We start from the raw sequence: 288358 nt of genomic DNA, 5'->3' as shown, positions 1-288358 counted from the left end.
GCACACGGGTAGTCTAAAATCCATCAAGCATTTCTGTGTAGTTCAGGACACAACAGAGAATTAAGAAGGGATTTCTAAGAGAACATGGTGTGGCTTGGTACAAAGAGAGCACCCCATGTCTGGAGAGTGCTGTAGATAAAAGGAAAAAATATTGTTTGAAAACATAATAAATGAATTACAGAAGTTCAGGTATGGAAATCAGCTTCTTGATTCTCAGTGAGGGATGATACAGAAGTGAGGAAAGTCAGAAGGGACCTTGAACTTTGTAGACAAAAATATTTTTCTGTCTGAATAAGGCATGGCCCCCTGCGCAGGAGCTGCAACTTGTTTCTGGCCCTTGCCCAGGTCCTGTCTAAGCTTAGCAGACCCAACCCCAAGATTAACCTCATGTCCTGACCCCAGCCCAATGCCCAGGCCCCACCTCAGTTGTCTGCACCCTGACAAACATGAATGTTGGACAACAAATCCAAAACATGACACAAATTTACTATTGCAACAGTCTATCTGTGTGCATACAGGCAGAGCAAGGCTGGAGGTGCAAGAGTGAGCAGAGAATGTTGCAGATGCTTAGAAAAGAGAGCAGCAAGAGCCATGTGGATGGGTGGTAGAAGCCAGATTCAGGTATGTTCTGCAACAAGAGCCCATGATGCTGAAATAAAGCTGGGAGTGAGATCCTCGGGTGAGATTTGGCTTGGAGATGTTAGCAGGTAACAGGAGCATCTGCTGTTCATATAAGAACTGAGAAAAGGAATTGTGGAGGAGGACCTAGGAGAAAGGGGCTAAAGGCTAGTGTCCTGGTTTGAGCAGTAGCAGTCATTTTTTCTCTTTCTTGGTAGCTGGTGCAGTGCTGTGTTTTGACTCTCAGTCTGAGAACGGTTGCTGATAGCAAGTATGTTTTGAGTTACTGCTCAAATGTTTGGTTTGTCCAAGGCCTTTTCTGAGCTCATGCTCTGCAGGGGAAGGAGGGAGGCCAGGAGGAAGGAGAGACAGGACACCTGACCCAGGCTAGCCAAAGAGGTATTCCATACCATAGCACGTCATACCCAGGATGTAACCGGGAGAAACCCGGAAGGGCTGGAGTGCTGGGGGGATGGAGGAGGTATCGGTTGGTGCTTGGTCGGGCAGGGTGGGGTGAGTTATGGGTCGGTGGCTGGTGAGGTGTTGCATTCTCTTCACTTGTTATTGGCTTTATCATTATTATTTGTAGTAGTAATGACAGTAGTGATTTGTGTTATACCTTAGCTATTAAACTGTGCTTATCTCAACCCGTGGGGGCTACATTCTTTGGATTCTCCTTCCTAACTCTCCGGAAGTCGGGGGAGCAAAAGGGGGGAGTGAGTGAACCAGCTGTGCGAACTTGGGTTTTAAACCACGACAGCTAGTTTTAGCCATATTGAGTAAGAACTAAAAATTGAACCTCCAAAGTATCAGAGGAACCATTCCAAAGGATCTGAGAGACAAACACCGGAAATATTATCTGGTCATGTGGAGGCAAGTTAAGGGCTAGTAATCAGACTACCAGTGAGCTAAAAATTATGATTTATATCTAGGAAAAGTTCTTGAAAAGTTAATTATGTGTCTTCACTAGAAATTCAATACTTTTATTATTCCCTGGAAGTAAATTATCTTGCTGGAATTAATTATCTGTATTGACTGTTCTTTCTTTCTGAGAATAGAAATACATACATTTAAGCAATTTTTATTCCAATGAAAATGTATCACCTACATCAAAATGAGGTTCTCTACTCAAGTGTCCTGCTGTTACCAATTTCCATCTCAACAGTCGCTCATCTGGTCCTCTTCTCTTTATTTTCCTAAATTCATCAAGCAGAGAAGATCAAACACCTTGTATTTGATCAATGGAATATTGCTTACTAGGAGAAAATCGGATTATGCCTTGTTTATTAGACTTTGCTTCAAATGAAGAGTGTATTTTATTATCCTTAGCCTCTGTAGGTGCACGCTGCTGCTGACTTCCTTTCCTCTGAGTTAGTAGAACTGTAAATTAATATAACAGGTTAGGCTGGAAGATACCTTGAAAAACTGTCTGATCCAATCTCTCATGGGAAAGGAAGCCTAGATGATATTACCTAGCACCTTGTCCAATTGCTTCTTGAAAACCTGCAGCAATGTGGACTCTGTCACATCCCTGGGGAGGTTTTGCCAGTGAATGGTTGTTCTCACTGTAAAAATTTTCTTTCTTATATTGAGGTAAAATCTCCCTCTATGCATCTTGTACCTATTGCCCCTTCTCTTCTCATGTGGCTCCTTGTGTAGAGAAAGTATCTATCCTCTTTGAAGCTGCCTTTAAGTACTGAGGTACTGTAGCCATACTTAGTAAGAAAGGAAAGTATACAAAACTCTGCTTCTTGTATTAATACATTTTGCACAGAAGCAAGCTGTGTCTTCCGACTTCCCTCTTTGTGTTTAGGAGTTTTAATGTATTTCACCTTGGCATTTATTATTAACAGATTTAATGAGCAAAAAATCCTCTGGAAAATAACTGTATAATTCCAGAGTATTTTCTTTCACATCCTCAAGTGGGTGAACAAACATTAGAGCTGCATATTGTTCCTATTTAGCAAATGTTTTACCTGGATCTATGCAGTTGCCTCAGTAGCAGCCATAGGCATTTTCTTTGACTCACTTCTTTCATATTTCTTGATAATATCTTACTCCAGATTTTTAAGTGTTAGTAATTGCCAGCAGACAAATCTTCAAATTTCATTATTAGTATACAAAGGATGTGTGAAATTGACATCCCATATTGCTCTCTCTACCTCTTAAAAGACAGAATAAATAGATGTTTTACAAGTAACTAACTATTCACAGAGAGGAAGATGCCAAAATCTATCATCTCAGCTGACAAGCAAGGTCCAAGGTCTTCTCTTAAGTATTTCACTACCACTGAGGTCAGCAAAAGGCATTGCTGAAGGTGAATGTCAGGTCTCGTGATGCACGTTCCCATCCAGTCACCCACAGAACAAATGATCGAGCCCATTTCATCTGCATGTTTATGCTTTAAGTCTGTGTATGCTGATCACAAAGTAGATATGTGATGAGTAACAGGGAGGCTGTCTGCTGCCCCTGCTCAACTAGACTGATTATTACAGAGCAGAGCTGGATACTGCTGGTTGAGACAGGCTAACACAAACAAGAAGCCTATCATTCAGCTGAATCAAGTCTGCTTTACAGATGACCATATATACTTTTGCAACTTATCAGAAAGATCAGAGATCATTTGCAAACTGACATAGCTGTGGGAATAGCAAACATGTGATGAGGCTATGGGCAGTAATACAGGTAAGCTGGTATTTAAGTCATCACTATGCATTAAATCATCAAACACTGAATGAAATATTTTGAAATATATGTAACCATTTCATTGAGTGTATGTGTGGGTGTGCATGAATTAATCATAAAGTTTCAGAAAGATTTATTTTGGAAGGAACCTCCTGAAGTAAACAAGTCCAACTGCCTGCTTAAAGCAGGGCAGACTTCAAAGTTATGTCAGGCTGCTCAGGGCCTTGTCCAAACAAAGTATGCAAATCTTCAGGAATGGAGATGACACAATTCCTCTGTGTAAGATGTTCCAGTGTTAATCCATTGTAAACACTTTTCATTTTATACCCAAGAGGGGTTTTCTCTTTCTGAAACCTGTGACTGTCAGTTCCATGTTGACCATGCACCACCATCTTTCCCCTTCAAGAGGCAGCAGACTGTAACCAGTCCTCCCCCTCAGCATGCTCTTTTCCAGGCTACACAAACCTATTTCCCTAAGTCTCCTTTTCTCCCCCACATTATGTGCTCCACTTCCCAACCAGCCTGTTGTGGGACACTATCCAATTTGATGATGTACAGATATTGCACAGGTAGGCACTGTGGTGAGGACATCTGGAATTCCTGCTGGTGGAGAATGAAGCTCCTTCATGTCATTTGTGGCCAACAGCATGGCTGTGTTAAAACCTTTTCTTTGCTGAACTGCCTGGATAAAAGTAACTTGTGTGGCAGGTGCGTGCTGTGCTGGGTTTGTGGCTAGAATGGTCAGAGGTCTGTGGCTATGAGCTGGCACATGGCACCCACAGTGTTCATGTTCACTCTACAAGCATCACAGCACCCCTGTGAAAACTGTGCCCCTTGTTCCCAAAGGGTACCCTAATCAGAGTGTGCACTATGCACAGCATCCAGTCTACTGCAGACTTCACAGAGTCTGTCATTTATTTAACACAACAGGTGGCTGATTTGAGACAGCCTAAAGTTTATCTGATAAGACATAACATCCTATTTCAGCTAAGATAAATCTGGTGCTGTTAATATCAAACAGATTAATTCAGTGTAATTATATTCTGAATTTCTTACTTCCTTAAGGGCGTGTAGAGTGAATCCAATTATGTTTCATAGATGGACCAGCTGTTGTGACACAGGGTGACTCCTGGTCCAGGCATATATTTAGGATTTGTAATTTTCTGAGGAGAAGAGAGGGAAAACTATTAACTGCTGATAGAAGAATATACAGAAAACCATAACATTATGACCATATTTCAGGTCTTTGTACAAACCAGAGAGGGCTTTGTTTTCCTTTGCTAATCTGAATTTAAGCATTAACCAGACTGATGACAATATGCATCCATCTGGCAGACCTATTCTCAAGATAAACTCCCTCAACACAAAGTTAATGCAGGAATTAACCCACAGAAAGATACAGCTCTGACCTTTGGTGTATCATGGATATAGAAAAGGTAAAAATTTCCTAACATGTCATCTTTGGCTGTTTTACAAGGCTTGTTGTGCTCTGCAGTTCCTGGCAAATGTGTCCCCTTTCTGTACTCAGAGAGAGAACTGAGTGATAACTGCTATTCAGCTGGAGAAGGTGAACCTTCATGAGTCAGTCCAGTGTCTGTACATGGCACCCACTTCATAGATGCCACCATCCTATCCTGTCTTTGTATTGGATAAAGCATGTCCTAGAAGTTGCTGCAGAGCACAAAGAAAGTTTCCCAGGTTAGCTAAGACAGATAGAGGGGAATGGATTAGATGCCTGCACTTAGGGCATCCTAGGCATCTTTGCTAGGCCAGCAGATATGGCACAGGATCTACAAGGGTGCCTGTGATCTCCTGGAGCAGCAGACAGAGGCCAGTCAGGACTTGCTACATCTCAGGTGGCATTGGACTGAATCTCATCCTGGGTGGCACAGGACTCTTAGACCACAATATTTACACAGGTGTCATTTTGTTTTTCTGCTTGAGTGTCTGCTTGAGGGAAGGGAGGGTCTACAGGGGGATCTGGACAGTCTGGATTGATGGGCTGAGGACAACTATAGGAGGTTCAACAAGGCTCAGTGCTGGGTGCTGCACTTGAGCCACAACAACCTCATGCAATGCTACAGGCTTAGGGAAGAGTGGCTGGAAAGCTGCCTAGCGGAAAACGACCTAGGGGTGTTGGTCAACAGTCAGATGAACATGAACAGCTTGTGTCCAGGGGGCCAAGAAGGCCAAGAGCATCCTGGCCTGTATCAGCAATAGCATACCCAGCAGGGTCAGGGCAATGATCATCCCACAGTACTGGGCACTGGTGAGGCTGCGGCCCCTCACTACAAGAAAGATGTGTACATGTGACACTTAGAGACATGAATTAGTGGTGTACTTGGCAGTGCTGGGTTGAGTTGATGGCAGGGTTGGAGCTGATGATCTTAAAGGTCTTTTCCAACCTAAACAATTCTATGGTTCTACGATTTTATGTAAATAGGTGCCAACAAAGGTACAAAGAAGCACCCAACACCTGCTTGGGTGTGCCCAAATAGATCCCTGGCTGTCTGACGTTCAGGCAGCTGAAGGCAGGCAAGAGGAACCTCATGCTCTGTTAGCACTGGCTGTTCCAGGGAGACATCAGGCCTCACTAACCACCTGCAGCCCCTTCCAGGAGGCAAGCAGCCACTGCCTCCCACACCAGGGCTTGGAAGGGTGTTACCCAGAAGTCATTCTTGTGTCTCAAAGTCAGTGGACATTTGTTAGAGATGCCAGGAAAGTCCAGACTTATGCAAAATGAGTATCAGTTGAAAGCCAGAGAGAAGAAAAACAGTCATTGCTGCTGCTGTGGGTTTTCTGTGACTCCTGATTCTCACAGATAGCTTAAAAAGCTGATGCTGCCTGAAAGCATCTGCAGTGTGGCCAGTATTAAATTGACAGTTCTTGACCTTCTTTAATCCTTTAGGTTTAACTTTATTTATACTTCATTTAAATCTAATGGTTTCAGGCAACCATGGGTAGTCATGCCTTACTCTTTGTACAGTTTTTGCTATGTGCAAGGACTCTCTGTCTCCCACTGTCACCAGCTTTCCAGTCCCAAAGGCTTCTCAGAAGGACCACGAGTTCTGACTTCAGTCAGAATCACTCATTGTAGAAACAGTCTGGAAAAACACAAAGTAGCTCCAACAAATTTAGCTTGCACGGATCCGCATTTATTTTTTTAATGGACTCTCAAGCTTGACTACTCATCCTTGTGATTGACTACACATGAATAATACATCTCGCTTGAACTAGGTGAGATAAATTCCCAGCTGCATTCAGTCATCATCTACCTGCTTCATGCCTGTGGAATACAAAACATGCTCGTATGTTTTTAACTATTGAAGACTAGGATGATATGCATTATTTAAGGTAGAGACTCATGATTCATTTCCCATGACTGCCTATATTAATGGGAGGGAGGACTGCCACTACTAAATAAAGTATTGTTGAGTGAGAGGGAAGTCAATGCCAAAGCCATTTTCTATTGATAGCACACTGAATACTGCTGCTAGGATTTTAATCCTACAGCATGTTAAGAGCCTATGTGCAGAGTCTCTGGTCTGAGCCTTCCTGAGATGGCAAAGCCTTCAGCAGCATCAGGACCCAGGTCCTGAGAGGGAATCCCTTGTACATATCTACCCAGGCATATCTGATTTGGGGCATTCTGAGTACACCATATTGTATTCTATGTGGTATACATGTGTGTATATATATATAGGCTATATTGGACTATATTGGTATATTCAAACAGGGTGTGTATCCACATATTTCATGGCAGAGACAGGGTATTGAAGGGAGTGCAAGAAAATAACACAAATCACTGCCCTCTGGCAGACAGGAAAGGGTGATGAAGTGCACTCCTTTCAGGGATATAATGGGAGGCGTGATGGAAATCCAGAAATCACCTGTCAGTTCCTCTGCAGCTTTCTGTTTGTCTTTCTCTGTTACAAATCAACAAGAGTGTTTTCAGTATAAGAAGGCTCTTGCCTTTAGAAGACTTCTGCACTTTTCCACTTCTTTTCTGGATCGCTAGCATTAGGTTCATACTATATTTCATTTGCCAGTAGAAGGACTGGAGACAGTAGAAATGTTGCAAAATCTTCTGATTTATCCCAGAGGGACACTCTTCCAGTGCAGCAACTACAAAAGATACCAGCAAAGCTATCTCCACAGGGCCTCCTCTGATACCATGCCGTAAAATGGGGTTAGGATCTCTGGCATGCTAGAGAAAAGGTACAGCAGCTCACAGGGGAATGGAGAAATTACATCAAAATAAAGTCTATAGTCCTTAAAAGGTAGGTCACAAATCTGACTCCAAGCACTCTCTTTTTGTCCATATTCATGAACTTCAACTTCCATACTAGGCATCTCAGAGGACAATATAAATACCATAAATAGAGGATCACACTGATGGAAGAGAAATAAATAAGAGGAATGGATGAATCCTTCAGTAAAATGCTTCCTGTCAGGGTGTGAGGGAGACCTGCAATGCACACAGACACCTGCATGGCATCCATCTCTTCCAGGTCTGGAGAGTACCTTCTACTCAAATAACAGCAAAGGAAAGGAAAACCATGATTTTTTCATTAAAATCAGGAAGAGGTCTTAATTGTAAACAGTTCCAGTTCACAGAAATGCTTCAAACAGCAGGGACAGTGATGTGAGAGCCCACACATTGGTCTACACTGCCCTGGGAGTGCAGCAGATATGGGTACAGTGGTAGAGGTAAGGTGAGCTAGGCTGGAGGCAAATGAGGCTGAAAATGGTCCCTTGGCTGTCATGGACCAGAGTGGCTTTGCTTCTTCTGGAGCAGTGTGGACATCTGTGGGGTCAATCCTGCCTGTGGCCCATGAACAGGGCAGCTCCTCTGGATAAGTCCAAGATAAAAAATACCCTACTTCTTAGCCAGAGTCCCTGCCTCACTAACAGGATCCCTTCCCCATGGTGTAGCAATGGTGAAGAAGCAGTTGCATGCAAGGACGGGAAGGCTGGCCAAGCAGAATAGCAGACATTCTCCAGGTAGTTGTACTACTAGCAGATCCACAAGTTGAGGGCCTAACTGCCTTAGTATTATTGCAAAGCAAACATTTCCAAGTTAAGTGAAAAGGTGGAACCTGTAAGCATATGACCTAATTCCCCTGTAGGCAACCACTTTGTTTTTCGCTCCCCTCCTCACACATGCCACTGTTAATTCTGAAGCACCCACCAAGTCAAACATACAGTGGGCAGTTTGGGGGGGGGGCTTTTTACCCACTCTTTGTGACAACCTGTCTCCATTTTCTCAAAAGATACTTCATGTGTGAAATCATTAGAGGCATTTGTGTGAACTTCATGGATGATCCCATTATTAATTCACTCCAAGCTTGAAGCACCTTTTCTGTAGCTAAATGCAAGTGATCATTATTTTCATAGGCTGTGCAGTTATCTAACAGCAGAGAGCTCTTTCATCTTCAAGGATCTCATTTTGTTGCATGATCAAAGGTATTTCAACTTCAAATTATAAGCATTCATTACTAACATTCTCTAAGTTAAGTAACACAGGTTCAGGAGAGCTTTTCCTAGGAAAATAGATTAACTGGTTTATGTACTGTGCTGCCACACATGATGATTCTCCTACTGAAACACACCTCTAAAAACTCTGAATCAATCTATCTGACCTATCTGAAAATAGTTTTACAAATAGAATCATAGAATCATAGAACAGTATAATCGTATAATAGTAATCACAGAATAATGTTGTTGTTCACTGTTATACTTCCAAGCAATTTTCTTAGTATTGCTGGTGGTACTATATGCTTAGTGCTGAGAAGTTCTGGCTCTACAAGCATGCACATTTCAGTGTCAATTAATATGGTTTCTGTAATAACAACTAATGAGATCTGAAAAAGCAAAACCAAAATGCACTGGGAAAGACACATGACAGAAGGAAGCATATCTGAAATAAACTTCAGTGCAACAGTCATACTCAGATCTTCAGCAGTGCAGCATTGTTTGTTCCAGTGGCTTAGCTTACTGTACTGGTCATAGCCGACACAAAACTAGTCTAGGTGTCTGTGCTGCAGTGTGCAAGATGGATGGATCCAAAGGAAAAAAAAATCACTTAGAGAAAATTTAATTGAATTTATGCAGACCCCAGGTAAGAAAACATTTATAGAAGAAAAGATTTAAAAATACATTAGAGTTTGTGAAAAAGAAATGAGTGGTACAACGCCTATTTTTTCTGACTCCATGAAAGATCATGTATGCAATCTGCAGAAATTAGGTGTTTGGGCTAACAGGATGCTGTGGTATAACCCCAGTCAGCCACTAAGTACAAGCCAACAGTTCACTCTCCCCCAGATGGATGGTAGAGAGGATTGGAAGGGTAAAAGTGAGAAAACTTGTGGGTTGAGATAACAACAGTTTAATAACCAAAACAAAAGCTGCATACACAAGCAAAGTAAAACAAGGAATTCATGCAATGCTCCCCATGGGAAGGCAGGTGTTCAGCCATCTCCAGGAAAGCAGGGCTCCATCACATGTAATGGTAACTTGGGAAGACAAACACCATCATTCCAAACATTTCCCCTTTCCTTCTTCTTTTGCAGCTCTATATGCTGAGCATGACTCCATAAGGTATGGAGTATCCCTCTGGTCAGCCAGGGTCAGCAGTCCTGGCTGTCTCCCCTCCCAGCTCCTCATGCACTCCCAGCCTGCTCACAGGTGGGGTGAGGAGCAGAAAAGGCCTTGGCACTGTGCAAGCACTGCTCAGCAATACCTAAAACATCCCTGAAGTATCAAGACAGTTTCCAGCACAAAACCAGCACAGAAGGGAAGAATTTGTCACTGTTTTGGAATTCCCCAAGGTGCAACACATAGGCTGTAGGGAGGTACTCACAGATCCCTCACCTGGCCACCATTAGGTCACAAATCACCCCAGAGTATCATCTTTGTCCTTAGATTGCCCAAAGATTGCTAATTATTCCTGCTTTGTCATTCACACAAAATACTCCACTTTTGACATGATGTTAGCAGGTTGGCTAACTACACCATTGGAAGCTCAGTGAGTCTATCCATCCTTCTTGGAGTCATGATTTTGCTTTAGAGATTAAATGATGGGCCACTGGGTTTAAAAACAATTAAATAATCCTTAATTTCATTTTCTAGAGGCAAGAGTTAGAGGAGAAAAAGAAAAATTAGAGAGAGGAGAAATAATTTCCCAGTTCCCCCCAGTAGCTTTCTGGGAACTCAGCAATGAAACACGTCTTTCCATTGTAGAATGGAGACCAGCCAGTCTCTGTACACTCCTGTGTACATATACATAATAGTAAATAAAAAAGTGGCAAAAGAACATATATGATTTCCATCCTCTTTTGAGAGAATGTATCACAAGTGATAAAATGCACTTTTGATTATGGCAAGCTAAAAAAGGCAAGAAGTCTTTGAGACGCTTCTTTGAAACTGCAATTGTTCTAATTTCCTCAGTTCTTGCAAAGTAGTAGTGTGCCAGCTCCTAGCCCTGGCTGTCACGAGAACAGAATAATAAAGGGTCTTTTTGCTTTTAAAACAAATAATTAGTCAGTGGGCTACCTGTTACAGTGCAAACAAAGAATATTTCTAAACCCATCCAGTGTTTCAGAGGAAGAAGAGGCAAACGATTGGTGTCTATTTGGTGTTCCAACTTCCCCTGTCTGGAAGAGTCACATGAAGTTAACCAAGTATTTGCCCTAGTGAATGGGGACAGGAGTTTATGTCACCTGAGCCCTAGTCGAGACTGTGCCGCAGGGTCACTCCTTACTCTCTTCCTGCCTTTTGCCTCCCAGTCTCTCTTCTGTTCACATCCAGTGGGAATTTCCTCTGGGTGGGAACCAACTCTAATGTGTCAGCTCAATGTTCAAACCAAACCTGTCAGTCCCAGGGGCCCAGAGCTGTTTGTCATCTCACAAAAGCACAACATCACATCTCAGTGCTGAGGCACATCTCCATGCCTGCAGTCATGCATCCTGACAACCCTCAGGACCAGAAACCTGCAGAAAGATGCTTGGCTCATTGCAGCCTGGTGGATCTGTTTCCTTTCCTTCTTCTGTACAGGAACCAGTAAGTCGCTATGACCAGGAAGCTGTTGTCTTCAGCAGCAGCAGATTTTAGTATCTGCTCCTTAGTGCTGGAGGATTCAGGAACTCCTAGTCTCATACAGCCTAGCGCTCTCTGACTTGGACATAGCAGAAGTGCAGACACAGCTTTCACCAATTCAGAAAACCCCATGCAGATAAATCTTTGTACTGAATGGCATCTTTCCTTTCAGGCATACTACCAGTGCAGAACTAGAGTCAGTTTTTAAAAACTAGCAGTTTTCAAAATCACCTGTCAGTGACAGGAATTTGGAGCAGCTGGATATACTGTTTAATTGAAGTTATTCACGGAAGCAGCACACCTTTCTGGGTGCACATTTCTTCTTAAAAAGTTGAGGAATCAAATATTTTTTTTTATGGATACCTCAGCATTCTTAGTAAACATAATTTGAGAATAGTCACCCTAAGTTACAACATTTCCACAGCTGCATTACTTGGAGGCTGTGGATCCATATCTGCATTCATCTTGAAGTAAAAATGCCTTTTTCTCTGTCCCTCTTAGCCTCGTAAGTAATGCCACTGAAGTCAATTGAATTGCAACTGGGTAAATCCAGCATAAGCAAGACCAAGTGCAGAATTGAAAACAGCATGTCTTCCTAGCTGAGAGAGCAGACAGATTTGACACATGTAACAATTAAGGGTTGAAGCACAAAGCAGAGATACCCAAACCAATTTGGGTGAAGAGAGCAGCTTGACTGAGCAGAAGCAAACTGGCCAGAAGGATCTAAACTAAACCAGACTAAAATTAACTAAGCTAAACTAAATTAAATAACTCTATTTAGAAATAAAATACTCTTTCTAGCTCTAACCGTTCTGATTTCTGTCTTTGAAAGTGTTTTTGGTTCTGAAATTCCCTTGGCACTTCAGGTAAATAAGGATCTCCTCATTGTACAACTTGTGACTGCAGGGAATGGAACCCAATCAAATGGAACAGAATAGAACAGAAGAGAGTGGAATGGAACTGAACCGAATACAACAGAAAGCTCTGCTCCGTTGTGCATATAGAATCACAGGATAGTCAGGGTTGGAAAGGACCTTAAGCTCATCTAGTTCCAACCCCCCTGCCATGAGTAGAGACACCTCACACTAAACCTTGCCACCCAAGGCTTTGTCCAACATGGCCTTGAACACTGCCAGGGATGGAGCATTCACAACCTCCCTGGGCAACCCATTCCAGTGCCTCACCACCCTTACAGGAAAGAATTTCTTCCTTATATCTAAACTTCCCCTACTAAAGTTTGAACCCGTTACCCCTTGTCCTGTCACTACAGTCCTTAATGAATAGTCCCTGACCAGCATCCCCATAGGTCTCCTTCAGGTACTGGAAGGCTGCTATGAGGTCTCCACGCACACAGCCTTCTCTTCCCCAGGCTGAACAGCCTCAGCTTTCTCAGCCTGTCTTCACACGGGAGGTGCTGTGCTTGGAAATACGGAATGGTGAGGAATTCCTGTATGCCCTCTACCTTTCTGCGAAGTTCATGCAGATGGAGCCCAAAGCCCTTTCCTTTCACCTTTGGGATTGCCACACACAAATGACTGTACGTGGTAGAAAAGCTTTTATTGATCGGGTCTGAACATGCAGATTGATTTACAGGGACACCCCGCAGCGATGCCCAGTGTATGGCCACCATGAGCAGGGACATTGCTTGGGGGTCGTGGCACAGACACTGCCTCAGGGCCAGCAGCCCAAAGGCCTTTCTCCAAGGGGTGCTGGGTGAAGGGGCAGCAGCAGCAGCAGGGCTGCGATGGGCGGGGCTGCAGGGGCCCCGTCACCCCCGTGTCCTAGTGCCGGCACCCGGCAACGCAGCATCACAATGCTCTGGGGCACTAGAAGGCAGCGTCCTCCCGTGTCCCACTGCCAGGGTGGCCGGCGCTGCCAGCAGGACAGAGCTGGCAGCCTGAGGGCACCCGAGGGGGATTCCTTGAGGCAGCGGGGCAATTACCGGGAGGGGGGAGGGAGTTCATGGGGGAACACTTGAAGCTGCACGAAGCTGCAGGAGGTTCTGTGCTGCAGCTGCAGATCCTGGAGGGGCCACACTCAAAGCTCATCGAATGGATGGAAATCCTGCTTCAGTTGTTGGGGAGCTGGCCGTCCTCATCTGCTGGGTAGTGGGGAATTAGGTGAGGGGGGAACTGAGGGAGGGAACACTTGAAGCTGCAAAGCTGCAGGAGCTTCTCTGCTGCAGTTCCAGCTCCTGGAGGGGCCACGCTCAGAGCATCATCGAAGGATGCTGCTTTACTTGTCAGGGAGCTCGCTGCCCTCACCTCCTGGGCAGAGAGTGGCAGTAGCCAGAAGGAAAAGGATGCAGGGGTGGCTCTGTGCTCTGGAGCTGCCACTGCCGAGCACAGGAAGGATTCTTGCTGCCAGGATTCATCAGGCCAATGGCATTTTGCTGTTGTTGGAAGCCCCTGAGATGGCTCCAGGTAGAGGCAGAAAAGGCAGTGCCAGTGTCCCCTTGTCCCCTTAGAGCCATAAGCAGCCCGTGGAGCAGGAGCAGGTCTTGCTGACGTGCTCAGGGAGTAGCCGATCGCCAGCCCTGGGGTCAGGAAGGAATTTTCCCCCTGGGCAGATTGGCACCAGTCCCCGGGGGTTTTTTGCCTTCCTCTGAGCACTGAGCATGAGCACTTGTCAGGGCTCCTGGCTCCATTCTGGCCGCGTTATGGCCTGGTGCTCGTGCTCCACGAATGTGGCTCCTGGTGTCCTGCAGCTGGGGGGGGAAGGGCTTTTTCCCCCCCAGGCTGGACTTGCAAGCGTCCCTGGGGTTTTTTGCCTTCCTCCGCAGCCGAGCACAGCCCCTTCATGGGGCTCCTTTGGGTTACTGTGGCCCAAAGGCAGCTGCTCGTGCTCCACGCAGGTGGCCCTCGTGCCCCGCATCCGGGGGGAGGCAGCCTTCTGCCTCTGGTGGCTCTAGAGTGGCCCCAGGACTTGCTGCTGTCCTCTGGCGCATTGAGCACCACCCCTTGTTAGGGCTTCCCTGGCCCTTTCTGGCTGGGCTCTTCTTGAGCTGCTCTCACACCATCAGGGCACTGCTCTGAAAGATTTGGAAAAAAGTAAATATAATCTAAGCCAAACTAGATGGAAATTAAGTGAACTAATCGAAATTAAACTAAACTAAACTTTATAAAGAAATAAAATTCTTTTTCCACCTGTAACCATTCTGATTTGTGTCTTTGAAAGTGTTTTTGGTGCTGAAAACCTCTTGGCATTTGGCCAAATGATTGGCCAAATCATGGTCTCATCATTATATAACTCATGAGTGCAGGGAATGGAATGGAACTGAACAGAATGGAATGGAACCAAATGGAATGGAATGGAACGAAACGGAATGGAATGGAATCCAGCAGAACAGAAGGGGATAGAATGGAATGGAACAGAACAGAAGAGCTATGATATGCATCTAGTTTCGCATGACAAGCTCTGACATAAGTCTGAGGGGTTATCTACAGTGCAGGTCCCAAGGGAGGCTCGTCCCAGGTGCTGAGGCTTATGAACACCCTCTGGAGCCTGACAGTAGACCTGCACTCTTCATATACTCTGCTTTAGGCAGGTATGAGGTGCCACTGGTGAGAGAGTATTGGGCCAGATGGACTCCTGACAGAGTGACATCATTCTCAGGCTCTGATGTTTTGTTATGTTTCTCCAAGAGAAAGAACTCAGGCATTTTCACAAACCAGTATTTGGGGGAGGGGTGGGGTTGGGGGTGGGTGGAAATCACAAGGACATGAGCAGGTATTGCCCACATAAAAAGGATTTGCAACTATTTAGTTCAGGAGCACATCCTGCTTCAGGCTGAGGGCTTGATCTTTGAGCCTCACTCATGTCACAGATGCGGTCTTTTGGTACCCTGCAGAAACCCAAACAAACTGGATGAACACAGAGGTTTCAAAAACCAGCTCACACGTGTGTTTCACAAATCTGTTCAGATGCACAAATCATCCAGAGACAAGCTACATCTCACACCCATCTGAAGGCACAGGCCTCTTTCCCACACAGTGACAGAGCCAATGCCTGTGATGGGACATGGTCCATTCTGCTATGGATATAGTGCAGGGTTGGAAAGAAATGTCATCCAGTATTTCCTCAGCATGGACTCTTAGGCAAAGAAGGAACTAGGGAGAAAAAAAATGGAAGAGACCTACAATGATCATCAAGTCCAACTGCTCAACCACTTCAGGACTGGCCAAAAGTTAAAGCATGTTATTAAGGGTGTTGTCCAAATGCCTCTGAAACTGATGGGCACAGTGCACTGATCATCTCTCTAGGAAGCCTGCTCCAGTTTTTGGCCACCCTCTAAGTAAAGAAATGCTTCTCAATGTCACCAGACACAGCTCTGAACTGTTCCCACAGGTTCTATCAAATGGATCCCAGCAAGAAGAGATCAGCACCTCCCTCTCCATTTCCTCTCCTTGAGAAGAGCTGTAGAGATTAATAAGGTCACCCCTCAGCCTCCTTTTCTCCACACTAGACAGACCCAATGTCCTCCGCAGCTCCTCACAGGAAGCTGTCATCTATGCCTTCCAGCCATGTCGCCAGCTTTGTTGCCCTCCTCTGGATGCATTCAAGGACCTTCATGTTCTTAAACAGTGGGGCCTAGAACTGCACCCAGTACTCAAGCTGAGCCTGCACTGCTGCTGATCACAGCAGCACAATCACCTCTTCCTCCTCTTTTTTTGTTTGTTTGTTACTAGCTCCCAGCTCCCTGGATTACTGCCCTCCTTTTCTGTATGTGCTATGATGGACGCTTGAGGCCCTTGCACAGCCTGAGCCTGGAGCAAGCAGCCCAGCTCCCTCTCAGCTTCCCTGACACCTTTCAGCTACTAAAGGCTGCCCATAGCTCAGCCCCTGCTGCAGGAAGTCCTCCACCAGGGCGCACCGAGTGCAGCCCTGCCCACCGCACACCCTCGCCTCACGATACCAGTGCAGGCACTCTCTACACCACAAGCTCTGACTGCAGCCTCCCCTTCATTTGCTCTCTCTGGTGCCAAAGCTTCTACCACCAGGGCAGCCAGAGCAGAGCTCCCAGATCGGTCCCTGGCCCTAAGGCGAGGGCTCCCCATCCTCACTGTAGAAGACTTTTGTCAAGTTGAAAGTATTTATGTTCTCAAGCATTCATGAGAGGATAATAATATATGAAGTAAGAGAAATAAGGAGGGAACACATGGACATGGACCTTCTGGAGTGACTCCAGAGGAAGGCTATGAAGATGATCAGAGGGTTGAAACATCTCTCCAGACAGGTTGAGATAGCTGGGGTTCAGTCTGGAGAAGAGAAGGCTCAGAGAAGGCCTTAGAGAAGCCTTACAGTATCTAAAGAGGCCTACAAGAAATCTAAAGAGGGACATTTTATAAGGGTTATAAGGTATAGGACAGGCAGGTAATGTTTTCAAACTGAAACAGGGGGGATATTAGATAAAAGGAAGAAATTCTTCTCTATGAGGATGCTGAGACACTGCCACAGGTTGGCCAGAGAAGTTGTGGATGCCCCTGCAAGTGTTCAAGGCCAGATTGGATGGAGCCTTGAGCAACCTCATCCAGTGGAAGGTGTTTCTGACCATGGCAGGGGGATTAGAACTAGATAATCTTTGAGGTCCCTTCCAACCCAAACCAGTCTGTGATTCTATGAACACATCTTCTCATATTTTTCACTATACAAAGCTCTGATATTTTCCACTACATTTTTAATTATCTTGTTTTTAATTATTCAAGTTTACCTTTAATGCTTGGATTTAATGGTCTTTTCTTTAATGCTCTAATTGTCTGGATTTTGCAACAGCTCACTTTCAAATGAGCCTGAAATTACCTCATAATATAAATACTGACTTAAGATGAATTCTGTATCTCCCTGAATTCCAGACAGACACAGCATTTCAGGTAAAAAACATAATTTCTTGAAAACTGTTTTTTTGTTTTTTTTTTTTTTTTTTTTTGCTTTTGAAAGCAGAAATCTTCTCTGCTTATTACGGGACCTTGTAGAAACACTTTAATAGTGTACTTGTTCCAGTGATGGATTATACTGCAGCACCAGGGCATTATCAATTTCATTGCATTCAGATAATGAATTAGTACTGTAAGCCACTGGTGCTTAAGTCCAGATTTTTCTTTATAAAAATGGAGGTGTGATATATTGCTCAAAAATATGGTAACAGGAAGGATGTGTTAATTGCAATTGAAACTATGGAAGGAAGAAAAGCCCTCGTGCAGTGCTCATATTTTCTGATGTATGTTTAAAGCAAGTTCCTATTTTTAGCAAGCCTCTACAAGGTGCCAGTTTCCCTGAAGATATAATAATCATATAACAGAGCCAAGTCAGGCAGGAAAATATGTTATAGCTCTTAGCTGGCATTGTCCATGTATTTTACAACAAATTAAGGAGTTAGAATGAAGGACCACTACATGCCCATATATGAAAAGAAATTGTGAGATTTACACACAGGAAGTCCACATTCAGTACACCCAGACTGCGTGTTTAACAGAAAACAGTGGGCAAGGAGTGAAAACAGCTACCATAACGATCTTTAAGGTTTCCCATGCTGAATGGCTGCCTTTCACCAGTGAGGTAGATGCCTTTTACTTGTCTGATGTGCTGGGATGTCATGACCCCAGAGGCATCAACTTGTCCTGACACAGGCTTTTTGCCTGTGCCAGCAAACTGGAGACTTTTCATTTCAGAGTCCTTCATTTCCAGGCAGGCTTCATAAGCTAAGTTTTCTGCTGAGTTCATTTTCACTAAACACTAAAATCCATCAGCCATTATATAGCAAGAGTCAGTGGGACAATAGAACTAACTTCCTGAGGACTTAGCACATCCAGAACATCAAGGAGACAGATAGCTGTCTAGAGGGTTGATTTAATGGCTAAGAAACATGATGAGTAGGCAGGAAACTGTTATCTCATCTTGCAATGACCTGTATTGGACTACATACTGATATCACACTGCTGAGGAATAACTTGAGGAATAGCATAGGAACTAGACTTAAATCTATTTTCTCAAAAAGATAAAAATACACTTCTGTAAGATTCAACTGTGGCCTTCTTTTGCCAAGCTGGAGGTGATTTTGAAGTCACACCTTCCCCAAGATTGAGGAAACAGCAGATGTCTTTTGTTAGGAAGACCTATCACAGAAGATGCTGGGACCTTGCCCACTTGTGTCAGCCTGGTCAGTGGCTCCTGCATCGCTGTTTTACCAGTAGGAAGAGAATAAAATAATTCCATCACTAGTCCTCATAACTGGTCACTGGTATGTCAGGAGAATATAAAGCAGCTGTGGATTCAGATTCTAGTTTAACCGGTGCTTATGGTTGGAGGCAAATTCCGAATCTTCAGCCAGCTGAGGTCTCTGTTATTGGATAAAAGATGCAGCACAGTGCATCTATACAGTCAGCCGAAGTGTAAGCAAAGAAACGTACTCTACCATGGTCAGCACACAGGCACTCAAGTAATCCAGTACTGTAATTCTCCTTTAGCAGTAGGCAGCTAGTGTGTCTTGATTCCTGGGCATTAGACATAAGCTGACAGCAGCAGTAGCTTTTTTTTCTGTCTGAATTAAGAAGAAATTAAGTACTTTTTCCCTTGTGGAGTCTAAACTGAAGAATGGTACTGCAGCCACAAAGTGCCTCAGGAAGAAGGACAAGAACTTCTTCAAGCACCAACTGCAAAGGCAAGGCTTAGGAAATGGGTGGATGAAGCTATTGGCAAGGAAGCAAAGGGATCAGCAAGTAACAATGGGCAAAGCACTGAAAGAGGACCAAAAGCGGATGGCACGAGAGAGATCTTCCAGGTGCTGGCTGCAGAGTCTGACTCAGACATGAGTATTGAGGAAGCCGTCTTTATTTAGTTGTGCCATACCTAGGGAAAAGGGTATTTTTTACTAATATACTTTCTCAAGAAATACTTGTCTGCTGTTACCTTCTCAAGAGACTCAGGTGGGAGATGCATACTGAATAAACAGCAAGTTAATAAGCTACAGTATCATAAAACTTGGTAAAGTTTGTGCCTTTTAGTAACCCTTACAATACTAGCTTTTGTGTTTCCTAGACACAGCTAGGGATGCTTGATGCCACAGCTTCTGAAACTACCTAAGCACTTGCTGCCATGATAACAGACAGACTGTTATGCAGCTTGACAAAGAGTCATGGTGTCAGATTTTACTTTGTATGAAATTGACATCTTTCTATTAAAATTAAAGGAGCTGCACAGCTTTGCACCAGTTGAAGACTTAGCCCATTAGTCTTAGTTTCTGAAGAGAAAGAATAGTTCTCTGGTACAATAAATGTCAGCCATAGGCCTTTCATTTATTTCTTTCTAGTATTTTAGAATAATATGGTAAGGGAACAGTGTTTCATAGAATAACCAATATTGTTTCTGTACTCTAGCATTAAACATTAAGATGGTATTGGACAATGTAATTTTTTCTAAAGTAATCAAAACAAATGTCTGAGTTTTAAAAAAGAAAAATGCATTAAAGAAGACATGTAAATCCAATTGTACAATAGTTTCTCCCTTTGCCATAATAGATATATCTGTAAACTTATATATGTGCAGAGATCCTTTTTAACAGTGCAAATAGCTACTAAGTGAAACAACAGGGACTCTTTGTCAATGAGTTTCTTACTGAAGATTTCTATTTGCAAAACCATTTTTTTTCAGACTGTTGTTATCTCCATAAGGATACTGAGATATCACAAAGAGAATTTGCTTTGGTGTTGCACCAAAGAGAAATATGGTCCAGAAAGAGGAACACTATTTTTAAGTGTGTTTCTCAGCAATACAATACTTGCCTACTGACTGTATCCAAATCCTTTTTTTAAAAAGCTTGCTACGTGTCTCATACATGTTTTCCTCCTATATCAAGAAACAAATTCCAAAACAGAAAAAAGATATACAAACCATGAGCATTACTCATGGGCCTTATGAATAGTATTGTAAAATGCTGAAAAACATGTGCATACTTCATGGATTTGTGTGTGGAAAGTTTAGCTAGTAAAGAATTAAGCTATAATTTTAGATACAAGGCAATTTTGTTCACCAATATTCAAAAATATATTGGATATGGGAGTATATATGTCATAGGTATTTCTACCCTACTAGTTCATTATTATTTTCCTGTATACATTTTATGTTGGTTTATTAAAGAGTTGATATCTGCCTAACAACTTTCTACTTTATTTCAGAGTCATCTGATATGATGCACTAAAAGAACATCCCATCATACCTATATTTCAACCTGGCAGGATCTTATAATTTAAAACCAAGACCCCTTTGAAATGCCAGTACACTGTTCTTTTTATCCAGATCAGTGGAAGAGTCTAATTAACTTGGCAGAATACTTGAGTCCTCGATTACAACATCTGCTCTACTGTGGAATGATCCAGCACAGCCATCTGTCTTTCACCATGCAAACCAAGTGGCTGAGGGTAGATTTAATATTTTTCAACAGCAAAGAATAGAAATGAGCATGATACAAAATTTAAAGCTGTGTTTCTGAGACCATCAAGGCTAGGTACTGGAGTTATGCATAGATCAGCATATTGGACTGGGGAGAGATGGTTTGTGCCAGAACATTATTAGAGAAGGACAAGTAGCAAATGCACTCAGTTGGAACTCACAAGGTTCATTATCATTTTTGTCTCAACTAACTAATCAGCATCAATCCCAATATTATGTCTGAGGCATTCGGTTTTGAGGGTCTCTCAAGCAAAATATAATCTCAGTATCCTAAATGCCATCTTCACAGTGAAATTTGCTAATAGCTCAATATCAATGAAAACAGTGGGAAAAAAAAGTTCTTTCTCCCATCATGACAGCAATGCCAACAAACCCTTCTGTGTATATCTAATTATGCTGACAGAAGAGTACTTCTGTCAGCTTAAATAAACTTGTTCTGAGAGACAGCTTTTCCTTGACCAGTTGAGGGTGTTTCTCCTGTGCCTGCCAGTGTTGCATTACCCAGCAGAGCTGAATGTCCAACGGGAAGGACATGCCTGAGACATGAGCCTGGGCCATCCATAGCTGTGTCCTTCTAAGAGCAAGCTTCCATTCTGCTCCCTTGTCTCCAGGATGAGTGGTCAGGCATTGTGGAGTCAGTGCCTGCAGCTTAATAGTCCATGTCGGAATGAACATGTGTGCTTAGTTCTTCTTTTAGAGGCCCAAACTCTTGTTTTTGGAGGCTATCAAGGTCTAATGTTTCCAGTGAGAAAGTGATGTTTGCAGTCTGGCTCGAAAATTTCCATTGTAAAATTACTGGTGCAAATACCTCTCTGACTGAAGTAAAAACTTTCACAATCTGTAAGGTTAACTTTCAAGTGGATTCCATAAATTTCACTGATAAAAAATGTTGACTATTCAAAGAGCAGCAGTATCACAGATAGGTGTTCTGCAATCATTTCATGACTAGCAGGTCCAGTCTGACACTGGATAGCATATAAAAAACACATGAGCCATATGGAAACTGCATTTCATTCTTCTGTCCACTAGAGGTGATCAGTGGATTTAGCAATAGTGCCTAATATTGATAATGGTGTCTTCTTACCACATAAGATTGGTGACAGACAAGTGTTGACACTGTGCTACGATACCAAACAAGAGGTAAAGTAGGGTTTAAGGTGAGGGAAAGCAATTCAGCATTACTCACTGTTGTATCAGTGCATACCACAAGGTACTGATACGGAAGGACAGCCTCCAGGTTGTTTAGTTCGTAGATTCAATATTGCAGCAAGTTCCACAGGAATATAGGTACTGTATCCTCTTTGATCTTTCTACTTTCATGTTGTGGTAGTGGAAAATTTTGTCTAAGTAGTCATCTTTTCCATGCATCACATTTTCTTTCCTCTTCTCCTTTCTCGTATCTGTATTTTACTCTTTTATGTTGTGAGATTTCTTTGGTTTTGTTGTGATTGTTGGAGATTTTCTTTGGCTTTTTAAGAGTGCTAGTAGCTTTCCTCAGTGGCTGCAGGGGAAGTAACAGGAGAAGATGAAGGCAGTAGCCTGCCATGGTGCATTCAACAAAAGCCACTGGGTTTCACCCACATTCAAAACAGCAGTTTTAGCAGCCAGGTGTTGCTGCCCAGGCTGAAGATAGACGTTAACTGGCATACAGTGCATCTTCCTAACCACATTATAGACATCATCCAAAGCCGATTGAAGTCAGGTCCTACTAACTTCACTGGTCTTTAGGGCACATAGCAAGGTGCCCTAAACAGCACCCGACAGCACAATATGGCATACATATGCCCCCTTTGTATGGCATACATATCCCCTCCCTTTCCCAAAAATAAAGGAGACCCTGCAGGCTTTGCTGCTTGTTGAAGTGCTGGGTTAACATTCTGCAGTAATTTGTTTGGCCTGAAAGGCAGCTACAGTAAATGTGTTAGTGAGAACATGCTTCTTTTATTCCTTCCCTCCCTAATGCCTCTATAAAGCTCTGGTTTGCACAGACTTTAATTAGAAAAGAGGAATTTTGCATGCTTTCCAGCTGGGCTTTCTTGGATTTAATTGTCATTTTAGCTTTTATTTTTATTGAATCTGTAGCAAAACAAATTGGTATAATCCTCTGAGCCAAAATATATACAATCCTCCAAGCCAGCAGGGAATGTACTAATAGAAAGAAAGTTAGGATAAAAATAAGCTACTTCACCCTGCAAATATCTCCATCATTTAACAGAAGCTGCCTACTGTCATGTAGACCAAAATCCCTTATTTCCATGGCACTATTTTGATTTCATGAGTTTCAGAACTTTCTTAAATGGATTGAATGATATGTTTTACTTACTTTTTCTGTTTATATTTTAAAAAGGTAATAAAACTGGTTTCATTCCAGACTACAGGGTCACTGCTGACAGCCACACTCTTCAGGAAGAATTAGGCTTTGTTGTTTTCTTCATTCTCAGATATTAAAAGTCCAGTTTCTTCCAGATTATCACTGGTCTTGAACACAAAGCTACATCTGTGGAAGAGGCTGATGTCTCATCAGTGGCCCATCTGGCAGGAATGAATGGGCTTCATTAAGGAACATCATCTGACAGGTGACATGCCAAAGCCATGACACATAGATTATTTGTGTCTGATGTCAGTCCTCCACACTGCCAGTTCAAATACATACCCTCTTCAGGACGGGTGTGATGCACATAGGCACTTGGCATATGGCAACAAAGATTCTGCATTCCCAAGGAAGGAAAGGGGGAAATGTGCATGTCAGCTATGGTGGAACTTAATCAAAACTATTGGGAGAAGACGTTGTAGCACTGAAAAAAGGGAAGTAAATCTGTTTTTCTAGTGAGCACAAGAGACATGGCTTTAGGCACAGTAGCTAAGATCTTCCTTACCAAAATTTCCACCTTCAGTGAGGCTTAGGCAGAACTTAGACATCTAAGCCCCAGGCAGCTTTCCAAACCGCCAAAAATGCACTCTTTTAATCACTATGTTTGTCATGGGTGTATATGAAGACAGGCTGAGAAAGTTGGGGCTGTTCAGCCTGGAGAAGAGAAGGCTGCGTGTGTGGAGACCTCATAGCAGCCTTCCAGTATCTGAAGGGGGCCTACAGGGATGCTGGGGAGGGACTATTCATTAGGGACTGTAGTGATGGGACAAGGGGTAATGGGTTAAAACTTAAACAGCAGAGGTTTAGACTGGATCTAAGGAAGAAATTCTTTCCTGTAAGGGTGGTGAGGCACTGGAATGGGTTGCCCAGGGAGGTTGTGAATGCTCCATCCCTGGGAGTGTTCAAGGCCAGGTTGGATGAAGCCTTGCGTGGCATGGTTTAGTGTGAGGTGTCCCTGCCCATGGCAAGGGGGTTGGAACTAGATGATCTTAAGGTCCTTTCCAACCCTAACTATTCTATGATTCTATGATTCTATCTATCTTGCAGCTTAGAGTTCCTGATGACCCAATTTCATGTGAAGAATGTCCACTGTCTCAACAGCCCAAAGACTGTAGTCTGATCTTAGTGTAGGAACTGAGTCTGTTTTGGTTTAAAACAACATTGGTCATAGTATTATATGCCTAGACAAATCCTGCATTCACTAGGGTATTATGCAAGAGATCACCGCTAACACAAACTTATTCTCAGGTAGTCACTTACTCCCCTTTCACGTGTTCTGAATCCAGAGGACCTGGTGGTCACAGATGGTGACCTGCGCATATGTACATATTTACATATAGATATAAAGGGCTTCAGTGTAACTAGCATTGGTTAGAGCTTGGATATCACAAGCCAAGGAGTTCAGCTCATTGTTAAAGCTTGAAAGACATAATGCTGGAAATGGTGAATGATGAATAGCTTCTGGACTGTGGCCAGGGCTAGAGCAGTTCAGGAGTTCTGCACTGTTGGGGATAGGACAATGATGATGGCTAGAAAAAAGGCGAAAATGTAATACTGATGGTGGACACGGAATAGTCTGCAGGCCTACTAAAAGAGCTGCTGCCAGCAGTGTAAATGATGCATTCAGCCTTAGGAAGAGGTTGAGGTTAAGACAGTAATGTCAGGAGTCAAAATTAGGTTTTAAGATTCCATGAACTGATAAGTTTGTTAAACAATCAACAAAAGCTTAGTATGGTTGGAATTTAGGCCAGTATACAGTATAAAAGGATTTGAAGAGTAATTTCCCTTGTGACTCCTCAAATTTTGTCAAATTAGCGTATGGACTATTGCTGGGCTTGAGTTTGCTAGGTAAAACCAAGCAGTAATGTTGGAAGATCAGAAAATGGGGAAACAAGGTTAAAAAACATGGCACTTAGCCAGATCAGCTTCTATAGCTGAAGGCTGTGGTTAAGGACAGTTGTCTTGGAAACAATACTTTCTTTCTGCCCTACAAAATAAACTGGATGTTGGGCAGACACAGAGTCTCCTGTCTCTGTGAGGAGTAACTCTGTAGTCACATGGATGAAAATGTGACATACAGTGCAGAAACCCCAGCATTCCATATGAGCTCTAGGTAATATAGTGAAGAGCAGAATGGGGAGAAGACAGGTGAAGTACAAGAAGCAGAAACTTTCTGTATCTCATCGGTTCATTGACACTTGGATGTTTAAGAGCAGTTCTGTGTTGTGCTCATATCCAAAAATGTGAGGTGAAGCCGGTGGGCATGTTCCCAGTACAACTGCTTGGTCACATTATTTTTGAAAAATTATTCTTTCTCCTATGAAGGAAAGGGGACAGAAGCTTTGAAAGAGAAGCTACATAAACCTCACTGCACGTCTTGCTCAGATGTATTATTCTAGCCAGTGAAAATGGCTACAGTTGACAGCATGGTCCTTGCTGTACATGAGCTAATTAATATTTGGGAAGTGCAGAGGATGAAAAGAGAAAAATTTATGTTAAATCATGTTAAAGATGAGAGGATTTTTAGATGATGCTTAGGTTAGGTCCCCTAAAACAGGCAGCCCTTCCAAAGAGAATACATGAAAATTTCCTATACATCCCCTTTGGTAACAGCTGAGTCTTGAAACCCACCAAAGTTCTGTTGGCTTCTTTGCATTACACCACTTCAAAAATCCTTCCTTTCTTGTTCTACATGTATAACCAACACCAAACCCTTCATTTCCATACTTCTTTCCCAACATATAATTTTCACTGTAAAGATCTATCTGTAATCAATCCCTTAAGACTAAATCAGGAATGGATCTGGGGATCCTGCTGTAAGTATGCAGTTAGATAATGCCTAAGAGAGCTGTTTGGCTTTCATCTGAAGGAGAACCGGTTCAATAATGTAAATGAAGTTGTGGTAGGTTTGTGCTGCTCTTGTTATCTAGCCTAGATACTTGTTTGCCAGGTGATTAAGAAGTTGAATCATTGTTCACATGGCCTAATGACAGCTGAGAGACAGTCCTAGAGTCTGTATGGATTAGTAAAACAAGATTTCAATTTTCATCTTTCTTACCTAATTTCTGGAACAAATGATTGCTGCTTAGCTAATGTGGAGAATATTCAAGAAAAAGTTGCTTAAGTGTTCTCATTCTGGACTAATGTGCAACTTTTAAAAGCCCAAAAGCTGTCCTTGTGGACTGAAGACTACGTGGATAGCACTGGCTGAAGTGCATGGTACCACTGGGGTGCTAAAAGAATATGGATGGTACCAAAAAGGACTACTTTTTTACATATTTTATCTTTCAAATGAAAATTATCACTGCACACAGCAGAAGTAATACACAATAGAAACCTCTTCTATGTAGAAGGGTTTCAGGTGGATATATTCTTTCCCTTGAGATACTTTACGTTTTCTCTTTGCTTGCTAACTTTATGATTTTGAAGCAAAAGCTGTATTTTGTTCTGTACATATAAAATAGGACACAATATTGCTTATGAAATATTGTCAGAGTATCATGAAGAGTCAGAGTAACTCTCTCTGGAGGATAAGGGATCCTCCTTCCCATTGTGGTACAGGGTGTATGTTCTTTCCATAGCAGACTGCATGCTAATGCATATGGATGGTAAGAGGTGCTGCTGAACTGGCTGTTACAGTGATAAACTGTACACGCACATGGTTCACCTATGTGATTTGTGGAAGTGCTTGTGTTCCTTGGAGAAGCCAAGAGGCACAAGCTGTATACCCTACACACACCAACATCTCTCTGCTACCTAAGAGAAAAAATGCTTTATAGACAGGCTGTAGGGCTTTATTGTAGTGGTGATTTTAAATTGTGGCATACCACCTCAGCTGCTGCATGGTGGGAAGCCAAATAAATCATTATACAATTAATGTAGGTCTGACACACATGGGAGAAACTGTGTAATTAATTGTGACTAATGCAACTGTTACACTACAGAGGAGAAATTAGGATTGTTTTGCCACTTATTGTAAAGAATTACCAGAAGGCAGCTTATTACCATACTAACTACTGCCATTTAGTCATCAAATCACAAAATATCTGCAGTCTGGTTTAGACATTTTTCACTTTAATGTACCAATCTCACTACACAGGTGCCAAATACTGTTTTGAAACTATTTAGCTTAAATTCTTCAAAACTCCACAAATGACATGGTCATTGAGAACTCAGTCCAACATCATTCTCCCAAGATGACAGAATAATTTAATGATATTTTCTGTGATTAGGAAAACTGATCAGAGTTATTAACCATTTTATAACAGGGACACATTCAGATATGGGAACATTTCCTGTGCATAAGCAGGCATTACCTACACCCCAGCTTTCCCGGACTTCCTGTTACATGGATACTTAGGTGAAGACATATTTAAGCACATACCTACAGCTGTTTACTTAGATGTATTACTTTAGCCAGCCTTCAAATTAAGCTTGTTTGTACATACACTAATGCTAACATGGCTGAAGATGGTAGTAATTTATGAGAAATAGTACATGTCTAATAAGTGATAAGTAAAATGTGAGGTCAACCCACCAGCTTTCCAAAACACCTGAGGGGAAAATAAAAGAGGGAGGAAAATTAGAAGGCCAGTGCATGCCAATTCGCATAGGTGGAGGTGAGAACTATGAAGCATTGTTGTGTTATAGTCTGTCTGATCTCTCAGGGTCAAAGGGCTTACAAGACTTTTTGAATTTGTGTAACATCCTATCTACCTCTCAGGAATATTAAGGAGCCAGGAATGGGTGATACATTTGTCTCTCCATTCTCAAGTTTATGTAATGACTGTCTGGATTTTTTTTTTTTCCAAGAAATAAATATATCATCATAGTGTCATAGAATGGTTTGAGCTGGAAGGGACCTTCAAGATCATCTAGTTCCAATCCTCCTGTCATGGGCAGGGATGCCTTCCACTAGGTTAGGGTGCCCAAAGCCCCATCCAACCTGGTATTTAACACTTCCAGGGATGAGACAGCCACAGCTTCTTTGTGCACCCTTTTCCAATGGCACAAACCCAATTTAAAATATTGAAAAGAGTTTTTTAAAAATTAAATTTTTCTATTGAATTAGTAAAATAACATGGTGTTGCACAGAGCTGTTGAGTTACACTAATACTCAGTAAGTTAATTTAACAAGAAAAAGTAACACTTTTAATGGTGAATCATATAGTTTCACCTACTAGCTCTTCTTTGTTTTGTCATGCATTGAAAACATTGATATTAACCCATTCTTATTTCAGTTTGTTACAAATCTTTGGTTTTCAAGGATAAATTCTGCCATATAATGTTAAACAATAGAGGCTCTGTTATGTACTTTTAAGGTTATGGTTTATTCACTTGTAAATGGTACTGTCACTAGGATCCTGCATGGGTATATTTTATAATTCTAGGTGTTTAAGTAATTGTTTAAATAAACAATTAATTATGCTTAGCACTTAAATACACAGTGATGTGATGGGCAGTGCATGAAATTTCTAATTGCATTACAAATGAAATCAATTTCTTTTTTATTGCATATAGGCGAGTCATTGACAAGTTTATTCATCTAACCCAAAGTTTCACAAAGTTCGTTCTTCTCCTTCTCTCTGTCTCTTTTTCTTTATTTTCAACAAAGGACAAAGTTACTTGAAAGTGTTTTCACTGAAGTCATTAAGGATTTTCACAGGCCTAGTTTTGTGATGACAAAGACCTGTACTCAAGGAACACTGACATTGTAGTGTGCGGTCATTATTATTTACCATCTTTGCTGTAGGCCTGTTGAAAGCAGCCCCTAAAGTGACAGTAGATGTTGTTATAAAAGTCAGTGACATATCCCACTGGGAACTGCTTAGGAAAACTCTCCCTCTCATCCCGTTAATATGAATCAACCTGGCAATCAATGTCAAGGATGACTGTCAGATACAAACTAGAATATGGGGGAAAGTTTACTTAGGAAAAAAAACATTGAGGTGGAAAATTAAACTAATCTTGATACTATTCCTCAGGACAGTTATGAGCAAGTCTGAGGTCAGGCAACTTGAGTAGAAAATATTGGGAAATGAACCCTTTATTGCTGGTGTCAGATCCTGTGTTTTCTTTAGGGGACAGATTTTCACAGAGTTAAAATGGCATGTGGGAAGCAGCAAAGTTTTTGTTTATATTACCATGGGTTATCTGATACTCTTGTTACTAGTTACATAATAAAATAATAAAGGGATATTGCTTTATTTATGTTCAGTTGTCAAGGAATAATACTCTCTAAGCTTACCAGCGTGCCTCCCAGCCTTTGTGACTAACAAAGCCAGTTGCCTTGCTCAAGATTTATGCAAGCATCTTATCACCTGTGTTACAAAATCTCACCCTGCAAAAAATTCCATTATGAAACAGTTTCCATTAAGAAATGCATTCTTTCTCTTTTCCATGGAGTTTGCATGGCTGTAAGGAGCACAAATTGGAATCTTTGTTCAGCACTTTATGCACAGTTCGTGCTCCAGAGTGTTTTCACTTCCAGTTGTGAGCTGTTTATGGCTTGTGAGCTAGATAATGCCATAGCAGCACACATTATCCTGATCCTTTGTCATCTCTCAAGACTATAAAAATCAATATCCTGCAATAATAATAAATGCAGTTCCTTGATTTGCAATACTGTCAAAGATTGATTGTAAATCTCAGTAAACAAAGATTCATCCAGGTGTAGGACAGCAGATATCTCCAAGCAACAAGGCAAAAGGGTAAAAGAAATACAAAGAAAGAAATATTGACATTTTTCACAATGTAGCTGATAAACAGGAAGTAAAACTTTGAGCTTTGAAACTTGCATTTTTGTGTTGTTATCTGAAATCAGATGGCTGATGCTTGTATATGCTTGTATTTTCAGATTATAAGTCTGCTTTTTGGGCTATTATTGTGCAAGATACTGAACCAATTACTTATCTGTGTAAACCATGAAAGGTAACTGCTGGCTGGTATTTAGAATAATTCAGTGAACAAGACTGTAGTCTAGGAACCAGGGATCCATATGGCAGGTGGTTAGAGGCAGCAAATAACTACAGCTCAGTCAGCTGTGATAATCTGCAAGTGTTCATCTCCTAGAGACTGTTTCTGCCTCTTCTTTTGATCTGGGACAAGGGATGTCACATCTTTAGGCTCGTTTCAGTCCTTTTCTGTTTTGTTGCCAAAGAGAGCAAACTACATCCTGGGGTGCATCAAATACAGTATAATCATACTCTCAAAAGAGATTATTATCCTGCTCTGTTCATCATTGGTGTGGCCTCACCTTGAGTCCTGTGAGCAGCTCTGGGTCCCACAATTCAAGTCACAATGTGAAAGTCCTTGAGTGTGTCCAGAGCAGGGCAATAAACTGGTGAAAGGGCTGGAAGAAATGGTTGAAGACTTTGGGGTTGTCTAGTTTGGAGAAAAGGATGCTGAGAGGAGACCTCATCGCTTCCTGCAGCTTCCTAAGGAGTGGAAGCAGAAAGTTGCTGATCACTTCTCTCTCATATCCAGTGACAGGACATGTAGGAATGGTTCAAAGCTGCATCAGGGAGGTTTAGACTGGAATTCAGGAAGAATATCTTTACCGAGAGGGTGGTCAAATCCCCTGGAAAAGGATTTCTAGAGATCTGGTCAATGCCCCAAGCTTGTCAACGTTTAAGAGGCATTTGGATATACCCTTAACAACATGCTTTAACTTCTGGTCAGCCCTGAACTATTCAGGCAGTTGGACTAGATGATTCCTGTATTTTCTCATAGTTGAATTATCTGAATTAAAGCCTCTTCCCAAGCAGTTTGCTGCATCTTTCATAGCAAAAGTTTTCCTGTTATGTGTAAAGATACTTAATAAAGGAGAGCTGATGCTAGCTGTCTTTAATGTGCTTTTTACTGTGGTGCAGTAAAGTCAGTAAACCTAGATTTTACTTTCTGCCATCATTTACTCAGTGTTTGAAGGCTGTATTATTGCCCCAGTACGAAATTCTGCAAAATTACCTCATTTTGAAATTTTGAATGTATTTTCATCTTAAAGATTTTATCATATAATAGAAATACTTTGCACAACTCTTATTCTCCCTTGTTTCAAGGCTAGACAAGCTTTGTGATACTTTATCTCTCCCCAGAGTCATCTACACATCCTTCATGCTAACAGGACAGTGGACAAGGATGGCATCATCAGAAAAGGTTGGGAGATTAACCTCTACTTATGCTCTGAAAATGGAGTTTAGCTTTACATTGTGTTCCTACTTCAAGCTTGTGAGTCTGAAAGATACCAATGACTCACCATTATGTTGCTGGCAAACACTTTGGAGCTGTTTCTCCTCTGTACTACACAGCTGGAGACACATACTCTTGGTATGACAAGGGAACTTATCCCTTCTCGTGCCCCATGAATTTGAGGGCCCTCCTTTAGAGAACTTGGCAATTTGAAATAAACCTTTTTCTGACCATGTTGACTGACTTAGCTAAATGCTCACAATTTCTCATCATGGAAAAGCCTGATGTCACTGTCTCTTATGAACATATTTCCTAAAAGAGAGGGTTTCTCATCAAGTTTCAATAGAATAAAGTTTTGCACTTTTCAAAGGGTTTCAAAAAAGTCTAGTGCCAAAGGTGATATCCGGGAAAGGTGGGAGCCAGAACACAGAGATGAAATAAACTCAGGGAGGTCTCACAGCTAGACACAGTAATAGATGCAGAGGTTCCTGATGTGCAGCCCACTGGTCTGATCTCTTGATGGCATTGCCTTCATCTTCCTTGACCCAATGTCATTTTCAGAATACCCTATGTGCTCCTTCTAAAATTGAAAACTATCATATCCAACCCAAATCAATTAAAATTAAGACAGAAATACAGGCAAAGCCTTACTGAAACCCAATGTCTATTCTTGTTTTGCAAGAGAGCTGTTACCCATGGCCATCAAGGTTTTCCTCATTTTCCCCTGTTATTTTTAAAAATGGTGTATAAAACTATCCTTCTCTGAATAGTGTTGCTCCAACCTGTAATGCTGTCTGGGCTAGTAATAGCAATTGCATATTTTTATTGGCAGTCCAGACCTTGTATCAGTGGCAAACAAGAGCCTTGTAAGCCTTTTCTAATCTTTCTCTAGTTCTGCATATAATTATGCATGCACAAAATGCACGGTAATTTTCTATATTTCCACACGTGTAGTGTATAGAGTACCTGAACTCCTCTTTTTTACCACTTTACATCACCAGAGGGGAGTTAGGTACATGTCCATGTGATAACAAGAAGTTTATTCTGTTGTCCCCTTTTCCATTTTGGCATCTCTTTTTCTCACATTATTCATCTCTGGTTTTGTATTTCTTACCTGATAACTTACATCAAAACTAGTACTTTTAAAAAGCTGTGAGATGTCTGCAGCATGAGTTATATGCATCAGGGTATGTAATTTTCCACAATTTTAACAAAAAAATATAAGAAAAGATAAATACATTATTTATACCACTTTACTTCTCCTGAAGTCCTATTTAGGAGAGTGTTAATTCCTTTAGCCACTAGGCTGCTAATACCTCCTGTTGTCTGTGGTTTCTGCCTGAGCAATATATATACACCAAAGAAATGTAATACACTATCAAACATAGTTGTGTAAATGTAAGTCAGAGGCTGTCAGCCAGCCAATACAAAGACTGTTAGACCATTAAAATGATCATTAAAAGTATTAATTCAGACAAGCTCAAGTAAGAACCACAATTGTGCCTTTATGTTAAAATTCAAGCTTAAAAAATTCTTTTTATCCAATACTTTCCTTGTCCTTTTATGAATTTAATTCTTGTGGCAATGAGAAATATTTCTGAATAGAAAATTAAATACACTTTACTCATCAACATCAAATTCTGACATATTATAAGTATCAGCAAGGAATTAACTGTCCTTGTGCCCACTGCATTTGACACAGTTATCACTCTGCAGTGCTTGCCACCACCAAACACACACCTTTTATACTTCTTTTCCTTTCTTCTTTCGCCATCAACTCTGAGCCCAACGGTTGCTTTTAGCAGTGCTTTTAATGGCTCCTTTGAAGTCTGACACTCTATTACAAGAGCTAAATTGAGAGCCATTTAACACCCCCTATTTCATTTTCACTATAAAAAAAAGGGTTAAATGCAGGGAAGCCTGGTGAAACCCCTATCCAGACCCACAGGTGAATGCTTTTATTGATAGCTGCTCTGTGAGGTGTCAATTCAGTGCCCCATCTCCCTGCCAGCTGGACTAGGGGATACAGGTGATGCACCTGGCTGTAGTCACTGCCTTTCTGCAGCTTCTGTTGTACTAGCTGCTCTGCTGGGTTTTGTCTGCATTGATGACAAAAATATTTTCCAGTTAAACTGGTTTCATCCTAGGTGGCCTAGCACATTACTTGTGACTACTTTCCTGTCTCAGACTGCTTTCCATACCCTCCTTCTGTCTGCAGTGAAATGTCCTCCTCAAAGGCTCTGCACCTCATTCTGACACGAGTCAAACCTGAGGAGAGACTACTGTGTTCCAGCACCACAGGGAAAACAGCTGTTCAGTTGACAAGCTTTCTGTGTTCAATTCAAATAATTGATGCTCCGTGTTTCCCAGTAAATCCTCACTTTAGGGGGTGAAATTAATGATTGCAGTATAATCCTGCAACTGCCTTAACCAGATGACAATAAGGGATTGTAAATGAAACACAAAAGCAATGCAAAAAGTATACCTAATGGTCAATAATTACACCAAAAAGTGCTATGGTGCTATGAGCCAGAACTTTATTATTGTGCAAGCAAAATAAAAAGCCTTACTGTAAAGTCATAAATGTTTTTAAAACACCAGTAAGTAAGCTGCACATCTTTCAGTAGGGGCAAGATCTTTTGAAGCCTATTTCAAAAGAAAGTCTGTCTAGGAAAGATTAAAGATTTCCAGGAAGCAGCAAATAGATGACCATGACCGTAGAAGTCATTCCTAAAGAGAATGAACTTTATGCTCCTGAACTTCCAAGCGATAAAGTATCCAATAGAACGATAATGTGAAATAACTTCTAAGTATCAGTGCAAAGGACTCTGCTGTAGTTTCCTCATCCTCTGCCAAGGTTAAACAGTAATGCTGTTATAAATACTTCTGTTTCAGAAACAGCCTTGAACAGAACCTTTAATGAGAAAATACACAGGGAGATTGAGGAAAACATAGCTTTTATTCTCTGAAATGCACTCATTTGCATTGTAAGTAAATTTGCTAACCAACATTGCAGGACAGTCAGAATGAGAAGAGCTGCACTCCTGTTTAGGCCACAGAAGCAAGGTAGTCTCAATCATGCCATATCTTTATAAATCAGGTTTGGTAAAAATACAGCTTCCTGTATCATACTATTGAAAGATAGATTCTGGTAAACCCGCCTGATGAGAATATTCTCTAGAGGGTAAAACAACCTGCTTGATCAAGTTCCAGGCTAGAACTATTAATGGATTTTATATTGCAAAACCCATCAGCAAAGTGCAGCTAAAACGCAGTGTACGTGATACATAAGTACCTACCAAGCACATGGAATCACAGAAGAAAAAAAAACATGTCCCCTTCAGCTGGCAGGAAAAAAAAAAAGGTACACATGGCATGAATTCCAGCTTTATTCAAAATGAAAAATTACTATTGCCCTTTCTCTGAGTTTCTACTGAGATCAGTAGAAATCAGTTTTTCAAATGTATTATTTCACTTCTTAGCTCACTAAAACCTTGACCTCAGATGGAGCAAATATATTAGCAAACACTATTTTTAACCTGTGAACCTAGGTACTTCTAAAGGGTGTAAAATGAGCAACTGCCTTCAGAAACTGGCTTTGTAATAGACTGCGGGCTGTCTGTCCTGTGCCTTCCATGTTCTGCAAAACTGCATGAGAAAAGCAGTGGTCTTTCCAGTAAACAAAGGGCACTACTTTCTTTCTAACAAATTAGCATTCTTATTTTGCAAAATCTCATGTAAATTTAATAAGAAAATACTAAGAAATTATAGAATCAGGAAATCTAATGACCTATTTTTTAATGACCTACTGGATGTCATATAAACTCCTGAGCTACAGACTGTGGGAAAACCAGGTTGGTTTTCTTTGTGTGGTTGCCTGGTTTTATTTATGTTTGCAGTTACTGCTTGGAGTCACCTGTGTCTGATTAGGACTGTTAAGTAACCATAGCATCCAAATACATTCAGATAACAGAAAGTTCATGGTTTTGTAAATAAAGATGTCAGGTTTTCAGAAAAGAGATCATAGCCCCTAGAACTGTAATATTGCCCTTTCTCAATGTTTTTGCTTTTATTTTGCCTCCACACTTTTATTAAATTCATATGAACTTGAATGATACATCTGTTTGATGAAAACTTATATTATAAATTAATTCATGCAGCTGGGAAGAAATCCTCTCATATAAGTGTCACATTTTGACGTATTGAAATATGGGAATTTGACCTTCCTCTCAAATGAGACAAAATTATTGAGAGATGTTCAGTAGTATTTGTAATACATACTAATGCAGAGAGAAAAGACTCAATATGGCTCAGGCCTTTCTTCATACGGTATCTGAACTTGCTGCTCCTTTGTCTTCCAGCCAGCTGAAGAGCTGCTGGTGTCAGGCTGCATACCTGTGTTTGAAAGGGCCTCTCCATTGACTGCTCCCTTTGCTGGACTCCTTGGCTACTGCTCCTGACATGATTCCTTCTCCCTGGCCTTTCCACCATCTCATCTTTTGAAGAGAAAGTATTTTCACCTTCACTTAAATGCCTTCATTGCCTTTGAACTTGTCTCATTGCTAAAACTGTCCTAATAACAGCATTTCTCTCCATTGTGTTCATATGTGCCTAGCTGTCTCTTGAAATAGCAGATCACGCAATATAAGGCTTCAACAGCAGGCTTAAGCACATTATGAGTGGACAATTGTGGCTGTCTCCAGACATCATTCAACCCCATCATAACTGCAACTCTGTTACAGTTAAAGTGCTGAAGTGACCCATTCCCACCAGCCTAGGAATGGGCTCCAAGGGGAAACACTGAGCACAGACACAGCAGAAACCTGCTGAAGGTGGTGATTTGGGTTTTTGAGCTGGTCTACAAAGCTCCCCAGCTGCTTGGGGAGAAGCTGGTTTGCCTCTGACAAGTGCAAGAAAAGGTCATGTTTTGTGTCTGTTGCACTTTGCATATTTCTGCACCTCTGTGAGCCAAAATGGGTCCAATTACAAGTCTCTTGAAGAGGGATTTGAATGCTTTTCTCATATAATAGCATCAGAACTAGAGAGTGGTGTCATGGAAAAAGCATATACAGAGAGGCTGCTGTTTCCCAACTTTTCTTTCTCTGCTGAAAGACGATGCCAGAAATCACTGACATTTATGCCGCAGAATCTGGGTAAATGGGTAAAAAAGAGTACTCATGTAAACAGAAGTGTATAGGTAAATAAAGAGAGAGAAACAGAAAGAAACAAATAGGTAGATAAACAGATGTATGCATGTGTGAATGTAGAGTCTTGAACAGCATGTATGAAACCGCCAGATGTTAATCTTGATTTCTAGAAAACTGAGTTGATGAGAGAATGGTATTTTTTTTTCAGGGTTTGGGGAGAGGGTGCTCCCTACATGCCAAATATAAGACAGGCTAAGCAGGATTACTCAGAGGTGCTAAGCACCTCCATCTTCAGCAGCGACAAAGAGTGCTGTGGTAGGTCAGCTTCTGTCCTGTGCCTGAAGACCTCCATGCACTGCTCTGTCCTGGCATAGGCACCTGGTCATAGGTGATGCTGTTTGCAGAAGTGGGAGATCCCGCTTGACCCCTGTCTCCATTGGAAGCACAGGGGATGTCTGACAAGCGAAGAGGTATGGGACCTCCTGTGAGCTTGCCGTGGGATGCACACCTGATACCTGGCCATCAGGGACGCCTCTAACAGCACATCCAAGCATGATGGGAAAAACACTGCCTGTTGGTGTCAGTCACTGAGTGGCACAGCCTAACCCAAGAGCTGCATCTCTCTGTTGCTTCTCCTCCTTCCCAGCGAGCCCCTGACAGAATCTCTGGCAGAGGCCAAGGCTGTTCCTGTCATTTGAAGGCACTATGAAGGGAGCACAGCCTTAGGTTTGTACAACATAGCAATAGTCTAATACAAGAGCTGATGCATCTGTACCATGGAGCATCCAGCTCTGCTTATGTATATGTCTCCTAAAGACAAACAGGTATTTTCTTACAGTAATCCAATTTCATTTTCTAATCAGCTGCAGCAAGTTATTATTTTCTAATCAACTGAAGATTGTTGATGATACAAAACTTCATTCACTTGAGTCGACCCAAATTCTCCAGCAGCAAAAGCCCTGGCAATGCCATGTGGGCCTTCTCACTCTGTGCAGAAACATAACATTATGGCCAAACATGGTGGAAGTAAATGTGCTAAAGAAAATAAATCATGTTATTTCTACCCCTGTTAGAACATGGGAATTAATCGACTGTGAAAAGCTGTCTTGCATGGGCTATATTTTACCCTCATCTTCTGCTCTCTGAATCTTAAAGGTCTGGGCTCTCTAGCACCTCCTAAAATAAGATTGATTGATAGTCTCAGATACTTGGCTTACACAAGCAAAGAGTACCCAGTTCTAAACTTATCCTAGGGAGAGGCAGATTCCTGCAGATACTGACTGCACTGCCTGCAAGGATTTGTTTGTTATGGATGCCTAAGTCAGGTATAAAACCTGTACAAATGTGTACACCACGAAACCAGGAAACAAGAAGTTGAGCAGTTACTTCAGAAATCCTAAAACTCTTCTCTCAGGGAGAAAAAGGTGCCTATGGGTAAGGGCATGTAGCATTCCAAAAAGCTGAAATAGAACAAAAGTACCCAGAAGATGCTTCCCCTGTGGCAGACTCAGTGGCAGAGAGGATAAAAGTTGTTGCAGAACACATAGTATCAGGAAAGGAGGAAGATCTCCATCACCCTGTTCTTCCTGTGCTGCTGCTCCAGGGTGGATGGGAGGGGACAGCTGGGACATGAGTCCTGTGTGTCCTCACTGTGTAAGGGCCAGCAGAGTCCATGATATACTCACGTGCAGCCCCCCAAAAGGGCGTTTATTCTTTCTCACTTATTTGCAGCCAGATTTCTGCACTTCAACATCCCCATGTAACTATGAGTAAGTCCTTTACCACAGCTCAGTCCTCATGTATTAATGCTCCCAGCTTCTGCAAAAAGTATTGTCTGGTGTCATCTCTTAGTGGATGCACAGAAAGGCTAGGGTAACTGTGCACCCTCTGAGGGAATCATGGTCTCTAATCTGGTCTCCATAGACAAAAGACCAGTGCCTTTGCTGATGGGCCAGCTTTCCATGCAGTATAGCTACATGTACTCACTCCTGAAGCTGTGACCCCTGCTCTCAGGGATGGCCACTCTGGATCAGAAGGGTAGTTCCTCCATCCCAACACCCTCCGTCTGTCAGCATCTGCATCTGAGGCAGTGAACAGAAATTGTTCTTTTCTGCCTCAAAGTCCTCAGGCTTGGAACTACATGAATTACAGACAGAAAAAGTTCAATTTCCTACAGTTTCTGCCTGCTGTTGTTACCTGTTGTAAAAAATGAAAGTGATTTATATTGCTTTGTGGAAGTCTACATGTTTTTCACAAGAGAAGAAACTACCTTACGCAGCACAGCAAAAGGCAGTTTTTCACCTAGAGAATCATACTAAGCTCGCAAAGAAAAATATAACTATCTGTGAGGAAAGCCAGCTTCTTTATCCACTCTTCACCTTCAAGCAGCTTACAGCCTTCAGTGCACTCACTCTCCAGCAGAAACTTTAGCACTGTTTTTCTTAGGTTCTAGACTTTCTGGGGACCTTTTTGTTTGACAGTCAACAAGCATTGCAAAGAAACACTCTCTTCCTCAGCTTGTCATTTTTACAAATGTCTCTCAAATGAAATGCCTTCACACAGACTTTGTTGATACAGAAGAGAGCAATATTTAAAACACACATGAAACTCACTTGGCACAGAGTCTCCTAGTGGATCTTGCAAAAGTACTATTTCATTTTGTGTTTAAAACATCTCCAGTAAAGCTAAGAGTCATTTTTGCCAGTGCCACTGAGTGTCCCATCTGTGCAAATCCTATCTGTCTAATTTAGATCAACCAACTTAATATTACTGGCTGCCATGCCTTTCAGTTATTTTTGCTGTTCTTCAAAAATGTCAGAGCCCACGATCAGAGCACTGAGCTATGGGAGACCCAAAAAGTTCTTCTGTCATACCAGAGTTTTCAGTCTGACACTGAAGAATAAAGAGGTCTGCATTCAGCAGCACCACAATTGTTATAAATTGTGAACAGCAAAGTGTCACGGTCTAACCCCAGCCAGCATCACCCAGTGACACATTCATTCCACTCCAATAGGAAAAGTGAGAAAACTTGTGGGTTAAGATAACAACAGTTAATAGGCAAGAAAAAAGCCGCACACACAAGCAAAGCAAATCAAAGAATTAATTTATCACTCCCCATGGCCAGGCAGGTGTTCAGCCATCTCCAGGAAAGCAGGGCTCCGTCAAACGTAATCGTGATTTGGGAAGACAAACATCATCACTCCAAACATCCCCCTTTTTCTTCTTCTTCCACAACTTTTATTGAATAAATATAAAATACATAATATTTTTTATAATGGAGCATGACAACATATGGTGTAGAATCTCCCTTTGGTCAGTTAGGGTCAGATGTTCTGGCTGTGTCCCCTCCCAACTCCTTGTGCACCCCCAGCCTACTCACTGGTGGGTGGGATGAGGAGCAGGAAAGGTCTTGGCACTGTGCAAGCACTGCTCAGCAATAGCTAAAATATCCTTGTGTTATCAACACGGTTTCCAGCACAAATCCAAAACACAGTCCCATATATGCTGCCATGAAGGAAATTAACTATTTTAGCCAAAACCAGCACACCAAGAAATCTCTGATTTGTGCTGACAGACCACTCAACTTCATTATATTGCAGTGTACATGCAAGTGTAATCCTAGTTCTTTTCCAGGCTTCTGGGAAGGGGAGCTGAGAAGCACTAAACCCAGGAGGTTCTACTGCACTGCTTGAAAATTTCATCGCCTGCAAAAATATTTTCCCTTTTGTGGTAGTAAAATTACAATTATATGCAATATCTACATATAATATTAATAGATACAGTATTGGTAGAGCTCAAACCTGCCTTTTTTTTTTGTTGTTGCATTTATTAAGACTTATGCCTTTTGCCTGTTTGGTTTTCCCATACAATCAGTTTGCAAAACAGATCTGATAACAGTCCAAATTTGCTTCAGCATGTGTTTGGGAAAATTGCTGTTTTTTTCACTACAGCAGCAATGTTAGGTGCAATGTAACTGTCTGGAACTGCTCTCTTAACAGGCACCAGTTTACCAGGCAGAGTAAATCACTTCCTTGTAATGTCAGCCTTGTATTTTTAAGCTGATATGTTTGAAGATTATCATAACTAGCAATTACAGTGCAATTTACATAAGCTCGATGCAGACCTATTAGAAAAAAAGACTGCAGGCCAACCCCTGCCTGGTTTCTGCAGGGCTCCTTGTTCCACGCCTCTTGAGTTTCAGGGCCAGCAAAGATGTACCTGATGCAATTTGCCCCTGTCCTCCATGGCAGCCTGCAGCATGTGTGCCAGCCCTTTACTTCGGCATTAAGTGGCTATTTACAAGCAGCCTGTGGCTGAGCAACAAGTAATAAGAGTGTTTATTATTTTTGTTTCAGGTGCTAAACAATTTAAGTCCATTACATTCAAGAACCTACAATTATTTTCCACCCCTCCAGAACTCCGGAGTACCACCTTTACCCATGGTCCTTCAGGTCTAAAACCTAGCAAGGTACTGACTTACACCAATCAAATATTTTCTAGAACTCAATAATATTTTTACTCCATTATCCTCCAACATTATGTAGCAAACAACATTGGGAATTGTCTGTCAGTTTCTTCCACAGCTTCTGGAAGATTGCCCTGAGGTTTCAGATACATTCTGGAAGGAAACCCCATGATAAGTAACAGCACAATATATCCCTAGCCTTGAAGAAGATATACATTCCTACCCCAAAGAAGTATGTTTCTAGATACAGACTTTGCAACTCATTTTTGATGTTGCAGAACTCTCTACATTTTCCTAGAGGAGAAATACAAGCAGAAATTAACTAAACAAATTAAAAAAAAATTAAAAATTTAATGCTTCAATATAGAATAAAAATCTTGAAATATCATTTGCTTACAGCTTTGGTCCTCAGTTCAAAGAATATGGTTGAGATCACTATTTGGTACCAAGTTCTTCACTCAAGAACAACATTGATTTCAGGCATACATCTCTTTCAACAATTGAGGCTATTTCGTACTATATTTATTTTAAAAATGAAAACTCCCTTTCATATCAGTAGTTGGACATAAATGACATCAGTTTAGGCACAACCTTTTCTGACAGCTACCAGTACCTACAACTATTTTCTTTTTAGCTGAGATAGGTAGAAGACTCCTGCATCAATCCAATACTTGCGGTTTTTGTGTGACTTGTTTTTCCTTATACACTGCAACCAAAATTGTAGTCCTCTGCAAGCAGGTTTTGTATCTATTCAGTCTCTTCACTGATATCAGGGAAATACTGACAAAACTGGTGATTTGATGACTAAATATTCCCCTTTTTCTCTTTTTACTTCTCTTGAGTTCAAGTCACTATTCAGCCTAAAAATTTCCAGTGTTATAAATGTATGAATGCCATTTTTGCTGGCATGACAGAGCTTTATTTGAAGCACCATTGCACTTCCAGGCTGAAATTTGTTTGGGAGACAATAGAAAAGCAGCTATCCCTCTGGTTAAGCCAGGTGGTGTTTTCAGAGCAGCACAAGCCAGGTGTCCTGTTTGCTGGCCCAGACAGGTTGGCAAGAATGACCCTGGCATTTATGAACATGACTGAAAACATCTAACATGCATTTTGATTTGAGAGCTGCCAAATCTACCTCAGAGGGCATTCACATGTACATCTGACCATCACTACATTCAGGTGACTGACGGGTAACTTAACTAGTCAAGACAACATTTTCACAGCATGGTTCAAAGCAATTTTCAATTTGGCTACCAAAGCAATTCCCACATATATTTTTGTGACTACTGTTTTCTGGAGGGTGTTTCATTTGCCCCAGGAGGACAGTGAACTTAATTTATGCTGGTACACAGCAAACTAGAAGGTGTCTGTCACTCCTGTGCCCCACCTGTGCAAATTTGGAGGCCTCTGCCTCAGCCCTGCATGAGGCCATCAGACACGTGGTGCATACTCCCTGCACAGGAAGCAAACTAGTACATCTACTATGGGGTATTTTTAAATGGAAATTTCACATGTGGGCAAAATGGTACTTGGAAAAATACCTGTAGACTCGAAGGAAAGTAGGAGTCTCTCTTGCACTGATCTTAACTCCTCTCACATGTCATTACCCATCAATCATTCAGAGCCTTGCACTGTGCTACTGGAAATAATAGGAAACGGAATCATGTTTCATTTGAGATTTGAAATAATGCATAATTTCACTAAATATCAGTACTTTCTTATAGGAGAAAGAGCTTAAAGTACTATCACAGGGAAGATATTAAAATCTGAGTGCCCTGACATTCCCCTCCTGCGTCTTTTCAAAGCATGCTGAGCAAAGCAGGAAAGGAAATGATTCATTACTCTAGACAGCTACCTGCAGTCTTCCCTCAGGAAGAAGGATGCATTGTAGGCATATTTCAAACACCGACCCTAAAGAGTCTACTATTACAAACTGAGTTAGCATTTTATTTTCTTTGAAGGCTTATCTGTGCACCTCTCCCATTCCTGATGATTCATATGCAGCAATGTAATGCAAGAGACAAGCACATTTCATTAGCAAAAGACTGCAATCCTGTTTTGCTAAAGCATGACTCAGATCTAAAAAACTCTACCGAAGAAACAGATGCTTTGGCAAGAAGATATACATCTCCTCAAATTTCAGCAGTGGGAACACTTCAAAAAGAAACTCTGGAAATTTATTTTCTTCTGGTTGAGTAGGCTGTAAGCTAGCAGTGAAGCTTTCAACCAAGATACAGCATCTAATCCAACTGGAAGATGACTGCATTATTTCTTTATTCTTTGCAAGTTTAGAAGTACTTAAAAAGAGAAGTTAAAAGGACCTGAACCAGAGCATTGAGTACTACCAATAAATCTGGCCACTATTCAACAAAGTTGTGAATGCTGAGTCACCAACATGTATAAAACCATTTGCTCTGATTCTTAATTCTGCCTGCAAAATTAAAAATCATGTCAATCTGCAATCTTTCGTAAAGTGCCAGGGAGCTGAGGGCTGAGAATGGATTTGATGAGGAATAGCACAATTGACTAGCAATAGCAAAACTAGAAGGTGTATTTTTTGCTGCAAAGTTGGCAATAAGTTTATCAAGATCTTAAAACTCCTTTGTATTTTACAACTGTAAGAGTTTTAACAATTCTAATGCCTTAATTAACAGGATCCCTTCCAACTGAAGATATTCTACAATATCTTCTTGTCTTTGAATATCCTGCACAGGGTGGCTTTTCCACACATTCTGCAGTTTCCTAGGGATTGACAAAATCAACATTGTATTTTCAATTACAGTAAATAATTGTAAGGAGAACTATTAAAAGGAGACATATTCCTGTTTTAATGTTGCATATCTGCAAGCTTTGCCATCCATTGGGTCAGACTGCTATGAGTAACTGCTATACGTATCTGTGTGATGAAGGAACTCCACGTATATTTCCAAAGTGTAGCAGCTAATGGAAAGCAAATCTCACTGAAAATGGAGAGAGCACAAAATCTATTTGTCTACATTGCTTTTATAATGTACAGCTTAAAGCAGACAAAACTAAGATACAGCTCTTTCCTTAGCTACGTTTTTATTTATCATGTAAAACACTTCTAGCAAATACATCTGCCCAAAGTAGCGAAAAGAATTCGATGATCTTCCTCTGATGCTTTTGAAGTTTCTCCTCGATTTGGGAAATTGCTAGATTAAATCTGTGCTCTCTGAAGTCTCAGAATTCCCCATTTTCCCCACCCATATACCAGTATGGGACAGGTCTATTGGAGTATTTTCGTATGGGCTAGAAATAAATGACTTAGCACCTAATCCAAACTCCAACACACATCCAGAGTGAGGGGTGTGAAAAAGTGTCATATCAATCACAATGTCTGCTAGAATAGCAAGATTACATATACATGAATAGGATTACATATACATGAACGTATATTTATTCAGGATTGTATTTAGAATTTGGAACACACTAGCAGGAATCCTAGACTGGTTTGGGCTGGAAGGGACCTTAAAGATCATTTAGTTCCAAGGCCTCTGCCATGGGCAGGAACACTTTCCACTGGACCATTGCTCCCAGTTCTCTTCAACCTGGCCTTGAGCACTGCCAAGGATGGGGCAGCCACAGCTTCTCTTTTCCAACATCTCACCACTCTCATAGTGAACAAGCATTGTTTTTTCTGAGGTTTCCCACCTAATTCCAGACTGGACTGAGAAGCTATGTTTTCACATCCACTTCAGAGAACAAAGCCCACTAAACTGAACTCCAGAAGAAAATGCTGCTTTCTTTTAGAAAGCACTACAAAATCTTTTTGTGAGTCATCACCATCAGCTGCAAGTTCAAATTAAAACAAAAAAAGAGAGAAAAAGGAAAATATGATAAATGCTACTTGTGTACAAATAAAAAAATCACTTCAGGGCATGGGGTTTATAGAAATGAAGGTACCAGTAGGTTAAGCATCAATCTGTAAGTGTTAGTGTACCAGATTAATGAAGCACCTGTGGTGTTTGTCCAGATTTGCTTTTCCTTTCAGCAATTTAGCCAGTTTAGCATTCTAGAAAATAAAAGCTTAACAAATGCTGTTTATACTTCTTTTTCACACTACTGCTGTAATCTATATTTATTTAAATGGTGTTCCTCATTTCTGACATTTTCCTTGGGGCCTGAAGAACAGGTGTTCAGATACAGCTAAAAGCTGTCAAAAATGGAGCTGGCAGTGATTTTAACAGATACAGGGCTAGGGAAATACAAGAAAGTTGTAATTTTGAATAATTAAACACCACATGGAATTTGTAAAACTACCTCATATTACTCAGAGGATATCTTAATTCAGATTTCATCATAAACACAAAATAGGATGTTGGCCATGGTGGGACTGATACTGGAGACTTGAATTTGAGTTCTCTTGAAACATTTGTTTGCTAATCTAAGGAATGGATCTGAATCAAAACCTATCAAGATTCCTTTTGTTTCCACTCCTGGGCCCAGAATTAGGGGAATACTTTTAATAGACTGCTTAGCCTGTGGTGGGAAGAGCACTTCATTATGTAGCATTGCTCCTCCGTACCCTCCTGCCTTTCTGGACAAAACTGGTATGTGGGATGAGTCTTTATCACTTACTTTCTCATCAAGTAGCAATGCCAGTTTGCTATGTGGCTGCTTCACAGTATACACATGCATACTGGAATAACATGAATAGCTGCAACCTGTTATTTGCAGTTGGATCTGTGACAGAAGGTACGTATTCAACTATCTGTTCTTGTGGTAAGTTTCAATAGGTCAAGTCTTTTGCTTCTCAGTTAAGTAAGTTTGTGAAGATTTATCTACTGCAGGAGGAAGGTCTGCTCAAAGCTATAGGAACAAAATGAGGGACAGTGACTTCCTGTTTTTGAAAAATGGAAAAAAAAAATAAAAATCCTTGAATACTTTCAAGGAAATCACTGATTCTTACCAGCTGAATCACCATCAAGTGTTGGCATATCTCATGGGCTAATCAAGATGAATGAATGTATAATTTAACATCCTTCCAACAAGATATTTTTAACAGGATGCAAACCCTCCAAAACTATTTTTGGGAAAACCACCAAGTGACAGTAAAGTAATGAATACATTCCACTGCTGATCAATGAAAAAAAAAGATAAATAAACAGAAGTTATTTTTTTCATATTCAGATTTTCTGACATTTCAGCCAACTCCAGTACAGTGCTAAGATAGTACAACTGGTATTAAGAGAATTACAATAGAACAGAGAGATTATTACTAACAAATCAAGAGACCATTAGGGAGAATGTTGCAGTCCTTTGGTTGGGCTACTGCTATACTTTGGATCATGGTGAAGGCTACAATGACTGGCAACTGATACATAGTTAGGTGGTTTTCTTTCCCCCTAAAGGGCTTTGGTTTTGGACTTCACTATTAACTTTAGCAATACTGTCAGAACAAATTGCCTACTGCAGTCTAAAAACCAAGTGTTCTCAGCTGCAATCATACCTCAATAACAAGCACTCTTCAGCTGTTAGCCCAGTACTTCTTTCACTGTTCAGGAAAACAGAAGTGACTTCGAGCATGCCAAAAAGGTAAGCTGATACACCAGTCTTGCAAATGAAGTAAACCAGAAGCTGAGAAGCCTGGTGGAAAAAGTCTCACAGGCTGCTCTCTGCTCATAGAGCTCAGGAATTTCAGTATTTCTATGTGGAACTTCCTCTGCAAAGAAGGAAAGCCTCTCACCACTGCCATGCTTCTGGAGAGGTGGATTTTCTGTACTTTGTTTTTCAAGTTTTGTCTATGTGCACTACGGTACACATAGGAGTGTAGAATATTTAGTACTGTAAACATTCACCATAAGACTGTTAAAAGCAAGAACAGTGAGGTCTGAGTTGAAAAGTGGGACTGAAATGATCAAGAAAACAGAGAAGAAAGCTACACTTGTCACCACCTACAGGAAACAGAGCTAGAAGATGCTGATGCTGAAGTGTGCCCAATAGGCATACTGAAAAGCAGTTAATTTGAATCATTAACCTATCATAAAAAGGACATGGAACGGTTGGAACAAGTCCAGAGGAGGGCCACGAGGATGATCAGGGGACTGGAGCACCTCCCGTATAAAGACAGGCTGAGAAAATTTGAGCTGTTGAGCCTGGAGAAGAGAAGCCTGCGTGGAGACCTCATAGCAGCCTTCCAGTATCTGAAGGGGGCCTATAAGGATGCTGGGGAGAGACTCTTCATTAGGGACTGTAGTGATAGGACAAGGGGTAATGGGTTCAAACTTAAACAGCAGAGGTTTAGACTGGATATAAGGAAGAAATCTTTTACTGTAAGGGTGGTGAGGCACTGGAATGGGTTGCCCAGGGAGGTTGTGAATGCTCCATCCCTGGCGGTGTTCAAGGCCAGGTTGGACAAAGCCTTGCGTGATACGGTTTAGTGTGAGGTGTCCCTGCCCATGGCAGGGGGGTTGGAACTTGGTGATCATAAGGTCCTTTCCAACCCTAACTATTTTATGATTCCGTCATCACTTACCTGTGTTAACATATACACATGTAGCAACTGATGTAATACTGAGCCTGTAATTTCTCAGTGAGCCATCTTCAAGGGAACAGTAAACCATGCACTTCAGAAGCCAACTTAAGATGATGTCTGACCTTAGAAAAGAGCACTCAACCTGCTCTTCCTGGCTAATTAGAAGTGATTAGCTGTTCCCAAACTAATACATATATGGCAAATAGACACATCGTGTCTCGATCACAGTATCCTACAGAACTACTACACGGTCTAAACCAACGAACTCTTAAAGCCACCTGTGATGCACTTTATATGACAGTGCTGTTAGGTCAATTTCAAATTAGTTCTATTATTCTGACTGAATGTCCATTTTCACAACAAAGCCATAGGAAAAGAATTAACACTGCCCTTTCTGAACAGAACAGCATTATATACCCTTATGCTACCAGATCAATTACACCAAAGCATGAAGATCCCCAAAGACAGCACAGTCAGTGACTTAAAATGTTCTCTCCAAAACCCATGGAGTCAACAAAAGCCATATAAATCAACATCCAGAAGCAGGGACAAATGTTTGAGATAACTTAAATGCAAACATTAGAGACAAATCAGTTACAATAGGGAATCAGTGATGAAATAGAAAGGTAATTAAACCCCCCTGCTCTTGGTCCTATTCGATGCATCACTTTTTTTTTTTTAAATACCTAGGCTTTGCATCTAATTAAAAAAACCCTCATAATATGACTGCATCCTTATGCAAAAACTCCTGCTGTCACTATTAAAAATGAAATCTTCCGGTGTAAAATATGCTTCTATCATAGAATCACAGAATAGTGTGGGTTGGAAGGGACCTTTAGCTCATCCAGTTCCAACCCCCCCTGCCATGGGCAGGGATACCTTCCACTAGACAAAGTTGCTCAAAATCCCATCCAACCTGGTCTTGAACACTTCACAGGGATGGGGCTCATTAAGCATTCAAACACACTGTAACATTAAACCACAGTAAATCATTTCAGGATGAACATGAGAGCCAATGTGAAGGATGCCACCAGAATGCCTATGGCTCAGAGCTATCCCACAGTAAGACTCTGGAAGTAGAGGAAGAGATTATGAACAAATCACTGTTCAGGAAGTCTTAAATGTAATCTTTTGCTTAAATAAAGTAAAAAAAAAAAATCAACCCAAGAATTAGGCACAAAAATCGCTTGCTAGGAAAAGTGTATGTGTTCTTTTGGAGCAGAAATTGCTAATATTCAGATTTATAGTCATTGCTGTCACTTATTTGTAAAAGCCAAGATGAACTGCCAATCTACAATGAGGGAAAGGAAATCTAAATCTTGTATCGTGATACTGCAATCAAATCCTATTTTGTGAATTGCCAAAATTCTAAAATGTCGCAGATTTATAAACTAAGTCTCATGTATAGTGAAAAATTAAAAACTGGAAAGCAATCTTCTGTTTATTCTCTTAATTTTCAGTATCATATCACATGAATGCTGTGCACTATGCAACTTCAGTGTGTTAGACACAAAACCTTCCAAATGGACTGGCTGAAATCTGAGCTTCTAAAGGCTGGCAAACAAAACCTGCAACTACTAACAAGTGAAAACTGGGAAAATACTGATAGATCACAATACTTTTAGGGTGACCAAAAAAATACACTTTCAGAGAAGAAAAATAAAAACTAGATTACTTTCAATTTCTATTTATTTTACCATTCTTTTTTTTTCTTATATGCATTTTTTCACTTACTGTGTGATGTTACATAATAGTTTTAACAAGATATTGATATATTTGTATTGTGCATCATTTGTGCCATGGTGGTGCTCAGCTGCCAATATTATGTGCCATGTTATTATGTTAGGCACTCTGTGTAAGAATTCATGGATCATCTCTTTTACAGCTGTCTGACAAGTATCATCACAATTTCTATTACTATGGGCCATTACCAGGTTGACCCATCCTTCATCTAGAGTGTCTGCAGACTAACAAGAAAGCCAAAAGCCTCAGGGCATGCCACCATTTTTAAAAGATTAAACATTCAAGACTACACATTTCCTTATATTTATTTCATAACTGTATTTTTCTAAAACATATTAAAATAGAAAAGATGTTCATCTGATTCATCATACAAAGAAAATACCAGCATAGTAGTAAAATACTGAAAATATATGAAAGCACCAAAACATTAAAATATTCATATTGGCAAAGACTGTAAGAATATATTTCTTGCAATTTTACAGTAAAGTGCTATTCAATCTACTCAAATTAAGGAATCAACATTTTAATAGCATGGTCACTATTATTTTAAGGTTACAAATTACTTTGTTACCTTTCTCAACAAGACAACCCATTTTGTGGGAAGCTAAACATGTGTGAGTTGCATGCACATGAAAATAATTTAAATAACAGCTTCAGAGTAAGCAGTGAACAATATAAGCTGCCAACTCTTTAAGAAAACAAAATACTGAAAAGCAAACTGAACAGAAATGACAACAGTGACAAATTAAGAAAATGCAGATGTGGTAAAACATTGTAGAAAAGAAGTCTGTGCACCAAGCTGTTCTGTAGCCTTGCCTTTTACATGGTAGGTTTTTTAGTATCACTGCTTTATTAATGTGTTAATTAATCAATTTTTTTTAAACTGCCCTTTGCTCTAGAAATAATACATCTACAATGCACCAGAGACATACTGTAAGCAAAAACAGAAGCACAACATGACCTTTATTTTTCCTCAATGATCTCTTCATCTGCTGAAATCGGCAGACAAAACTAAACAATCTGTTACAAAGCCAATTTGTAGCAAAAATTAATTCTAGTAATTATTTTAAATATTTAAACATCATCAAGAGTGAAAATTTTAAATGTATGAAAGATACCATCAGTCTCTTTTTAGGTGTTTATCATTTTAATATACGTATTTACAGCAATGAGTACAAAGAATCCTTGTTAGTAGCTCTCACTAGCTTCATACCACCACTTCCGCCAGTTTCTGAGAAATGGCAGATATAACACTTTTATGTTGCCTTCAGCAGTACTTAATCTTCCTTGCTTTTTGACTTGACTTGCTTTTTTCATAAATTCATCTGTAATTTAAGCATATTGCACATTTCAGGATAAGTTTGTACACTGACTATGCTATTAGCCTTTTATGAACCAGTACTAGGTCATCAAAAGTCAACTCTCACACTCCTTCCACAATTTGACTAAGAGTTGCTTTCAAACAAACAAAAAATAGGAATTGTGTTTTATCATGATGATTTCATTAATATCTTTGGAATCAAACAAGGGTTATATTCCTGGTCAATATGACTGTATGTTATTTGGTAGGAAATATTTACAAGAACACTGCATCCAGAAAAAGCACAAAAAATAAGGAATTTAACCAGTGAAAGAAATTAAGCCTGAATTACCAAAATAATCAGTAACAGCAAATACCTTCCTTTATATGTGCATGTACACAGATTATATTAAAAATCTACCTATACAACATGATTTCTGTAAATTTTCTTGAACAGGTTAACCTTTAGAATACAGTAAGTTGACTGCACCTTCTGTGAGAGCAATTCTGAATGTAAGAATGAATATGATGAAAAAAATTAAATACTGTATTTAAAGTAGTTAAGAGAAAAAACAAACCCTAAACACTCTTAAATTACATTGCATTTGGTTTTCTCCTTCCAGTTCAGTAGTATTTATTGAGTTGTATAGTGAAAACAGGTCCTAGCTGTAACATCTTCCTAGTGCCATGTTCCAAGTGTCAACTTTCAGTAATTTCCTTTGCTGGTCATTAATTTCTTTGTTGTCTTTTTTTTTTTTTTTCCCCAGCAAATTGTACCATCATTCATTGTTGTAGGCTCACAACCCTCATTTCTGCAGTTCCAGAATCTAAGTGCAGCACTGCAATCTCTTCCACTCCAACCAGTCATGACAGGCAAGTGCATCCAGTGCACAGGAGTTCTTTTTAGCTTCTCTGGGTATACATCAGGTAGAAGCAGAAGGCAACAACAGTAATTGAGAGTAATGATAAAACAATTGACAACTGCTGGAACCAGAGGCAGCGATCAATCTGCTCTTGAAGTCTTTTATTAATTTGTAGTAAATGAGTTAGCTGAAAACAGAAATAGTTTCACTTAATTAGAATTACTGCACATGAAAGTACTTGTTAGTTATTTAGCCAGTAATTATAAACGGGGAGGGCAGAGGGAACACACACACACACACACATGGACACAAGAAGACTTCTCTTAATGATCATTTAATGATACCTTTTTTATCACTACATATTTCAGGAACCAATTCCACTACAGGAACTTCAAATTTTAAGTTATGGATAGTTCCTGCTGCCTACACCAAGTAGGTGACATCTTTATACTAGGAACCAAAACATACCACTGAAGTTCACTGATACCCCAGATCTGTAATATACACAAGAGGAATGAGCAAACTGCACTGAAAGTAGTATTTTATTAAAACATAACCAATCACAAAATTATTAAATCATTATCACAGCTTTAGTTACTTTCTGTTGCTGAGCTTTTAAAAGTAGTATAATATACATAATACCAAAGAGGTTTGTGGAGACAGTGTTCTCACAGGAGAATGGATATTTGGTACACGAGCTCTGAATAACTCTGAAAGATATAGCAAGGCCGTGGGAGGCCCGAGGAAGCCTAAGCAAGCAAGATAAGAAGCTGCAATTCACTGACTTATGAGAACTGTGGACTGTTGGCAAGCTTTTGAGGTCAAGTTCTCACACCTCTGCTTAACCAATTATATGTTAGTCACTAAGGGTCTTCAAGACAAGTATCCAATCATGATATGCCAAATTGCTGTAGGTGTGTAAGCAATAGTATATAAGGAGTTAATGGTTTGCAATAAATGGCTTTTAGTCTGATCATATTGATCTCTGACTGAGTCCATTCCGCAGCAAAGGTTTAGTAAAAATTCTTTTGTCTCTATCATATTTTACAATTTTGCTCAATATTCAAGACAAAGGAATACACTGTTACCTGTATATGTAAATCTTCATTGGTTTTTGCTGGAATACTAAATGCATTCTCTTTTAATGTTAGGGAAAAAGGCTTACTACTTTCTATGACATGACACCTGAGCCTGTGAAGAGGGAAAAAAAATATGCACCAAACATAAATTTAATGTAACATTGTATAATTAATAGTAAACAGTCCATCTCACAATTATTACATGTTTTATCGTCTGTTCTGATTGATTAATTTTCTAAATGACTATTGCAATGATGGTCTGAAAAGACTTCCTCAGTCCATAATTACATTTTGACAGCTTTTGATACAGAAAGCAAGATCAAAATTATCTGCATGGTCAGTTACAATGTATTATTTTAAATTCATAGCACAGGATGTACTGGGCTAGTCAGTCAAATATGTACTACCAATTTATCCAAACAAAAAAAAACTAAGCAAAAAAATCTAAAGGTTTTCTTTCCATTTTAAACCTCATCATCAATGCTTTTTAATAGAGTGCACCTTTTCCACAACTGAAAATGCAGGAACAAAATTTCAAGCCACAGTTGAAGGTAGTGGAATCCTACACAACTCATAAAATACAGAAGAAGCTCCTCTAATAACATGCAAGCCTATCAGCATGGGGATTAATTTATTTGCTAAAGAAACTGTTAAATTGAGTCTGTGGCATTTTTCTATTTTCAGGAAAGAAAAATGCTAAAATTTCTCAGCATGACAAAACAAGAAGGAGAAATATGCATAATACAATCTAAGTAGACTCTTCAGATAAAGTACTTGCACATGTAATATTAAAGAGATAATAATTATATTCTCTACTACTTTTAATCTATGTTTAATCAGCTAAAATAGAGCAGAAGTGTCAGCAATATACTTTAGTCTGTAAGCACACAACTGGGTTTGAAGAATCCTTCACTGATTATGATATGCAAATACTATAAATCAGCCAAATGATACTGGCTAAAATAAAATTGCTGCCAGTAGAATACCGTATACTCACCTGTGTTCCATCACTTTGGTCCTAGGGACTTCTTTCCAAAACTGCGTCAGTTCTGGTACACCTGCTCCAGAAGACTGGTCCATTTCTGCTGCCATTATAAGGAAACGATCCTGCAGAGAAGCTGAAAAACCTGCCCTCAAAGACAAAAAAAAAAAAAAAAGGAAAGCAAAAGTGTCCTTAGATAAAATGACATTATTACACAGCCTATAGAAGCATTCTGGGGAAAAACAAATGAACAAAAAACAAAGGAAAAACCCAACAAAACGTTTATTGCAGGACATCAGACACTGGACAGAAGTAAAAATAAATCATTATGTTAACCTCAACAATTTTGGTTAGTTTCCCCAAATTCTAGTTTAATTTTACAGAATTAGTTTCATCTGAACGGTTCAAGCACAACTCAGAATTTTTAAAAAAATCTTTCTCCAGCAAATTCACCCAAACTTGCAACAATTCAGGGAACTGATATATGACAAATAAACTCCCACTATAAGAGAGCACAAGTGAGACACCTGCCACCATGCCCTTTTTTAAGACAAGAAGCAGAATGGGCTGCCGACAACAGCCACTTACGCTTAAGTGGAGCAGCAAATCAGTACAGCCTGTTACTCAAACGCTGTCTGACACCCATGTTTTTTTTACAAAGAGGAACATTCCCATACAAGAAGCAAGGAGACACAGGTGTCTGTCTGTCTTAAACCCCAGCAAGCACATACAAACGTTAGTATCTAGAGCATCAGCCTGTAAAAACTTGCTTGGACTTCTGAAAAAGTCTATTATAAGCTTTTACTTACCACCATGAAGAGAGACTATTATATCCAATGATGTGCCAGGTTCACAGCTGCTGTTACTGGGTTTAACTCTGTATTTTTCAGGAGCAGTTGTTCTCACCTATAAACAAGAAATACTAAGCAAGTATACAGTAAATGCATGTACAAAGTATGACTGTTTCATAACCTCACTCACTCTGCAACAACTAAAATCCTCAAAAGCTTAAATATTAAGACAAATCTTTAAAATACTTTCTTTTGTAGGAGTAATCAGATACTGGTATTTCACTTTTTCCTCTCTCTCAAACCACTTCTATCTTTTCTAGCATATACCATTTTTTCCCTCTTACATACATACTGAAAAAGAGCCAAGAATATTAAATGCACTATCTGTTAAAAATTTTGATATGAAAGTATGGAAACTTTAGTTGTTTGTGCAGAGAACACAAAAGGTGTGGTGAAAAAACAAATCAAGATGCAAGTCAACTCAGTATTTCTGAAGCAAACAAAACTGCATTGATTCCTTTGATGGTGACATCTGCAGATTGAGTTGCATTGTTTCAGAGCTTAGACTCTTAGGTTATTAAAGAAGTAACTATTGCCATAGCTCTTTTTCAGTCAGTGCTCGAAAGATTTGTATTACTGATTACCCTCTTCAGGATGCTATATAATAAGCATAAATTTAGCCAGATTTCTTTGATCTGCTCCAAACATCACAACAGAATAAAAAATTTAGACTGAAAATCTAGTTAAATAGTATTTTGTCCTCCTTACTCAAAATAAGTTACACATTTAGTGGAGTAAATGAGGCCACATATAAAATACTCACCTTAAAAGCCACTACATTTTTAGTGACATTTGTGAGAACTATCAAACATTTTTTCTCTCCAGTTTCTTTGGATCCAAAATATAGCTCTTCTGCTGGGCTAATAAGAAATTTAAGAAGAGTTAGTTTCTTCAAATTATCTATACGACATACCATAGAAAAAATATGACCACAGAGGAAAATAAAACACTTTCAACCCTGCAGCTACAGTCACTATAAACAGTTTTTCATCAAGAAAGCTGTGAAAATAAAATGCAGAAATTCTGTAGTGAAGCTCAGGGTTGACTCATGAGCACTAGCAGATCTAGCTGCCTCATCTGATTGTTGCCCTTGATTTCTTCCATCTGGATTAGATGTGACCACCTGCAACACCAAGAATAGCTAACAGATATAAACAGTCAATTCAGCCACTGCATCTTAAGAGTGGCATGTTAAGGGAAGCATCATTAATTTTAATTCATGCTAATATTAAAGAGTACAAGGTATCACAGCCAGGGAGTAATTACCATCTCATACATCTATCCTTGTAAGGGATATACTGCACACATCAGAGGAGCAGGCAGATAGATGCGAGTGGCAATCATTTCAACCACTAACGCTAAATCCACTTGTACTTATGAGTCAATCTCCACATACTTCTGGTGACACATGCATAAATAAAAGTTATTGCTTGCTTTTAATATTCTTGCGCAATTAGGAGAGTCATGCATGAAATCTTTTAAACCACATCAAACTAACACAACTCATTTTGGTATAAGCATTCAAATGAATACTATTAGGCAGAAAGTAGGGCATGCTCATATACTACAAGTTGAGAGGAAACTCAAGTAACAAGTGAAAAACTGTTTCTTTCCATGTCACATTAGGAGTACATAAAGAACTCTCGTACTACACAGTATGAAAACTGCATATTCTTTTGACAAAAAGTGTTATTTTTTTTCCCCTTCTCCCCTTTTTAGAATGCCAATTTCACATTAGTTTGACCTCCTCCTCAAAAGGCCTCATTTTACAGTACCAATTCTTCTTTTCTCTCACTTAAAGCAGTGTATCACCTGAGAAGAAAAATTGTTGGTGATACAGGCCAAGCCTGAGAGCCCATGCTAGAAGCAGAGTCTGGCAGTGACTGTATGAGGTTAAGAGGGGTTGGGCGGGGGTCTATGTTTTACAATGCATTAGACAGTCCACAAGATTTTTCTTCCTTTTAGTGGGGAAGAAAGTGTGAAGAGTCAAAAAACAGAAAGACGGGTTTAAAACAGATTAACAGGGTAACTGTATCCCCTTCTCTCACGTTTGATGTGGCTTTTATTTTTTATTTTTTTCTCTTCTTCATTCCCAAATTCTCAACTTAGGTAACCAACATCAGTAACGAAGAATTGCTGTTACAAAGTATTCTGGATACCTTAATACTGGGCTACTGCAGTTGTGTGTTACAGCAATTGCAAGCTGAACAAAAAATGAGGCAGGAAAGAGTAACTAACATCAAAACAAGCCGGAAAAAGAGGTCAACAAAAGGAACCTTCCACCAGAGCCTGATCTTTCTTGTTCCACCACTACCTGCGGCTACTGACAAACAAACCAAACCAGTGAGGCTTGGGGCCGCTGCTGTATGCCTGATGTTTATGCAGTCAACCAGTTCCATGACACTGGAGGTGGGTGGGATGTTTAAACTTAAATGAACACTGAACCTTTTTAATTTGTCTAGAAGCCCTACTTTTTTCACTTTGATGCATGTGAAGTAACCATTCCAGCTTGTACTAGAAATTCTTGTCTCAAAATACACCCACAACACGAGCTACTCTTCTGCCAGACAGTGCAAGTAGACTGCTGCTTTTTTTGTCTTACCAAATAAATTAATTTATTGAGGAGGAAAGCCAAGCCTTTTATAGTAAGGTATGCAAGGCAAATACAACTGTGGTCTAAGTTAGGTAGCCACCTGATTAGTATGGCTACAAATACGAGAAAAAGAAGACCACAAGTACCACACAGTGATAGGTATGGAATATTCCAGCAAGGGGTTCTAAGGAGGTCTTACTGTGTCTTCAGCTAGAGTCAGAGAAAGGCTTGCTGATGATTTCATGGTGCTAGAGCTGCTATGCCTGGCTTCCTAGCCATGCTCTAGGCTGCTCCCTTCACAGGGCAATGCTGCTATCAGCAAGGATACAAGCTAACTATACTGGCAGGGCTTACAGTCTCCAAGAGAGGTGCATGTGACTAGGTACAAATCATCTGGTCAATAAATTTTGGTTCAGTTACCTGAAAAAGACTGAAGGGAAATAAAAACTAGTTCTAGCTTCTACACTGAGTATTAATAAAGAGCAACAAGTGCACATAATTTCAAGGGCTTACTTAAGAAAAAAAATCAACACACCAAACAGCAAGGAAAATGGACACACCAGTATTTTATTTTCCATGACAGCGAGACTATAAATATTAGCACCTCTAAACTTGACCAAGTTTACTATTTCATGTAATTTACATAAACTCCAACACTTCCATTTCAATGGTAGAACTTGAAATATTCTGAGAGAATAAAAGGTACAGTTCATGTTGGGGTTTTGGGTGTTTATGTTTGGGGTTTTGTTGGTGTTGTTGGTTGGTCATGGTTTTTTTTTGGGTTGTTTGTTTTATGCTTGTTTGGATTTTTCAGAAGTGGATGGAAGATCAGGGATGCTTTTGGCATTAAACATTCTTCGAAAAACCACAATTATGCAGTCTGTGCCTTTGGCCTGCCATAGGACAAACTAAGTCTATACAGAGGAGGTTTTCTGCACAAAGGGGTATAAAGTTTTAGTTTCAAAATCAGGAAAACTTGTCATTTTTTTATGCTAATGAGCATGTCATTATTCAAATTCATTCCAAAACTAAGTCAGTACAGCACTTACAAAATCAGCTAAGGAATTACCTATAAATTAGATATTTTCTTCATTCATCTAATAGAAAACTGGAAGTGAAAATGAAAGTTAACACCTAAATCAATCTCTAAAAAAAGGATTTTACCCTGAAAGGCAATGTAAAGAAATAGTGAAATTGTTTAATTGATTCCACCCCCCCCCATCCCCCCCACCCCTTCAGTTTAACGATAAAAGGCAGATAAACTGCAAGATGTAAGCACCTCGGATGATAAAATCTTCTGAACAGGTATGTCATTTATACAGAGCACTTCCCAGGCAAGATAAATTGGACCCTTTCATTAAGTTTAATTGGTGTAAACTACTAGCCTACACATTAAAAGAATTCCATGGAGATTTAACACAGTGAAAGCTGTCTTAGATAACACAGTGTTTTTTGTTAAGCCAATGCAATCAATGTCAAACTACTGCTCTCATTACCACTAAGCACAAGTTTAACTAAATCCAACAATTTCTCAATATAAATGAAACCATGAAATGTTTCTATGATTGTATGAAATGTGCACCTACTAAGCATGCCAACCATGACACCAAAAGATTCACTAAAAACATGTAAACCCAAAAATATTCTTTGAGCTTTGTAAAAATAATTAAAATAATTCTTAAATAATTCTTTGAAGGATGTTTGCAACTTGTTTTCCTCTATTAGTCTAAAAAGTTTATTTTGAAAAACCAGCAAGTTTGGTACTCAAGTGTCCAAGGTACATTAAAAAAAAAAAAAAAGAGAAAATTATTATTACCTGATATGCAATAAAGATCCTTTAAAAGTGGTTAATGTTTTCTTTGCATTTTTTGGTTTGATCTCTGTTTTGTCAGTTTCCTCTGATTTGGAAATTTGTTCTACAGAATTCATCTGAGTAAAAATGATAGTTATAATGATTAACTAGAAACCTGGGTTATACAGGTTACAATATCATGAAGGTATTTCAGAGAATATAAGGAGGCTTATCTCAACAACTTATATACTGCAGACCAAGCTTAATATGTATTCACTCCCTGAAGCTGCTTGAAGTCCACTGAACAAAATGATTTGTTATAGAAAACTAGTTTTGTTTTTCCATGTATTTTCCTGATGCTCACATAGGTTATTTTTGAGAACTCCAGACACATTAAATTGCCAGTACTTCAAATATTTAAGATTACAAAGCTCTGATGTTATCCCATTGCAAAACTTTTCAATTAAAGCAAACACACCTGTACAATCACTGCAGCATTGAACAGAAAACATAGTAACAATTACAGACTTTATTGCATTGCAAAATTGCTAAACGTATCTTCACAGCTTTTAGATGGATATAATGCTGATTGAATTGGTGCATCCAAAATTGCGATATTTACACTCTGAGATTTTTCCTCTATTACACTAAGAAAATAGATGTCAGCAGGCCTGGACATCATATTAAAAAAAAAAAAATAAAGAAGTCTGGAATTAAGTTCAAACAGGGCCAGGAAGGAAGAAATACAAGAGACTGAAAAAATTAGTGACATCATGACTCAAAATGAGATAGCTGAACAGTTTGCTTAGCTGTGGTTTTATTGTACTTAAAATATAAAGAGAAAAGAATTCATAAATATGAAAAGAATTCAATTTATGTAAATTAGAAGTATAGGAATGAAAGGAACACAAAATTTTACAGAAAATAGGTTTTATAAAAAGAAACCACACAGCAATTTTATTTCCTTTTTATATATCTATAATGATAGTAAAAAGTTAGTGTGTAAATACACTGCACTAGTTATGTCTTGGGTTTAATTCCACATAAATCTAACCAAAATTATCAGAAAAAATATTCCTATAGCTGCCAACATGTTAAAGTTGGAGGCATTACAGGACAGGCACATATTAACAAAGTTTATCACTCATGGTTCCCTCTACTCTGTGGAAAGAAATAGGCACTTCTGTGGGATATGGGGAAGTACATACATGTGCACGTGCACACACACACATATATCTAAAATAAAAAAGATTAATTCTTAGTGATGACAAGAGTCTGCATATAAAGACTAGTACAGTGAATAATGAAGACAATGATGTATCACAGATCACTTTATATGTGCTAGTTTGGAAGCTGGTCTTTATGATAGCTACATGATAAGCATAAATGTCAATCTTAGTTCATTGAAAAGATGATTAGCAGTTTGATTACACTGTATAAAAAAATACCATGAACTAAATCAGACAGGTTTTTTACCTTTTCACACTTAGTAATTATGTAGAAAGCTGAAGTCAGCCAAGCAAATGAAAATACATACTGATGTTATTAAGCACCAAAGCCAACTTACTCACTGAAAAGGGATTCTCCACACTTCTGTATCTGAGAATCAGAGACTGGAAGATGTGCTACAATCAAAACAAGCTACTGAGTCTAATTGTCAGGAAATTGCCATGGTTATGCAATGCTTCCTTTTTACCGTGAGGTCAGTGAAATTATCTTATCTTGAACTGCTGGCCAAGTTGCAAAGAACAATTGGACTACTTAAAATGAGCTCTGTGTTTCAAAGTATTCTACTCCATTAAACAGAAGTTTTGCAACGCATATTCCAAAATTAATTACGGCACTAAAATAGTGTATTTCAGATTTTTCCTACTATTTTCAAGAGTGATATCCTCACTGACTATCATTATGTAGTCCTAAATAACACTTCATATGGACTTGTGTAAAATAATGCCTTTATATTTCTGGACAAAAACACCACTGCAGGAAGATTATGCTGTAAAACAGAACTGATGGATTGGGGACACAATTTCTCCTGGGACTAAATGAAAACTTTTATATGCTGAGGTTTTATCAATAATTTAAGAGAACAAATTAATATCCAGTATAGTATAAATATTTAAACTGTTAATATTTTCTCATGTACATTCTGACTTCAACTTCTAAGAAAGCTAGAGGTATTTTAAGATTTACCACTAGATAACCCAAAATTAAAAATTAGAAAATTAGACAAACTTTGAAAATAAATCACAGAAAACTTTTAAATTTTACTGAACAATTCATTGTATTCCAGAGATACACTAAATACTTGGTATACATTTTGCTCAGTTAGAAGCATAAAACTGGTCTTAAAAGAAAACATGCAAGGTTGAAACTGCAAAGAATAATCTTCAGTTTTAATGCATTCTTTCATCAAACTGAAGAGCAGAAAAAAAAAAAGAAAAAAATTCAACACATGAAAGCCAGACAAGAAACAAAATTTGTATGACTCCTGTCCCACTTTGTAACCATTTAACTAGGCTTGCCTCAGCCTTCAGAGTTAGATACCTTTTTCTGATTAAGGTTTTGTGTTTCACTCAGCTCCCCACTCTCCTTTGTGTCCGCATCTATCTCTTCTTTACTTTCATGCTCATCTTCACTAGTAATAGGCCCATTTTCACATAAAGGAGTTTGAAAATCATCATCAACCAATGGAGGGTAACTGTACTTGAAAGAATCCTAAAAAATAAGGAGATTTTAAAAGGACCAGTTATTGAGGAGGATAAGAAGTACCTTCTCTAGCATTTTTTAAATGAAAATACTATAAATTATTTTTTTTCCTCAATGACTCATATGTTTCATTTATCCATTCTAAGCTGGACTCCTTTGTAGAAAGGTGACACTACCAATAGTTTTAATCATCATTAATAGACAAATAAATAGTCACAAATTGAAGCCACTAAGTTTTAACTACTGTTATTTATAGTCACAGCAAACTGCAGAATCTGGTCTTATCAAGGATCAGCACTCACTGTCATTAGACGCAAGTTTCTCTTTAGTTGTAGGAAACATGATTTAAATATGACAGCTGTTTCTAAAGAAGGCTCCAAAAGTGATAAAAAACTGCATTGTAATTTTTTAATAACCACAAAAAAAATAGAAAACAACCCCAAACCACAGAACAATCCCAAACAATCCTTCCATTTTAACCTAGTGTTTGGACCCTTAACACATCTTGTAAGCCACACCTCAGCCTTCGGAATACTGCATCAATTTAAAGAACATATTCAAGACACCCGAGTAATGCAGAAGGAGCATACTTTGAGTTCTCGGTGCTCCTACAGCAAAGGGTATCTTTTCCACTGGAAGACCAGCAAACAAGCAGGTTTTTGACAACTAGAATTTTTCCTAACAGTTTAATTACATCTAATATTAGAAACTGTTTAAGCAGGGATCTCCATTCCTACTGCATTTTCAAATAGTTTTTAACCCCTAGTAAACTGAATTTTTCTGTCAGCTCTTCCAATGAAAGAGGAATGTAACGTAGCTTTGACTTGTGTGAGGCAGACTTTAGCTATGTCCACAGTTCCCAAGTTATGCTAACCAGCAAGGAATTAAAAAAATACTTGTTTCAAGAGAGGTCTCCACAAGCATGTTTTTCTCAACACAAAGACTAACATGTTGTTAGGAAAAATGGAAAAACCTTAGATGGGAAGTTATTAACATTCTTAGAAGACGGGTAACATGGAGCCAACGTGGTCAACAATCACTAACTGGCAATGAGACCAAAGCAGGATAAAGAATAACTCTAAGACTGTACTCAGCCAGACACTTTAGGACAATATTTAGCAATGCCACAAGTTCTTTCTTTAAAGATGTAATTATCTATGAGGCAAGCTGGTCTAAAAAGCAGACAGGAAATACTGAGCTGTAAGAAGGAGGAAAAGAAACATTTCCTCTGTTGAAATCGTAGTACAATACTGTGGGAGCTAGTCACAGAATCACTACTATACCCCATTCAAATCCTTACTGAAGCCACATCAGACATCATCAGCCCTTCCTTCAATTCCGACGCCTGAAGTTCAGCAATTTCAGCTTTCTTTAACATGAGAAAGTTTTTATGTGAGGCTGGGGAGTTTGGGCAGCAATTCTCCATGGAGAAAGAGGGTATCTTTTCTTCAACAGTCTCATGCAAAAGCACTTTTTAAAGGCTGCTATTTTCAGTAGTAACTTAGGTAGTTAAGATAACTTAGTCGTTTATGTTCCCAAAACAAGTTTCATATTCTGGCTACCCTGAGTTTATATATAAATGAACATGGCCTCTCCTATTATTGCTATTCTATTCTGATGCTCCCTATTATTCTATTAAATTATGAAGATTATGTGAAGTGATTTACCAGCTTTGTGAAAAGTTAAACCTTATGTACAAGATGCTTGTGCTGTTCTGCTATTTAGATTGTACTGGAATAGGACTGAGGTTCTGTTAGTGTGATACTGGATTGTGGCATAGTCTTTGAAGCTCTATTATAACCTTTTAAAAAGAATCTTCTACAGCTGTGTCTTAAAATGCAGCCCTAGAGACAGCAAAGACAAAATAATAGCAATATAATTATCTTTAATGAATAGCAGCTTTGGAGCAGGATCAAAACTGAGGGCCACAAAGCCTATTTTATGTTCACAGAAAATATTTTATTAAGCAACAATCTCAAATTCATCAGGTGGGAGTGAAAAAAAATAGGAGGAAGAATGACAGTTAAAATGGATTTTTTTTTAAAGGTCTAAGCTAAAAAGCTACATGGTTTCCAGTGACTTAGAAGTGGGTGATTCAGAAAAGTTATTTCTGTACTTAAGACTGCCAGATACAAAACTGTCATTAATCTACTTCATATTAATATGATTTACAAATTATCATTGGCAGAACAACTTCAAGAAACTTCACATCCATGAAGTGCCAGCTCTCAACCCCACATATGCAATTTATATAGGTGTCTCAGTCTATCACAAAAGGACCATGAAATGTTAATATACTTACAGTTCCACCCATGTGAGGTGGCAGATACTCTCCACTAATGTATTCCTGTACATCACTCTTGTTTGTGAACTTTAACATGCTTATGGCATCTGGGCCAAGCCAACCCTTCACAATTTTAAAAGCAGCTTTAAGACAAACAAACAAACAAAAAGGAACACATAAGTTGTCAGGAAGGTGTTTTGCTGTTTTGTTTTTTTTTTTCCAGTGCATTGATAGACCTTACTGAACACAAGTGAGCTACATCCCATAAGATATGGCAACACATGCTGTGAAACTATCTATTACAATAGGGATACGTAGTGCAAGGAAAAGAGTACTATTTACAGAGAAAATATTTTACTGACATGTACTTTTCCATAGATGAATGCAGTTAGATCACAGGCCCCCATAGAAAGAATATATGAGTTAGTAGTTGTCTTGAAATTTAGCACAGAAAGTACTGAGGGAGCAAAACCAATTGTATTTCCAAATCCAAGGGACAAGAGGTTGAGAATGATATGTATACACTCTTCTTTGCAGAGATGTTTTGGTGCTTTAAAGGACAATTGTTTATGTCTACAGAGGATTTTCAAACACCACAGTTATTTCAGTGATGGTAAAACATGAATATACAGAAATATACAAAACCAGCATTTAAATATGTATTCATATAGCAAAAATAGAGGAATAACATGTTTGTCATATACATTATAATTAAATATAGTTATTGAAGTATACACATCAAAACATATATACTAGTATCTGTACCCCACCTCAGGCATCTATCTTGGGTGTTCTACTTTTTGGCTGGTTACAAGTGTTCATCATTTGTTGATGACAGTATTTCTAGACTATGAACAGACCCAGTTTTGAAAGGAAACAGTTTGAAACATTCAAGGAATAGACTAAACATCACGATTTCCCAAGTCTTAAAGATAACAGGTTGAATACAAACTCCATTTGAAGTACGATGCAAAACACAATGCTAGAAGGAACAACAAAGTATACAATCCACTAACTGAAAAAATTAAAGGCAAGTGTTTAACAATTCTCATAATTTGGTGGTACCTACAGAGCTGAAAAGTGCTTCCTATCCATGCAGTAGCATAAAAAAATTAAAAAAAAAAAAAATCATCAGCAGCTAAAAATAAACCCCCCAAAACCACAAAACCAGACAACTCACCATTCATTATCCATGGCATTTCAAAGATAACTATCTTTGCTGAAAAGACAAAAAGAGGAAATAGTCTTGAATGCCAAGTATTATATATTTCTCTGTTTAAGAGAAAGCACAGCAATAATGGCCACATAAAAACTGAATACTCATTTTTAGAAACTTCCATGTTCACCTCCCAGTAGAAGCAATTTTGTGTAACTGTATAAATCTATTATTATATAAAAACACCTTCCAAGGAAACAGCTAACACTTAATAAAACTCTAAATTATACACAGTTTATACACTTCTCTGGGATACAACTTTTCTGATATACTGTTACTTCTAATTAATCTTCTCAAAAAAGGGAGAGAGCAGTAGGATTCAGCCTGCCCTTGAAAAGCAACTACTGAATGGAAAAGGAAGTTTGACTCATACATTCAGCACTCCTTCTTCCTAAACAAATAGCAAGTGTCTTTGTAAACCTACATTTTTTCTAAGTTTTCTTTGTTTTAGCAGAAGTCTGAAAAGTCTTTTTACTCTTAAGTGTCCCAAAATTTCTCCTGAATGTCAAAAAAAACGATGTTGCACCTGTCTTTAAATTTGATATTTGATAAAAGTTTTGAACTTTGATCAGCAAGGTGAAATCTAATATTCAGACTTCAAGCAGCTGCTATACAGATTTTCAAAATTTACAGACACATTTTCACCTAAAATTTGCGACATTTAAGAAGAGCTAGAAAAGCTTTCTGGTGTTTGCCTATCCACTAAAAAAAATATAATAAAAAATAGCAGGCAAGTATGCAAGTTTTCCAAGCACACACGCAAACTTGCCTAATTCCCGTCAAGAGTAAACAATTGCTCCCTAAAACTTTCTATAGCTATTCACTCTTTGTCCTCTGAAGACTCAAAGGATACAAACTGTCATGTAAGTTTGCAAAGCTTCTAAGCAAGTAATAAGTAGCAAATGAAAAAACAGGCCAAATAAGTTCTATTAGATTTTTAATCTGTAAAAACATGTCTTAGATAATTATTTCATGAAAAGCCAGTTGATTTTTTATGAATATAAGTTTATTTACAATACAAAGTTGTGCTGACTCATGAGCACAAAAATACTATGAATCTGTAACATCCATGTATTTTATGTAGTTACCACAAAGTACATGCAAAAAGATGACGCCCCCCCCCCAAGACTTAGTTTTCCCCCATCATCTGTAATATTATGAAATGCTATTATTACACAAGTCTCCAGTGCTTAAGAGTTAATACACGTTACTTACTGAGAAAATTTGGGTAATAATCTGTAAAACAGTTGACAATAAACCGAACAAAATCCAAGTCCTAAAATAAATGCAGAGAATGAGTGCAGTGTAAATCAGAACATGAAAAATGCAGGCTTAGTTAAGCTAAGGCATTTACTGAATAACATAAAATACTTCTAATCTATATTCAAATTATACACATACTACAAACATCATCCTAACTTAATGCAATGCTTTTCATTTCATTAAAATGCTGCAGGATTGTGGTCAAACTTAGCTTTATGATCTAAGAAAGAAATTAACAGACCTATTGTCAGTGGAATAAGTTAGGTATCTAAAGTACTGCAATAGTATCAGTGGGATCCAAGCTGTACAGGAAAGATAAAGGAAAAATAAACCATTAGCACTAGAGAAGCCTAACAGATTATCTCCAAACTTTACAAAGGAGAACATTAAACATTTCGCTTCAATAGCTTATCTTACATATTGTTCAATATACTACTGCATTAGTTGGTGGTATGCAGAAAAATTGTGTCCAGGGTCAGCTCTCAAAAGAGCTGCTTGGATACCACCCATTTTCAGGGTGCTTCCATCCAATGAGAACAGCACTGAAAGAATACAGGCAAGTCTCCATTACAAAATCCAGGTATAATAGAACTGACTACACAATAAAGGGCAAAAAAAAGAATTTTATGAAACAGATATAAAGAGATGCTTTACCACAGTAAAGTACTTTGGTTAGGTGGGAAGCCTGCCATGAGTACTGATACCTTCCCCAGTGCCTCTAACAGGAGTGACCACTACTATTGTTTTAAGAAATAGTACAAAATATACTGTTGACAGAGGATCCAAAGCCTGTCATAACAGTAAAAAATGCTATGGGGAACAGGCTCCTAAAGTGATATAAACAGGCTATTACAACATTTGCAGAAAGAGAGAAAAAAGAACCCCCACCATAACACCCTGTATAAAAGGATTACCCACAACCTGAAAGCTTTATTAGTATCTTCAGCAACTGAGAACTATCTGAAAGATTATCTTTAGAGACAGAACATAGCCTTAACACAAGTATTTATCTCAACTGGCTGTTGCTTTTACTAAATACAGTATCTTTCATTTAACAGCATAAACACAGTGACAGCTTCCCAAGAATTGATTAGAATCTCCTGTGCATGAAGAAGAACGCTGCTCTTTATTCCACTGCCTATCCAAAAGCAGCACTATCAGATTTTAGGAGGATGGATTCATTACTGTGATCAAGGTCTGGAATTAGAAGTACAGATTTCAGCAGACCATTCAATAACTGCCTCTATTCTAGTTACCTGAACTGGTGCAACAAGTCATGAGCTATTATAATTACCTGGCTGCAGACCAGTGATAAAATCTGACATAGATGTCTACAGAGATCTATGGAACAAACAAATGAAGCATGCTCTGGAAAAGAACTCAGAAATCCAAGTTCTTTTAGGATAAAAATTTTCAACTCTCTACATGGGTACAAACAGCCATTAAAAATGTATTTCTGTTCTGTGAGACATGTTCTAATTACACAGCAACACTGTACAATGGGACACTTATGGACAGCACTTGCTCTCTCAGTGTTATTTCTGGGAGTCCCAAAGACATTAGAAAAATGTTGCTTCAAGATATGCCACATAAACCCCAAATCAAGTTGTTTTTTCACATCAAGGAAACTATTAAAATCCTCTATTCTTGTTATATAAAAACATGGCTCCTGTATCATGTTTAGGACTGTGAATAGTATAGATAAGAGCACCAATCCTGTCTTGCAAAACTGAATTAAACCGTATTTATTGTTAAAATATCTTTTCAAAAGCTTGTGGCCTTGTATTGCATAGCTGGAAGGTCCTAATGCAACATTAATCTTGTCTGAAAGAGGCAGAAAGGAAGATTTTTTTCTTGTATCTAAATGCATTCCCACTACACTACAAAGAAGGAACAACAAACAAGTTTTAGCTATTGCTGTAAAAATGGCAGGATAGCATGACAAGAAATTTTTCAAGATTCTGTGGAAATAAGACTACTTTTTTTTAATCTATAGACAATTTAGGAGATTTTTAGTTATTAGATTAAATCCATAAATATGTCATTATAGGAAAGATCTTCATCTTGCAGTTTAAACCAGCTTAGATTCTTCTTAAAGTGAGTGCTAACAATGTACTTCTCTATTGAACTCAGCTGAAGATTTTCACCCAGCTACATTAAAATTACTCAAATGTCACCTCCTGCACCGTTCCCCCAAGTTACAACATGTTCACATAGGGTGCAAGAACCACTGAAACAAAAGCAAACACTGAATGTCCTCAAACACTACAAAATTCCAGATATCACATAAAACCAGATACCTACATGCTTTGTGAAACCTTTAGCAAAATGAAAAGATACTCAACTACTGGTTTTCCAAAGTAAGAACATTCCATGGGGAAAAGTTTGGGTTTAATATATAACAAATGATTTTGGAAATCGTTCATGTCATGGGAAAAAGCCCTACATACCATGGATGTAAGCAACTGTTATATTTAGATGTCAAGGACTGCACAGGGACTTCTATTTTTCTAGAGACACTGGTTGCATAATTCAGAAAGCAATCAGAAAAGCACAATAAAAATACTTACTATGTGACTGATACCAGTTTCAGACATATCAAATACCACTGTTAAGGGCTTTCCATGATCTCTCTTGGCATAATGTTCTAACCAAAAAGCTACCAGTTTCTTTTTCTCAAGCTGCTGTTTAGGATCTCTTATATGATGCTTCACTCTGAACCAAACTTGTGAGAAGAAAAACATAAAAATTGAAAAAAACAGATCCATATTAAGAGAAAACACTATGCAAATAACTATACAAGATGCACTGAAATTTATTAACTCCTCCAAGTTTGCCGTCCATACTTCTACTGATTTTATGGCCACTGAACAGCCAGAGAAAAAACTGCATTTTCCCCACCTTTTCCTTCCTCACATTTTAATAACAGATTTTTTTTTTAAATTGAAAATACAAGGTATTACAGCACAAACAGTAGAGTAGAAAAATACTTTTCATGTTTATAAAGGCTACTTTTTTTTCTGGATTATAATTTTATTATTTCAAATTAAATCACGTAGTCCTAATATTACATTCTGCGTATATTCAAAGTATTGTTGTGGTTGTGAAATCACACAGCATATTAAATAAATAATGTAAGTTCAGAATTTCAAAACAATTTCAAACACAGGGCTCTTCTGAAAGTAACCGATAGTTCTTGAAAAACTTCTTCACACTTTGAAACGTCTGTTTTACATAGCAGAATGAGAATGGAGAATGCAGACTCAAATGTTAACTAAGGAACTCTTCACTACAACACAATCTGAATTTGCACACTAAGTCAGATATTCTGACCCAAGTAGCATTCACATAAGAAACATTTCAGGTACGGAAAACTGAGACACTAGTTATGTTGCAGTGAAAATAAAATCAGAAATTATTTAGCCAGCTTTCACATTCTTGTCACGAAATGCTTGCATATTTTTCTCAGTCCAAGCACTGATACAAGGCACTAATGGTTTTTCCTACTTCTCTTTCCTCCCTATCTCACCAATTGGAACCACCCAGTATAATCACATGCAGATTTCTAAGTACTATAAAAAAGGTATCACTACCACTTATCCTTGAACACCTTGGAAGACAAAAGAAAACCACGAAGTGTAACAGAGCAGCAATTTTTCATACAGCACTGATAACTTACAATCATAAGAAAAGGGACAGTTTGACAAAACACAGTTATAGAACAAAAGCTGCATTTTTTCTGATTTTTTTAAATAGAAAATTGTATTGGTGTTTAAAACACAGTCATTTCTGTAAAAAACTGGACAGTTAGCTTATTTCTGGAAGTACACACTACCCATGGAAATCAAGGAAAAGCAGAATTTCAGATTTAAATTTTGTGTCTTTTTCAAGGTTCAAGATCACTGCTTGGAAAGCCTCATGAGACATTTGCTTAAAAAGCCTCTTTTGCCTCACAGGATTTAAGCTTAATTAAAACTAAATATGTAACGTATTTTCTATGAATTAATCTGCTGTCATAATATTGAAGATCTACTATATATTATTATATAAAAACTTGGGAGTATTTCAGGCAATATTTACTGGTTCCCTATAAATCTAATTCTTTAATTACTAGAAATTAATCATACAGCTTAAGACTTCAACATTCCTGAGCTGTCTGTGCTGTTACTGAACGTTCCAAGGACATCAGAAAAAAAATTTAAAAAAATCCTGAAAAAAAACAAAGCCACTGCAAGAATGTGGGCTGCTAGAAAAGCAATGGCAATGCACTGCAATGAACTCTTATACTGGTCACATACCACAGTAGGTACAGAAACAATGTAAAGGAAAGTTAAAGGTTGCATTATAATTAGGACAGAGTTTTATGATTTTTGAAAATTGCTAATGAAGTTGCCTCATTCTACTTCTGTGATCCAAAGACAGACTAAAAATTACCATTCTCATTTTTACTGAAAGTTCTCAGTCTTAGTAAAAACCGGTTGGCAATTTGTATCTTCCTCTGTTTTTAAAACATTATTTTTCAGAATAGATGATAAGGTGCTGGAAATAAAAAATAATGATCAGTGACTGAAAATATTATATTTTGTGTAACTTACATAATTTATAGCCTTCTTTATCATATCCATGCAGAAAGAGAGCGCCACTTTCAAATAACCATTTTGGAATGACAGATTCTGTCAAGTCTGCAAAACCAAATGAAATATTATCTTAGTAACCATATTAGTACTCATATTGTAACTTAACAGATGGCACTAAAAATGCAGACGTCTAGCAACAAAACACAAAAATGTCTTCATAACCCACTTTCCAAGGCCTTTACTAAACTAATACAAATACTGAACTCTCTTGAAATCTTTATTATCTTCTTCCTCTCATGCTGTAGAGTAGGATCTATTAATGAAGAAGTAAGAACAAAAAAACCTGACGTACTACAAAAATACTGCAAATGTGTATTTTTGCTCGTATCTGAAGCCCCTCTTGCTCTAATCTTTAATTCAGATTGTGAAGTCCTGTGTATAGAGGTCACCTTCAACACGTAATAGAAAACTCAGATCTATTCTACTTAAGGTGACAGACCAGTGCTACTATGACAACAACAGAACCCTGGTTTCTGTGGGGGGTTTTGTTGTTATTTGCTTTTATTGAGGACTCCATTCAGTGCTGATAAACATAAAAAGCAATAGTTCTAATTCCCGCCCCCCACACACCCACCCTGTGGTACTTCCAGAACTTTAAAAAGGCACATTATGAAACTACATACAGAAATCAGTTGTCGCTCATTAGAAAAGCAAAATACACCATCAAAATCGTTATTTAGCATAGCTTACCATTAACTGCATACTCCTTCCTCCACTGAAAGCTTTCATCAATCATCTTTAATGTATCATCCACAACATCATGACGCCAAATCAGATAATTTTCAATCCATTTATCATCTTGCTGAAGTCTTTCCACATCTCTAGAATCGTATTTATCTGATTTATCTACAAACAAATCAATTATTGTAAGAATATAGCATTTACTATGAAAACATTAAAAGATTTGTCAAGTTTCAATATAAGCAGCTGGTATATACATAGATTCTTTTACAGTCTCAAACTTAAGCAAAGCACAGCACAAGAAATTGATTAAAAATGTCAGTCTACTGTGTTGACATCTAAGAACAATCCAAGATTATTCTCACTAGAAAAATATTTTCTGTGATTCTTCTTAAAAAAAAAAAACAAGAAGGTGTGTGAAGGAAAAATATAATTTTTTTTTAAAACAAACACAGGTTTCTATAATTAACATAAACTTAGTATACAGTCTAAGAATCTGTGTATTGATGAATGTATATTGTATACACTAAGCATCATTAGTTCAAGCTTGGCTTCCCAAACCTATAGGCATCAGAAAGCCAGACAGTAGATGTTAAAAAGACTATTTTTGATCACACACTATACAACACTGCATTAAACAAAATTGTTTTCTTGAACAGGACTATACATTCTACAGTTGCTAGAAATTGTTACCTTATGAACACAAATTACATGCAATGCTAGAGCAGTACAAAACCCCCAAGGTTCAAATTCTTCCTGTATCAGGTTAGCAGCAGGGTAATAGGTTAACATACTTTAGGAAGTACTTTGGATGAAATAGTGCTGCTGCTCCTTACTTTATTTTCTTCTTCTTAACTATTTGTCAAACATAAAAGTTTGTAAAATCAAATGCCTAACTGGTCATATTTTTTATTGTGTATATCCTTAAACAAAGGCTCATTTTTCAGATCAATGTTTCTCTCTGTCAGAGAAATCTGCATAATTGGAATGTAAATCAAGTAAGAGTCCATGATAGAAACAGACTTCTGAAAGCAATAGACACTAGTACAAATCTCTTTGCTAGCTACTAAAACCCACATAAGCTCTTAAACTATTCACTTAAAATTATTTGCTATTAGCTATTGAAAAAGTTAAGACTGGTTGTTAATAAAAGAGATGTTAATTTTAACATACTGGAAAGACTGTTCCTCTGTCAGTAGCAATAAATTCAAAATAGCTACTTTCACGACCATCATAATCTAGCTATTTAGAACCGCGACCGAACACTTGTAGGGATGTGTATTTCAGACTTTGTAACTCCAAGAAAGATGTTGAAAAAGGACACCATTAAGTTTTACTGCTATTTTTAGTTTTACTGGCCTACATGCAAAGGTATGACCTATTTTACTTGTCTTTCTATTGATACTGCTTCCTGGCACAAATTAGCTAATATAACCGTAAGAATACACCCAGTTTAAATGCATCCATCCACTAGGAGTTATTATAGTTGCACTCCCCCAGTGCATCTCTTCCCATCCAATTGCTTCTCACATATACATTATCTACTTGATTCCTTCTTCATCAGATCTCCAATTTCTCCTTCCCTGGATCCCATCCTACGACCTTACCCTGTACCTTAGCCAAGCATACAGTCAAATCCCACTTTCCCGAATTTTAGAGTCCTACTTTCTCCTCTCTGCCCCAAACCTCCAATCCACTAAAACCTCTCACTATTTCAGTTTCTTCTCTTATAATCTACATATGAGAAATGTCTGCTTCACCAGACAGATCATTCCCTGTATTCTGACAAAGCCCATTAAAGTGAACACTCAGCATAAGACTGAAATGCTGTTTAACTTTTCTGTGGCTCTAAGTCAACCACAGATAGAACAAGTTGCAAAGATTTTGGGGATTAAATTTTGTAAAGTCTCAACTACTCATTTGAAATTTGATTATCCCCCTTTGAAATTTTATTTACTATACCCCCCAGTGATTTACTATTTGGACACTTCTGCCTGAGAAATGCTAATGATACCTAGTTTCAAGTTGGAATCATAAAAATAATAAAATTGGAGAGGATTTCTGCAGGTCATATCAGTCCCAACTCCTGCCCACAGCAAGGCTAACTGCCAAATTCGAACAGGTTGCTAAGTACCTTTTTCAGTCAAGTTCTGAAAACACCAAAGGGCAGAGAGATTCTACAGCCTCCCCTCATGTAACATGCATTCCAACCTAAATCCTCTTCAAAGATTTTGTCATATACAAGTAACTAACTGGCACATTCACAGTCAATTAAATGAAGAGAATCACTTGCTTCCCTCAGCCATGGTATACTAGCTGTTCTATACTATATATTATTCAACATGGTATATTGACTATTAAAGCCACATATTGCTACCCACAGCCACAGTAAACTAAGGCTTTGCAAGAACAAAGATTTATTTTAACATCAGTATTGTATAACTCCAGTGCCTGAGCTACCTTACTCCAACATGGTTTAACAGTACCTAACACACACTAGCTTCCAGCTAAAAGTGACTGCTGTTAATTGATCAGCCAAGGACTTTTCTGAGATTAGTTTCATGTATACCCAATTTGTATAAAGGCTTTGGGTTCTGTGTAATTAAAAAGCCACGCACCAACAGGTAAAAACTAAGAGGATAATATTTCTGGACATTTTCTTTGCTCCCAGTATCAGTTTGAGCAGAATTGTCAAAATGACAGAATAGTACACTTCGTATCAAACAATAACTTAAAAACATTCACACATCATTACATGGAACGTGCCTCAGAACACAGGTACCTGGGCCCCTAAAAAATGTTCCCAAACTCTGAAGTTAAGATATTAAAAAATAACAGAAATATAACTTTGTGAATATTTGAAGAAAATGAAAGTGAAAGCTGAACAGAGAAAGCCTTTTATCCAAACTTTCAGCATCAATGAAAAGTAAGCTGTATCCACACATAGGAACAGCTGCAAAAATATTAAATATTTTTCCTTTATTCAGCAACTAAATTCTCAACAAGATGATACATATAATCTAAATTTACATACCACAACACACACTAAGCCAGGAACAACTAGTAAAAATCTGCCTCCTAAAAGAAAGGTGTTTTATCTCACACATATAAAGCAGAGTGACATGAAATTGCTGGAGTCCTACCAATAATCCAGTCATTGAAAATACGCTAATTCAGAGAAGGAATTCCTCTTCAAAACTGTGCATTTCCCATCATTCTGTAGGAATCTGGAATTTTTTTTTTTCAAACAATAAGAATTTGAGTGAGCAAGAAGATTGACCAGATCTCAGACATAATTTTAGAGGTTTCAAAGTTCATAGCTTTATTTAACCTTAATTTAAAAACAGCTACTTAAAGTTACTTTCATTTCCTCATTAAACATTTGAGGTCAAGGGTGAAGACTGGGAGAAGACAAAAAAAGTTCTGTTTGAATGCAGCTTCTTCCTACTAGGCAAGAAAGAAGGCAAGCAACTAAGTGAGAAATTCAGATCTTTCTAGGACCACATTCTCCCCTTTCAGTAGTAGTCTTCAAGCTGAGAAACTTACAGTGAAACTCTACGACTTAATTACTATCTTCCAACATAAAGTACCTGTATAACACAAGACAACAGCTCTGAAAAGAACTACAGAATCATTCAGAGCTAAATGAAAACAAATTTCACTGCCACAGCTTCACTGGAAGAATTAATTAAATTCTTTGACACACAAGTTGTAACATTCCTTCTCTTCACATTTTTTTAAGTGCCATCTACATTACGAGGAGACCAATACTGCACTGCTGTGCTTTCTTCTGGCACTCATGCTTTAGAAAAGCTAATAGAAATTTGAGAATATTCAACAAGAATAGAAGAAAGACTACAAGACTGAAAAGCAAACAGCACAGCTAAGTCCCACACTAAATTAATCCAGAGAAGTTCAGAATTCACAACCTGCAGGAATGACTCCTCCCTTCAGAAAGAACTCTAAGAACAAGTCATACACAAAGCTGAGAAGGGATAGCAACTAGAGAAAAAAAAAACCCAAAACACTTAATTGTACAAAAAATAGAGAAAAAGCAAATTAACAAAGGATGTCAAGTGTTTCCATTACACAAAGCCTCTCAATTTAACTACCACCTTAAGCTATTTCAACCAGTCTTGGGTCTGAAACAGTCATAATTATTCCTCTGACCTTGGCTAGAGAAGAGAAAACCATTTTAATTGGCTGTACATGCTTAATATGTTAAGCTAAGTACTATAGCCATTCAGGTATGTGCCTCCAAGTATTAGATGAGGAAATCAAGAAAACAATGTAGAGGTCAGTAGCCATACAAAGACACGGATGAAGAAAACATAAGTATTTCCCTCAATAAGGAGTTATTTCAACATAATCAAGCAGCAATAAAGAAATATCTGCCTCCACAAAATGTGGTAAATCTAAACTTCTAGCAAGACTGAACACTCTCAGTGACACTAAAGGCTAATTTCATTAGAGAGCTCAAGCATAATATCATATAGCTTTCTACGAAAGTATGGGGTTTATTCTATCCATGTTTCCTATTTTATCCTTCAAGTATTTCTTATCCTGAAAGCCAGGAACTGGGGAAAACAGATTTTTTCAGAGTATAAATAGACATAATGAGGTATCAAAAACATATCACTGTATCATATATGAAAGTCATATCACTATGCTTTTTCAGGATACCCCATGTCTAAAACTTTATTTGCAACAGGCCAATATGATTAACAAAGCAAATTTTGCTACCAGCTTAAAGGAAGTCATGATGAAATTTAATCTTTTAAATTGGATTTTGAAACCTCTCTTGCAAAATCTTTTTCTTTTCAATTAAGCTTTGCCTACAAGAGAAAGGAAAGGGATACAAATGACAAGGGACAGGGAAAATAGGCATTACAAAATGGTTAATATGCAAATGGATGTATGGAAAAGACTTCCTGAATGGAAAAATCTACCAAGATTTGATTATAAATAATTTCCACCATAACACTAAAATGGAAAGCCATAAGCCAGAAATAAAAGCTAATTTTAGAAATCCTCTAAGGAATGAAAATGCAGTAAAAGACAAGACTGTTTGCTAGAAAACACAGTTAGTAGCAGTCTGTACTAGAAAATAATTCTTTTGTTTTCATTGTTCCTGTCACCACCCAAATCATTTACATCACCAACTCTCACAAAGAATCCAAACAGACAAAATGGAAATTAGGCCCCCAAACTGCAAAGATAAAATGCTGTCCACCTACCACATCAGATAACATTTGCTGGTCTACTGGACTAACAGGAACTTTCCAGTATTGGAAATATGTCTTTTAAATAAATGCAACATGTTTCATTACTAGGGATATACATTTCTCACCTGAACTGGAGCTGTCTTTCAAATACAGACAGAAAATTAACCGAAGAGGAAAAAACCACCACTGCAAGGTCTCAGTTAACATTAAACACTACTTTGTAGCTAAGATCTCACAGTGGCCAAGCGTTCCTTCTAAAACTCCTCAATGGCCACACTTGCTGAACAACTTACACAAGAAAGTTCTCATGAAAACTTTGAGGAAATGAACCAGTAACGTTCTCTGACTCCGTGTTTTTTAAACTGTATCTATTAAAACAATTCTTTGATTTAGTCACATAAATGAAACAAATGTATAATTCAGAAAACATTTTTGGTGCTTTCAACTCCTTAAACTTTTCTGATCCTACATTGAAAACAGTCAAAACTAGTGTATTATTTGTTGTAACTTTTATGCTAAATATTCCAACATGTAGTAGATGTGGCATTAGATATGTTTTAATACTAGACTTTCCTTAACTGGCTATATATATATATATTTCTGTATATTCTACTTCAATCTGAAACATTGTATTCTGCCAATAAATAACTTGAACCAAAAATCAAGATTTCAAAGCTCTCTAACTTTTCATTTCACAACAAAACAAACATTATTGAAAGACCATCATAGCATTTGTGATCATTAGCAATCATTTTTCATGGGAGGGAAACTAGTAACTATATATGTATGGAAGAATCACTTCCTAAGACAAATGCAAAGTTTCTAGAATAATCAGGAACACTGTTTTCCTCCAAAGGAAAATAAAACAGTGACAGCTGCAGTCCCCAGAAACAAAAATTCCTGAAATTTTTACTCAAACTTTAATACTCGCAGCTCACCCATAAATGAAATTCGGTTCATTCTGCAGAGGCCCAGTCCTATGACCACACTAAACTTTCACAGAAAGTAACAGTTTTTCAGAGTGCCTGAACAGTGGCCCTAGTTTTTAAAGCAAACTAAAATTGCTAGAGATTAAGCATTTGTACCTTTACAACACAGGAAGTCACATGTCTGGGAGTGTCTATCTCCACATCATTTTTCAAGTAAGAGGAAGCATAAAAGAACAGAATCATAGAATAGTTAGGACTGGAAAGGCCCTCAAGACCATACAGTTCCAACCCCCCTGCCATGGGAAGGGACATCTCACACTAAACCATGCCACCTAAGGCTTTGCCCAACCTGGTCTTGAACACTGCCAGGGATGGAGCATTCACTACCTCCCTGGGCAACCCATTCCAGTGCCTCACCACCCTTACAGGAAAGGATTTCTTCCTTAGATCCAATCTAAACTTCCCCTACTAAAGTTTGAACCCGTTACCCCTTGTCCTATCACTACAGTCCCTAATGAATAGTCCCTCCCCAGCATCCCCATAGTTCCCCTTCAGATACTGGGAGGCTGCTATGAGGTCTCCACACACGCAGCCTTCTCTTCTCCAGGCTGAACAGCCCCAGCTTTCTCAGCCTGTCTTCATACGGGAGGTGCTCCAGTCCCCTGATTCCTCGTGGCCCTCCTCTGGACTTGTTCTAACAGTGCCATGTCCTTTTTATGTTGAGGACACCAGAACTGCACACAATACTCCAAGTGAGGTCTCATGAGAGCAGAGGGGCAGGATCACCTCCTTTGACCTGCTGGTCACGCTCCTCTTGATGCAGCCCAGGATACGGTTGGCTTTCTGGGCTGTGAGTGCACACTGCTGGCTCATGGCGTGGGCCAGGCCTGCTGCAGTCATTCCAGCTCTACTAAACTGGACTGCAGTTAAACAAAACATGAATAAAGCTGAAAAGTGAATAAATAGCAATGAAAGTCAATAAATGTGACTAGAACCCAAAAAAGTGAATTAAATGTTAATGAAAAAGAGTAAAATGGAATAAACCTGAACAAATCTCCAAGAAAAGTGACAAAAAGTAAAGGCTGAAGGACCACATTAAACTAAAATCATGTGTTTTTCATACTTGCATTGAGCACGACCTTGTTAATTTGCTTGAGGCATTCCTTCATTTGAGGGAGGGACTTCAGAATGTAAACTCAGAAAAGTCCTAATCCTGTTTTCTTGAAAGGGTTAAGAGTCCTAAATCATGACCCAAAAATGGGCTTACTGAGGAAATACATTCAAAATACTGCAAATAAGATTACAGCTTGCCTTGCAACGGTATTCAATTATTTTAATGGCTGTAACAAGCAGCCCAACAGAGGCTTCAGTGCAAATACAGAAACTTGTGGAACTCCAAGACTGTAAGGGATAGTTCAGTTTAAAAGGCAATAAATACTCCCTTTTAACAGCAACTGTCCCAGATAAGTTCCAGGGTTTTTGAAGCTGCTGTTTACAAGTACAGCACTTGGATAATACAATACAAAACAAGATGAATCACCTACCGTAGGAAAATATACACAGTAACTGAAAACACTAACAGCCAAAAGAATCCATCAGTTAAGATGATCCTCCACTCTGCTGAGCCTCAGCTTTAAGAATGCAAAGACATCTTTATGCACACAGAAATATCAAATGGTGAAATAAACTCTCTCTCCTTCAAGACTCTCTCTCCTTCTAATAATTTTGTCATCTTGGTAGACATATAAGTCATCTCTAACCAAGACCAAAGAGATTTTCTTTACGGAAGTTAGCAGAGCAACCGTATGAAATAAAGTTGCACCAACCTCAAGATCCTCAAAGTTTGCAAGAAAAATACTATAGACAATTACAAATAAGTCATAAAAGCATGCAACCCTTACATAAAAGGAATAGCTAGGTAACCTCAGTAATTCTGATCAGGAACATCAAAGCAAAGTATGTGCTTGCAGGACTGGGGCTTATATTAAAGGAGATGCATGCAACTTCTAAACTACTAGGCTCTTACTGTATTTGCATTAAGAATTGGTCAAAAGGATATTGTTAATAGATAGCCTTTGGACAGTCATAAAAAAGTGTACTGTTCTATCATAAACAATGCAAATAAGCCTTGAAATGAAGGAACACCCCCCCCCCCCCCCGGTTTAGCCAGGTATTCCTTTTCCCCAAGGCATACCCAGCAACCTCCCTACCTTCATTTACAAGTTTAAAAGCATTTGCACTTGCGAGTTGGATATGCAGCGTATTTTAATTAAGACCATCACGAATGTGAAGTGAAACTTACTCCTTCCTTGACGAACTGGACGAAGTCAGAATTCTTTCCTTCACTTCCCCCCTGCTCCAGCACCTCATGTTTTATGCTCGAAAAGCCCAAGCACTGCAGCGTCCCATACCCCACAGCCAAGCAAACATGAATCAAGAGGAACCGGACCTTTGCCCTGGCATGTGTTGTTGCCCAAGACGGCGATCCAGCACAGAGCACCAAGAGCCCAAAAAGAAAACCTCCGCTTTATGTACCATCCCACCAGGCAGCTTCGGCCACCTGAAGAAAAGGCTGAAACATCCACTCACTGGGGAAATGCGGGATACAGGAAGCATACAGGGGAAAAGCAGCGACACCGGTCGAGTCCCTGAGGCCACAGCCACAAAGCTCCCATCCCACCCCGATCTCCACCACCACGGCCGAAGTGCTTACCTGGCAGGTACTCCGACTCGAAACGCCGCCGAGCCTCGCTCACCAGAGCGGCCTTATCCTGTCGCTGCTGAAGAGAAACAGGAGACAGGAGGGGTGTAAAATAGAGAGAAAGGTCAAGGCACGACACAGTCCCGGCCCCTGCAGTGTACGGCCCTCACCATCTGACCCCCACCTCTTCACCCCCCAACGTGCTATCGGCAGGCGGGATCGGCTGGGGAGGGGAGGCCCGGCGGACTGGCAACCGTCAAGGCGTATCGGAACACAGGTACCCACCTCCGCCATGGCCCCACAAAGCCTCCAGTTCGCGGCAGGGAGGCCTACGACTGCCGGGGAAAGGCACAAACGTGAATAGAGGCGCTGCGTGACCCCAGTAGGGGCAGGGCAAAGGGAGGTGCCGGCGCTGCCAACCACCCAAGAGCCTCCCTCTGCCAGCCACACTGCCTTCCCGGGGCTGAGCCGCTGGCCCCGCCCGCTACCCCTCCCGTCATGCTCCCTGAGGCGGGAGTTTTGGAGCCTGCGCGCGCGCTCTTCTGTCTCCCCCCGCCCTCCGTTTCTCCTTCCCCAGCCAGGACCCGCAGCCGGTAGGAATCGGTTGTTCTTAGGGGACTTGTCGGTGTAGGGCCTGTGCCGCCATTCCTGTCTGGCTCGGCTTCCTCCGGTAGGAGGTTGTGTGGCCCCGGCTGGGCCGGGCAGCTGTCAGCGGCTTTCGGGGGCGGAAGCTAGGCCGGGGCCCGCTGCCGCCTCTGCCCGGCTGTGTCTGTGAGGGGTGGTGGATGGCCCCTGTGGTGCCTTAACTGCCTGGGTTCCCTTAGGGAGGTGCCCTTTGCACCCCTGAAGCTGGTGAAACTTGGTGAGACGGCTGCGGGGTGTTCTGGGTCCCGCGGTCTTGTCAGGGGAGAGATTGAAAGGGGGGAGGAAAAGGGAGGGAGCCAACTTGGCAGGCAGCAGAGTGGCTGGACTCTTGTTCAGAGAACTTTTTGCTGCAGAAGACTTTATAATTTTAACTAAGAATGAATTGTATTTATTAATGAAGCCTATAACTGAGTGAAAGCTCTTAAATTTAACAGTTCAAAGCACCATTAATTTCTATTCTGCTCTGTATATCTCTGGAGCCGACACCTTCGATTCAGTCACGCAAACAGTGCATATATGGATTGGTATTATTTCTTTCAATTTATAGTGTGCTGTGTACCTGTTGATGAGAGTAAATTCATGCTGTGATAAATAAATTTATTATATATATTTTAGAAATATTTCTGCCACTTAAATCTCTCAGTATAAAGTTGCTTCATTTCAAGATTAAAGCACATACTGACTCATGTTCTCAAATTAGTCTGTCATTGCTTTGCAACGTATAGTTTTTCTAATTCTTAAGGATCTGTTCAGCTCTTCCCAAAATGACGTTTCTTTTCTTCTTCATTTTTGTAGCTGGAAAACACTCAGATAAGTTAATTTTTTTCAGAGAGAAATAATCCTGACAAAAATGGAGATGCATGCAGTCCTCTTGTAGAGGAATATATATAAGTAAAGATGCTTCTCAGTGAGCAAGAGCAAATCTTGTCCTACAACGGTGAAGTCCTTTTGTTTCAGCTGTCAAACACAAAACATGTGGAGGGAGCTGCTGATAAAACAACAGACTTGTGTGTTAGAAGAATGGCATTCAACAGAGACAGTAAGCTGTTTGTTCAGAAGTCTTCTGGAGCATTCAGCATGCATGCCAGTCACTTAAAAACTGAAATAATTTGTTGTAGCTGCACAACGGATTCCAGAACAGGGATTATTCTTCCATGCATTTTGATCAAAAAGAAGAAACGGAACAATGTTATCGAATACCTTTTGTTGTTGCTTCACAGCTCAAATCAATTTGAGCAGTCCTTTATTTTTAAATTGGATTATGAGCTCAAAGAAGACATCAGGTTGTTTGCTGGCCCTTCAGTGTTGTGGAGGCATGCCAACAAGCTGTTCTACATCTCTTCTGACACCTGCACAGTTCTAACTGCTCCTTTTCAGCTTTCTTCCGTTGTGTGGACAGGTGAAATGGAGGGTGAAGGCACAGTTGTCTTAGGGATAAGAACTGCTTGCCTGCCAGATGATGAAGATGAGGATGAGTTTTCCACATCAGACAGAGCCATCTGGGGTAGTGAGTTCTTTGGCTATGCAATAGAAACACAAAAAATGCTAACTGGCACATGCTTTATGCCTCATGCATATAGCAGAGTGGTATCTTCTGTCTGTGTCTGCAAGAATGAGATACTGAAAAAACAGCTCCGATTATCGCTTGTTGCAGTAACACACAAGAATCAGCTTATTTGGTTCCAGGATGGTCTCCCTAAAGGTGTTTGTGAGCTTCCTTATGAGAAGCCGTGTTCAGTAAAAATAGCTGTAACCAGTAGCAATGATGTGCTATTTATTGTGTCTTTTGCCTCCGGAAATGTCTGTGTTGTACAGAGGAGAGACAGCTTACAGGTATTTGTGGCTTTAAGCAGCTCCCTTTTACTACTATGTCTTTATTTGTATATATCCTCTTATTAGAAGTTTCTGCAACCAAAAAGCTACATGTTTTAATTTTATACTTTTTTTTAATTGTTGTTTCTGTTAAAATAACCTACCTAAAGCACTGCTTGCTTATATATCTGACAACAAACCCTGGATTCTATTATTTAATAATAAGTTTCATGATTCTGAGCCAAAGCTTCTGTTTCTAATTGAAAAATTCCACAGTATTAGAACCTGAAGTCGTAAGATACTTGTGAGTGTGCCTGCATAATTTGTGTTAAAGTCAAAGTAAACTAGCGCCATAGCAGAGCACAAACTTCTTGCCGAAATTTAAAAGTGTTTTGAATCTCACTTAGTAGTAACAAAGAAGTATTGTTTCACGAAAATAGCAAGAGGCCTCCCTTATGTTTTCTAGTCAGGACAGATAAAGTTAACTGTTAGGCTTTTGTAATACTCTTATCAAGGTGACTTACATAATTGAAGAAATGTCTTTAGTCCTATTTAGTCCTCAGCATTATTGTACATATTTGTCTTTACCTTTCAAACATATTTAAGTGCTTAATGCAACAAAGGTACTTTTGAATATCAAAGGTTATCATGTCTTCAACAGATCTGCAAACATTGTTGGTTCTAAATAATGTTACAACATTTAGCTATTCAACTGTTTAAGTACACTGAAAAGTTATCTTCTTTGTGTTCTGGAAAGTAGCTAGTTTTTCCTGGAGTTACACAGGCTGTAAATGATGAAGTGAGAGCTTGAAGCTTCTTAACATTACTATATTCCACACACCTGAACAGGCTGCCTCTTTATAAAAAGCATGGTTCACCAAGATTAAATTTCAAATTGAAGATTTATTAAAAACTATTTTAAAACCTCCTCCACTGTAGGTGGCTTCCAAATGGCAAAAAGTGAAGTCTGTTCTGGTGGATGATTTTATTGGGTCTGGAAGTGAGCAACTGTTACTGTTTTTTAAGGATGACTCCAATACAGATGTGTTAAGTACATTCAAAATAACAGATCTTGGAGAGGTCGACTATGCAGTAAGTTCAACTTGCTTTTTCTCAGCTGCTTGGTCTGTGCTTACTAAATTAACGAAACTGCATAAACTCACTGAAGGATTGGTGCAAAGTGAAATTTAATGTGTGTTGTGAAATGCTCTGAAGTTTGAATCTTAACATTCCCTGCTGTAAACATAAAAAAAAATCTGAAGAGATTATTGTATTGTAACATCAGCCTAATTTGGGGAAATTAAACTAATGCAGTTGCAAATGCTTGACATATGTACACTACAATGCTTACCTTTTGGTGAAGAACTCTTAATTAAGGTCATAGTGCTTGTTAATTATCTTCTTATAATTGATTCTTTCCATTATGTACAATCACACTCTAATTGCATTAAGAAGATAAGATTTTTCTTGTAAAATGCATGTGAATTTGCTGGGTTTTTTTCTATTTTCCCTAGATTTTTGTAATGCTTTGTAATAGCCTGTACCTTACCTTCAGCTTTTAATTAATCCAGGGGTTTCTTTCTTTTTTTTTTTTTATTTAGAGTGGAATTAATTATAAACATGATGTGCCTGCTGCAGAAGGATTGCAGGAGAATGGTTTGCTTACTGTCCAAGCCCTTGAAACACGATTACAGGTTTGTACTTGATAGTTCTGCCTCTGTGTTTTCACCAAATTGCTTTTCTGTATCATTACATTAGCTAAAGGGAGAGGTTAATGATACTGGTTTTATTGGAGCAGTGTTTCAGGGAGAAGACAACATTGTTAAGTATCCATTCTTGAATCAATGATAGTTTGTGTTTTGGTTCTCTCAGTTGTTACAAATGCATTTGGGTAATTGGAAGTGTCTAACTGAATTTTAATCAAAATTTTGCAACTATGCTGAAGGTATCCCTTCAAAGATTCGTAACACTCATTTTACAGATATTTAACTATCAGTTTAGTAAAACCAGAAAATTTACTACTTTTGCTTCACATTACATACTTTGTGATAGTGTAGAGCCAGATCCCCAGTGAGTGCCAATGAGAGTGCCAGTCAATCCTGAAAATAATGAGTGTTACGGTCTGTTTCTTTGTCCACAGACTTCAATCAAATTCGCTTTACTTTTGCCTCAATTAGTGACCATGGTTATTTCACCACCTGCTGATGTTTTTCCTCCTGTTACTAGCAATTTTATAAGCATAAATTTGCAAGAATAATTTTATTAAGTACAGTAGGTAAAGCTAAAATGTATCCTTCTTTTAATTAGCATCATTTATAAAACAAGCTGGGGGGGACTTGCCATAGTCCAAGTGATCAATGGGAATATGTCATTGCCTGCCTTTCTTTCTACCTTTCATCCTGGTAGTAAACACCCAACATACTCTAGAGATGTTCTTCTGCAGTGTTGTGTGATGGCCTATACCAAATAGGTAATAGTTGACAAAATTGAAAGATTGATTAAAAAAAAAATTAAAAGTTTTAGGGGGTTAGTGTAAATCTCAGATTGAGTCAATTATGTGAGGCCATTGTTAAGTTTGCTAACAGTGCTTTTATCTGAGATAGGAGGTAATTATTCCTGTGATTTGAGAATTAGTGAAACCTTAAGTAGGATATTGTGGCAGTTTTATCTACAGCCTTTAAAAATGAAGCAAATTAATTGGCATAAGTTTATTACTGGAAGAAAAGGAGGACTATAACATATTTGGGATAGTCTAAAAAAGAAAATATTTTTCTAGGTTTAATTATAAACAAGATGTCTAGATATTATGCAACTTCTAAAAGATAAAAGCTGTTGTTTGGAGAACACTGGATAATAGTTTCTGGTTTTGTTTTCTGTTTATTTTCCTTCAGTTTTTTCAGAAAATGGAAAGTGTAAGAAAGCAGAAGTTGGTTGAATTTTGGGGACCTCTTGAGCTCCCTTCCAACCCTGCATTTTTGTGGTTGGTCAGTTTGCATGTTGTTTTAGTTGTTTCTGGATTCTTTTAGGTAATTACCTGTTTTAAAGCAGCTGCATTCTTTCCTTACTCATTACATTATTTTCCTCCTCTACAACACAGAAGTTAGTTTGTCACTCATTTGTTGTTGCTTCCACTGTTGTAAGGAAGATTTGCCATTGCAATTGACAGCTGTATATTCTGTGTAACTATGTTCTGTGGCTCTGTTCTTTTAAAACACCAACCGGCTTTCAGTTGTACAGATCTGTGAGTGTGTTATAATCAAATGAATAGTCTATTTTGTGCATTCTACTGGCTCTGCTGGAAACAAGCACTGGCTGGAGATTTCATGTAGCACCTGCTGATGAAGTTCTTTGACACAGACTCCTCCGTAAGACTTTTGTTTGTTTGTTTAGAGATCTTTTTGATCTCTAATTTTCAAGCCATGTGCTAGCACAAGCATTGTAAGGAAGTTGGAAATCTTTCTATGTTTTAATGCTGTAAATCTTTGCTATTGTCATGCTGATGAATTTCAAAGTATATGCTGATGTCTCTTTTTTGACTTTACTGTTGCTTCCTTGTTGAGATCTCCATTGTTCTGTATTTTTCCCTGAATGATGAAATACTCTTGCTGTTTTTTTGTCATCTGATATATAATTGAATTTCAGCAATGATTGTTTTGATGCCATAGTGTATGGATCCTGCTTAGCTTCCAAATGATTTTTAGCCTTTATCATCAAAATTTAGGTCCTCCAGAAATTTGCAATCAAAACATGTTTTGTCAGTCTCTATGGAATCTTTTAGGGCAAAAAGAAATAGTAGATGCAGTCCTTTTTCATGTTTTGTTGCTTATGCCTTATTTCATATTTGCTCTATTCTAACCATGTGAGAACTTCAAAGGACTGAATTATGGTCCACTGCATTATAAGGAGGTTGCATTTAAGTTGTATAAACTAATACACGTAAGTTGCATTTTGCAGTAGGGAAATTTAAAAATATATCAGCCTGTGCATTTTTTAATTGTCTTATGTCTGCATCCAGCCTTTTCTCCTCTGAAGACTTTTTTTCTTTAACACTTGCTTTAGTACCTGCTGAAGACGAGTTCCTTTGAAAGAGTACTGCAGTTATGTTACAAGAGCCGAGGTTACAGGGTTTCTCTTGGGTTTGATTGTTCTGGTAGAATCATAGAATCATAGAATAGTTAGGATTGGAAAGGACCTCAAGATCATCTAGTTCCAACCCCCCTGCCATGGGCAGGGACACCTCACACTAAACCATGCCACACAAGGCTTCATCCAACCTGGTCTTGAACACTGCCAGGGATGGAGCATTCACAACTTCCCTAGGCAACCCATTCCAGTACCTCACCACCCTTACAGTAAAGAATTTCTTCCTTAGATCCAGTCTAAACCTCTGCTGTTTAAGTTTCAACCCGTTACCCCTTGTCCTATCACTGCAGTCCCTAATGAATAGTCCCTCCCCAGCATCCCTGCAGGCCCCCTTCAGGTACCAGAAGGCTGCTATGAGGTCTCCACGCACACAGCCTTCTCTTCTCCAGGCTGAACAGCCCCAGCTTTCTCAGCCTGTCTTCATATGGGAGGTGCTCCAGTTCCTGGTCATCCTCCTGGCCCTCCTCTGGACATGTTCTAACAGCACCATGTCTTTTTTATGTTGAGGACACCAGAACTGCACACAGTACTCCAAGTGAGGTCTCATGAGAGCAGAGTAGAGGGGCAGGATCACCTCCTTTGACCTGCTGGTCACGCTCCTCTTGATGCAGCCCAGGATACAGTTGGTTTTCTGGGCTGTGAGTGCACACTGCTGGCTCAGGTTCATTTTCTCATTGACTAACACCCCCAAGTCCTTCTCTGCAGGACTGCACTGAATTTCCTTTTTGCCCAAGCTGTAGCTGTGCCTGGGATTGCTCCCACCCAGGTGTAGGACCTTGCATTTGGCATGGTTAAACTTCATGAGGTTGGCATCAGCCCACCTCTCAAGTGTTAATGTCCCTCTGGATGGCATTCCTTCCCTCTAGCATATCAACCGAGCCACACAGCTTGGTGTCATCGGCAAACTTGCTGAGGGCACACTCAATTCCATTGTCCATGTCAGCGACAAAGATATTAAACAAGACCGGTCCCAACACCGATCCCTGAGGGACACCACTCGTTACTGGTCTCCAGACGGACATTGAACTGTTGACCACAACTCTTTGAATGCGACCATCCAGCCAGTTCTTTATCCACCGAGTGGTCCACCTATCAAATTGATGTCTCTCCAATTTAGAGACAAGGATGTCATGTAGGACAGTGTCAAGCGCTTTGCACAAGTCCAGGTAGATGACGTCAACTGGTCCACCCCTGTCCATCACTTTTGTAGCCCTGTCATAGAAGGCCACGAAATTGGTCAGGCAGGATTTTCTCGTAGTAAAGCCATGCTGATTGTCACCAAGCACATTTCTCTTTTTCATGTGCCCTAGCATGCCTTCCAGGAGAATCTGCTCCCAGATTTTGCCAGGCACAGAGGTGAAACTGACTGGTCTATAATTCCCCGGGTCATCCATTTTCCCCTTCTTGAAAATGGGGGTTATATTTCCCTTTTTCCAGTTGTCGGGAATTTCACCTGTCTGCCATGATTTTTCAAATATGATGGCCAGTGGCTTTGCAACTTCATTCGCCAGCTCCTTCAGGACCCGCAGATGGATTTCATCAGGTCCCATGGACTTGTGTACATTCAGGTTCTTAAGATGGTCTCGAACCAGATCCTCATGTACAGTGGGCCCAAGGTTTAGGTTTTCACAGTCCCTGTGTCCGCCTTCCAAGACTCGGGTGCTGTGGTCAGAGCCTTTGCCAGTGAAGACCGAGGCAAATAAGCCATTCAGAACCTCAGCCTTCTCCAAGTCCTGTGTAGCCAGTTCTCCCGAAAGTTTCTGGAGGGGGCCTACATTGTCCTTAGTCTGTTTTTTATCCACTACATACCTATAAAATCCCTTCCTATTATCTTTAACATCCCTTGCCAAGTTTAGGTCCAATTGGGCCTTAGCTTTCCTAACTTGGTCCCTAACTACCCTGACAATATCCCTGTATTCATCCCAGGCCACCTGTCCTTGTTTCCACCTTTTATAAGCCTCTTTTTTCCTGTGAATTTTCCTCAGCAGCTCCTTATCCATCCAAGGAGGTCTCCTGTCCCTCCTGCTGCACTTCCTTCTAGTCGGGATGCAACACTCCTGAGCTTGTAGCAGGTGATCCTTGAATCTTAACCAAGAGTCTTGGGCCCCCCTGCCCTCTAGGGCTATATCCCATGGAACCTTGCTAAGCAGGTTCCTGAAGAGCCCAAAGTCTGCTCTTTTGAAGTCCAGGGCAGCGAACTTGCTGCATACTCTTTTCATTGTCTTGAGGACCTCAAATTCGACCATCTCATGATCACTGCATCCAAGACTCCCCTGGAGAGTCACATTTCCAACAAGCCCTTCCCTGTTGGTGAGCACGAGGTCAAGCAGGGCACCTCTCCTCGTCGGCTCCTTTACTGCTTGCAGTCATACCATAAGTCACAAGTGTCTTTTTATGTCCACTGGCCTGTTCCCCCTACAAGTACTTAACAGTTGTGTATGGACTGTAATGCCAAATTCTTTTTCCTGTGATTAACTTGTTTCCTTTGACTTGGTTTGCCTGGTTTTGGGCAGGTATTTTTTCAATCCTTATTGGTGATACACTGAATTGCTGCATTGTCAGGTTGTTCTGTTCTCATTTTGATAATGCTGATTTAGTGGTGGGTAGAAAGTTATTTAAGAAATGTTCTATGATTTAATTTTTATTACTATTTTTAATGTAAGATTTAAGTATTTTTCCATTTTTTCTGGATTGGCCTGTTTTTTTGGTGTTCTTACATAAGACATTTTAGTCACTTAAAAAACACAGACCCAGTTATTTAGTGCATGAGCTACTTCAGCCTGTAGATTTCTGAATTGCTTCCCTCTGGCTTTTATTTTTTTTTTTTTACTTTTTCCATTTTATCTTTGATTTTCCCAATATTTTTTAGTCTTAACAATCATGAATGTGCCTTTCTGTTGTCTTTGCTTTCTAGAAGTGCCACAGTTCTTGGCTCAGTGGTTTTAGCTTTGTATGTATGTTTATTAATTTATTTATTTATGAATGCTGCAACTTTAAATGGAATGTGTCAAAGCACTTGGCTGTTCTGCTTACCACTAAGCCTCTGCCTTAATTTGTTTTGCTTTTGGCAGCGATTCATCTCTTCTGCTGTTCATGCTGGATTTATTACAGCTGTATTGTGTTTGGCTCTAGACTGCTTTATTTTGATGCTGATGTTTATTTTACATTTTAAGGTGATCTAGTTTTATTTTCTTAGTTTCTCTATGCAAAGATTGTGACTTCTACTGGTGCTTGTTGCATAATACATCTTGGCATATGGCAGAAAGGATGTGCCAGAGGGAGCTGATGGTGAACACTACCCAGTCTTGGTTTGCCATGTGGTAGATTTTGGGTCTTTTTCTTGTTTGCTTTGTGAGGAAAAAGGGCTAGCAAATGTCAGATTAATCAGCAGGCATACCTCAGTGAATCTTTGGCCATTTTGACCGCTTTAGTCTGTGATTCGCCATTTGCTTTTTTTTTCTCAGTTATTTATTCAGGAGTTGCTCACAAATGGCAGTAAGAAAATAGTTAGGTATTCTGATGACCTTGATTAGGAAGGTGCTGTAAAAGAATCCTTATTCTTAAATCTTCCTTCCCCTCTCTCAATTCTGGCACTGTATTATTGCTTGGAATCTGGTACTTGCCAGTGCATTCTTAGGTAGCAAATTAAATTTTTACAGTACTTATAATGATGAGTGCTACTTGCTCTAAATGGTCTTTACCATTGCACCTTGAGCAGAGGGCATCTCTTTGCTTACATGAAACGGTCTTTATTCAGGCTTCTCAGTTGCTTATGTTTGATCCTGATTATTGGTTCGGGGGTTTTTTTGGGGGGGAGAGGTTTGGGTTTGCATTCTAGTGGTGAGCTTTATTCTGTCCACTCCTTGGCAGCATAGGACTTCTCAGGATCTTGCTTCCCTGATAATAGCTTTTGAGAACTTTCTTAAAATCTAAGCTGCTGGTGCTGGCACGCTGCTTTCTTGCTATTTTTTTTTGTTTGGGTTTGTTTTGGTTTTTTTTTTGTCTGTTTGTAAAACTGCCAACTGTTCAATATATTTAGTTGACCAGTAATCAATATGAATCTTGAGAAGAAATTCAAACTCATATAAATAGAAAAGGGAAGTAGGAATAATAATGAAAGGGCTGAATATCTACATAATTAAATAAAATAGACCTTAAATTTCATATTAAACTTGAGGTTTCATATCAAGAGGCCAAGATACTCAGATTAATATTTTGGATCTTGATTGCATAAAAACAGAAAGCTGCAGAAATATATTGGGACCTTCTATATTGGTTCTTATTTGCAGTGCACCTAAGTGTAAGCGTAATGATAATTTTTATCTTTTGCAGGCTGGTTACACTTCTGTTCAAGAGTTACAGCAGCATTTAAGACTCAAAAAAAAGGTTATTCTTGAATCTTGCAGAGCATTAATAGATCTTGTTGATGAAAGAACCCATATCCTACCAACTGCAAAAGAGGTAAATTGCAGAAGAGATCAATACTGAATTCTGCCCAGTCATTTGTAGAGGGTGCTTCTCTCAACCACTTGTTACTTTCACCAGTAGTATTGCCACTATCAAAACTCATTAATCTGCTTTTTAAGTCTAGTTCATTACTTTAACCTGACAGTGTATGTATATAAGAGTAAATTTGGGTTTCTTTACTTGGTATTGATTTGCACAATACCACCTGACAACTGAGTTGCATGGAGGAGTAACATTTAACACAGAAGTGGATTGTACAATCTTAACTGGCACAGTTGCCTAGATATTGAATACCTATCTACAGCTGATCATGTTAGGAAAACTGAGCTGTCACAGATGTGTATAAGCAAAATTTATTTTACAATGGGAACAGAGTGAACTGTGCACTGAGAAGGTGGTGGAGCTTGAGATGTTATCTTAATGTGTTGCCCGAAAGAAGCCTCCTAATTTACTTGAAATGGAGTTGATCTTGTTTACAAGGAGAGAATGAGTTGTACTTTTCATGGTATCATGTTTTAAGAAAATGCAATTCTATGTTTTGAATCTACTGTAGAGAATAAAGTAGTGTATATAGACTTCATTTAGGTATTTTAAAAGCACTTCCAGCAATCATTTGTGGTAAAATGAGAAGTAATGCAGTTTAAAAAGAAATAACGTCTCCACTTTATCTAAAAGACACAACATTTTTCTGTAAGGAAGGTCTTGTCTCTCTCTGGGATGACGTAGAAAATCCTCCTCATTCTCTTAGTAAAGAGACCTCGTTGGCATCTGAAGTCCCAGAGCACTTCACAGAGAAATTGTGGCAGCGTGTTGTTGGTGACAGCTTGATAGTTGGAGTAAAACTAACTGAATCATTTTACTTGTAAGTATATATATTTATCTCATATTTTTTAGTACTTTTATAGAAACTGAATTTGCAGGTTAAGCTGTGCAGTAGCAAAAGTGCACTTTTGAGCTTTGAACTTTCTCATTTTGAGCATCTGTATATAAAATGTTTCAAGTGTGTCTTTGTCAGTATTGTGGCTGCTGCTTACATCTCTCCAGCTCTGCACAAAAAAACCCAACCAAACATTGTATAGCAAAAAATCAGTTACGTCAGTATAGCCACATCATTACTGGAGGCTTTTACAGAAGAGTTTTCTACATAGTCCATGTTGACTGACATAGCTATGCTGATACTAGTATGTGGCGTAGATAAAGCTGTCTTAGCTATATAGTTCTTGATGCCTTACTGTTAATATTGTGCCATTCCTGAAGAGTGATTTGCTTAAAGAAGCATAAAAGAAAACATTTTAAATTCACTCATCAATTTAATAAATACTACAGCCAAGTGTCCATTCAAATAAATATTTACTAAGCTTATGCTTTGTGTAACATGTGGAACAATCAGACATACAATACTCAAACCTTCGAAGTTATTTGTCTATTCTTATTATTGTCTTCAAATGTATTCATTTATTCCCTTCTTTTTAATTGCACAGTTGTAGATGTAAATACTACTTATGTCATTTCCTCTTTGCAGGAAGGAATCTAATTTGGAAAACAATTCAGCAAACCAGGATTGCATTACACAATGCATGCTGTAAATTTCTGTTTTCATGTAAACTGTGGTGGAGTCAGAACTTTTCTTTTGACCTGTATCTCCACAAGTAGCATAGCTGATACTGTGTTAGGGTAAGCTTAAAGACTACTGATGCCACTGAAAATCATTCAAGTGGTGGTGAGGGAGCTGACCTGTTATGCCCTTTGGCCATTCTGCTGGAGCTGTGGGTATATTATTTCTCTACTGCCAGATTGCTATGACTTTAAAAGAAAGTTGACTTCATCTTCCTGACAGCTTCTGTTAAGAGCCACTGAGGCAAGAGATTGTTTTTGCCTTTCCAGTATTCATTCTTTTAGCTTTGATGATGATGACTTTGTTTTTGAAAATTAGATACTTCATTCTTGTATAGCTTCAGAAATTCTCAGAAGATTTGGAACCATTCTTTATAAACTAGCAGCAATATGGCTCTCTCCCCCATTTTTAAGGCTGAGAAAAGATTTGTGAAGATGAAGTAATTTGTCAAAGGTTTCCTGCTAGGCTAGCAGCAGAACCTAGGTCTGCTGGGTTCCAGTTCAGTACAGTTCACAAAGATGTGAGTTTAGGGGGAAAAGGGCTTGCTTCTCCATCCCAACACTGTCTTTATTGATTACTTTTGTGCTTCCTAATAAGACAAGATTGCAGTGAAGCTTGAGGTTGCCTTACGAGGTGGTGATACTTCTCCCTAAACAAAAAGATAGGCATAAGACTTTCAGATGACATCTTGAGACTGAATTGATTGACAGAATAAAATAGTCATTAAGAGAGTATCTGAAATAGTAATATTTGCATTTCACGGAAAGAACCCTGTATTAAATAAATAAAGTACTTCACATATTTCAGGAAATTACTGCATTGTTAAGGTAATAGTATTTAAAACCTTTTATTTTACTTTCTACCTTCAATTTTGTTGGGTATCTATAAAATAACATAGAACATCAGAAAAGCTTTTAGTCTTCAAAGAGGGCAGAAGATACTTTCTGTAATTTTCTTATTAAAAGAGAGTTAAGTCTTTAAAAATAAATTATAAATGTCATAGAGTATCTGCCTGGGCTATGTGGAATTTTCAACATTTTCTGGGTGAATTACAAATCCAAATTCTTTCAGTTGAAATGAGGCATTTAACTTCTAGAAGCCTTTTAAAAAATTCAGTCAACTTTTTGAAAATCTTTATACTAAGCTTAGATGAAATAGTCATTTGAAGGACTTATACTCTTTGCACAGTCTATGACTTAACCTGGAATGATATTGGAGTTTGTGTAGTCTTAAATGTGCGTGTGTGTGTGTAGACATATATATAACTACACACACACACATATATATATATTTCTGCAAAGTTCTGGTTATTTGTCAGAAAACAGAATACAAACTGGGGGTGCAGTCATCTTATATGGATTTTCACAGGTCACTGAGTGATGTCAGTTTATCTTTAGTGGTGGATCAGAACTTCTCTTCGATTTCTCCAGTTATTGAGTGTCGAAATAAGATCATTAAGCTGAACAAAGCCTTCTCAGCATTGGCTGTCTCCTCCTGCCAAATTGAGCCTCCTCCAAAAAAGATGAAACTGGATTTGCATGGCAAGTGTAATATGAAAAAAGAGTTTCCTCAGCTGAATGAAGCAAAGTCAGTCATTGCTGTTACTAGCCTTTCACCATTACTGGCATTTCACCGTGTATGTTGCATAGTTCTTCTACATGCGAAGAAACAAAAACGTCGGACTGATAGTTTACAGGAGAGCAAAAAGATTACTGTACTCTGTGGGAAAATTTCATTAAGTCTGGAAGATGTTTCAAATGGAAAATATTCAGTAAAGATGCTAAAGGATAATAATTACTGTACAGGTAAATGGATTGATACATTTTGGATTTATAAATACATGGTTGATTCTTCTGTTCACTGGAAGTGATGCCAAGCTGTTTTGAAGATGCAATCACATCTCTGTCTTTAAACATGAACAGCATAGACCCGTTGGGAATTAAAAGCTGGGTGGAATACAAGACAGTGCATTTTTCAAAATGGAAAAAATGTTTAGTGCTTTCCTGTAGGGTTCTTGTGCTTTCATTGGTGCTGAAATATCTCTGGATAGGTTAATTCTGAAGATAAGTCTGAGTACAGGTTGCTGAAAGCTGGGGATTTTTCTACAAGAAAGATACTTAACTATTTATTAGATACAAGAATATTTTCTTTTCTGCTGTAGTATTACCTCTTAAATAATACCAAAGTAATTGAAGCTTTTCCTCATCTACAAGTCTATTAAGGTCATTTATTTTGTTTCTTTTAGTATTTCTGATTTAAATGATTTTGAATTGTGCTTCTGCTTATGTAGTAAAAAACCTTTTGGATCATTCGTAATGAATTTTAATTTTTTTCTTCCTTTAATGCTGTATCATGGGCTAAAGCCAACATGTCATCTTACTATCTACAGGAGGCTATTAATAATCTTTGGCGCCGTGACATTTATCTTTAGAGTTTTCATTAAAATGGTGGGGCTTTGTTAACCAGCTAGCTCATTTGCTTGACAGGAGTAGGTATAAGAATTTAGGTGAAAACTCCCCAAAAATGCCTGTATGCAGGTGCGAACTCTACATAAAACTGGGGCCGTAAACCCAAATTTTTGCATAAGCAAAGTTTAATGCATAAAATCTTCAGGCCAAATATTTTGTTACTGTATTTTCTTGCAGGTTCTGTGGAAGATATACTTGCTGTCCTTGCAGTATCTCTCAGATTCTCCTTTCAGATTGTGTCTTCTGATTGTGCATTGACTCCAGTAAATTCATGGTTACTGGGAGAAATGGAGTGCACACCATTTAAGGAATGCCATGACAACATATTCTGTCATAAAGCAGGAATTGTATACGGTACAGTTTTTAAATGGACCCTGAAAAATCCATTCGAAGGGCTTCTAATGTTATTTTGCAGGTAAAAATGCTTAAAAAGAGTTGAGTATATTCATTTTGCATGCACACTTTTTTATCTTTACAGTATTTCTGACAGGTACCATAAACAACAGCCAAAACCGTAATTATTAGGGTTCTAATATTGATGATATGACAATCACCAGCGTTAACAGATTAATTTCAAATCAGAGATATGACTGAACATGAATAGTATTGTTTAATTTTGTCTAGGCTAGAACACTGAATTACAGATAAATCTAGTCTCCATTAATATCTGCTTGGTACTATTTCGTTTGTTCATTTTGCTGCACATGAATTTTATGTTCTTTTTTTCTTGCATTATTCTTAGTATAACAATTTTTTTTCAATGTGTGTTGATTTTAAAAAATATCTTAAGGGAATATTAAGAACAAGTAAGAAAAACCCTAAACAAACAGCAACAAACCTTAAGTTATATTCAATTTTAATTTATTGCTATGCCATTTAGTAGTTTAGTACTGCAACATAAATTTAGTCCAATTTTGTATGTGTTTCTGAAGTATTTATTTCCTACCTACAATGTTTTTGAAAAGTAAATAATTTGAAGTCTCAGTGATTTGTTTTTCTTACATAGATTCTTGGACATATGTCTATAAAATTTCCTAAAGCAGGCTATACAAGTTAGTTATACTGCCATGGTATATCATTTAGCTGGATATGGCTCACAGCATAAAAAGTATGTTGTACTGATGAATGTTGCCTGTCCTGGAGACTTCAAGCTAAAAAATAAAAGAAAGAGAAGGTATATCTTTAAACGGTTTCTAATTTATAATGAGTTTGAATCTTTTACTCAATGTAGGAGTTGATTTCCCTCTTTTGTCTACGAGGAAAGACTAAATTGTTTAGGAAATCAATCAGTAAAATTTTAAGCCTAAAGGCTTTTGATTCCTTTTAAAATGTTATTTGATACTATACACTTTTAATCCAACTTAGTATTAATAGTGAACTGCATGTTTATGGTGTAACTATGATTGTATTTTCTATGTCTTTGTTTCCCATCTTTGGCTTAATCTTTTATTCAGCTGGGATATTTCTCTGATTGGTGGGAACTACAGACTATTTTTTTTCCACAGCCTTTCAGAACTAACATAAACTACTATAGCTGTTATAAGTATGGGAAAGTTCAAGATAAGTAAATTGAAATAGGCATTTTTCCTGAAACTACTTCTTTCTGGGAAAACTAGCTACCTAAGGATGCTTGTACGGTTTTGGGGGTTGGTGTTTTTTTTGTTGGTTTTATTATTGTGGATTTATTTTGTTGTTGTTTTTTTTTTTTCTGGGGTATTTTTTTTTTCCCCATCAAAAGATATCATGGCAAACACTGGAAATAGACTTTGGACAAACTCTACATTCCTCTTAAAATAAGGACTGTGTCATTGTGTCATATATGCTACACTGGTGTCCAGGAGAGTAGGTTCCTGATGATTGCAAGCACTATTTTATCTTGCTTTCTTAATAATTTTGAACGTCTGATTTTTAAGTACAACTTTTCCTCTATAATGGCCATTTAAACAGGAGCTGTGGGCCACCTAGTAGCCATGCTGTGAGTTGATCATGACAATCTATGAATAAAAGTGACTTTTTACTGCCTCTAAGTGTAGACTAAACAATGCATTTCCTTTATATTATCATATGTAGCCTTCATGTACAATAACTTGCTGTTTAAAGAAACAAGTAATGCTCATGAAACCTTAATCGTGTACATATATTTTAGCATAGAATAGATATGTTCCTGAGGTTTGGTTAGTGTCAAAGTGGTGGTGAGTGTACCATTAGAAAACCTTTGCTGGCACTTGTATGTACAGTATATATAATACTTAAAAGCATAATCAGCATATGTGTTTCCCTGTTTCATTTTAAGTAATTTTGTTTTGATTTCCATGATAAAAATTTGAAGATACAAGGTAGTTCTAAGAATAATAATAATAATCATTATCGTCTTATTTTTCAGAAATCTGACTGTTTTGTTCCAGTGCCTTTATAGCCTTATTAGAGTTCTCCCACCAAGCTGTGATGTAAAACTCCTGAAATGTGGAAGCAAAGGTATCCTGACTGAACAGTTAGTGCTGGCTCTGGAAAAAGAAATGCTCACCTCTAGGAATTCTTTCTTCTCAAAAGAAAGTAAAGTTGAAAACAGTTTGACATGGGGGAATGAGCCTGGCAAGACAATCACTGATGCTCCTGTGGCTTCTTTACTGGACAGTGAGGAAGGGATTCAGCAATTCAGAAAAAAGCTTCAGAATGAAGGGGAAGAGAGTATGCTGAGTATGAATCAAACAATGAATGGTGCCCTTTACCAGGAAATGTCTTTGAAAATAGCAGCTGCTCAGTGCAGTTCAGATATGATTGCATGGAGACTAAGCAAGTTCTAGAAACTATTTACTATATTTATCTTGAAGAATATTTTATTAAAATTATACTATTAAATAATATTTATATTTTCATGGGTACTTACTTTTTGTTGTATAGCTCGGTTATTTCTACAGATAAATACTGGTATTTTGGTTGATGACTTGTAGTTGGTTTGGCAAGAATTTAATATTAAAGGTAGTTGAGTTGTTACTTTGTTACATAATTTAAAAATATTCCTTTTAAAGTATTTTCTAATAATTCCTATTCCAAAATTATATTTCATGAATCACAAATAATCTGTATTGGAAAAAAGATAACAAGGATTTACAGTTTAAAATAGTCCTTTTAAACTTGAAAGATGACCATTTACACAGGTAAAACTTCAGTCTTAAGACAGCTATAGAAATGATCAAAGTTGAGTAACAAAACTTGATAATTTGACTATGGGGTTTGACAAATTTAAAGAAGAGGGATCTTATCTTTGTGATATATCAAGACTTTCAAATAACTTGTAATGATACTACTTGAGGAAGACAGCTCTGATTGTACCTTGCAGCCCTGTCTTCTGGAGTTCACCCTCAGGTCTGGGTGATTTTGGAGTTTTGGAGCTGGAGAACCAGATCAGGCCTTTTACAAAATTTCAAGAACTCATAAAGTTTCACTGTAATAAAACACCTTCAGGTTTGAGAGGTCCATTTCCACCTAGGATCTAGTGCTACGACTAATCTTGTTGATAAATCCTGGAGGAATCTCTCCTTGGATGTTAACCTAGCTTCAATGTCAGAAGATTTGTTTTCTCATTCCCTGAGTTATAAATGGTTGTCTGCTGATACTAGCTGCTCACTGGTTTTGGCCTATCGCAAATATTTTAAATAATAGGCAACTCTTTGTCTATTATTCCTCCCTTCTCTGGTTTAACCAAGATACTGCCTATGCATCCAGGAAGAGAACTGCCTGTGATCTTGCAGATACTACTTGCTGAGGTACTTGCTTTTTAATAATTTTTTCCCACCATTTTTCAGCTTTGTGAGGGGCAGAAAGCTTAGAGAATCCCAAATCACAATAATTTGTTTCCCTTTATCTCTGCTTTATGTAAGCAAAACATTCCTTGTGTTTGTCACCATTTTTCTAAAGTTGTCAATATTTTGCTTTTCAGTTTTCCTGTAAACACAGTTTTTAATAGTTAATGCTGCAGTGTGCTCTCTAGCAATAAAAGATACTTAAAAATATTTATTGACTCAAAGGAACACTGGCATTTCATCAGGAAGTTCAAGTTCTGTATATATGTTTTCTAGAAGCATTAATGATATTTTCCAATCCAAGGTGTTCTCTCATATTGGCAACAGGACTAAAACAGTGCGCATCTAAATGCAAAACACTAGGTAGAACAACAGTAAATGAGAGAACATTGTGCTGTATAAGTTCAAGTCAGTTTAGTGATGCAGTCTGGCTTTTGAGATGCTCGAAATATTAAATGTCTCTTTTTGGGCTACTTAGAAATGAAATTTTGCATTAATATGCCTAGAATGCTTTGAGAAATTGTCATGGGTATTTGAAACTCAGTATTTATTGACTGAGAAAGAATTGTTTTAAAAAACACACAACTTTCTATGTTAAGCTCCAGTTCTTTTCAGCCCACAGTCAAAGCTTAAGAGCTTATTGTCAGGGCTTGGCAGTCACTTGTCACTGGAATTTCCAAAAGAAAGTTCCTGATTATAAACACTTAAGTGAAGCAAAAATATCTCAAAGTGTAGTTCTATAGCTTGCAGCTAAAGGCAGGACCTTGATGAGCCAGCTGAGCAGAAACTTTCAGAGCAACAAAGCTACTATTCAGCTCAGGGTACTTGAAGGAGTTTACACAAAGCAGTAAACAGTGCAGCAGTTGACTTTTATTAGCACTACTGTAGCAGCCTGGTCTCATGTTGTAACTAACCATTATATGTATGTCTTTAAGGAGACAATTTGATCTGTATTTCCATCCCTTTATTGAACTAGTAGAGTGGGACAAATGAAGAGAAGTTGCAAAAGACAGAAGTTGCCGGTTTTTAATTTTTACTTAACATAAGCAAACGATGAAATCACAGAGGCGTATAAGTGAAATTATTAGAATAGAATAAGATATACAACAACGTATTCCTACTAAAGAGTCTTTCCAGAAGCATGAATTTTTAGTTTGCATATCACTAGATGAGATCACTGAAAGCTTTCCTAACAGCTCTAAGGTTCGTGGACGTCATTACGTAGCTGACTATTAATGCATAATGACATGGCACAACTTTCAGTGGTAGTGATGCAATTGGTAGATGTATTGCATATGCATGGGAGATATTTTTATGTGCCAAAATCTAAAAGGTCTGCTGGAAATACTTGGAAGCTTTATGCTGGTATGGGTGGGTTTTGGCCAGGATTAATGGAAAAATGGAGCAGGATTGAACAAAGGTTCAGGCTCTCTAGAATCTTGTTTAGAGATATTTGTTTAGAGATATTTGCTTTCCTAAACTTGCCTTTCAGAGGTAAAAGCAACTAAAGGTGTTAACCTTCAGTTTATTTGGTCTGTCATGATGATTAATCTCGGCACATGCTGGTGTTCAAATGGAGAGTGAAAATTGCATGGACTAGGCAAACAGGTTAGGTTGGCTCACAAGGTTTCTCTCATGAATAGTTGCAGTCACATTTTCTGGACTTCCAAGAAAGTCTTGGTAGTGAGTTCTTGCACAGAGTGAATTCTGCAAGTAATTTTTTTTTTTTTAGCAAGCAGTTTGAGAAATTAAATCAGTGGTAACAGCAGCAATCCTGCTTACTGATTAGTATTGCCAAGAAATAACTGATAAAATAGTTGGATGCTTGATTCTGTAAATGCCCTTTTTGATGATAGCAGGTCAGGCTGGTAGAGATACAGATCACAAACCAACAGAAGGCTTTTTGTTACTAAAACTATTACTGATAGCAGATAACTATTCACACAATATATTATCTTACTTGCACACTTGTAATTACTCTGTAGGAGCAACAAGTGGGAGGGCAGTTGCAACCCCTGGGTTCTTCAGCTCCTGGGTAGGTAGTTTACAAAGTGCCTCAAAGAACCCTTTGCTTCATCAGGTGTGAGTACGTCATCCTGTAATTTTTTTTTGTCTGTGTATATCAACTGCTCTCTGCTTGTACATGGTCTAAACTAATGCAACCTATGGTTGATACTAATGTGGGTAGTGGCTTTGTACAGAGCCAGCAGGTTCTTGTTCTGAATTTGTCAGTTCTGGTGGTTTTAATAGAGCCAGTCTCCAGAGCTTGCCTGAGAGACTTTGCCATGCTGCTGCTCAGTGTATAATCTCCTCAGCTGTAGAACCCCTTCACACAAATTCACAGAGAAGGGACCTTTATCACATATAAACTTTTAACAACATGATAAAATTACGCCCAGAGCCAATTTGTCTTGACCCCAAAAGGTCAAGTGATTGTACTTTTGAATTCTGAAAACTAGCAGATGTCAGTGTTTTCTGTCAGGTATCTAGAGGAATAGCTCCAGTCCTCTGGCCAGGGCAGTGATCAGCATGTGGATGTGTACTTTGTCATGGCCCTATTAGCACCTGCTTTGAAAGACTGGGGCGCAGAAGGGAAGTCTGGCATAGGAAGAATGAGCTGTCATGCCTAAATGCACTCTTGTCTATCTTGGCCCTTTTAAAGTCAACATCATTTAAAGACCTAAGAAGTGGGATTTGGTGTCAAAGAACTCTGCATTTCCAGCCAATTTGGTATAATAAACAAATTTACTTCTAGTGATTTTTCTCTGTTATTTTCAGATGGAAGAAACTTGTCTGCTCCAGAGCAGTCTCTATTGCATAGCAATAGGCAGTTTCAAGTTTGTGTGAGTACTTGCATATATCAGATCAACCAACAGGCTGCTAAGTTGCTTATGGTAATGAAAGTTGAGCCTTCTCCCTCAGCTTTGTTTTCCCACAGCTTTTGGCAGTTTGGGAACTGTGACAGTCTTATGACTGCTCTCTTCTGAATCATGCTGACTTTGCTAAGACAAAATAATAATGCAAGCATATTGATGAGTTATTCTTTAGATACTATGAACAACGATGATAGGGTAAGCAAAAGGAGTATCCAAATAGTGGTAGTTTTCTTCTCCCCCCTTCTCTGCTTCCCTGGGAGAGATGAAGTTGTAAACAAGTGGAAGGTAAGTGTTGATGTAGAGATTTTAAATCTTGAATAAATGTAAAAGTTTAAGCATTATTTTGTTGTTGGGTTTAGTTTCTTTCAGGTTTTGGTTAGGCTGTTTTTTTCAGTGCTTTTCTCTGTTCTCTAGGCATGCCACTGGGTAGGAACAAGGTGATCAACTTGGTCAGTACATAGCAGGAGTTTCTAGCCAAGAGAAAAGCTGAATGAAACCTTCCCTGGGAAACAGCAAAAGAGTAGGTTTAATGCTGCTGTTCAGTCAGGTTAATTATTACTTTAAAGAGGTGATACTACTGTGGTCTTTCCTGTGACCTCAGGTTTCTGGTATGTGACTTACCCCTTGACTGCATTGAGAAATTCATAATTTGTAGGTGCAAGATGACAGTGGCACATTCATAAATCATTTGGTTAGAACAAAGACTGCCAAAGTGTCAGATTTGTAGCAATCCAGTTCGTGCCCAAAGCCCTACATTCGTAAAACTCTGTTGCTTAACTGTGGTATTTAGATCAGATGCACAGGTCGGTAAAGCAGTGTCAGGTTAACAAATTCCTCTTATTGTCTGAGTGGAGAGGTGGTGAATCATTTGCCAGCTGCAATTCTTATCTGTGCAGAGAGGTATAAAGGTAAGTGCTTTGTAGTAAGTCCTTCAAAACAGCATGTGCTGCCTTGGAACTTGCCCTTTTCCTCTCCTCAGAGCCCCAGTTATGGTTTTGAACTGAACATGTGATGTCTTTTGTAATGCTGCCTTTGAAATGCTCTCAAGCATGAGGGGGAAAAGTGGAAGCTGCCAAAATCTTCCAAAATTCATTGTTAATGGGGATCTGCTGTTTCTGTACAGTCTGTGCTATTCCTCCCTCACAGGCACTAGGGATGGTGCACTTTGAGAGCCTTCGTGTTTCCCTCCCCATCTCATTCCAGTGATCAAATACTGAAGACCAAAAAGGCAGTCACTTCTAAATGAAAAAAAATTAACTTTGCCTTTTTTTATCATGTCAGAAACAGGTATAGTTTCTTTTCCAAGGGATATAGCTCTGCTAAATCAGATAATCTACAGAGGAGCCATGTCCCTGATGCAAAGCATACCTTAATGAAGCTTTCAAGTGCTCCAGGCACTCTAGCAAGTAATTGTGCAATACAGGGGGAAAAAAACAAACAACATTTACTCCCCATACCCTTCATGAGTACTTTGTCACTGTTTGTGAGTATATTGGCTTGGGTTTTTTTTTCAAAGATTTCTGCAATTAAGGCTCATTCTTAATTCAACTCTACTTATTGGCAGTGGACTTTAATGCTGGCTGCAACATTTTAAGCCTCTGTTCAAGCTTTAACTCTTCTCAACCTCATTTAAGAAAATTCAGGACTCATTAGATTTGTTAGTATACTACTACAGTTTTTAATCTAGATTTGAATGTGAATTTTTAGTACATAATCTTTATAAAAATACAGATGGGGCAAATTTTGGGGGAGCTTGTCAAAATCTCTCTTTTTCCAAAGTAGAATGAAATTTCCTAATGATCAGAATATGCGGATGTGTCCAAATGCAACTAATATGTGCTGGTTTCTTTAATCACCCCGAATCAGTTGTATAAGTTAAATTTACAACAGAGAAAATCATGTAACATTCTAGGTATGTGCAGTTTTCAATACAATTGTAAGAAATGATATGAGGTAGACCAGCACTCTTCCATGTTTGTTAGGGTTCTTTTTTTTTGTTTGTCAGCACAGCCTGACAAAATCACTGAGAGCAACTGCTGGATTTGAAAACCTCATGCCCCTTTTTGAGAACATGCACTGTGGGTATAAATTCACATTTGTGATCACTTATACTAGATGATGAATTCTTAACTATGTTGGAGAGTCTCTGTGGCGGTCCAGTTGGATGTAGGAATGGGGCTGTCTTTCACTGTTGCATCCAAGTCTGCCCATGAATTAATGATAGAAGATAAATACAATCACCATCCTATGAATGACAGTAATTGCAACTTTAGCAAGAACAGAGCTGAAATCACAGGTTCCCATGGGATTAATCACCTATCACCTAATGCTGATGGTTTCACTGGGATTATTTTCCCCCTAATGATGTCCCTAATTTTCTTCAAGTACATGATTTATATTTAGTTATTCAAACACAGTGTTTCAGTTGTGATTATTTAACTAAAATTTTAAAAAATATATGATTTCAGTTTATTCCTTGTGGTTTTAAGTCACGTGCACTGCAGCATATTTTGCCTGCCACTTGCCCAGGGGAGTGCCTGTGTAAATGCAGAAATTAAAAGAATTCTCTTCCTGAAGTAGTATCTTAGTGATTTCATCTCACTGCAAAACAAAGTGAACTATTCCAAAGCAAAGTACCTCATTAATACACACTACCTTCTCAGTAAAAATGGTATTTTTATTAGCTAGAGGTCAGCTTTTAGTAATTTTATTGAAAGAATATGTGAGTTTTATACTTTTCCAATTACCTCACTTTAGAAATATGCCCTGAATGCTTATATTGACCTTATTGTACTTTTTGCTTGATAATTGACAAGGAACATAAAGAATATAATATCGAATCATAAAATAGGGTAGGAAAGGACCTTAAGCTCATCTAGTTCCAACCCCCCTGCCATGGGCAGGGACACCCCACACTAAACCATGCCACACAAGGCTTTGTCCAGCTGGCCTTGAACACTGCCAGGGATGGAACATTCACAACATCCCTGGACAACCCATTCCAGTGCCTCACCACCCTTACAGGAAAGAATTTCTTCCTTATATCCAATCTAAACTTCCCCTACTAAAGTTTGAACCCGTTACCCCTTGTCCTGTCACTGCAGTCCTTAATGAATAGTCCCTGACCAGCATCCCCATAGGTCCCCTTCAGGTACCGGAAGGCTGCTATGAGGTCTCCACGCACACAGCCTTCTCTTCCCCAGGCTGAACATCCCCAGCTTTCTCAGCCTGTCTTCATACGGTAGGTGCTGTGCTTGGAAATACAGAATGGTGAGGAATTCCTGTATGCTCTCTACCTTTCTGCAAAGTTCATGCACATGGAGCCCAAAGCCCTTTCCTTTCACCTTTGGGATCGCCACACACAAATGACTGTACGTGGTAGAAAAGCCTTTGTTGGTACAGTCTGAACATGCAGATTGGTTTCCAGGGACACGCCACAGCAGTGACCAGTGTGTGGTTGCCGTGGTCAGGGACATCCCCCTGGGCCTCCTGGGCACAGGCACTGAACAACTAAACAGACTATACACAGACTAAACAATCTGCTTTCTCAGCCTGTCTTCATATGGGAGGTGCTCCAGTTCCTGGTCATCCTCCTGGCCCTCCTCTGTAGTTGTTGCAACAGCTCTACGTCCTTTTTATGTTGAGGACATCAGAACTGCACACAATACTCCAAGTGAGGTCTCATGAGAGCAGAGTAGAGGGGCAGGATCACCTCCTTTGACCTGCTGGTCAAGCTTCTTTTGATGCAGCCCAGGATACGGTTGGCTTTCTGGGCTGCAAGCGCACACTGAAGCCAACTCATGTTCATTTTCTCATTGACTAACACCCCCAAGTCCTTTTCTGCAGGGCTGCACTGAATTTCCTTTTTGCCCAAGCTGTAGCTGTGCCTGGGATTGCTCCGACCCAGGTGTAGGACCTTGCACTTGGCATGGTTAAACTTTATGAGATTGGCAACAGCCCACCTCACAAGAGTGTCATGTGAAGGTCCCTCTGGCTGGCATTCCTTCCCTCTAGCATATCAACCGAGCCACACAGCTTGGTGTCATCTGCAAACTTGCTGAGGGCACACTCAATCCCACTGTCCATGTCACCTACAAAGATATTGAACAAGACTGGTCCCAGCACCGATCCCTGAGGGACACCACTCATTACTGGTCTCCAGCCGGACATCGAGCCATTGACCACAACTCTTTGCCTGCAGCCATCCAGCCAGTTCTTTATCGACCGAGTGGTCTACCTATCAAATAGATGTCTCTTCAATTTAGAGACAAGGATGTTGTGTGGGACAGTGTCGAACACCTTGCACAAGTCCAGGTAGATGATATCAACTGCTCTGACATTGTCCGTCAGTTCCATGGCCCTATTGTAGAAGGCCAGGATTTCCCCTTCGTGAAGCCATGCTGGCTGTCACCAAGCACCTTGCTGTTTTTCATGTGCCTTAGCATGCCTTTCAGGAGAATCTGCCCCAAGATTTTGCCAGGCACAGAGGTGAGACTGACTGGACTGTAGTTCCCTGGCTCATCCATTTTCGCCTTCTTGAAAACCGGTGTTATATTTCCCTTTTTCCAGTCATCGTGAACTTCACCTGACTGCCATGATTTTTCAAATATGGTGGACAATATATTTTAGTATATTTTATTGTATACTTTAGTGCTTGATTGTTTTACTTCAGAAAGAGATTTCTAATTTTAAAACTTTTTTTTTAGTATTGGACAATGGAATAGACTTTCAGAAATAATCTAACAATATGTATAAATGATCCCTGCTTATTGCATTTTCCCCAACCATGAATATATTGTCTTCTGAAGTTGTAACTAGATAATCCACTGAAATAACATAAACTGTGTAATCTTCTCTGGAGAAAAATAATACTGAAAATGCCTAGGGAAAGAATAAATCCCTACTCTGCTTTCCCACCAAACAGATAGGAATTTCTACAAACCAATGTATTTTCTTGATAAATTGACATGTTGTAGGCAAAATGAGGATGAAGAAGAGAGGGGCCCTGTTATTTTGAAATGGAGTCTTTCTAGGCTAAGTGCATTTTCTTACTGGCTGTTGGAAACACTTGGATTGAATTGGATTCTCTAAAAATCCACATTATCATTCTATAAATTAGTAGCATGTCTAAATAGTAGCACATTAACAGTCAGTATGATTGAGGATTAGAATGTTTTAAGTGACTACTGGTAGCCTGAGGTTGTAATAATGGTGACTTTAACAGCATCCAAAGTGTGGTTTTTTGGTTTTTGTTTTTTTTTTTTTTTAGTGGAACTTGTGGCATATTAGACAGCCACACACATGTAAACTTACTCAATCGTACAGCTAATCTGGGAGACCTTGCTTCTCACATTGTTAGGGGCTGTTCATGGGCCGTCAGCTTGCCCATTGCTATTTATAATGCCCTCCTAACATGCTTTGTTCAACACATCCTATATACTCCCATGCTTACAGATGTGGAATTTAATTTTAGTTGTACACTTATAAAAAACAAACAAAAAAAAAAGAATCTTTGCTTTTAAAATCGCAAAACCTTTGTCACGTCGCTTTCATTTGGTTGGGAGGTAGCAATTCACCTGTGTACAGGTATAACTATCCTTCTTCTCTGAATATCTATTTTTAAACCTCCTGGGATTCAACACAATGCCTCCTGTTCTCTGCCTCCCTGCTCCCCACCCTGGTCTTATCCAAGACAACATCAAGGCTTTCTGAGAGCTTCCAAGGTCTGGACATCTCCATTATATCTCAATACCTGCATTTTTTCTCAGCAGAGGTGCTTGGGTGGTTCCACAGACTCAGATTTACAAATGTCTTAACCCTTTCCCCAGAATTTTGTCAGGAGTTAATGCAATATTTTTACTAGGTACAACTTGGATGAAGTTAAAGGCAGATAACTAATAAATTATAAACACAGCAATAAATTTATACCTCTATTTTGCAATTATTCACTCTTTATTTGAGTCTCTGTTCTTATTTTTTATTTATACTGGCAACAGATGTGATGCTTGAACTTTATTTGAAGCCATCTCCAATAAAGCTGGCCAATAACTTGCCCAAATTCAACAGAGTAACAATATAGCTTATTGTAGTCATTGAGAATGTTTCAGTTGTAAATCTACATAGCAAACTGCACATTTTGAGGATTGAATGAACAAATATTAAAATACATGTTCTTTGAATACCAAATGTGTGCTGTAAAAGAAAATCGTATTTCAGTTGTAAACTGTGAGGAAACATTAAAGCTACATATAATTTCAGGGCAATGAAACACCATTACTTTTCAAGTTATAGTAGAAATACTGCATGGGTTTGGGTTTTTTTTCCCCCTTTTAGGGTCAAGTTCTTTTAATATCATAGCAATGGAATAAAGATACACTTAGGAGCTTGTGTTTCCAGCTTCTAACACAAAGTTTTAGAGATAAAATGAGTAACTCAAAAGCTAAATAGAACTTACTGACACTTGACTAAACATAACCAGAAGTAATTATCAATTGTTTTGAATGTGCTAGCTAAAACATAGGGAGCTTTCTGGCCATTATCTTCCTACTTAAAAATCACACAACTTCCCTGTGACAAGTACTACTGTCACAGTACTATATGATATTGGAATAATTGATGTAGTTAAGCTATTTCCTGTATGAGCTTGAGAGATGAAGAACACAAGCAGTAAGCCACCAGTGAGCACACTGTAGGGTACTCTGAGGTGATCTGTGAGAACGCAAATTGGGAATTGGCTTTCTTGCTTATTTTGGAGCATTCTTTATATACTTCTGTGATGTGGGGTAGATAGTGATGTTAGTACAGAAACTGTTATTTATCTGAAGAAGCTTCTACAAGAGAGCTGATCCTGATAAAATGCTTTGAAGACATCTGTTGGTGCTAAACAAGGTTGTTACCTTATATTACTTACTGAAAAAAAATTATAATCCTACAAATTCCTCAGCTGTTTTATATGCATTTAAACAGGATTTATCTTTTCCCTCAATGGTTTACAAGTCTTTACTGCAGGTAATATGTATGTATTGATTTACTTCACCTTTGTGCTGGAATTCCTTTTCAATCTAGTCTGAATTAGAGCAAATCCTAGGTAAGCTGTGATGAGTTTCTCCATTTGAAACATACTGCAATTAAAAAAAATTTACAAGTTTGTGTTTTCCAAAGGAAAAAAAACAGTTGAATTTGTATTGTATTAAAGCAAGACTGTATCACTGAATAAAGAGTAGTGAAGTTCATTATCTGAAATATGAAATATTATTTCTAAAAGAAAAAGTTATTTTAGTGTATTATTTGAAGTTGTCAAGATATGGTCCTTCAAATACTCTTGGAAGAAATAAAGTCGTATTTAAATCTTGCAGTGACATTGATTTAGCCTCCAGGGGATTTGCTGGTTAGTCTACCATTGATTATGAAGATGCCATTCACTAAAAGTGTGTGTCTGCATGTTGGCCTTTGCGGATATGTAAAATAGGAGATGGTATTGTAAGTGAGGTTGTTTGTGTCTATGTGCAGTGGGTGTGTCTTAAAACTGCACAGAGAAGTTTTAGGAGGACCTTTTGTGGCTGCATTTATCAGCAGGGCAGGCAGGAAATTTCACATGACCACGCAAGTGCTTTCCACGTCCCATCTTGTCCATTGGGTCTACCTGTGGTTCCCTGGTGCAGCCTGTGCTCTGCTAGGGAGGAGGTGGGCACTGCTGGGAGCAGCCTTGCAGTCACTGCCTGGCAGGCAGGGCTGGAGCAGTTATGATATCCAGGACTCCTGCAATTCCTGGCCATGGGGACAGTTCTTGTCCAGAGTTCAACGTGCATCAGTGTTTCCCAGTATGGTTTTGGGGGAGGCCAGTGGGTGCTCCTCAGCTGATGTCCCAGGACACAGGTTAGGGGGACTGAGGACTGGTCCTGGGGGGCAGCTTAGCTGTGGCTCTGCCCTTCTTTGAGGAAGAGGGCTGCTTTTTGTGCAGAAGTAGTTTGTGGGCCTGGTTTGGTTAGCATTTACATGGTCTCTGTTGTTTGAGTCTCTTGTGCAGCATGCAATCAGGCACCAAAAGTACTTCCAGTTACTGGAATATCTCAGAGTGACCTCCCTTAGTGATTCCTGCCAGCTTTGCACAATAAACCCTTTCAAGCTGCCAGAGGAGCAGACAGGATGGCTATGAAAAACCTCAAGCACAATGCTGGCAGGGCAGAGATCTCTACCCCAAGCAAGTGGCAATTCTGAAGGGCCTTTTTGCTGGACTCAAACTGGAGGGTGCCACATGGCTGAGGGTACTGACTGCTGAGCACTTGGTGGCTTCTCGGCAGCTTTTCAGCCCATGCCTAGAAAGTCAAGGAGAGAGAAGTCCTTACAGAGCAATAGTAGCAGAAATCAAGGAGGAGGGAGTCACAGGGGGCTTGCCAAACTGGAGCTTTACTAGCCCAAGCCTTTTTGAATCCACCCTTCTCTGGGGGAGTCTTGCAAAGACGTGGCATTCAGTGGCACTGGGGATGCTCTTCACCCTTGCCAGCAGCTGCCATGGGCTGTGATGGCCTTGAGTGTCCCTGTGTCCTGAGCCCCCAGGGAGGTGGTCCCCCTGTCTCCTGCCTGCAGGTTTTTACTTTTGGCTGTGACCTCATGGCCAGATGTAATCCAGGAAAGGTTGTAGCCAAAATAGTGCTTTTGCACATACAGAGAGCTACATGTCCTGCTAAAGTGATGGTGGCAAGTTACATACTGCTGATTCATTTATATCTCTGGAAGCACCGTGAGCTTGGTATCAGAGCACCAGGTTTGAGCTGTGAATTATTTTGCTTCTTTTTCTCCTCAACACAATTGGATTCATAAAAATACTTGTTTTTCTCATTAGTCTCAGTTTCTTGCCTGCAGTAATAGCTCCAAGAAAAGTTTGCCAAATTAACATGCAGACCCCAGTCTGGGAGTACTTTACTGGTGGCTCAAAGTAAAGGCTGCGTGTTCATCTCTTTGCACACAGAGGACCAGAACACACAAGCGTTGGTATCCCCGGCACAGTCACGCTTTTCAGCTGCTGCCAGCTGGGAATGACCCAAATAAGAGACTTCATGGTTCAAACCCGAAGCAAAACAATTTTTCATGAGGCGGGTGGTAAGATGTAACTTTGTAATGCTGGAAAAATAAACATCTCCATTTCCAGTTTGAACACAACATGCCACCGCCTGACTTTCTGTTCCCAGCACTAATTGGCAGACCCATTTCCAAAGTGCTAGCGGTGGGAGGATGCAGGCGGCAGACGGAAGAGCAAATGCATTGGGAAGGGACTACTTCTGAAAGGATGGCTGAAGATTGGTAGTGTGCGTGTGATGATTAGGATGCAGAGGGACTTCATCTTTCAGTTCTTGCTTGTTGCCAGAGAAAGAGGCCAGTGTGAGGGAGGTAAAGCAGTGTGTAGCAAATCACCTGAAACTTTGCTAACTCAACAATTACTGTTTGTGTCCCTGACTGCATGTTTATGAGCCTTGGGGATAAGGGGTGCAATGCTGAAAGGGGCAGAGGAAATAAATGGCTCAATGCTTACTTTCTCGAGAAACAGCCTCTCTTTGGATACAAAACAGGCTCCTCTATAACAAATGGAGGTAATATTTCTGATGGAAACTGAGAGGCTGCTTTATAAAAGCATACTAATCATACTAAGTCTAGGATTTGTTCAGGTGAATAAATACACTGTGTCTTACTTTACCTACACCTAGTAGATCATTTATTTGCTTTAAGTTCTTTGCAAATATTAGGGAAAGGGAAATCTCAACAGTCATATGTCTACAGATTACTGTATGGGGAAATAAGTGGTGTGAGGTATGTACTTTTGTGTCTTTGCTGGTATTTTGACACTCAGCAAAAAATCAAGAGTCTTCTATATCAGAAATTAAGGAGGGACTTGGTGCACCTGTGTGTAGGAAAAATGTTTATTTCCCTCACAGCGTTTTATTTGCCCAACCTTTTTTTGCTACTGTTTCACAATATTGTTACAAAGTGTGTTTGGTTTTTCCTGATATGGTCTGCCAGACCTCTATTTAAACCACAAAAACATCCCAGCCCCTGCATGTGCCTAGGTAGTAAATGTCTATAACTAATTCTAGAAGCAAAGTTAAAGAGGCCGTTTGTAATCAGGTTTTTTTTTTTCTTTTCAAAGGGTAGACAAAACATACTTTTATTTCCAAGAGATTTTTTTCCTCCTTGATATTGTCCTTCAGGTGACAAAAAACATTGACATTTTTTCTAGGTGGTCTTTTTAATCCTTTACTGGAACTGGAAGCAACAGTGTTAGCAGATTTTAAATACATGGTTCTCTTCGGCTGAAGTGAGTGCCACAATCACACCTGAGGGAGTCCAGCAGTTGTTTGCTTTCCTTGTTCTTACATGATACAAGGGGCAAGCCCAGTGATATATCTGGATCCCACCCAACCAGCGTGGCTGATGGCCAGGACACAACCACAAGACTAGTAGATACTGTTGTTTTAGTAACAAGCTTGACCAGAGCTTAGCCTTAACACTACTTATCACCAAGCACCTTACAGCAATCTTAGAGCAAGGCACTTTTTTGCATATTTATACTAGAATTTTTATGAATCTAAATCTAGTATCCATCCACATCCTCAGTTCTGTCACTGAACTGTTGCTTACGTTCCACTCCTCTGTATAAAATACAACACTCCATTTCATTTGAGGTCCGAAATTGAATTATTCCAACACAGCCAACTGCCACCTAGTGATCATAGCAGGAATTGCACTTAACACTGCTGTGCTCCGTGCAGCAAACTCGCTGCTAGAATAATAATTGTCTGCAATTTATCTTTGTGATTAGAGAAGTTTGTTACAAAATCGATGCTTACTGTGAGTAAATCAATTTGTTATCTCCTAATTAGAGCACTAGACAGCTGCAAAGCATCATTTAATTGTGATGAGATGCATTTTCCCCAAGAAAATGTTTCCCACTCCTTTTTAAATACAGTATCAATGCATAATATATATAAAGAACATTTCACAAGACACCTCTTTATTGATGAATTGCCATGGACAGGATGGAGAGCCAGCTGATAGGGACGTATGTTTTACCTTCTACACAAGTGACATTTTGCCATTTCTGAAAATTCACCCAGAATTATGTTACAGAAGAGTGTGGCATTCCTGCATTCCTGTTTATATATTCCTTAGCTACATTTGTGTTTTGCAAAGATGTGTTTTCTCCAGTGCTGTGTCATTTTGTTTGTAGAGGTAACACAAAGATAGAACACATTTCATGGAGTGGAATTGCTATGTTTTCCCTGTTACGATTTCATAGCAGGGGCTCTTCTTTTGCAGGCTACTGCACTTTCAAGTCTGCATTCTTTTGCTTAATTTTTCCCTTTTTGATGCTAACTAGGAACATCTCCTCCAGATGGGTTAAGTCTGCATTCACAGGGGCAGTGTTTGTACAATATAGAAGCTGGGTGGATGCTCCTGTAGGATGCTGAGCCCACCCTTGGGACTGGTACTTTATGGGTGCACTGTGTTACTGTCAGCCCCAACTGAGGAAGGACTGTGAAACCTAACACTTGGTAGACTAACACTGGCAGAGCATGTGTCGAAGCAGGGCCAGGCACTTGGCACTTATTCCTGTGCCCCTGGGAAAGGTGCTGCAGGGAGTGGGGACAGCACCAGTACTCCTCTGCACTTGCTGGTGGTTGGGACCCTCTAACACTGCCAGTGCAAGGTGATGGAATTACACTGCTAAGGGAGGACAGCATAGGGAACCTGATCCCATCAAGTCTGCACAATGAGAGAGATGGATGGTGCAGTTTTTCCTCCCTTACACAACTGTCTGTGACTCTGTCCTGGTTTTGGCTTTACTAGTTACAACCTGAAGCTTGCACTAAACCAGTCTGGAATACAAATTTCATGTCTGTACAGTGTAACTTATGTGATGCCAGCAAACCCAGTGCCTCTCCAGGTGTAAAATCCCTGGTCCTTTCTAGGCATGGTTTTAAGAACTGTATATATTCGTGCCTGACTTTGCTTTCTCGGTCTCTCTCGATGCACCACAGTTTGATGGAATTTGCTGTTGGTCTGCATTCATTTCTCTTGTGTTGACCCACAGGAAGATGCTAAGAAAGGGCAATGTTCATCCACCTTTGTATGAAATTGAGCTCTGAATGCTAAAGATTGTAAATAAAACTAAGAGTTTCTGAAAATAAACTAGTACCAAGAATGCAATAGATGGTCTCCAAACACAGAAGAAAAGAGTGTCTGGCCTGAAAGGTGTAAACTCTTAAAATAAACAACAAACTTTCAACAGATTATACATGAATTCTTCGAACTAATTTTTTATATTTGTCTTAGATTTATATAATTATATTCACACAGAAAAGAGACAAAGAAATTCTAAGTTATTCTGATCAAGCTCTTCTCTGTGCAACTGCTCCGATTTCTGTGAAGTTACAGGAGGAGAAGGCTTGACCTTTCATCTTGACATTGTGAATATGCTAAAGCAAAACCAATGAATTTATCAAAGCTGACCAATACACTCTACATCTATTTATCTATTTTTTACCAACTTTTTTGCCATCTTTTCTTTCAGTGAAGATATCTATATAGACAACTGAAAGACGATTGTGATTAAAGTTTCTGAAACGCTGGTTCACTTTTAAATGGTGCACTGAAAAGCCTGAGCAAAAACCAAAATCCTTTTACAGGACCGTTAGTTTCTTGCGAGAGAGCTGATCTCACCCAACAGACTGTGAAATTGATAATTAACCAGAAACAGGAAGGTTCATCATTTGGTAGTGAGCTTCCTGCAAACTCATCTGGTGAATAAAGGCTGTCAAACAAAATCTCTTGGCATGGCTCATCCACCTGCAGGGCTTACTACAGATGGCATGACAGTGTCTGACCATCTGATTTTGTCAGGATGTGTCAATGAAAAAGCAGTGTGTGCTCCAGTCAGTGTTTTCTAATTCTTCAAACTGCAGGAACAAATGATAGAATTTCTATATCCTCAACTGTGAATTTCAGGGTAGAGAGGGAAACGCAGTCCCTGTCCAGTGTTAGGAGCAAACCAGAGAGCAACACAACAAAATTACACATGCATTATTTAACACCATTACTGGAGAGGGTGCAGTGGTGAGGAAAAAGCTGCTATAAGAAGATGAAATGGAATCCCAGAACATTTATAATATCTGTCTTCCCTGTGGCACAGACTGGTATATATGGAGCTAGCCATTATTCATTGCAATTTGTACAATTCAAAGCTGGTTTTCACCCCTTTTAAAAAGGCCTACCCAGGAGTCTTTACTCAAAGGAAAACTGCAAATGATAGTTACCAGAGGCTGGAACTCCATTCATCTGGTAATAAAATAGAGTTGAGTTGTACAATGAAAATTGTCAGCTCTTCAAGGCTGTGTTGCAGTGCTGTAGGCATCACTAATATTAAGGCTTTATGGAGCATACAGGATACCATGCATGTGCTTAAAAGCAAAATGGATAGGAATATATGGTGATAAAGAAACATATCTTTCTTCTCTTTCCTCTTTCCAAACCAAAACATGTTCTGGGCTCTGTTCAGCCATCTTCCTCATGGTGAAGGGCTTCCTTGGCACTTAACCCAAGGCAAGTCACTGAGGGCTAACCTCAGGCAAATGAAGGAAAAAGGCCCACCCTGGTTGTGTGCAGAGGCAGTTGGTGTGCAGCCAGCTGCAAGGCTTTGCAGGTTTCTGGGGCATCTTCTCCCAGTAGTGAGGATCAGCCAAGCTGTCTCTGATCAGTCATGCTGTCCAAGGCTCATGGCTGCATTAGTTCAGAGGGGCACAGCAGTTTCTCCGCAGAGACCCCTGCTGTGAAGGCTCAGCGTAGCTCGTGGTGTAGAAAATATCTCTGAGCAGCCTCAAACTTCTTTCAATACAAAGCACTTCCCTGCAGCAGCTGCCAAAGACCAGGTAGCACAAGCAAAGGTCATCACTTGCTGCCGTTACCAGCAGATAGTGTTGCCTGGATCATTTAGGCAAAACAGGAGCCACATATACAGCTCTGTGAATGTGTCTTAGCTTATCTCAGCTAGGGAGACTGCCTGGAAAGTGGGAGACCCCAGGGGTTGGGGAGATTTGTAACAGAAATATGAAGATTTGTAGGAACAAAGTGCTAAGGGAAGTGAGTAATGCAACTGAGCATCAGAAGAACCAGCAGAACAAAAAGTCAAATACATAAATACTCCCCCTAAAAGATACCTTTTCCAGCATTAAAATGGAGGCAAGGGTTGTTATACCACACCAAGAAGACCTGCGTTGTGAGAAGATCTCAGCCCAGCAAATCCTGCATCCTAACAGCAAGAGGGTGGCACCAACATAGCAACAGATCACATACGACATATAGCACTCCTCCCATTAGCCCATGAGGAAGATGGACATATTTTCCAAATAAGTAAAAACAAGCAGCAGCAGAAGCAACCTGGCCAAAGAATGAGAGACCTGAAGTCAACATGATGCTCAGACTAGGGACTGGTCAATAAGAGCTGACGGTTCCTAAGATGTAAAAGATCTGTCCAAAATGTCATTTTGTATGGCCCTCAAGGGGAGCCCTAGGGACAAATGGAGGATTTGCAAACAACTTGGTGGTACTGAGTATGCATTGTGAGAGAATGAGTGAACAAAATGTATGAGGGAATGGCTGTGGATAGGTAAAATTGCCTTTCTTGGAGATGTTTTTAGAGAAATATTGCTTCCCCTTCCATTGTATTTTACATTGAGATTTTTACCACTGATTTCCATCCAGATAGATATCTGGCAAGATTTAATAACCTAGCTGCCTCCAAGGCAAGATGGATGAAGGTTAGTTGTACTTGTGATGCTTTGCCCAGCTCTAGGGACCATGTGCCTGCACACCTCAGTTTGTTTCATGTGTCGTGAGCTTGGGTTTGCCAAATTGAGTCCAGGCTGCACACCAAGCTGAAGTGGTGTATCTGTTTCCCAAGGCAGCCTTGGAAACAATGTAGTCACATTCATATCTAATAAACCTGGTTCTACTTGAAGCCTGTGCATCACTGATGCCCAGGCATGGGTAATTTGAGATAAAATGCCCTCCTCTACATTATTCCAGTGGGCTGATTAGCTGACCAGTGGAGGATACTGGCATGTGAAAGGCAGAGATGGTGTCTGGTGTTTGTGTTTCACATCTGTGGGATTTCCTAGAGAAGGCTGTCAGCAACATGTCCACCTACAGAATCCCACAATGGTCTGTAATTATTGATTAACCCCGTACAGAGTCATTTGTTATGTTTTGTAAGTGCTAACCAAGAATAGATTGGCTTCTTTTTTTCTCTCTTTTTTTCCCCCCCCCTGGTAGATTCATTTCAGTTGAATGCTGCAGTGAGTAGAAAACATATTTCCCATTCCCCCAGTGCCAGGACATACAGGACATGTATGACTGCTTGACTGCTGTGGTGACACTGTCTGTCTGAAGGTAATTTAACTTGTAGAATTTCATACGTGCAGCTGTAAACAATGTACTGACTGTATTATTTGACTGAACTCACAAAACCTTTACTTTACATGTATTTTAAGATTTTTTGGTGACATTTGAGATAGTTTAATTATGAAGGTTAGGAGCAGCTCCACAGGCAGGGTTAAAATGAATTTTGTACTCAAAAAGTTTAATTTTCTTAGTATGTGCCCTTCTGAAATGACATCAATTGCATTTTCCAAGGCTTTACAAATTAAACATACTGATTAGAAATTAAAATTAATTCATATTAGTATGCCGGAGCACGTAACAACTAATGTAAATTTTTTTTGTGTGTGTGCCCTTTATCTCCCTAGCAAAAGCACACAGTGTTATCTCTTGCTTTGTACATGGTAGAAACATTATGAAAGAGCTCCCTCTTCCCTCTTCCCCCAGCTGAACTCGAAATGACTGCGTTTACTTGCAAAACACGAAGGCTGTGAGCTACACAAACCCTGCTGTGTTACCTGGTCTCTGAAACACTGAACCAAAGCCCTGCTGGAAGAGTTACAAAGCGCTTAAGAGTACTGACCTGCTATTCATCTGCACAGCACTGGGGTACATCTCAAACCTAGGGCCTGATGCTAGCATTCATTTCTGTATGAACTCCCTTTGTAAGGAGCAGTGGCCATTTGTAGCTCCTCTTCCTCATAACTGACCATCCCTCGGACACCAGAGGTTGTTGGTCACCACATTTTGCTAAAACAGCTCCTCAGAGTGCATTTCCCCAAATGTCTGCCTCTCTGCTCAGCAGGGATGAGGCCACACAGCCCTAAGCAGGGACCATTTCCTGGAGCACATCTCCAGTTCCATTCTTGGGTCATGGCCAGAGAAAAACCCTTGTAATGGCTTGTGCTTAAAACCAGCCTTCTGTGTGCAATGGAAAACTTGCAAAAGAAAAGGCTGGTGAGGTGGAGAGGGGCAGAAACCGATTAACTCCTTACAGCTGTAACTGCAGGCTGACCCCATAGCTCAAATCTCCAAGACCAGACTCCCCTGGGGATGTTACCTCCAGGTCACCCTGATGCCTTTTGTTGCTCTCCAGGAACCTGAGCAATTTCCTCTAATGACAAAAGGAATAAGAAGCTGCTTCTTCTGAAGAATGACAGGTTTCCTGTGGAAGATAGTCTTCAGATGCAGAAATAATGCCACAACAGAGCATTGATCCAAAACATTTTTTGAAAATCACAAGATACTTGCAGTAACTCCTCTGGAGAAGAAATAAAAGAGAAAGGGAATTAGGCTGCAGATGTATGGGATGCATACAGAACTTGAGAGGTGGTTCAGACTAGACTAACAGAAAGCTGTTTGGCAGGTGTGGTGCTATAAAGCCCCACATGGTCATGAGGTGCTCCAGGAAACCAGCAGCCGTCTGTCCAGGTAGGCTGGCGGTTCCTGTTTCTTTATCATTGATTTGAAATGCATGTCCTGGTTATTTATTTTTAATGTTATTTATTTTTAATGTTTCCCCCTCAAGGTGTCACTGCAGGGTAGACTTAAGGCTATTTACAAACACCAGCTGTGTATTTTCATTCCTAAAAGTATTTGCCTTTCTTTGAAATGCAGCCTTAACTACAAACACTTTAGGTAAATAATGCATGGTTTGACAGTAACACAACATCTCCATATAATGTCAGTCTCCCATACTTTACTCTTCCTCACTCCGTGTTTTTTCCATCTTGCATAGTTTACCTTGGAAGAGGAGGAGTTGTGAATGGCTAAGTCATTGGGTTTAAGCCTGTTCAAAAGCAGCTTTCCTGCTGGTACTAGAAAAATCATGATCTGAGATACTGCCTGCAGTAAGGCTGCTACCCACGCTAGCATACTATTGACAGCCCTTTCTGGGAACCCTTTAGTGTCCTGTACAAGCCTTGAATCCAAGAGGCTATCAGCACTGACTGACTCTACCTGGGATCTCATGTGGTCAAAGGCTTAGGGAGAACAGCAGAGGCTTACTTAAATTGCTTTTCTCTTTGTTGAACAGGAATGGATATGGGTCCTTTTTTATTACGCATTCTCCAAATGGTACAATTGGTAAGATCCTTAAATGAGAAAACAAGTTGCTTATTCCACCAGCAGCAGGAGAAATAAAGCCTTATACTCCTAAGCCTTACCTACTTTACAGTAATCTCAGTTACCTTGTTTAGCCCTGGTGACACCTCCTTCTGAGGCCAAGATACTTGCCAGCTGCCCAGCCAACAGTTGCGAAGAGTATGTGTAACATCTGAAATGAACACCTTGTAGGGTATTTTAAACACATAGCTTAGCAACATTTTCAAATGCAGTAAGCCAGTGAGCTCAAAAGTGATGGTTCATAGTGTTCTTAGGACAAGAACTACTGGGTAAAGCTACCAGATAAAATATATCCAGCTTAGGAAAGTTTGTTCCACTGTGATTCAGATCCTGCAAGATCTCTTATCTATTTGCTTATGTGCAGGTTGCAGAGATGAGTGAGAAAATGTAACTAGTTACTTAAGTATCCTCTGTAAATGAGTTAGTACTCTATAGACATGGAAGTGAATGGAGAGTCTACTAGTACTTAGGTTGGTGCCTGCTCCGCTTCCTGGTTGTTCTGTGATTTATATGTAATGCACCCAGGTGCTAGTGACAAGTTTGCTCATCACAGATGGTGCTCACAGAAAATGTTCACCTCAGTCTCAGCAGAGAGTATGATGGAGCTGCTCAGCCATGGGAACTAACCCACCTTCTTAGCCTGGAGGGCTTCAAGCACGTCAAGTTCAAATGTATCTTGGTGGGAGAATGCAACTCTCACTGGTGATCCTCATTCTTGTCTTCAAGATGTTTAAGTTGATGTTCAAGTACTTAATCAGGTACTTGATCAAACAACCATAAGAATGAAAGTAAGCACACAATGAAGGTCAGCAAGAGGAATCTCACTTCTACCTCTCCTCTTCCCCCAGCTGCCTTTTGTCTTGTGCCCTTCATCTGTCTCTTACTACATTTTCCTGTTGTTGACAGCAAAACCATATTAACACTACTAGTTCTGCTCTCAGTAGCAGAACATCAGAGCTACGTCTCAGAAAACTGATTGGGTCAACAGTAGGTAATATTGGGAGAATATGAATTAAAGCACATCTAGCTGACATATAGAGAGATATGCAATTAGGGGCCATTAAGCTGAGCGTCTCTACTTGTGATGCAGTTGTGATGGAGTCTGAAGCCAGCTGCTGCAATCTAATTACATTCACTAACTATATTAAGAGAGTGTTATAAAGGTGATAATTCAATCACTCAAATGCTAGAAAGTACTAGCATTTAGGTTGTCTCTGTGATCCAAATTGCATATTATACAGCATTCTCCTATTTATTTTAAATGTATTAAGTCCCTTTAAGAACTGAAATCTAAACACAAAAGCAGGACTTAGAGGCTAAATGTGGGCTGAAATTTTTCTTTCTTCTGCTATCCCAGCCCCACATGGTGCACATAGTGAGATTTGCTCAAGCCCCCCAGTGACACCCTGGCACCCCTGACAGCTTTCAGATACCTCCAGCCACCTCTTTCCTCACCTTCTGCTGCTGCTTTCTAAAACAACATTTCATCAGGATTGTGTTTCATTTAACCAAACAGCCTCTTTATAGAAATTAGTTCCTACTTGCAGATTTCTATTCTAGTGGACCCTCATTAGGATTTCTCCCTCCCACTTGTACACATGCAGGCATCCTCTATGGCAGGTGGACTTCAAAGTCATCATTTAACACTGGGCTTTTGCAAACTTTGGTTGCTGCCTAGTTAAAGTAGAAATAAAGAGTAGAAATTCCACTGTGTTCAGAGCCTAGGGCCTGGGCTTGCCCAGACTGGCAAGTCTAGAAGAGCAGTCATTACCAGACAGAGAAGACAACAATGTACAAATCATTTAAAGGGAAAAATCATCACAGATTACTACCCCTGAACTCACAAAGTTTATGTCTACATTGCAGCCACAGATGTAATTGTTGCATATGCCAGCATACCTGAGCAGGCTTAACCTCACTAATTCAATAATAATAGTGAGTTCAAACAATTCAATAGCAGTAACAACAGCAGTGTAGATATAACAACATAAACTTCATCTCCATGCCATTTTCCAGTCAGGATCTCAGATGATCTCAACAGCTTGAAGATAAGAGGACATAGGCTTCAATGCATTGTTATAATCATACCTGTCAAGTAAATTAAAGCTAGCTCATATGTGCACTACAGTGCATACCTCAGATTTTATCACAGGTATTAAAAAAAGCATGTTTTAAGAGTGCCATATACCATTTACCTGTGCCTGACTATAACAAATCAAGTGTGAACACTGCTGATCAATCAGACAAGTCATGATTTAATTTTTTCAGGTATAGCTAAGTGCTAGATTTCAGTAAGATACAACTACGTGAAAAATTTGATGAGTCTGTACCACTACTTTACCAAGCTCATTAAAGCTAACTACTATTAAGTAACTCTCTCTGAATTAAAAAACCCCCAAACAAATAATTTTTTGTAAACAGAAAAAAAGCATCCTAACCTACAAAAACCTCAATATTTCCTTGGAGGGGAACTCTTGTATTATTTTAAATAAAGTCCCTCAGAGTAGTTCAGACTTAGATTTCAGGGATACAAAGTAAGGATACTTTTTCATTTCAGAAAATAAAGACACACCGCTTAGTTACCCAGACCTGTTCTTCAGCATTCATTAAACTGCAAATGTTGAGGTTCAAAGAACATAGCAGTCACCTTGTAGCCTAGGATGTCTAATTGCTGTATGCAATTTTATTTGCCCTGCTTAATGCAGTATGTCAATTCATGACATATTGATTCAACTTCTAGAAGTAATTTTTTTTCCCAGTTCATTTAAATTATAGTTTAGGCTGAACATTCTTGAAGGAGATGTCTATAAATTATCTCTGCTTTCAGTAAATGTGCGTTCAAAAATACAATGTAAATCAAAAATGCTAACTGATTTTGTTTAATTATTGATTTAAACCTGCTTTGCTTCTGGAAAATGTAATTACCAAAGTTGAATTTGGCCAGATCCACCCAGATTCAAGTGATAAAGGAAAGAATTCACTCTCCTAGATCAATGATGGAAATGTGTTCTTTGATAGTGGCTCCAAAGAAAAGCCCAACAGCATTTCAGTGTCTGTTTGTCCTTCTAGCCATTTCCCAGAGGACAGCAAGTGTCAATGACTTTCTGGGTTCTTTCCAATATGGTGTCATCAAAATATGGACCAGAGTGATTCTGTTTGAATGAAAAGGAGGTCAGATTAGGTATTGAGCTGAAATGAATGTCTGCGTATGAATGCTTTGTACACACACCATGCAAACCCTAACTGCATACTTATCATCCTCCAGAGGCTGTTTTACTTTTCCTGTACACTCCAATATGAACTCCTGCCACAGAATGGACTCAGTCAGAGATCAATATGATCAGACTAAAAGCTGTTTATTGTAAAGCATTAACTCCTTATATACTGTTGCTTGCACACACAGTGATTTGGCATGTTATGATTGGATACATGTCTTGAAGACCCTTGGCAACTAACATATAATTGGTTAAGCACAGGTGTGAGAATTTGACCTCGAAAGGTTGCCAACAGTCCACAGTCCTCATAACTCAGTGAATTCCAGCTTCTTCTTATCTTGCTTGCTTAAGCTTCCTCAGGCCTCTCATGGCCTTGCTGTATCTTTCAGAGTTATTCAGAGTTCATGTACCAAATATCCATTCTCCTGTGAGAACACTGTCTCCACAAACTCCAGCAGAAGGAGTCTCCTCTGGAGGCTCTCAGGATAGGGTTACTCCTGGACCATCTCTGCCAGCCTCAAACCTCTGAAGCAGACACAGACAGAGACCCAGGCCCTGGCACAAAAACAGGATTTAAATGAGGATCTCAGTTTAAATTGTGATTATTCAAGTGACTCCTGCATGCTGCCCAAGGAGGTGGCCCCCTTAGATTTTATACACTTAGGAATCAACCAGGTCCTTGGGAGATGCATTTTGATTAAGTTGCTCCCATCCACAGGGTTTCCTATGGATGGATTTTGCCAGACCAGCAGATTAAAATGTTTTAAACCTAAAGTTTTTAATCTTTTTTTTTTTTGTTTTTACTACCAAAACATGAATTCAGTTGTCTTTAATGAATGACATAGTCCTCTTGACAGTTAAATTTATTTGTCCTTATAGATTTCAGCACTGATTAAATAAGAACTTTTTCCTGATACATTCCTGAAGGATAACACTAGGTTTGTAGGAGGTTTTGAAAAATTATGTGAGGGATTGTGAAACAATTTCAGGATAACCCCAAATTAATTTTTTTTGAGTGATGGCAGCCTCAGTGCAGAAAACATGGTGGGATGCTTTCATTTTATTACAAATCTTCAGCTTACTTTCTATGGGGGAAATGGAAGTCTCTGAGGGGTTTCTCTTTCCCAAATAATTTAGATATGCTTGCAGTCCTCTTTCTGATAGAAGCTGTTTGTTTTCCACTTGTTTGCATTGCTGAGCAATTAATGGGTTGAAAAGTAAGTTGGTTGGGGCAGCAAGGAACCCATCTTCACTTGCCCTCCTCTGTCTGCTTAGGTTGCCCATTCCTTGCCCCTCTCAGCAATCTTTTTGGCAGTGCAGTGAGAAATTCAGGAACCTTTGGACAAGGATTTGGAGGTCTGTCCAGAGAATTAGACTGGGAGCAAATGGCAGGCTGCTGAGATTATTTGCTGCTAACAGAAAGCTCGTGTTTAGTTAGGATTGACCTACAAACCCTGTGCTGCATGCAAAGTCAGGAAGGTGGGATCTGTTTGCTTTTTTTCTTCAAGGCATACATTTGAGAGCCTTTCCATCTCTAAACACTTGCCTCATGTAGTACCTATAGGAAAGAGACTCCTACGAGGAGCTGAGACAAAACTGATGCATTTCTGCTGGGACTTCCCTGCAAACAAAAAGCAAACATGTGCTACTACCGTGCTTGGTCAGTGGCAGGGGAAGATGTCCCTGCTAACCAGGCAGCTGGGGTTTTCTCCCTCTAAGCTCTTGGCCAAGAGGAACAGCTTGCAGCCCATGTGGCACTTCAGCACATGTAATAAACATCACATTAATGTTCATAGGGACCCAATGACCTGTCACTGCAGGTTTGGCAGCACTGCCTGAACTGCCCCGGCATCAGCAAGCTGTGCAGTGGAAGCAGCTGGGAGGACTCAGGAACAGCTTGCCCCTGCCCCTGGGGGTTGCATGGGCTGGGGGAGAAGGAGAAGGGGAGATCACCAGTGGCCCACCCTGTGAAGGAAAGGCAAAAATGAAATAAGAAGTAGCCCCTGTGAACAGGGAAGCTTGGAGGAAAAAAGGGGCATATTGGTGTGCACTCATGGGTCAGGGGGAGTGGGGAGAGACCAGGCAGGTCCTTTGTAAACATGGGTTGGTAACCCCCTCCCTGAAGTGCAGCAGATACTAAAAGCCACTCCTGGCACTCCAGAGAATCAGCCTCTGTAAAGATGCCCCAGGGCTGTAGCTTTGTAAAAATACATGCTTTTGCACTTTTTTCTTCATTACTGTCATTGTTTCTTTAAATTAGGGACTCAACTTTTTGCACGGGCAGGTGGTCTGGAAACCTGTTCAGTTTGGCCATAGCCAGGATAAGGATATTTGCAGGGAATGGCTGACTGGAGCAACCCCAGCTTTGCTCCCCAAACAGGTGCTGAGGAAAACTCAGTTGTTTCACCAGCATGGTGGTGTCAGGAGGTTTCCCTTTTTCCCAGGAAGAAGCTCATACACACCCCTAGGCAAAGCCACAAACCCTGCTTAACACTGTATGTAGAGACACCAGTATGTGTTGCTGGAAAAAGCAGGGGAAAGTGCAGAAAGTAGCAGATGTAAAGAATCATGGTAGAGCACCTCATGGCTTCTGCTAGAGGATGCTGGAACTAACATGACAAACACATATATATGCATATCTCCAACCAGAGTGCACAAGCAAGATTTATACACTACTGTGTGGGAGAGTTACATTTTTGGATATTGATAGTCTTCCAAAAGCCTCTGCTGAAAATGATACAGGAACATTGGGGAAGAAATGTGTTGCCTGGAAAGATATGTGTGTCCTTTTTTAATCTTCTGTCTCTGAGATATGTAGGAAATATTAATGTGATAGGACGACCTTCTGGACTTGCCTTTCTGCTATGATGCTCTTAGAAAATTATCTGACAGGCATCTTCCACATTTTTTCTTTTTCCTGTTAAGGCAGCTTCTATAGTCCTTTAAAATCTTCCTGCTGCAGAGAAGCAAGGTGGCAGGGGTTTTGGACTCCAGAGACAGAGACAAAGGTCTACTCAGAGACTACTCTTTGGGAGAAAAAAGCAAAGGAGGGGATTGAAAATCTATAATGGGGAAAAACTCCAGATAAAAAGAAGCAGTTTGACCATAATATTTAAGGTTGAGATTCCCAAAACCACTTTATGATTTCAAGTACCTCACTTCTTGGGTATTCCACCAGAGAAGTCTTTGGAGGCCTTACTTTCAGAGCGTAAGTGCTTGCCATTTCCTGAAAATTATGTTTCCATTAATATATTTCAAGTGGTGCATGAAGAAAGGGAGTTATTGAAGAATGACTGGACCAAGATATTCTTTAGTAACTTAAAATGGTCAGACAAAACATATTGTCATACTCATACACATCTTCTCAAGGATTTTTAGCATTTTTTCTATCTCTGAAAGCAAGATTAAATAATAGTATATCTGAAATCTTACACTGCACTTCAGTTGTGTCATGAAAGATAGAACTCATATTTGATATTAATGGAGCAGGTGAAACGTGAAATGATAGTTCTTTAATCTTTAATGAAATTTCTGGTTTTAGCATTTAGCTCATCTGTTCAATGACACAGAATTGCTAATAATATCACTGGTTTTGAAGGATTCATTCAGTACAGGCAGCCTGATTTTCTGAATCTGTAGGAGACTGTTCAGGTGCTCCAATGAGGCATGAAAATAATAATAATAAAAAACATCCCGTGTCCTTGAAGCCCAGTGAGCAGAATCTGAAAGGTATAATTAAAAAAGAAAAAAATCACCCAATAAGGAACCACCCTGGTAGTTTAGAAAACAACACACAGTAGTTTAGAAAATGATAGTTCCCAGGAATTAGCAGGAGCAATGGCGTCTCAGGAAGCCTTCAACTGAGCCTGCTTTATAGCTTGGAATAATACCTGTACTTTTGACACTGAATTGTGCTTTCTATAACAAACCATTTCTTTGCTGAATGACTCAGTTGATTTAAAATTTAATAACTGTTTTGTAAAACCTCATGAAATGGGAAAAGTTACTAATGAATCTAAAAATTTTGAGGAGAGTAGACTTTTTTCATGAGGATGTATAAATAAGGAAGAAAATACTATGTGTGATAAAAAAATTTCTATCAGTTTTTTCTGTTGATTATTCCATTTTGACTTCTCTCCACATCCTGGCTTCTTCACTGAGTTGCTGTCCCAGAGCAGGGCAACAGGAAGAGCCTCTTGACTGAAGGGACAGAGCAGAGGCAAACGGAGGTCCTGAGGGAGGTGCAGAGAAAGCTCCCCTCACTGCAAGACCTCAGTGCTCACCATGAGCACTGGCCAGGAAATGGGAGTTAAAGAGGCAAAACCAAACACGTATTTTCTTACAATTCCCCAAAATCCTTTCCTTAAACCCTTTCTAGCCCAGCCTCTTTGGGGCTGAAGGAGATTATGCAGTCTCTTAAGGTCATTCCTACTTTGATTTTCCATTATTTTATCCTAGAATTTTCCTTTTTTTTTTTTTTTCCCTTGGGGTCACCATGCTGACCTTCTTAAAACAGAGGAACACTGTGCAAGAGATGCAGTTATTCTTCCAAAAGTCAGAGATGCTCCCCAGTGCCCATTAAAGCTAGCCGGTAATGGCGCTAATATAAACATTGGCTATTCTCCCAGATGTCCTATTAATAGAAATGTCCCTCTGAGTGGGTAGCTGATACTGGGCATCTGCCAGGTGATTTCCATTATAAAGAGCAATTGGTTACAATATCCTTGGTGGAGTCCTGCTTGTCTTCCTCAGAGCACCACTGGGATGAGCAAGAGGAGACCTTTTCTCCACTCCCTGTTTTCTCCTTTTGTCGTTAGCTGTCACTTTCCCAAAGTCTCCGTTTTTTTCAAGGTCTCTCCAAAACCTGCTTCTCTTTGCTTTCCAGTTGCAGAATTTTTTTGCACACATAATGCTGCAAACATATCCACCCTCTTGCCCTTGAACCAGCTCAGAGCGAATGTCCCAAACTTGCATAGCCAAGCTGGGGACCAGTGCTCTGTGTGGTTTGGTGTTGGTAGGGGGGGGTTTCCTCCATCTGCCTTGTTTTACAGAGGATCTGGCTCACTTCCTCCACCCACTCTAAGAGAAGAACAGCTACTGAAACATGGAGGGCAGCTAGTAAATAAACCCTCCAGGTTGCAGTGGTCAGAGACAAGATACACATGAGCTAGTCGCAAAAGCCACAGGTGTATAACTACACAGCCATTTAAACACAGCTTAAAAACACCAGGGCTTAGGCAAACTCAGACAACTTTACCAAGCTGATGACAACATTAAGCCACCTGTAAAGTAGCCTCACCTTGGGCTGCTCCAAGGACAAAAACCGCTCATACCTTACCGTAGATGCCTCCTGACCTGTTGCTGCAAGCTATGACTTTCTGTGCTCTGCAGGAGACCTGGGAGGTTGGGTTTCCCAAGAACTGGGGCCATCAGGACCCTACTGAGCTGCAAGATGGGGTTGTTGAAGTCCTTCTGCATTGCTGTGGCTCTCCCACCAGCACCAGCCACAGGGATAGGTTGAAGAGCTCTCCCCAGGCATCTTAGTTCATGTTTCCCTTCTGATCTATTAATACCAGCTCAGATTTGAATTTTTAAGATGTGCCTCAGTAGTACCCAGAATCACATTTTCTGCTAAAGTCTTTAGAATTGACCCAGAAACCTTATCAGAGAGCACCAGGCAGAGTGCCTGCTTAGCAGAACTCACCGCAGGTACATCTGAGTGCTGCCATTTGCAGGATGTCTGAGCCATGCCTCAGCAATTTCAGATGACATGTATATTTAATCCATGGCAGCATGTTAACAGATCAGACTTAGATTAATCAGGCTGAAGATAACTTTTGGACCTTTTCTGCAACTAGGTCAAAGATAAATAAGGTAAATATTGTTCTGGGATACAACACTAGGAAGCACTGGGTAACAGGTGAAATTTTCAGGGACATCAGCCAAGGAAATACCATAATAATATTAAGGGATACAAAGTGAAGGGAAGGGGGGAGGGGATGTGTGTATCTACATGTGTGTGCACAAATGAAATTCAAGCTTTTAAATCTGCAGGAATCATTAACTTCCAGTGACATTTTCTCTAGTGTTAGAGAAGCAGATATACAAATTTCCTTTATACTAAAATATTCTCCTCTATTTCCTTGGTGTCATGAAATCAGTCCTGCCCACTGATATTAATACAGAAAGCTACAGCTAAAAACTGAGCTAATCTTAATAAATCAAAGGAAACATTAAAATGCTCTTTAGTGCCTACCTTTAGTGTCCCTTGGAAAAAGGCTCTGAAGCACAATTATACACACAGATTCTGATGACAGAAAAATCTGATTGAAATTCTAAATAATGTTTAGGAAATTCTTCATTATTACTTAATGCTTACTTAATGCACTTACAACACCAGAAGTGTTAGTGATGAAACCTCTCTTTACAGTAGTTCAAGAATACAAAGTCACTGGTCTCCAAAATGAGAAGCAAATGTGCCATAACAGCAGACAGCTGTGATGCAGGCTGAGATCTTGCCCCTATTGAAACATTCACCATCAAATTGTCATAGCCCAGATTAACATTCAAGGTCAGAATTAAAGTTTATCTTGGTTTTCACTTGAACTACTGTAAGTAAAAAATGTCAAGAAAAGATGCTTTGGGTTTTTGGATGTTTTTTGCTTCGCTCCTGTCACGGGTTAGTGGAGGATTCTGATATTCTTCCAAGCAGAGAACATGTTTCAGGGCCCTATTAAACAAACATAATATACATGGATGGGGAACCCAATTTTCCTGCAGCAGGCAGCTCTTTCAGCTCTTGGTTTTCAAGCTAATGACTCAGTAGCAGCCCTGCTCTTCACTGCTCTCCTCTGAAGAGCACCTTTGGCAATCCCTGCTAGAAGCTGCACTGATGATGTTCGACATCTCTCCCAGAGGCAGGATTCATTAGCTTATTACAGGAAAAGCATTCACTCTTCTAAAGGTTATTTAGCTCATCATAGACATTTGTCCATGCTGTTCTTGTTGATCTCCCACAAAAGAAGCCATACAAATCTCCCCTTTGCCCTCTAAACACTAGCTGAGAGGACATCTTTAACCACACCTTTGGCAGGCTTTTTCATTTCTAGGCTCTCATGCCTCTTCATAACATCTCTGCCTGACAATGCAGAGAAAGGAGGAGAAGGTAGTGTCTCCAGTATCAAATCAATGACTACTGCTCTAATTTTCTCTCGGGAAATTCCTGCTAAAGACTCTCTGTGGTTCCACATGCAACATTATGATTTCTTCCTGTTTGCAGTATGTGCACTATCAAGTGTTTTGCAGTAGGGTCTTAATTTTTATTAGGGAGATTGCACCCAGGAGACAAGACAAGACTGAAGGTATTCTATAAATTCATATTTTAGACTTAATTTTCCTTGATGAGGTTTCTTGCTTTGTGTTAGTCTGATCTGCTGTGCACTCTGCTCTTGTCCCCACCACTGCCCTGCTCTGCGGCCATTACTGGGCCACTTCTTATCCTTGGAGATTGTCTTTCTCATTTCCCCGGGGCTGGTCGTGTGCAGGGCCCTGTGCTGGTCACAGGGGGCTCTCACCTCAGAGCAGGTTTGCAGAGCAGCCCAAGGTGGTGTCTGCATTGACTGGCTCGTTCTCACATCTTCCACTGCCAGCATCCTTGAGCTGACTCTCTCTTTTGCACCAGCCCTTGTGCTGCTCATATCGCCCACTGCACCCTTCTGGCAGCTGGGTCAGTTAAACCAGGCAATACTCAGGCTACTGTGGGGAGACATCTTCACATGAGGGTCTTTGGCATTGCTGCAAATACCAATAGTACATTGGATCTAGTTTCTGTTGCTTGCATTGGTATAGCTCTTTTCTCTTTTTGGAGTAAAAGGAAAACAGACAGATGTTTTTTCAAGTGCTGTAGTAGTTCTCAAACTACTTCTGCAGCCACAGCTGCAACCCCATTGAACATCTCAGGAGGTAGGATAGGCTAAATGTGCTAGTAAAGAGGTCTCTGAGCAGCACTGGAGCCAGATACAACATTTGCAACATGGGGAGCTTCAGGATGTGCTGTAAGCCTAACCTGTGAGCCCTAGAGGAACTTCAGTCGTGGGTTTTGGCTCTCAGAAGGGAGGAGAGACATTCTTGCACATGTAGTCCTTCTCCCACAGGAAGCATTGGTGATGCAACCTCTCTTCTCTGTTCTCATCTCCCTGCTTGGGAGCCATGAGATGCTGTGTAATGACAGTCAAAGCTGTCTTCCAAAGGCATGTGTGGCTTGCTGTGCTCCAGGGGCCCTTTGTGGCAAGCAAAGGGGATTTGCAGTTGAGAGAAGGGAATTCTCCAGGAGCCAAGGAATAAAGATGAGATTTCCAGACATGTCCAGCCACAGTCCTGACCCTGTGATGGTCAAGGGTAGCACTTTTTATCATCTTAGGAAAAGGAAAGGGAGGTTGGATATCTGTGAATCCTTCAACCCCTCTGTGTAAATTCATTTTCATTATGTGCTGCTAAGGGATATATTGCCCCTGTGCAACCTCAGAGTCTTGCCATTTTTCCTGGGCAGTGGGAAGAAGGGCAATACATCCAGCTGCTATCTTCTTGGCATGGCACATGCTGTCTGCCATCCCCAGCAACAGGAACTCCCACTGCAGAAAGTCAGATTCAGGTCTTACATTAAGCCGAAAAAGCTGGTTTTGAATCAGTTATACATCTGTTCAGATGACTAGAAAGGACTTAATATAATTTTTCCCAGTAAAATCCCAGTTTTTAGCACAAGTAAAATGCTGTCAGGATCCCCAGAATTCACTGCGTTTTTATTAATGTTGCTTCACAGGGTTTATTCATAGCTAAGATATTAATAATTTGGCATGTTTGTTTCAGTGGGAACTTAAAGAACTGAGTGTATGCATTCCACAAATTCAGTTTTCCTAATTATTATTGGAGATGCTTATTCTGACTCAAGTTTCCATTCCTCCTTAGAGGATACTGATGAGCTAATCCACTCTGAATATTTTCCCTCCCAAATTATTTCTACTGCTTAGCATTGGAAATTTATCCTTCATTAGGGACTGTTACAAGATCTATTGAAGTCAACGAAGTACTTCTTATTTATTTATAAATTTATTTTCTTCTTTCCTTTTATTTTTTATTTTTATTCTCCTTTTGATTTCAGTGAACACTTCATTGGAATTAAAAGTATATTGTCTAGATGAGTTTGTATGGAACTGGTGAAACTCTCGTTTCTCAGCTTAGCCCTAAATATGATGACTTTTCACATTTTCCCTGCAAAAGTAGGAAAAGTATCTTCAAATGGCATAAACATCTTATTTTTCTCTTTCTGTCAAACAAGAGTAGATTAGTTTTTTTTTAAAGTAAAGTCTGTAAGGAGCATTTCCACTAGGCAACCTTTGGTTTGGTTTTCTGGTTTTCCAAACACTGTAAGACAAAAACTTCTATGTCAAAAAGCATTAGAATAAATTACTTTGCAAGTCTGGTGGAAAACTATTTTCAACTGTTACTATATTATAAATAATAAAAATGAATACATTAATCAAAATTATTTTCATACTTCTTTGTTTAATGCAAAGCTCATCCTACACCTTTTAGTATTTTGTTCCTTGTCATGTTCTAAATTTAAAAAGAATAAGTATTAGAAAGCTGTGCATATGCTATTTACACCTACACATCAAATGTTATTTCTTTGCATATCTAGAAATATATTCTATATATAGAAATGTCAATATTTGCTGAATTAGAACTTTGGAATGAATTCATGAAATATGACTTCCAGGTGGTGCAGAATCCTATTGCTGAGCCAAAGACACCACTCCAGCCCAGTGAGAGCCCTTCCCAGGAGATGCCCATGTCTATAACTGCAAAGATTAGTTCTGGGTTCCTCACAACTTTTTCAGTAATGTTAGCTATGGTTGGCCCTTACTCTTCACCTCTGTATCATAAGAAAAAATCTGACCCCACAGCCATCATGGATTCTGGAGTTGTCCCCCAACAGTTATGAATTGCCAGTATCTCATAATGGAGACTCTAAAGCCTTCCATTGCTATATCACTTATAGCCAATGATTCAGCACATAAGTGATGCCTCTGTCACCTGAAAAAAAAAAAAAACAAGGAAAAAGAAACAAAGAGGATCATAAAAAGATTTCTCATCTCATATTGCACCTTTCACCCCCCACTTTCCTCATATTGCAACATAGTTTTTCTTAAAGGTCTGTTTTCTCCAGTAGGCTTTGTCACAGTGCATGAGAACATCTGTCTGGTGAGAGACGGCTAAAGCTTTCTTCTTGAGCACTGAATGGTTCCGTACTCAGGTCCAGGCTGTAAAAAGAGGGTGCCAATGGCATGACCTGATGTTGAATCCTTTAAAGAGATGTTTAAAGCTTTTTAAGGTTTCTTGATAAATTAGAAGTCATAATAATTGTTTTATAGCTAAATGCAAGTACTTAAATTCCCTAGGGTTCTATTTTATCTTGCAATCCAGAATTGTAACCTGCAGGTTTGCCCATACATCTGGAAGCTCTTCAGAATTAATCCTGGATCTCTTTCCCTCTATCCTGCTGTGTCTCCTGTTTCATGAAGGCTATTTGTCCAGGACTTACTTTGTAAGCCATTATTTTTCCTTTTGCAGTGGTGTTGTTGAAATGAAACTGATTCACTTTATAATTCTGCTGCTTCTCTGAATGCAAGGTGTCCAGTTTTAGAGTCTTGTTTCTTTGATAACCCTACTGAGCATTTTTTTAGGAAAGTCATGGCCTTCTGTAAGTACTGCTACCCTTGTTATTTGACTCTTTATCTGCAGGCAGTCTCTCAGCCAGTATAAAACTTTCTGCTGCCAGCCACATTCTTTGAGGAAAAGATCAGTATTACTAATATACCAGTATACTCTGGTATCAAGCCATTTTTGTGTGATCTTAAGGTCCTTTCCAACCATAACTATTCTATGATTCTATGAATTGCATGCATTATTTATGTCCAAAATTTATTCAGATAATTTCAAGATTCACAATTAATTGCTGTGCAGCTATAAATTCTGACTGTCTTCAAGAAGAGAAACATCTGTATTTTGTACACAGATTATTCCTTGACTGGAACCAAATGTTCCAAGGCAACAACAGTAATCTTGTGGATACTGTCAGCATACCTCAAATCTGATCAGCAGAATATTTTAGCAGATTATTTAGTCAATTCTAACAGCCAAGTAAAGTGTGGAAGGGATGTGGGTGCTGGAGGCACAGAGGCTTCACCACAAGATGGGAGGTACAAACATCCATCAGCTGAGAACTGGTTTGCATTGCTATTGCAGTGGTCTGCAGTCATAGGGGAGCTCTCTGAGCCATAGGCTCTGACAGTCATTTGCAACACATCTGTGGACTGAGGATTAACATTAATCCTGCCATTATACCTTCATTTAAAGTAGATCTTTTGGAACAAGGGGCTGGTAAAAGCAAGTTCTGGCTGTTTATGTAACAATGAAGGCTTCTAACTTCTCACAAAAACACAGCTGAGTGTCCTCACCCTGCTGGAGCTCATGGGATTAGGATTTCACTGGGGTTTTCCTCCACTTTATTATCCATTAATATAATGCCCTTCCACTTTAAAAACAAATAAAAACAAATCTGCACTATAAAGCTTATATATTACAATATTTGAGCCAAAATCTTATTTTGCAAGAATAGTTTAAACAGTCGTCTTGAGTTCTCACTTTTTCACCCTTACAGGGCTGTCAGTTACATCTGGATCCACAGTCACAAAAAGATCAAGATGGCTGATGCTAATTCTGTCACAGTTGTAACAGGAGAGTCTACAGAGCTGAGGATGGTATAACGTTCCCAACTGGCTTTTCACTATTAGTTTACATAGGTGTTTAGTAATCAGATTTGTCAAGATCTCTAGATTCCCTCCCTTGTCCTGGTACTGAAACAAAGACTAATGGTAACATGCATCTGTGTAGAGAGGGATGGGAAACAAATACACAGGGACACAAATGCACACACACACACACAAATACTGGCTTAGCAAAGCTGTTGTACCTCTTAGCAGAAGCAAATGAGGAGCAAATGCAAATGTTTTTGAAGTTCTGTCATATCCTAGCAACATTTCTGATATGGTCCTTGACACAGTATGGAACACCTCTCCTACGAGGAAAGGCTGAGAGAGCGGAGGCTTTTCAGCTGAAGGGAGACCTTACTGTGGCCTTTCAATTCTTAAAAGGGATCTACAAGAATGATGGAGTGAGGCTTTTCAGCAGGGCCTGTTGCAATAGAATGAGAGGTAATCATAGAATCATAGAATAGTTAGGGTTGGAAAAGACCTTAAAATCATCTAGTTCCAACCCCCCTGCCATGGGCAGGGACATCTCACACTAAACCATGCCACCTAAGGCTTTGTCCAACCTGGCCTTGAACACTGCCAGGGATGGAACATTCACAACTTCCCTGGGCAACCCATTCCAGTGCCTCACCACCCTAACAGGAAAAAATTTCTTCCTTATATCCAATCTAAACTTCCCCTGTTTAAGTTTAAGCCCATTACCCCATGTTCTATCACTACAGTCTCTAATGAATAGTCCCTCCCCAGCATCCCTGTAGGCCCCCTTCAGATACTGGAAGGCTGCTATGAGGTCTGCATGCAGACTTTTCTTCTCCAGGCTGAAAAGCTCCAACTTTCTCAGCCTGTCTTCATATGGGAGGTGCTCCAGTCCCCTGATCACTCTCGTGGCCCTCCTCTGGACTTGTTCTAACAGTTCCATGTCCTTTCTATGTTGAGGACACCAGAACTGCACACAATACTCCAAGTGAGGTCTCACAGGAGCAGAGTAGAGGGTCAGGATCATCTCCTTTGACCTGCTGGTCACGCTCCTTTTGATGCAGCCCAGAATACGGCTGTCTTTCTGGGCTGTGAGCGCACACTGGCTCATGCTCATTTTCTCATCAGCCAGCACCCCCAAGTCCTTCTCCGCAGGGCTGCTCTGGATCACTTCAAGGTGGGATGTTAGGAAAAAAATTCTACAGTGAGGGTGGTAAAATACTGGAGCAGTTTGCCCAGAGAAGTGATGGACACACCATCCCTGGAGGCATTCATTCTATATTTCTATGCTTTCAGGGGCTGCAGCAGCATAGTTAGATAAATAGCTTAGCGTGCTGTGCCAGGTCAGTAGAAAGTTACTTTTCACCCTCTTTCTGCTACCAGTCCTCCTGCTGCAAGTGAAGAAGAGACTGAAGAAATGTTAGTACCACATTTAGCTTTATTGAAATTGAACAAATACCATTTTTTAATAAACCCTTTTACAGCAAGTGTAAAATTTTAATGTTTGATTCATCTTATGTTACAGGTTGTCTTCTGTGTAAGCAAAAATACCATCTTTTTTTTTTAATTTATTTTTTCATTTTCTACTTTAAAACACGTAGCAAGGATTTGAGTAATGCAGATCCGGCACCAAAAGGTAACAGGTTCTGAAAATCACAGTACAGTTTTAAAATTCTTAGGTTAATTAATGATATTTAAAATGATAGCCACTTTGAGTAAAGATATAAATTAGAGGTCTGTAAACAAGTTGTGTTTACCTATAGATCTATTGATTGCAGCTACAATGAGAGCAGTTATAGAAACTTAATGCTAAACTGAGCTACACCTTTGAGGAAACAAGTTCTTACTAAGTAGTGTGGTACAGGGTAGCACAATAGGTAAAATACAATTTGGCACCTCAAGTTGCATGTAAAATCAGCAAAAATAAAATAAAGTAAGTGCACTGTCTTCCAACAAAAATAAACCAGTTGGTTTCACTGCTTTTGGATTGTCAACTATCAAATAAATCACATGACACACAAGTTCAACCCCAAAATTACAACTCTAGTAAAGCAAGATAATATTAAAATGCACACCCACAAGGATAGTAAAGTATAAATTTTTTTTCTTTTTTTTTTCCTCTCCCTTATCAGTAGAAATAATTTACAACCCACAAAAGGACTCCTTGGTGAAACCACTAACTACAGACATGGTCATGGAATGTAGCTCAGTAGACTTGTTTCAAATAGAAAGGCAACATTATCCTGAAAAAGTTTGGTCCTCTTATAACTCACTGTACTGTAGCCACCACAGTCTCTTGGTAGATGTTTTAGGAGAATTGTGTGTTTTCTGATTCTCTCTTGTTTGAAATGTAATATCTTCGTGATAAATCTGGGTAAAGTTTGGCCCCATTTAGAGATGTCTGATCAATGTTGAATGCAGAAGAACAACACTGAGAGCACACAGGGGGAATCCTCATTGATTGGTCTCACAGAGTATTTTTTCATGCAATCACTTTTCCTTCTATACTTCTTTTCCTCTTTGTTCAGTTCTTCCTCAGTGTCCTGGAGGGGAAAGAAACCCTTAGTACAAATGACAGAGAGACGTTTCACTGTTTATTTACACATGGATCACTTTGGCTAAGAAGTCCTGGTGAACCAGAATTGCCTATTTCTTGTGAATGTCCTCATGCCGTATAATTTTGTATGTAATCCAGTAAAAGATGTTGAAAATAAGGAAGGCGAGTGGAAACGCAGCACGAGATATTGTATCAATCCTTTTTGCACGGTCAACAAACTTCTTTTTGATGGAATCTGAATCCTTTGGTGGTGCTGGAGGTGGGTTGGGTGGGGTGGCCTTGACTGCTGCTCCATCTTTGACTTGGAGGCAGTGACCCATCCCATAGCCACTGAAATTGAATCGACTGTCACGAGTGACTTCATCTTCCTGGGGGATAAAGAAGACAAATAAGACACACATTACCTGTCTATTGAGCATGCCATACACTGGAGTAGTTGAGGTGCACCCCTACGAAGCACCTGAGCAAATTATCTGGTCAAACTATGATACAAAGTCCAGCTTTCAAAGACAAGCAAGCTATTAAAACTCACACTAAAAATGCATGGAAATTAAGTGACTGTTAGTGTTTGTGAATCAAAGCTTTAATTTTGCTAGCTATGACTAAATCAAGTGCCCTGAGGGAAGAGATTTGATGCCACAGGTTCCTCATTGCTTTCCTTAGGCTTGCTGTGGGAAGGAAATACGGTCATGTTGCTAACAGGGGAGCCTGCTCCAGCCTGGTTGAATTGAGAGATCCAGGGACCCAGGCTCATGGCAATGTGTATCCAGTATTAAGTCTAACTGCAGCCTTGCATCTCTGTCTCTGGTCTGCAAAACAAGTGTCCCTCCTCCCTCACTGGAGTGTTCTTAGGATTGTGTCAGAATGCTCTAAGTGCACTGGGCACTAGAATTTAGTGGTAACTGGGTGTCAGGTGCAATAGCAGAAGCTAATATAGGACCATCTTGCAGAAATCTATTTTCTCTCTTGTATGATGGGTAATATTTGGTTTTGGAGATATGAGTAACTATCGCTGAACTTTATCACCATAACTGTGTGATGAAAGGTTTCTGACCATGCTATTAAATTCTCACTGCCCTTTCTTCTGTCTTATCAGACAAGTAGCAGAAGGCTGGAAATAAATGGTCTTAAGGTCATTTCCAACCCTCACCATTCTATGATTCTATAATAATAATACACAAGTTAACAGCTACTGACAGCCCTTGGTAAAGGATTCAAAGCCAACAAAGATGCATTCTTACTCTTTTTCATTCTAGCTGGGATGAACTGCAGGTCCAGCAGCTCACCCTAGTTAAAGACCTTTTCTTCAACCAGCAAATATTTCATTATTGACTTAAAATGACCACTTCTTGGGCTCCTAAAGGGCCCACTTCCTCACAGGAAGTACTCCATCATATCTCTTGCTAAACCACAGCTTTCTGATCTTAACAGAGAATGAGAGACTACAACAAAAAACCCCCAAAACATCACAGTAGCAAGATACTAGGAGTACCAAGATACTAAGGAGCACATTTCCTGAACTTGGGAGTGGGGAGAGCAGGATGTAAATCACTGCTTCTTCACAGAAGCATCTCTTTCAATAACTGCATTTTTCTATCTCCCAGCTCCACAGCTGGAATTTAATATATCAACAAACTTGCTCTTCTTGTCTTGGAGCTGACATGCAAATGTGAATAACCAGTACTGTGTTCCAAGGCTACCAAATAAGAGTCACTCTTCTTATAACATTGAGTACTTATGCTTCGGAGTCCCTGTCACTTCAGCCTGAGGACTATTCAGTGTATCCATGAGCGGGTGAAAAACTGTGGTATTGCAAGGTTGTCTCAGCACTTACTCAGAGTTTATATCTCTTTCATTTCAAAAGCTCACCATCATTAAGAAAAAGATGCATGGTCCTCTCCTTTTTCAATGTTATTTATTTAGAGTTTCAGTCCTTCCGTGAAAACTCTGTAATTCTACTTGTCCTACTGATTATAAATATGTAAAGTATTTTAAGGATGAACCTAATGAGACCTAAGTTCTGGACAGACATGCAGGCAAGACTTCTCTCGTGTGACTTAACATCACAAAATCCCCCAGTAACACAGGGCACTGCTTTCCTTGCAGCGCTTTCTCTTTTTCTGACTTTGAAGGATAAAATGCATGCCCAGGACACGGGAGGGGATTAAAAAGGGTAACAGGTTTTCAGCAGCTGTGTTGCCATATGTACTTCATTCATTTTTAAAACATTTAATTTCTGTTACTCCTGAGAGATCTATGGGAGGAAAAAAAAAATGTACTGAGCTTGACAGGACTTGGAGAATCTCAACTTCTGCTGTGCCCTGCTGGGTCACACCTTTGTCGTGTGGGGCTGAGCAATTCCTCTTCAATGTCACAGCCCTGCTTTTAAGCTTACAGTGTTGTAACTCAAGCAGGAAGCCATCTGAGTTTAGGGACAGGAATGCTTGTATCATATTCTTTCAGGTCTTCAGTACCCAACCTTTAGCTGTAAGGAGACATTCTTTTCCCAATGGTATTTTGAGCCCTGCTTTTGCATCCACAGGGAGTTGGTTGTACCACTTCTTTCTCACAAAAAACAGAGGGAAGCATGCCCTCTCCTCATGCTACTTTTTTATTTAGGACTGCAGTAGATGCTGATTTACACTGAATACAAGATTTACAGCCTTCACATGGGGTGTGAGGAGAACATAGTCTGTTTCCTACTCTTCAAGTGTTCCGTTTCCTGCTCTTCAAGTGCTTGAGCAGATTTGAGTCTCCTTCTCACCAATAAATCTTGGCATGGGTTTGTTACCTGTTCTCCCAACATGAAGCTGATTTCTGGTTAAAAAAAAAAAAAAAAGTGTGGGTTTAAGTAGCTTTTTTCCAACCTTTAACAGAAAAAATTTTTTTCAATGACTAAATTATTAATTAAGAGAATGACACTGTTTCTACCCTGCTCTTAACATAGCGGATATTTCTTTGTTTAACCTAGGGTCTTGGTGAACTACTGGGCAACCTACCTAAGGTTCTTTCTTGTGGGGTTGCAGAGTGACTCCTCATTCTTAAGGTCATATAATCAGTTCATATCATCTAACATACCCTACCATGGAGACTTGTCCAAAGATAGTCATCAGCCTGTGCTGTTCACCAACTTAGTTGCTAGTACAGTAGTCCAAATGACTTTGCAAACATCTCTATCATTATATTAACCAGATTGCACATCAAACTTATTCCTTTTAAACTAGACTGTATGTCACTTGCTTAAATTCTAGGCTATTTATGTTTTTTGCAGATTTTAAAATGAAAATCAAAGAGCAGCCAGAAGTCATTGGACGTCTACTGGAGTGGCAGAATCCACTGCCATTGAAGTAATAACTTAATCCTTCTATAGGGATGTGAAGTTAGTCTTGCATAATACGAAGTCATAACTCAATCTGTCCTTGATAAAGACACAGAGAAAAAGGTCAAAAGCTAGAATGAGAAGCAGAAAATAAATATGTAGCAAAATTAAAGTGTTCTTTTTCTGGTTTTCTCATGCATGTTTCCTGAGCATTATAGAAGAATTATCCTTTGAAAACTAATTACATTTCCTGAGATTTGGGCAAATGCTTTCTACAGATGAGTTTCAGCTGCATAGGTTTATGTGTATTATCTCATGGTGTCATAATGAACATGCCTATGTGTTGGCTTTAAGCAACTTTCATCAAACAAGAACAACATTTTTTCTTAGTTTTTAATTCCCCCTTTATGAATTTAGTATTTTTCTGTACAAAGTAATAGCATTAGATTCTCTTGACTTAGTTTTAGAGTAGGCAATATGTAAATCAGTGGTGTTTATGACATGGTTTTCTTTCTTATCTTCAATCTTTGTAAAGCTTTTATTTCTACTCCATCAGGTCTAGAATGTTATCTATGCCACCAGCTTCATACCAAAACAACCAGTAACAGGAAAAAAATTTCAGTGCCTTTCATGCACCACATTCTGTACAATGCATTCTGAAGTGCTTTTTCCTGACCACTTTTAAATGCTTTTCATCAGCATTGATTCAATTTTAACAATGAGGAAAATGAGAGGCTACTTTCAGTCTATTAAATTTGATCTCTGATGTGACTTATTTGTTTATTTTTGCTATTTTTCTTTTCCCAACTTATGATGGACTAACAGTTTAAAAAGCTATCTGGTTTAACTAAATTTCAAGGACATTAGAGATTATTTTTAAGTATACGGTAGAGACCATTAAGAGAGATTTTTCTTTTTGGCATTCATAAACACAAGGTTAGAAACTCACAACAAACTCAGACTTGGATGCAACATGGAATCAGTGGAATTAGTCACCCAAATAGCTTTAGAGAGTTAACTCCTAAATCACCTTCCTGATTTTGAGACCCCTCCCATCTCTCAGGACTTTACATAATTCACAGTGTGGTTTTGCAAAGACACTCGTGCTCACACAGTTTCACCACTTAGGAATCACTGAGTATGTGGATGGAGGTAGTTCAGCTGAGAAGCATGTTTGAACTTTCAAACCGTCTTTGGTTCCCACAGAAGGCTCTTACAAAGCTAAGTTGTCAGGAGATGAGAGGGAAGGTCCTTTCATCGATTAACTGTTTAAAAGGCAGTAATGGAGTTTAGGAATAAAAGACTGATTCCATAACTGAGGGATTCACTGGAGGCAATCCCCAGGAATCTGTGCAAGAACCAGTAAAAAGGAAGACATTTATAAACGAGTTGGGACAAAAGTTCTAAAGGGAAGGTACGCAGGTGAAATGGGCTATTCAAAGCAGACAAACCTAACCCAGTCTTTCAAAGGATTTCTAAATGCTGAGTGACTAAGTAACAACATGACAATAAATGAAATACAGGGTTGATAAGTGCAAGGCAAAACGTATTGCAAAAAATAGCCCCAATTGCACATAGGTAGTAATGGGCTCAAAATTGGTTCTTTCCCAAATAGGAGTTTGGGGAATTACCAAGTAGATGATTCTGACAACATTAGTGCTCTGCTAACCAGTAGGGCAAATGAAATAGAACACATAATTCTGCCACTTCATCCACTCACAGTGTGATCAGTTTTTGGACACAGGTAGCATTTCTTGTCACTCAAAGTCCATAAAGACATAGCAGAATTAGATAAAATGCAAAGAGAAGCAGCAAGAATGAGAAAAGACACTGCATGAGGAGAAAAAAAAGTGGGTGGTATCTCTTCATCCTAGAAAAGCTGTGTTTGGGGGTGGATATCACAGAGATTATAAAAACATGGTGAAAATAAATAAAGGAAAATTAGTAAGTTACTAATTGTTAGTAGTTGGTTTTTTTTTCACTGCATAAAACATGATAAAACACAATAACACCATGAAGGAGAAAGGGAGAATTTATTTTTTTAAAGGGAAATTATCATTAATTTATGTGTGTAAATCATAATGTGAGCACATTTCAGATTATGAAAATAACAATCTGGCACAGATTCATAGGTCCCTGTGCAGCTATTGAAAGTGCAACCTAGTTCATGGAAAAGTGTATCCTTGGTTTCTTATTTTCAGAAGACAGAAAAGTCCTTCTATGTTTATCCTGGAACTTTTAAATACAATTCGTCTCAATATTCATGCTTGACCACTGCTGGGGAAAGGATTCTGGAACAGAGGTTCATTCCTTCTCATCAAATATGCCATGTCCTACAGGAATTCGGGTCTTTCATCTCTTGCTAACATGCCAGGAGCTGGAGCCAATGTCAAAATGTCCTGCATTTCTCCAAGTTTTTAGTACTTTGAGTGTCGTGTTTTTCTTTTCACATAGTTCCACCTTGAGGCTAAATCCTGCTGACATAGAAAGAGTTGACTTACATAGAAAACCTTAAAGTTCCAGTTTCTTAGACATGTGTAAAACAGAAAATAGAGCAAGCTCTGGTGGCGTTTGTTATTAAAGAGGTCACTAACAAACTTCTCTGAATAGTTTCACCCTGAAGAGCTGTGGATCCCAGCTCACCTACGCCAGATGCCATTCCCACTCCTCCTTAGTCTAGGCTTCAGAGGAGCAGAAGGTGATGCAAAATTGTCACTTTCTCACCTCAATCCTGTCCAAAGTATAGATCAAACACATCACAAAATTTGGCCTAAATATTGTCTTTTCCAAATATTCACCAAGAAAGTCCATCAAAAACATAAGCATTCTCTGTCCAGTCCTACTGTGGGATGCTGACAGTAGTATTCACCTTTTTTCTACCTCTCTTAGCACTGATTTTCCTGCTCTCATTTATACATTCATGTTTTATTGTAAATAGCACTGACATTTTAATTAATGGAAGAAAAAGCAGTCATTGTCCTTGGTAAGGATTTCTAATGGACAAATTTCCATTTGCTTTAGAAAGCTGTGTTTAATAATACCTCCTGTCTCCAATAAACAGCAGAAGAATCTCTGAAGCGTGAGTGATTTACTTACTCATTCTGTAAGAACAGCAAGTGAACTGTTGTTAATACAATAATGAAGTAGTTAATGTGGCTCTGCCCTCTTAGAGTAGGAACTGAACATTATCCAACTGAAAGAGTAACATCATTTAAACATGTTGCAGTGCAAAAATACTTTCCTGGTTTGAAATATCTGCAAGTGGAATCTAAATGTTTCAAGGATTACTTTAATAATAAAGATTATAGAGTCGGTAAGGGCAATCGGTTTGTTACAAGAAAAAAACAGATTTTCCTTTTCATTTAGTAAAGAAAGGGTTCCTTCTCTCAATTTTGCAAAAGCAGTTCATGTAATTTTCTTATTCAACTTTAATGTTTTATAGATAATAAAATTAATATTTTAATTTTGAGAGAGGGAGGGACAAACAGATTGACTGTTGTTTTGGAAAAATCATAGCTGATACTATAGAGAATTATAGCTTCTAAATAACAGCAAATCTGTCCCTGGCACAGTGTCTTGCTTTTCCTTTGTTTTAAAGGAAATGAATGTCTTAAAATATCCAGACACAGTGATCTGTGACTGTCTTGCAGACATAATAATCCTCTGAGGGCAACGAAGTCTGGAGACTTGACTGCTCTTGGAAGACTCTTTTGCCAGTCTCTTTCTGATGAAAGCAGAAGTTGGCCAGTTTATCCATGGGAATGGCACATTTGTGTTTTATATCAAATACATGTTAATGACCTAGATTTGAAGGATAATCTGCTCTAATCAGAAATCTGTTGGATAAGGGCAACTAACTTCTGCACATGTTGTCTGCAAGCAAGGCTGAGCAAACTGCAAAGCTAGTGTTTAAATATGTGACTATTTCAGCTAGAATGTGGAATAGTGGTTAATGGTCATATGAAAGCAAAACAATGTAAAGCAAGACTATATTTGCTAAAATGCTAGAACACAGAAACCTAACCCCCAAGGAAAATGCACCTAAAATTCACCTATCCCACTTTGTCTTGCTTCCTGCAAAACATCTGCCTCAGGAGAAATGAGATGGGACAGAAGCAGACTCTCACATACCTCCTGTTTGCAGCGTTCAAGCTGCAGCCTCAGACTTCAGCATTCTCCTGACCTGAAACCTGCTGCAGGGCTAACACAGCTCAGCAAGTCCCACCCCACAAGCTGTGTGACAAGCCTGAGGAACAGCCACCCCAGTGCATGGGGCACTCAAGCTCACAGTCCTTAGTCATGGGCAGAGGTGTCTGAGTGCACACCTCCCCAGGATTTTTCCCATCAGGTTGTCTGGCACTTTTCTCTGAGCAGACTTAAATATTTTGGGGAAGAGGGTTTTCACTGCACCTTTGGGAGATTCCTCACTGGCCTCTGCCTCAGCTGTAATTATCTTAGACAACTTTGTTAGAGCACCCACATGCCCTAAGTGTAGCATCTTGGAGTACTTAATTTGTCAAACAGTCAAAATTAAAGAAATCCAAACAATCTATATGTGCATACAGGGCCCACAGGCATCTCTCCTGAATTAATTCATGCAGATTACCCTCTAGAACAATATGCTACTGGGGCCTTTTTCAGGCTCAAGCTTTGATTTCCTCAGTTTTCAGGGCCAATCTGCAGCCCACAGGAACAGTGAACACCATATCCCATCCTGGGCCAGGGCTGGGGATGCAGTGCTGGGAACTGTAGCATTCATGACCTTGCTGAGCACTGGCTGTCTCCCACTTAGTGCAAGAAGGAGAAGGGGAAGGGGAAGGAAAAAGGGAAAGAGAAGCGATAAAAAAAGGAAGGAAAAGGGAAGAAAAGAACTTTTTTCCTCTTTGTTGGTGGATTCTTTTCTTCAAGCCATTTGCTACAACAAACACCCAGAACAAACCGCAGCATATGCAGTAGGAGATTACCAGAGCTTTCTCAGTCATCCATGTATTTAATTTATGCAAATACTGCAGAAAATGAATTAAATATTGCAAATTATATTAATAATTTAAATTCTGTAGCTAAAAATAGATAAGGATATATGAATAATCCTAAAGTGTTCACATGTAAATTTGATAAGTTTTGTGCATCGTTTCTTTTTTCCTAAGGAGACATGCCAACAAATAAATGACTTCCTTTTCCTGTTATCCATTCTTAATATCTTACTTCTAATAAATAATGTGTTGGGGTCAGTTTTCTTTTCTTATCTTCCTTTCTGGCTTTGCATATCATTTAGTTCTTGTTGTTAGCCAAAATCTCAATCTGGATTTCTCTATCTATTTTTATATAGGCCTGAAGCGTGATTGGGTTAAGCAAAGTATTTGGCAGCTATCTGCACTTCAAACTTTAAATTATTACATCTTAGAAGCATCTTGACTCTGTGAATGTATTGGAAATTTACTACACAAATTGATTTCTGTATTTTCATTTTGATTTGCTTCTCTGAGGGGGTTGCTGTATGAAACTGATATTATTTATTCACAGCAAAATAAACATTCATCATCAGGCAAAAATCAATGGCACTCAATGATATAGCAACTTGACAGTGCAATCTTTAGACAGAATTGTTGGGTTTCTTGAGGGGATTTTTGCTGTTTTTTGGTTTTTGGCTTTTTTTTTGTTGGTTGGGTTTTGGTTTTTTTTATAGACAAGTATTCACTGATAAGTAATAAATCCACAAATCCTACAAGATCGTTGGAAGTATACATACAATGGACATGAGGTAAGATTTCATTTAAAATGGTTTTGATAGTTTTCATTTTCTGCATTAGATACACGTAAATATACACACTCACACAGTCTGTATGCACCCAAACACATAAATATGTGTACATACATATTATTCTGGGCATCTACTTACTTTAATCATCTAATGTCTTTTTTATTCCCTAAAGGCATTTCTTAGTGGGAAGTCCACCTAGTAATAATTCCAGCTTAAGGTTAGGAGTTGCCTCCAGAACATTTATCAAAATGAAAAATCTATTTTTTAATAACTCCTTAAAATCTGAACTTTTCAGCTAGCTTTTCATCTTCAGATGGGAATGCGATTTTTGGGAGCATGGATACAGAACACATGGGCAAGGGTCATTAAAGGGTCATTAAACATTCCTAATCCTCTCTGCCCATGAACAGGCTCTTTGGTGGGGTGCTGGCACCTCTCCAGGAGGACCATCTGCCCAGGCCAGCAGCTAAGCAACAAAGTGCCTGGTGATGGAATTTTATTACTTGGCAAAACTGATAAAAGGATAACCTGAAACAACAGATTTAATAACATATAATAAAAGACAGTACTAAGAGGTACAGGAAGATGAAACATGAAAGCATGGTTATAGCAGTACAAGAGGTATTCTAGGGAAACAAACTCAGATGCTCATATTAACTGAAGTTTCGCTCAAGAATGTCAAGGAAAATGGGAGAAGAAATGTTGAATTAATTTATCTAGAGGAGAGAACACAAGAATAACACAAAAATAAAGGGTTGCTATGCCAGAAGCCATCCTGAAATACGCATGTTGTATGTTACATCTTTTATGTATCCTAGAGTGATTCTACATCGCTGTTTGCAGTGCTGGAGCTTCTCATCTGTCCGTGGGTATACTGAAGAGGCCAGGACTCATTTTGAGTGCCTATGACCACCTGACCTTGAAGTCCTACTTTTGTGAGAGGATAACACCTGAGGAAGGATTGTGTTCAGAAAATATGCCAGTAAATCAGAGAATGAAGCAATGCAGGAACCCCTGGGATGAAGGGAGACCCAGATGCCTGGGTTTCTACTTGACTGGACATCCAATAGCCTCATGAGTATGGGCAGGAACACTACCAGGATCAGACAAGATGATGGATTTGGGAGCAGCCTAAATAATTAACAATGGGATATCATACACACACACTGTGCATTAATAATGAGTGTACATTATCCTGATTTGTTTGTCCTTTGAGCTGGAAACATGAATGAGGTCTTAAAACCACTAAATGTGAAACACAGGCAAATTGATTAAGGAAATGATGTTCAATAGCTACTCTTGGTCCATTTGCTTCTCTGACTCCTTTGTTCTGCACCTGTCTCTTTTTTTCTTAACTCCTTTTCTACTTTTTTTCTACCACAGCTGTTGCCTCACTAATTCCCAGTTCTGCGCTTGCATACTTCCTCTTTAATGCTTTCACCCTCATGGAACTAGATGATCTTAAGGTCCTTTCCAACCCTAACTATTCTAGGATTCTATGATTCTATGATTTCCAAATGTGACCTCCACCTTCTGCTTGCAAAATTCAGTTCCTTCCTCAACCCGTATCTGCTTTTGCTCCTTTTTGCTCTTTGCAGCTAAATTCTCTTCCTCCAGAGAAAAGACAAATCATAAAAGACCACCTCTAGACTGAGAGGTGTTATTCCACCTTTTAAGAATAACCAAGAAACAGATTGGGGGTTTTTAGAGTTTTTTTTGTTGTTGTTGTTGTTGCTGCTGGTGGTGGTTGGATTTGATTTCGGTTTGCGAGGGTTTTTTGCTATTGTTTGGTTTAGGATTTTTTTTGTTGTTGGATTGGGGTTATTTAGTGAGTTAAATCTTCCATTGTTGGATATCCAGAGAGCTTGTAATTGTTCAAAGAGTCTCCAGTAATACAAAGCATTTTGAAAAGTATTGCTTCTCATTTTTACTACTGTTCATGACATACATCATGCCTTGCTGCTGGCATGGAAAGCTGAAGATCAGTGAGTGCATTGGCCCATGGAGCTTTCTGAGACTTTGTTCTGACCACCCAGGATGTGCAGCATGATCCATTTGGAGGCTCTGAAAAATTTGTGCTGCAAAACCAGCAAACAGGATTTCATTTTTATTCTAAGTTTAAAGCTCAGTGAAAAGAGTTGTGGTTTGTGCATAATACATGTTCTAGTCTACTGAAAACTGAGTAACATGGTAATATATGCAAATAGTAATAGACTAAAGATTTGGTATGACCAGGAATACTCCAGTGACATGTCCAATCACAGCAGAACCATCTGCTTTTCCTTATATGTGCTAAATTTGCAACACTGTGTGAATTTCTATATTAGTTTACACACCACCTTCAGGAAATTATACTTAACAAGCAATATTTGGGCTTTGGCACTTATCTTTAGCAAACAGTTAGTAAATGTCTCCCCAATTGCTCTCAGCTGTCTCCTTACAGAAAGTAGTTTAGCAATCAATAACATTGATTATGTACTCTTTTTATCCCTGAAGGAATGGCAGTGACTTGCAATTGTGGGGAGGCTCAGACTGGGTGTTTGGAAAAATTTCTTCGTTGAAAGAGTGGTCAGGTATTGGAACACACTGCCCAGGAAAGTGGTGGAATCGCCATCCCTGGAAGTGTTAAAAAAACATGCAAATGAGGCCCTCAGTGATAGAGTTTTGTCAGTCCCTGGGTAAAGGTTGGACTTGATTATCTTAAAGTTCTTTTACAACCTAGTTGATTCTATGATTCAAATGTTATTTCCCTATTTTTCTGCTCATGCCAGAATTTTGACAGACCAAAAGGTCATCAGATTTTCACCTGGAGCTTGGGCAGCAGCAAAACAAAAGAAGCCTTCTATAATACAGCTAAATTAAAATTAAACTTTTCTGTAAACAAATTGTTAACTGTACCTTCTCTTCGGGTAGTGTCTAATTCAACGTTACAGAGAATACCACCTTAATGATCAATGCCATAAATAAACCTACAAATCACATGGATATGTACTCCCTATAGTTTGGAAAGAAAACAAAAGCAATGGAAGAAGACCCATGGAGTCTGTACAGTATTGGTAATATCCCCCTCCTCCTGCTTGCTCACTGACTCTCTGAAGCATGGGAAGACAGAAGATCAAGCAAGGAAAGTCTCCTTCCCATGGCCATCTGGGATTTCTATGAGTCTCTTGCCTTGTTGGCCTCATGGCTGGCTGGGTTACTGATGATCCTGGAGCTCATTTTCAGTGTCTCTGCATGATGCTGCACTGAATGATTTTTCCCTACAGGATGAAAGGCTGAGTTATACCTTTTTTGGGTCTGAGGGGAGCAGGTATTTCAAAGTGCGAGACCATTGAACCATCACTTGAGGGGGCAGCTGTCTGGAGGATATTTTAAATGTGTTTGACACATTTAAATAGATGGTTTCAGCTTGACAGTCTTGGAAAAATATATATTTTAATATACGTCAATAAAAAGAATAAGGCAATTTGTTTTGGATGATTAAGGGAATCTGGCTCATATAACCAAGGTGTAACAATTCCACTCACATCTTCATTTCAATTTACAGGAAAGAAATAAAGTGGTCTTTATTATTGTTCATACTGCTGGTGCTATATATTTGACATGATAATCTACAGTATTAGTCAGTAAATTGACTCAGTGGACTGTCCTTGATCATATGCTCCATTTTCCACTCAGCAGGGCCCTCTCTAACAGCTATATATAACTGGGGAGGAAAAAAAAAGAGACATCTCTCTCTTAGATCATTATAAGATGTTGCATTCAGTTTCCATGTTGCTTCAAAGGTTATAAGTGATGTGATCTTTTCACCATCACAGCTAATATATGGTTGTTGTTTGTTTGACTTGTCAACTTCTCACACAGAATTCCAATACTCCCCACTTGTCACATATTCATTTTAGATATGTGTACTTTGCAGGGCTTAAAATGAAACAATCACTGCATTCCTGTCTGGAAGTTTTCAAGTCTTGCCTTTTGTGGTCTTTCCTTGTCAAATCACAGTTGTCACATCAGCAACCCACATGAGTACTTCCATCAAACGTAAAATCTCCTGATTGTAATTAAAATTCTGCATGCTTTTCTGTTAAATAAAGTATCATGTATCTTGATCCATAGCTCTGCTCTTCTGCCACCATTTCCTAAATGTCTGATGACTGAGCTAAATGCTTGGCCAGGTTGATTTTAGACTGCATCATGCATTTATGGGTTTTATAACGCTGTCAAAATAAGTATTGGATTAATCCTGGCTCCTCATCTATGTGTTGAAAAATTGTTTACTCAGTACAGAAGTTAAAATTAGGAGTAACCTCTAAAAGGGACCTCAGGGTGAAGGGCAGTTCTCAGTGCTATGAAAGTATGAGAGCACAGACTCAGAAAGCAGACAGCTCAGTAGGAGATTGTCATGAGTTACAAAATACACACTTCTGTAGCTGTACTTAAGTGGTCTATCCTCAGCTATAACCTGTGCTGCTGCAGAAGGAAGGGGAACCAAAGAGCCTCAGGATAGAAAGAGCCTATCATTATACCTGCCCAGAATGGTAAATTGTTCAGAGACTTTTTTACTGATCTTTGTTCCAGGAGTACTTGCAAGTCAAGGAGAATTACAGGGTGTAAATCAGAAATACTCAGCTTCCGGTCAGCACATGCACAGAAAGATGTAATTCAGCTCACAGTCTTTCTGAGGAACAATCCCTCACAAATTTCTCCTAAACTCACTCCTGATCTACTTGGCACATTGCTGAAGAAACTGCTTAACAGCACTGATTAATATTTTCAATAACTAAATTTCACAGTGTACTGCCTGGTGCTAGCTTTGCCAACTGGTTCTTAAGGGCTCTTCTGATCCTGTTCCCTGTCATCCTACAATTCTGTGTTTGTAGTTTGAAGAACAGAACAAAAGTCAATAACTGCCCAGGCCAAACAGCTTTCCTTATGTTGTAATGCTTTAACATTGTAAACAGACTAAAGTCTAAGCCTCTTTGCTTAGAAACCTCAAAAGCTGCTGGCAGAAAATATCCCCAGATTCATATGAGTTTGGTACAAATTCCGAAGGCATCTTCACTTTGATATCGAAGGCAAAAAGGGAGTATTTGTGGGAAAAGGAAGATCAAAATTCACATCCCACCATGACACATTGATTACCCTTCAGGCACTTCTGTATCCCTGGGGTACAGTGCTTTGGGAGTGCAGGTGTCTGCCTCGGGCTGAAGCAGCCCGCAGCTCACACAAGAGATAAAGTGTGGTTTGCCCCTTAAAATCCTTTCTTCTCCCCTTGGATGAACAAGACCTTACTGCGGGAAGAGGTAAATATTAAACAAACTCATGAAAGTCAGGTTGGGCAGCAGGGAAGGTGTATCAGTGGGTAAAATGAGGACACTGGCTGGGATGTCACATGCAATAAAACCATCTATCAGCCTAAAGTGAAGTTTGAAAATTATTCAGGAAATATCAGCTGTTAGGTTCAAACACAGTGTCTGATGAAAAAAATCTGTTGTTGTGATATGTCTGATACTCAACCCCAGCTACGCAAATACCCACAAGATAACTGACCAAACAATTGGAAAAGCAGTAACAGAACAAAGAAGGGTGACAAAATTGCCAATCTTCATGCATCAAAAAGTAAAATTCAAATGGATTATTTTTATAACAAAATAATACAATAAAAGCCACAAGGGAAAGTGAACAACAGTCTAAGAGCAAGTAGGAGACAGACAACACAGACATACAGGCATACCCTGTATCTAGAAGTAATAGACCAGGATCATACAGGACTAGGACATCTTAAAAGATCTGTCATGTATCTGGGGAAAAACATCCTTTTCAAAAACTTGAAGAAAAATGAGTATTTTCAGCTAAGGAGCAAGATAAGGGTTTTTTGTGCCTGCCAAAGCTACTTTCTCTGGACTTTTTATTATTTTTTTTTCACACTCCTGTTTGGTCCATACGAAAGATTATAGTTTATATCTTCACCACATGAACATCTAGTACAGGTAACAGTAAGGGCAGAATAACAGAAGACCAACCCATTAGCAAAAAGTACAGAACTGACTTCACTGTAGGTCATGACAGAAAAATCTAGGACATCTCCAAAATAAGGAACAAAATGACAGTGCTCAAAAACATTTAAAGAAAGAACTGCAGCAACTAGCTAATCAATTGCTTTTATGTAAGCTCTGAAGTGTTGTGAAGGTGAAGATTTTGAACAGCAGTACTGACTTAATGTTTCACTATTTAATTATAGAATAAATAATCATCTTTTCTCCCATTGTTTTTGCTTCCTTGCTTGTATGGGATAAGGACTGTGAGCAGCGCCTCAATTACCACCTGAGAAATCTGAAATGGCAGGAGCAAGCTGGCTTATGCTAAATCTTTAAATATGCTAAATTTATTCCTGTTTTTGTTCACAAAATTGTACAAACAGAAATACCTGAAATTAGGAAAAAATCTAGCATAAATTTCACTACTTTCTTTTTCAATCCTGCTGTCCTTGCAGGCACAGTCACTGAATTCTCTATTACTTTGTTCATGACAAATACTGACTGAACCCTGTGCATAAGAATGTCAACTCTCAAAACCACTAATCATCCTATTTGTTTTCATCTAATACACATCTCTGGTTATTTCTATTTCTCAATTAGCCTTACACAAGTTCTTTCTGCATTTCCAACACCCTTTTCAGTCCCAGCGTGCACTCTTGATGGCTTCAGTGGCCTTAGGTACTACAGTTCCACAGCATCAAGGAACTAATTTGAGCAAGTCATAGCAAGTTTAAGAAAAGTGTTTTAATAATTCATAAATCATCACATTGAACTGACTACTCCATCTATAAATAGTAAAGGTTACTCATCGCAAAAATGCCACCTCTGGCTTTGGAAGTCCTTGAGCTGCAAAGTCCTGACACCTGAGGGAGTGCGTTGAGGACGTATTGCTGTCATGGAGAGTCTTTGTAGTGGGCAGACCCCTGACCAAACAGGGGATAGTCTTACTGGGATTTATTCTCTCTAGATGAAGGTTCCTACAGTGAAGAGATGCAGCTGGCTGCTGAAGAGCTGCCCCATGAATTTCAAAGCTACACTGGCTATATAACTTCTAAGTCTGGATAATGACCAGAAGAAATGTTCCTACTGAGTCTCTTCGCCTTCTAACTATAATGCAGCATGTTTAAATTAAACTAGTGACAAGTTAATTTTGCCTACAGTATAAACTTGACAACAAGAATCTAAACACAGTATTATACGTTTCTGTAGGCATTACTAAAACAATTGTTTATAATAATTTCTTTTAAAAAAATCTATAATATCTATTATTTCTAATAAGAATCCAGTTTTATGTGGTCTGTGATAAGAAATTTGCCTGTTTCTAGATAGAAAGGTGAAGCTAAAAACAAAATACTGGACGAAGAGCACATTGCCTAAGCCGAAAAGAGAAAAACCAGATTTGCAAACCAGTTAGGAAAAGCAGCTAAGCTCACACTTGATAAGAAAGGGTTGAAAAGTAATTAGAAAAGCTATATAGAGCAATAATTTTGAAGGTAGAAGATTAACCAAGAAACAACTAATCTTCTTTAGATTTGCTAGAGAAATCATTACTAGAAATAATGTTGAGGCTACCTGGAGTGAGAAGCATGATACCCAAATGTAAGAGGCTCAGGGAGAGAACTAGAATTAATAAATTCAGCAAAGCTGAAGCCCAGGCATGGGAGGACATGCCAGCATATGACAGACTGAAGGAAACTGACAATTACTAGGTAGACAGGCACAAAAGAAATCCAGTGACCTATGCAGGATATACAGTGTAAAGCTAAGGTAGGGAGAATAATATCTAAAATATGCTACACCTTCTCTGGTTTTTCATTTAGACACACACACGTACATACACAAATACCCAAGGAAGGACCTGTCTGATGAAAGATTAGCAGACATTATGGTCTAATAAGGAAACTGCAATTGAATAACTGCATAATATGCCCCAGTTCATCATTAAAAGATGGGGCAAGGACTTCCAAAACTTGCAAGAAAGCTAATTGTCTTCCACAAGAGCCACTGGAAGGTTATAAGAATTACTTATACCTTCTATTGGTAGGGCTAGAAAATTATTGAGCAAGGGCACAAAGTGATTTTCAGAAGACTTGAAAATCAACTCTTTGGTGTAAATATCTGCAAACACAAGAATGTCCCCCAGATTTCTCATGGGAAGTCCTGTGATGGTGGCAGGCAGATTCACCAACCTTTCAAAGGTAGGACAGTGTATTTATGCAGTACTTATGCAGCCATGCTGCACACACCATGAAACATACGGGACCCAAGAAGTACATCTTAATTCATCTAACTAGGTATGTAACAGTGAAAAAAAAGTATTGGACCCTGCACTTCTTTAAGAAAGAAGATACCAAGGGCTCTAAAACAGCATCCTGTGATGCACAAGTTTTCTGTCTCACCAGCCTGTAGTGGCATCACACTTGATTAGACTTGTCTGCCATGCTCAGCACAGAATTAAAAAAGCCTTCAAAATGAAAATTCTGCAGATGAGGTAAATGAGGAGACCTAGCATCTGGTTCTATACTGTGCTTTGCAAAACCTGAATATATGGTAAAACTCTCTCTTGCTTACACAAATACCTATTGTACAGCTGTTTTCTGTCAATTTGACAACAGAAACAAGCCATATTCAAAAAGTGAGCCCTGCATGGACGTTAAAGAGAAAGCTGGCCTAAATTATCAGACAACAGATGATAGATTAATTTTCGTGGAGAGTCTGTGCTGGAGAGTATCAAGGTTGCTACATCCAGGCATCTGTAAGACTTTACATCCTGAACAGGAAACGCACAACTTGCTTTCCTAGAATGCTATGTACGATCTCACATTTGTGCAACTTGAGTAATCTCTAATGATGGGGGTTTGTGATCTCCATTCTTCATTGGTTACTTTTATGACAGATGAATATTACAGAGCACCTAAAAACAAGTCTCTACCACCAATAGGCTGTGGAAGCCTTAAAAGAAAAATTAATGAGTCAGTTACAGGCAGAGCACTTCCACATGACTAGCAGAGAGTTCTCTCAGAAATCTGCATAGAGAACAGCTTTATGAGAGTTAGGTGTGACATGAAAACAAAGGTGGCACGTCTTCTAGAATCTTGTCATGATATCACAGAGAAATTAAAACATTGGCCCCTTGGTAAAATAACTTGCATTTACACAGTTTGATTATAGATGTGTGTGTACAAATGAACACACAATATTTGTATGAGAAATTATATACACAAGTTAGAAACTAAATGATTTGAAGAGCTATGCTGTCACTCAGAGAGAAGTTACAGACTCAATGCAGAAATTCACTGGGTAGGATTCTGGACTTCATCACTTCACATTTTGGCAACCACAGCAGCCTTTTTTACCTTTCTGATCTGTTTCTCCAGGACCTAAAGACAATCTGGCACACTCAGTATGTCAGATATATTCAATCAGCTGCTGGAAAACTGCATTTTCCAATGGTAAGTTGTTGACATTGATCCTGCTGTAGTAAAGTGTTGTGTGGGAAGAGTCTAGGGCTGTGACAGCTCTAAAACGCATGGGGACAAACCAGTCACAGGGAGTGGAAGTTGTGTCAATTTTAGTGACCTGTGGTGGAGCTTGGCACAGAGTTTTCAGATGTCCCTGACCTGAAATGTGTCTCTGTGAAGATTCTGAGCAACAAGTACTCAGAATATGTGGAGTTTCAAGGTGTTTATTCCTTCCAGGGTAACTATCCCTAGTCCACTCCTCATGTAGCAAAGAAAATCTCCTTTCCCACCTATTCATCTACTTCTAGATGTCTAATTGCTTCTTTTGTGCAAGAGAGATCAGTGTTATTACAAGAAAAGAAAAGAAAAGAAAAGAAAAGAAAAGAAAAGAAAAGAAAAGAAAAGAAAAGAAAAGAAAAGAAAAGAAAAGAAAAGAAAAGAAAAGAAAAGAAAAGAAAAGAAAAGAAAAGAAAAGAAAAGAAAAGAAAAGAAAAGAAAAGAAAAGAAAAGAAAAGAAAAAGAAAAGGAAGAAAAGAAAATCAGGCTGCAGAAGAAATACTTAAGTACTGATATTCATATTTGCAGTAAATAACATCTTGCTCTAGCAGCGGATCAAGTGAAATAAACATGTCTGATCATGAAGTCAAACTAAATGTGTTAGAATCAGGCTCAAACTGATCACTCTGCCATAAGCAATTGCTGACAACTTGAACAGGAATGACTAAACTATGTGGTTTTCCATTGGAAAAAAGAGAGAGACAAGTGACTTAAACACTGCTTTTGAAAAAGTATCACAAAATCTGGATTTTTCTGAAACCTGTCAAGTTTTTCAGACCTTGAAACAGCATGAGGTTTCAACAGGCTAGTTAATACAATTTGGTTTTGCACAATGTCATTTGGACAACATCATTACAGAATGCTTCACAATTAATTACATTCAAATAGCAGCTTCTATCCCCTGTGGAGAATGGGTTTAATTGGGTCAGATGTAAATATGCATTTCATGGATCCTACTAAATATTTGCCCATCTCATCAATTTACTATGTAATTTGATACAACTGGTGTACTATGCTCTTGAGATGTGCAGGGCGAGAACAGTTGCCAGTCAGGGTAGAAATACACAGATAAAGCAGTGCTGGTATTCTCTGCCTGCATATGTTTGTCTCTAACTGTCTGACGCTTTCATTCTCCTGCAGAAATGTTAATTTCTATTTATTCACACTGAAATACTCTGCTGTTGAAAATGAGTCTTGGGACAGCAGTCTGAACTCATACGAAGCATCCTGCTGGACCCCCATCAACCTGGGATCAGAAACTTCTCCTCCAGGTTTCCTCACCTTCCCATTGGAAAGAGGACCTGACCCGTGAGATCAGAGCCTTACTGGGTCCTGACTCTGGGCAGAGAAAGGTAAGCTACATACAGAGGAAAAACAAAGGAACCAACTTTGGGCAAAGTTGTTTCTTTGACCCCTTGTGCAGCCTAAGCCTAAATGTTGGGACTGCAATGGCTTTTCAACCTCTTTCTGGACTCTTGGTTAGGGGTGATTTAGGTACATACACTCAAGTCCCCTTTCTTCATCTTTTTAGCATGCAACATCTACTTGACAGCTCTTTCATTGGGCTTTTCTTTTTTTTTTTGTCATTAAATGAGGTGGGCCAAGAGCACATCCAGCTAAAGAATCACCATTTTCTAAAATAATCCGGAAAACAAATACTTGTGCCTGTGGCAGATGGTTCTTGAAAAACTTCTTCTTGTTGCTTTAAAGCATCAAAAATAAAAACACCATTTCCTGTGTCTTTGTACCTTCCTCTGCCCTATTTTCAGCTTTCACTCTCCCCTAGGTATAATAAAAAATGAGACATTTGCACCCAGCTGGAGAGTACCTTACATGAGCTGGAAAACAGCAGAGTTCATTTCTGGTGCATCTCCTGCTGTTCATAAGTTACCACCAGGACAAACTCACTTGAGTGAACTGAAAACTTCAGTCCCCAAGGTTTGACAGTTCAGAGCTGATCCTTTCAGCTACTGTATGTTGAGTAGTACAAGAGAGTACTCAGAGTTTCTAAAGCAAAGTAACTCCATAGAGCAAATGAAAAAACCCTATCTCAAGTTCTCCCTCTGGCTTTTCCAGTCCTTGTTCCAGATGACGTAGCATACAGTCACTTCATATCTAAGATTTCAGTTATTGTAATGTTATGGAATCATAGAATGACAGAATGGTTGAGGATGGATGGGGCCACTGGAGGCTGTCTAGTCCAAAATCCCTGCTCAAAATTACAGGCACTAATGATTAATAACATTACTGTTCTGTAGCCCTTTACAATGTTTATATACTGTTCATATCTTATTTAACGTTAAGGAATAATTTGCTAAAGTATTTGCAAGCTGGCCAACGCAAGTCATTATACTGCATCATGTCCTGTTTGGTTCTTTGGTGTTGTATCTGATCCCTACGGTTAGATTATGCATTTCCTGCTCCCACAGAGTACTCTGTGCTGCACCACTCTGATAATTTCAACAGACAGAGAGATTAACCATTCTGAAGTCTTACCAACTCCCCATCAGTTCTCCACTCCTCTGGTTTCTACCACTTCTGGACTATGGTTTTTTGTGCTTATTTTTATTTTTTTTTTTTGGTATTTTTGTGTTGGTTGGTTGGTAGTTGCTTTGTTCTGTTTTGTTTGTTTGTTGTTTTATTTTGTGTGCATGTTTATTTGTTTGTGTTTTGGTTTGTTTGTTTTGTTTTCATTTTTCTGGAAATTGTAGTTTGTTCTCCTGATTTTATTCTCCTGGATTCCATTACTTCAGCTTTTGCAGTTGTACTCTTCTCATGTACTCTTCTTACTCTTACTGCTAAGATATTTGGGAGTTGATATTTGGAGGTCTTTCTCAGGAAAAAATATTACATGTTTCATAAACCAAAGGCTGCCTTTGATTACAGAATGTTTAATATACCCAAATTTTTATTTGGTTTTCAGAATTCTCTCCTTGAAATGTGATTATCCCTTTTCTCTACTGTTTCTTGGTTTGGGGTAAAATATCTACCCCATACAGTTCACCATCTTATTGTGTCTGAAGTTGTAAAACACAGGAAACACGGATACTTTTTTGATTATTTTACCTTCCTTCATCCAATAAGGGAAGGAAAATCTTCCACTCAGCTTTAAATTACATTTGTAAAAGGCCGTTATAAAAACTAATTTCTCTCTCCACTGTTTCTTTGTCTCTGCTTTTTACTGGAAATTCTGCCCATCTGAACATACTGGTCTAACTAGACTTTTTTTATCCACTGTTTGGCTACCACCTCCATGGCTGAACTGCTTCTTTTTCTACAGGTTAGTCTTTCTTTGGGGACTTCTGACTTTCTTTAAACTTGTGCCCAGAGCTAGACAAAAGATTTATCAAGATGTTTTTCTAGTTTGAGGTGACGTTTTTGTTTAAATGTTTAAACTCACTGAAGTAAGTCCATTTAATAAACAATAAAGATACTTTGACTGATGTTAACTATCCTATTCATGCTCAAAATAAAAAGACAGTCAAGGACGTTCAGATGAAGTCACAAGGTAACATAGCAACATGTTGAAATGTATTGTGCCTTTTATTTAACTGGTTCTCTGCAGTCATATGCAGAGCCATAACTTCAAGCTAAATGACCATTTTGGTGTATTTATCTTCTACTGGATTTTTTCTGCACTGTTACATCAAAGTGCTAATGTAACTGCCTTGGAGAAATAAAAGTAACCACAGTATCTTGAGGGTGTTTATCTACAGCAGAAGCTATGTGCTCTTTAATCCATTAAGTAAGCAAGATGTGTGTGTGAGAGAGAGAGAAAGCCATTCAGACTCAGATTCCTATTTTTCACAATGAAGCTTGTGTGCTTGAGCTCGCTTGGTGAGTACCAAAAATAGCTCAGCAAAAAGGGCTTTCCTTGAGCACTTCCATTATTCACAAGATGCGGCACCTTACATAACATAACGCATGCACATCATCCCGCTGAGTGCACACGGACGCTGGCGGGCAAGAATTTCTGCCAGGGACAGTAGTATCAAGTGTTTTAAAGGCAAAGTCAGGCTAAAGGCACTGATTATTTTTTCAATAGGCAAGTCTAGAAAATCTTAGAAAATTGTTCAGAGGGTCTAATGGAGGGATTTCAATCCTATTAAAACAGCAGAGATGGCCTTTGAAAACTGGTGTTACCCACTGTATACTTTCTCTCCTTTTTAAAGATGGAAATACTGCATTATCTTGACAATCACAGTGACTTTGTTTGGGTACTTGGAGTACCCGTCTTGCCATTAGCAGCTCCATCCAGAGACCAGCAGCTCTCTGAAGCACTCAGCAAAGTGCTGCCATCTTTGCTTAGTGGAGTTATCCTCTGCTGCTATAATCACTTAGTCCCAGCTCTTTCAACTGAAAACACCATTTGTGCCTCCCTTTGCTAATCTGCATGCATGTGAACTCCCTTGGCTGCAGCATTGTTATTTGTATTGCTCTGTGTTCCCTGCACATGGGATTAAAGTCTGTCACAGCCTCCAGCTGCACAGTTTTTTGTTCAAGCCATAAAGTATTGCTTTTAACACTAGCAGTCCCAAACTTAACCCTTGTTCTTGGTCACAGTATAATTGTCACATCACCACCACACATATAATTTAGGAATCCCCCTTTGAGGTGATGGTGTGAATACTAGTGTACTGTGACTCATATTGACTAACAATCATATAACATAGTAATTATTGTTTTTAAAAAGGGATGATTGAACCTCTGTTCTGCTCCTCTGAAAACCATCATCCAAAGGAAAACAAGCAGATCTTGTTTGATTATTACAGATCATATTTTAAAAAGAAACTATTATCTTTCTGGTCATCTGGCACTATGCAAATTTAGGTTTTAATATAATAAAACTGTACTATGTCCTCAGTGCCATCAGACTCATGCCTTCTGCAGCCTATACTCTATGCAAAAAGTAGTATCATGATATGCAATACATAGGCAAGCATCTCTCTTTAAAGTGAATTGTTGCTGCTGATGGGTATATATTTCACCGTGATCAAGAAGACTGCACAAATCTTTAGGACAAGTATTGATGCTTTCTCCAACAGAAACTGCATGGAGAAGATTGAAGCACTGATTATCTGAGAATATAGAGACATATTCCATTTGGAAGGTGGCAGCAGGTCTGGAGAACAACATCTTTTCTAATGCAATGACATGCCAATGGTTCAGCTGTAAGTATAATTTCTGGATCATCAATGTTAGAACTCACACTTTTAAAGAGAAACTTTAGCCAGTCTGATCTTTGGCTTAAGAAATCTAATAGTCTCTTAAGGTGCCTTGTGCTTTCATGCAATGCTCTGAGTGCTGCAGCACTAAGAAGGACAAGACATGGCAGAAGCAGTAACGAAACCAGTGGCAGAGATACAGGCTTACAAAACAGAACAGTATTTTTCTTGTTTTGTAGATCTAGCTGTTAAAACCAGAAAACCTGATCAGGCATGATTCAGTGCCTATGTTTTCTCTCCCCAGCTTAGCACTGAATTATACAGTGTAAATATTCAGTCACCCCTCTCTTACACTGTTTCCTCTTGACTATGACTTTTAGATTTGCATTCACCATAAACCCTTGATTCAGTGAGCAATACCTCAGCAAATTAAGCTCCCTACTTAGGAGGTTTCTTGTGGCACCACAGGCTATGCTGCTATGTTCTCCTCTGCACAAAAACATCCTTCTCTTGAGCATAAAAGTACTGAGCTGCAGCTATGGTAGCATTGCTCCAGAAACCTCTATCTTGATGTGTCTCCTCTGTTCACCTCCCAAGTGCACACCACTTCTGTTGTAGGAGTTCTTCAGTGGAAATCAATGGAATGCAGCTCCAGCTCTTAGGGCTCTGCAGCAAATGTGCTTCAGTGGCATGGCCCCTCTGTGTAGTACTCCTTCTGTATATGTAATATATAGTATTCAAAAGCTGAAGAGATGTTTCTGCAATCTTTCCTTATAGAGAGGATAACCAGGACTTAACTTACACAAACCTTAGCTGGACTATTAGCACTTTGTGAATGATTAGACATGCAACACTGAGTACTTACTTGGACTGGTTTTGTGGTTGTATGGCATCAGATTTCCAGTGGCAGCATAGTCATATTTATCGTATCTGCTAGAAAGACCCTGATTTTTTAAATTTCATGTTCAGTTTTCTATAGGTGTAAATACGATTATTTTTACAATTGAAAATATCCATAAATGAAGGCTCTCTCGTACTGCTTGATATCGTAGCTCCAAAAGAGAACAATGTATTGCTCTATCCTAATTTTGCTGTGTAACATGAACTGTGTTTTTTCTTTGATTTTCAAAATTCCCCTAACACAGAAGCCACTGAAATAATCTGCATCTTATAATCACATAACTTTACAGAGTTTGATAAAAGTCAGATGCTCATTACAGCTCAAAAGCTGGTCAGGAAATGTTTTTGTTCTAGAAAAGATTTAAATCCTGGTCCCATTTTATTTAAATGAATACATTTCATTTCTCTGTTACTACTACCAAGCAGTGAGCTGCTTTTTCTCTTCATCACTGATTTTATTACCTCCACATCTCACCCATAATCTGGATCTATCATCTGCTATCTTATTGCTTCTGATCTGCTACACATTACACTGTGTACAAGATTTCAGCCCCATGGCTCTTCTCCAAGAAAATAAAATGAAATCAATGAAATACATCTTTTCATTCATAGCTATTCATACTTCACTAAGCAGGGCTCAGGACATCACAAGAAGAAACACTGATGGTTGACAGTTCAGGAATAAATACCATAGCAATAAAAATGCATTTCATTATGCATACCAAATTCTGTTGGACTGCACTGATCTGAAAGATGACACAATGTGGGATTTACTGTCTCAAGGCATTTCCTATGCTTCTGTCTTCCTCATTCACTTTATGTTTATACAGGATCAGGTTACCAAATACACATGCACTTTCCCTGAGAGGTTTGGAATGGGGGTGGCACAAGTCAAATATGGAAGAAAACAAGCATAAGGATGGGCCACAAGAATGTACAACATTGAACTACTGTTCATGTTGGGGACAGTATTGTGCATTTTGTGGGGACATTTAGCAAAGAGAACACAAGAGACTACTACTGGTGCCATCAAAATCAGCCATTTTGCTGATTTATGACATTGTTGCTCATACTAAATCTGTCTCTTGCTTTCTCTTCTCACTACAGTTTACCCTCAAACTTGAATTGCCGATCTGATTCACTGTCCCGTAAGCTGGTGACTCTTTGCTCCGCAAGCCATTCATGCGCCGCACGGACTCAACGCTTTCATTCCCAACAGTCATAGTCTGTGCCTGTCCCCAGAGTGTCAGCATAGATAGCAGCAGCAAGAATGAGAATAGCGCAGTGGTAACATGACGACACACATACACAACACGCAAAGAGAAGAACGACTCTGTTAGAGAAACCATCATGCAAAACAACGTGAATTGCTTTCAAAGCAAAATAAACTGAGAAATGAAAGACAAATTCAAGTAAAGGGATGCAGAAAATACCTCTCGAAAAGATGGTCTTAATAGCATTATTATTTTGAAATTTGTGCAACCACTTTCATAGGAAATGTGAAAAAAAGATTGTGCAAATAGGTGTCTTTTACTCCAGAAGAATGTTTCCTTGTATTTAGTTAGGACATTACCTATTTTGCAAAGAGTTCACGTACCAGCTGCCCTAGGATAAACACGGATCTTCTGGTGATTTGATTTTAAATGACTTCCTTTTAATAGTCACTAGAATAATCACTCCCACCATAGATGAACCACCAACTCCATGGACCAAAATCTTGTAATTTTTGAATTATGCCACCAGATACTGATACTTACCAATAGTGGCTTCTTGCCCACCAGTTCATCTCTAAAGAAGACATTATATCCAAACTTGAAATTGCAGGCCCCATGCAGCAGCTTCAGCTGCTGCCATGCTGGTTTTGGAAGCAAAGGCTTTCAGTGCCAGTGCATCTGGCATGTGTGCCTGCAGTTGGGCAAGCATTTCTGCTCTCTCCTGTAATCTAATCTTAACGGGAATCTCAATTCATCTGACTGGATTGCTTCCCAGAGCATCCATCAAATATTACATTAGCTACAGAATATTTATTAGACAGACCTGTCAAAACACAAATGCCCTGTGCCATTGTTGTCATCTCTCTTGTAAAGGAAACCATTATTTGTGGCTTGAAGCACTCACACAGCTCAAACAAATATTTACTTCACCTAGAAAATGCATATGTACAGCGTCAACCTAAATGTTTCTACTGATACTGAAAATCAGTGACACAGATACAGGAAGGATGAAGCCTTTATAGTTGTGGGGATGATCATATCTGGACTAAAATTCAATATAATATCTATTCTTGTCTTTCCATTTATAGATAAATTAAAAAAAAAAATCAGGAAACATGGACAGACTTACTAAAAATATTTTAAGACTGACATCCAGGTTAAATCAGACAACAAGCCTCCCTTCTACATTTCAGTCCCTGGTATAACATGATATGACAGTGACATTCACAAATAGTCCTTTTTTAAAAAATTTCAATTTTGTATCAGTAACATGAAAGAGTGGAATCTAGAGAAAAAATTCTAATCTTTCTCTTTTTTTTTTTTTTAAAGTGGCCACATTTCCTGGTTTCATCTGGGAAAGACAATAGTTGCCGGTGGTTTAAAGTGAGGGGGCAGAACTGCTGATCACTATGATGGGCTGCTGAAGGAATCTCCCATTTTAGTATGACTAGCTAGCATAGCACTAGAAAAGACATGTCTTGGGCATGTATTGTCAGCACGTCTATATGATGTCAAGGAGATAATATCAGTACTCTATCTATGTCATTGCTCCAACAGTTCCTTATCTACTGGTGAGTGCCACGGAGTAGCACAATATTTGTAGAGGTACAGCTGCCTCAGCAATTGCAAAAAGAGAATAAAATTCTTGGAGTCAATGACTAATCTGCTGGCATTTATGAATAACCTCATAAACTGTAAATAAACCCCGCAGCCAGTTATGAGCTCTTCATCAGGGAGTAAATCACTCAAAAGCAAACTTTAGAATAAGACTGTCCTGTAAGGGAAGAACTGAAGTGAGAAATCAACTGCACATCAGTGTGCTATCAGGGCAGATGCAGTCACCCCAAGTAAAGAGCAGCTGTACCTTGTTTTGTCTTCTTTGCCTTCTTCGAAGCCTCAGAAACTCTTTGTGCTGCCGTGAAACAAAGTTGACTGCTGCATATTCCAGTAATGCAGCAAAGACAAAGAGAAGGCACACGGCCATCCAGATATCGATAGCTTTTACATAGGAGACCTAGAAAAAAATAGGACGCAGCACGTTATATTTCAAACTTCTTCACAAGCTGAAGCTACTGATGTGAGAAAATAAACACATTTCTGCACAGCATGAGTTCCAGTTGTTCAATGAGGTGAAGGTTTTCTTGTTTTGTGTCTTGGTTTGTTAGTTTATTTGCTTATTAAAAATAAATAATCCAACTATTAATGAAAATGTGTTTTCACAAAGAATACATAATTAGCTACTGCCTTTAGAAAAAGAATCAGGATTAATCTAACAAAGAGTGCCCTTATAGCTTATGAGTTCTCACAGTTTATCAGAAAGAAAACACATAAAAAGTGTGATAAAATAGCTTTCAAAAAACAACTATAGAAAATTTATAGTTTTCAGCTTTTTCATCTATGAACCAATTATCATATTTTTTAATTAGGTAGGCTTGGTATCCATAACCTCATATGAAATTCATGGTACTGTATTCTATGGGTTGATGTGGCTTTACCAATTAAATAGTTGAATCTAGTTTCTTGACCTATATCCAAATATTCTATAAGAAAAACGTAACTCACAGATATTATCTACTAAAAACACCCAAACAGCAGATGCCTCTGCTCTAATAAAAGCCTATTCTGGTTTGAATTGATAGGTCCACAATAAAATTAGATATATTACAACACTGCAATGTCACAAGATTTTTATCGTATTACCCCCACTAGGCCAAACAATAGCCAATTAATGAGCTACACACTATGTATATCAAAGGCAAATTGTCTTCCATAGCTGTGTTAGGTCTCTGCCTTTCTTTGTAGTCTTGCAGGTTTTAAGCAGAGATCTTATGATTAGGCAACAGCAGGTTGTCTCTTTTGTTATGAGATATTGCATCCAGGGTGGAATTAAAAACATCTGACTTTTAATGTCTTCAATGTACATGTGAGCAAGTTGCCTAAACTACTTTGATATAAATAAATCAAGGAATGAAGAAGAATAGTAATTTCTAGGATGCAATGCATGTAAACTGTTTTAGATATTTTCTCTAGGATGAGATGAATAACACCCAAAAAGTGTTTCTTCATCTTAATGTCTGTAAAGGGGAACATAGAACTACTACACATAGACACATGGGGCTTTACTCAGTCATCTAAATAAAAGCACCACGTACTGCCACATTAGGTACGTAACCTCCATTTGCTAATCTGGCAACGCACAAATCTGCAGCATCATACTAACAAACCAGTCCTTTGGAATGCCTCAAATACCCAAGGTGACCTCAAATGGCCCCACCATAGAGCTGAATCAAGATAAGCAAAACCTTGAAAATGCAGTCAAAACATACAGTGGTCTGAAAAGAAAGCAGAAAAGGATCTGCTGTGCATCTAACACACTAATGTTTAGGATACCAAATCTCCACCTTGGAAACATTCACCTCTGTCCTTTGCACACACTATTCAAAATTACCTTGCTCTTACAGTTGTAGCTACCATTTCATGATGAAGGGGAGCGCACCTATTTCAGTAGATTTTGCTCCTATTTACCATGTGCTTGAATCACATCACTTTTCAAAGTCTGTAGAGCAATTTTTGTTAACGTCTAACAGAATATACTGATCTATATGCTCCAGCAAGCAGTATAAGCAGAGGAACTGGCATTTAAAGCAGGGCAGAAAAGATAGAGAGATCCATCCCCAGATCCTGAACACTGAGCAGGACATTTTAGAGGAGCCAGGTACTGCATCACAGGTACATACATTTTAGTAGCTGATACTATAGTGCAGCTCCACCAGCAACACCCACAATACAACATGCTTAGGCATGGAAAAGGAGGATTTAGCAGGCTAAGGTAGCACTATGAATCTTTGACTTTCAATTAGATACACAGCAGAGAGAGAGAGAGACATGCATTTCTCTCTCCCGCTCATAAAAAAAAGAATTCAGAAGTTACATCTTTATTGAGCAGCTGTGAAACCCAGTAAAAAAATCAACAATGTCACAGGCACTCTGTGCCACAGGCTGAGGCACAGTATGAATCAAGTCACTGTAATTTGTGTAAAATGCATCTGAGTTTAGAATGTTTGTTACCTTCCTTGAAGGGGCAGCTGGTTTTCCTTCACAAATGCCTTTAAGTAGATGTATTAGACATGCATAAACAGCTGGACTGTGCTGCTACAGACAGCACAATGCAGGGAGTTGAAGCCACAAGAATCAGCATTTCTGACTGTGCAAATCCTGTCCTAGTGGGCTTAAAGCAGGCATGGCAAAATAGTAAAGGAAGCCCTGAGTTAGCTTTCCTGCCACTTAAACTGTGCTGCTATAAGTGACATCCACACAATTGCTGAGCCAGCTGGATTATTTTAACTCCAGCCTTAGAATCATAGAATCATAGAATAGTTAGGGTTGGAAAGGACATTAAGATCATCTAGTTCCAACCCCCCTGCCATGGACAGGAACACCTCACACTAAACGAGGTCACCTTCTCAGCTGGAATCAGAGGATCACAATATACTTGGCAGATATGTAGCTTGGTTTTTGTTTAGCCATGGTCACACCATGGCACAGCTTTAAATGAGGAAACAGCAATTGCTTCCAACAACAACACATGAAAATAAATAGATGAAAAAGTCCTGCAATGAGTGAAAGCTGACTCCTTTCTTTGCAAGTCACTTATGTAATTTTATCTATGTATCCTCAGCATGTACTGAATTATGCTGCTAAAAGCCTAAAAACCTCATGTAATTTTCTTAAGCCAGATTTATGCATGTAAAATGACTGGATGGTCGCACTCAGAGTTGTGGTCAAGTGTTCAATGTCCGTCTGGAGACCAGTAACGAGTGGTGTCCCTCAGGGATCGGTGTTGGGACTGGTCTTGTTCAATATCTTTGTCGCTGACATGGACAATGGAATTGAGTGTGCACTCAGCAAGTTTGCCCATGACACCAAACTGCGTGGTTCTGTTGATACACTGGAGGGAAGGAATTCCATCTAGAGGGACCTTGACACACTTGTGAGGTGGGCTGAATCCAGCCTCATGAAGTTTAACCATGACAAGTGCAAGGTCCTACACCTGGGTCGGAGCAATCCCAGGCACAGCTACAGGTTGGGCAAAAAGGAAATTCAGTGCAGTCCTGCGGAGAAGGACTTGGGGGTGTTGGTCAATGAGAAAATGAACATGAGTCAGCTTCAGTGTGCACTCACAGCCCAGAAAGCCAACCGTATTCTGGGTTGTATCAAAAGAAGCGTGACCAGCAGATCAAAGGAGGTGATCCTGACCCTCTACTCTGCTCTCATGAGACCTCACTTGGAGTATTGTGTGCAGTTCTGGTGTCCTCAACATAAAAAGGACATGGAAGTGTTGGAACAAGTCCAGAGGAGGGCCATGAGGATGATCAGGGGACTGGAGCACCTCCCATATGAAGACAGGCTGAGAAAGTTGGGGCTTCTCTTCTTCTTCTCTTCTCAGCTGGGAGAAGAGAAGACTGCATGCATGGAGACCTCATAGCAGCCTTCCGGTACCTGAAGGGGGCCTGCAGGGATGCTGGGGAGAGACTATTCATTAGGGACTCTAGTGATAGGACAAGGGGTAACGGGTTTAAACTTAAACAGGGGAAGTTTAGACTGGATATAAGGAAGAAATTCTTTACTGTTAGGGTGGTGAGGTACTGGAATGGGTTGCCCAGGGAGGTAGTGAATGCTCCATCCCTGGTGGTGTTCAAGACCAGGTTGGATGAAGCCTTGAGTGATATGGTTTAGTGTGAGGTGTTCCTGCCCATGGCAGGGGGTTGAAACTAGATGGTCTTAAGGTCCTTTCCAACCCTAACTATTCTATGATTCTATGATCTATTACATCAAGCCTAGGAAGGCCTCACCTAGTACATGGCTCCAAAAAAGTCCAAAAGTGACTACCTAGATCTTAGACCAACATTTTGATAACTAAAGCATGCACAGTGTGAAGTTGTGGTGGATTTTAGGGTCTCTGTCTGCTTTAGCTGACTTCAATCTGTGTTTTCTTTCGACTAGGAAATGGTCACATCTAGCAGATCACAGACAGCTCTGAAATAGACCTCTCCCAATCAACTCTACTGAAACTGTTCTGCTTTGTATGAAAACACTTAAAAATACATTGGCTTGGGGGCTGGGAACAGCGTCTCCCCTTGTTAGAAGGAAAACTTAAGCAGAGGTATACAAAGTCCTTCTCTTGCCTCTGTGTCTCAAACACGTGCAGGGACTGAGAAAGACCTACCACATGGTACTTGAACAGTTTCCTCAGTGAGATGAGCACAGAAAGGATGTGAATTTGATCTGCACATTCCAGGTGAGTGTTATAACCACTTCTTTACCAGATGCTGTAATTTCTTACAGTGGTGTCTCACATGTCAATGAAATACCTTTTTCTAGGAGCTCCTCAGTCATTTCTCACTTACTTTAACAGGAAGCTCAGCAGGCTCTAGTGTGCATCTCATTCCTAGGTTCTTATTTCTCCTTTGCACTGTACAAAGAAACTTTCACATCCAGTTTTCAATTTAAAATATTGCTGAGTGACATGCTTATAGGGGCTGGGATCTGAAAAACTGAGTACTTCATGATAGGATAAGCACATCCATTGCTTTGGGAAGTCCTTCCACCAAACTCAAAAAGAGTCTTACCGACCAGATCATAGCACTATGTGAAAACTTGTATATGTTTGCTCAACTAAAAAGCTTACATCACCTGCTTTCATAAAGACTCATCAAACAATATTGTATCTCCAGCTTCCTTAGGTACCATGTTCTAGAGTTACTACTGTGTACATGTAGAACAGTACAGACACAGATTTTTTTTTAGAAGATTTCATGTCACCTAACTTAAAACATGTTCTGTACATGAGGGCTTTTAATGAATTATAAGAAATAAACATTTTGGGGACAAAGTGAATTGAAGTGGAAGGTAGATATCTACATTAGAATCAAGCAAACAGTACCCTAAAAATATCAGCCTCTCTTTTTTGACCAAGACTGGAGTTTTGAATCGTTATTTCTGGTATATATATCTGCTAGATAAAGCTTTTGAATCATCTCTGTTAGCTCTGTTAGTATCTTGATGTAATCCTAAATGAAATGGAGCAAAATAACAGCAGTTACCCCACATGAGCATATGTAACAGAGACTGTTACCTGAGCATTTTGCCACCTTTCCCATAATTTCACTTGCAGGACAGAACACAAGGTCTGCAGCAACACTACAAATTCAGAGTTGTCATTACGATGTTACCATGTCTAAAATGAAAAATTAACACCAGGGGATTTTTTCAAAGGAAGACCTTGTAAAAGCTCCTCTGAAAAACCTGTAACCCTGACAGCACACTGGTCCACTCAGTTTGTGGTACTTTTAGAATTGGATATTTGGAAACCCTGCCTCATGCAGCATTATCATATTTAAAAAGCACATTAAGATTTTTGTGCACTTTTATTGTTTAAATAACTGCTCCATTCTTTACTGCATGTTGCGGAGCCTCCTCTCCTCTGGGGGGAAGGGATTTAATGGCTCCTACCAATAAAACCATAAATTGTATCAATTACACAGATGCTCTGTAAATGAAAATTAGGGACAGCTAATGAGGGAACTTTTTCAGAAGGAGAGCTGCCTGCAACAAGAGCCAAGTATGATAAGGCAAGACATAGTAAACACGACAAAGCAACTCCTTTCCCTTTATTATTTTCCTCATTTGTTATTTGGCCATGCCCACTACATAAATGTAAGACCAGATAATGACCTATACAGCACCTGAGTGAAGCACCAATGACCTGAGAGAAGTTGCTGGAAATGAAAGTCCAAGGAATATTACTCTGTTCCTGAGGGCCTTGTAAAGAATAAACCTTCCACTTCTCCAGCATTTTTGATTTTAGCACTGTGACTCTCTTAACAGCTTCTGGGTACTTTTCAGCATATCACCATGTGTCACCACCAGAAGGAAGCATGCTTTTGTGCAGAGAAGCCAGGGGAAAACATGGTCATGGGTCCTGTGGCTGAGCAGCTGTCATTTGTTGACATTTGTGAATCAATCCAAATATGAGCTCTATTTCTGCTGCAGTGCCAGACTCATGAGACTCTAGACAACTGTTTTAACTCTCTGTCTAAACCAGACAACTGTTTTAATGCTCTGTCTAAAGCAGACAACTGTTTTAACTCAAACAGGTGTAAAATGAAAATTAAAACACATACATACTCTCCTGGAATTCTGCATTGTGAAAAGAACTTCAACTGACAATCCAAGGTGCTCAGCCTATGCTAAACCCCCTATATTAATTTATTTTGATTTATAGAAATATCTTTGACTTGTGCTATGAAACCCCAAACCTCTGCTTTTGCACAATATCGCATTCTAGGTAAAAATTTTAAAGAAGATCTTCATAAATGTTGCAATTCAAAATTCATTTATCCTATACATTAAAAGAATCTCTTATGGGAAAGAGTTTCAAAGAATTTTTTAGATTGGAAATGTGGAAATAGAACTAAGTGACATTTTAAATCAAAAAAGAAAACAAAGTTATGTAAAACTGCCTTCTTGTACAAGGAATTGATGTTGCATTAAATTACACTTGATTTTTTAAAATCCAATTATATTCTGTTATCATAAAACAATGGAATTTTTTTTAAATCTTGAATTCATAAATAAATTGATAGCTCTTTCATGCATATCAGCTGTATATAAGTCAAGTTGAAAGCAAATGTCCTTGTTTCATCAGTTTCCAGAGAGAGAGGTTTCTGATTGAAGACCATGCTGTCAGCTGCTATTATAGGGATATTCTTTAGTCTCACTCTTAGTCCCAATCCTTCTTTTCATCCAAGTGTTTAATGTCCATGAAACATCATATTTTTAAACCTGATAAATTATCAGAAAATGTAAATTTCTTACCCAGTCCTAAAACCTCAGTAATTTTATACAATTTTATTGTTGAAACAGCTCCCACTTAATTATTCTTCACCCGTGCAATTTTAAAGATGCACAGTGACTGTGCAACACCTTGGTGGCTCAGGTCGAGAAGTCTTTTTTGCTTAGTGGACAACATGGCATAAAGCAGAAAGTGTTTTAAATTCCACCAGGATTAAAATTAATAAGCTTGATCACCTGATAAGTAAATCTTTGTAAAGGTTCATCTTCATGAAGATCCATCCTCACTTCTCCTGAAGTGTTCAGGAGAGAACAAATAAAGCAACTGTCTTTCACAGCTGGTTTTGGGACCTGGTCTTGAAGGTGGCTGCTGTTGCAGATTAAGGAATAAGAATGAAAGCTTCTGTCTTCCAGACTATAGTAAATATTTGTTTCCCTCTTCAAGACTTTAATGTCCATATTCTTTTGATAATGTACTTTGTAATGAAAAAGGTTAAGTTATTGTAGAATCATAGAGTCACAGAACAGTTTGGGTTGGAAAGGACCTTAAGATCATCTAGTTCAAACCCCCTTGCCATGGGCAGGGAGGCCTCACCCTAGATGAGGTTGATCAAAGCCACATCCAGTCTGGCTTTGAGCACTGCCAGGGATGGGGCAGCCACAATTTCTCTGGGCATCCTATGCCTCACAAAGAAGTTCCTTAGAGCTACTATTCTGTTAATGGAAATTAAGTGCTTACAGTATGAGGCAGATTTTAACAGGAGGCGGTTCATCAGTGAATGAGTCTTGTGGAAGATGTAGCTGTCCTTCATCAGGTCATTTACTACATTGCTAGATGTCTTGGAAGAACAACCAGCCTGGCTGGTGACATTCTTTCCTTCAGAGGTGAAATGGGGTTAAAATCAAGTCCTAAATGTCCCATTCAGTGACCAAGCTACTATCCTCAGAGTAAAATACCTGTTCTGAGGTTATTACATAACTGATTTGATTTGTTTGATAGATGAATGAAAAAATGACATTTGGTGAATGTGAAACACACTTTTTCCATTTACTTTAATAAAACAACTCTATTTGTTAAAATTGACCAAAATATTTTGTTCGACTTTTTTTATTTTGTTTTGGATTTTTTATTGGCTTGTTTTTTTTTCTTTTTTTCTTAGAAATCCCACCTTTGTCTTTCATTGTTAAACAAAATGTGGGCAATTTTCAAAACAAAATGAGAAACAAGCAAGAAATATTTAATTTAAAAATATCAAAACAAACTCTCTCACCCTCCCTCTATTATTCATATTCCATCTGAAAGTATCCGTCTCACTCAGCAGGGACTCAGAAGTTGTTCCAGTTTGCTTTCCATTGAATAAACTATTAATCCAAATTTTTTGCTCTATTTCTGTCACTGGTTCTGCCCTGTCAGGAGACGCTAAACCTCCTACCCACTGGTGATGCAGAACTAAATGCTGACTGTATTGAAGCCAGGAAAAGTATGGAAACTGTTTACGGTTTGTTTTTCTGTCAAAGATGCAGGAGGGTTTTCTTCAAGTCTTTGAAGATGATCATGGAGTTAAGGTATTTACAAAGATGGTCTGAAAGAGGCCCCAGGGCAGAGACCAGAAGAGACGATAGCAGGTGTGCAACAGAATTCACTAATACAGCTAATAGCTATTTTTCTTCTGCTAACCAACCCAAGGTGCCACAGACAGATACAGTGTCAGTTTGTGAGTCCTGACGGCTGTCTCTGTGCCAGTTCCACTCCCACTAAAGAGAACAAAAAAGATGCTCCCTAACTTCAGCATGGGGCTGGCCCACAAGAATCTGCAGGCATTATCTAATATTTTGTGAACCTCTACAACACATGGCTAACACCTGATTCAGATGACACAGGACTATGTTATGGTACATTCTGCAAGATGTGATAAAGAGAGCACAGAGCAGTAACTGCACACCAGACTGATATTTCTTTAAATTAAGTAAAAATATTCTGTGTGACACATTACCAAAAAAACTAAACTTGTGTTCCAGGTAAAGGAAAGCCAATCTAGAGAAACAATAATATATTTCTTTTTAGCATGGGCTGCGTCTATTCATATTTTATTATCTTTCTTCTCAAGCAGCAGATTTCCACCTTTGAAAAAAATGCAATTCCATAAATATGGAATCAGTTATCAGACTGGTGAAGCCAAGACTGTTGTTTTTTCCTTCCCAAGGGCATAGAAAGTATTGGCATATTCATCATGTGTCATTTTGTGCAACCATGTGGTGTAGCTGCCTTGTGTTTCCTATTTCTGACAATTCATTCTTTCTGTACAGGAAATTTAGACAGAATGTACCATTTCCACTTCAAAAGCCCTTGACTTCCTGGAAAATAGTGTGACTATTTTTCAGACACAAATCAACCACATAAAAAAGAGAGCAATAGCTTAGGACATGTTACAGCTGAGAAAACAAAGGCTTGTGCTTTTGATTGATAGAGAATGGTGGTGGTACTCAGATTGGGAGCAAACTGGGTGATTTTTTGTTATGCATTGATAATACAGGAACAGGCTGATCTCTTCTAGTGGGAATGAAATAATGCTAACTGAAAATGTAATCAGGGTCAAAAGCCTACTTTTGCAAACCGTAGTCAACTGTGTGTTGTATCACTATTCACTAAGATGACAATAAAATGGAAATGTCTTTCATATCTAGGCCAGGATTTTAAGTCTAACTCAGATGGCTACAGAAACAAGAAGGTACAGAGGGGAAATTATGAATTATTTGGCAATAGCAGGTTCCTGTGGCCCTCCCCAAGAACTGTGCTGACTTCATTCCTTGTAAACAGGGTAGAATGGAACCAGGATTGAGCAGCTCTGCATCAGGGTGTGTGAAGTTTGGACCCACAGATGGACCAAATGGTAAACGGACTAGTTATTACTGTTTGATTATCCCTTTTGAGGCCCCCTGGGGAAATAAATTTTTGAGAGAATAAAAACTATGAAAATGAGGAGGGGGTGGGAATGCTAATTCTTCTGTTCAACATTAATTACCAATTAATGTTAGGAATCAACTGCCCTGATCTTGAAAAACACTGGGCAAGAACAAGTCAGGGGACACCACCACTGTCACCAGCTCAGCCACATCCTCAGCACTATGTGGAAATAGGAAATTATAGTTCTTGTCACTCTCCAGCCTGATTGCCTCTCTCTACCTATTTCATAAAAAGAGTCTGGCTTAAATGGGCAACAAAAATGTGTTCTGCAGTACTGTTGCTGACCAAGAGGCAGCTAACCCCACCCCAATGTCATTGCCAGAGGTGGTATGATTTTGTCAGATCTCAGGCAGATTAGTAAAACCCACAATCTGTGCTTGAGCTGTCTCAGAAAGAAACCTGCAAAACTAAGCATCATCTTCTTGCCACTAATATTGTGCATATCTCTGCTCCTTTCCTCAGTCCTGCTTTGTGTGTTGTCTCCTTCTGTCTTCAAGCAGCTTATCTTGAAAAAGAGCTCTTTTTAAAAGCTTTCTACAGCCAAAAGGAAAAATGATCCTCCTGTCCCACAAAAAAAAACCCCTAGGTTCCCACAGATTACTACAGTGTCTCGGTGTCCAACCAATTAATCCTTTAGGTTTGGCTTGTGAATAAAGCAAAGCACAAAAGCAAGCTTATGTTGGGAGAAATAAAATAAATAATACCAATATTTGTGACATTTCTTGTGTATGGACCAATGGAAGTAATCAACAGATTGGTGGAGCCATGGTGATCAGTTTATGAAGGTGACAAATAAGGATTGATGCCCCTGCTATAAGGAAACCACTTCTTATTGCTAAGTAATTGAAAAACATTTATCACACAGTAACACCCCCACATTCAGCTGAGCTCAGTGCAAATTGAGAGTTTTATGTGCCTGCATTAAGACACTGGCAAATACACATACAGACAGCCTCTGTAGCTAGACAACAATGTCAGTCTCAGGTCTTATTTACAATAGAAGTTTCTGTCCCTTCCTAGTGAAATCAACAGATAATACTTCTTTAATGTCATTAAATACCCACTTGACTACTTGGACTCCAGAGTGGTAAACTCTTCAGTGAATGAGAGCTTGGACAAAAACAATTACCAAGGAATACAAGCTGAGGAAGATTGAAGAGGAGCCACAAACCCATGAATCTGCTGAGCAGAAGCACTGGCAGTATTTTGAAGCAATGTCATTAAACTTATAAACAGAGTAAAATGCTGATACTTACCAAAGGACAATTCATATTTAAGATTCATTGGACATAAGAAGACAATATGGCATGTAGCTGAGTATAGCCAGACTGCCTGCTCCTAAAACAACAGCTTTTCTATTATGATTGCAGTTTTTTGAAATTATTTTATTGTTTGTTTGTTTTTTCAAACAGAGAATTAACTCGGGTTTAGAAAATCCTTTCCATTTCCTTTGTAGATCCAAAAGCTCTTCACCTATCTCAGGTGAAAAGTAATCTTCATTCAGCTCAGCTACAGACATGCCAGATGCAGTTATTATCTCTGCCTCCCAGTTAGGAAGAATTGCACCAAATTGCATTATTCTTTGACCTTTGAAGAGTTAACTGACTCAGTATATGAATGTTATCAAATGACAAATTTTTGTAGCAATGAAAACAAATCTCTTCCTTTCATGTAAAGCAGCTACAAATCACAGAACTGGAGGATGGCAGTGATCAATGCCCAGAACATTTGCACATATACATTCATTTTTAGGTATTATTTTTTCACTGGATAGCATGAAAATTGTGCTAAAGCTCAGGTGACTGCAGAACATTCTACAACATCCTGTCTGTGCTGTATTTCCTATTGTAGTCACAACTAAGTGAACCATTAAAAGTGATCCAATTCACTGAACTAAACAACAAAACCCTAAAATTAGAAAAAGGATGCCTAGAGCAATAAGCTGTTTTTCCTTCACTCTTGGTCTCTGCTTTTTCTGAATAGAGAGTTGCTTTTCTAATTCTTCCTTAAGACTATTCTCCTAACTTCTGGATTTTTTAAGGACTTTCAGCTATGTAATTTGGTAGGAAAAGCAACTTGTGTATTTTTATGACTGCCAGTCTGTCTAGATTACAGATGGGTAAATTAAATTAATCCTTTGTTAGAGAAAATTGCCTTACTAATACTAAACGTAACATCACACTAAACCAACTGAGAATGGGATGCTTCGATACATTACTCAGTACCTCCATATGCTTCTTTCTTGAATATTACCTGATCAGTTATTAAATGTTCCTTGGTCACTTGTCATTCTTCTGGCTCTGTATTCTGAATTGCTACTTTCATCTGCTTAAACTGTAAGAAAAAAAGATGCTTTTTTTTTTGTGGATAATAGGAGCAATATGGAACTAACAATAATGGTGCAACAAATAGATCAGTATATGCAGTCCATCAAATTATTCTCTTTTAATCTCTGGGGAAAATGAAGGGATTTTGAAATAAAAAATAAAAATGTCACTAGAAAAGATGACAAATTTGACATCAAAGGAAACATAGGCTCAGGAAGGATAACATGGTCCAGTTCTAATTGTGTGATTGAATCATATTTCATGTACAGTAAAGCACGTAAGAAAATGCAGAATTGAAAGAGAGTGTACAATGGGAATAATAGAACATGGCAAAGGTAAAAATGTTTGCAGAAAGAAATTCATGGTCTGAATATTAATACGCACAAAAAAAGAAAACAGAGTAAAGAAGGCAGGTTAAAGGTAAGAAAATAAAATTCAAATAAAGGGGAACGAACAGCTCTCACAAGATTCATACAGATGGGGGTTTTTTTCTTAATTTAACTGCATCAGTTTCCATATTCTAAAGGGATCAGAGTTGCCATATTAATGTAAATGCACCTATCGCACACCCAAATTAGCCCAAGCCCTTATCCTCAGAAGCTGGGATCAACGCTGCATTTGGTGAAGCACAGGTAACGTACCCCAACTACTGTTTTGCAGAAGGTCATCTTACTCAGGATGGTGCAGAAAACCAAGCCCTTTGTCCTGTCCCATGGACTTCTCAAACCAACAACCCACCTGACGCACTCTATAGGTCCCACTAACCAGCTCATGACCATCCTCAACATAAAAAGGACACAAAACTGTTGGAACAAGTCCAGAGGAAGGCCATGAGGATCATCAAGGGGCTGGAGCATCTCCTATATGAAGATAGGCTGAGAAAGTTGGGGCTGTTCAGCCTGGAGAAGAGAAGGCTGCGTGGAGACCTCATAGCAGCCTTCCAGTATCTGAAGGAGGCCTATAGGATGCTGGTGAGGGATTCTTCATCAGGGACGGCAGTGATAGAACAAGGGGTAACGAGTTAAAACTTAGGGGAAGTTTAGATTGAATATAAGGACGTTCTTTACTGTAAGGGTGGTGAGGCACTGGAATGGGTAGTCCAGGGAAGCTATGAATGCTTCATCACTGGTGGTGTTCAAGAACAGGTTGGACAGAACCTTGGATAACATGGTTTAGTGGGAGGTGTTTTGTGGTAGAAGCAGAACCACATAGAAGATTTGAAGCTACTGGCAAGTACATACTTTCCTGTTTTTTCCTGTTCACATTCTTTGAGTTTTAATGACCTTTTTGTTCTCTTTTTTAAAGTCAGGTATGTCCTGGGTTCAGCAGTAACAGTCATTTTTTTCTCCTTCTTAGTAGCTTGTGAAGCACTGTGTTTTGACTTTCTGCCTGGAAACAGCACTGATAACACCGATGTTTTACTTGCTGCTCAGTAATGTTTATTCTGACCAAGGACTTTCTGAGACTCATGCTCCACTAGGGAGGAGGGGAAGCTGGGAGGAAGCAGAGACAGGACACCTGACACAAACTAGCCAAAGAGGTATTCCATACCACAGCATGTTGTGCCCAGGGTGTAAAACTGGGGGCAGTTACCTGAAAGGGCTAGATCTCTGTTCAGGTCAGGCTGGGTATTGGTTGGTGGGTGGTGAGTGGTTGTATTCTCTTCCCTTGTTATTTATCATTATTATTGGTGGTGGTAGCAGCAGTGGTTTGTGTTATACCTTAGTTACTGGACTGTTATTATCTCAGCTCATGGGAGTCACATTCTTTCCATTCTCCTCCCCATCCCTCCAGGAGTGGGGAGAGGAAGGGGGGTTGAGGGGGAGTGAGTGAGGGCTGTGTGTCTGTATTGCCAGCTGGGCTTAAACCACAACAAGGTAGTACTTTCTAATTAAGATCTACCTGTCATTTCCAGCCAGAGATGTCTGACCAACTAACATTTAATTCAATTAAATCTCCAATCTACTTGTCTAAGACCACCCATAGAACAAAAGAAGCAGGGAAAAACCAGTACAGGAACATATCATTGTAGGCTCCCTTTTGTGTTCACATGGAACTGCCAAGAACACTTGCAAGGACTTACTAGGCTACCCAAGGACAGAAGAGACAGTATCACCATTCATGCTCATTTTCTACTGCATATTCTGATCATTTGCAACAGCTTATTGATGGTCTGCTGCTAACATAACTCAGAATACAATTCTCTCCTTCACAATTCAACATACAAAATAATCTGTTGATTTACAGTAAAAATTGGGCCTCTCAGATTCTGAGACTTCACTTCCAAGCAGTCTTGTACTTAAGTTTTGTTTGCAGCTATTCTGTTTTTCACAGAATTTGATTTTCACCTGAGCTGTAAATCCAGGTACTTTATGAATCATACTGTATCATTAAATTGTCTTCAGGACCCTCATACTAAGAGCTTTGTCTAAAACAGTGCTATGAGACTGGAAGGCTGAGTGAAGTAATTTTCAGCCACAACAGTTAGGTGTCCAGTGCAAATATATATAAAAGCAATAGGTAAGAACATCATTACTTCTTGCAGAAGGATGTCTATGCAGAAGCCTTCTAGCCATGCAGTCTTATGTTTGGGGCACATCTATTTTCTCTTCTCAGCTTAACTTTTATCCAAAGTACTGGACTTTCATAACAGGAGAATTTTTTTCTGATGGTTATTTGATTACTTAGCCAATCACTTAGCCAATTACTTAGTCCAATGTCTACTGCTATAAACTGCTTTTTCTTCCTTGTCCATTTTCTAATGTCAGTGTTGGTGCATCTGTTCTGTGGTGTGTGCTTCTGTAGTTAAAGCATCCCGAGATTCTCTGAGGAACAGGAAATCAGAGCCCCACACCACTGAGTACTGGTGGCTCCCACAACAGTCTCAGTTCCAGTGACTGAGCCAGTCTAGATTATAGATGGAGAATTATTTACAGGATCATTCAGGCACTTATCAGAAAGGCCTCTGTTGGTCCTGGCGGTTCAAAGCACTGCGGCACAAGTAAGGGGAATGATTTTCATGTCAGTCTGATGTCATGTTCTCAAGGCTTGTTAAAGTATGTTGCCCTGTAGCAAGCCAAACTTGCTGGCTGCTTGCAAGATGGCTTCACGATACTGACTGATGAATGTTCATCTTTCAAAAGGCTGGAGAAATCCTGGAGGGAACAAACAGTTACATATCTACTGAGCATATTGCTGTTGCTCAGTGAATATTCACAGTGAAAATTGCTCATCTGTGCAAGAAGTAGGGAATAAATCACTTCTGGTTCTCTTATATCTATTTGCAATTTTATAGGATCTTGCATATGATGTATTGGGTTATATCCTTACTGCAAGCATGGAATTGCAACTGATGGTATAGGTCCCTTTTCTTTCATGCATGTGTTCCTAGTTTGTGTCACATGCTACGTCTGCGAAACAGTGAAGAGGTCAGGTTGAGTCTCCTATAAGGAGTAGTGACTGCTGCATTCTAGGGGAACAGCTAATCCTGGTCAAATGGAGAAGGTTCAAAAGACTTAATGTTAAGGGATCTGAAGAAACTGTACTGGAGAAGTCAGATACGCCTCAGAAATGGTGGACAGAGTAATTTCCTAAGACCCAGAGGGGACTAAACTGATTTTTCTGTCACTCAGAATCATTGGGATGGCTAAAACTGAGAACACACTAGGTAGGAGGAGTGCTATGTATCAACCTTTGCATATGTGCTTTGCCTTACCTAGTTGTTTTGATTTTTATTTATTAAAAAAAATATAAAAAAACCCTTTTCTTGTTCTATTTGTGTTCTCATGAAACGTGGGTAACTTTTAAGTTAGCCACCCGCCCCCCACCTCCCCTCAAACTTTTATCTTTTGTGGGATCTCATTGTGAGAAGAGTACAAGCACATCCACCTCAAAGCTCTGCCTGATACAGGGGCTTGACACAGGCACAGTTTCACAAAACCAAGAGACTCTGTGTCTTTCAGCTAACTGCCCAGCCTTTCATGTGTCTGACAGAGTCAGTGGGTGTTCCCTCTGATACTCCTCTCTGTACCCACAGGGCCTCAGAGCATATGCAGAAGACAACTTGTTCACCAAGAGCATAATTTATGGCTGCCCTGAAATGCCCCCAAAAAGGAGCAACCATGTAACTCACAGGGATTATTACTCTTACCAAGTCACAGATGTGGGTGCATCAAGAGCCTGTTTTCTGCTTTCTGTCTGATGGCAGGCCACCTGACACAGGCACTGCACTAGCCCAACTTCTCCAGATTGAGCACTGCATATGTCAAAGGAGGGAGGGAAAGGGAACAGATTTTCTGACTTTTGGGCAATTCTGACTTGCTCAGATGAGTCATGTAACTTCAAAGAAGCTTTAAAACTGAGCCAGCCTACACAAGAGAAGACAACAGCCTATATATAAACAACCTATTTAACTTTTCCCCTGTCAGTTCCATAAGTAGCTAGAGCAGAACAAAGCTTTGAAGTGAGTCATGTTAAAACCTTTTCTCTCTCTTCCCTAACTCTAAAAGTTATAAGGAAGCTCAGAAAACACAGTGGTCAGAATTTTAAACCATGAAGACTGGGGGCAAACTGTAACCCTTTCAGGAGATTTTCATCCTGAAAATAATTGGCATAATTGGGAACGAACATATATGTTGCTCAAATCATTCTGTTGGCATTTGCCTGCAATTGCTGGTAAGTCTAGAGCAGTAATAGCTCACCACCAGCTTTCTTTCCAGTGCTACATATTCTTACATCTTTTTCCTTCTACTAGTTTAAACACAGGAATGCACACCTACATCTTTTATATCCATGTGGTTATTACAAGCTCCATTTCCATCATGACTCAGCAGAATTACCACATAATACAGTTTTGACTCCTATTAGATCAAAAGAAATGTCTGCTAGTCTCATGTAGAAGCCCAGATTGTGCTGTCCTGTTACCCAGTATATTCATGTGCAGCATTAATAAATGTATCTCTTCAGAAGTCTCTATCTTTTAACAATTCTGACCTCACTAGCAAGTTGCTGAGGAGAGTGACACATGGCTAGAAATACAAAGAGACACATTTCATATTATATTTAAGAACTATCTTTATGTCTGATAAGTTATTAATAGATGTCAGAAATTTCAGTAATGCTGGGAAGTACTTGCCTCGCTGGTGAGCCCTGTTAAATATTTCTCATATGAACTGACGTATTTTCACATGTCATTAAGTTGGAGATGAAAAAGAGGACAAACAAATAAAAAACAATTGAGAACTATTCTGCATGGAACAGTACATGTTAGCAGAAAGTAGATTGAATCTGATAGACTCAAAGACTACAAAAAAGGTCTCAGTATTTCTCTGCCTCTTTTCCTGAAAGATCTTAATAAAGCGTCTGAAAGAAGCCAAGCCACCAGCTTCTCAAAGAGCATGTGCACTGCAGGGAAATATTACTAGCTCCATTTTACAAATAGGGAAATTAGGTGTGCATATAGCAAGTACATTGCCCAGGGCTGCAGAAGGAGACAGTGGCTGAGCTCTACACAAAATCTTAACATTTTTGGCTACCATATCTATGTTTTAGAGCCCAGATCATCCTTTCCACCTGACTATGAGAGGGATCAACATTGCTGACGCTTCCATAGAGCTGCCTAAATCCATGAGTAATTTCCCAGGGATGCTGCATCACCACCCCACTAAAAACAGGATTTTGCAAAAAATGCGTATTTGTGTCACTGTCACACACATCAGGGAGAGAGACAAGATAACATATGCAGTAATAGTACCCACTTCTCAACTGTTGCTGTTGACTTGGTTTTGGACATAAGCAATGAAGAGAAATTGATAAAGTATTGGGTTTGGTTTTTTTTTTCAGCGTACATTCAGTCACATTTCAGTCGTTCAGTGGTTTAGCTTTTTTTTCACAGCATATGCAGCTGCAAGAGGGATTTTGCTGAAATTATCAATGCAATGTTTATTTTGTAAACATATTTGTCAAGTTTGCAACACTTACTCTGCCTGAAGGGTACCTTAAACCTAATGTCATTCTAGCAGCCATGACTTTGATTGATTGCACATCAGGAAGCTTAAGTGCAGAAACACCTACACAATATCACTTTAAAGTATGGAAATTAAAATTTAAAGGCTGCTTCTTTCACATGCTTTATGTGCCACAGCAGCCACAGCCCCAGTCTCAAATGTGGGGGCAGCAAAGAAGAAAGGGGGAACAGCCATTCAGTCCTACTCCCACAGGACATGTCATAGGCACAAACATTGCACTAAGTAGTGCTAACGTGAAAGGGAAGCAAAGAGTCTCCATTCTAGCTGTTTCTAGCAAATCCACATCTGTTTAACATCCCCAGCTGCCAACTAGCTGCAGAAGAACACAGAAAAAGCCACAAGCAGGGCCTGGTTCTCCAGTAAGCATGCTTACCATATCCCTTTATTGCACATCCCATCAAAATACATCATTGACACCCAGCTGACATTAATATGCTTTTATCAGAAGAAGGGGTGCACACAGCATCCTTGGCCAAAGGCTTTTTATCCTTAGCAGATATCTTCAGAGCTGTCCATCATGTTTAACAGCAAATTTTCTTGCACAGGATGGTCTCCACAGAGGATCTGCTGAGCTCTTGGGGACCTCTTTGCATTCCTATTTGAGGGCTGTTATTTTTAGAGCACTCCTCAATATATCTTCAAGAAGTCTGCAAGTCAGTGTTCCTGTTGGCACTGGTGTTGCAATACAACAGGTGCACTGGAACTGATTTTCCATTCCTACAGTAAAACCTCACAATACCATTCCTGAGGAAATTGTCCTCCTTTTACAGGGAAGGTGAATTCTCATGACTGCATGATGTCCGATGCCCTGTGAAGTCATTTGATATATTACTATGTTATTACTTTCAACTCAACAAGGTTCCCCTCTTGGCCTTTTTTAACAACATATTTATCCTAAGTATTTACTCTTTTCCACCCAATGTCCATACAAAGGAATAACAAATAGCTGGAGGGAAGTGTTTTAATTCCTCTTTCCTCTTTGTCCAATAACCCTTTGATGATAGCTCCATAAAAGATCTGGGTGTTTCAGTCCCAATACTTTGCCCTTGTTCAACTGTTGCGTAACTCCGGACATAACTGAAGTTCAGTAGGTCCTTCATTGTTTAAAGTTTTACGGGCAGTTAGTCCTGCCCATACCCAAAATATCTCCTTCTACATGTAGGGAGGTATCTAGCTCCAGTTTGGGTCCGAACATGATTCAGGAGCTACAATGAGAACATATAAGGACCGTGTACGGGAGTTTATTCAGAGTACACCAAGTACACACTGACATTCTCAGTGCTTTAAAAAAATGCCTTCGTATCTGCAGGAATATTAAAGCAGAGTCATGCCAACCTTGCCACTGGAAGCTCTGTGGTAGCCATATTCACCAAGAAGGAGGGAAATACACCTTAAATGCCTTCCTAAGCCCTGAGAGGATATCAGTGCATCTCTTCTACCTCCCACGTATCTGTATCAGATCACCAGCAGGTCTGGGAAGAGAAGGGATTTTAGAGCTCAAATGGGAGCTGCACCACAAGGAAAGTAAGATTCATGAATTTTGTAGCAAGGAAGAAGAGTAAAGGAGCCATGCCTTAGATGCCTCTGGTATGTTGTCAATTATTGTCTAGAATGAAAAAGCTCCTTATCTGGTTGGTAAATTACTTGCTTTCTGTCCAATTTAAAATAACAGTACTGCTGCTGTGAGATGAACAGTCCTCAGCTATGTGAATGATAGGGGGAGGATTCAGCTCACCATCTGAAGAGATAGGCAGCTCCAGGGTAGACTTCATCCCATCTACATTAGATGTTGATTTGCCATAGGGATGAATTGGGTCTCTAGAAGTATGAATTCCATCCACTGAAGAGATAACTAACATAAAGAATACCTGCTAGCCAAATCGGTCTGAAAAGCCAGGTAAGACATTTGAAGTGGGGAGGAAGGGGAAGATAAAAATATAAGGGAGAAAAATCCAATGAAATTAACTTGGGGTTCAGTTCAGAAAATACAAACATGTAGGGGTTCCTTGACTCATTCTGTCCTCTTCTTGCTGTGACTAGTCTTCTAATAAGAAGTTCCCTTTTTTTTTTATCCTGGTTTGTCTATTTATCTTCAAAGCTTAACAGAGACAAGCATTATTAAAACACAGTTTGGAAAAGCCTTTTGACACTGCCATTTATTTTAAATATTATTTTTTAATCACCTGTTTCCCTGTGGTAATTATGCTATCTTTAGGCTTTGGGGTTTTTTAATCGGTGTTTTCCTGTGGCTTGGGTGTGATTCCTGCAGAAGCCTTCTAATAACCAAATAACTAGGACAGCCTAATCTAATAATTTGTGCATGCATATGATGTTCAGGGGGATTATTAAAGTTATTTTCTCACCAAAATGTTATCAGCTTAGAAAGCTGAGCTGTTCCAGGCCGATGGAAAAATGTTTAATACAGTCATGTGCACCAGACTGCAGTTGCACATGCTAATGTCATTTATTCCATTGATTTTGCCTCTTGAAAGGAACCTTGTTGCTCTATAATTTCTGTTTAAAAAGAAATCCCATCAACCAAAATAATGTTGTTCAAATGGCAAATATTTGCAGAAACTGAAAGCTAAAGTATTTGTCTAGACTAAAAGGGTTGGATATGTTTTAGTTTGACAGGACTTGTTATTAACTTAAGACATGAGGCCTTGAGAATTTTCTCCTGCTTTAATAGCATTGCAGTCAGGCCCCAAGCACAACTAATTTGAATGGTTCCAGGGGTAGAACCTAATCAATTTTGCACACTAAGATGGAAGTCAGTTCTTTAGTACTAATTTTCCTGCAATGTAAAAATGGTGATAATAAAGAAAAGCGAAGAGCAAAAAAAAAAAAAAAGAAATGAAATAGCATGAATGCAAATAGCATTACTCAGACTTTTTTGTTCTGCTGGAGTAGTCTAAATTTCAAAGCCACTTCCCACACATACACTTAAATATAACATTCTGAAATACAATACTTCCTCAGATGTTGCATACATTGTCATACAGTTTATTCCTAGATGCTGAGTATTTTGCTATAGAGAGCAAAACTACATAAGTATTTTTCTGCTCTAATGATTCATACTGGACACTGAAAGAAAGACCTCATATACCTCATATATGCATAGGAGCACAAGCAAAGGGAAAGAGATAAAGATCTGGGCAGACAAATGTCAAATATTATTGAGTTGCCTGGGCCATTATATGCACCGTATGTCATGATTATGCAGTCTTACGTGCTTCATTTTTCTCATTTGAATGATAATTCTTCTTGGTGTAATTGTAACAAGTATAGCTATACTGCAATTAACACTGTATCCATTACCCTTTCAGTGAATTAGCTTAGACTTTAAAGTTTCAGAACCCACACTAGGAAGGCTTTGCTTAATAAGCTTGAGAGACAACACCAAACTGTGACAAGCCTTTCTTAGACACTCTGAGGAGGCAAGGCTTCACTTTCTGTTTGTATACCCTTGTTATTTAGCTTGATTACTACAGAAATAATGTTCAAATAAAGCACTGTCTTCTAAAGTTCAGTTGCATCTGCACATTGGCCCATTTTTTCGAGAGTGTTATGCAAAGGCTCTTGTTAAACAAGAACACTAGCAGATGTGGTAGGGAACATAAAGATATTTCCAGGTCCCTGGGGGCTCCAGCAAGGTTTGGTTGCCCTGACCAATATCAGTTGAGGCCCCAGCCATGCTTCCTCTCCCTGTAGGCCCAGGAGTGTCCTAGTTTGGGCTGTGTCATCCATAGGCTTTGCCCAGCCAGGTCTCCTGCAAGGACCTTGGACCTGTGCTACAGTTATCCCTACCACCAGGCTGGCCTCCAGCTGTTCTTATTGGCACCTGGTCTTCCTGGCCTTCCTGGATCAGTCCTGTCTGGATTTGGAATTTCTTTTTCTTGCCTCTTTTAGTCCTGTCTGTCCTGCTGGTTTCATCCCAGCCCTTGGTCATCATCTCACCTCATCTGGAACAGTCAGTGGATCCCACCACCGTCACTACCCCAGACTTGCCCAGATGGTGTGCGTCAGCACCCTGGCCTGCTTTGCACTGTAGATGGCCCCTGGTTCCTGGCTTGCTCTCACTCATGAGTTGTCTCTGTCCCTTCTTCACAGGTAGAAATGAGAGAGGAAAGAAATTTCTTTTGGGAAATTCCTAACTTTTTTTCCATGTGTACCCTTGCTTTTTCCATTTGCAAACAATGAGTGAATTTTTTTTTGTTGTTATTTTGTTATGGGACACTGTTGTTGCTCTTGGGTAATGCAGAACAAATACTTGGAAATTAAAAATTGAAGGTAGTTTTGAAGTTTGGGGAATTTTATCTTAGTTTTCTGTGCCATTTTAATAAATCCTGCCTTCAAATTATGATGCATTGGCTACACAGAATCATGTATTAGGATGTTTGAAACAAGGACATCTAAACCGTCATATGCAGTAATTAATTTAAAATGGACTGTATTTAAGTCAGAATGAAATTCAAGAGCAGAAAAAAAACTGTAGATACGGTGATTTTCATTCCCTCATATGAAGCATAGAAGGATAATGACAAACATTTAGACCATATGAAAACATTGCTTTTATTGGGCAGTTCAACTTTATCACAAAAGGGGAATGTCAACAATTTGTTAAGAATATGAACATCATCTTTCTAAAAGTAGCCATCAGTCATGAATCTAGGGTAAAATATAAGAATTCCCAAAGTAGGGCTATTTTCAACTCATTTTTCTGTTTTCCAGTGACCTCATGGTCACAGAAACTTCTACTGACAGGTAAGAACTCTTTTTTTACTATTTTACTGAGCTCCTGCATAGAAGAGTTTTTCTTTTAGCTCCTGTGAGCCTGACACAAAATACTTGTGTGTAAAGATGCCCTAACTGCACCTCTTAAGAATTTAATGTAGCTTCTTTACCTGACCTTAAATTTTCTGGCAAAAAGCTCATTGAAGTTACCTTTTTGATAAAACCATTGCCCTTTCCAAACTTATCTTAATTCACAAGTCATGGCAGAACACTCCCCTCTCCATTTCTACCCTTAGGTAATGGTACAATACCCATGATTTGTGGATACTGCCTATTTCATACAAGACCATAGTTAACTACATTGAGAAACACAACATAATATTCACATTACTTCTTTGGTCCTGCTCAGACAAGTGAAAGAACATAATGCTACTCTGGCATGTGAGGAAGCCTGATGCTGTGGTAAGCTGACACATGAAGCATCTCTAGGAAGCCCCCTTTTCTGCAGCAGATGGGAATCAACTACAGTCTCCAGCACCACATTGTTTCCACATAAACATTCATCAAAAGCTTGAGTCAGTGCCCAGCTGCACTACAGGACTTCAGCTCCTCAGTTCACATGCTCCAAAATGAAATATGTTGCTAAATCTGGACAAAGGAGATTTACCCACACTTGGCATTACCTCAGCACCTGGCATTACAGACTATAATAGAGCCAACAAGGTGAGTTTTGACAAGTGAAAGTAACTGCAGTTTTCACTACATTTTTACCTGCTTTCAATAAGTAATGCCATTCTGAGATTTTATTTCACAGTTGCATATGTGTATGCAACTTCAAACTATTGTATTTTCCTGTAAAACATGTAATTTTTCTGCTAAAAGGAGATACGAAGAGCTTGAATCCCTTTTGATCTATATTTGGCCAGCAGCAGTACATGCTAAACCCCTTTAGTTTTCATCACATCTTTTGTTTTACCAGCACCAAAAGTGAACAGATGCTCTTTAACCTTTCTCAGCCCCAAGCTTTATCCTTCCGTCTCAAACACTGAATTTATGGATAATGACCTCAAGGTCTACAAGAAAGTTTTGATACACTTTATACCTTCTGCACTGGGATGCAGAGGTATAGGGTCACAGGAACTGTCCCTGTGTGTCTGGCAGCTTGGTCACTCCCAAGCAAACTAAAATTCCTGTGCCTATTCTCAAAGGTCTGTGTTCTCTTCCAAAATTAAGTCAAATGCTTAGCTCTGGTGCAATGGAAGCACAGATCAGCATCACAGATTAGGATACTGGCACTCGGGTTGTGCTGTTGGGGTATAAACAGCAGTCATGGAGCACAGTTTGAGCAGGAGCACACTCTGTCTCCCCCACTTCTGTCAAAATCAAACAGGAAGGCAAACAATTAATTTCTCACAAGCAGCTACTGGCAGTGAACACACAGTTCATCCTTCTCTCTGTTGCTCAGAGCTGAGGACCAGGTGCTTACAAGCTATAATGTTCTAAATTCTTCAGCTCCTGCAGGTGTAGCAGGCAAAGGCAGTGTGTTAAATCACCTGCAAAATTTCCTTCCAGCCCAGGTCTACACGGCGTAGGGAGGGCAAGCCCCTACAGAATGTCACAATTTCACACTAGCAAGTTTCAAGAACCTTCATTTCCACTGGGACTTGTGACTTTAAAACACATGAAATGTATTTGTATTTTGTTTATCCTCACCATTTTCACATCAGGGAAACCTGTCAGCAATTTGCTGTGGGAATAGGTAAAAGGGATGGGGGGAATGCACTGAAAATACTAGAAAATTGTCTGCCATCTTCATCAGCTTGATGCACATTAATGCGTCAAGCCAAGCTCAGCTCTGTAATGCTTTACTCTCATGACAAGTCAGAGCGTTAGTGTAAGCACCTAAAGATACGTGTAGTTAAAGACAGTGGTGGCTTCACCACCTCAACTTTCAGCTTTTTCCTTTTAGGCAATGTCAAACTAGTCAGGCCACCTGTACAACAATTTTGTCACCTGGGAAAAGGGCAAATTGGTTTCTTTGTGCCACAGACCTGACCCAAAGGTTTTTCCAAGGGACCGTTCATTGCAGCTGGAAACACTCTGTGGCGAGGCCACAATTTTTAGGGGGATAGTGGTGGAAGACTGGAAAACCCCTCCCCTTTTTTCCCTCTCTTGAGGAGGATAAACTTGAACACCAGTGATATCAATCAGCTTGTTGTCTTGTTGAAAGTATACCAGACAGCTCCTGGTTTAGATTTGCTCAGTTTCTATCTTTACATCACTCTCATTTTGGGAGGATTCTTCTCAAGAAGCAAGTTTCACATTATTTTTGGAGCAATTTTTAAAAAGTTCTCATGCAACAGTGTTCAAAAAGAATTTTATGAATTTATAGCATTCATTTTAAAGTACATTTGAAATATAAAGATTCACAGGCAAAATAAAAGATTCTTTCAGTTTATTTAACTGAAGGGTAATGACATTACAATTCAGAGCAGGCCTTCTATTCCTTTAGGTTTTTTACATGAATTCATGATGAAATAAAAGATCAGTGGTGGTGTCATTGGCACATTATTTGCAAATGGCTTTGTGAGCTGTTTATTGAATTTTGTGTAAGTATTTTTGCATGACCCATGTATTCAACGTGGGTGAGTTGTGGGAAGAAAATGAGTATGACAACTCCATAATATCCATACAAAAATAAGAGTAACAGGCCAATGCTAGTTACTCATACCCTGAGAAGGACATGAAGAACAGCTTATTTACTCTTTGCATGTCTGATTCGCTGCTTTTTGTTCTCTGCAAAATGTCTAGCTGAAGTCCTTGCTTAAATCATGACATTTTTGTTCTGCTCTGATCCTGATTAAAAAAAAAAAACAAACTAAAACTGAACAATACAAAAACCCCATAAAAACATTCATATGACAATAGGATGTAATCTTGCTGGGTACCGTGTTTACTCACTGCCTTTTTCTGCCATGACCTTGCAGATACCCAGGCCCTAGCAGAATGTATGCTCAAGGATCACAAAACAGCTAAATTCCAGAAGACCAAAACTAGTCACACAGTTATGTATGACATCCAATTCAAAGAAACATTACAATAACAAGCAAGTTTCCAGTTCTCACTTATTAGCTCTGCCCTGGCAGAAGATAGACTTCCAGCTCCATCATTTGGTGGCAATCGTGTTTGTTGTGCACACTTCCCAAAAAAGGAACCTGGTTTATCACGATGTAATGATATGACTAACCTGACACAACTGACTAACCAGTAACATTCAACATTAACTGGCAAGAGCTATCTCTCTGTCAGCTATTTAATCATAATTAGCTGCAGTGATACTGGATGTTAAGCTCCTCAGAAGAGTCAGTCATGCAGAGCATCATGTTAGCTAATTTGATTTTTGGCTTCCACATTCAAAGGAAAACTGATGTCTAATCAAGAAAACGCTAACAAATTCTTTCTCTCATTTCTCTTGTGCATATTATAAGGTTTTAGACTGACACATTCATCTGAGGCCAACCTAATCAGCACACTATTGACTATGTGAAAATTCACAACATGTTTGAATGTGAATGAAGGCAAAGAAATTTACTGTATATACTGCAACATTTAAATTCCCAGTTACCAAAGAAAAAACACCTGTAGCAAAGTTATTCCATACACTGATTTTTCACTTTTTAGTCTGATTTCTAAGAAAGAGAATGCTGCATTGCTGTATAGGTACCTATTGCTGGTCGATGCATATCTTCTTCTGTCACTTCTCAGAAACTTGAAAAAATCAAGCAATTTCAATGAAATTTTCCAGCAGAGCAAAAATTCAAAAATTTCAAATATCTCTGCTACTGAATCAGCAAAGATTCATATTCTAGAGAAAAAAAAATAGAAACATTGAATGGGTGTCGTGGTTTAAACCAAGTCCCCCAACTCCCGGAGAGTTAGGAAGGAGAATCCAAAGAATGTAGCCCCCACAGATTGAGATAAGAACGGTTTAATTGCTAAGGCATAACACAAAACCCCTACTGCCATTTACTACTACAAATAATAATGATACAGCAAACAGCAAGTGAAAAGAATACAACACCCCACCAGCCACCGACCCATAACTCACTCCACCCTGCCTGGCCGAGCACCGCGTGCTCCCTCCTCCATTTTTCTCCAGAGCTCTACCCCTCCAGCCTTCTCTTACCCAGTATGCATCCTGGGCATCACGTGCTATGGTATGGAATACATCATCAGCCAGCCTGGGTCAGGTGTCCTGTCCCTCCTTCCTCCTGGACTCCCCTCCTCCACCTGGCTGGAAAAAACCTTGAACAAAAACACCCTCAAAACATGCTCAAACCATGACAATGGGCCAGGTTGGATGTGATCTCCAAATATCATTTGATACAACTTTTCACAGGAAAGAGAGCCTAGATGAGACTATCTACCACCCTCTCCAATTGCATCTTGAAAACCAACACTGATGGGGAGCCTACCACATCCCTAGGGAGGTGTTCCAGAATTGTTCTCACTGATAATAAAATCTGGTTTATATTGAGATGAAGCTTCTGATACAACTTTTACTTGTTGCCCCTAATTTTCTCCATTACTCTCTATAAACAGGGGAGGAATTTTATATTCTTCCATCATTATCTCACTAAAAATCATGGCTTTATTTCTAAAGCATTGCCTGCTGCAAGAACCCGTCCCTCAGAAGAACCTCTGGGTCAGATCTGTGGCACAGAAAAGACAGTTTTCCCATTCCTGAGTGATAAAATTGCTGTACAGGTTGCCTGACTACTTCAACGTTGCCTAAAAGGGAAAAGCTGAAAGATGAGGTGGTATCTTTAGGTGCATACACTAAATCTCTGCCTTGTAATGAGAGTAAGCACTACCAAGCTGAGCTTGCCTTGACCTGTTAATGTGCATCAAGCTGATGAAGATGTGGGGGGGGTTAATCCTGGCTGGATGCCAGGTGCCCACTGAAGCTGTTCTATCACTCCTTTTCCTTTGCTCAACAGGGGAAAGAAAATATAATGAAAGTCTCATGGGTCAATATAAAGACAGGGAGAAATCATTCACTAATTACCATCATGGGCAAAACAGACTTGACATGAGGGAAATCAATTTAATTCATTGCCAATCAAATCAGAGTGATAATGAGAATATAAATAATGAGATATGAGATGATCATAAGAAATAAAACCAATTTAAAACATGTTCTCCTCACCCCTGCCTTTTTTCTGGGCTTTATTTTAATCCCAAATTCCCTACTTCTCTCCCCCAGCAGCACAGGCAGACAGGCACTGACTGTTTCAGACAGTTCATCACACTTTGTTTCTGCCACTCCTTCCTTGGGGGTGGAGTCCTCACACTCCTGCCCTGCTCTAGAGTGGGGTCTCTTCCCACAGCAGACAGTCCTTCATGAACTTCTCCAATGTCAGTCCTTCCCGCAGGCTGCAATTCCTCACACACTGCTCTAGTGTGGGTCCCTTCCACGGCTGCAGTCCTTCAGGAAGAGATTGCTCCAGCATGGGTCCCCCAAGGGGTCACAAGTCCTGACAGCAAACCTGCTCCAGCGTGGGCTCCTCTCTTCATGGGCCACAAGTTGTGCCTGGAGCCTCCTCAGCTTCTTGCAGGGTCCACAGGGGCCTTTGGGCATCCCCCTGCTCTGATGTGGTTTCCTCCATGGGCTGCAGGTGAATATCTGCTCCACTGTGGACCTCCCTGGGCTGCAGGTGGAGATCGGCTCCACCATGGACCTCCATGGGCTGCAGGGCCACAGCTGCCTCACCATGGGCTGCACTGTGGGATGCAGGTGAATCTCTGCTCCAGTGCCTGGAGCACCTCCTCCCCTCCTTCTGCACTGATCTTGATGTCTACAGGGCTGTGTCTCTCACATACTCTCACTCCTCTCTCCAGCTGCAGCTGCTGCTGTGCAATAACTTCTCCCCATTCTTTACTATGTTACCCCTGAGAAGTGACCATTGCTGCTGATGGTCTCAGCCTTGGCCAGTGTCAGGTCCATTCTGGAGCCATCTGGTGGTGGCTCTCCCGGGCACAAGGGAAGCTCCTGGCATCTTCCCACAGAAGCCGCTCCTGTAGTGCCCCACTGCTACCAAAACCTTGCCATCCATACCCAATGCAAGATGGCAGGAGATCTATTTCCAGCAACCACCTCCCATCCCTTCTACCTGTCCCCTTAGCAAACTGCTGACAGGTTTCTCTCATGTGAAAATGGAGTAAATAAACACAATACAATTACATTTCAAGTGTTTTTAAAGTCACAAGTCCCAGTGGAAAATTAAGGTTCTTGAAACTTGCTAGTGTGAAATTGTGACATTTTGTAAGCACTTGTGCTTTTGTAAGTGCTTGCTATGCCATGCAGACCTGGACTAGGAGGGGATTTTACAGGCAGTTTAACACAATGCCTTTGCCTGCTGCACCTCCAGGGTTTGAAGGTATCCCCACTGCTTCTATCCATCTCCATAGTTACTATCTGTCTATGGGACTGCATATGCATACTCTGCATGTATTAGGCCTGCAGTGGGAAAACATAAGGAGAAGAACAAATGAGGAAGCTCCTTGTTGTACGTGTGTTGTGATTGTCTTGGGAAAAGTTCTTCATCTCGATTTTGTAGTTTGGAAAATTGAAGAATACAGAGTTTTGTGACTTCACCAGAACAAGCTGGCCCAAAACATGCAAGGCTGGGTAGGATCGGCTCAACCAAAGGGTTCTCTTTCAATTTGGAGAGTAGCAAAGCAGATTTCTTAAGGCAGGCACAGTGAGCCCATTGTTATGAGGTGCCCTCACTCAGCTGTGGGCCGTGCATGTACAAGGTACAACATTGACTCTGTTGAGTATGCACATGCTCATAATCTGGCTGCTTCTGGACCTGAGGCATGTGCTACAACCACAGAGAGGTTGGGAATAGACCCTGGATTTAAAAACACTTGACCCAAGAAATCCTGTAATTCTTCATCCATTTCATCTGTACCTGTTCTGTTTCTAGGGTACTTCACACTGAAGAGATACCCTTAATTAGTGGTTGGATCTGAACAATGTATTACCCTGAGCCCTGAGCAACAAACCAGCAGAGAAAGAAATTAATTGTGGTAACTGTAAGTACTCCCTAGTGCCCAACTTACAGACTGGTAGGTTCAGAGCCATTCCTCAGTAAGCATCTCTTCCCCACTGCCTACCCTCTGCCATGGCACCTCTACTGAGCCTTTCTTCTCTCCCAATCAACTAATTAATTCCCACAATGGGGAGCAAATTGAATCAATATGGGATCCATCCTGTCTACCCTGTTCAATCCATGCAAATGTGACTAACAGTCTCTGCTGCATTCTCTGCTCCCCACACTCAGGCCCTTTCCACAGTCTCTCCAGCCCATTTGTCAGTTTCCTGCCATGCACAGGCTTTGTTCAGGAGCTGAAGAGTCCAGCACAAAAGCCCCTGGCTTTCAAAGGAGCAATGCAGAGTGATCAGCAATTCCCTCAAATAGCATTTACATTCTGTCTCCCTCCAGCTCCTGCAGCTGAGGGTACACATTTTCCATTCTCATTTGGCTTCTCCTTCTATAATAACCTGCAGCAGATGTTTAATGATTCACTCAATACTAACTAGAAATGCATACTGGTTTAATTTCCATTAGTGAATCCTTGACACTTTCAAAGTATTTTTTCACATATTTTAATACTCAACTGATACTCAACACAATTAAGATCTCCTTCACATAGAAGTTGTTCAAAAAGTGTACTGAAACACGGATTTTCTCTTTCTGAGAAGTGATTAGACAGACCATGCAGCTCACTGAAAGTTTTATTACAAAGCCTGCAGAAGCTAATGATTGCAGAGCTTTTGTCAAAGCCACTCCAGGATATTATTCCAAGCCCACCCAGCAGGAATCTATCCCATCGATGCTGGAGAAGGACATAGCTATATGACTGGGTTTCCTAGTACTGTTTTTAGCAGCTGAGACTTGAAATCTACTGCAATTCAGCAGAATGCAAATAAATAACAGCAGAGGAGTTGCTGCAGCCATGATGGGCTGCAGACTCAAAACTGAGTTTAAGGGAATGAGTTCTCTCTTAGTAGAGCAGATGATGATCCTGAGAAAAGCAGATTGGTTTGGGGACAAGAGACTCTTTATGAGCAGAATGCTGACAGAAAGTGCCACAACCCAACAAACCAGCAGAAGGACAATAAAAGAGCCTGTTGAGCCTTTTCACCTCCCTTTCCCTAAGGTGATTCCCTGCTCTCACCCCGATCATCCTGTAGATCTTACCTAGAAGGGCTCTGGTCCCTGTCTCACCAGCTCAACTGTCAGCTGATCTGTGCTCATGAATGTGAAGGCAGGGAGGATATATCGAGGTCATGCAAGAAACAGATGGAAAGGTGTGCTAAGGCAGGAGTCTGTTTCTTTCCCCCATCTTGGTGCCTTGCAGTGCTGGTCATTTTGATGGGAACAAAGCCAGTCATCCTACATTCTTCCTAATCTAGCTTTGGTGAGAGGCTGCTATAAAGGGATGGCCATAGCGTGGCAAGACACAGGGGTAAGGGTAGTTCAGAGAAACTTCCAGCGTGACACTGGAGGTTGTCAAGAAGGGAGCTTGAAGACACCTTCAGGAAAGGAAAAGAGACCCCTAGATGCAGGTGCACCTTTTCTCTGACTCTTCCCCTGATTCCTATCTCAGCTGGAGCAAAGATGGGGAGAGGGGGAAAAGTTATTAGGCTGGACAGTGGGTGGCATGGCAAAGACAAGGAGGGCTTCAACAGGCCCTTTAAGATTGGCTGCTGTGTACACACTGAACTGGTGTATGTGTTTATACACGTGAGTCAGGATAAGTCACCTTTTACTTTCAACTGGAAATGTATAATCAGTTCCAAAAGAAAATGTCTCTCCTTGTCTGCCCTCATATTGGAAATTTTATTATGTCCTACTTCAAAGCGTTTACCTTGGTAGTCCACAGCACATGGATTTTAGTCAAATTTTACTTTATCCTGATCAGGCATGTGTAAAATTAATATTATTTCATTTAATATTAATAATATTAAAAAGTAAACATTCAGCATATCCCAAAACTTTAAGAGCTACTTCCTCAACACAGTGAGTTGGGATAAATTTCATTACTGATATTTTTTCTTATAAAAACACCATTTCTACACCCACCTCACCTCCAATATTTGCTTACATTTCTATCCCAAGGAAATAATATATGTTCAGAAAATTATTTTCTTACCAGGAGTTATGTATTTGCTCTGAGTAAGGAAATGGTCATATAAGGCTTCAGAGAAAGTCCTTTGCAATGTAAAGGATTTTAAAATAATCTTAATTTATATGAGTTTCTGAATATTCTTCCTCAAATAGAGTTTCAGCACAGTATCTGCCACATTTCAGTGTTTCCATACCTACTTGTAAGGCTTTCACTCCACTGGCCAGCCCACTAAATGTTTCCCTGTGACTCATACACATGAAACATTTGAGCTCTTTCTTTCAGAAAGTGGAAGTTGTCTGATTTGTAGGAAGCAAAATATAAACTTCAGGGTAAGGTTTTATTTTCATTCTAAATGTTTAAGAAAAAGAATATAAAGTATTACTAGAAAGTGTTATTTATAGGCAAGAAGGAATACTCAAGTGTCCTAATAGGGCTTCTCCATGCTTAAGTCATGAACATAGAGGCAAATCAGTAGTAGATACTCAGTTTGAGTTTGTAATTTTCTAGAGAGAGGGCAGAGGGGAACTCACTTTTCCTTTTCAGTTTTTTATTAGGGCTTGAGCACTTCTAAAAAAATCATGTGTGCTATTGTCCTGATGGTTCTGAAGAAGCACAAATCTGTCTGATGAACAGAAAGAGGTGAGTGATGTTCATAATATTTATGTAAAACACTGCCTCTCATGGTGTTTTTTCCCCCAATCTTCGCAATTTGCTTCCATCAGTCTCAGTGGTGTGAACTCAGCAGTTAACATGGCTTATTTTCACACCTTTACAAAAGCCACAATCAAAAATGGTATGACCTCTGCCCTGAGGGCAGGGAGGAGGACAGCAGAACAGTTGTTCTTTTTCTCTAAAAGGTGAAGTCACCAATTATGCATATCCTTTCACAAAGGGCTTCCTTTGCTCAGTAAGTTTTAATTACTATAATCTAAACCTCATTTTCTTTTGTCATCCTAGCCACCTGCAGTAGATAAGTTGGCTTCTAAAGTATTTCGTGCGAGTGAGCAGGACTGACTCCTTATATGGGCTAAAAATATTTGCTCTCTTAATGCCATGGTAGGTTCTATCCATAAGAGGATTAACTAAACCATGGCTGCGAATATAGAGATATCATGGTCACCAACTGCAGAGCAGATACACGCACACATGCAGTGAAACGAATTAATGCCTCCTGAGAACTGTGTCACTTGATCTACCAGAACATTTCTCTGTTCAGGCCCTGTTTGCCTGGCACTGAAGTGGGTGCAAGGGATCTCACACCAGTTTTGGGTCCTTTCAGGCAGGATTGAGTCCTAGCACACAGGAGACACCAGGGAGTGCTCCAGACCTCTTCTACAGCCTCTACACAGACCCAGAGGATGTCAAGAGTTTTCTGTCAGGGAATCCCCAGACACAGCCTACAGGAGGCTGCATCTCACTGGGCAGGATTAACTCACACTTCACCAAAGGATATCACAGATGGTTTCACAAACAAGTTGTTGCAAAATTGAGGATGCCACTAGCTGTTTCCATGGGGAGCAGGGTGTCTTTGTAATCTTATGATGTCACAGCATGCTAATAGTAACAATACCTCTTTATTTTTTAAGATGGTAATGCAATAGCAGGCTGTCCAGAGCAGAGAGCAGAGATGAGTCACCTACTGTAAGTGGGCTTGTGACTGTGCTATTTCACTGGAGGGTGTTTGGAGTTCACAAGTAAACTCCTGTGATGCAAAGCCTAACATGGGTCTAAGGTACATCCTGAGCTGGTCAGACACTTTTCTAGTGATGTTCAGGGCTCCTCACACCAGGGCAAGCAACGCCATCAGATCCTACTGTTGTTGATCAAAACTGTCTCAGATTCCCTTAGAAGGACAAAGTGACAAGAAAAGGGGGTCACAGACTGTTGAACAAAACATTAAGAGGTAAGTTGATCTTGCACAAACTTCATTGAAATTACGCTACAGTGACTGTGGTGTCACATCTCTATTGAACTTCTTGATTTGCTACAGACAGAAGCATGGGCAGGGGGAACCTGAAGTTACTGGGATTTGTTACTGTAGGACCAGGTGCCATTCATTTGTTGGCTGATACTTAGTTCTTCAGGTAAACCCAGGGGCTTCAGTGTCCAATTCCTAAGTGGCCTGAGGCTGAGAAGTATCCTGTCCTGTCTTCCTATGTCCTCCAGTTTCCTAGGCTAAGCCAGCCATGCAAGATCTTCAGAAACCAAGTTGAAGAGCTGTTCAGGAATTAGATGCAGGGAAAAGCAAAAAGGCTCACACACCTGTTTGCGCTTCCTATGGACACAACTGTGCTGCCTTGAATTTAGGTACTAAAACCTACTTCTGTCAGCAGATCATCATAGAGAGGATCCGCCAACTACTCGCAGTTGATCACTCTGCACTCTCACCAGTCAGATGTCCAGACTGACAGCCAAGCAGGATACTGTATTTTTTATATTATTGGGTGGACAAAGGTTGAGTTTCATGGATGCAGAGAAGTATTCATCAGGTACAAAGTTGTGTTTGACGTGGTTCAGAGAAAAATAGGTACCAGGCTGATTGCATTACCTTCCAGCTACTGCCCACCCTAGTTGATCAGAACAATGCCAGAAGATCAGGGGAAGGAGAAAGGGAGGAGACAAAAAGAAAGGTTTTTCACTATGTCGTGGTTTAAAACCCCACCTCAGTCTCCCGCAGTACCACACACCCCTTTTTCCCCCCCACCTCCCCACTCCTGGAGGGATGGGGAGGAGAACCGGAGGAATATAACTCCCACGGATTGAGATAAAAACCAATCCAGCAATTAAGGTATAACACAAATCACTACTGCTACCACTAATAAATCAATGATAAAGGAAATAAACAAGGAGAGAGAATACGATACCACCCGCCAAAACGACCCCAACCCGGAAGAGAGCTAACCCCCCCCTTCCAGCCAACTTCCAGTTACCTCCCCGAGCATGATGTGCTGTGGTATGGAATACCTCCCCAACTAGCCCAGGCCAGGCGCCCTATCTCTCCCTCCTCCCGGCCTCCCCTCCTTCCTGGCAGAGCATGAGCTCAGAAAAGGCCTTGGACAAAACCAAACATTTGAGCAGTAACTCAAAATATACGTGCCACCAGCAACCGCTCCCAGCCCGAAAGTCAAACCACAGCACCACACCAGCTACCAAGAAGGAGAAAAAATGACTGCTACTGCTGAACCCATGACACACTACTACATAAATAACTATAAAATTTTAATCAAACACATTTCAGGAAGAAGTTTCCTGTCTTTAGCTATATGCAGAGCAAGAAGATAATTCCAAACCTCTCATATGCCTGAAGTGTTGTTGGCACAGAGATATGTCCGTGTCTTGCCCCTCTTGGAAAATGCCTACAGCATGTATTGGGCTGGTGAGAGATATGGGCTCCAAGACCTGCCTTCCGAGGCTTCATCATGAGCTAGGGTTCCTCAGTTCTCATTGAGTCAGAAGTGAGACTAGTGCTGAAAGAGCATAGACACCTTAGACATTTAAAGGATTAAGCTGACAGTAATGATGTGTGTGGGCCCCTAAATAACATAACGCTATCAGTCCTTGCCTTGCCTCAGACACTGAGCTTTTTTTGAAACCTATAGGCAAATTGTTTGCTTGATGCTGGTGACATGATATGACTACAGAACTTATGGTGTAAGTAGAGAGGGACACTGGCAGGTCATAAGCTACCTGATTCACTCACATAACTTGCCCCACCATAGTCCACAGAGTTCATATATACCTCAGAAAGCCAGAATGCAAGCCTGGCTTAAGCACAAAACTTGGGAGTTAAATACAGTTTGCCACTGACACTTACTGAGCTGCCCTTGACAGTGTCCAAGACAGCTGGTGTCAAGCTAGTGCAGCTGAGCTGGGCGCTGAGCTAGTACATTTCTGGCACACTGGAGACAGCTAAGCAAACAGATGTTCTCTTAGTTTTGATTGGGAATTTATTTTCAGTTAATCAACCATGAACCAGAGAAAAGAGAAGTGAAATTCTTGTAAAGCAGTTTAGCCACCTGGATTTCAGCTCTGGATCAGATCTTACGACAGCTAAAAAGGGAGGAAACTATGAAAAGTGTCCTTATAATTTATTTCAGTGCCTATGCTGTTGTTCTCTGTAGAAGCTGTGTGCATGCTTACAGACTGTAGCTATGTGCATGAATCTATCAGGCCATGCACAGCTTTATCATATAAGATGGCAGGAGCATGTTAAAGAATTTCAGCACAGAATGTAAAAAAAGAGAATGCAAGAAGACAGTAATCTCATCAAAAACCAGACTTGAGTAAAACTGTGTTGAGGACCATTACACAAAGAATACATTTTTTAATTTTATAAAATAGGTATGAGTTCTCTCTTGCCTGGTCACATAAAAAGGCAAAATAGAAGTGTTGGTCATAAAAATGCTATATAAGAGTTAAAACCATCACTACATTCCCATGCACAACTGACATAGCCATAGACCAAGTTAGCCCTTTTTTTTGTGGCATCTCTCTGTAGTCCTTGTGTAATTGCTTTTCTCCTATAGTTTCTAAAACTGAGATTTACTGCTTTCAAGAACATATTTCCTGCAATGTGAGCAATGCATGGGTAATAGTCTGAAAATAAAAATTTTGTCCTGGAAATATTTCTAGTTTGGTTTTGGGGTTTTTTTTTCTCCCCTGACTATTTTAAAATAAAATAGTGATCCATCTTTATTTTTAGTAAGACACTGCTGGGGAAGAAGATCATTAATTAAAATAGCTAGTTAAATAGTAGTTAGTGAACCAGCAGCAGACACATACGATGGCAGGGGGGACATTTCATCTAACTGCAGCACCTTTACAGCTCTACATCTGACCTGTTATTTTTACAACAAGAGGAGAAAACCAGACAGCTCTGGTGTATCATTCAGCTCATCTATTTGAGTAATTTAGGTCAGTGGAGCTAAGATTTAGTTTACCCTACTTAGATTTAAGATCAAACCTGACTTGTTTATCAGACTCAGATCTTAATTTCTCGGTTTTGTGCTTCAGTCTGCTGGTTATCCTGGAATCATAAAATATCATCCTGTCTCTAGGAAACTTGTCCGAATTTGACAAATATGTATTTAAAAAAAAAAAAAGATTGTGCTAAAAAAATCCTCCAATATGGTCAAAATCCATATTCTTCAACAGACAACTTGGGCACCTGGTTGCACAGATAGGAGTCCAGAGTATCACTTGGACCTCTGGGACCTCCTGGAGGGTAAAGAGCAGTTGATGTCAGCACCTTCTTGCTGCTTCTCCAGGTGCTGTAAACAGCAGTTAAGCTTCAGTTCAGTGAAGCTTAACTGAGAAAAATGTGAAAGACACTCTGGAAGAAGCAAATCTTAAGAAGCACCTGCTCCAGTGCATTCTCACATATTGCTGTGCTTCACCCAGAGAGCACTAATGGAGATGCCTCTGATGCACATCTCCCAAGCCTGCCAACATGGCATGAAAACCCCGTGGAGAGAAGCCCTCTCCAAAGCAATCACGCTTCTGTACCTGAGCACAAGCTGTGAAGCAAAACCAGTCTTTCTCACAGTATTCTGGCAAGTCTGGATGGACTACACTTATGTGGGAGGGAAGTGAGGTAGCACAGGGAAGGAAGTGTGGCTGTTTGAAAACATTTGTATAAAAACATTAAATTCAAGTTCATTTCCAAAAGTGACATGAACAGTACAAGGACAGATTGCTTTTTTCCAGTGCAGCTTTGGTTTTGCATGAAGCCACCAATTTGCAGATTTCCAGCCAAGTTCATAGCATCAGAATTGATAGATGAAGGCAAAAAAAAATGCAAGATAATTATTTTCCTCCAATAACATTCTAACAATGAAATCCCAGTTGCACTGCTCTTATCTACTGTTATATCTGCCTGTTATTACAGGCATTAGTAGCAATGGTGAAATAGTTAAAGGCTTTTTGTTATGTAGCAATAAGCAGAAGTGTTGAACATGTATAATATCCTTGATAAAATTCTCAGAGGGGAATGTTCTCTGCAGTTTGCAAGCATGTGTTTATTTTTTAGATAAAATATATTTTCACTTCTGGATTAATCTCATCACAGAATTCTTTGATTTTAATCCATTTTTGAGAGTCTAATTTACAAAATATTCTGCTTTTATCACCAAATTCATGCATAAAGATTGACCTCTGAAAATGTAAATGTTTGCATATGAAAAGTAAGATGTCATGTAACCATGGCTAGTTTCAGATTTAAATTGTTTCACTGAAGGTTATCTGGTAGAATAAAAGAAAAGCAATCTTTTTCAGAGGATGGGCATACTGGGAACTGGTTGTGCTTTCACAGAACTGTTTTCCTTAATCAGCAAAGCTTCCTGTGCTTTCAAGATCCTAGACTGTAGAAATGACCAAGAAACAAAAACATAGGGAAATAGAATCATAGAATAGTTAGGGCTGGAAAGGACCTTAAGATCTAGTTCCAATCCCCCTGCCATGGGCAGGAACACCTCACACTAAACCATGTCACCTAAGGCTCTGTCCAACCTGGCCTTGAACACTGCCAGGGATGGAGCATTCACTACCTCCCCGGGCAACCCATTCCAGTGCCTCACCACCCTTACAGGAAAGAATTTCTTTCTTATATCCAATCTAAACTTCCCCTGTTTAAGTTTGAATCTGTTACCCCTTGTCCTATCACTACAGTTTCTAATGAAGAGTCCCTCCCCAGCATCCCTGTAGGCCCCCTTCGGATACTGGAAGGCTGCTATGGGGTCTCCACACACGCAGTCTTCTCTTCCCCAGGCTGAGCAGCCCCAACTTTCTCAGCCTGTCTTCATACAGGAGGTGCTCCAGTCCCCTGATCATCCTCATGGCCCTCCTCTGGACTTGTTCTAACAGTTCCATGTCCTTTTTCTGTTGAGGACACCAGAACTGCACACAATACTCCAAGTGAGGTCTCACGAGAGCAGAGTAGAGGGGTAGGATCCCCTCCTTTGACCTGCTGGTCACGCTCCTTTTGATGCAGCCCAGAATACAGTTGGCTTTCTGGGCTGTAAGCACACACTGCAGCTGGCTCATGTTCATTTTCTCAACAAACAACACCCCCAAGTCCTTTGCAGGACTGCTCTGAATATTTTCTCTGCCCAACCTGCAGCTGTGCCTGGGATTGCTCCGACCCAGGTTTAGGACCTTGCACTTGGCTTGATGGAATTTCATGAGGTTGCCATTGGCCCACCTCTCAAGCATGTCAATGTCCCTCTGAATGGCATTCCTTCCCTCTAGTGTGTCAAGAAAACCACACAGCTTAGAAATCATATAAGCAATTATGTGAACAGTGTTGAAATATTAACAGCAGTTTCCCTCTAATGGAGCAGCGGATCTAGCAAGAACACACAAAACAATGTACATGCGTCACATTTCAGATTTGGAACAATACACAAATCATGCAATACAAAGAGCCACCACGTATTTTCTATTCTCTTAGAGAGAAAACCCTCCTGGAATTTCTGTGGGTTTTTCTTTCAGCTCAGACTCCATGTCCTGTGATACATTCTTTTTGGAAGGAGACAGTAGTGCATTATAGGAAGTAATAAAATGAAATGTCAATGAAGGACACACAAGAAAGGGGACAATGACATAAGTGATTCCCAACTTTCCTGAAACAACTGCAGTAGTCTATCCAAATGGAAATACTTCAAGCTTTTCTTGGATGAATTTATTTTGGATCATCTGAGGAAAAAAATCCCTCAGTTTTTCATTAAAAGAAGATACTTATTTACAGAATGTTGATGGAATTAAAAAAAAATGTCTTCCGTTAAAAAATAAATGTACTCAAACGAGGTCTCCAGTTGGTAAATTAGATAGGGGATTTGTGTCAGTCAAAGTCTAAGTCAATCATGTTTCATTTGCATCTTGTCAGTTTTGTCAAAGGAACTTAAGATTTAGCCTCCTCTGTGAAAAGCAGATCTCAGTTGTGTGGTGTGTGCTTGTTCCATGCACATAAGAGATCCACTGATCAGATAATACTGCAGAATTTATATAGAAAAACTCAGCTTTTTATTTTCTGTAAGGTTTTAGAATTTCTCTGTGTAGCTTGTTGGACATACTAAAGCAAAGAACTCAAATACTCTTTATTAGACTCTAAGACACACCTGTAACCTTGTTCATGCACTGAACTCAACGCATTTCCCCAAAATATAGCAAATAAAATGTGATCCCAGTGAGTAAGAAGCTCTCTACTAGGCTGGAGCACTGGTGTTCTCCACAGACAGAGAGACATCTCCTATGCGTGTGCCTTGCATTTACTTTTCTGTCCTTCAAACACAAGTAATCACAGTGACATCCACAAAGGCCTAATTATTTATTATATGAATAAACACAACCCAGAGCTCTCATAGAGTAAGTAGCATTATATAAATGCTCTCTGCATGGCAGACCTGTGCATAAATGGAAAACCAGCACTGGTATATCACTTAAAATTGATATAAAAACACCAGTATTGGCGTCAGTCAGTATGCAATGTGACCATTTTATACTCAAGAGGATTTAAGATTAGTTGATGACAATCCATTCTTGAAATGCTTAAATAATTTTTATCCAGAAATGCTTGCATGGGGGAAATGACTAATGGAAGTCCTTTTCTCTGATTTCCTCCTAGAATGTACAAAGCGGTGTGCCAGTTTATGCTGAGAATTGATTTTTTTTAATCCACTGTGATGTTACATATCTACTGCTTCAATTATTTCTACTTTGTATGTATTCAATTTTCTTATACAGCTCCAAGAGTTAAACTGAGTACTTGTGATTCTGCAGTTCTTTGCCTGGTTCTGCAGACTGAATTATGCCCTGTGAGCAGCCCCACTGGCTCTACATAGGGCCTTAGAGCCACTTCCTGTAACCTGTTTGCTTTAAAGATTAACAAATGTGTAACAGACTATAATGAAACCAGCATTTGTATACCACCTCATCCCCAATTCATTCACTCTAATCCGTGTCAGCACTGCACTGAAAAAGAATGGGAAGGAAAACAATTACTTTCTTTTCCTAATACCACAGGCTTGACCCTAATCACACACAAACAGTAGATGTAGATAAGAAGATTCTCATATAGCTGCTTGTCTGGAAAAAAAAACTCAGAGCTTAATGTTTTTAATATTTCTGTATTACGCTGCACATTTTACTACTTTTCACACTGTGTGTTTGGAATTGGATTTGCCTTCCACTACTTCAGATATCTGACTTTCAAACTGGTCACCCTGGCTTCCCTTGTTGGCAAGCAATTTCTCTGACCTACCTTGCATATCTGTGTGAGTGTCAGAAGAATCTGGCAGTGGAAGTGCTTCCTTTTCTCTGTTGACTAGAAAGGCAGTCTAAAACAATTTTCAATCACCTCAGTTTTGACAGTTGGATTTCACTGGAGACTTACAAGACCAATATTTACTTTCTGATTTAAAATTGGTTGCAAAATACAGATGAGTCTATTAAAGTAGCCATCATTAGTCTAAGTGAAAAGAATTGCTCAGGCTTTTTACAGAAAGCTTCAAAAAGGCAGATGCAACTGAAACATTATTTGTTTCCATTATATGCTATTTTACTCTTTCCTCAATCTGTTATTACAAGCCACAGCTGAAAAATAATCCTTTATTCATATTCTTCATAGACAGCTACATATGAATATTTTTAGTGCATGTACATCACTAGTTGATTTAAAGCTCTACCTATTAAGGGGCTTGTTATTTATTTCTTCCTCTCTCTTCACCCTGTCTCATATGTTAAGCAGTTTTTTTTTTTTTTCCTGTGCGGTTTTTATCTTACATAGATGGAAAAGTAACTCTTTACATGGTTTAGTGCAAGATGTTCCTGCCCATGGCAGGGCGGTTGGAACTAGATGATCTTAAGGTCCTTTCCAAGCCTAACTATTCTATGATTCTATGATTCTATGATTACAGCTCTTCAAATCCAAAAGAAAATCTACATTTTAAAACTTTTACTATTGTCTTTATTTGCTTTCATTGATACTAGAAATTATTATCTATCCAGTTTTGCTTATGAAGAGCTTTTTCTCCTCCCAGACTAATGTTTTTACTGGAACTCTTATTATCTCACAATTAATGAAATTCATAAACTTCTCTTTTATGTGTTGCATCTTAATCCACATTGTTCCTATTTGATGCTACAAAAACTTGACTTCTTACAAATTCTTACTTCACCTCACTGCTACGACCCAAACCATCAGCTATTTATCTGGCTGAGGACCTGAGAGGCTCTCATAAAATCAGACCTCTCCCAGGTGGTCTAGGCACTATCACTCTTTAACTGGCTAAATGGGCATAACCCACCATTTTTCACAATACACACTGATACTCCTTGGAAATTACTACACAATTTAATCTGACTTTTCCATTTTGATTTAAATTTAGTTTTCAGCATAATTTCTTATCCATAAATGGCAAGAAAAGTAATAAAAAAAATTCATAGTGCTCCTTTTTGTCCCTATTTACACTCTGATACTGCTTCAGCTATAGCTTTCTCTAAAAGTGTCCTCCCTCTGAGAATTAACCATTTACAATCAGTTGGGGTTTCAGAAAGCAATAACTTCTCCTGGCTTACATGGCATAAGCACAGACTTTCACAATCATTTCCTTATTTATTAGCACTAAGTATGTTATAACCATACAAGAGTTAAAGATTTTAATAACTGCAATTCCACCATTGAACTAACCCTATTTGGTTTTTAAATACCTTTTATAGCATGACAAAAGTAGAAATAGGCATTAATATTGAAAGAGAGCTAAAAAGAAAATACTTAAAAACCAAGTAAAACCAGAGGAACATAAGCACCAATCAGTAGAATGTCCTGGAAAAATACAAAAAAAAAAATCAGGAGAAATTAAGAGTGGTAGAATTATAAACAATGACAAGAACAGTGTAATTAGGATTACTAGGTACTTCCAAGCTAAATGCTTGTGAAAAGAGCCCCATCCTGCTGGAGAGAAGGAGGGGGCAACATCTGTAGGCAGCATGGCTGTACTAAGCACCATGAGTGGTACTGAAAGGGACTGATAACGGACCATCAGCTATACAAAGCTGCGGGGAAAAGGTGAGTATGACTATTGAGTCTATAAACAGAACACATAGCTGTAGATGCTATATTAAAAAAAAATAAAAATTATATCGTCATAGTGAGGAAGATGATGCAGGACTGAAGTCTGAAGAAGATATCATATGAGTGAGAGATAAAAGAAGCTCGATTTGTTTAATTTACTAAAAAAGAGATCAAAAGGTTACTCAATTTCATCATAGGAATTCTTGAATGAGAAAACAGTCTGGAAAGTATTTATAGACCAGATGAGAAATACATAGCAAGAAACATAGGCTGGATGGCAAAGCCAGAGAATCCCCAGTGTATTATAGAACACAACTGTAATAACAATTGGATGCAAAAATAACAGTGTTATCCTGGAAGGCCACATTGTCACTTCTGGACAGAAAAGATCTATGATTTCTAGAAGTTACTAAGCCACATCAGAATAAAACCAGCTCCAATGACTTGAAGATTCATATGTTGGCTACAAACAGCATGGCTGAAGCTCACTATGAGGTAGTTTGGTTTTATTCTCTTCCTCTCAGTGTTTCAGTCACAAGATTAATCTTGTGACTTTTTACTACTTTTCACACTGTATGTTTGGAATTGGATTTACCTTCCACCACTTCAGACATCTGACTTTCAAACTGGTCACCCTGGCTTCCCTTGTTGTCAATTTAAAACACAAGATTAATCTTGTGACTGTAGTAAGGTTTTATTTATAGCAACTTTTCTCTGAACTCTTAATATTATTTAAAGTTGAAAAGTGCCTACCCATATCTCAGTAAATGTTAGATCTGAGTGGGGTGTGTTTTTTCTCTACCCTGGGGATTTTTGACATTTCAGAAATGTCTTCTAAATTAGAATAAAAAAGAAAAAGTAAAAAAAAAAGTCACAAATCATAAATTAAATATTTTTAAATCATGTCAGTTGAACTATTTTCATCATTTCTATTCTCACATCAAGCTTTTTATTTTTAGATTTATTTTTAGATTGATTAATTTTTGATTTCCAAATAACAAAGTAGTTTCAAAAATAATAAAAAGAAAATGCTTTGGAGAAATCAGACAGGGCTGGTTGGAAGTCAAGAGCAACAGTTTAGGAAATTTTTCCAGTAAATGAAAACAGTATTCTAGGTATCCTTTACAGAGCTTCAAAAAAGGGTCTTTTTGTTTTGCAAAATACAGTCCTTCAGAAAAAAATTCCTGACCGCATCTAAAATGTATATAATTTCTGGAATACATATCTAATACAATGCATACTACACAGACAAAGAGGATTTAGGAAGAACTGTTTATTTGATTTTAGCTGAAAATAGCAGAATTTGTTTCTAGCTTAAAACTTTTGTTGTCTCTTGAGGATGGTTTTCAGCCATCATTCTTAATGGCATCTTAAAAAAGTATGACTTACAAAAAAAATGTTGACAATGCAAGCACTGGCAAGGATTTATTTTAAAACCCTTTCACAGATGGCAGAGGAGATGGGTCAGATGTTTTTGAACTCTGCTGTGGTCAACAGCTGCTTTTGAGGATGCTTTTCCTTAACTAAAAGGGAAGTACATCTGGAGGAAGTAAGCCTAATTGTGGAAATCGGGAATGAAACTGGCCAGATGAACTTGCCATGAAGCGCAGTGCCCATATTCAGGTAATCCACAGTGGTTTAATTAGATACGTCTTTCAATTTGGGAAAAGCTTCTTCTGAAACCTCATTAATGCAAGAAGCTAATCACCTCTTATAGCTGCTTTTACTGACAGAGTTTTACCCTAAAACAATTCACCATGAAATCATTACCCAAGCTACAAATCTTGCCTGGAAGCATGTACAATATGCACTATTTTGACTTGCTGCAAAATATCTGACTCCTCTTCCAGTTAATGTAGAAAAAGATAAGAAATCACATCTGTATGACATAGAGTGATTGGCTCCTAACACTTTTGGAGTGAGCAATACAGTGTTTGTCCCCATTCTAAGAAGGGATAGGAAAATTGTTAAAAAGGAAAATCAAATTCGTATTTTTTATTTACCAAAAAGACAATAGCACCCAGTTAAAATCAACGCTACACCATTCCTAAAGAATGGCAAATGGATCAACTTCAGAGAAAATAATTAACCAATTACAAGAATAACTATTCTTCCAAATCACTAGATAGGACAGATAGAGAAAACAAGACAAAAATAAGGACAGAGTAGTATTTTAACCCTTCTGAAATACATACAAGCAAGGGGGGTGGTCACATCCAAATACAGATATATGCAGAACTATGTTGTTCTGCATTGTTGTCTTCATGGCATAACCTCATCATCCTTAACTTTGGGGAGCCCTGGTAAAAAGTAAGAACAGTGCTAAAGCCTGAGTATCTAAATGCTTTAATTCACAGCATATCCAGTGGCAGGATTTTGTTTTCATTCCTAGCAGATTCTCTTTCTGCTAGAAGGCTCAGGAGATAGCAAAATGCAACCAACAACCTCATAAAACAGATCCTGTCAGACAACTATAGATTCCTTAAAAAAAAACAAGTGAGCAGTTTGATTTTTTTAATGAGAAAAAGCAACAGAACACTGTCTAACTCCAAGAGTTTTTATTATAATTCTGACATTTGGACTGTTTCACTTTTTAACTTTTCATTTTTCCTTTGTCAGTTTGATGTAAATTTAAACTGGGTTTAAGTCAGTTGTTGAGCAGACCACATTCAAGCATAGAGTGGTGAAATCCCGGAAGGTGGTACTCTCATTGCTATTTGTGACCATCTATGTGGTTCCCTGGAAAATTAAGAGATCCTTTTAAGTTGATCATGCCTTATACAGGGACGGGCATCAGTGTCCCCTGACCACAGATAAATTTTAGAAGTAGCTCTGTTCATCATATTTTAGTACAAACCTATCAACAAGAGTGTTTTGATGGCTATTATGCACAAAAAGGAAAATCCCCTTTGCAGAAAAGAAACAAACAAAAAAAAGCAATAATTTATATTGATTAAATACTTTTAAACTAACATTTATACATTAATACTATGAACCATTCTGTAAATACATATACTGAGGAACATTTGTTATGGGTTCTTCCTTTTTTTAACTTATGTTTTCTGCTGTGATTTAGTTACATTTCTCTCCTGACATACTGAGAGCTCTGGTGCAATTCTCCAGAGCCTTAGCCTCTGGTAGAATAAGGAAAGACAGCACATTGTCTATTTCTCACAGGCAGGGAAGCCTAGCACCAGATAGAAGCTACTGAGGATCAAAGCTCTTTGCTTTCATGTTCCTTTCTCTTTGAGACAAGATATCTCAATTAACTCCAAGCTTCTGGGAAGAAGAAATAATGAGGAGAGGAGACTACTTCATCATGTTTTTAAACATTACTACTAGGATCTGTGAATAATAAGGCATTCTAGAACACATTACTATATATTCCCATGACTTAAAACCAAATTATGTTTTTTTCTTGACAATGCCTATTCAGCTGATTTTACTGCAACAAGGAATAGTGCACCTCACTACTGGCAAATTTAAGTCATAGAATCATATTTGTCCCTGAAGTGTTCAAAAACCATGTGGATGAGGTCTCCAGTGATACGGTTTAGTGGTAGTCTTGGCAGTCCTGGGATAACGGTTGGATTTGATCTTAAAGGTCTTTTCCAATGTAGTTGATTGTGATATGGTTTAGGGTGAGGTGTCCCTGCCCATGGCAGGGGGGTTGGAAGTAGATGTTCTTAAGATCCTTTCCAACCCTAACTATTCTATGATTCTATGATTCTATAGAATCATAGTTTGGATTGGAAGGGACCTTCAAAGGTTACCTGGTCCAACTCCCCTGCAATAAGCAGGGACATTTTCAACTAGACCGGGTTGCCCAGAACCACTTCATAGTCATATCATAACACAAATATATGTAAAAACAAGATACTGAGTCATTTGAGTCTTCCTCCTGCAGAAGTTTGTTTGATGTTTTAATGGAGAAAAGAAAGTTGCCTCTCTGTTTTCTTTCTGAGGTAGTGGGAGACAAGAGGAATGTGTTAATAGTTCTAGGATCAGTATCAATGATATTTTTGCCACAGAAATGTTTCCCAAAGAAAAAACCAAAACCAAAGACCTGTCATTCAAGCAATGAAATTCAAGCAGCTGGGCTGTAACCCAAAGACAACTTTTGGAGAATAAGACATTGATGGCTCAGCTGTCTTAACAACCATGTGCAGTGTGCACTGATGTTCAGATAGGAAGGTGGCAGCCTTAAGGTACACTTCAAATTAAAGTGTCTTTTCCCAGACTCCAGGGGGTCCCATCAACATTTTTTCAGATGAAATATTAACAGAGGATATTCATAAGTAATACTCCTAGATGATCTAATAGAGCCAAGACTTGAAATGAATGAGCCACAATAGTGTGTGTTGTTGCTTCAGAGTGGGTTTGCAGTACTTATGTGTGTGAAAGAGTGTCAAGGAGTGTTCCTCAGAGAGCTGCTAAAAGCTACCAGAAGGTCCTGGAGGGTGCAACAACAAAGGCAGAGAGCCCCAGCACCATGCCAGGGTTATGAAACAGCCATCAGACTGGTGAGCACAATGATTTCAACTCTTCTCCGATGCTTGAAATAGGCTCCTCTGAATGCTAGCCCTCCCAGATGACTGCATTATAAAACCTGCTGAGGAAGTGCCAGGAGTACTCAAACTACATCCCAAAGGTATTCAGACACATTTTATTGTGTATTTTTAGCTGTCACGCATGGCAGCAACCACTGTTTTTGTACTACAGTAAATACCACTGTCTTCCTATGCAGAAAGCTAAAGTTTAACTTAGTACAGTGGAAAAAGTGACTGATTTACTCAGTTTTTTATTTTTTTACTTTCATAGCGTACAATCTGCTATAGATATATTAGTCTTTATCAAACAACATACCAGTCAGTTATCTTTGCACAGAATGAAGGGCAGCAAATATTTCACTAGAATCTATGCATAACCACTGTAAGACCCAAAGATTCACCACATCTATGTCCAAGTTAAACAAAATAATGTGGCCATTTCTAGCAACAGATTTATATGACCTGTGTAACATCTATGTCATTGTTCGTCCTGCTCTTCTCACAAGAAGCATGGAACCCTGCTGTATTTTGTCTTCCTACCTATGCAGCATACACAAACCTTAGGTTTTATAAAATCAGTAATGGTTGTGGAATGGGAGAAAAAAAAAAATCTTCCTATAATGGATGCATGATCACAGCATATATAACTGTGCAAAGCTTGTCCAACATTGTTTTAATTAAGATATTGCTCCCACTGAAGTTGTTACTTCATAGACTATCTATGTATCAAACTAGATCTTAAAGTTGCAAGACTTACAAGAAAGGAAGGTGTCTTTTACAAGACCAGCTGATGTATGTGGTGGCAGCAGAGAAGTTTCTGGACACCACATACACTTTTCATTAGGGCTAAGTACATATTTTCAAGCTGGTATTAGCATGATCACAGCTATTAATACTTGAAGTGGCTAGAAAGTTCTCTGTGTTACATCACATATCATCTGATACATGTAACACATCTTCCACTGCAGTTCAAACACCCTGTTGCCCTCAAGCACAAGCCCATTAACATCTTACCTCAAAACCGTACATGACAAAACATATGTAAAGGGGGAAGAAGTAAGAATAAAGAAACAGAATATGAAAAAGCTGTAGAGCAGAATAACAAAATTCCTTTTTGAGCTAGAATTTATGAGCAGGTGTTTATAAGGAGCTTGACAGTAATTTGTCTGGTAATATTTTGTAGGACAGATTATTTTACACACAGAACTATGTTTAGTCATGATCAGTTTGTGCTCAAGTAACTGCTTCAGTAAGCTGCAATAAGCAAGCACATGCTCACTTACTTATAAACTTTGTTTCATTTTGGAATATTTTTTGTTGAAAAATAGGTTCAGTCTATGGGATGTCTTTTGTTATGTAATGTAGAAGAGATCCTTGTGTTCAGATTCAAATACTGAATATAATATAACAATGGATATTGAAAGCATTGTCTGAATATAAGGTTTAGTTGTGCCTAGCTTAGCCAAGCTCAAAAAAAAAAAAAAAAAAAAAAAAAGAAGCGGGTCTCATGATAATATAAGTAAAAGAAGGAAAGAAGGAATATATGTTAAAACTGTAGTGGGGAGGGAAAAGAAAGTTATATAACAACATTGGAAACGTACAAGAGAGTGTTAAAACGTTTCCACGTAGGCACATGATCAAAGAGCAGATCTTCATTGTTACCTGACAGCACAGCCTGACTTGCCAAATGTTTGGATAGCATGCCCACTTTTATTAGGGTCAAGAAAACTGGCAACCACTAGGATGTTCTTTTTTAATCCACTCAAGGCCCCCCGAATAATTTTTTTGTAAAGTGGAAATTTGTTTGCAGTTCCCTTATCAGAACATATAAATATGGGCAAGCATGTTAAATATCAAGGTAATGTTTTAGGAACATCAAGTCTCCAACAGGATTTTGTAAACATCTAATAAAAATAGGGTTAGCTTAATTATTTCAGGCAGTGTATGATGTGCTCAGATACTCGCATAACCCAAGTTCCAATTAACATATCTCGTGATCACTGAATTACTCCTATATTTCCTTTTCAGATCCTGAGACTAGAGTAAAAGTAATTTGTCAAAAAATTGCTTCCATTCAAAGTTATTTCAATTACTCCTTTTTTACCATAATTCTGCACAAAAACATATAATCTCAGTGTTGGGTTTTTCTTTTTTTCATGAAAGAGTAAGCTGTCACCTTAGGTTCTGTACTTACTATGAAAACGAATGAAGAATATGATTTCTGCTAACAGCATCTATTCCTTTTTCTTTACTGCTATTCTTGTTTCTTCCTTAAAAAAAATAATATCATGGCATCATTTTAACTTTAATTCAAAATATAAAATGTGCTGTATTCTTGGAACTTCTTTATTTCATAACTTTTGGCATCCTAAAAAGGAGAGGTTACTTTTACAGACTGTAAATTTCCAAATATGGTGGGATAGTGGAAAACATATAAAAGCAGTCATTTACTGCCAAAGGGCATAGACTTCTTTGACTTTGTTTTTGCAAGTCTCTGCACCTTTTAGAATAAAATGCTTTTATTGCATTTGGTAACGCATTTAGTGATCCAAAGCCAAATGAAGTGAATAGAAGGACTCCCAGATGTTTCAGTGAGCTTTGAATGAGACTTTTTTTTCTGCAGAGATTGCTCCCTGGGGAAGGACCATGCATTCATCAAGCACTGTGCATTAAAGTAACACAATATGAATGCTGTGCAACTGTGTAAAATGCAGTTGCTATCATTTACTTGACTTAAAGTGTCCTCAAATGTTTTGCCTTATGGCATTAGAAGTAATTCATTTTCTTGGGCTGTTGTTGCTAAGGTTTGGTTTTTGTGTTTTAAGAAGGAAGCAATCTGAAAAATACCCAATTAGTAGCACAACAGAGAATTCATTATTCTTTCAAATGCCTCATTTGAAAGTGCTTGAAAACTTTTGATTCTGTTGATTCAACAGAAGGGAAGCTGTATAAAAATAAATAGAATAACAAGAGAATGGTCATTCAATTATCTGAAGAATTCTTTTCTAACACTTCTCAACAGTTCTACACTATTGCACATTGATATCCTTCCCTTTATTCCCCCAACTTATATACAGCTGGGACTGTAAAAAACATGAAGGCATATTCTATGTCTCCATGTCTCTCATGATGCTCAGACATGCCTTAATCCATATTTTGATGAATACATACTGCCATTTTTGTGCTGTGGGTCTGATACTTCCAGAAGGTGTTGGATCTAAGTTTGTGCTGTGCCTTGCATGGATGTATGGTAAGTTACACCATATTCCTGATTTTGTGCCATAGAGTTTCTCTGCATAGATGAAGTCCCACAAATCCTAGCTGCAAGCAGGCTCCCTGGTTCATGCACAGAGCTCACACAGAAAGCTCAGAGTTTTGTGAGGTTTTCATTGCAGTTGTGTGGCCACACTGATGACCCAGCTGACAACCAGGATTTCTGCTCAGCTGATCTGATCGGCAAGAGCTTCTGGTGTAGCTGGGTGCACAAACATTTATCTAGCCAAAGATTCTAAGTGGAAAATTATAAGACCAGAGGAATCCAGACACAGAGTATCAGATGTAGGTAAGACATACACATGTGAATGTGTGGGAAGGGGAACTGATCATAGGAACCCTGCTATTTTGGATCACAATTCCTGGGCACCCCAGCGATGGATTAGCTGAAATGCAAAGAAGGTATTCAAGCCCAGCTTTGTGGATGAGTTCCTCACCACTTCCTAACACAACCAGTAAGGGTAACTCTGGTTATAGGAATCCTCACTATGCTTCTGTAACAAACACAGAATAATTTTATCACTGTAATAGATTTTGACATCCTGGTGAATATTTTTTTGCAGCTACTACCTATACAGCAAATCATAATTTCATCTCCATGAAGGAAGAAGGATGCAGTATTTCTCAGCTTATGTTAGAACTGTAGAGGAAGAGAACCTTTCTGCTTTCTGAAACAGGCACTACAGAACAGTAGTAGCTTTTCTGGGATCTAATCTCTCTCATGGTTTGTTCTTACAAAGAAATCAACTTCGTAGAAGAATAAGAAAAAAATGTATATTTTTTTATCACTATGTTACTTGCATTGAAACTTAACCCTCTATTCTTATCCAGAATTTAAAAACACTCCAAAGATAATAATTCTACAGTAATACTGCAAAAATTACCAAAGAAATAAAATTATACTTAATTTAGAAGAGGCTTTATAGATGTTTCTCTTATGTGCAGAAAGCATGAACCTCAGTTGGAATTAATTGCATTCTTTCCTTTCCTTTTCTTCTTTTTAGTAGTCTAAATCTTACACTTAATTTTCAACACTGGAGTGCCTAATGTCTGTGTTGCCATGACCTATCACTGTGAAATCTGTGTATCACAATGAATATTAGTTATTAATACAGAAAAGAGCAGTTCTAAGTAAACAGAACTCTGTCATGTAATTTTATACCAGGATTGAGAATAATATGTATGTAATTACTCCTGAACAGTAACACTTTCATTGTTTATATAGTAACTTGGAAACAGACAAAATATCTGACTGGTAATCTTACCACAGTTCTTCTGTGCCTTTTTTAAGTTCCTTTTAAAGTGGTGTGTTTTAATGCTTTTTTGTTGTGTTTTTTTTTGTTTGTGTGTGTGTGTGTGTACGTGTATGTGTGTGTGGTAAAGAGCTACTAAAATAGAGAAGAATGAGAAGAAGCTCTTAGTATGTGGCAGTAGGAATCTGAAGATAAAGTTAAGTTGCATAAATGTGTATTGTTAAGAACAGGACAAAAAGAAGAATGGGGGAAAGTAGAACTCATATTCAAATGTAGGTTGCTTTATTGCTTTCACAAAGCAAGGTTGCATCTCTCTTTTCAGCAGTCTTGCAAAAATAAACCTGTCATATCTTATTCTGTTAGAATTTATGCTTGGAGCAATTTTTAAATGGTTGTTTTATCGACAGCCTAACTTCTTGTGTCATAGCAATATGTAGAAGGACTTAAAAAAATTACTTTTAAAGACCCATTTTGGGACTTAACAGTGATTTGATTCAGTTTTTATTTTTATTTCTAAATACATTTCAGCTGGACAGATTTTATTAAGAAATACAATTTTGGTAGTAATTTACAGAAGAGGTTTTAAAATAGCTGTGTGCCTGCAACAACAAAAATTTTCTGCTTCATGTAAGGAATCAAATACTGATGATGAGATGTGTTTGCACAAAAAGCCTGTTTTGAAGCACTTTTATTTTGGTCAGTCCTCTATTTCTTTAGCCACCTGTGTCATCCAAAGTGGGAGTCAGAACCTTCAAAAATCCCCATGCATGTTTGTTCACTTATATAGAGAATAAAACTATAAAGTACAGCTGAGCTGAGTTACACAATGAAATGGCAACAACCAGGTGTAGCCTGACAAAAATAAGGTGCTGGGCTATCTGGTGAGGTACTTTCCCTTAGTGCTTATCTTCTGGCAAAGGAGCACAATAAGAATGGAGAAGATGGAGTAGGGTCAGAGCATCACTGTTCTCTGAGAACTGCTATGATAAATGTATTTATTCCTGAGGCTGGAGGAGAAACTCTCCACTATCCAAATAGACACAATCATATTCTGGATATGACCATTTCTTCTACTTAGCAAAAGCCCAGAAAATTATCCAGCAAATACTTTTCTGCTCAAACAAGGCAAAATACAAAAGGGAGAAACATTTCAGCTGGATCAAAGGCATATGACAAAAAGTATTTCTAAAGCATCAGCATTTTGGGCATGCTAACACTGCAGAACTTCTTGGCAGGTTATGTTTGCCCAGTTGCAAATGCGGATGGAAATCTCCACTAACATGATTGTACCATCTCTAATTCCCAAGCCAGTTAATTTGGAAGAAACTTGGAATATAACACACTGAGTCGTGCAGTACCACCTAGACACAGTGTTCATTGACTTTAAATTTGCTATCTACAGAGCCTGCATGCTCCTTGCCAACATTATCTCTTTGTTGACTTTCTTTTCAGAGTGTTCACTTCGCAATATTGACTGAATTGTCTGAAAAAGTGTTTAAGAAATTATCCATTTGAAATGGATATGAAGTTAATATACAAAAGACTTTCAGTTTGCATGGAAAATTATAATATCTTTCAGTTTGAATGGAAAATTATAATATCTCCAAATGAACAAGTGAAGCTGAATCAACTGCTGTAGTCACCAGATTTTTAAGTAATATTTTCTCATTACCAACAAAAGAGTAACACAATCTGTGCAGATTTTGAAGTTGCCCTGTATATATGTATATATATATATATATATATACATACACTCCACTTGAACAAATCACAGTATTTGGAATGTGATTCTGCGGATAAAGTAGCACAAAATACAACATGCTTTTTAGAATGGATCATGTTCTATACAAACACTCAAAAATCTGTGCTTTTCATTGCTGCTGTGATCCCAATCCATGTGATTCTGGACTTCTGTAAAGAGAGATTATATCTCATGACTCCTTATACTATTGTAAACTGACATACCTTTGAGCTCTGTCCCTTAAAACTGTAAAACCTAGGCATGAACATGAAATTCTGTTGGGACTGCTATCAGCAGAAGCATTGAGGCTGTGCCTATGCTGAAAAGAGCTGTCAGCCTGACTAAACACAGAATCCAGTTTGTAATCTATAAAACCATCTACAGCATCTGGCCTGGATTAAAAGAAAATAAAAAACAACACAAAATTTTAGTGAGTGTATTTTTGTGGCTAGAGAAGATAAAGGTCTGCAGACAACACTTGGATGAGAACATGGACAAATTCTGCCATGAAGCAAAGACATCAGCAGTTCCTCACTGAAAATACTCCAGAGAAACTTTCTAGGTGCATACACGTGTTACATATGTATATGTGTGTGTGTATTTTATATATACCTGTTTTTTATGTATATTTATATACACATTGAACTAAGTGCCATATCTAGAAACACCAAAATATCATGAAGTCTAACAGTCTGGAAAAGACCAGAGTTCATAGAGTCCCCAGTCAGACAGAATGAAAGCACTTTCAGAAATACAGTTAGGTACCTAAATATTTCAGAAAATCAGGCATTGACATACTGAAAACTAAGCCTCAAAACTAGCAGAAACTCTAAAAATCCATACGGTTGAATCCTCTAGCCAGCCTGCAAACCAGCAGAAATCTGCCTGAATCCAAATGCAAGAGTACTGCAAGTTTAACATCACACTGTTACCCCTTTCTCATCTATCCTTATCAGATGCAAATTTACACGGATCTTTGAGAAACTTAATGAGTAGTACAAATACTTCTTGTTAGTTACAAATTGATGGTGTAAAATTATTTCCTTACTTTTGGGAGGGAAGCTCTTGATCCTGAGCTTTGCGTGGTCATTGTCAAAACTGTAGTGATACCCAGTGCGACTCGAGCTGGAGCAGCATCCATGTTGATCCAGAAAGAAACCCAGGACAAAATGACAATCAGCAGGCTAGGAATGTACATCTGGATTAAATAGTATCCCATCTGACGCTCCAAATGAAACTTGACTTCAATGCATGTAAACTTTCCTAGAACATGAAATTACTTTTATAAATGCTTTTTGCACATTTTTATTTCATTTTACAAACATAAGTCAGGTGTGTGGCCTGTTTCCTAATCTAACAGTATAAGCAGGTCCTGATACACAAATGCAAGTCAGCCTTCTGTTACACACTAGCCTGGGGAACACATGGGACCTTTGAAGTAGGCTGTACCCAGTTCTTCACATTAACTGAGAAAACAAATATTAGCACAGCAGTTTCACCTCCAGAATATATGTGTTCCAGAAAATGTAATGTTTTTTTTTTCTTTTTCTCAGAATTCAGTGAGATTCTATTTTAGTCAAATATGTTTAGTTCTAAAAGGAGACAGCATTTTCCTGTTTTAATGACACGAGATTAAGAAAATGTATTTAAAAAATGAATTAAAAACTGCTGGTCTTACAGCCCTATGATAGATCACACACCTTCTCATTCTGGTCATGTCATTTGCCTGTATCTGTGGATAATATTTCGCAGCAGAATCAACTCAATACCTACTTTGAATTTTGATAAAAGTCTAACTCCAGGAACCCGCAAAAATCTCTTTGTGGGAGGTGAGTGATTCTTCAAACACAGGGGTAGCAGAGGACGGAAGTTTAGGATTGCCTGACAGCAGAGCTAGTTGTGCAGTGGGGGATGCATAGCCCTGAGCTGCAATATCTACTGATGCAGTCACCATAACTTTTCTGCAAATTACTGTGTGTTAGGTACTGGGAAGGCTGTCATTTGAGGCAGACTACATCGAACAGGACAAAGACTGTCACTCCTGAAGTTTCATGCTTATGGTTTCAGAGGACCTCTCTTGTGCTGGTTGGTCAAATGCATGAAGATGCCTTGTTCCTCATTCATCTTTTCAGGAGAAATGAGATATTTTTTCTCCTTTTGTGATGTACGCATATTTTTCTGCTAGTCTAGAAAGCTGAATGGCAGGGTGTGAGAGTTGGCGCAAAGGCCAATGCAGAGGCTGCTTGACAAAGAGAGTAGGGAAGAAGAACTGAATAGTACCTTCTGGCAGGACAGAAGCTCTGAAATGGGTGACTGTACCTGTGACCCTAAAGGCAGACTCTGAGACATGGATAGTAACTGATCCTGACCCCCCAGGGGGACTCCAGAGGGATGAGGTGGCCATGGCATGAAAGAAGCCCAACCTGCTGAATGCTCTCCAGATTCCTGGGGCCCAACCTGGACAGTGTAATTAGGACAAAGCTAAATAGTACAACTTTTATTCACATTTTAATTTGACCAAATCTGAAGGAGCACACTATAGAGAAGGCAGAATGTGGGTGCCTCCAAGCAAAATATTTTTTGCTGGAATACTGCTGTCAGTTCCCCTTGACAAACTACACCCTTGCAACTTCTGATACCTACATGTTTATTTGTTTAACTACATATAATGGAAGCTTTTTTTATCCATTGTGGGGAGTCTTCCTGGATATATAAGGAAGTTATTGCCTGTGATCTCTCTCCTCCCTTACTTTCAGTATTTGTCCCTGTAAAGTAGTTAGAAAACCAGATGAACTCAGTTATTCAGAGTCTGAGTCACACGGTGGGAAATAATTTATGTTTTATATATACCTTTTGGAATTTACTCTTAGTTATCCCCTTTAAGTATAAGAAGTCACAGCAGTCCCCCTTTCCACAGGTCTTAGATCGTGTAATCATAAAGTTTTCCTTCCTTGGCACTTTGGGCCCCAAAATGCAAAGCTGCATTTATAAAAATGAAAAACAGTACCTGTCTATTCATAAGAAATTAATATGACTTTATTTTTGGCAGAAGCAGAACCTCTCATGCTGTATTATTTCAGTCAGCAAAACAAATGTATTTGATGCAACTGGATTCACTCTTATGCTGAAATCATGAAAAAGCTATTTTAGATGAGAGGGATTATATCTAATCCCAGCAAGCACCCAGCAAACTGTTCTCTAAATGCTGTCCCCATTAAATAAACTCCAAGCAGCTAGATCAAAATTTTAACATTCTCGCTGCTCTTTAGAGCTAAAAACAGAAAACACAGCATTTGAGACTTCAAAATAGCAAATATGAGAAAAACATTGGAGTATTAAACATTTAATTTCTCATGCCTATACACTATTCAGATCAGCAATGAAAACATTGTCCTTTCAAATACTATGTCTCATAAATTAGACCACACATAAAAGCTGGTGAAAATTTGATATTTTTCCTCACCAACAATTTGATATACTAGAGAAAAATATCAAAGTGATGAATCAATATTTAAGAAAAGATTTACTTTGCTAAAAATGTTCCATTTTAAGGAAATCAAGACAACTAGATTTTTATTAGTTTTTTAAGACCTTAAATTCCTTACTGATTTTAAGACTATTAGAATGTGTAGACTAAAATATCTTTAATTAAATTAAAGCAAATTTGGAAACAAAATCTTTCAAACACAAAAACAAAAGGGATAATATTTCCTTTTTTTTTCAGATGTAAAAAAGTATGGCTGAAAAGGCTTTTGATTTCAAATTATTTTTTTTCATTTTACCCCTTTTTCCTTTGCCAATTGACACAAGATACCATTAAGGCGATTGTAGAAAAAAATGTAGTATAATGCTTACCAGTGTTGTAATGTTTTGTGCAATAACCAAGTTCTTTATCTTCTTTCAAAATAAACTGTGGCAAGGTTAAACCTTCTGCAACTTGCACAGGTCCATCACTTAGCCACTCAAATATCAGATCATTCATAGTGTAGCCAACTACAATAAAGAAATCAGAGTTTGTTAGATGTTAGCTGACTGAAAAACATCAAAAACAATTATTATTATGTCCAAGATGCATGTGCTTTATTGCAACACATGTTATATTTTTAAACTGTCAGGTTAACAGCAGCATTACTGCTGTTACTTGCCAGTTACTATTACTGCACTATTACTCTATTTATAGCAACAAGTAGCAGCATTCTGAAATACTGCCCTAGTTTGCCACTAATAAGTAATTTTGCTGGCCCACCAAAGATACCGTTTACAACTGAAATGACATTTCTCTGTGCTTATATGTCAGCCTGCTTTATTTATTTGCTTTATTTTCATCATTCTTTGATGATGGAGTTGGTGTGCACCAACAAAACAAAGGTTTCTAAACTGCCTTTGCTAAAGAAAAAACAGCAGCTTTTGTAAACCTATGAGCTTACCAGTGAGAGATGTGAAGGGAAAAGAGGCTTTGATTCACACAATAGTCTTTTTGACTGCAATGGCTACATCTTTATGCGTAAATCAGGGCCTTGGGCAACATGGTCTAGTGTGAGGTGTCCCTGCCCATGGCAGAGGGGTTGGAAGTAGATGATCTTAAGGTCCTTCCAACCCTAACCATTCTATAAATCTATAATTCTCTGGGCACAAAGGCAGGTGGTAGCCCACAGCTAATATCCATACATCTAAACCTATTCTCCCCTCCCCACAAAAAAACAAAGCTGGCCTGGTACCTACTGACTATTGGGAATGATTGCTAGAGCATGCTGTTATCTGAGCCACTCCTGGTTTTGTCTGACTGTTACCTGGTACAGGTCAAAATGGTGCCAGTTTGTGGTGACAGCTACACGGTATGAATGGGTGCATGCTAGTACCCAAGTCCATGCCTTTGCCATGTTTAGCTTACCAGCATAAAAATACTAATGAGACTTCTGCTTTATTAGGTATGTTGCTTTCATTTTTCAAAAGACCATTGCATGTCTCAATCAAACATGTGTACTAATTGCTTTTACTTTCTCATTAATAATTTCTCCTGCACAGCATTATTGTTGTTATTGCTGGAAGTGAGGTGAAGTGCCCAAGGAGGCAGAAAGAGAAGGACAGGACCAGCACAGAAACAAGGGACCTGCATCTACATTCATGGACAGTTAAATTACTGTTCCTCCATGATTTTCCCTTACAAAATAGGAAGGTCAAGTTTCATCACATAAATACAATAATGTAGATACTATCTAACCACCAAATATGAAGGTAAAATCTCTTTCTTGATAGATAAAGGAATTGGACACTCACAGCTCTCTAGCTGCATTGTACATGTTTGTACATCCATTGGAAAATTCTTCAAGTCCATAGGACAGGATAAGGTTAAAGTAAGCCTAAAATGGGAGGGGGGAAAAAAAGAAAGAAAAAAGAAAGAAAAGAAAAAGAAGCTTTTGTTAGAAATCTATAGATTTTATCCAAAGTCACATATTTAGAGTTTAGAGGATCAAAACCAAATCTTAACACTGCAGAGATTGGGCTCACTCTCCTCTCTAAAATTTTAGGGATGTGGGAGCTGTGAAGACAGAATGTGTGAGCAAACTGGGCACTCACTGGCTGTGACAGCTGAGCAGAACAGAGACAGAGAAGACAACATCAGGGTAGTAAGAAACACTCTTCACTAATGTACTAGTGAATGTTTGATGTGCATAACTGAGCCCAAATAGTGCAAAAGCTAAATGTCTCATCATGGGACACACACTTTTAAGCTTTGTTTTGGAAAAGCAAAGGAAGAAAACAACAGACATTGCTTTTGTTGTGTATGAGATCAATTTCCAACACTCCATTCTTACTGCTTAGCCATTAAAAGAAAGAAAAGAATCATACAGTAGAAGCAAGAATCACATAGTATTTAAAGACAAAGAGTGCAGATAGAAGAAAGTAAGCCTAAAGGAACATTATAGTGCAAACTAAATTTCTCTCTGAATAGTTCAGTTGTTTTGTCCCAGATAAAGTCTAATTTCACTTAGATAAGAACATTCATAATGTTTCTTTCTTTCCCCACCCCCCCTTTTTTTTGTTAATTTACTTTTTCACATTTAATTGAAATCTGTTTCAAGATTTCTTCTCTGCTTTATTTTTTTTTTGTTTGTATGGGGAGAGGAAACCATTTTTAACAAACCAAGAAACTAGATGATATAATTACAAGCAACTGGATGCTTTGAAAAACAGAAGAATTGTTAAGATTTTTGTTCAAATATGAAAAGAATAAATTTTTATTCTAGATAAACTTCAGCACATTAAGCCGTCTTGACACAAAGAATGCAAATAAATAAAAAGATGAGAACTAAATTTTCTGATTTGAATGTACACTAAAACACTGACACAGTACAATGAGAACAACTTTTTAATAGTGCCGGTGAACCCACAGGCCAGCTGCTAACTCTGAAAATACGTTGTCCCACAGATAAACGTGGTCTCTATGGAGAAATACTTCACTAAGTTCCATCTCCCCTGGTGGTTTTGTGCTTCTCATTACATATAGCTGATTCAAGTTTTTCTAGTCTATTTCTTTACCACGTGACTCTTTCAGGATGGCCTGACTGTTTTTTTTATAGCCCTAATGGCCTGCCATCAAATCACTATGACAAGAAGATGATGTTTAGGTAACAGAGATCAAAATGGTCTCAACCTGATCAAAAATGACCTTCAACATCACTGCTTTTGCTTACTAGTGGGCTACCTAGAGAAAGTCACAATATTTTGCTCTTGACACAGTCTTTGACGTATAAGATGATAATATCAGAAAATTAGAGATTTTTTGATTGTGCTGTGGCAGTGAAGTGCACTGAGATGAATAAAATGCCCCAGTCGTCCTCTCAACGCCACCGTAGTAAATAAATTCCCATTTAACCTTTGGGAGCAAATAGCATAAGCATTAAGAAAAAAATCCCCATCTAGAGATAAAAGTACATCTAGTAGATACATAAATATCATTGGAAGTCTGCCCTTTACTCATTCAAGTGTTTTAAGTGCCCTGCAAATGTTAAGTAGTCTCATTTTTACTAGGTAATTTCCTGCATTGAAGACTGAGCTAATTAGTTTGTTAATCCTCAGCATTGCCAAAGACTGCTTCTGCCTTTTCTCCTGAAATGTTGCTACCTCAAACACTCTTCCTGCTTTTCCGTCATCACCTAATTATGGCTTAGATCTTTTACGTTCATTTCAAACATGTCTTTACACAATTGCAGCTTTTCTATATACATAATTTTTTAAAGTTTTTACTGGAGTAGTCATGGCCTATCCACCCCTCCAATTTACTCACTGTCAGCTGTGGACTGCATACTGACTTTGTTTCCTTCCTTCTTTCTGTTCCCCAAGAACCTCATATAATCCGGAGGGTTGACTACGTACATAGACAGGTGTGTCTCATCTTAGTCTAATGTATCTAACTAATAATATAACTACTGAGAAAGTCAATACATCCAGTTGTAGCTTTCAAGACTCACAGAGAAAAACCAATCTGCCTTCTGGAAGTGAAGTGACAAAATGCTCATTGTATAGGTTCGCACAGAGGCTAACACCTCTTTTTTCTCTTCCTAACCAACAGTGTGTTTCAAACACTTAGTTCACTCAGACTCTGTTTACCCTGACAAATGGAACATAATTTCTATTCAAGAAATCACGCCGTTATAGCTTTACCTCTACTTGCTCACCTTAGCAGAGAAGCCATTCATAGTTAACATCTTTGCCTCTGTAGTGCTTTTCACTGGGGATAATGCAACTGTTGAACCAACGCTTAAGGCCTGGTATCATCCACAGATTAATCACTTTTATACAAGATTACTACACATTAAATGTTCAGCTGTTGGAGGCTGAAGTAGCTCCACTGAAGCCATGGTTGTGGATCAATTTATAGTAGTTGACTTTTCCAGTAAAAATAAGATCCTGCAAGTATTTCCAAACTCAGGTGCCATACACTACTTATATATTTACATTAATGAAGAAATAGGATCAGCAATGGAAAGTGTTAGGTAGATGTAACTACCCACATTGCCTATAGTACCAGTGTCATTGGCAGAATACATTTCAGCAAAGTGAACATCTCACACTTGGTAAATTCAAGAAGCGCCCCTGGAGATTTGTTGCAAAGTGCAAGTTTAACTGGCAATTACATTGATGAACACTTCAATCATTAATAAAATAAACTGCTATAGGACAATTATTTTATTTTTCAGGCACCCTGCCACCAAAGTGTTTGAGATGCATAAACAACACATTTGGCGGCACAGCACCATAAGACACTGGCGGGAAGTGTTTTATGACAATCGGTAAAGCCAAAAGGAGAAGTAGCTGACCAAAGACTCGATTCTCTCTTCAGGTACCTGAGCACCCTTTACGCACTATTAGCCAGGCTCAGTTCACACAGGTCATTCACAGAGAGTTCTGGGGCTAGACATGTTCTATTTTCCATCTGAGTAGACAGATGATGAGAGAGCAGGAGATAATTTTGTCTCCAGCATCCCAGCACTTCAGGCACAATGCCAGGGTTAGCAAGACACCCAAGAGGAGAGGTAAAGTTGCTCTCTTCTTTCCTTCCCTGCTGCCTCACCTACTCCACAGTCAAGAAAAATCAAGCTTTGGAATAGTGCAAATAGAGTATGAATAGAACAAAATGCAGAATCAGAGCCAGAAAACAAGGAATTAACAATCAGCCAGTACTGTGGCAAAAAATAATAAAAAATCAGTAATTTTACTGAGCAATGCTGTGGCAGAGGCAGGGCTGTAATCAAATTACTCCAGCGCAGTATTGCATCTCTTCAAGTTTGGATCCTCTTCCTGCAGATTCCCTCATACATGAAGTAAGTCCTTCTGAGCAGTATTTGTTGATACCTTAAATGCTTTCGAAGTGAAATGTGTACTGCTGGATTTCTTCACTTGGCATCTCATTCATCATCCTCACTTACCCACACACTCCCCTTTCATTCTCTGGTTTCACATTTCATTCTCTGGTGTCCAGAGAAATCACTCAGGTTTGGATCTGTCTCTCTTCTGAGCCCAGCTCAACATCTTTTATTTCTAGCTACCTCAGAAAACCCCTTACAACATAATACAGAGATCTGTATTCCCTACTTCTGCAGGCAGGAAGGCAGAAGTCCTGCGTGCCGTGGCTTCCTTTGTCATAGGAACCTGATTAAGGTATTCTGTGGGGAAAAAATAAATAGCTTGACAACATGTTATTAATCAGAAAACCTTTTGCTGGTGATCTTTAACACCTGAACACGCTGTTTTGCAAGGTCAGTGTTTTCTCCAGGTGGGAGTAAACATGCTCTCAGATGGGCCAGCAGCAGAGCTCAGCAGAGGTGCTACCATTGCCCTAAATGTAGATGCCATTGCCAGCCATTGTCCTGCAAAAGAAAGCCAGTGAAGGGAGCTGACACATGTGCAGCTCAGGGAGCTCAGAGGTATTTACTTGCAGTGCAATCAATTCCTGAGCTCAACTCAGGGGCTGAGATACTACACTTCCTATATTTATACTTGTCCTGCCCTTGTCCTGTCCTTTCTCTGGCCCCGGGGGATACTTTCCCCACCTTCTCCTATGTCTGCCCATCTCCCCTACCTCCGTCCCATCTGACACCTACATAACCCAGAGCCCAGTCTCTTTCCTTTGCATCCTAATCTGTCCTTTACTCTTTCCCCTTCCTTTTCCTATCTCTCTTCAGAGTATTAAGCCTTTGAGACCAATCTGCTCTTTGACACCTAATCCCCAAAGCAGCACCATCAGCAGAGGGTAAGGTCCTTTAATACACACACACACACACAAAAATAAAACCAATAGGGGTAATATATTTGTAAACGGATTACTCTCAAGATGATCTCCAATCTCATTCTTTCTCTTGAGGGTTTTGAATACTGTTGCTCCTCACCGTCATACCACTTCTCTGATAATCTCACAATGCTACAAAACCACTTCAGAGGTCTACACATACAGACTGCTTGTGAATGGTCTGCAACGCAGAACTGAACTAAAGAACTGCTAGTATTGTGTTAAATCCTTAGGGAATTGGGTTTACACATTACATAACTCAAGGATTTTTTTTTTTAATATATAAATTTAAGAGAATATCTAATTTTAACTGGGATCTGACATGTTGCCTGATCTGCAGCAACCATTAAACTGTATTCTAATACACTTCTTTACAAGCAGCTGTCACTCCTTAGCTTGATGTGTTGCAGCTCACTCAAAACTTCCCTTGATCTAAGCAATAAACTTGCCCCAGGAGAGAACACTGTTACCCCAAGAGAAAAGCTCTGTGGATCACAATATGAGGTATGTGAAAACAGGGGAATACAATTTTAATTCATTATCTTGCAAGATTGGTGGTTTGTGTGTGGGCTTCAGAGCAACAGCCTCCTCACAGAATTTTTCCTAATGACAAATAACTGGGGTCAGCTTTATTAAGTAAAAAAACACTGTTGGAAGCTTAAACAGTCTTGGAGATAAGAGTACAAATTCCATCCGTCTCCTAAAAATAACATGATTATCTCCTCACAAGCATGAAAAGCAACAAATGTGGGCATGGTACCAAAAATAACATTTATGTTTCTATTCTTATCCCTTCATTCTTTCACACTACACCCACCTGCACCTCAGCTGTTGGGACAGGAGACTTCACAATCTAGGATTTTATGCTGCAAATACCATAACACATATAGTACATGCACAGTCACTGCTAACATTGGCTTTGTGCCATTCTAGTGAAAAGTCTTACACCTGTGCTAAGCCTGTAGTGTTGGGTTTAGTGAGACAAGTGGGATTTATTTTTTCTTTTTCCCATACTGCCAATTCTAAAGATGCTATCATAAATTGCAAGATATCTGGTATTTTTCTGAAAGCTCCAAGCTGACAATGTACGTAAAAGTATTTTTAGTGGTACATTTTTCTTTGGAAGATTAAATTCCTGATCCTCAGAGCTGCTGAAATAACATTGAAATATTACCTAAGCACAAACAGACAAAGTTCCCCATTAAACTGGCAGGGGAGATGGAGTTGCACAGCAACCACGACAGTACAGGAGCCAATGTCATTCAGGCTACTGGCTCTGAAACAGGGTGGAGAAACTAAAATCTCCTTTTATTCCTCCTCCCCCCCCCCCCCCCCCCGAGTGATTTGTGCCTGCAAGAAGGGTACACGCACTGTTCATATATCAGAAGGCTGAAAAACAAAAAGTATAAAATCCCAGTGACATTCTTCTTTTAAAAGACTTTTCATTTTGTAGTCCATCTCTATTTTTTCAGTCACCTGAGTCATCATTTTGAATGTCAATTCTGCTAATTTTCACATTCTATTGGGTTTGTCCTGTTAAATGGAGCAGCCAAACTGTCTGCTCTTTTTTATATATATTTTTTTTAGGAGTCCTGCAATTCCTCCCTAATATTTGTCGTGTTCAGCAGCTTCATTTCTGTCAGGTGAGAATGGGCTGAAGCTGAGCTTAGAGATGTGGAGCCTTCTCTGCTATGGCAAAATGTGAGATGTAGGCTGTAGTTTCATGTACTGCTGTTTATGAGCATGTTCTTGCTCCCTCCAGTGCTTTGCTTTGCTTCATGTACTGCTTAACAGCACAGGAGCTGGCACAGAGCAGGATGCTGGATTTCTCATTACAGTCATCCCACTTCTCATTGTAATGCAATCATTGTCTGTGGATGCACAATGCCAGTGCATGAGCTGCCAGCAAATGATTTTCCAATTATTGCTCAAACAAATCTATGAAATTATATTCAAGTGTGATTTCATGTAATAGTTAAATTCTGTAACCACCTATTTCCTTTCCATGAAGAGCAGTATTTCATCTCTCCTTTCTCCTCTGTCATTTTCATCTTGTTTTCCTGCAGTTGCATGGCAAAGTACCCATATCAGGCCTCATTATTTATTTAGTAGTTTTTATTATTTGTTGTGCAAAAAAAAATACCTTAGATACAACAGAAAAATAGAGTATTGGAAACCCAGGTCTAAATTCTCAGACTGAATCTGTAGATTGGGAGGGAATGAGAAAGAAAGTTGTGTTAGGAAACCATCCCAAAAGATGAGAAGAATCTGAGGCTATGTAATTAAAAGACCCTAAAATGAAAGGAAATGTTATTAGAATAAGAAGAGGAATAGGGCAAGAAAGAAAGAAAAAGAATAGGTGAAAAGTGGACAGTTATTGATAATCCAAGGAAATTGTGTCAGCCGTAATGTGAGTGGTTGCATGTCTCACAAAAGGCTGCAATAATTCAGCCTCTGAAACTATTGTTATTATTGTAATCATGCGCATACGAACATAAATCTCTCAAAATCACTGTATTCGCATAGCATGCAGCCACAATTTGGGAAGTCACTGTGTCTCAGTAATATTGTGCAGTTTAATAAAGTTTACTGATTCTAGCACTATTTATATAATGTCTACAGGACTTCTGCCTGCAATATATCATAGCTGTCAAACTCAAAACTTCTTTAGATATGTGCTCTATTTCAATTAGCATTCCTGCATTGTTTGTTCTTCAATGTATTGGCTTGTTTTAAATGTGGAAAATTTACTTTGAGGAATATGAAGACATTGTATGCTCTTGGAAAGTTGTCAGGACAGAGAGCATGGGACAGTGTTGCTAACTGGAAAACTAAATAATTTTCTATGAAAATGTTCTGTGGTAATTTTTATTAACTTGTAAGGGAAAATACTCACCTTGTCAGTACCAGTATTATTCTGATAAGAGCTGAGGTAATAAATATGATTGTGTGAGGTCAGAGAGAGGGTTTCCTACATAATAAGCAACCATGCCAATCATAACAGTCTCTCTGCTCCCTCTGCTTATCTGTCTTATGGAAAGACAATACTGCTAGTAAAGTCCAAATCCTCTTAAATCCCAACATTATATTGTAAAATAAAATTGATATCATCAAATTAAAGTGCAGGATGCAAACAAAGCTGCAGAACATTAACATATCCTACCACTCTGTTAGGCTAGACTGTGCTGTGCCATGGCTGATTCACACACAACTATCTCATCAGGTGTAAATGGAGCTTCATTATCTTAATGCTGATAAGATCTTGACCTAGAAATTGGTTTTGAAAATCTATGCCTAACTGAAAAAGTAAGACCTGATCTTATTTAAAAACAAAATATTTCAGAAGGATAGTGGACTTTTTGCCCTATGAATAGTTTGTTGCAGAGGGAATAGCACAGTTACCCATGTGTTTCCTTAAGCTGCTTTTTATTTCTTTCCCACAGTGCAAAGAACACAAGTACAGAATAGACTACAATACACAGAAGTGTCACTCAGAAGAGCTGAATTTAAAAATACTACAGATTACTTCTGACGATTTAGTGAGAGACATGGTAATTGTAACTTGTAATAAATCCCAAAATGGTGTGTGGTGTGGTAGGGGTGCAAAGGAGAGTTGACTGCTCTGTCACTCAGCAGTATGGCCAGACTAGGAAGAGCTGATTTTGGAAACTCCTGAGTAAGGAAGCTGGCACAGGAGACGGTACTGCAAATAAATGTGCTGTTTTCACAGATACTTCTCTTTGGTTACATAAGCCGGCAAGGGCTTTTGGATGTGCCAGCTCACCCTGTCAGCTACTTGCTGCCGAATGGAGGGGCTAGTAATCACCCCAGAACAGCTGCACGAATAGAGAGCCATCTAATAGCTTGAATTTCCCCTTTTCTGTGGTGCCCTAACCACACAGTACTGCTCTCAAGTAGACACTCTTGCCTTCATCCATAATAACATCTAACAATTAAATCTAGGTCAAGAGTTGAAACTACAAAGAACTATTTGTCTACATAACTGTAACATTTCTGGCACTGTGAAGATAAACAAAGACAGCAAAACCAGGTATTTTGAAAGACTTAAGGAAATTCTTACTAGGTATTCCGTTGTTCTTTGGACAGGAATAAGAAAACTGGGGGGAGAAATGTAATTTGTGAATTTGAACAGATCTCCTCCTTAGAATTCCAAGTGACTTGTCAACTAAGCAAGACATTCTAAAATCTTTGTGAAAAAAAAAGTGTTTAAAATGAGGTAATTCACTTTGTAACTCTTCCTGGCTAAGTGCATTGTCACTGTGTTTCAGAGCACAGCTCTATACCCTCATTAGACAATGGGGAGTGTTTTCTGGAGCAGCAGGTGGAAAAAAAAAAAGGAATAAAAATAAGAGCCCCTTCATGCTTCCTGACCAACATATTCTAGGTTCAATGCCATGGATCAATGTTACAGTTGAGTTATATCATCTTCTGCATCAAGTTCATATGGCTGAGATGCACTGAAAATGTTAAAAGGAGAGGGAGGCAATTAATGCTGAAAAAAACCCAACCCCAACCCACCCAAACCTTAAATAAAATCATTCCACTTTCTATCACTTTGTTAAAATAAGCTTTTTAGCAGATGTTAATATTCTAAGCGGGCTGGCAGCCTGAAATGAGTTTGTGGGAATCAGGTAGCACACATGAGTGGCTTGGAGAGAACCCAAAGGTTATTTAATGTTTTGTTCATGCCCCAGGTGTTTGTAATAGGCCAGAGAAGATACGATCCTTACCCCTGGAACACAAAATCAGTTCAGCACTGTATATGGTGCAAAATCCAGGTGTCACACAGAATGTGAGTGCCAGGAACGGGATTATCGGTATCATGAACAGCACTACCACTTTTTCTGAGTGCATGACCCCCTGCAAAATCCAATTTATTGGATTTTGGAGATCAGTCAAGGACTGGGAGAAGATGAGTCACAGGCATCTAAGGGGTAATATTGTGTAGGTTTTGATTTTGACTCTCATTGCTTTTTCAACATACAAAATATATACAAGCTAATTTTATTGAATACTGCTATAACAAATCCCTCTTGTTGACTACTCTCTGCAGAGGGCTCTAAAATTAAAGTTATAGCTATTTAACTGTTTTGCAGCTCAAAGAGTGCAGCTGAGACTGATCTTGACTAAAGTGTGGCTGTTTGCTGAATATAACTTCACTGAAACTGCTGACTTCTTAACATGTGTGCACCTCTAAGCGCTGTTGGTTCATCTCTAGTGTCAATAGCATGCATTTGTGGTATTGAGTAGTGCACAGCTCCCTCAACAAGAATCTAGTTCTCCCTGCAGTACCCAAAGGTTTAGACCAGTTTAGACCAGAGTCTAGAGCTTTATATAGCATATATAGCATGCTATCTGAGATCAAAACAAAGGTAGTCATTTGAGCATGAGGCAAGTATCTAAAAATAGGCTCGGACTCCTAAACTTATATGATTCATAGGTAGATACATCAACCATGAACAACTCCCAGAAAATTAAATATAGATCTAGGAGTCTGCAAGCATGAACATTATGATAAGGCAAACTATGATGGAAGTCTACGTCATGCCTACCACCACCAGCAAATGCAGTATGGTTTATCCCTCACTGACAGAAGCACAAAGAGCCTCATGCTTACCACAGGGTAGATAATTCCCAGAGCCACCCACTGCAGTAGGAGTAACACAGGGTCCAGACCCTCACTGACCCTTCCATGCCTTATCTGAGTGCCTGTTTTGTACACCATAAGATCTAGTTCCAGGTGACCTTCCACGTTCTTTTCAGAAAGGGCAGAATTGGCTCTGAGAGCATTTAACAGCATAAGCCAGTTTTGCCTCTTGTGTAGCATATTTCCATGCTGTTGAGGGCTCTGAACAGCCTGGTGTAGTGGAAACTGTTCTTGCCCATGCGAATGGGATTGGAAATCAATGATCTTCAAAGGTCCCTTCCAACCCAAACCATTCCATGATTCTGTGTTTCTGTTTTCAGTGCAGTATATAGGAAAAAGAAATACCATTGTCATATAGTACACACACCTTGCTTCTTACCCACTAATTAGTAGGAGCAGTTCTAAACTCATTTTATGCAGAGAGGTATATATTTACATGAGATTAACTTCACCTAGATTTTATTAAATTTAGGAGTAAGACAAAATAGCCTACACCACTACTTCTCAGACATGTTTGTGAAGTTCTTTAAACATTTACAACACACTAAATGCCAAGTGTTAAGTATCATGATGCCAGGTGAAATGCTATTAGTGCAGTAGTGAAACTACTACTACATTTTCAATGTACTGAAACCAGTCACTAAAATATTCTTGTTTGTTTCTGCATAGCACAACTAAAAGTGGCAATACAAAGATGTATCTTGCCCAGTATCTACAGAATAAAGACAAGCTAAATTAGTTACTTCTGACTTCAAGTTTCTATACCCTGGAATGTACTAAAAAAATTATATGCCATGTTAGAGGTGCCAAGTAAACTACTGTTACTGTTGTGCAATACTAACAAGAAACAATGGGTTTTGCTTAGTACTCCATTGAAATCCTGCTTACTCTGCTTCACAGTAATTTGCGTTTAGGTGTGGGAATTTTACAAATGTTATATGACAGCACAAAATATTATTTTTCCCTCATGGACTAATGTCAGGGAAATTATTTGTCTGCATTCAGAGCAGCACCCAACTGTACTGTTGCCTGCAATACGATGGTGTCTGATGTCACTCAAACAAACAGATGCATTCATTTCTTTCCCAGAGTGAAATAAGAAATATTCGTGACAACATGTTTATCATTCTGCTTGTGCTAGTTCCATCCTTGTATCCTATTATTTTTCTCAAACTGTTCAGGTACACCAATTTCAAATCTTACTCAATAAACATTTACTTTCTACCCTACTTGATACAAATGTTACTGGGGTCTTATCAAGGAATTTCCACAAGAATTATGCAAATAGAGGAAGTGCCCCATTATAATCTATTTATTTATCATCCTAAAGAGCAAAGCTGTCCTGACCCTAGTTCAATAATAATTCCTTAATGAAAATGTAAGTCACAAAAAGAATGCCTAGTCAGAAACAACTGCCTTCTAAACTAATCTGCCTTACAGATGAGTAAATTAACTAAACAACCTGTTAAACGAATACTATCATGTTTACTTTCTATAATGCAAGGAAGGAAAAAGCTGAAAAACATTCTCAGGAACAAACAAAACATAGTAATTACTTTCTTTTAAAAAAAACAATTGTAACAACTATAATACAGTGTTTTGCATCTTTGACTACCTATATTAAGCAATTCACAATGCACAGTAAGCTGAATGTTAAATAAACACTGTATATTATTTGCTACTCTTCAGGCCTGTGCAGTTAAATCCTGATTCTCTGCATATGTCCTGTTTCATCAGGTCATATCAAATCATGTTTTGTCAGTGTTTATTAGTTCAGCCTAAATCCAGTCACATGGCACACACTTCAATGAACTCAGTATTAAAAATGCTTTCTGTAATTCCAGTCTTTTTAAAATGTGAATAGATACATCTGATTACCTAGTAACTTGCATGTCAAGTTTATTTAATTTCAAGCACATTTTTTATTAAAGGTATTGAGCCATCACTTAAAATAGTATTCCCCTTTACTTAAAATTGCAACATACAAACTATGGAGGAGTTGATTTCCTCTCTTTGTAAGGAGTGACTTGAGCTAACGTTAATGCGAATTACTGAGGCATGCCATTAAAGTTTTAGACAGCCTCAGGTTTCCAACAAGACTAAGAAGTACTGCTGTGCCACTAACAGACACTTTTGTGAAAAGTAAAAGCTGAGCAAAGGAACACAGGCAAATTTTCTTTCTACCCTGTTATTATTAAGTCTCATTTCAGCTGTACACATAGGACAATAAAAAATTAAATATGTACATTATGTTCTGTGAGTATAATTACCTGCAGAAAAACAGGGAGTGAGGAGAAAAAAGCAGATGAACAGAAAAAGGGAGACAAAAAAATTAACTGGTTTACCTGATGCTGTACAGCACTTTTCCAGTCTTAGAAATCCTCAGCAACTTGTTGTCTGTCGTGACATCATGGAAGTTTGCTCCCTTCTCATTGGCAAAGAATAAGTCTGGCTTCCAAATGGAGTCCAACATAGAGGGATCCAAATCCAGGGAATCATCGGGATATTCACTGTAAGCCAGGCGTGAGTCATTCCACTGTTGTCTCAAAAATATATTCACTCTGTAGTCCTACAGAAATGCCATGTGAAAAGGTTACTAAGCCACTTATTGAAACTTGGAGCCCACTTTAGCTTTCTTTATGCTCTTAGACTTACTGCAGTACCAGTGTTACAGAAAATATTTATGTTATCCTTTGAACATAAGAGATCTAATTTGAAAATAAAGCAGTCTAAATGCTGTGTTGAACCAAACTCACACAACTGGCACATTTTCCAAATCAAAATTACTTTAATTATGAAAAAATATTAACTGCAACCTCAAATATTAAATATAAACCTTTTTCCAATGTGATGGATTAACTCAGAAGTACTTAGAAAGTCAAAAAGCATTGCAGCAAGATATATACAATTCAGCAAATATTCTATAAAAACTAGTAATTTAAATAAATTATTTCCAAAATGCAAATCAATTATTTCTAATGTACTCATGAATAGTTGCTAATTCAAGTGAAGCCAGATTTGTATAGAATAAATTAGATCAGCACTACTTATTTACTGTTTGTATCCTTTTTTTATCTACTGTATGCTTTTCTCTGTATTTTACTTCATTCACTCCTCCCTCTCTGCATCCCATTGAAATTATTCTAATTTCCGTCTTCTGCTCTGTGGTCTGCTAGTCAAAACTGGGAAAGGCAGCAATTACTTAGAAGTTCATTTAGAACTGACATTAACATTGTGTCAAGAACTGTCTATTAAAGGGGATTGTGAAAGGAGCTTTTAGGGTCTAAAGTCTCTGGAGGAAATGGAAAGATGCTAATGCATGTTCTCCTTATCCTGAAATTCTAAAGTTAGCAAATAACAGTTTCATCTCCCCCATCTTTCTTTATTATTATAAAATATTTACCTGAAATTACTACATTTCACTTGCTTGTGAACACTCTCTTAGAAATACATCTATTCTTCCTTTAAAAGGAAAATATTTCATAATATTTATAGCAATAATGTAATCTGAAGGAATATTTTATCAAATAATTCTGTCAACTGCAAAGCCCCTTACATTCAGGATTTACTTTATGGTAAGCTGCAGTACATTAATATGGCAGCATTGTGCCTTGACTTGGAAAATGTATGAGCTGACTTGGGTTTAGTTAGGCCACTGAACTGCATAGTCTAAAGAATTTATCATCTATGAAGTGTAGATAAATATTCTCACCCAGATTAGAGCTGCAGAAAGCAGCTTGCCCAATATTCAGACTCTGTGAACAAGCCTCTCCAGGCTTGGGCACTTCTTACCTCTCATTCAGTACATTGGTGACAAGGTGTACTGCTTCCCTAAGAGATTGTTTCTGACATCCACATTGATGAAGTTTTTTTAACACAATGGGATGGTGCTTTACAATCTCACTAGGAAAGTGTTTTTTCTTACTTTATCATTTTCTTTTTGCTGTTGTGTAGATGTGAGTCAAAACAGGAATGTTTACTAATCAAAGCAAGACAGGCCTGAGAGAGGTCTCAAGAACACCACATGTATTCAAGATATTTACAAAAGCTTCTATCTGTTTTTCACAAGCCACTGTACTTTTTATGATGGTGTTGTTTCGTACAGGATGAGGACTAGCCCTAATCATACTTTCCCTTGTGAGCATGTCTTATAAGTTTAATGAGACAGTCCAGTTAGCACTAGATTTTCATTCTGCAGAAAAGAAGGCAGGAGCTGTCATGAGCAACTGCTGGTAAAATAAAATTGTTACAATTAGTTGTGCAACTGCCTTCTTTTTTCTTTGAAATAAGATATATAATGAAGCCTATGGAAAGCAGAGGGCTTTTCCCCCCATGACATAGAAATCATAAATAAGTCAAATCGGTAAATTGTTTAGAAATACCTAAAAATAAATATTTTCATGAACTTCAGTGGTTTGCAATTTAGATAACAGAAGAGTCTAAAAAATCCTTATTTGTTGAAGAGCTTGCATATAATGATATATATTATACCAAAAGCATAAATGATTTTGAAAGGATTACCCGGTCTTTTCCAGTATGTACCTTCATAAATACATCAGAGCCATCACACTGACAAAAAAGCTTTCTCACTGGAAGTTTTGTTGTTAAAAGCATAGCAGTACTGAAAATTGTGTTTATGTCTGATAGGCTTTACATGCATATATATGTATAGATAATTTAATAAGAAAGAAAAATGGAGATATAACATGTACAGCACAAAACTGCAATTACTTTTTTCTCCTGTTCTTGTGGTATAAGCACTTGGGAAGGATGTGTGTTTACACAGTCAGACTTAATCATATGCGGAATTTTGGGTTTACTTTTCCTGTGCTAACATTTTAACTATCCTCTGAAGAAAAATTCTCTTGAGAAAAGTATCACAACATAGAGCTCAGGCAGACTACAGTGTGTATTTTGCAAGCTCCTGAGGGTAAAAGTGGGTGGACTGTAGTAATACACACCTACACAACTATGAGTGCACTTGCTCCACAAATTCTTTCTGACAGCACTGTTGCTCTGAACAAGCAGTGTGGACCAGAAGATTCAATCATTTTGCAACATAGCTCAAGGCACCTCAGATAAACAGTTTTTGTCTGTTGTCAAGCCTTAAGATGGGAGTAATACTCACAGACTGAAAAAATAGTCATCTGATTAGTTTTAGTACATTTATCTGAAGATTTAGAGACTCAATCTACAAATATACTGTTTGTGTTGTAGGAGTCTAGATAAAAATGGTCTTTCAGCAACCACCAGATTCACTGCCCAGGGCTTCAGCAAAGTCCTTGGTCCCTTTGGTCTCAGGCACTGCTGTGGCAGGGGTGATGCAGGGGAGCCATTCTCCCTCTTCAGTATTACTTTCTGTCTCTGAACTGATCTTAGTCTTCCTTCCATCTTCACCCTCTGCCAATAGCATTGATCTCTTAGGCGTTGAGACTGATGTCTGGGGAAAGGAGCAGGCTTAAGCTCTGTTTCCAGGCATAGGAAGGTCTTGCCAAAGAGGCTGCTCTCTCTCTTTCTAAATCCTAAATATGAACACTAACTGAAAAATAGTGGTTTAATGACCTATTTAAAGGCTCAGAAGATGTTACAAAAAATCATTTGGTGACCTATGTACCTAAGCATGCAAGGTGTCCCCAGTGGCTTCAGTAGGAGTTTCTTATGCAATTAAAACTATATGTGTGAATTAATCCACATGTAACAAGCTCATTTGCAGTTATGTTTTTTTCTACTGGAAAGATAATATACATTCAGACACAACCAAGCTTTTAAAACAAAGGAATGGCTTTATTTTTTTCTGCTAACAAAAGTACTCAAAACACAACTAGAGTTTGATGCATTTATCCCAACAGAGAGCCTGCTGCATAGTGTCAGTCATTGATTATAGGGCATAACAACAATAAATTATTATTGTTCTCACAGTTAATAATTTCTGTAATTAACAATTAGCTTGTTGATGTACAAACTGCTCTTAGCTTCTCCTAGAGCTGGTAACTGAAAATTCCTGGTCATTAGCAGCACTGAACATCTGAATTCTTTGGGACTCCACCCAGCCCAATGTGGATTACTCATCTTTGACACTCAACCGCAGTCATGCTGTACAGTGAATTTTCTGCTGAATACTGCATATGTGAATGCTTCCAAAAATAGATACAGAGTTCACTAGCATAACTGATTTATTCAGCGAACTTACTCAGGAATGCCTTTTCACCTTTCTTTGCTAGTTAGGGCTTAAATAAATCAATGAAGAATATTTCCAACAATTACATATTGACTCGTCTTTTTTTTTTACTATTTTTATTTTGGTATAATATATATCATTCCAATATGGAAGAAACTATTTCTTTTGGAGAAAAAAGAAATCAATTGTGGTACTGCCCATATGTGCATTATAGTACAGGAAGTCTGATACATTTGCATTTTGTTTCTAGCTCTTTGGGAACAAAACTCATGAATACTCTGTGGGATTCATCCGTTTGGAGAGAATCAGCACAAAATCCTGTTTTGTTTCTGAATTAAATGTTTTAGCTTTTAGAAGAATACACTGGACGTAAGTGCTCTGCTGGCCTCTCACAGATGAATGAAATTCATGATGGTGTCTGTCCTATTCAGGAAACAGAAACTACTCCTGTTAATGTTATTGAGAACCTGGTTTACTGAATTTATTAGGTCTGAGACTGTAATCCTGTTTTCCATGTTCATTTCTCCTACTGAAAGCTTCTCTAAACAAGTTTTCATCTCCCAGGTTTCTAATGAGCTGCTGCAGATTATCCAAGTTATGTTCTGATAATGTCCCTTCTGTACATATGCATGGTTTCGCTAAGCATTCCTGTCCTCTGAGAAAGGAATGTCTCTATTGAATTTACAATCCAGGGTTTTAAATGAATCGTTTGGTTTTATGTCAAAACCATCAAGAGCACTTTATAGGGAAAAAATAATCCTAGGAGTCAAACAAAACTCAGTACTTATCACAAGGGATGACAACATTTTTACCACATGATTACGTCTATTTCAGAAAGGCAAAGTCGATGGAAAAGTAATTGATGTGTGCCTCTCAGAGCAGTTTTAAAACATCCTAAAAGTGATGGCACTAGTCATTAAAGAGGTGACAGCATTAAGAAAATATCAAACCATTGAACAGCATCTAAGAGAAATCTTTCCACAGTTTTGCAGATATTATGAACAAAGCAAAATAAGAAATCCAATAGTCTTTGTTTTCATCTACTTGAATGTTTGGCTGTTTTCAGCAGAATGTGTTAATGAACATTGGAAAGGTGCACATTAACATATTTGATAGAAGGTAAAATGCAATGAGGGGATTTAATCAAAGCAATGAAGGAGTCTAATTAATGCAATCAGCATTAGGTCGTGCAAATATTTTCATTGAATGCCATCTTGTAAAGCTAGTGACATGCACGATTTTTTGCTACTTAACACTATGCTAATGCCTCTACACACTAGGATAAACAGATGTGGCTGGGTAAAAAAGGCTACATGCTTAGCTGTCTTCTCAGAATCCTCTAAATATAGGAAAAAAAGTTTAAAAATAAATAAAAAAGGAAAATTAAGTCAGTTGATAATTATGTTACATCAAGATACGTTTTTTCCTGTTTTTTTTTTAACTTGATTTTATTTTTCATTTAAAGTGTTTTAAAATACTACAGATACACAGGCTAAAGTTTAACTTAATTGCTTATTTTATGGCTTTGTATGTTATAGCTTGTCATTTATAGAAGAGTCTTTCCCATACTATTTAACAAATCAACCTGCCCTAGGCATAACTTTTGCTTTATCTCTAGAAAACATTAAATAACATCTTAGGGGGTTTTATGTAAAAATATGTGGGACATTACTTAAGCATCACTTTCTAAAATGATGGCATGAATTACAATTGAATTTAAATTAATTATTTGAATATTAAATTAAATATTTATGTTGGGCTAAATCTCTGTTCTTCCTTTGTAATGCAAATATCGCAAGGCAGTATCTGTCCAATTTTTATGAAAAATAGTTATTTGGTATATCTTAAGTCCTTTTGTGTAGCAAATTCATTTTTAGCTACCAAGAACTCAATCCTACAGGATGCTAAGCATCTTTATTGGCTCTGGCTTTAGCAAATACAGAAAAACCTGGGTTCTGTGTAGCAATGCCTAAAAAACAGTTGGAAAACTACATTGCAGGTGTTCAGAAGTGTCCATAGTTTTCTATAGTCACCTGAAGCATTGAGACTAACTCTAGCAAAATTTCAATGAAGGTTAGAGCACACATTTTTAATTTATTTTGTGGCAGCAGTGACTTGAAAGTTCAGTCAAAATGTAATTTGTAACCAGGCTCTTTCTAGAATGGACTTAGCATTCTTCTTGTGTGTGAGCACCTGATAATTATTATGGGTTTATTACATTATTATAAAAAAGCCATCAAAAATCACTCTCTTGTCTAACATCAGCAGTCAGGTATATGTATGCTTGAACAAATAAGTGGTCATTTTTATTCATTGTTTGGAAAAGATTTAAAACTTCAGTGTCTTTCTTAATAGCTCAGAAAAGATATTTTAATTATTTTTTAGCACATAGTAAAAAAAAAAAAAGAAAAAAAAAAGAAGAAAATTTATGTCTAGAGTAAACCAGAAAAAAAGTTGGAATACAATTTTAATTTCAGGGTTTTTAGCTTGTCTCCTTTATCCCTAAATTTTGGCAATTTTAGAAGAAAAGTCTCATCTTGACATGAAAAATTGAGCTATTTGTTTTTATATGTAACAAAATTTAAACTCTGCAATGTTTCATTTTAGTATATTTTTTGACTGACAGTGTTCTTTGAATTCAGTCAAAATACAAATTTCAGTCAGCTGGGTTCCCTAGTACCCATTTAACCTTCAAAATATCCAAGTTTCTTTATAGAAAAATATGTTTTAGTCATTTAACTCCAGTTGTACATGCACTTCATTTGCTGATATGGCTGCAATGCACAGAGATTTAGCAAAGTTGAACAAGATCGTTCTGGCAGTTCTGTCAGCACAATCTGCAGCAGCAGATAATTCAACATGTGGTGTAAGACCCACTCAAAATATGGAGTGCTTGGCAGGGAGCCCCACAGCTGAGCTCTAACCATTCCTCTGCCTCTTCAGTGTTAATAAAACCTGAAAAAGCTGGTTTTTGCTCACCTATATTTGCTGCCATTAAAGTCAATACAGATTATGTAGGTATGTTTAGACTTGGTAGTTGAGTTTAATGATTTATATATCTTTTTATATAGTTATTTTATATTTATTTTATTTTAATTCAGCTGGTAGGCTTGTAGTAGCTTAAAAATTTAGGAATGTCCTCACATTCTGAATATCTCTATTCTACATCACATCCCACTCCTTCACAAGATGGCTTCAATGACCAGTCCCACTCACCATTGTAGTTTCTGCTATTGAACCAAAGCTGTTGATAAATATGTTGCAGGTAACATTTACAGGAGGACCTGCAAGTTGAACAATAAATAGAAAAATTGACAGGTTGTGTTCATGACATATATTAAGTATTGTTGTTCTCTTGCCAATGGCATCATAGGACTTACCATTGTGGTTTCTGTGACTGATCCAAAACTGTTGATAAAAATATTGCAAGTAACGTTTACTGGAGGACCTGTGGAATGCAATAAAAATGTTGCAATATACATTGAAACAAAAGTACAGATCCCTCAGCCTCCGTACAGTCTGGTACAGATGTGGCTGAAAACAAGTGAAAAGTGAGTTTTCCCAAACAGATCATGTAAATATTGATTAAAAACATCATTAACAGTAATTTAATTAACCTAGTTTCATTGGAAGTTGTTATATAAAAACACAGAACTACATCCTTGCATTTAAGTATTTATGAGAAGAGTTCAGTGAGGGCATGAGTATAACAGTTTTTTCTTTATCCACTGTACCAGTGCAGAATATGCTTTAGCTTTACAAACACTCCTCTCTCATTTCCTTCTCAGACTTAAAATTAGAATATTATCTCTCCACATTTATTCCACTCTGTATGCAAAGTCTTGCCACTGAAATTCTCAACAAGGACTACTTTTCACATTGACTCAAATCCACTGCTTGGACAAGCAGCTTTTTGTGTACCTGATCTGAAGATGTCTGCATTTTCATAAGCAAATATTGCAGCAATATCTGTTCTGGCTCAACATAGCTTTTGTTAAACAGCTATTTGTAATCTCTTCCCTCCCAGACCCTTTCCAGTTTTTCAGCGGTCATTGACATGTAGCAGAGTGAATGGGGAGTTAATATTTAATTAGTTGTCTGTTAGCCACCTAGCTTCTTAGGTGCGATGAAATAAACAGGGGTTCACAACTGAATCAAAAATGATTAATGCTAAATACCTAAATTTCAGTCGCACAAAAGTTAGTACAAACATTGAGTATCAAGTACATTCTTATCTCTTTTCTCATTATTTTATTCACATAATTTTCCTAATATTAAAAAATTATGTCAGTGCACAGAATATAAATAGCTACATTTGGTTTCATATTTAGACCTGAAATTGTTTTACAAAAGATGGAAGCATGACTACTTTCTTTTTTGAAAAATGGAAAGATAAGTAATGTGTCAGGAATGCTTGCTACCCTGGTCATCTTTCTGTCTTCCCTATCTGGAAATGGCCTCAAGGGAGGATTTGCTTCTGGCTTCAAAGTAAGGCTGGACAGTTTGTAGTTCTGGATCCTCCTCCTTGTCCTTCACAAATATAGGAATGACTTTTTTCCCCATGATGAAGAACCTCCTCTAATGGCCATAAAATTTCAAAGATAACTAAAAATGGCTTCACAATACCATCAGCCAGCTCCCTCAGCACTTGTGGGTGCTTCCTATGTGATTACAATGGACTTATCTGTACCCAGTTTGCCTAAATGCTCTGCAGTCTGATTCTTCTCCACTGAGCTTTCCTTGATCTGGACTTTCCCACAGGTCTCAGAGGTGTGGGATTCCTGAAGACCTTATCAGTGAAGACTGAGGTGAAGAAAGCATTGAATGCCTTGTCATTTTCCCATGTGTTTTGTCAAATTTTCTTTAATCTTATCGTGTTGTATTGCAAAAGCTTCCAAATGTGAGCACCATGACTTTCAATTCTGAGTGCCAGCAGCAGCCAGTAAACATGCTTACCCGTGTTAGGAAATGTGCGACCGCACCACAGATTTCAGTTCAGATGAACACTAAGTAGGTATGTGCTAGAGCACTGTACTTTACAACAAAGAAAACAGAAAATATCTGCCTTCATTTCTCTACGCAATTGTGTCATGTCTTTTACTTTCTTTCTGCTGGTAGATGTAAAAAGAAATGTAGGAATGTGGACCCTGGGAGCTACTAACTTGTCAGCCTCAACTCTGTGCCTGGGAAGATCATAAAACAGATTCTAGAACAGAAGCTATGCTAAGGCCCATGGAGGACAGAGAAGTGATTTGAGACAGCCAGCATGGCTTCACCAGAGGCAAGTCCTGTCTAACCAACCTAGCAACCTTCTGTTGTAGAGTGACTACATCAGTGAAGAAGGGTAGAGCTGTGAATGTTGTCTGTCTGGATGTCTGTAAGGCTTTTGACAGAGTCCTTTATGACATCTTTCTCTCTATATTGGATACAATGCGTGCTCACAGCCCTGAAAACATTCAAGATGGGATTGGACTTGGCTCTGAGCAGCCTGATACGGTCGAAGATGTCCCTACTCACTGCAGGGAGTTTGGACCAGATGATCTTTAAAGGTCCCTTCCAACCCAAACAATTCTATAATAAATTAATCTATAATAATATATTCTATAATATAATATAATTATATTCTATAATTTTTGCCAGCAAAACTGATCATGTTTTCTTCCTCCGCGGAGTTTCCTGGAAAGAGTTTTGTCAGTCACATTTCACCAATTCAGGTTTTTCCTGATCATTTATATTTGCTTATAAACTTAAAAAATGTAATGCAAGATTTACAACTAAATGAGAACTGAATATATTTACTAGAATATCTTAAAATCTAGCATTTGATCACATAAATCACAGATTCTAAGCTAGAAGACCAACTTTCTGTTAAAGTCACTCTGCTGCTGATGGGGTTTCTAAATGTACATAACAAAGATGAGCTAAATGAAGTAGATAAGAAAAAGATAACTAACTGAGCACTGAAGTTGGCTATGTTTTTATTCTTTTGTATTGATCTTTCAGGTTTATTTTACTGTTAATATTCCAGCGGGGAAGAGGTGTATAGGTCTCGTACATCTTAAGAATGTACACTGTGTCCTATGAGATTTTTCTGATCTAATAATTAATTTAAAATGAAAGCAGTAAATTTCTATGAAATATAGCCAAGGTTTGAGAACACGATCTAAAACTCTTCAAAGACAAAGGAAATATTTGATTTGTCTTTATTGCTTAAAATCTAAAAAGAGTTGTCATTTCCTCTAAAAAAATAAGCAAACTATACTTTATAATGAAATCCCTTTTCCCCCACTTTTTTTATTTTTGCCACCTCCAATGCAACAGGGTAACAGTCCAGATGCATTTCAGGCACATTTGAGATAATCAAAGTGATGTTCAAGTCACAAGGAAAATGTCTGTTTCTTGAAAGGACAGAGGTGAAAAAAGAAAAAAAAAAGAAAAGCCCAAACAGGTAACTAATGCTCAAAGCCATCAGACAGCAGCAGATCTCTTGTATTCTGACAAACAGTTAAGATACTGTTTCTGTTCCCTACACTCCCATCCCCCTGCAAATACTGCCAGTCAAGTCAACTACTGCTCCAATATGCTGCCTTATGGAAAAACTCTGACATTTTGATGCATTACACACCTCATGTGACTTCAGGGTACTTGGCACTTACAGAAAGTCCTCAGAACTCATCTGCTCATCCTACCCATGAGAAACCTGACTATACCAAATATTTCCCTGAATTTGCTGTGGCATGTTGCCTCACAACTCCTGTACCAAAGGTGTCTGTGACCTTGTCTGGTTGCCTGGCTAGAGAGTGAATCCTTTCCTTGTCAGTTGCCAGAGGGGGTGAATCCATCCCACTGCATGGGTGAATCCCCATGTTGACTGATGAGAGCTGAAAGATGTATGCTGAGCCCCATCCAGCTGCTAACTGCAGCTTTTGCTGAATATTCTCCAGTCTTGATAACACACAGCCCGAAAGCTTCCTTCATTTGGTATGTTCTTGAGCAGACCTACTTGTACTCTTGCCCTGGAGATCATCCTAACTGCAACTAACCATATCTGTATTCACACATCCATCCTAACGGCTGCACCTGGCAGCCTTTTTCTCTTCACATTAATTTCAGACATATAGATAAAATATCATTAGGGGGAATATTATAATCATACAAGAGATTTAAAATGATAACTGTGCACTTGCTAATTTTCTTTTATATGTCTATTGTTAAGGGGTTTTGTAGGGCAAGCTAAAATACCATACACACACAGAACTGTGGGCAAATCAGAGAGATGCGGAAGTAAAAATGAGAGATAATGAGGCAGAACCACCTCATGGAATGGCAGTGGAAATTTTGGCAAGATGTTTACAGATCTGTGAAGAATCTTCTGTGTTTCTCTATATGTAGTAGATTTTGGTTTACCTTCTGATTTTGGTTCATGTGCAAGTGGTACAAATGGAAAGATATTTTTCCCACCATCTCAGTGCATACACAGGGAACAAAGGTGAGTTGAACTGCCTTTCTTACCTTATCACAGAGAGCAAAATAAGCATCAGGACTGTTTCAAAAAACTAAAATCAATCCCATCTGACTGTGGGGATGGAGTAGGTTCCCAGGAACAGGACCAAGGTGCAAATTGAGGGGGCAGTGAACCCACTAGGGACTGAGTTTCCTTTCATCTGTGGAACAGGTATTTCATGTCTGAGATCAAACAAGGGAGGTGATAAAATATGGGTGAGAGCAGGACAAAGACCCACATGCTGACCTGAACACTGGTAACAGAGGTCCCAGGGCAGCAGGGAAGGGTAGCAGAGCTTGTTGGAGATGGTTTCTTAATTGCCAGTTCTGAAGGCAGCTGTGGGTTTAGCAACCATTTATCCTCAACCAAACTGAACAGCTTCTGAGCTGTCTTCTTGAGACCTGAAACGGATCTAATCCCTATGGAGGGCTCTGCTTTTGCAGCTACAATTCTACAGGTGCCTGAATTAGAACTTCAAAAGCTTGCCAATGCACATCTTCATGGCCCTCCAGGCACATCCCTGTAAGTCAAACAGCAAGGCTAGACTACTGCTGGGACACCTCAGATGGCCATGGTCATTAGACAGGAGCAAGTGGCTTGTCTACCTTCATCACTGTGCAGACTATGGCAGGCAGAGTAAGGACTGCAGAAGTGCTATCAAGGCAGTTCAGCCAACTTCGTGGTCAGGGCCCATGGATATTGGGCCAAGGAGAGAAAGGTAGCTTTGATGTGCTAGAAAAATTCCTCTGAGCCACAGAGATCCTGTAGCTACTCCAGAAGCAGCTCAGCTTGCATACTTGTTTTCAAGGATCTGTATAATTCATAGTCCAAATCCTGATGAGAAAATTCACATGATTTAACAAACTTGAGCTTCTAATAAGAAAGTAGGAGGTAGACCATAGGTAGTCTTTATTGCAAGTACCTAGGTAAGCCTTTTCTCTTTCCTTATTGTTCTGCTTTTGGGGAAAAACAATGTTTCCCTCCATTTCAGCAGAATCATCTTATTAGACTGTTAACAGCAAGGGAATCAGTCACAGAAGGCAAAATTAATGGCAGCAGGAAAACATACTTATCCTAAGTCTTAAAAATCTAGATGACATTTCTTGCTGGGGAGTGATGCCTTTCATTTATGAGGTTGTCTTTCTGTGGGATTCCTGTAGAGTATGCACTCACCCTGACTCCCCAGGTATAGTGATGGCCGGTAAACTGAGAATTCCTTCTTCTTTGGAAGCACTTGCCACAGCCCAGAGTATCCCAGAAATTATTATGTCACTTTTATTATTCATTGATGACAATTGTACCTACTAAACAAACAAACAAAAAAAAACTCCAAATGAAAAAAAAACAGAAAGGCACAGATTTCAGGAACCTGTGGAATACAGTAATTGCATGGTGCTTTGCACTGATGCAATTTGCTTGAAAAATCAAATAAGAAAATTATTGTTCTGCTTCATCAAGCTAAAACCAACATCCTCTGAAAGTTCATCTGTCATATATAGTAACTTAACTTGCCAAGAATGTCATATCTCCTGATGGGAATGTAGCAACAGTTTTAGGTGCTTGCTGTTATACGTGAGACTCAGAACCATATTCTGTGACATCAATTATTATCAAGAGAATAAGACTAAGAACCCCAAAGGCACTTATAGGGCCAGAGCAAGACCTGCAGAGACCTTTAGGTGTCTAAATCCTCTTCAGGACTATCTCCCACTGATATCACTGAGCCCAGATACTACCAAGTATCTGAGGAATATATGTGAGCAACACCTCTTATGACAATTACGTTTACAGACTGGAGGAAACACAACATGACCTACCCAAAGCAGCTGAGAGACAGAGGCAGGGCTGAATAGAATTTGCAGGAAAGCATTACAGAGAAAGTAAATTTTTTTTCCCCTAGTTTCAGGTGCCTATTTCCAGACGTGCACATGGAGGAGTGTGTTGTAAATAAACAAATTGTCATAAAGAGAACTCTTCTCTTACATCAAGATTTGAGCTGTGTCCCTTTACTTGGTTAACTTGAGAAACAACTCACCAAAATCATGGCCTTATGTGACCTGGATATAAAAAGGGCATACAACCTTCTGAACCTGAAAGCTCTTCTCCAGCAAAATGCCACTAAGGCCTCACAAGACAAATATTCCAGTGATTGTCAGATCCAGGTGATTACAGTATGAGACACAGAAAGAAAATTTCTCTGGAGTAAGTACAGCTAAAGCCATCAATATATATACATTGACAGTCTGAGGTCAAACAGTATGTAATCAATTTCAGAAGTGGTATGTGAGCTTTCAGCTGCAGGACTATTGCTGAATGTAATGGGAGTCATGCCAGTGAAATCCTATCAACTTTTCACAAAAGCAGAATCCCTGCTAAGATGCATTTTTTATGTGCTTTTAATGCACTTGTGAAAATTCTTGGTTTGGCAAGCTTCACATTCATTGAAAACCTTTGTCCACAGACCCAGCACTGGAAGAGGAAGGTAAGTCTCACACTACAAAACCTCTTCAGTTCTGCAGTTGGCATTACAAGATAGTCTACGATCTGTTCACTCTTCCCTGACTCTTTCTGCTGAGGCTGATAACAGAAACATATATTACTGTCAGCTCTGGGGTTCAGTGGAATATTTTCACATAGGTTATCTAATAGACAGTGCACAAGAACAATATTCAGGCAATATTTTATTTTACTGCAGAATGAAAAGCCCTTTAAACAGTTGACATGCTCCTGATTTATCCAGCTAACCTGAGCTAGTCTGCAAAGAATATATAGCCATCGGATACATATAGCAGTCACATTGAATTGTACAAATGTGCTGGAGCTGGCTTTCACATAGGTAGTTTGAGGGCTGCTACTGATGTAGTTATGGCAGGCTGGAATTCACTGGAGGCCATTAACCTCAGGCATTATAGCTTGTGCTGAGCTCTTTATCATGTCGGTGTGGCACAGAGCACCTCTGAGCAAATTACTTGAAAGCTAACTCAGATATTTCTACACAAGCTTCAGTCGTACTTGTGACTGAGTGCAGCCAGTCCCAGAGCTAAGGCCTTCCATGTGCAAATTAGTCTGTGGGAGTAAATCTAAAAACCAGTGAATCACAAAACTTACGTCCGGAAACTTCCTGTTGGAACTATGAGCCTACAATGCAAAGTTGATTAGTACTTATGTCAACTTTGAAAATATTCAAATAAATTATTTAACTCTTCATATGTCCATCAAAATTTGTTTTTTATCTCTGAGCTCTCCACTCTTCTTTCAAATATTTCCATTCCAAGTCATAACAAGCACATCACTGCATGTCATGTCTTTCTGAAGTCTTCCTTCCTCCAGTGCAATAGAGCAATGGGTTGTATTTAGGGAAATTGAATTGGTTGCTTTTCTTATGACATAAAAAGATCCAGGCACCGTCTTCTTATCACAAAAGAATGTTCACTGAAGTGAGCAAATAGAGAGGCAGAGGGTCTCAGCCCCACCAGGAGAAAGTAGCAGAGATCCTCCTCAAACCTTATTCTGAGGAACTGCTTGGTTGCTTTGCACTAACGGAGACAGAGCTCTTCACTGCTGATCGGTGTGTGAACTGCATGTGTGCAGAGGCCTCCTGGGATGTTCCCAAGTGTGGTTAAATAAAAGATGGTATTGCATGTCTTGTCATGAAATTTGCACTCCAGTGTAGAGTCAGTTAAACTCCTCCTAAGTAATCTTACTTTTAATAATATTTTACAAAGTCAGTGTAGACAACACATCTAAGAGGCTGCATGGAACCACAAGATAAAAGATTTTCACTGCAAAGAGAAGGCAGGAGGGAAGGTCTACTTAGTGGAAAAGAGAAGTATTAATAAAGATACTGAAATGTTGTGTATCAGTCTAGGTTTCTATTTTCAGTCATAATGAACATCTGCGCTCTGCTCAGCATATCTCAAAATATTTATTTTTAAAAAGCCAAAAACAATTAGAACTTTTTTGCTTTTTAAAATTATATTTATTTGTTCTTTCTCTGTGATTCTGATCTTGCACTGCAGGAATTAATGAAAACTCAGTTATAAATGTCAATAGGTACAGTCTCAAGCACATGTCCACAGAAAGGTCTCAGAATCTATTTTAACTCCTTTATTTTGTTCGTTTGAGCCTCACATATTCACTGTATTTCACAGTTCTGACAGCTTTTCCTTTAATCCCTCCATAATATTCCTTGTTTTAACTGTTTGAAGGCCTACACAAGACTGAGAAAAAGAGCAGCTTGGGTGACTAAAATTATGAGCAGACATTGATTTATGGCTGCTAGGGAATTATACACCAAATGATATATGAGACACAGATGAATGATGGGATTTGGACAAATGGGATAGCTTAGGCATAGGGATAAATGGCAACAGAAATGATCAGGAGCTGGTATAGATGGAAATATGCAGCTGGTCAGAGGCATACAGATCCCACTACATCTAGCACTAAAAAAATAAAATTTTCTTTTTATTTTCAAAACTTTTCCATTTTTTGCCTCCTTATACTTCCACTAATTTCCATACAATCTGTGCAGAATATTACTTTGAAATTAATTCCTCCCTTCTGACTCTCAGCTTCAATGCTCCTATCATCTGACCTGTTGCGTGTTTCTTCCAGCCTCCTATCCCTCCCATTCAGATATCCCCCCTTCCTTTGGAACCTCCTTAATGGTCTCCCACATTCTGAATACCAAAAAGGATCTGTCTTGCAACTGCAAGACATCCTTAAGGCACTTCTTGGGTGTTTTTCACCAGGATTTTTTTCAGTCATCAGTTCTCCCTGTATATAAAATGTCTGGAAGAATGGGAGATGCTATGAGAACTCTTCACCAGCCTCAAAAATTAGCATCTTATAAAGTGACTAACTTACTCTTTTATCAATACCAAATCAGCTTTATGATGCAGGATGTTCACTGCATTGCTGAGAGAAGCATCAAATGGCTTTCGCATAGGCTTAGACCTCTGCTGACATTAAGCCCGTTGCAGGGTCAAAGCGTCTGGTCTTTTTCTGGTTTCTACCGCCAATAGCTATGCTGAGTAGGAGTCTTCTAAAAGTCATCCAAATGAGACTATATACACACTGATGAATTTACTGGCTTGAATTGAATTTGTCCTTAATTATTTTTTAATTTTGATAAGTAAAATGTTTTATTTTATTAAAAAAAAGTTAAAATCTGTTTTTAACAGATTATATGTGCTTTACCTCATGCAAAACACACCACAGAAGTGTGACAAAATCAGAATTCTCAGGGATATGGAACCAAAGAGCTGCAAAATTATTCTCAGAAGTATAGAGCCAAAGAGCTGAAAAATTTTCTCAGATGTTTATTTTTAGGATAGCTCCTGTAACCAGACTGACCAAAGGCTTTTTACACCTCAGACTTTTCCATCGGATGGGATATCACTGTCTGGAAGGGAAAATTGCTGCATTTTGAAATTCTCTTGTGGAGTGGCCACATCTTCATTTTAGTTTGGAATGGGGGAGAGTATGTACATGTGTTTATGCAACAGGCAACAGGCTACATTCAGCTATGGCAAAGAAGGATTTTTTACATATGCTCCTGATTTGGCCCCATGCATGTAATTTTCATGGATCTTTTCAAGAACTGCTTTAAATTGCAGTGTGAGAATTTATAGCAGCATTCTGCCCAATGTGTTACTGTTATTTTATATTTTATTTAGGACTATTTCTTTATTAGACACAGTAAACAGAAAAAGAAGAAGGATTAATCCTGATAAGACAGTTTTACAGCCTAAGACAAAGACACAGACAACACACATTAGGAATATAGTCATTAGAGGCAGCCTAACATAATGAGTATTGATCTGCTAAATTTTAATCTTAGCTTTTCCCTGACTAACTATGCTGGTTTAAGGAAAGCATTTAACCTCTTCTCAGCTATATTTCCCAAGTACAAAAGCAAAGGAGATAACTCATAATGGTGCTCTTGGAATGGAAAAAGACTGAGTTTGTTCATGCAGCATGTATCAATTTAGTACCAGTTTCCATTCTTTAAGGCAAATTACCCAATATTCAGTCACAGATGTGCCCAGCTGCTTCTATGCAGTCCTGGGCTTTGGAGGCACAGAAACACCGAGGTAGGGGTTATCAGCTTTTGGAGAAGAATATCACACTGCTACTGTGCAGCAGCCCAGTGTTTGCTCTAGCCAAAAGAATCTTTGTCCCATGACAAGTGAGAGTTGCTATGATGTCTGATACTTTGATGTGTACCACCACAGGAGGAGCCCTAAGGGCCCTATATAGTCCATGGGCATAGGAAATGCTTCAGCACAGTGGGTTACCACTTGCAGAGAGCAAATAATTTACAATGGGCTCTCTGAGAACCCTTCTGAAACCTTGCTTCTCAGCAAGGTTGAGGCACCTCATTCAAAATCCACTACTCAGACCATTCTCCACCAAAATGTACAACCTTACTGTGAAAAATCAGTCAAGCATATCAGCTCTTCCATCTAACATACATCCAGTTTTGCAGGCAATAACAAAACATTGAGACATTTCATGTAGAAAGTCCTCTCTAGGACTTCTATGCCTGCCTTAGATTGAAGAGATGCAAACTTGTACCTCCTAGGCAGTGGGTTTCCTGGAAAATGAAATAACATTTATTCCATTAATCATAATGCTGCAAAATGGGCCACACAGAATCATTTATAGTCCTTTGTATCAGATACAGAACCTTTCAAGCTGAGGGGAAATTACCAAAAATCTTCTGTGTATTGTAGAGGAAGGCGGGCCACCCATAGACACTGTTTTGTATTTGTAAGATTTTTAAGTGCCCACTGATCCAACCTGAGAGGAATCCCACCCTGAGAGGAATCCCTTTCCTGGGGAATAAATATAAAAGCAGGCTGTGAGATACCTGTTCCATACAGGGAAATGGAGGGGGAACAGTGCCTCATCATAGAATCATAAAATCATAGAACCATAGAATTGTTAGGGCTGCAAAAGACCTTAAGATTATCTGCTTCCAATCAAACAGCCTGGATTTGGCTTAGAAGGGATGTGAGTGCTGAGGCAGCCTGGAGCAATTCTGGGCACACTCAGGAGCAGAACCAAGAGAATATGAGGAAAAGCAGTAATGCACTGCCAGTGTTACAGCATAGGTAAATTGGTAATTCCAGGTGGGATTGTTTGTTTGTGGATTTATATTCCACCTATGTCCAGTTTTAAAAGCTTCCATCTTTTATTGGTTCATGAAGTCTTTATGTTCCCATCCTTCCCAGCTGCTGCCATGTAGCTGAAGCATAAGGAACAATCAATGTGTCTTCATGCTCTTCCAACACTTGATGGTTGCTGGTAGCTGGCACAGTTTAGATAAGCCACTAGGCTGGTCTAATTTATTCCTTCTAAGTAACTGAACACTTGGTGAATGGCACTTTTCTGTCATGAACTGTACTCCTTAGATCTCAAATGGTTTCCAGAATCAGAGCTTTTATATTTCTGTATATTTTGAATTTAAACTATGGACTTGGGCTTTGTAACATTGGCAGGTCGCTGTTTATGCCAGACATTGTGCACTCTTTATCTTAGAGGTGTGCCAGACCCTGTACTGCCCTGTCTGCATCATTTAGGGGAGCTCTTCTTTTCAGACTGTTAAGATCACTCATTTCTGTGAAAGACTATGAAATGCATATTTTGAAGTTGAATCATCAAACATACATTTTCTATTGCCTTAATCGGGGATTTATATTTATATTTCCAGAGGGGGAAAAAAATAAATGAATCTGCCTAATAAAACTGCATATTTCTCTTTTATGTATACATATTCCTAGTTACTGTAGCACTGTTTGTAATAGATTTGCAGTTTAAATTTGTGTACATTTTTGGTGATTATGTGTACATGCTTTTACATATTCTATATTTAAATTAAATGTTTTCCAAAACACAAGATGCTTAATGAGTGACCCAAGGGCATTGGCTTCAGCTGTATAGAAAATTTAAATCTAAACATGACAACAGATGTGATAAAACCCCCTCGATTAAATTAGAACATGATAAAAAAAATAGTGTCTCCTGCTTTGATATCAAAGGTCTTTGGCTCTGCTTTGACATTTGTGTTTCTTAGATTCTCTTGACAGTTTATGAAGCAGCACAGCAGTATTCCATGACAACAGCCACATCTATTGATATCTTTTAATTAAATCATTGGTTTTGCAAGAAAGGCAACATACCAATACAATAAAGATCAGTGTGGCTAACCTTTTAAATATAAAAGAAGACCAGGACAGTTCCTCAGCTTGGATGCCATGCAGCATTGGTTAGATTGTGCCTTACACTGCTACATGCTCACAACCTTTCTGACTTGCTTTGGAGGGAGCTGGCTGCAGGAAGTTCAGAAAGGGATACAGAGAATGAGAAAACAGCTAAGCTGTATAGATAACCAGGGGAGCTGCTCGATCTTGCCGTCTAGCCTCATTTGTCTAGAAGTCTAGACACAACCTAACTAGCCATGCAGTTTCCCCAGCCTACTCATGTTCTGGGGAAGAACATGACGTTAAAAAAAGAGAGGGAGAAGGGCAAGTTCCACATCCCTCTTTATGAACAATTTTGAAAGAAAAACAGTTAAAAGGATCCTTGCATAATTGAGGTAAAAAGGTTTCTGCATGAAAAAGTCCATACCTTGAGCAGGGACTGAACATCATTTCCTTAGCTACATCTTTGCAGTTGAAGAAAAAAGAAGTAAAACCAAACAAACCCAATATCCTGTTAGGAAAGATCCTCATGCAGCATCTAACTGTGTAGTGAGACGTGCATACACAGCTTCATGTGAAAACAGTGTAGTTGTAGGTGTGTTTCAAGGCAGAAAATAAACTGGAAACACACCTTCCAAATAATGGATGCCTGCACATTCCAAGCAACCTGTATTTAGGGAGTGCAATGGCCTTGGCCAGGTAGCCTCCCTTCTCGTACAATGAACCTTTAGCCCATGGCCTACAATGAGAATGCACCAACAGCATGTACTTTCTTACTACATGCCATCATGCCTGAACTGGATTTGAGTCTCCATTGATTAAGGTCCTTTAAGCCTTTGAACTGTGTGGAAAATAGCCCAGTACAGTATACTCCCTGCATCTGACTTCATGTTCAGGAGTTGTTAGCAACTGAAGTCTGCCTTTAAGAAGGTTATTAACCACTGGAGAATGGATCACTGCAGTCCCACACCTATCTTAGGTATGCTTTTCAATTTCTATGTGTTTTACAGGTTGTTTTTCTAACAGGTTTTATTGTGAAGTATCACATCTAGATTAAGTTTGGTTTCTGTGGACAGTTCCTCTTCTCATCATGTACATAGAAGCTGCTTTTATTCATTAAGTCTGATACCAGTAATTTCACCCTTAAATGTCATTCATTGGTTTCCATTCATGCTTTTTTAAGGATTTCATTACTGGTCAACTCAGGGGCCAAATAAATAAACAATGAGCTCAAACATACAGAAAAACTGACCCTTGCTGCCAAAGAGTTAAGGTATTAAAGTGTATAAGCCATTTCCTGTAACAGTTGTCAAGCTAATTTTCAGTAAATTACTTAGTCCACGTGTTTATTATTCAGATATAAACCCGCTGAGTTGGCACGAACATGACATTACACTGCTCTAATTACAGACTAATCTTTTACAACTATACCCACTACACCCCCAAACTGCAACCCTCTAACAAGTCTCTGAGTTCAGAAACAGCATCTTTTGAGTAAGTTAATTCATACTGCATTGCATCATCCAGCTATGAGAGTAACATTAATAAGCAGTATTGCTGCACGTCTCCAGGTACCTCCATAAAAGTCAGAATATTCCTTAGCAAATTACTTAGTGTGAAAGAAAGCACTTAAAACATAGAATGAAAATTCAGTACAGGAGAAAATCACTATTGTCTTCATTGCATACTTTTTTCATACCAAAGATAATAAGCTTCTTGAGCTTTTGGTGACAAACTGCACTTCTCTCCACTCACTGCATGACAGCCAGTCTACTACATAAAGTATCTGGCATAAAGAATGTAGTAGTGCCTATAGAGAAAGTTTTCTCTATCTAATAAGTTCTAGCTTATGTTTAGATTTTAAGTGGGTTTAGAAGATGAAGGTGTTAAAAAGTGGAAATAATTTAGTAATCTCTGAAGTTCAACACCTACTAAGAAATTTTAAATTCAAGCTTTCCGTTAGCCCCATGTCTCATGTTGCGATTAAGTTGCAGATTGACCTATTGTACCATGGCCTTACACACAGTTCTCTTGAGGGAGCCTGAACTGAATATGCACTAATCTGAGATACCACTTCACCATCTCTGGTTTCTACCAACGAGAAAGCACATTCCTGGCTAGTTTTATAGCACAGGTGCCTTACATGACTATTTCTAGTTTTCTTGAGGAAAGTAAAATAAGCAGTGGAGAAATTAAAAGGCATCACTCAGATTTTTTGCTGTTGTTTTTTACCACTAAAAAGACATAACATTGATAATAATCAGGTAAAAAGTACATCATGCAGGGTTCATGCTTTATTGTTTCACAGAAATCTTTCTCAACTGATGTTATAGCTGAAAAAGAAACAGCAGAGCAACTCATATGACTATGAGCGCATTACTTGCTGTCAACAGAAAGGCTCTCAGGGATTTCAATTAGTATTAGATTGCAGTCTTCATATTTACATTTAAAAATGTTCCCCTCTGTGCTCTTACACAAATTACTAGCCTACTCAGATTCAATAAAGGTAAATGTAAGATGAAAAAAATGCACTAAGTATATCACAGTGATTAAAGAAAGGCAACTTTGAGAGCTGTCACTCTGGCACTTCTCTGTGGCTGCTCATCAGAGAGGCAGTCCCTCTCAGTGCCTGGTCATTTTGTATCTGACTGCTTGGTGTGTGAAGAACCAGAAATCCAGTCCTATGCTTTCAAATGATTGTGGAAGACAGAAAGATACAAAGAAGAAAGGATCTTTCAGTATATTTCAGTATACGGTACTTTTACTTAAAAAACAAACAAACTAAGAAACAGAACCCCCCAAAAAAACAAAACCCAACAAAATAAACTGTTTCTGATGTTTGAACTTTTATATATTCACCTGTTGTTCTCTCACTATCTTCTTGAATTTTCTGATTTGTACGAGCAAGTTAGGGAAAAGCAGTAACTAATGATGAAGTGCTTTATCTGGATAAAACACCTTGTTCCAGTAAGTAGCATTTTCCTCTCTTTTTAGAATGTGTAGCCTTTAGTCTACAAATCAGTTAAATAGCTGTACTTTTCCAGTAATTCAGACTAGTCATAAAAGTATATTTCACTATTGTATAATCAGTGGTATGGCTTCTACCTAATCACCTTTCCATGAAAGCAGACTTTTCTGATACTTCTAAATGCCTCCAGTGAGCTCAGATAAGTCTATGTACCTGATCTAAAGCAGAAAAAGCTAGATAAATGCATGAGCAATGGCACAGCTATGTTGATACATGTCTTTTGTGAACTGTAGAAAATAAATATTAGCTCCAAACTACATGCAAAACCACATAGCAGATCCCTAGTTTAAACCATTGTTCCCGTGAAGCTCTTTTGTGTTTGAAAATACAAAAAGTGTTAGAAATTAGGCAATTGTTCCACATTTCATACATCCATCCATTTATATGATTTAGACTATCAGTATTGTACAATACCCTGTATCCCCCAAAAGATCTCAAAGAGATTAATGAATGTTAGAAACTGAAACAATTTGTATTATGGTCACAATAAAACTCAGTACAAAAAAACTTCATAATACTTAACTCCATGCAAGACAGATTTATTTTATCCTCTTGGCAGCTGTACTTCTTATTCTTTAAAAAGAATAAATATGCAGTATAGAGCAAAAAAATGTATTTTCAATTTCTTTAAAAAGTTAACAAGACTTGGGCAACTAGAACATGAGTGTGCATCATAATGACTAATTAAAATGGTTATCAGCTGACAAGGTTTTTATGGGTGCTGCGAAGTTCAAAACTGCATTACTTAACTCTCTAGTTTTGAACTCTGAGATATAAAATACCCTTCAAGGGAACATAGCAAAGAACAAGAAAACCTTTCAGACCCCTCCCCAGAAGACTGAGACTTATGCAAGAGCTCAGAGATGTGAAGTTAGGAAGAAACACTGAAGATGTGTTTGTCACTTCACACTGCTGCAAAGTACTATCCTGCTCTGGAAAGTGACAATAAAAAAATAAATCAAAAATAAGAAACAGCATATTCTTTGCCATTAAGCGTTCATAGGTGTCATCAGGAGCAGCTTCACTTTGGGAACACAAAGGAGCTGTGAGACTTGGAGAGCAGCAGTGTCTGTCAAACAGTTCAGCATGCACCACATAACATTGTCCACACCATACCTGCTCTACCTGCTTGAACATTCTGACAGCAAAGCTTTGAATTTGTCTCCTCCTGTTTTTTTCATGAAACAGCTTTAGGCACGTACTGGGGAACAATAAAGTGCCGTCTTTAAGTCATTCTATGTACAGGGACTGCTACTATTCCTGATTTAATCTGAGCTACAAGAGATGAAGCGGAAGTCTTGTTTTAGTGCCCCTTTCATGTAAAGAGCAGAAATAAGTTTTCAATGATTGCTACATTGATCAATTCAGGGAATTTCTGCCTTTATTTGCATTCTCTAGAACTTCAGTAATATTCATACAAATGCACAAAATGAATACAAGATATACGAATATAAGCTTAGTTACTACAAGCTAATGTGGACTCCAGTTTGGGAACTCCATAAGCAAGCAGCCAAAACAAGCACTTTGTTCCAAATCTTGTAATTTGCACATGTGGAACAGAGACAAGAAACTTATCTTTGATCTAAATTTAATTAAGCACTTTTCTAATTGACATGCGAGCTTCTTTCCTAACAGTTCATTCACTAGCTAAGAAATGACGTGTTTTTCCAGCTGTTATCAACTTTCACAGCACTGCTAACATGGCTTAGTACAGGAAAACATTCATTTCAGTGACCAAAGCTGAGAGATAAGAGTGCAAATGTACATTGGCATCAGATTTGTTAAGGAAGCATTTTATCAGTTTTCAAAGTAAAACCACATTCTAAGCTTTAAATTGTCATAGAAGAGCCAGCTTCACAGAATTACAGAGCTTTCCAGAAATGTTAAAATGTTTGCAGTGAAAATTTCTCTCTCAGCTTCTTTCACTGAAAGCCATAACTCATTCTGTGCTCACTTCCATAGGGATTTAGAAGACTACAGCAAGAAAAACTTGCTGTGAATAGTAATGGTTGCAAAAGAAGTCTCCAGTCCACAGCCTTGTTTGTGCTGGAATGGTGGTGACTCTTCATAGCTCAGCACAAATTTTGGAAGAAAGGGGGGAGTTATGGAAAGAAAACCAAAATATTATTTTTATATTTTTTAGGGATACTGAAAAATAGAATTTTATCATTCAGTCAGCATTCGTAGGATAAAATTTTCTGTGTGCATACCTTGAAGCCTATCTCTCTACTTTGGAGAAAGAGGTTTTACTTTCTTGAAGTTGAATGAAAGCATAGACCTTTTCTTCAGACACTGCTATAAAGAACATGACAGTTCAGCATGGAAGTGTTAAAAGATATTGTCTTCACAGATAAAAATTTCAGGAACAAGTTATCTCAATGTTTTTAGTGTGGAACTAGAATTCTATTTACTACATGGAATTAGCAGAATCTTCAGAAGCATCCTCTGACAGCTAAACATTACTGTAACATGAAAAGAGTTTTTTCAAGCTCTGGACCCATATTACCTACACTGCTCTCCTAGTCCTCCCCATGGGTTAGCCAATCTCCACTATCAAAATGGAAAACTGAAGTTATTGGAAAGAGAATTAGAAACCAGAAGTAAACCCCTCAAAACTGTAATTTGCCCAAAATGTAATTGATTAATTAATTGGAAGTCTTAAAAAACTTACCTTTAAAATTTGGTCTGATTCTAGCATCATACCCCGATGTCCTTCCCATCAATTTGTCCAAAAAATCTGAAGGAGACAGGGTCTGTGAGGGGGATTTTCCAGATCTTGATTCATGTTCTTTACAGAAAGTTGTCCTAAATAAATTATTAGCCACGATTAGCTAATATTTAGCTTGCATTGTATTCAAGTTATGGAAAAATTATAACAGCAAATAAAATTGTCTCAATCCAGTGAATGTAGCAATTATTATTTTTATAGAACAATATAGTCTATTTTTAATCTGAAAACTTTATTCTAGAAATAAAAATGAGCTCAAGGTAATATGCATGGACAATTTGTTATTCAGAAACAAACAAGAAAGCAAACAGCACCCAGCTTTAAAAAGAAATTCATTACCATTGTAAGACTTTAGAAGTTTCAATTTACTTTTCATCTTTATGTCTAGAGCAATCTTACAGGGATTTTGAGATCTTATTTCATATCATTGCTTTTATTGCATGTACACTGTTAAAAGTATATGTCAACAGTGGGTTTGACATAGCCTTAAACTTGCAAACAATAGCTGGTAGCACACACCAAGAAACACTAAAAAATACTGATTTTGTTAATGTTGAGAAGGAGATAGATGCAAAAAAACCCTTTTTTACAGATGCTACCCAACAAATGTTTGACTTATGCTAGTGAATGTCTGGAGTCTTCCCCAACATGGCAAAAAGGGTTCCAGAGCCAGCCACATCTGATCTTAGGGGATTTTTATCAGTAAATATCAAGTAACAAAAAAAAAATCTATCAGTACTATTACCAGATGATATTTATATGAAGGCTCTCAAAATACTTCTCTGCTATCAGAATTTAAGAGCAAACTTCTGATATATCATGCATGTTAAATGGTTTGTACATAGCATATTACATATTGCAAATACATTATTTACGCAGAAAAAGAGAATATAGGATTTCTCATGGTTGTCCCCTAGGGAAAAAGAAACTAGAATGAAATGGTCATATTTGGTGTGTAGAGGCACAGATTTAATCATAAAGCATTATCTGATTCTTAAATAACCAATTTCACTGTATCTATGTTTCAACATAATATTTGAGCTATATTAAAAGTAATTCTATGACTGTGTCTTCTTATATATTTGGCCAAAGGGAGCCACTCAGTTTCAGGAGTCCTTCTTGGGGGGGGGGGGGGGGGGGAGGGAGGGGAGCTTCATGCATCTATACACACATCTAAAAAAATTATATATATATATACAAGCATCTGAAATGAGAAGCAAATAGCAAACCTTTATCCTTTTACAGAAGCACTGGAACTTTTAAAAGGCAAGGTGATAGTAAATTAGCGTGATTCCCCACATTTTTTTCAGTTTCCATTTACAGGAGGCAGTTTTTTCTTTTTGCTTTTGCCAATGACATATATTATTACAAAATACCTTTGATTGCTAATACATAATATTATCCACTTGTATCCTAAACCCATTCACCTAAGGTAAAGACTGCAAATTAATCCAGTGCACGTATTTGGGGTGTTCCTATACAAATTACTCATGTTTTCATTCAAAGCTCACTAGTTATGACTTGCATTGGGATCCCAGATTCATGGATATGATCACTATTTCACTCTGTCACAGTATGTATATACCTCATCATTCATATAAACTCACTTTATATGTGTACATGTAGATATACAACAGCGTACAGCATAATAATGAGTAGTAGCTGTAATGGTGTTTTGATTACTAGGACTGACCTGTTTGCTCCATACAGCAAAAAGTCAATAGCTGAAGCAAAAGATCATGAAATGTTGAGAAAATTTCAAAACAGTTGTGTGTGCTAGCACTTTAAGTGAACACAGAACTGGTCTGATTCAGGGTTTTCCCAAAAATCAGAGGGCTGATTCTGTAATTTCAAATAACTACATGCCTGACAAAACTGGTGCAATCATTTCCAAATGTTGAAAAGAAGAGAACCAAAGCAACTTCCTAAACAACCTCCAGTGGGAAGAGAGAATTTGCGTTTTGGAAGAAAAACTGAAGAAAATGTTTTTAGCTATGTTAATACTCAGTGAAAAAACATGTCTTTGAATCAGAGAAATGCAAAAAAAAACTTGAGATTATTATTTTTTGTGTTTGTTACCAAGCAACGAGCCTCCGAGTGTATAAAGGATAGCCTATACAGAATTAGCATGAAATACTCTCAAATACAGCAAACAAACTAGGTAATGTGAAATAGTATTTTTATAGTTATGATTTCCACAACCTTTTCACAAATATTATCACACAGAGTTGTATCACCTACCTGAAGTGGTTTGTCTCTAAGAAAAATGCAAACAAGGTTGTCAAAATTTTCACTAGCTGCCGGTTCATTCCTCCTGCTTTCTGTGATGATTTGGAAAATATCCCAGAAACGATTCCAGAGAGATGCAGGGAAAAAGTAAGCTGGTGCTGCTTAGATTCCCAAATTCAGCAATAATTTAATTTTCTTGACAATCAGGAAGAGAAGATCTGGATCTCTACAAACTGGGGGTAAAAAAGAAGTGCCAGTCCTTGGACTCATGGTCAGGTCAAGCCTAGGCTCATCTCCAGCAGCCAGCATGAAACAGACAAAGCACCAGACCTGGTTGTTCCCCCACTTAGCTTTTGGTGGTGTGTGGGGGGAATGAAATTAAAACAAAAAAAAAAAAAAAGGAAATAAAAAAAAAAGAAGAAAGAAAGAGTAAAGGAAAGGAAGAGGAAACCCAGCTATGCAAGGAGCATCACGAAAAGGGGAATAGCGCTGAGAGCCGTTCTGTTGCTGGTATGTTTTATTCCCCTTTTGCTTTGAAAATTAGTATTTATGACTGGTGCCTGGGCTACTGGGTCGGTCCGGTTTTCCCCTCTTTGGGCAGGGAGGCGTCGGCGCTGCCGGGGGGTGGGGGGGGGGGGGACAGGGAGGGAGAGAGGAAGGGATAGAAGGAAGGATGAAGGAGGGAGGGATGGACCGGGCGGGGGCCGCGGGGAACCCCGGCGCCTGTGCTGGAATGAGGCGGGAGGGAGCGCACCGCGCTAGAAATTCAGTACTCGGACAGCTCCGCGCCCTCCACTGCGCATGCGTCTGGTCGGTATGAGGTGGGGGGGTAGCGAGTGGAGGAGGTTGGTGAGTGCGCGTGTCTATGTCCGCGTGTGTGCGCCCGAGGGGCGCCTGGTGCGGGTGTGTGTGTGTGTGTGTATGTGTGTGTGTATGTATGTATGTATGTATGTATGTATGTATGTGTATATGAGCAGAGGGTTGTGTGTGATGGGGTGTCTCCGGGTGTGCTGGAACATGTGCGGGGGGGTATCTGCGCGGTGTGTTAATGAGTCGATGGGGAGGTGAGGGGCTTTCTGTGTACGCAGTCCCTCTGTCCGTGGGGTCTCGCAGGGCGCCATGTCGCGCCCCTTAGGGAAGTGCCGCCTTCTTCCAGGTATCTGTGGTGAGCGGGGAAGGGGAGAGGAAGACCTGTGCTTCCTTGGAGAGAGGAGGCAGGAAGGAGCTCCGACAGGGAAGAATGTCCCTGCGACAAGAGCTGGCTCCTCTCCTGGGAGCTGCTCCGAAAAGACCCGAGTGGGTGTGAGGAGGAGTCTGTGGGGAGTTTGTGGAGATACTAAAGAGGCAAGATTGTGTAGTTTCCATTTCCAGTTGGTTTTATTTCTTTTCCCCATGGCTTAGAAAAGAAGATAATGTCAGGCATCTTACAAGGGGATGTTTCAGTCTGCATACCCCAACACGCTGGAAGGAGATACTTCTCTTTGGGACACAGGGAACTGGAACAGGAATGTAATTACACAAGACCCCACTGGCTGATGGGCAGTGATGGAGCAGGGATGAGGCCTAGCTTTGCCATTCTCCAAAGTCTCAGTCCCATGTCCTTCCCTCAATGCTTCCCTACTGCTCAGTTACAGGTTCTCCTGTTAAACCTAAGATGTCACTGAGGAGTTACGTTGTTAAAGAGGAGGAAGAGAATAACTTGCCCCTCTGAAGCACATATGGTGACCGAAGAAACTGCTGAACACACTACAACCCTGAAAGCATTTTGGTCACATGGGTTTAAATGGGTAGATGACAATTCCTATCTCATGATGTTCAGGGAATATAAATCAGTTTTTCCTCTGCTTCCACCATGGCTTTCTCTCCCTCCCACTACTATTTACCCTCTGGATCTGTGCATTCTGCAACACCCTGACAAGAAGCAGGGTGCTTCCTCACCAGTTCAGTTGCTTCCCACTGGAAAATCCTAAATTTTATGTTAATCAATTAAATCTGTTTCAACAACCTGGAAACCAATGCCTGCAAAGTTGTCTGTTTTACCCATCCTGCACACCCAAAATAAACAAGTTACCATTTTTCCTTAAGTTTTAGATCCAGCTGTATTCCACTCTCTGGGAATGTGTCCACCTGAACACTGCTTCACTTCCACAAAAGTATTTGCACACACACATTTCTTCTGCCTCCTAAGTAAAAGAAGCAGCTTCTCCATGACAGACACTTTTACTATGTTTGTAGTCATCTTCAAAAATTTCTTCTGAAAAGGAGATGTTCTACTACCGCATTAGCAAGAGATCAAAGCCACTTCCTGTTCATTAAATGAAACTCAGTTGCTGCATTTTGTTTGTTTACTTTCATAGAGTGGGGCCTATCTGCGAAAGAAAATCTACTTGCTATTCATAGGTGCAAATGCTAACTATTAAAACATCTTGTGCACAAAAGATTGAAATAACTGAAAAAAATCAGTCCAAACATACAAATATAAGTTAAATCTTTTGTCTTTCCTGCTGAGTCAATAGTATAAATGAAGGTCCAGCAGAAGAAAGGCCACAGAATTTATTTTTATTAAAACTGACAGTGTTTAACAGTAAACGTTGAGGGTTGGTGCTGAATCACTGCACTGTAACATCCTCTAACCTCTTCAGAAGATAGGTCCTCCTACTGACATATCAAAGAGAGGTTGTTGTGTCTCTTACTGCATTGTCTTGCTCTGAGAAATAAAGCTCATAAAGCTGCACCTGAAAATAATGGAGTAGTTTTGAATCAACAAAGATATACTTTTCAGAATCTGTGCCTGTTCCCATCTAGAAAGGAGCACAATGAAACTGCTATATATTGTTACCTTGGGTTAAGATAAATGGAGAAATTGGAAAGCAACAATTTCTATCAGCTGCAGGAAAAATCTATGTCTCTCTAACCTACACTGCCACCTGCTTAAAAGTGTGGGGAATCTCAGGACTGCTAACAGGGTTCCTAATGCAGAAGTCACTGAATACTGCAGGTGTCTTTCCAATGAGGGTGTTAACATGGGGTTTGTGATGTGACATGCTTTTAAAAGACCCATAAATGTTCATTGTCTTTTGTCTTTTGTTGTTGTTGTTGTTGGAAAAAGTAATTGAACATTTCTGTAAGCTATCTAACTAAAGAAAACTTACCTGGAAGCCTGCTTTCCAAGATTTAGCTGCTAGCAGCCATTTTCTGTGCTTCACAGATATTTGAAATCCCTAAGCTGAATGAAAGTTACAGGAAGTTCTTCAAAATAACCTGCCCTTAACTGGGATTGGGGTTGTAAAAATATGGTGAGAGATGTAATAACGAAAATTTTGAGTACCTACTCCATCATTCCTTACACCTCCAAATGTGTGGAGGCTTCAGTGATGCTTTGCTCCACATGGTGGTTTCATGGAAGTGCCAAATAAAACTTAATTATTAAGTGCTGAAAATAGCGCTTTACTGATACTAACTTAAGTAACAGCAACAGTCACTCAAATAGCTCTCTTCTTGAAATTCTGAGGGCTCAAAGCAACTATTTCCTCTAATCAGAGGGTTAGGTCAAACTTCCATCTGTATCTGGAAGAGGGGGAGGGGAGGGCCAGTCTTCAGTGCATCCTTCACCACTTTTCCATGAATTAACACATGCATGAGAAAGTTCTTGATGTCAGTCATTTTTATAGAGTGCTTCCTCATCCTAATTCTATTAAAAAAAAAGTATAGTTTTTTTGAGTACTGAGTTCATCCACAACATGTCTATTAAATGCACACCCGATAATGAGGCATGATTCACAGTTCTGCAGACCAGGGGTTAATTTGGAAGCACTTTGTGGGAATGTACACTGCACTTCTCAGAGTCCCCTTCTTCTGAAGGAGCCAGAGCTATGAGTACAACCACTGATGTGCAGCAGTTTCTGGATGAGCTGTGTACATCGGATTGCATGGATGTGATTCTTTCCAATGTCACTCATTTGTTATCTCCCATAACACATTTCTAACTGCAGAAGTGTGGCAAATGAATGGGAGCCAAGGGATGGGACGGGGAATGAAACTGGGATGTGGAGGAAGATAAGAGGGAAATGCTGCTCCTCTGGTGAAGAGATTGAATGACACACCCCTTTGGTTCCCCAGTCATATAGTAAAGCTTGATAATCATACTAAATGTGGTATATTATTTCAAGTAAGAATTAATTCAGTCATTTCTCTATTCCACCTGAGTTTCTTAAGCACTAACTACTGGGCAGAAAATAGGACAGAATCACCCTGTTTCTATGTAAGTGGTTTTATAACAGTTGATGCCACATAATTTACGTTTGTTTGCACTGTGTATGCTTTTTTAGAAGTCTACGAAATGGAAGAAATAAGATCATACTGCTTTCTCAAATGATGATAAATAAGTGATCCAGAAGCATGCTTCTAAGGAAACAAAATACATCACTTCAAATATGCAATTAGTGTCTATAAGAAGAGAAAATTCAATATAACATTCAAAACGGTATGTCAGATTATCATAATTGTTGGATGTTTGTTAACAATGCCAAGTGTATTTCAATAAACTGCCAAACTTAAATTAATAAAGAGTACAGTCTATGTAAAACATCCAATTACAGTGAAGGTAAAAAAGCCAAAACAAAAACCTGAAGGTAATCCAACATGACTGCATGATGAGCTAAGGATAAGAAACCAACTGGCCTGGTTTTTAAACTGTACCATAACAAATTATGTAAAGGATCAAAACCTATCAATTAATCCTGTTTAACTCTGAGAACTGTCTTAATAAGAAGTCTCTTTCAGTGAATAACAGTGATAGCCTTAGTTATGTTAGGACAAGGCAATAGCTAGCTTTTCAGCATGAAAATGAATTATGTTTACATAATTTATAAACATATGCATATATATATAACATTTTTATATCTGACATTAACAGATATAACAAAGCATTTGTCAGTACAGCTTTATTTTGTTTATATTCAAAATATTTTCACATCCTTCTTTTTTTGTATTACTTGCCTAAGTATCTCAAAACTTCAACAACAATACATAAAAATCCTTGTTGTTCTCTGTTACATAGTTTTTTCTTTTAAATAATAATAAGCACAGCTGGAGGGACGACATAATTTCTCTTGAATGGAATTATGTATCGTAAATACAATTTTGTACTCAGTTTATTTCTTACATCTGAATTTCGCTTTCTGAACCTTTGACTGTATGTTACATATTACATATATAATAATTTATAATATATGCCTATATTTATCTTTATAAAGTGATTTGTAATATCATTTGCCAGTGTAATTTCTTCACACTGCAAAGACAGAAAATAAAGAATACACTAAAACTCATTTGAAAATTTGTTCTTGTTTGATAGCTTTACAATTTCATTACGTAGGGAGTTACTTCAGTTTTACCAGTTGGCTCACATGAGTTCAGCTTTTGGTTTCCAGCACTATCATGAGATTTCTGTTTTTCCCAAGAACTTCCTATGCCATGAGACCTATTTAGGTGATTTATAGCTCTCTACTCTTCAGATGGTACCAGTGAAGCCATTACAGAATAGGGGAGAATTTCACACAAATAAAATGGAAATAGCTGGCTTTTGCAATAAGATAACACTGGAAATAAGGGGAAAATATGAACATAAAGTTGTATGTACTTCAACCTGTCCAGATCTCCTTGTGTAGGAGGAGGAGGAGGAAAAAAGGTTAAAATGAGCTACTCGTTCAGTCCTCAACCTTCAGTCCCAGTACGTGGTTCGCACTGGGGGGGGGGGGGGGGGGCTGGCAGATACTCAAGCAGGAGGAAAAATAGTATTCAGAAACATCACAAAATTCTTCTTATCCCTCCTTGCATATTGTCTTCTGGCAATTTAGATATGAATCTGAATAATTCCTAGCACTTAGGTGTCATTTATGGCTCAAATTGCTAAAACAACATGTATTATATGTGATGTATTTCAAGAGAATATCCCAAGAGGACCTTTCCACCAAAGGCAGCCTCTACTCATGAAAAAAGAAACAGTCTTAAACATTAAATGAGTGCCTTGCCTTGCTTTTTAAGTCTTCTCTTGCAAAATCAGAAACTTCTTACCTGGAAATACTGGCCGGCTTAGGTAGAAGGGACCCTAATAGCCAGAAGTGGTTCCAAACCTCTTTCAGCAATGGATTTCTCCCTCTCTGAACTGTGCTACTTTAGTTTATGATAGTCAGAAGGCAGAGAAGGTGGCATGAATTGACAGCTTTCCAGAGACCAAGAAACAACAACTTCCAGGAAATAGTTTACTTCTGCACACTTATATCCAAAATGTAGTAGAGTCAGCTGTGAGATCAGTTGTTGTTCCTGTCTATCTGTCGGGGCTTTTGTTTAGATCATCATTGCTACAGGAAAACTGTTGAAAACTCTTGTTTAGTTTCACTTGGATAGAAACATCATCAGTTACAATTTCTACAAAATACATCATATACAAATTGAGAGTACTAAGTGGGGCCACTCAAAAGGAAAGTTAATGATATGAACTGTTATGTTTGTGTTTCCTGCATATGAAACTGTACTCAACAAATTTATTGTAAATATATGCTCCTGCCCACCTCCTTTGTTTAGTTTATCTGAGCTAACCACGGCTGTGAGAGAGAAGATTTTTGTAGAAAATCAGCAGGCCATTAATTTCTTAGAATTTGGTAGCCAAACTCAGTGTCTGACCAACATTGATTCAGCTTTAGTATTTTGATTTTTCAAAGTTGCAACAGAAACAGAAGGAAGAAAGAGCTATGCAAAAGATTTATCTAATGTATGTCTGGTGGGGTAACTACCAAAGAGTTGTATTAATATCATTTATCTAGTGAACACTTGATTCCAATATGTATGTGTATAAATGCATGAAAATTCTGTCACACTTCTCTATTTCATTTGCAGTAATTATTTTGTTCCAGATGTTATATATTAACTCATGAACCAAATATCTTACTTTTAATATCTTACTTAGATTAGAGACTTCAGCAGACAGCAGAATTATATAGTATCAATGAGTAATGCTGAGCATCATAATCAGTTTAATCATGTCTTCCCTTAATGCTTGTAAACTGAATTTGCTTCTGTTCTGATGGTATTATTTTGTAAATTTTGGTCTTTGATATTTAATCAAGTATGCATTCTTCCTGGCTTGCAACAAAACAATTTTTTACCCCATTTAATGCGTGTCAAGCTTATTCAAAATAGCATTTTTAAACAGACTTTACAATATGACATCTGATCTAGCCATAAGGGTGCTGTGATTCAAAGTGGTGTAATCATGTATGCAGACTGAAGAAAAACTGTGAAGCTTAATTTATTTATAAATGGATTACAAGAGTTTCTTTAAACTGGTGCTTTAATTTTATATGCCTGGTGAAGAGCATGATGAAAATAATCGTAGTACAAAATATAGATGATTTAGATAATTGTGTCCTCCTTGTGTTGGTTCTACCTTAACAGGATTAGCCATCCCCTAGCAAATCCAAAATGCAGACACATACTTTAAGGAATATAAATAAATTAAACCACCCTCCCAGAATAGAAAAGGGAAAATATTTGTTCCAGGTGATATTTGGACACTCACCTGTGGCGTCTGCACTACAAAGTTCTTTAGTCACAGAACAGCATGCTCTAGCACTAGCATAGAGTATGCAATAAAGTATCAACACCACAAACTAATACTGATGTGTTCTCTGAGAAGTTCATTTTGTGGGTTTCCACACCACGGAAGTGTCTCTCACTTCTATTTTTTGCTCTGGCATTTACTAGAGAGGAATATCAAGAGCAAACGTGAGTGTGGGGGTGCACAAATGCTTTCCCCCTGTCTTTTCCATGCTATTAGCTACTGAAAGGGAAAGTGCTTTTTCTACCTCGTCTGACAACCACTTTAGTTTCTGTGGTGCAGCATAGAGAGGGATCTCAGTTTCTGCATTCCTGTGACTCACTGCTGGATCTGCAGCTGCCTGGTAGGAGGCAGAAGTTGGGTATTCCTCTGATAAGGAGTCCATTAAACTTCAAAAGCAGAGGAAAGACCCGAAGATGTGTTGACTCCAGATTCACAGGCTATATGTTATTGGTATGCACATATTCATACTAATTTTTTTTCTATAAATAGAGATATCTGCAAGGTATACTCTAAGCCATTAGCAGTATTAGAGCTGTGATTGTTTCTTGACTTTAAAGCATGTTTGCCTATGAAAAAAATACATGCTGTGGCAGGGTCAGGTACTTATAACCTAGAGGAATTTTTAAAACCCTGCTGAATTATGTCTCAGTCACTTGTAAGGCTGTCTGAAATCCAAAGATTTCAGTGTTCCAGAAAAGGTGATTTATTTATAAATTTATTGAGCAACATTAGCACACTATGGGATTTTATATAAAACACTTTCTTGGCTTCCTCCTAGTATACACTGAGTAATAGATAGCACTACAAAAACTGCATAAACCAGTACTTAAAACATATTGAAGAAGATTGTATTATTCAAGAAATAGGATACGATAACTTAATTAAAGGCTATAATATAATGCATTATTCATTATGAGGTAAAATGAAGATTACCCATACAATTCCTAACTGGAATGCTTAACCATGCAGGTTTGTATTCTCTCACCTTGCTTTTTCTATGAATTTTTTATTAATCCAGTGCTTAAATGAGCTTTTCACATCTGGTGGTATTCACTGACAAAACCAGTCCTAAGTGATAGATAATATAACAAAAAATTTATTACAAAACAGATCTTTAGCTGAACCCTCATCTCTTTGGAAAGTAATTAAGCCACAACTTTTTATTAAACATTCTACTTGTATTATTGTTACTGCCCCAACAGGAGTTTGACTAATGCTTATTCACTCACTGCATTGAACAATGGCCTATAGAACAGTTGTAATAAGATTTTATGAAGAGTTACCAATTTAAAATTTCGTTCCCTCCCAGTGCATGTACATAATTGCTATCGACACCAATGTGAGTTGCACATTCATTACACACTGAGAGGACAAAAAGGCTCCTACAGAGAATGTGAATCTGTTCATATCTATCTCAATTGTTTACACTCTAGGGAACAAGCAAAGGTCATTCTCCCAGGCTTTTCTCCTTTCCTGCCAAAGTATGAGCCAAATTAAAGTCAATTGGAGTTTTGTTGGAGCTTTCAGACATTAAATGTATTCAGCCTGTTAAACAGGTTTGCTTCAAAGCTTTTATAAACAAAAACCCCGCTTTGTTTTCAAGTATATTCAGTAAAGACTGCTTATGCCAAGGTTTCAGTCATCTCCACAGTTATATTTTATAGATGGGTAGTTACTGTCTAGTTACTAGGTAGTTACTAGCCTCTTCTAAAACCATCTGAGTAGTGGGGCATCCAAACTACAACATCCCAGAATCTCCTATTCATAAAGAAATATATTTTGTCAAAATTGGAGTGTTCAGCTTTTGCTGCTTCAATGATCATTAGTATAAAATGGGTGACAAAAAGAAAAAAAAATAAATCCAGAAGCCCAAAACCTTCTGAACAACATAATCTCAAAATATGAAGATTGTCTTGCAGCTGTGGATATCTCTATTGAGAAAGACAAGAACAGTACTGTTTTTCTGAAATAAAGATATTAACCACCACTAGCTAAAAGTTACGATGTTGTGGAATAAATCTTGATAGTAAATCTTGTCAGCAAAGACCGACTCCAGTACAGAAAAACAGCTTTCAAGTTTATTTGGGCAAATATAGATCCAGAAGTAATGTAAAGCATAGTTACAGACCCAAAGCATACCTACAGACCCTTGGTGATATGCTCTGACCATTTCCATGGTCCAGTTTGAAATGCAGTGATCCCGGACAGTCAGCATCCTCAGTTTTTATCCTTTTCTCTTAAATTTGAGATCTTTCATGCTAAACCCTGCCACTTGCTAATGCCAAGTGCCTCAGTCATATAAATTATACAGGGCTTTAGAATCATGGGAGAGCATTTTTAGAACAAACCAAACCAAACCAAACCCTATAAATTACAATTTTTTAAATGACACTGAAAAGAAGGCACCAGGTTTCACTGAGACTCAGAAAGCAGCAAATTATCACCCAGGAAAAGGCAGCAACTATCTTACACCCTTGAACCTCTCTCACTTGGCGCAAGCCAAGGCAGCTCTCGTGCCTGGATGCCAGGTCTGATATTTCAACAGTTCATCAACACTTCTAACTCTTCTCCTTTGGATGCCAAACCAGCTAGGAATACAGACAAGAAAAAGAATATTTTTACTATAAATGATGGGGAAATACCACCACCACAGCAAATGTGTCATTCTTACACAGATCTTGAAGAAGATGAGGATGGATGGGTCAATTTTACCAGTATTTAAGCTCAGAACTCCAATTTGTTGTCTTGTTAACCCTTTGGGCACCTGAAGACAGCCTCCTAGAAAACCTTCAGATAAATGAAGTTAACATCAGCCTGCCTCGTCCTCTCCAACCTACGACATTAGAAACACTGAATTCCACATCACGTGAATCATTATGCAGTCCAGGATGCAGGCAGCTCAACTGAAGGTGTCTGTATTCATCAGACAGCTGCTGTCTCAGATCTGTGGAACCACAAATATACAGTATGTACTGAGAAAGCAATTTATGTATTTTAATTAAACCAAAAGCTTATGTGCTTTGGTTAACTGTCCAGTCCTTCTTCCTCTTACAAGAAAATTTTGCTAGGGTACAGAGGCTTTCCTTACGGCAGTATGATTATTTGGAATCATCTAATGTGGGGATATTCTCCAGTATCATTTCTGGGGAGAACACAAAGCAAGTGGAACTTGAGAAAAAAAAAATAAAATAGAATCACCACCTTAAGATAAATGCTAATCAGTGTATAATTAATGAATCATCTTCCCTATTGTGCTTAACCCAGGAGGATAATCACATGTGCTTCATATCAAGTGTGATATACTGTGCCAAGTCCTGCCAGCAAGGCAGTAAGTTGCTTGAAGACTTTTAAAAACTAGATTTATTTATCTAGTGGACCTAACTGGTCCCTTTAGAGTACTACAGAAGAAGTTTCTTGAATTATTCATTCAACCTGGTTTTTGTATTTGAAGGCTTATAGTATATCATTGATGACGCTTTTTGTTAATAAGCAGTGCAGAGAACTTCAAAGATTTATTTTATGTATACTCTGACCACATCCTTTTTTTCCACTGCTATTGAATTTCAGTGCAGAAAATGGAAACTACCCTCAGTTCACAAGGGAAGCTTTACACACACAGTTAAATACACTGAAATATTCCATATTCCAGCTCAGGCATGTTGGCCTATATCAATTGGTTGGTTTGTTTTGTTTGTTGTTTTTTTTTTTTTTTCCAGAAGCAAGGAATTTACTTATTTATTTTTGTTTTTCAAATCTAAATTCACTTCCCTGGTCTACATCACTGATTTCTACATGTCTTCATACATAACCCATATTGATATCAGAAGGAATTGTGACTATTTAACACTTGATTTGCCACTTAATGCAATCAAAACAAGTGCATTTTATGACTTCAATTAGAAATCATGTTAATTGGGAAAAGATGAATAAATATGTAGAGAAAGAAAAGGGAGAATTCAAACCTTTGCTTCCTTTTTTTTATTGTAATTGCTTTTGAAGCAACTTTCTGGAAATGCAAAACTGTCTTTGAATAAAAATATATGTCTCTGAATAAAAATGCTAGACTTTCCTATTTAGCAAATATCGATCTTTTTGTCCTGTATTTTCTTTAGAACAGTCTTCCTTCATTTATTTTCCTTTCTTGTGATGGAACATTATTCATGATGCCTGTGATCCTTCACAACAAATTCACAGAGTGGTCTAGTCTCTTCCACATTATTTATTTGCTTTCATTTTTTAACATATGTCCTCAAAGTAACTTTCCATTTAGTCATATGCTGAACACTGGTTCAATCCCACAAAAAGCATTCCTACGTAAAATATCCTTCACAGGAAAGATCACACAATTCCTGCATGGCCATGAACTTCATCTAGGGCTTCCTGCAGCATTGCAGAATTCAGGACATTTCTGAAACCCTGTCTGAGTCACTGTGTATCTCAGCAAATGGCAAAGATCTGTAATAAGAAATGACCCTTTTCCCAACACAGAGCTACGAGACACTTTTTAGGGTGACTCCCCATGGAGACAAACATAGACTTATTCTACAAGAAAATAGATTAAAATGAAGATGATATTCAAGCTAGAAGGGACAAATCCTATTTGGATAAACAGGTTAGTATCATTTATATGTGGAATGCTGTGTGGATCTCAATAAAGATCTATAAGTATTAATAAAGATCTATAAGTATTATCCAGATTATGCCATCACTAAGTGATGAACAAAATCAGACGTAAAAGACACCCAGAAGAGGGTGATTCTGGGTCATCAATACAATACATCTCCAACAGAAATATTGTTTCAGGAAGGCTGCCTTGGAACACTGAGAAATCCAAACCTGTTATGTTCATGTTACTTTGAGAGTCACTGAGTTCTGATACTACAGTGTTGATTCTGAACTTTGAAAGTTTAGGTAGGGTTGTTTCAGAATAATATCATTTCCCAATTATCTATTTCTTCTAGAGGACCTCCAAAACAGGTATGATAGAAGCAGTATCTTGCTTTTTAAACTGTGATTATTTTCACCCACAAGACCAAATTAATATCTGTTCTTTCTTCCCCCCTTTCATCTATTGAGACCTTCAGAGTTCAAAATGCACAAGGTGGTAGAGGATATTACTGGGAACATTCAATGCAGAATTGCAGCTGAGATGCTGTTCAAGCTGCAAGTCCATCAGCTGTGTTAAAAGGGATGAAGAAGAGAAGAAACTGTGAACCCCACCACCATTTAGTTGCCAGATTAAGAAGGTTCCCAGATACATTCAGTAAATCAGCATCATCAGTCCTGGAAAGACAGTAAATCTGATGGTCCTATATAGTTCTTGTGGATCTTCACTGTTGATTTACATTTTTAAGAATCTCTTTTCTAGCACTGTTTTGGAAAGTTAAATATAGTCTGAATCCACATATACGGGAAACAAAACCAGACACAGAAAAATAATGCCTTTTTTATCATTCCAGGTATTCAAAGGCATTGAGAAAGCGCAGGCATGCTCATCACACATTTGCATGACATAAAACCCTTCATATATGACCTGAAAATTATATATTACAGCCATGCTCAACAGAAGCATCTGATCCCTCTGGTGGGATGGTCTCAGTGTCTGCTCTAGCTGCACTGGCAATACCAGGGTGCTCAGTTATCAGCCACTTAGAGCACCCACCAGCCTGCCCTGTGATGGAGGGCTGTCACCTACACAGTGTTTTCAGAACACTGAAGCATCCCTAGCCTTCAGCCTCACTCGATTCCATGGGGATCCATATTAAAACCTTGCCTTTATACCTAAAGAGAAAGTAAAACTTTTCCAATTTAGACACAAATAGTTCTGTTTCACTTTCCAGACACTTCTGGGGTTTCATGCCATAGAAGTAATATCCTGGTTTTATTCACCTGGTGAAATTACATACCTCCCCTTTATCTCCATATCAAAAGGTTACAATATAGTCTTGACTGACTGGCAGTCCAGCTACAGAAATTTCTGTTTGATTTCCTCTCTCTTGTTTAAGGAAGACACCTAAGTAACTGGGGACACCAGTGACTGAAGTACCATGGTCACCCAAGTCAATTACCTGACTCAGTCACCCAGACTAACAGTGAAATGAGGGTCTAAATTTCCATGGAAATTATACAAATGAGGTGAAAAATCATATATACAACAAATGGATTCCAGATTTGTTGAATTTTCTGTAGAGTTATCAAAATAAGATGAGCTTAATCAGATTTTTATTCTTATTTTTTTCTACACAAGCTGACATTTACCCAAATATTTTGGAGGTATTTGCCAGTTCTAATTTGTTCAGTCCCACATAACCTAATAAAATGTCCCTGAGAATTGCAGCGGGGTGGGGGGAAGGAGGATATTAATACCACCTCCAGAGCAGGAGGTGGTATGATTCTACATGAGCTATTGGAGTTAATGAAATAAGTTTTAGATGAATAATTATTAAGGACAACATTATTTTTTTCTAACTGATAGAACCTCCTTTTCATTCTTAAAGATTAGCCTTCAGTAATCTAAAGCAAAATGGCAAGAAAACAAAAATTTCTATGGTAGTCTCTCTATTTCCAGCTTGACATTTAAGTGACACTTGTGGTACTTAAAGGGGAGGACTGTATTACCACTAATAGTGCATCTTGACAAGAACCGTTCCATCCATTGAATTATTTACTTTTTTTTTGGCTCCTTATGATCTCTCTAGAACAATGCAGTATTGTTTATACTTGGTTTTCATTAAAATGTAGTAGGAAACACAGATTCACCAGGAAAAAGTTAACCATAAACATCTGACTTATAAGATAGATATAAAAGATATCTTAAGCTATCTTAGAAGATATGTGAGATAGATAAATTAGTAGTTGCTTATTATGTTTAATGGAAGATGTTAATGGAATTTCCATATTCAGAACAAATTAAGTTTTTGATCTTTAAAAGATAACACACATAGAAGTTTGTGTACTATTTTAAAAACTAGTATATTTATGTATTAAATTTTTTTCTTCTCAAATTATATGGAACATTTTTAAAATTAGAAGACTAGATATATTGCTTTTTAATTTCTGCTATGCCACGCACACTTCTAGATAAATCCAAACATTTACTCCATTTATGCCTTTGCCAACAAAGATTTTCAAAACACTAACTTTGAGACCAATACTGTTCTCCATCAATAAGTGGAACAAGCAATGAAATCACAAGAAGAAAATGGCTTGCTGAGCCATTTCAGACCATTCCCTGCCTGCAGACCAGATTCCTGCCATGTCCCCACTAAAGTCTTTCTTATGTCAGGTGAGCAGCAATTCCTCCTCCTTCCTAGGCTCTCTGCTGCCCTGCCTGCCCAGCTCTTGGTACTTTCCCCAGTAACAACTGGCCCACTCCCTATTAACAACTGGCTCACTCTACTCATGTGTGTATCTCAGTCAGACACCACATGGTCTTCCATTTACCCAGACTGTTATTTAGTGAATTGACGCTTAATATTGCAGGAATTGCTACAGCTGATGGTATGAAAGGATTGAAACAGCTAACAACCAATAGACAAAAGAGGAGGGGGGACAAGTCTGAACCAAGTTTTGGCTTAAACAGCTTGAAATGGTCAGGAAAGTTATTTCTGTGTATAAAGAAAATAAGCCTCTATAACATAAACTGAACTATAGCTGTAAACACTAAGAATTTTCTTATTTGAAGCTAAGTTCTGGAAGTTATCCACACTGCTGGTACAGATATTTGAAAATGACAACATTGTGACATATTTGTTCAGACTAAAATTTTAGTTTGCCTTTTATACCCACAGGAGATAGCCAGAGCTTCCTGATCTATGCCTCTTTGTATTAATGACTCCAAAACTAGCCCACAGCCCACTGGTGTCTGTGAAATAATAAAAAATAAAGTGTTTTCAGTTAAAAGCTTGAGACAAAGGATGCCCAGTGGTCCATGAGAACTTGCGAAAGCTGGCAGTAATATAGTTAAGGCCTCTTGAGGATCACTGTTGTAGACAACTTGTGAGATGAATGGGAGGCTTTGATTTTGCCTCACAGTTCAGTAGGATGTGCACAATGTCAATGCTCCAACCTTTTAATGGCTTTCCTATTCTCCTTAACACAGCTTCCTTCATCTGTATACCTTAGAAACAGCATGTTCCTAAATGTAATATTGCGTGACATGTCTCATTTAACTTAATAACCACTTTTTGTCCTTTGGTTCCTTAAATGAACAATAGCTCTGCATCTTTCACATCAGGATTCATTAGACATGCCCCATTCTGCCACAGATCTCTTGTGGGCTGGCCTTGCAATTCCCCCTGGCTCAGTTTTTCAACATCCAATGACTATTAATGGATTGAAGGCAAATATTTCACTGTTTTTTACCACAGTTTGAGGTAGAAATTGCTAAAACAAAAGTTTCTATGAGGCATCATTATTTTACCTAATCTGAAGTGATCCATCCTGTGCATAGTTCTCCTGAGGCACTCCTAGAAGTATTCAATTAAGTGATAGTGTTTTGTTGGTAGGGAAGGCAGCATTTCAAGGCCTCCTCATTATTTCTAGATGTCCTTCATAACATGACTGCTAACAATTGTATTTGGTTGCAGAGAACACAGGATAAAAATCACAATGTAAAAAGCACTGTAGCTAATAAGGAAATCCAACCAGGTACAGGAACTGCATTTTTATTGTATTTTGTTTTTTTTCTACTCCTTGATTTATTGTAGCCTGCTGTTCTTTCTGATAACGGATAACAAAACAACACCCAGCATGTGCAATAATTAACTGAAAATACATGCTAAGATATTATTGCTCTAAGTAATCTATTGCTACCCTTTCAGGAAAGGTCATATATTTCTCTAGGACAGGGTGACATACAGGAAAGTCCATGTTCATTTTTTATTTGAAATACAGTCCTTCTACCACAGCATTCTAGCCTGTGCTGTCCTATAATTTCTTTTTGCTCCTGCAGAGAGCTCTATCTCACCAAAAGACATAATAACAGCAATGTGGTAATTGAAAAATGTTTGAAAACTTTCAGAGTGAGGATCATGCTTTACAAAGCTAACATCTGAGATTGAGTCAGTGATACTATGCTGGTTTTAAATGGTAAAATTGTATCGTGATCTACAAAGAGGCACATCATTGCTGAAACACATCCAATAATCTCTGTTCTGCTCAGCACTGGAAGCTGAGCTACAGATGATTGATTACAGGAGTCACCTGTAGGACTGGTTCCAGGCTGGGGCTTTTCTTAGCCAAGATCTATGGACTTATTAGAGAAGGTTCAGAGGAAAGGCTCTTTTTGGTAGTGCAAAGCAATAGTACAAGAAGCAATGGGCATAAACTAGAACACAGGAAGTTCCACCTAAACATGAAGAATGTCACTTTACTGTGAGGGTGACTGAGCATTGGAATAGGTTGCTCAGAGATGTTGTAGAGTCTCCTTCCCTGGAGATATTAAAGAGTCGACTGGCCACAATCCAAAGCAATGTGCTCTAGGCGACCCTGCTTGAGCAGGGAGGTTGGACTAGATGACTTCTGGTGGTCCCTTCCAACTTCAAACATTCTGTGATTCCATGAAGTAATAAGAATGGTCAGAGGCCTAGATGCCCCGTAGTTTACTTTGTGTAGGAAAAAGGAGGCAAAGATGATGTACAGCTGTCTTCAGCTATAGAAAACATAGTTGAAAAACAAATGATTAATGAATCATTCTTTTTCAGTACTGGGTTTAAGGCAGAATAAAATGGGCTTAAATTACACCAGGGAAGATTTAAATTTGATGTCAAGAAAATATTCCTAATATTATTTGGAAGCTATAACAGTTTTGTGGGAGGCTGTAAAAATGTCCAGACACAGAGAATATTTCAAATACTTCAGTCCTGAAAAACAGGAACACATGACATTGCACTGGGAGAGGAGCTACATGGCCTCATGAAGCCTTGTGCAGTGCAATTTTCTATGCTTATATGTTATAGAAATACACAATGGAATCAAAGAGTAATTCATTTTGTAATTGATCTCTGGAGGTCATCTGGTCCTGTTCACCTGCTCAAACAATGCCAATTTTTGTTTCAGTTGCCCTGTGTAGTCAAGTTGCTCAGGTCCCTCAGGACCCTATTTTGCTATTGCTTGAAGAGGAATGTATCCATCATGATTTGTATGATCTTTTCTATAATCAGTAGTCTATCTCCCCCTGCTTTCATTATAAATTCTTAATAACTCAAAACTTTGTGTATCCTTTTGTACTGGTCTTTCCCTCAAAAGGACAGTCATCTTTCACGATTCATGCATATGGATACTAATGTAAATGCATCTTCAGATACCTGTGTCTACAGAAACAGCAGATGCCAAGGAGAAACTCCAGTGACCAATTAACCTCTTTACCCATAAAGATCAATTGCTTACTTAACAGTAATGGCCGAGGAGAGACCCACCCTGCTAAGTTTCAAACAATGCTCAGCCCTACACATGCCAAACAGAAAGCACTTCAGGAGCGTCTCTCCTAATTTCCCTTACTCAAAGTGTTAAATGTCATTACAGCCAACAGAGATAGTACAGGCTTCATTTTGGCTTCATTTTAGTTTCATAACTTTCTCCCACAAATGCAAAAACTGTAACTAATAATTGCACCATCCTAAATGGTAAACTAGCTTGGAGCCTGGAAATTAAGGGCACAGTAATATGCACAACTGCCATCCAGCATCTGAAAGGTTTTCTTAGACCCTTCCCATTCCTTTTCAATACTCTCTGTAATGTAGATATTAAGAATGCCATTGAAAGTAAATGTTCTGCTATGGACACTTTTGAATTTGCAATGAAAGCATGAAGTGTATGTAATTATTTCTACTTGGATAATATCTTGATGTGTTAAAGATGAGTTGGGTTAGGAAGTGAAAGCTGGCAGCTTACTCCTCACCTTGAGAAACATGATGTCTTTATTTTCAGTATAAAAGCAAAAGTCACCATTGCCTTCATTGCAGTTTCTAGGTACTTAGCACTTTTAAAACTCAGTTTAAACTAAGTTAGTTCAGCAACGTGTTTGTCCTAAATGGTGCCCAGGCAACAGGCTCTGTTCTTAAAAAAGATTTGGAAGTAAACACTGCTATAGAGATTGCCTTGAATTCTTCATCATTAAATTTGGGGGTAGGCAAGATAAATGCCAGTTAGAAATGATGAAAAGTGAAAACTTTCTCTCTGTTCTTTGGGAGGCGGATTGGACTTCCTGACCTTTGAGTCTTTGATTACATTCTCAAACCATGCAGATTTACATAATTTGATATTTATATATGGATTTTTTTTTAAAAAAGGAAGTTATGGAATGTTCGGCTTCCTAATTTGGTGTGTATTCTTGAAGTAGCTCTTCAAAGTATCCTACTGGTAATATTTTACCTTTTGCAGAACTATAATATAGTCCCAAAGAGACAGAATCTATTTTAATGTACTTCATTTTAATTTGAAGAATACTGAATTTGTGAAGAACACTTTAGGTATTTTTAAAAAATTGGAGGTATGCCAACACTGCTTCTACTAAGACTTTTTTTCCTAATTACAATGTTGAACATGGCTAATTTCTTCCCAGTCATGAGATTTTACAATAGGTTGTAATATACTGTGAACCCACACTTCCACATTACATCAGAATCAGAAGTGATAATTGCATTGTATCATCCAACAATAATAGTCCAATTAACCTATCATACCCTGCTCTAGTAGATCCCATTTTGGTGCAGTATCTTTGTCTAGTTAAAAAGAAAAAAAAATAAAAAATGAGAAAAGGTGATGTCGATGGTGTTCACTCTAAGTATTAAAAGGTAGGTACTTCCCACTTCTGTGCCAGAGACAGCATCAAGTCCTAAACAAAATTACTACTTTTCTCCAGAATCTGAGTTGTCCAAGGAAGAGTACCCTGAAGTATTCTGGAATATTACCCACAAAGGTCTGTCTATTATGATGATGGAGTAATTAAACACAGAAATCTTGCAGTCTTGTCAGCAGCCTTCCTCTATTAGCCTATAGATGATACTGAAGAAAACATGTTGGGTTTCTACGGCTGCTACAGACATCTTGATTTTGGGTCCCAGTTCCTCCCACTGAAAGCTGATTTCCATATACCAATTTCTTGTCATCTTCCCATATTGTCACCGTAAATTTTCCTTTTGGGATTTCTGAAATGCATTTACATTTCAAATTAACTTACACTAACATGAAGTTCCCACAATCTGCCAGAAGCTCACATCAAATCACATGCGAGGTGCCTACCATGAGGACACCTTTTGTCACCATTTTCACATTCATTTATGGCTACACCTAAATGAACGTTTGTTGAGCATGTCTCTTACACAAAATTATTTTGACTTTTCACTCAGAAAGCTGGTCCCACAGCCATGTTAGAGCTCCTGTAGGTAAAGATGAGAAGGACTCTGGGACAATGTTCCAAATGTTCCTTTTAAGGAAAAATAGATGTGAATTTGTATAAAGCCATTTCACACTGAAGAAACCATGAAAACTGTACTTTGTGGCACAGGAGTAGTGAAGTGGTGACCTAAGTGTCCTTTCTGTGATTTCTCTCCTCAGCTCAGTTCAGAGTTAAACTTAAACCTATTCTGCTTTACTTGCATTATTACAACTAATATAACTTTTTTATTATAACCCACCCCTATCTCCATGAGTGGGATGTGTTCAAGAAAATCTTTCAAAAGCATTGATCCTTTTTCCAAAAGGGACAGACAGGAACGAATTCATCCATCTGCTGGTGGCAGGCTATGGGTGATTTTCACTGAAACCAGCTTTTTTAATGGTTCTTGATATCAGTGTGGATATTCTGGACTTAGTTGAAAATGATTGGCTTTCTGTTTGTTTTTCTGTCCTGAAACTTAAAGAAGCTGTAGGAACTGAAACCTAGAAATAATTGGCACTTAATTAGTGAGAAATCATTAGAGGAAGGTGAGGACTTTTACACAGGTAGAATAATGAAAAATTAAATTGTTATGCACCGGAAATATTTCAGGGAAGATTTAACAGATAAGGCAGAAATAAAACAAAATCTTTAAGAATTAAGGGTGACAAAAATAAAGACAAATGATGCTGCTGTAGTAAGAAAGTCTAAAGACAGAAATGGAAGCGTTTATGCTTTACAAATGCATATTGACTTGAAATGAGGAAAAAGTGTTTTCTGCAAAATAGGGATGATAAACTTGCTTTTCTTATTACTGTCACTAAACAATATCTAAACTTAAGTTTGCAGGGTATAATTGTCAGATTTCCATTTATGCCAGGCTCTTGTTCCCTTCACATTTCTGTTCCTGGGATCAACAAAAAGAACTGTCAATTAACCTTAGCAGCAAAGCAGTGTAAGACTGTGTTCTGAATTCAGAATGTCTTCTGACAGGAGACTGCAATCTGCAGTAAATTGTAAGTAATGCTGGCCTGTCGATTAAACAGGACAAGATAGGAAAAGAGGGCAGAGAATCTTCATATTGTTTTCATGAACTGAAAAGATCAACAACTCAGTCAGTCAGAAATAATTGTCTGCATTACTGCCTGCAATTACTTTTAATGGGACTCTGATGATACCTGCATGCTGTGCCTATACAGTACTTGCGAACCTGGGGGATGAAACAGCGTTTGTTCAGAGTTTTGAAAGAGATGAATCAAGGAGAGATGTTTCACTGCAAATTTGTAGGTATGATTCAGAAAGTAATGCAGAATATCATTGTTCTCTACATTGTCTGGAAACAAGCACAACAGACTTCTGAAATGGGCCAGGATTACTCAGACTATTATATGAAGCTTGGATAACAACAGCAGTGCTGTGCCTGGGCTGGCCAAATAAAACTAGCATGATTGAAAACACTCCTGTGTAATTACTTTTGATTTTGTAATCATAGGTATTTTTATGCTTTTGAGCAGCTACCAGAATTCTAGGAGAGGAGGCATCATGAATAAAAACCCCTGCCTTTCAATGGAGGGGAAATTTCGATACCAATGAAAAACTTCATAAGGTGGATGAAGGTAAAAAAGACCTGTATGTTTCTTACCTTTTGCTTACTTTGTAGAAATGGTTTGCATTGTGACCTTTTTTTCCTTTGGCTTGGTTTGTTTTGGTTTGGCTTGTTTCAGGAGAATAAATTTTTCTTGATCCCCTTGTAATTTTTAAAGGGTTTTGGTTTGGGTTTTTTTTTATATCTCATTAGATTTTTACATGTTTTTCATAAGGAGTCAATGTTTCCTTGTTTGTCACCTGCTCTTGCAAAGTTCATACGAAACAGAAAATGGAAAAATAACATTTTTAGAAATATGGTACCAAAATTCCAACATTATTTGCAATATGTGGAGTCAAGAATAACTAGGGCATGTGAGGGGTTCTTTGTTTGTCTGGAGTAAATAGCAATTTAAGTTTATTAACTTATCAAATTAAATATAAAATAATTAAAATTTAGCAGCAAGCTAGAAAAAATTATAATCACCACAGGCCTCTTTAGTTTTCTTGTAATGAAAGTTTCACATACACAAACAAAAGTTTATTTAAAAACAGGTGCACAGAAGGATACAATTATTGATAGTATACTTCTCCATGAATTAAATAAATATGTCATAATGAATTTCAATGGATTTCTTTTTTCACTGTGGCATTTTCTTTATTTTACTGAGATATTCTTGCTTAAAGAATCTACTACTTGTTGTCCAAATCATCTAATAATTTTGCTAATTAATAATAAAAGTATTTTTTTGTCCCAGTAATGGGAAGAATTTCAGTTCTATAGCTGAAAATTGTCAGTCTCAGTTCTATAGGGACATATTTCTCCAAGAAATTAAAATAAAATCCTATTTATTGACCAGTGATGTGCTCTGTTGTCTCAAGGGTTTTCTCTACTGTCAAAATAAAGTTTTTCCACCTTCTACTATTCTTTAAGGATTACATTTAGTTCCTGTGGGAAAGATGTTCAGTGTAAACAGAGTCTGCATAATATCCATGTACTGAATTTAAGATTTCTACTAAGAAACAGATCTAAGATCTCTTTTACTGTTTGACTACTGCTAAAAACAAACTCTGCTTTTCATTACCAAGACTCTACCTCTGGATTCATATTAGAGGTATGAAGAGAAATTCTTTACTATGTAGTAACTGCAAACAAATGCCTCCTGGCATTCATATGACCACACCAATACCTTACCTTCCAGAAACAATTTGCTCATGCATTTTGCAAGAGGAAGGAAGCATGAAATTACTTGTCCCTAGCATCATAGCAATGTCAGGAGTTTTTCCAGCTTATGCTAGGTCTATTGTTTGTATTACTGATATAAGAAGCTGTACTACAACACCATCAACTCTTCCCCCAAAATTATTTACAATTGCCTGCAAACACTTATGGTGTTTTTTCACTCTTAACACAAAGGTGGACATTCTGCTTTATATAATTTTCAACCTGCAAGTACTGCTCTGTTTCTCCAGTCATGAGGATGCCATCCAAAAACCACTGTGTAACACCTACTGTACAGTGGTATGAAAAAATAAAATGTTGCATCTCTGCACCCCAGGACAAGAAGTTACCCTGCAATAATCCTTTTAATAACTGATGGCAAGGAAGGGTGACCACTCAGCACCACCTTCTGGTAAGCTCAGCTAGCCTCTGTCCTCCCATGACTCGCCCAGTGAAGGAGGCATTGATCCATGTCTGAAGAAAGATTGATTGCTACTTTATAATCCTCACAAACTGGTACACTGCCATCTGCTTTCACTACAGTACAAATGCAACAGGGAAGATTATCCCTTCATTTTCTACCTCTCTGCCCTGCTGTTTCACAGAGACTTTTGGAAGACTTTGCAGGGGCTTTTGTATGGATTGTGGAACCGCTCTGCTTTTGGACTTGACTTTTAAACCTGACTTTTGGACTCAACACTGTTAACAGAGCCTGCTCCTGAGGTGAGCTTAGGCATTTGTTCAGTAAGCAGATCCCTACTGACCGAGCATACTGCCCAACAGCTGACCTCTCTCTCTTCCAAATCCAGTTTTGTAGCAGACTCCTGTAAATCTCCAGACCCCCATTTACAGTTATTGCCTAATGATCCCATATCTTCTGTCAGTCCCCAGAAGCCAGCAGACTGGCACAGGAAGGTATCCAAAGGCCCCAGTCTTTGGACAGACTGCACTCAGCTTCCCCCAGCTTTTGTTCTACTTTTTTGTTCTATTAACTG

General features: G+C 38.8%; 3 protein-coding genes and 1 long non-coding RNA gene across 6 annotated transcripts; 1 reads left to right on the top strand and 3 right to left on the bottom strand.

Moving 5' to 3' along the window:
- Window positions 1-1885: 1885 nt before the first annotated feature.
- On the bottom strand, window positions 1886-2813 carry LOC115946883 (uncharacterized). Its single transcript, XR_004080892.1, has 2 exons — window positions 2595-2813; window positions 1886-1998 (listed from the first exon to the last, which is right to left on the bottom strand). It is a non-coding gene; the product is annotated as an uncharacterized lncRNA (long non-coding RNA).
- A 46727-nt stretch (window positions 2814-49540) lies between these two features.
- MOSPD2 (motile sperm domain containing 2) lies at window positions 49541-80803 on the bottom strand. Of its 2 annotated transcripts, none has more exons than XM_034074000.1 (15): window positions 80644-80803; window positions 80371-80437; window positions 71513-71668; window positions 70781-70867; window positions 68756-68910; window positions 66138-66198; window positions 64887-64925; window positions 63725-63849; window positions 61261-61431; window positions 58738-58850; window positions 55092-55188; window positions 54287-54383; window positions 53493-53622; window positions 52505-52607; window positions 49541-51603 (listed from the first exon to the last, which is right to left on the bottom strand). In XM_034074000.1, the coding sequence occupies exons 1-15, from the start codon at window positions 80650-80652 to the stop codon at window positions 51457-51459; spliced, it is 1557 nt and encodes a 518-aa protein (XP_033929891.1). In that variant the 5' UTR covers window positions 80653-80803; the 3' UTR covers window positions 49541-51456. The 2 variants fall into 2 exon arrangements, with proteins under 2 accessions (XP_033929891.1, XP_033929894.1); XM_034074003.1 differs by having other exon boundaries at window positions 80371-80434.
- Window positions 80804-80902: 99 nt separating this feature from the next.
- On the top strand, window positions 80903-98324 carry FANCB (FA complementation group B). The gene is made up of 9 exons (XM_005151555.3): window positions 80903-80951; window positions 81799-82836; window positions 83755-83907; window positions 84417-84509; window positions 91291-91419; window positions 92121-92287; window positions 94409-94845; window positions 95686-95923; window positions 97892-98324. The coding sequence occupies exons 2-9, from the start codon at window positions 81901-81903 to the stop codon at window positions 98310-98312; spliced, it is 2574 nt and encodes an 857-aa protein (XP_005151612.1). The 5' UTR covers window positions 80903-80951; window positions 81799-81900; the 3' UTR covers window positions 98313-98324.
- Window positions 98325-137405: 39081 nt separating this feature from the next.
- On the bottom strand, window positions 137406-264915 carry GLRA2 (glycine receptor alpha 2). Of its 2 annotated transcripts, none has more exons than XM_005151450.4 (9): window positions 264570-264915; window positions 262272-262405; window positions 244239-244306; window positions 237026-237249; window positions 224500-224582; window positions 223078-223215; window positions 220271-220485; window positions 165096-165245; window positions 137406-137684 (listed from the first exon to the last, which is right to left on the bottom strand). In XM_005151450.4, exons 1-9 carry the CDS (start codon window positions 264635-264637, stop codon window positions 137406-137408), a joined length of 1359 nt encoding a protein of 452 aa, XP_005151507.1. In that variant the 5' UTR covers window positions 264638-264915. The 2 variants fall into 2 exon arrangements, with proteins under 2 accessions (XP_005151507.1, XP_005151508.1); XM_005151451.4 differs by lacking the exon at window positions 244239-244306 and adding an exon at window positions 244075-244142 and having other exon boundaries at window positions 264570-264637.
- Window positions 264916-288358: the final 23443 nt, after the last annotated feature.

This window comes from Melopsittacus undulatus, chromosome 2 (assembly GCF_012275295.1).
Source record: "Melopsittacus undulatus isolate bMelUnd1 chromosome 2, bMelUnd1.mat.Z, whole genome shotgun sequence".
NCBI classification, from domain to species: Eukaryota; Metazoa; Chordata; class Aves; order Psittaciformes; family Psittaculidae; genus Melopsittacus; species Melopsittacus undulatus.
Note: the sequence above shows the minus strand (reverse complement) of the source record. Positions and strands in the feature narration are given on the sequence as shown.

What these genes read in the sequence shown, in the direction of transcription:
- MOSPD2 (XM_034074000.1), bottom strand. An exon ending in AATGCCATGGATAATGAATG is followed by an intron (nt 63,850 to 64,886) that starts GTGAGTTGTCTG and finishes TTTGTCTTAAAG; the next exon opens with CTGCTTTTAAAATTGTGAAG. An exon ending in AAAATGTAGTGGCTTTTAAG is followed by an intron (nt 54,384 to 55,091) that starts GTGAGTATTTTA and finishes TCTTGTTTATAG; the next exon opens with GTGAGAACAACTGCTCCTGA.
- FANCB (XM_005151555.3), top strand. Translation starts at nt 81,901, where the DNA reads ATGCTTCTCAGTGAGCAAGAGCAAATCTTGTCCTACAACGGTGAAGTC. An exon ending in TTGGAGAGGTCGACTATGCA is followed by an intron (nt 83,908 to 84,416) that starts GTAAGTTCAACT and finishes TTTTTTATTTAG; the next exon opens with AGTGGAATTAATTATAAACA. An exon ending in GGATAATAATTACTGTACAG is followed by an intron (nt 94,846 to 95,685) that starts GTAAATGGATTG and finishes ATTTTCTTGCAG; the next exon opens with GTTCTGTGGAAGATATACTT.
- GLRA2 (XM_005151450.4), bottom strand. Translation starts at nt 264,637, where the DNA reads ATGAACCGGCAGCTAGTGAAAATTTTGACAACCTTGTTTGCATTTTTC. An exon ending in CAGTCACAGAAACCACAATG is followed by an intron (nt 237,250 to 244,238) that starts GTAAGTCCTATG and finishes GCATTTCTGTAG; the next exon opens with GACTACAGAGTGAATATATT. An exon ending in AAAGTGCTGTACAGCATCAG is followed by an intron (nt 224,583 to 237,025) that starts GTAAACCAGTTA and finishes CTCCCATTTTAG; the next exon opens with GCTTACTTTAACCTTATCCT.